Consider the following 243,577-nt stretch of genomic DNA (forward strand, 5'->3'; position numbering starts at 1 on the left):
TTTTCTAGAAATATTTATAACAAATATTTAAAATTCTTCACTGTTTCTAGGTCAATGATTTAAAGGGGGGGGGGGGGGATGCTCATTTTCACTCAATCTCCTGTTAATCTTGAGTAAATATAGAGTATTACTGCATCCTTCATATCTCCAAAAAGTCTTTAGTTGTATTATATTTATAAGAGAAAAATAGTCTGTGCCGATTATTTTCAGAAAAACACGAGCCGCTGGGGGTGTGACGTGTGGGCGGAGCTAAAGAATCACGAGCGCCAGTAGGCTTTTGCGTTGAGAGCATTTGGAAGCTGTGACATTACCGTGAGGAAAAAAAACATCATCCAAAACAAACCATGGCTAACCAGTCAGATTCAGCGTATATTTATGATCCAGAATCAGATCCAGAGGCTGAAATTTAACAAGAGCAGCAGCAACGACATCTCTATAAGTCTCTATAAGTCTTTATAAGTTGGGAAGTCGTGGCCTAATGGTTAGAGGGTTGGACTCCCAATCGAAGGGTTGTGGTTTCTAGTCTCGGGCCGGACGGAATTGTGGGTGGGGGGAGTGCATGAACAGCTCTCTCTCCACCGTCAATACCACGACTTAGGTGCCCTTGAGCAAGGCATCGAATCCCCGGGCGCTGCAGCATAAATGGCTGCCCACTGCTCCGGGTGTGTGCTCACAGTGTGTGTGTGTGTGTGTGTGTGTGTGTGTTCACTGCTCTGTGTGTGTGCATTTCTGATGGGTTAAATGCAGAGCACAAATTCTGAGTATGGGTCACCATACTTGGCTGAATGTCACTTCACTTCACTATGTGGTATGTACTGAAACTGTATATATTTGCTTAGCGATTTTGGAAAATGACTTAGTTCCACTTTATGTCGTCTTTTTTTTTCTTTAAAGGTGTAACAAGGTTTACTTGATGTGCTTACGTGCCGATTGCTAAGTCAACAAGTGGCGGCAGTGGCTCAGTGGTTCATGTAGGTTGTCTACAAACCGGAAGGTTGGTGGTTCCTGACCAAGTGTCGAGGTGTCCTTGAGCAAGACACCTAACCCCAGCTGCTCCCGACGAGCTGGATGGCGCCTTGAATGGCAGACACTGCAGTCATTGTGTGAATGTGTGTGTGAATGGGTGAATGTGAGGCAAACTGTAAAGCGCTTTGGATGGCCATGTGGTCTGTTGAAAGCGCTATATAAATACAGTCCATTTACCATTTAACAACACAGAGATATTTGAAGCAGTTTTACTCACCGCCTGCGGTTCCAACACACGATCGTGACCCTTTTTCATTGGGACTGCATTATCCTTAAGAAATAAACGATACGCAAATCCGGCGTCAAACTGGGCCTTGTTTGTAAAACAAGCATCTTCGAAATGCAGGGAACAAACAAAAACACTTGCACAGCTCCATCGATGCTCTGTAAAAATAAACTCCGTCCACTGGTCCCTTAATGTTTTATTTTTTTGGTAATCTGTGCAGGGTTGTCTTGCCCTCGCAACCAAAAACACACTTCTTTTGTGACATTTCGCTGTCGCTCTGATCAGTGAATGCCTCTGCTCTCAGTGCTCTTCTATACGGGCGCTCTTCCGGCAGAATTGCCCTTAGGACCCATATAAGGAAATTCCGCTCCATCTAATGTCACACAGAGCCATACTCATAAAAAACTTTCAGAAACTTGTGACAAACCGGAAGGAGTATTTTTGGAATAAAAATACTCCTTCAGATGTGCAACTTAATTTTTGAAACTTTGTTTAGCATGGGAATCCAACTCTTTAACAGTGTAAAAAACTCAGTATGCATGAAATAGCATTTCACCCATCCTTTAATAACCACAATCATTTACTGGATTACTCAATTTGCTATGCTGATAATAAGATTTGTTATGAAAAATATTGTATTAAATTAAAATGCAAATCATACTTAGAATACATCAAATAGTCTTAGATTTTGGATATTAATTGATATATTAATTATAAAACATCAGTCAATAGCAAACTAATACTAAACCTCACATGCTCTTATATGCCAATTTAAAATAAACAAACATTTAACAAATAATAATAATAATAATAATAATAATATTATATTTATAAAATAAAATTTATATTAGGGCAATATATTTCACTATATAAATTATCAAAAATTATGAATACAAATAAAAATCAAGAATTATAATATTTGCAATAGAATTATAACAACAACAATAATAATTGCAACAGTTCAGCAATAATATGTTGTTTTTGTAATATTACTGTAAAAGACTTGTATGAAAGTGTCATCATATCTTATATTAAAATAAAATAAAAAATGTATATTATTGAATTCACCTATAAAACATGACATATACTACTTTTAAGTTACCTAAACTATATTTTCCGCTGGGTTAAAGATACATAAATAATATTTGGAAAATTCTTTAAATATATTATACAATAACAACAACAAAAGCAGTAGTAATAATAATAATGTGTATTTTTATGTGATTATATACTGCTTTTTAATAATATCTTTTAAAATACTTTTGAATGAAAGTGTCATTATATTATTATGATTATATTCCTAAAGTATTTTTTTTTTTTTTTTTGCTCAAAATCATACAGGATACATTTGGAAGAACATGAGGGTGAGTACAGGACAGAATGTTTATTTTGGGTTGAACTATCCCTTTAATAAAAGGTAAGAAAAGCTATCGATGATGTCCTGTCCTCCTTTGAGCCAGACACCTATAGCGGCTGTCATTGTGATGAATGTGTCAACCTTCCAGAATCTGGTCAATCACTCAGCTCTTGGTTTCCCTCCTTTATGAAGGTCGTTATTCTGCTTCGCCTCTTGAGAGGCCTGGCTCTCAGGTCTGTGCTTTCTAATGAGAGATCCTTCGTAACGGTTTCCATAGCGCTGAGGTAATCGATCTGGTGCTCAGGAATTGAGATGGAGGCTTGGCTTTTACTGCAAAGGCTGAGAGGCCTGTTGTGTCATCCGTTGTCTTTGAGAGGTATGTGATTGTCAGTTTGCATTAGAGCGAGAGAAAGGCAGAGGTTGTTATAATAAAATGAAACTTGACACCATCCCATCTGTCTCCGTTACTAATAAAAACACAGAGACCCTTGAATATCGTCTCTCAGCATGAAACACTATAGATCTTTTAAAGAGACACGGAACAAAGCTACCGAAGCATGAGACGTTGGAAAAACACTTTCAAAATGGAGTACTACAAAAACAATGTACTTCTCATTGTGAAATACCATTATGTCAAGATTAGTCTCAGATGCCATGCCTGTTGGCTAAACGTCTGATGCATATGGGACCCAAAAGTGGTCACACTTCAGGAGTGTCGAAGTCGTCATTGGATTGGTTGAGTTCTACAGGATTTCCGGGAGACTTGTGTTGTGTTCTTTAACATTCCACCTGGACACAAAGATACTGTGGTGCCAAACCCCCTCATGAAAGAAGAAAGCCATCGTGTTTACAACTGTGACAACGAATGCTTTCGGGATCAACCAAATGCTGGATTCTCAAAAGTATGTGAAATATATAAATATTTGAAGTTAATGGCATAGAATCTTTAAAATACGTCAGCTGGTTTTACACACCGGTCTGTTATTTAGGTGACATTTCCACACCTCGAAACGTGACGTCTGAAGGTCTGGCTACGCGAGACTATGTCAAGACACAAAACTAATACTCAAAAAACAACAAAACTAAACAAACAACAACAACAAAAAGTTTTAGTTAAAAAGATTACTACCCAAATTATCTCTGACTTCCGAAACTTCACTCTGAGCTTTGGATTCGGTGCCTCTCCAGTCTTCCTCCAGACTCCAGACCTTGATTTCTAAATGAAATGCTACATTTACTTTCATCTGAAAAGAGGACTTTGGACCACTGAGCAACAGTCCAGCTCTTTTTCTCCTTACCCCAGGTGAAATGCTTCTTAAGATTTTTTTTTTCTGGTTCAGGAGTGGCTTGGTTCCAAGAAATGTGACAGCTGTAGCCCTTTTCCTGAAGACGTCTGAGTGTGGTGACTGTTGATGCACTGACTCCGGCTTCAGTCCACTCCTTGTGAAGCTCTCCAAAGTTTTTGAATCAGCTTTTCCTGACAATCTCCCCAAGGCTGTGGTCACCATTGTTGCATGTGCACATTTTCCTTTCAGTCAACTTTCTATGAATATATTTTGATACAGCACTCTGTGAAAAGCCAGCCCTTTCAGGAATGACCTTCTGTGGCTTACAAAGATACCCTCCTACTTGTGGAGGGTGTTGATGATTGTATTCTGGACAACTGTCAAGTCAGTAGTCTTTGACGGTAGCCCAAGAGTAGTAAGCCCAGTATTTATACTCAAAATTAATCAAACTAATCAAGCTCAAAATTGAATATTCTCATTTTTTGAGATACTGAATTAAAAATGTTCCTAAGCTGTAAGTCGTAACCATCAGAATAAAAAAAAAAAAAACCTCAAATTTAAATATATTTCAGTTTGTGTGCAATGAATCTAGAATATACGAAAGTTTTCTTTTTTGAATAAATTACAAAAAATAAAGAACTTTTCCATGATATTCAAATTTTTTGAGATGCACCTGTATTTTAAAAAACATCTTAATTTCTTCAAGTGAGAGAAAAAAAAAATACTGATATTGAACCCCAAACTTTTATCTTTTGAATATTATATATTGTATTATATATAATTGATATCTTAAATACACTTTTTTTTTTTACAATATTATATTCATAATATTATTTTTTACATTTATGGGGTTTTAACTTAATACAAATAAATACATATTTTTTAACAAATAATAAGCAATATTATAAATAGTTGTATAATAATATCTATAAAAAAAATTACATAAAATGTATTAGCTTTTAAATAGATCATTATTAGATTTTATTTTTTATTATTAAATTGTTATTAGATCATTAAGCTATTATTTTTCAAGAATGTATCTCTGACTTCCAGAAGCATCTCATCAGAACCTATCCTCACCTGCGGGCTCCCATCTGAGGCACATACACATTTAGTATGAAGAAAAATCAAAGTACAATCATAAATAGCTTTTAGACTAAATAGCAGGTGCAGAGAGTGCTGATGAATCTGATGTAGAATGATGTGTACTATCACCGGAAATAAGTCTGCAGAGTATTTTTTTTTCATATTTTCTGCTCTGTTTATCTGATAATTTGTGTAATGGACTCAAATATCCTGAACTGTGTTGAGCAACGCTCAATTTAAACTGAGAATGCTACACTTTTATTGGTAGCTGAAGGCAAACTATAAATTTATCAAACTAGTGGTGCTTGCCAGTACAAAACCTGTGGGCGTTTTGTAGTATATTGCTATGTATTTGCTAGGGCGTGTTGGGTGGTTTCTAGTTGGCTTACTGACCAAAGTCAAAGGAGTCCAACAGCGATATTCTAGTGTCTACTTCAAGTTCTACACACTTTTCCCTCTCATTTTTTTAAGATATCATTCATGTCCACAGCACAAACGGTGCAAGATGAGTCACACACACATACACACAAGTTTAATACTCAATTCAATTCAATTCAAGTTTATTTGTATAGTGCTTTTTACGATACAAATCATTACAAGCCAACTTTATAGAAAATTACGTTTCTACAATATTTAGTAGTAGCTTATAAGTGGTGACTGTGAGTTTGGGTTTACATTTTTGGATTGAATTTGTATACATTTTTGGATTGGATTTCCATTTCCGGTAGAAATAGATAAATTCCCATCTGAAGAAATCTGGACTGCAGGACACCATGCAATTGCGTGGGTTGCATGATACCTAAACACTACTGAACAAAATGAATATTCACTTCAATTTGTTGTGCACAAACCACTACAGGTTTGGAACACCATGAGGATGAGTACATGATGACAGAATGATCATTTCCAGGTGAACTATCTCTTTAATTAACCATAATATTTGATAAACAAGTATAAGGCAAAAATGTTGCTTTGTATCAGATTCTGTGCAGCCACAAAAACAACAGCTGTTACCATCTCATAACTCACTTCTGTCAGAGATAAAAGATGCTACAAGAAATAATACGTCAATAACCGGCTGCTACAAAACCCAGTAACTCAATTCCAGTGGAATGCAGGATTGCTTCCTATCCCAGTGATTTTGAAATCCGGTTCTGATTTAAAGCAAAGCATGTTTAAGCAGGAAATGTACAAGAACAGTAGGAATATGAATATGGAAAAACTTGTTTCTTCTGATCATTACAGTCAAGAAGCCAGTGAAAGTTTTTGAAAGTGTATGAGCAAATCCCACAAACTCAGTCAATGTGCTCTTTGACCCCGAAGCTGCTAATATTTGCAGTAATTTCCCCATTACGTCTTGAGGAGGGGGAGAAAGAGAGAGACTAAACACCTTTTGGCAGCAGTTCCAGCTTCACATTATGCAAGCTCAGAGTGTTTGCAGGCAGTGCCAGCACAGCATGAAACAACTTATGAAACATTAACACAGAGAACAAGCAAAAGAGGAGGAAAAGATGCAGGGGCAGTGAGGAAGGAATGGGTGAGGCATGTGGAACAGGGATAGATGGGATGAAAAGAAAGACGAGACAATGGAAAGTGTGTTAATGGCACAAATCATGAGCAGTCATTCCATGGGAAATGGAAACTAGGTTGGTCACTGAGTTAAAAAACACTCTTTAAGCAAAGCTGTCCATCTTGGTAATGCAGTAAGACAGCAGTTTTCTAGCTTAAGTACAGCTCCAATCTGACAGAACAAGACAGAAATTCTCTTGTCTTTTTGTCAAGATTACATTGACAGATGGACTGATAATAATGCAATATTTAATCTTTCAAATGTTTTGATAAATGTCAAATTGCACTATTTGGTGGGTCTTTAAAACATGCAACAATGGTATTTAAAGATATTTTATTTAAAAGTAACTGCTTTCAAACTGTTTTCAAAAGTGCAGCATAAATGTTTTAATATTTATATATAATAAATTAGCAAACTCTTTGCTAAACTCTCCAAGAGTTGTCATAATAGAATAAAAATAATCGTTTGCATATCAGTCAGAATTATTTTTTGTGGGACTTTTAATCACTCAATGGTAAATGTAACATTTATTTAAAGGTAACTTACTGATATAAAAAGATTTGTAAAGTATAACTTTTAGAAATACATTAGATAAAAATAAGTTAGTGACCATGTATACCATGTATAGCTCTGCATAAATAGAAATATCTTATCAAAAATAAAACAAGAATAATATTTTAAACCTAATTAAACTTGTTTTTTTCTTCTTCTAAATAATATGATATATTAATTCAATATTAAAACTATTATTTTACAGGAAGCAGTTGACCAGTACATGCAAACACAGAATCGTGTCTCAAACAGCTTAATGCATCTACTGCAGATTAAACAAGAAAACATGGCGTGTGTAAGAAGAGGCATGGAATCGATCCAGCTAAAAAACAACAACAACACCAAAAAAAAAAGAATAAATAGCAGAGTGTACATGCAGAGAGTCTTTGCCCTCATCTACTGTAGTTAAATGTCAGATATGAAAATGAGTATTGTATACAGTGGAGGGGGGGTGGCGAGGGTGGCGGGGTGGGGGAGGCCTGGTTGAAAGGTCAACGCAAGTCTGAAACAGTCACTTGTGTGTCTGAACAATCCCTCTATCGATCAGTGTTGAAGGAGTGGGCAGAGGACAGGCCCAAATAGTTACAGGCCCTATAGAGAAGGGCAGGGTTCACTGACCTCTCATTCTTTCCATCGGAGAGTCTGTGATCTGTCGGCTTGTTCAGTTCTGCAGAGCATATAGGTCCTGTCAAGACACTGTATGACCATTGTACTGTTTTCAATTACACTGTAACTCATATATAATAGGGTTTTGGTGTGTATATCTGTGTGGCCTATGTCTTATAACTATAAATATTTAGAGTAATATACAACCATGGTTGAACATTTACATTTGTGTCCAGTATGTAGTATGTGTTGCTCTATAGTGACCCTGACTGTATTTTTGGCACACGTTTAGAATATTCAACTGTTGTGTTGATAGAAGCTTACAGTCCCAAACCTAGATTCCCTTACAGTCGATTCATCCTCCAAGACTCCATATGTAAAACAATAACCAATAATATATATATATATATATATATATATATATATATATATATATATATATATATATATATATATATATATATATATATATATATATATATATATATATATATATATATATATATATATATATATATCATCGCTATATTCTTTAAAACTAAAATCTGCTGTGAATATGTATCATTTAATTTCATGTTGTCATATGAAGAATCAGTCAGTAAATACAAATTTTAGAACCTAAAATCATACATCACAACTAGAATTGGACCAGTAGTGTTATTTTTTTAATTTGTTCATTCATTTTATGAATTAATTAATTTATGTATTTATTTGTTTGTTTGTATCATTGATATACTGTTGTAGGTTTTAATGTTTTGAATGAGATTTTTATATGTGAAATATTTATAAATAAATGAACAAATATTTAGAGTTTTTTTTAGTTCAGTTTTATTAAGTTTATTATTTAAAGTCATATTTCGGGTTTTTAGTAATTTAAAGTAAAGGAAAACGAGAAACATTCCTTTGGCAACTATAGTTGAAATAAATTAAGTTTTTGTATATTTCATTTCAGTTCATTTTTATTTAGATTTGATTGATTTTATTTTAATCATTTAATATTTTTAATGTTTGTTTTGTTACAGATAAAGTTAGTAAACTTGGTCAGATACAGTATAACCAAAAAATGACTCTTTATTCACTGAACAATCCATTGTAAACTTAGTAATGGCTCTAAATGGTTCACTGAGTGAGATCTGATTCAAACCTTTAGCTCACAAGCAAGTTTATGGCTGCTGTGTGAATCTGGCTCATTATAAAGAACTAGTTTAAAAGAGAAATTTATTTGTGAATCGGACATCATGGCTTGGCTTTGTTTATTGCATGTTGCATGAAGCAGTCAATGCACTTGGAGCACTTGGACCACATACAATGTTTTCCTAAATAGATTTCAAATTATTTTAATGTATTTTATCGTCTCATCTAGAGCCCTATTAATGACTGCTAGGACACTTATAACATTGATAAGCTTTTTCAACAAACAGCATAAAAGTCATAAAAAGAAAAGCTCAGTCAGAATCAAAAAGTGGCGTGATTTTGTAGATTTTTTTATTGAAAGCTTCATCAAAAGAAAAAATAAACAGAAGTTTAAACCTAACATCCACTGGTCTACAGACACTCTCAGGATCACAGCTCGAGCACATGGGAGGCAAGAAAGTGAAGCAACTCAAGAAATCAATGTAGCATCGTAAAACTGTCCCGCTTTCATATTTCAACAACACCTGTACAAAAAAAGAAAAAAAAAATCATTTCCATAAATATTTCTCTATTTCATCTGCCAGTACGTTAGTGTCTAATTGAGGTTTTGCCGTTTGTGTTGAATTTGGTTGAACGTAGTACGCTGTTTCCTGACAGTCCAATGAACGAACGAATAAACGAACATTCGTCATTCACTGACCTCAACCGTGACAGCCAATCAGATGTACAGATAAAAATGCATGGCTTGGACCGCACATTCAATGAATGCGAGCACAGAGTTTCTACCCAGCGAAAACCTTCGAGTGGATGAAAGGTGTTTAGCTTACTAAATTACAGTTGGGATGAGAACTCCATCCTACAGTTAGAAAAACCTTCAGCTTAATCGGACACATTTATTCACTCTAATGAAAAGCATGAAGGCTGCAGAGTGTATAACGCTCACGACGTCACCCCAGCCTGAATTTCCTTTCCATTCCCCAGGCCCTGACCACTTAAATACTGAATGCTTGATAGCAGCGAGCACATGATAAAAAGAACTCTCCAAAAAGACAGTGGATAACAGACACAAAACAGTGACTTTTTTTTTTTTTTTTTTTTTTTTTTTACAGCTGAAAATGAAAAGCTAGCTTGTTGTCTTCACTGAAGCAGTGCTGTCTTGGTCATTATGAACTTGGCATCGCTTGAATCCACAGTGTCATCTCACTGCAATGGTCATTACAGAGGATAAAGTACACCAACTTTGCTTTAATACTGTCCCCTAGTGGCTAATTGAGATCATTACGTAGTTGTATAGCACTCATGTTGTAGGAATAGTGGGGGGGGGGGGGGGGAGATCAAAGCGTTCATGATGATGTTCAAAGTCTCTCGTTGGCCCTTTAATGACAGATTAATTTATTCCCAGAGCACCTCGACAACTCTAATTACTCGACTGTAAATCTAGGAGGCGTATTTATGAGCCATATGACGGCAGCGAAGACAGTTCATAATTCACCATGTGTATTGAAAGTCTTTGTTAATATAGCGCTTTCCTATCAAATTGCATCAAAATAACATCTACTTCATGGCAAATAAAGGACAGCAGCCTTGTTATTATCTTAAAGTATAGTCTGTCCAGAAATGAAAATTCTGTCATTTACTCATGTTGTTCCAAACATGACTTACTTACTTCTCCAGAATATGAAAGAAAACATTTGAAGGAATTTTGGTAACCGGGCAGTTTCAGGTCCCATTGGCTTTTATTGTATCTTTTTCCCATACAGTGCAAGTCAACGGGAACCGAAAAGGTTTGGTTAACATTGTTCTTCATTCTGACAGAACTTTTATCTTTGGATGGACTAATATTTCCACTTTCAATTTTTCTATTTGCTAGTTTCCCCTCCTCTGGAATGGGCAGCTTGATAAAAAGAACGCAGATTTCACAAATCTCACACGTGATATTTCTAACCCTAATTCCGAGCTGTCAAGGCACCTGAGCAACCGCCGGATCCCACGGTGATGGGAACCTCAGGCTCTGTCCCAAATGATGTATATTCGGAGTGTATTCGCGATGGTCATTCTGCATCCACGAAACCTTAAAGTGTCTCGTTCGAGATTTTAGGCCACCAAAATGTGGCTTCGGTCGCATGGGCTTTGGGACAGAGCCTTTGTTCTTCAAGTAAAGACTGTCATTTTCACGAGAGATTTCCTATGGCATCCGGTTGATTGAGGAAACCTTGCATATAATATGAGGCATTTCGATTGACGCGACTGCAAATACCAACGGGAATGCTCAGAACAACATATTATGCTAATGCTGCTAATTGCGAACGTTTCTCAGTGCCCCTGAAGGAAAGTTTGTGTTTCATGACCTGCAACCATAGACCGTATAAAAATATGGACATAGTGTCCATAACGTCACCCGTAGGTTTCTGAAGAGCGTTTTTGAAGCCTAAAGTGGGCGGAGCCGGCCGTCGCCATCTTGACAGCATGTCACCGCGCATCACTCCCAGATAATCGAAAATGAAAATGAAATCACGCCCACCTTTCCTCAACAGTGGTGACAGCAGCGGCAATCCACCTGTCACTCAAGTGGCCACGCCCTAAATTATGCAGAACTTTAAGTCTTAATATAATTTAAACGGATGAATTATAAAAAAATTCACCCCCCTTACAGTTGTCAACATTATTTGCTATATAGGCCAAAACCACTTTTTGTACCAGGTTATAAAAACTTTTTTTTTCTGCTGTAAAATTGGGCCCTGGGGAGTCTGTGGGACTGACTCACTTTTGGAGCCAGCCTCTAGGGGCCAGTCGATGAACTGCAGTTTTAGTCACTTCGGTGTTGGTTTCACGAGAGAGACCGGAAGGTTGCCGCTTGCCTGCAACACATTCTCTTGTGTTTCCTCATGGTAAAATTGCTTTCGATGAGGTAGTGATCTGTACACAGAATTTAAATACACACTAATGAGTGATTTGATTCCTTCCTGTTGAGCTGAAATGATTAAAATGGCCTGGAACCGAACGGACGTGCGACGTGTTTAATAGCGACTGAGAAGGTGAAGCGATAGAGGTATAGTTGATTCAGCCGGGGCAGATAGGAGAAGATTGATGGTTCAGCCGCTCTCTGGCCCCCTCTGGTGGGGAGATCACACTCATCACCAATCAGTGATGGTGGTTTTCTGCCTCTCAACTGAACGATTGACATAGATTCTGCAACAGTGGAAGGAAGTTTAAACCCTAAAGTACCAATTTGGCCGTCAAGGTCAAATTGATACTTCAGAAATCAAATGATTATGCCAAAAAATCTCAAATAGAAAAAAAAAAAAAAAAAAAAAAAAAGATCCACTCCACTGTCTTGAGGGGGGTTTCTTCATCTTTGGTATAAAATATGCCATCCATGGGCTGCATTTGATCCACATCTAAGAAAGACTAAAGAAATTGTCAACAATTTCCTATTACTATTGCTTTTTGCACACATTTGCTTTTTTTTTCTCATTTTGATTTAATCCATAAGCTCTTATCTATTTAGATTTGCACTGCCATTTTTTTTTTTTTTACTGTTTTAGTTTTCTATTTTTTTTTCGCAATGAAACAAGCAAAGCAGGCTAAAAACACCTTAAAGCTCATAAAAAATATTGCAGATAAAAACAATAATGCCATTAAAAATGATCTGCACTACACAATAAACTGCATTTCCCATGATGCAGTGGATTCTTTTTTTTCCCCCTCTGTTTCTAAAAAATGCAACTCTCTTTAATCATCATCATCATGACCACAATATTTTTTTTGTCTGTCCTCTCTTTTAAACACAAAGTCACCACTGATAATTTAAAACGTCTCCAGGAGACCTCTCACTCTCTTTCTTTCTATGTTTTATACAGGTGATTTCCTTTCTTTTTCAGGTCATTTTCACTGCATTCATCAGTCTGTTCAGTTCAAACAGGAAAAAGTCTTAGATGTTTCTTGAAATTAAGGCAACAAAGATGAAAAAACATTGATATTCTCTAGAAAACTAAAATCTAACTCATAAAAAAAGTAATAGTAGCTTAGAATCCGAGGAAGACTTCTTTTGCTCCTTCTCTCATTGTTTTACCAGAACGTGCTTCCTCGTCTAATAGAAAACCCCACTGTTTCTGAAAACCTACCTGCACATTCAAAAAAAAAAAAAAGAAAAAAAAAAAAAGAAACACTTGTACTTGTTTGAATTCGTTCACTTCATGAAGGTAAAGTTCTTCGGGTAGCCAATTAACAGTAGGCTTGATCTCCCAGACTGCATTTCTCTCATTTCCGGTCTGGTTGTGAGTTCTCCAAAGGTCCTCTAGTGTGGGCCAGTTGTTAAATAAATTGTTTGTTTGTTGTAGTTGTTTTTTTTAAGATGCTTGTGCAAAAGTAGACACAAACGTGTTTTCCTATCTCTTGCGCTCTGTCTTCGATGTTCCCTCGTTGCAGTCCCCCAGTCTCAAGGCAACGCAGTCACCTCAACGCCCCCCTCCTCCTCTGGTTATCTGAACCAATGAGAAAGTCAGACAGTTTGAAAAGCATACTATATGGATAATGCATGATCACTTATTCCTGATGACCCATTAGCAATGGCATTTACTGAGCTTAATATAAGACCATATCATAAATGCACATTCTTAACACAAAATAAGTGTTTTGTTTTTTGTTTTTTTTACAATGTTGCAGGATACTGTTATGAAGTTTCAAGCACTGAAACATTTTAGGAACCTCACGACTGTGCCACAATGTGGCTTCTTATTCAAATGTACAGATTATGTTATTTTCAAATCTAAATAAAATGTTTTACACAGGTTTCAGTTTTGTTTTAGTATAAAAAACACATTACCGGTATATGGATTTTTTGGTGTTTTGGTATTTCACAACATTTCTATTTCGGTTGTATACAATTTAATTTGGGTCCAAAAATGTAACCTTTTATTTATACAATGTTCAAAAGTTTGGGGTTGGTAGGATTTCTTACATTTTTTAAACAAAGCCTCATCAGCATCAATATGATACAAATAAAAAATACAGAAAATTATTTACAGTGTGAAATATTATTATCAATTAAAATGACTGTGTTTCTATTGTAATATATGTTATTTTTTATATATAATAAATTCATGTGTTGGCAGAGCTGAATTTTCAGAGGCCACTACTCCAGTCTTCAGTATCACATGATCCTTCAGAAACCATTTATTTGGTGCTCAAGAAACATTTATTATTATCAAAACAGTTGTGCTGCTTAATATTTCTGCATAAACTGTGACACATTTTACTGAAAGTTTAAAAGAACAGCATTTATTGAAATATATTATATTTTTAATAAATTAACTACCACATTTGATCATTTTAATGCATCTTTTCTGAATACAAGTTGGTATTTTGTTCTTTATAAATCTGGAATTGGTTATTTTTGGCAATTTAAAGCAAAAAAAGCAAGCACACAACGTTTTTACAACATTGCATTTTGGTTGCAGTTAGGTGAAACATTGCAGTGTAATATTTTGAAAAGAAACAGTATGCATAATGATTGTAAATGTGCAAACTGGACAATCATTATGCATACTGTTTCTTTTCAAAATATTACACTGCAATGTTTCACCTAACTGCAACCAAAATGCAATGTTGTAAAAACGTTGTGTGCTTGCTGAGTCATGCATATGAAAACAAGACACCTTGTCCCCATTTGACTTATCAGTGTGAAGTGTTTCTCAAACTCACTTAGCGGGTTGAAAAGTGTAGGTGGGCGCGTGATCGCTGGTGTTGTCCATGCCCAGAGGCTGCTGCTGACCGCTGGCATCCTGCGATGAGGCCGGAATGCTCTGGGGAGAAGCCTCCGTCACCACTCCCTGGAAGGATATGATGTCATAATTACAGGATGTCCCCTCACAAGAAAAAAAAAACTAAACCTTTTAACCTCCTCCAAAAAGAGGCCTTCAGGCTGCGTTTGGTACTCAGACCAGAATGAACTTAAAGACGTGCTCCAGACAGGAGTCAGGCCTTGTAAAGCTGAAATTAAAGGCACTAAGGAAGTTGTGGGCGGATTTTGGCCCAAGGCGACTGATCTCCACGTTTTCAATTAACAGAGCTCATCTAATCAGTTGGACCAGTAAATGGATTTGCAGTCACCCAGAAACTCACCTCCACCGAGACAGCTGAGGCAGGCACCGCAGTGTACTGGGGAATGTAGGTCCCCTGCATAGGACCAGCAGCCGCAGTCATGTACTGCAACAAAACATACACAGACACGCTTCATTCACACACGCAGCAAATGTAACTATACATATTATGGAATTTAAATTATGAACAAACGTTGGCTGAGCTGCTGCTGCATCTCACAGTGCAACTGATGGTACTAATGCATCAAAAGCTATTTTGCCAAGTGACCACTACAGAAATACAGTACCCTAAAGGGAAATGGTGATGGAAAAATATCACATGGGAGAACAATACTTAATTTCCATGCATTTGCAACTAAAATACTTGCATTTTTGCAGAGAAACTTTTGTTGAATGGCGATGGAAATAATATGAGATGTAAGGCTTATGATAAAACTTTTTCAAGTGAACACAAAGTGTAATACAAGTATAATTTTCCTCCCATCTCATATTTTTTCCGCCATCATCATGTCCCTTTAGGGGCTCCATACAGGAAGAAGAATCTTGTTGAGATGAATGATAAACGGTAACAAACTTATTTTCACTGCTTCTATTAGTTTATTCCTTTTGCATTTTCCTTCGATTTAGGCACTACTAGAAATGAATGATTGCACTTTTACTCATTACATTTCTAATGATTTACAAGTTCATTTGGACTGTAAAAATATAAAGTACATATTTCACTGCTCCTAATGATGTAAATCTATCCTCTTATTAAACATTTATATATGTATTTTATTTCTTGCTGAGTTGTATCTCCACTAAATGAAATCAATGTCAATGTAAGAGGTAAAAATTTGTACAACTTGCCATGAAAATACAATAGTGACTTAAAGAGATAGTTCACCCAAAAATGAAAATTAGATGTTTATCTGCTCGCCCCCAGGGCATCCAAGATATAGGTGACTTTGTTTCTTCAGCAGAACGCAAAGTATGATTTTTAGCTTCAGTTGTACAATGCGTGGCAAATGGTAACATAATCTATGAGAGTAAAAAAAAAAAAAACATGCACAAATTCATATTAAACCCTGCGGCTTGTGACGATACATTGATGTGTAAAGACATAAAACGATCAGTCTGTCAAGAAACTGAACAGTATTTATATAGTTTTTTTTTTTTTTTTACTCTGATTCATGCAATGTCCGAACTGTTAGAACCGTGAAGCTAGTGCTTGAGGCATTCTTCTTCTTTCATTGTCACATCACAGACTTATAAGCGCATTACCGCCACCTATCTCTCAAGTGGACCATTGACACTCTATATAGAATCTCAATTAGGAGTGTTAATGGTCCACTTGAGTGGGAGGTGGCGGTAATGCACTTATAAGTCTGTGATCTGCCATAATTCAAGAAGAATGCCTCATGCGCTTTGTTGCACATACCGATCATTTTTTGTCTTTACACATCAGTGTATTGTCACGAGCCTCAGGATTTAATTTGAATTTGTCTGTGCATGTTTTTTTTTTACTCTCATAAGTTCTGTTACCATTTGCCATGCATTGTATGGCTGAGAGACTGCAACAACTGAAGCTAAAAATCATAATTTGTGTTTTACTGAAGAAACAAAGTCACATACATCTTGGATGCCCTGGGGGTGAGCAGAAAAACATTAAATGTTCATTTTTGGGAGAATTATCCCTTTGACCTAAAATAATGTTGTTTTATATTATTATTATTATTATTATTATTATTATTATTATTTATTATTAAAAACCAATATTGAATAAAAGCATGATTGCAGTTTCACTAATCAGTTTACAAACTAGTAGCATTTTATTATTTATATACTATTATACTTTATAGGACTATACTATACAGTAAATATTTAGAATTTAATTTTGATTTTAATTTTAAAATTTGAGTTTAATAAGTTGATGCAATTTCTATTCAGCTGTAATTTATTGTTATTTCAGTTTTAGTCATTTTAACACTTCAACCTGAATTTGTTTCAGATGGCTGCAAAGTCAATAGAACAAAATTTCATAATCTTTCTAATATTTTAGTTTTTCTTTATTCTTTTTTTTATTAACAATAGCAACACTACTACCAACAACTTTCTTCAAATGTCTAACAGCTATAAAATCAGATTTGCCAGTGTCAGGCAAAAGGTCTCAGGATATTTAGTTCTCTTAACTAAGTTCACAGAATAAAGTTTCACCTTTTTAAATTACCTTTCACTTTTAAATACCTAAGTACAAATCAATATACAACTTTATTTACTTCCACTCAGGAATGTTCCTGGCTTTATACAGTCCTTTTAATTAAGTACAATACTGACACAGTATCCATATTTTATTTCCCAGAGCTTTTTCTTTTTTCCATAACAGTTTGCAGAGTTTTAATTAGCATTTAGCTTTCTTCTTCGGCTCCTCTGTAATTCAGACCAGCAGAAGGTGAACAGGCCGTGCAGTGAAGGCAGCGGACACACTCACAGTGCCAGAGGTACCCAGGGACAGGTGGTTCATCTGCTGGGTGAGGGGGCCCATCATGTTAGCGGGCTGCATGGAGATGGTGTGGTCCATGGCTGGCGTTATCACAGCACCCTACACACATGTACAAACACAAACACACACTGTTACAGGTCAGACCGCATGAAGGATGGGAGAGGAAATGAGCTACCATTCAACAATACATCTGGACGACTTCATAAGAGTCAACGGCCTGATCACACAGCCATGCTCTCCACAAAAACCCCTCTCCTTCTTTCACTCATCTCAGCTGGGCTCTATTATGAGGGCCAGACATGAGCTGTTCCACTTCAACAAGTGAAATAATGCAATCCAAATGTGAGTCATGCATACTTCTGCAGAGATGATGCATTGCTCACTTAACAGCAGAGCTGCTCCACACCGCGGGTGTGTTTACGTTTCAGGCACGCTGGAATGAGAGTGCTAACACGTGTGAGGTACAGACAAAAGAGAGAGAGGAGTCTGCAATTTGCAAAGCGCTGACCTGAGCTATCATCTGATGCCGTCACATGACCGCTTCCACAGATCTAGGCCAGAGACATACGCACACGCTCATTCTCACATGCCAGCTTGATTAGGATTAATCTTTCCGAGGAGACCCTCCGTCAAACAGTTTGTCAGAAAGTTCAATTCCTCTCACATGGTTTGGCTGAGGCCGGGATGATGAGAAACCATTGTGCCGTGCACAGCTCTGCTTACAGTTTATGATGGACTCATAATTTTCTCATTCAGTTTACTCTTAAACCTGGAAATATGACACATCAAGCTAATAAAATGGGTTGCAAATGGCAAACCATGTTGACTTAAGCCAAGTTACAGTTGCTTTTCAAGATTTTACGCTATTGTCATCATCTGGTCTAGATATTAGTCTATCAGTGTGTGAATAAAATTCATGGTTTTACAATTATTCTTTTCTATGTAGAAGTATATAATTATGACTAAGTGTCTGATTACTTTTTTTAAACTCTGAAATCTTACAATTATATTTGTCTTACCACTGGCACTTCAGTGTCTCGCACCGCTATAGTGCCCTTCTCACTCTGCGTCTCATCGCTGTCATGACAATCGGTGTCTCTTCAGAGTTTTTCAGCTGTGGGAGAGCATCAGCTTTCAAGCATGTGACACGTGTGTTGTGACACCTGACTCGATGCATTTATGCAGCACAGAAAATCTGGGAGTCAAAATCGAATGAAATCCTGAAAACAAGCAGTTTAAGCATCTGACATTATGAATCATAATGTCAGATGCTTACCTGCTTGTTAATGTCAGCTGCTTAAACTGCTTGTTTTCAGGTTTTAATTATGATGGAACATGGATAAGCAATTTTTAATAGGATTCTGCATTATTTCCATTCTACTAGGTCACTAATCAAATAAGACATTGATCATGTGACATTCTTTGTACAATCTAGTCACATATTCTTGCTTCCTCTGAAGAAAAGATTCTCTTTGGATCATCTTAAATCAAGCAGGTTTTGCACAAATGATACAATACAATGATACGCCAGTACTGCATGCAAACTCTTGATTATTCGTCATTCAAGCACAAAATGACCGGTTACCCCAGGTAAAATGTACCAGTTTCTGAAGAGCTCTGAAAGAGATGTTCTCTCTGAGTGAGCCGACTGTAGAAAGAAAGACTTTTATACACACAAACATGCAAGCATCAGTCTGTCTCTCAGCTAGCACAGCTTGGTGCTGCTGGTGCTTGCATGTGCTTGAAGAATAAACTGTACAGGCACTTGGTGTCAGAAGCGCTCTGTCTCTATTCAGGCTTTTAGAGGTAAACGGTTCAGCCGCCGTGCTCGGAGCCTGCCGCGTTTTAGCTTTCAGATGCGAAAGCCTCGAGCTAACAGTTCCCCCGCCCCGCGACAAGCTTTCATAATGAGCGAAGGAAAAAAGAAATCCATGCTGAATAATTCTCATCTCTAATTTACAGCCGTATCAGTGTGAGACTTAGACAGATGATTAAAGCCGCGCTTGTGTGTGTACGTGTGTGTGTTTTTCCTTCATTTCCCAGAGGGGAAGTATTCGGAAAGCGAGTGACATTCTGAGAGGGATTTCTGAGACAGCCAATGAGATTTCCCTTTTCAACAGCCTGTATACTCATTTCCAAAATCTCCTGTGACATCAGAGGAAGGAGAGTTTTTTTGCCAAGAGATCTAAAATAGAGAAAGGAAAAGGAAGTCAGTCTTTTTGTCTCTCTCAGGTACCGAGGAGGTACTGCCAGGGAGGATGTTTGATATCAATCTTAAGTAAAATGTGCCAAGGCATAAGCAGCGATTCCCACCATTTTTCTTAAATACACTTAAGGAAAACATATACCATGCATTTTTTCTTTCTCACGCACACACACACAACACCATGCCAATTCCCACCATTCAGACGGAGCACTGTGATGGGTCTGCGATAAACTCAAATCTTTGCTCAAACATGGGTTTCTTTGTTTCTGCAAATGGCCGTGACTAGCAGGGGCTTAGAGAAGCGTTTCATTTCTTTTCTCTCCTCTTGCGTGGCGGTTCCACTTTAAGCGGCTTTGCCGTAATGCACTGCGGTCTTGATTCATTAATGTTCATTTCCAGGATGTGATTTGGTTAGGGCGGCTGGGGATTCTTCTCTGCGCTAAGATGGAAAGTAACAGGTACAGTTGAGTGATGGCCCTCTGGGTGGTGCATTGTGGGTAAGTGTGTGCTTACTGGTTGGTGTGTGTGTGTGTGTGTGCCCTGCTGACAACATCTGTGCAGCTACCCTGCCGAAAAGACTAGCTTACACTAGAATGAATTTCAATGCTGGTTTATTCTAGTTAATACACTGTTGTTTTTTTTGTTGTTGTTTTTTTTGTGAAGCTGGTTGGTCAATATACTGTTGATAATTATGCTATACTGCAAAAATTGTATTTTTGTCATGTTACAAAGTAAAATATAAAACAACAAATACAGACAACAAACAATTATTTATTTGAGAAAGTAAAATTAATCTGAAGCTAAATTAGTGGATGCATTACAGATTAGTGAATTTTAGTTTCCACAGTATGAAACAGAATTTGTTTCATTATATTAAATTCAATTACAAAAATAGGGAATTAACTTACAATTTGACTTACCCTTAGTTTAACTACAAGAAGCAGGCTGAAAATAATCTATTCTTGGTCATTTTGTTGCTGTGCTGAACTAATGAAACTCTTTTGTTGCAGGACTTTGTTGAATTTCTTTGGAATTTCATTTCAGTACATTTCTCTTCCTGTCAATGCAATTTAAATCCCAATTCAGCATCCAGGGGTTCATGGTCAATCCAATTCCAATTCACATTTGTGATTCGAAAGGAAGCCAATTCCTTATTTCTGTATTTTATTCAACCCCTGTAAGTACACAACACACGCACACACACACACACAAACACACACACAGCTGTCATCTGGCTAGGATAGTAATGCATAAGTCAGCTATATGGCCAACAAAATCAGCAGGTCACAACAGCAGGTGCACTTAAGGTACTGATGTATACTAAAACACACACACACACACACTGAGGAGAGGGAGCTCAGAGCGCTTCCATTTTCTGCTGATCTGCTTAAACCCTCATCACCAGCTCTGGTCGCTATGGTCACGTGTCTCCACGGTAACAAGGTGCCAAATGCAGCGGCATTCTCCAATAACAATGCTTCCCTTTCTCAGCCACTTTTAATTGCTTGCCTTCTCTCTTCGCAGGACCCATGAAAAGAGAGAGAGAGAGAGAGAAAAAAAAAAACATGATTTCTTCCGCCTTTGTTTTCTTTCCAGGATTTTCAAATTAGGCAGAGATCAGCTCACAGACTCCCACTCCCCCCCACCCCCCCCCCCCCCACCCCACACACCCTTCTCTACCAGGCAGCTGAGGTCTTTTTTGATGGGTTGCCAGATCATTAGATATGAGGGTTTGGTTACAAACACATTTACACAACATAATCAAGATCATCAAACTTCCCATCCGACTACACATGCACACATGCACTCACACAACAAGTCTGGGATATCATTATCTAGACAGAGACATCTGCCTCCTTTTCTATAACCCTGTTTCACTTCTCGAGTTGCTCAGGATCTGGAAACAGCTGACTGAAGCCTTTTTTCAGGCCCTGCCAAAGAAAAACCCTGATCCCAGACTACCTTTGGCCATTTCCATGGTGGAATGCAGACCCCTGGCTTACAGTAAATCCAAATTCAGGTGAGAGCCAAAGAGACGGCGGGCAGACCTCCAGACCCTGGCCAAGGGGTTGCCTTCTTATACAAGACTTAAGAAAATGGACACAAGAGAGGTAGTTTGTACCTGTGTATTTGTGCAGGGAGACAGAGAAAGAGAGAGAAAAAAACATGTCTCCAGGTTGACAAAGTTGTGTCGATGGAGCTCAGACAAGGGATCTATTTATCTGATCCAGACGGCGGACTGACTGGAGGAACAGATACTCCACCCTTAAAGGGACAGACAAATGTGAGTTGCCGAGCTCCAAAATGACAAAAAACATTATAACGCTTTTATAAAAGTGGTCAGAGGTTTTAAACCTGGGGAATATATATATATATATGGATGTAACGGTATTATCAATTGCATGGTATGCAAATTGATTAGCAAAATTATATATATATATATATATATATATATATATATATATATATATATATATATTTTTTTTTTTTTTTTTATTAGGGCTGCTTCGATCACAATCGGCCGATCATTAATGCACATCTCGTCAGTAAAGCCAGTTCTCTAATCAGCGGTAAATTCCATCAGGTGCGTGATTTCACATAGATCAGCTGTTACTACACAGAGCCGCTGCTAACTGAGAAGATGCCCAAATAAACGCTGAAAATGAACGTGGATTTGCACATCTTCTCAGTTATATATACAAAATATGTTCCATATAATATTTGTATTTTTAAGAGTAATAAAATAATGAATCAGTTTAAATCTTTTAATATTTACAGGGGTCCCTCAAGGGGAACAACATTATTTGGGGTCTGTGGCAAAAAAAAAAAAATAAAAGTCACACAATTGCTTTATTTAAGGAAAAGACTAAATCGTAACTGATATATTTTAAACTAATTTGTCTCACAAACATGTCTACATGGGCAAACAATGGACGTTTTCAGTAAATAACAACTTAAATCCTATCTGTTAGTGTAAAAGACTTACAAAATAGTGCAAGAGTTGTGCAAAACACTTTTATTATGTATTATATATATATATATATATATATATATATATATATATATATATATATATATATATATATATATATATATATATAATACGACAAAAAAAGAAAGACAAAAAAAAAAATATATATATATATATATATATATATATATATATATTTTTTTTTTTGTCATTTCGAAGCTTGACAGCCCCTGTATATTCTTAAGTTTTTCCTTTTAAGTTCCACATACTGTGATTGGAACTGACAAGATATTTTGGGGAACTTTCCTTTTGAACACACATGTCACCGTTTCTGACCTTTAACCAGTCCCGCGCTTACTTGCTCGGCCACTAGAGGGCAATGGGGGTAAAGAGCCACTGCATTTTTATTTATTTATTTTTTATCTCACAGAACATCTTTCAAAAAGATAAACGCAATCACTCTCACCTCTCCTCATTCCTCTCTATCTGCCCGTGTCTTTACGTCCCCAACACTCACAAACACACACATACACGCACACATGCGCACACACACCAAGATAAATGAACACCTCCTCAGCAGCACTTACCGTAGGTTGCATAACGTACTGTTGGTGAGGCATCCACGACGTACTCTGGACCTGTGGGCGGAAACCAGCATTTCTTAATTTCACTCCTCACCCCCCTCCTACACCTCCTCCCGCTGCCTCGAAGCCCCGATTCCCACAGAACAGCCAAGGCAGGAGCAAGTAATACAAGTGTGATAATTACACAGGGATCGGAATTCTACAGACAGCGATATTGCCTCCTAATTACAGCGCTGCGGCAGCAATTTCATCATCTAAGGCCGACGTGGACCCCCAAAAATCTCTCCTTTCATCATCTCAACGCCATAGAAGCTAATCCTCGCACCAACAATTACTACATTTAGGACAGAGTTACTATAATTAACTAAAACTGTAAAAACATTTTCGTTACTTGCAATAAAAACAAACATTTACAAAAATTATATAAACATATTTATCAGCTAGCTTGGCAAGGCGTTTCTTCTTTTCATTTAGTTAAACTTACTAAAATAAATTAAACGAAAACTGATCATTAAAATTTAAATGTACAAAAACAAATAAAAAACGACACTCAAAATTATAATACAATAACACTAATATGCTTGAATATTATTTTTATACCACACACTGGATGTGCTACCAATAAATGAAACAAAAATGTGTACTGAAAATAAGTAAACACTATATAAACATATATAAAAAACTTATGAAAATTACCAAAAGCACACAACCAAATTACAAAAACTTGAGTGTGTACTTGACTTACTAAAAATAATATTAAAATAACTGAAATTTCTGAGTATTCTTTTTTTTTCTTTTACCACACAACTGACATACACAACTTAAACTGAAATACAAAATGAACTACATGGACATTTAAAAAGGCAAACACAACAAAATGACTAAAGCTTTAACCTAAATTAAAACAGAACAGAAACTGAGAATAAAAAATGATACTAAAATAACACTGTTAAGCTCAAGTATTATTTTTACAGTAGCCTACACCACGCAAACTGAGAATAAGTGGCCACTTCCTGTCTGAGAGGATGGATGTATGCATTTAGTGTCGTGAAAGTGCGTTTGAACAGTTGTAGGTGTCTAAATTTATATGCGGTGCCCTTTTATGTTGTTCTAGGAAGAAAAGCCTTTGGGATTTGTTCATCACTGTGATCCGCCTCAGGCGTCTCTCTCTCTCTCTCTCTCTCTCTCTCTCTCTCTCTCAACACACTAAGTCCACTAAGATGTGTAAGCGCACACCTTGTCTCTCTCTCCCTGACTGTTAAAAGATTCATGCTCTCGCTCTCCGTCTTTCTCTCCTTTTCTCTGTCCTTTCACCGGAGAGGGAAACAGTTGTCTCTTGTTCCATTCGCGAAGTTCTAGGGGAGAAATAAAGGTAGCAGCGCATTGATTTCCTGTCAGCTTGGCTTTGAACTGGTTTTGGCGGGTTCAGAGCAGTTTGCAATTTAAAATTAATTCGCCGGCCAGCAGGGCGCTTTTGCACATGATATCACGCAATTCGATTAAGAGATAACCTTGCTGGTGTGCAGAATTTATCAAAACAAACGTGCGGCTGAGAGCATAAACGAAGACTCGGGCGCCGCTCCGGTCAGCGTGGGTGGTTTGTATATGTGCGCTCGTGCTCGCAAATGTGTGTTTGCGCGAGGACGAGGTCCTCGTGAGGACGGGAGGTACATGATCTGAAGGGCTTAGCTATTCTCTTCGCTCAGTAATGTTTTGTTTAGTTTAGCTTAAGCCAAATCAATTAAGGATGCTCATAGTCACTGTTTGCTCACTCCGTCTGACTGCAGCTCTGGAGAACGGCGTTAATAAGCTTTCCTAACATATTAGCAAACATGGAGAGTGATTGAAAACACACTATAGCGCAACATGCTCTCCCTTAGTATGTATGTGATACAATCTGTGTTTGTCTTTGCATGTAATTGTGTTTATATAAAGTGCCCCCAAAACATTTGGACAGTCAAATTTCACATAAGAATGCCTGAAAAATGGCAAACATCTGCAAATAATTGCTACTAGACCTTTTCTCAAAGGTAATTACACTTTAATTACATAATTTTTTAACCAGAAAGTGTTCAGTTAATTTAACACAGCTTTTTTTTTTTTTTTTTTTTTTGCTTAGCTGTGTTATCCTTCTTGCATATTTCAAATATGACATCTTGATGGTCCAAGTATTTCTAAGGGCCACTGTATGAATGTAAATGTGGGAGTTGGTTTGCCTGCAGCATGTGTTTGTTCTGAATGCTGCGTATGTGCTGTGATCTTACCTGATATGTGGAGACAGGAGAGGCAGCGATGAATGGAGTGATTGACGTTTGGGCGATCATGCGGTTTGTGGAGATGCTGTATGGTGAGGAGTAGAACCTGCAAGATACACAAAACACTATTAGTACCCTTTTCTGTTTGTATAAGACAAGGGATTTTAAACTGGGGTCCAGGAACATCCAGTTTTCTTGGAGAGGGTCTGCGGAAAATTTAAGAGGAAAAATAAAAGTCACACTAGCACACTGTGATATGTGCAATACAAGTCTTTTAAATTAATATAACATTAATAGTATTAATGCACTTAATACTGTCATATAAATATATATTTTCTCATAATATTTAGTCAATTATAAGTAAATTATATAATTTTATACAAACTTTCACATTGTAGAGTCATGAAGAATGTTTAATGTTCTTGAAATAGTTAACTTATACGCTGGCCAAGGCGGCATTTATTTAATAATAAAAAAAACAGTGAAAACAGTAATATTGTAAATAATAATAAATTAATTCAAATAAACACATTTTTGGTTGTTGTTTTAAATAAACCATTTTTATTTGAATATATATATATATATATATATATATATATATATATATATATATATATATATATATATATATATATATATATATATATATATATATATATTTTTTTTTTTTTTTTTTTTTTTTAATGAATAAAAAAATAAAATAATATAAAAAACGTAAAAAAATAAAAAATATATTTAAAACAGTAATGTTGTACAATTTATTTTTACTGTTTTAATATATTTTAAAATAGAATTTAAAATAAATCACAAAGCTGAATTTTCGGCAGCCATGACTCCAGTCTTCAAAAATCATAATATAATAATAAAATAATATAATGATTTAATGCTGAATAATTATCTCTTATTATCAATGATGGAAACAACAATACACTTATCATGTCTGGTGTTTATGTGTATGGCTGTGTGTGTTAATCTGCACAGGCTTGTGTCACAACAATTAATTTGTTGACTTCTCTGTGTTAGCCGAGCAACAGCATTTTCCAATAGCTACAGTTCTTGGGCAGGACTTTATTTATCATTGTGTACCTATTGCGGACATGTTTCATCTGCAAGCTCCGTTGCTAGGCTTTATTGATCGGCTTGTCTGGGAGCTGAGAAATGGAGCGTGGGGAGAGAAACGCTGTCTGCCCCAGAGAGCTCAGGCTCCCTTATGTCACAGTCACACAAGACGACCCGAGTGAGAGCATGTCCAGGAAGAAGGTAACACAATCTTTGAAGCAGGGTTCAAATGTAAAGCTTTAGTTAGTGTGCAAATCTTTTTTTAGCCTAGCACTATGCTGTTATTTATGCTGGATATTAGCTTCAGCCCGTTGGCATTGAGACGGCATGCCCCATTAAACAATTAAGAAGACTGTATGAATTCACTATATATATATATATATATATATATACACACACTAATGTGACAGAAAGGAGAAAGGAAATAAATAAAGCATTTCTGTTCCCTTCTCTGCCCTTTCTACTTGCTCTATTATTTACAATTCAGAACCTGGCTCTTTTTCCCTGATTGCATATTTTTGTCATTCCTTATTTCGTTCTCTTTCCAGCAGACAGCAAGTGCTGAGTCAGGAGCCGGAGCTGGTAACCAAGGTGCGAATGTGACTGTTTCCCCAGAGTGCCAGATCAGAAACAGAGCCCTGGGCCTTCCGTCCACTGGAGCGGACAGATAGAAAGGGTCTCATTTCCCTTAGTCCAGCACCCATCTTCCTGCCCTGCAACCAGCACCTGACGAAACACTTACACACTTTGGTGCAACAATAGCACAAAATGCAGATTGATTATGACAGTAGTTTGTGCCAGTGTACAACACAGCTTCAGTATTACTCTCTGCAGCTCCGATGTTTTTAACACTGCTGAACAGACCAGATTAAACCTGCATGAACCAGCTGGTTAGTGAGGGAAACTTGGGTGGTTAGGCTAATTGACACTTTAACCATATGTCTCATTAACTTGATCAATACCTGTTTGTTGATAAATTAATAAAAAATAGTAACTTTTGTTGACTGAATATTTACATTATTAATAGGAAACGTTTCAGATACTAAATACCAAGAAGGAACTTCAGAGACATATTTAGATAATATATATTTACTGTTGTAATTTATATTTGTATGTATTTCTATATATACATATTTAGTATTACCTTATATATATATATATATATATATATATATATATATATACACTGTAAAAAATAAGTGTAATTTTAACTGTAAAATTTTGTAAAAACGCTACGGAAAAAAACTGATAATAGGTTAACAGTAAGTTCCCGTACTATATACAGGGAAAAACTGTAAAAGATCTAACAAAGCATTTAATGTAAATTTACAGTAAAATTCTGTTAAGTATACAGCTTTTAGAAGTAAAAAAAGAACAAATCAATGTATAATTTACAGTCTAAAACTGTAAACTGATATTCCCAGAATTCCCTGCGTGACACTCCACGTTTGAAAGTATTTTGTTTAAATAATCAAGTTTTTAAATAGTTCTTGTTATCAGTTATGTACATTTGAGCTTTATGTTACATCTTCTGTTGCTTAATGAAAGTTTTTTGCATTATTTAAGTATCACATGTGTTACCATGATGGTGTTTTGTGTTTCCATAAATGTGCACCTTCTATATGTTAATATATACTTCTGCTTGTGGTGAAGCTACTTGTGATGAGCTTTGATACTTCATGTGGCTTTCTCTTATTCAGTACCATCTTTATTATTATGGTGGTTGTCAGTATTTTCAAGGTACAAAACAGATTTAATTTTGTGTGTTGTTGAATTTACTGGTTTATATTCACATTTTCTTGTTTGTAAATTACAGCTTTATATTGTAAAATTAACAGTTTTTGACGTAAATGTGTTTACAGTTTTCTGTATTTTTACAAAATTATTCTGGCAACCACAGCTGCCAAAAAGTTTTTGTAAAAACAACAAGAAATTTTTTACAGTGTATATATATATATATATATATATATATATATATATATATATAGTACTAAATAAAAATCCTGTATCGCAAAACTGTTGATCTCTAAATCAGCAAATTAGAATGACTTCAGAAGGATCATGTGACACTGAAGACTGGAGTAATGATGCTGAAAATTAAGCTTTGAAATACAAATAAAAAAATAGCTATTTTAAATTGTGATAATGTTTCACAATATTAAAGCTAATATTGTATTTTTGATCAAATAAAGCATAAGAGACTTTTTTCAATAACATAAAAAAAATCCTCTAACAAGACTCAAATCTCAAGATATTTTATTATACCAGACTAGCATAATAATAATAGCATCTAAAACACAATATAATGTACTTTATGTTTTATTGTCTTTTTAGCAGGGATCACTGCATGAAGTTGGATTCATCGCTAAAGTTCATCTATGTAAGTTCACTGTTTTACCCCCCAAAAACAAATGACTCTTACCCGTTCTGCATTGCAGTGGGGTCATAGGTCAGCGCCATGCCACTCTGAAATACAAGACAGACAGGACAAAGAGTGAAAGATCGTTCTGGTGAAGCGAGTATCCTATAAAGTCTATTGAGTAATGCTGGCAATAGAACAGGTTCATCTAATAGGGGCCGGCCAAGTGCTCTTTATATCTTTAAAAGCACATGGCCGAGACTTGTAGCTGTGGATCTATTACCTCAGAGCGCTGGGCTGTAATACCAGACGGGCTCGGGTTCGATACAGCACAAAGTTATTTGGTATTTACAAGGCTGCAGAAAGCATAGCTCATGTTGACAGAGCCGCACTAGCTAAGTGAATAAGGGGGGAAAGCTGGCCGCATAGACCCGTATTGGACTGAAGCAGATAAACAACGCTCATATACTGCAGCTTTTCGGGCGCCAAGTTTTCCTCAGTGGGGGAGAAAACCTGGAGACTGGTGGGAAAACCATCGACCTAACCTACGTGTGACTGGACACTGTATCTAGTTAATGTGGACCCCTGGGGCTGCATATTGAAATACGCCTTCATGAGAGAGTGCAGCCAAAGTCATGGCGGCTGCCAGCTCCTCATAATGGGTGCTCACGGTCTGGTCGGTATCTGGGCAAGCTTCCCTGAACCACCGTGTCATGCCAGCAGCTGGGGCTGCCCAGAAAATGCCAGTTGTTCGCCCTGCCGCCATTTTCCCATCAGCCAACCCAGACGGCAACTTGCTTTGCGGGAATAAAAACAGGAGAAGAGAGATTAAAGGACTTGAGCGAAAGACTGGGAACTTAAACATGGCCAGATGACTCCATCAATCAAATGTTTTCTCCCGCCTCCCTTTCTTTCACTTCTTTCTTCTATTGGATGTTTGAAACAAAGGGTTTGTTTCCGACTCATTCCCTTGATCAGGGTTGGGTATTCTGGGAAAGGGAATGTGTGGAGAAAATGGGGCAGAAGCTGGCGTGGAAAAGGTAAGATTAGGCTGCGTCATTTGGAACTGAATTCAGGTTGAATTCCAATAGTTGCATTCAAAGTGAATTTGAACAGATGAATAGTGAATAGCAAACAGTAGGGTGAAAATGGTAGCACTTTATTTTACAGTCCTGTTTCCCATGTACATACTATGTACTTATTATAGTAATTACAATAACTATGTAATAACTAGGTACTAACCCTGAACCTAACCCTACCCCATGTAGTTACCTTGCATTACCAGAACTTTCTTAGTTAAATAAACTGTAAGTACACGTACTATAAAATAAAGTGCAATCGTTAAAAATATTAAAAATATTTGAAATGTAAAGAAATGAATAGAAATGTAACTTTTATTAGAAAAGCCAAGGTATGAACTACCTTATGAACAGATGGGATTAGATAGATATATAGATAAATAGATAGATTGATAGAATTTGATAGATTCTGAATTTTTGCAGAGCTGTGTCGAGGATGTTTGGTAGGTCTTAAGGTCGTCCGCGCTCACCTCTCCTTCCCGATGCCACGGTCGGCCGTTTTGAGGGTACTTGCTCTGACTCTGCCTCTTTTTCTGTCCTCCGTCTGCAAACTTGCAAAGCAGTGGCTCGGTCGGAGCTGTGGAGGAGAGGGAACAAACACAGAAGAATATAAAAGATCAGTCAACTAGCCAGCAGGGCGTGAGAGGGAGGAGTGGACGGTTACTTCCATAGGTCAACCGCAGTACGATTGATGGAAAGGTCATGACCTCGGCAAGGAAAGTGGAGTGTGTATTGAACAGAGAGGGAAATGTTACACCGCAGGTATCACACCCACACCGAGCCCACAGAGTGGCGGAGGAATATCCAATGACCTTTTGAAGTTCAACACCCCTCGACTATCTCCCCTCGACTTCCTGCATACCCCCCGCCCCCTTCCCATTATGTCTTCGACACTAAGACCATCGGCTCCACTTTTGGCATGAGCATCCTCTCAAATCCCCACCATCAAAACAATTTCCCTGGCAGGTCTTCAAAGCACCATGTTTAATATTTGCTCAATAATAAATGACTTGATTGCGACGGTAAATAACTTAAATGCTGTTGACTGCGCCAACTGAAAACTTTCTTAACATTGTTTGTTTGTTTTTGGTGTGCACTGAAGTGCATATCTCACTTACTATCTCTTACCACACACACACACAAAAACAAAAAGAAAATTGTGGAACGCAAGGCGAGAAGGCTCATCTATGACCCCGAGGGGCCAGTTCACACGAAAGGCAAGTGTAGAGTTCAAAAGAGTTATCTTCCAAAAGTGCAAAGCAGGATGACAGGCACTGAGGCGAAACCCTTCAATGTTCTCGCTCAGTCATGACGGCAATATGAATTGCAGGGTGTGGAACACCTCTCTGGAGTCTACGAATGCACTTGAGGAGCAGGAAATTTTGCTCTCCAGTTGAACAAATTCCTGTACGCCACAGCTAAGCTAAACTTAATTTGGTTTCCTCGGCAACCAGAAAAACTCATTTAAAGTGAGCGCAAACTTCTTGGATGATGGGATCTGGCAGAGAGCGATGATAGATGCAGGAGGAGGAGTTTTTGCTTTGTGGAGTCCAGACAACTATTCTGAGTAATCCTGCCCTCCAGCGATATGACTCTACAGTCACCTCTGAAAGTATGTTAGTTTGGCAGAGAAAAATGAACACTTTCTCTTCCGCACGCTTTCACCTGCACTGCCATATTTCAGCTGCTTTGTGGAACAATAGAAAGCAGTTGTATCACAGACTGCAGAGGAGGCTTTGTGCGTAAATAAGCGCATATATTGCATAGAACCAGATAAACAAATACAAAACGAGCAGCTGAAACGGCTCGACAGAACATTATGTATTCTGTAGCTGAATAGAATATTTAATAGCTGTTGATTGTTCTTTTTTGTCGATTGTTAAGAATGAGACATCAAACAAGGGATCAAGTCTTCAAAACAAAGATTTCAGAATAAAACAGTCATTCCGAGATCGTAATTATTCAGATAAACCCTGGCCAAGATGGCAGAGAGAAAAGATTTGATGAAAGAAGATGAGAGAAAGAAAAAAAAAATAGTGATGAAAAGAGGCAATTGAGATAAACATCAAAATATTTATATACTGTATGCATGTATGTACACACACACACACACACACACACACACATATATATATATATATATATATATATATATATATACTGTAGCATTTAAACGATGCTCCGTTGGTGCTAAGGGGCCCAAACTGTTCTTTACGCCAAATTCTGACACTACCATCTGAATGTCACAGCAGAAATCCAGACTCATCAAAGCAGACAATGCTTTTCCAGTCTTCTATTGTCCATTTTTGGTAAACCTGTGTGAATTGTAGCCTACGTTTCCTGTTCTTAGCTGACAGGAGCAGCAACTGGTGTGGTCTTCTGCTGCTGTAGCCCATCTGCTTCAGGGTTTGACGTGTTGTGTGTTCAGAGATGGTATTCTGCATACCTTGGTTGTAACGAGTGGTTATTTGAGTTAGTGTTGCCTTTCTAAAATCTCTAACCAGTCTGCCCATTCTCTTCTGACCTCTGACATCAACAAGACATTTTCATCCACACAGCTGCTGCTCACTGGATATTCTCTCTTTTACAGACCATTCTCTGTAAACCCTAGAGATGTTTGTGTGTGAAAATCCCAGTAGATCAGCAGTTTTTGAAATACATAGACCAGCCGCCTGGCACCAACAACCATTCCACATTCAAAGTCACTGAAATCCCCTTTCTTTCCCATTCTGATGCTCGTTTGAACTTCAGCAAGTCATCATCACCACATCTAGATGCCTAAATGCACCGAGTTGCTGCCATGTGATCGGCTGATTAGCAATTTGTGTTACCAAGCAGTTGAACAGGTGTACCTAATAAAGTGGCTGGTGAGTGTATACACACACACACACACACACACACACACACACACACACACACACAGACACAGACACAGACACACACACACTTCGAAATGTCAAATCTTTAGCCAAAACATAAATAGGTCAGTAATTGTTTAGAGAGGAGGAAGAATATGACAAAAGACACAAGAAAAAAAGACACAAGATGAGACAAGAAAATAGAAGACATTTGAATTAGACTCCATCTTATTAATTATTTTAAAATAACATAAAAAGAACATATTTAAAATCTATCTATCTATCTATCTATCTATCTATCTATCTATCTATCTATCTATCTATCTATCTATCTATCTGTCTGTCTGTCTGTCTGTCTGTCTGTCTGTCTGTCTGTCTGTCTGTCTGTTCGTGTAAAACAAGCTGTTCTTTATCAATACAAGCTGTTCTCATAAACACCAATTTGATCTAAATTATATAAAATCTCTTGCCAAATCATAAATTATTCATAAAAAATTGCATAAGAAAAACTAAAGTAGAAGAGAAGAGAAGAGAAGAGAAGAGAAGAGAAGAGAAGAGAAGAGAAGAGAAGAGAAGAGAAGAGAAGAGAAGTGTTGAGTTTTTGGCAGCTGTGATCTGGTTGTGTTTGAGCTGTAGTGAGGTGAGGTAAAAGTGTCTGTCCTCCACCTGCAGAGGAGGCAGGGTCTACACCTGCAGCCTTGTCATCACCCTCCTATTATACACACACGCACACGCTGGCCAGCGCTGATAACGCCAGCACAACACAAGCGGCTCCATTGTGAAGGACAGACAGAAAACGAGGCGGCAGAAAAGATCACAGCTTTTGCGGCAGACTCAAAATGTTCGAGCAAGCAGCTCTCCCTTGCCCTATCTCAAAAACAATGAGTCTATGTGTGTGTGTGTGTGTGTGTGTGTGTGTGTGTGTGTGTGTGTGTGTGTGTGTGTGTTCAGCTGAGACAGTGGGAAACGCCCTGCATTACACCCCCTCACAGTTTAGGTCGAACTCTAAAATAACAACCAGCGCCATCATAAAACAGCGAAGCCAAATAACGTTGGGAGCCTGTGTGCTGCTTTTGGAGCACGCTGGAAAATCCATGCTGATTTTATGAGCAGACTCTGCTTGGCATTAGCTCTGTTTGTTTTGCTAGTCAGGTTGCCCTGAACTCAAAGTGCTGAATCTCACTCATGCGAGGAAAGTTTTGAGCCTTTGTTAAGAATGACTGATTTTTGATTCAGGCCCGGAATGCATCCAGGGAAATCATACTGCACGCACACAAAAACAAATACCCCCAGCAACAACCTTATTTGCCATGTGTCTACATCAATAAGATAAGACAAGCTATTGTGTTTAACTCTTCAAACTGTAATTAATACAATTTATGCCATGAACATAAATGAAACCTGAAATCAAATCATAAGTTTCTTTCATGGAATTTTAACCAGGGTAAAAGACCTACACTGCTCTTTTAACTTGAGACAGTACATACTAACATCCACAACATGCTAAAATCTTAGCAACACTAAACCCACACAAAATATCTAGCTATCTAAAAAGTATAACAACATCCTAGCAACGTCATAGCAAAAAATGCTAAATTGTAGTTACAATTGCTACTCCAGCTGTTAAAACTCTAAAACCTTAAAAAAAATAAAAATCTGTATCCCTCCAAATGCCTTCTAAAGGTTTCTGTCATTTTGCTTACTTTAATTTGATGATTGTGGTGTCTAATACCAAATTACACACAGGTTTATTGTAGAAACAGCTGTAGTATTTTGGTGGAAACCATGGTTACTGTGATACATTTTTGGCAAGGGAGGTTTGCAGGCTGGCTTCAAACCCTATCAACACAAACTGAAACATATGTACAAGTATATATGCACACACTAGCTGTTAAGGTATCTCAATCTGACGCATTATCACACTTCATGAGCTAAAGCATGAAGCTATTCCTTAAACCACCACAGGGCAAACCACAAACACTCACACTCTCACGCAAACATCTGCACGCTGCACGTATGTCAATGCGCCAATATTTTAATCAGAGTCTCCTTGGAACTTCAAGCACCATTACAGTAAGTGTCCCAACATGATGACATGTGTTTTAAATGTAACATGAACTATTGCAGGAAAAATTCATAATTCACTGACTCATTTTTTTAGTTTTTCTCATGGGGCATATATGGATTATTGTTGGGCCACTTTGCATTGCTTTGAGAGTTTTCTTAAAAAAAAACAAATTCCCCTTCTCCTAAATCTTGCAGAGACAAACACAAAAATGAAAGCCTAATTTAATGAAACACAATATGTTAATGGAACTTGTATTGTACTGAACTATTCTATTGCATTGTATTTTGATTGTGTGTCCTTTAGTGTTTGCATAACATTTACCTAAGCAGACAGCTCTAACCACATGTATTTCCAAGCTGTTTATTAACTTTGGGTCATGGCACTGCAGATATTCAGTCAAGGAGGGAATGTGAAGGAGGGGAGTGGGGGGGGGGCAGTCAATAAGATAGACATGTGTTTCTAATCCATGGCTGTCATCCGGCGTGCCAACTCCTGCTGGGCTCCCACAGACCTCCAGTTTTCACTGTGGGCGGCAGGCATTCCTGAAGCCACACCCAAATCTCCCACCCTCAATCAGTGTCTCTTAAGTTGCCAGATTTCTTCGTTACTTCACTCATATACCTGCAATCCTTTCATTCCCAATGACAAACGAACACAAAATACAAACAAGCTGTAGAGTTTTATAACTTATATAATTAAAGCTTTACAAATTTAACAATACTAATAAAATAATAAACACAATACACAATAAAAAACAAATAAATAAATAAATAAATAATAGTCCTGTACAGTGTGTTGTGTTTTCTTTCGTTTTTCCATAAAAATTTTCTGGATTTTGTGTTTTACATTAAATACAAAATTGTTATCAAAAATTACAATCAAATCAATGAATAAAATGTTAATTAAGCTATTAAAATGTGTAATATGAATAACCCTTTCCATTTTTTGGGAAACAAACTGGTTCAAAACAAAGGTTTATGTAACCTCTGTTTTGAGGTTTAATTAAAATATGGATATAAAATTGAATTGAAAAATAAAAAATGGATTGCAATATTGTGTAGTATTCGCAGTGTACACTGTGTAATATATTCCTAAATAAATAATAATTCAAAATATTATATGACTATTGTACTGTTACTTTACATTACTTGTAAAAAAGTTCATTGTACTGTACAAGAAACGTCTCCTAAATGATTGAAAGGAAATGTAGATGTAAATGTACAATAGTAGTATATTTTTTTTTTTAACATATTTTTAAGTTACTTTTTTTTTTTTTTAAGTTAAAAACTATTATTTTGGGTGGGTTGTAGCAGTCCTTTAAGTTTCTGGGTGTATATATATGATAATCAAATCAAATGAAATGGTGAAATGCTTGTGAGGTGAACTCTCAGAGTAGCTCTGGAAATGAAGTACTCATGTACTCTCACTCACAGTGAGATGGCAGATGCTGAAAACACCACGATTTTCATGTAGTGTGGTAGACAAAGCTTTTATTAATGGATTTTGTGATTACGATTCCACATCGTGGAAATCATTCACCCCTACAGCTGAGATGCACCAAAACTAACCGCATTTTGGGTTAAACAGGGTTTTCTTACTCAAAGATGATGATTTAACTGGAAGATTGGTTTGACACGGACGGCCTTCAAAACAGCATGTGTACATGTGCAACACATGGAAGTCCCTGTTCTAGAACACGCAGAGAGGAAAGAAAGAATGGTGTTTACCAACAGGAAGAGCACTGTTTGCCCTGGAACCGTGTGCACTGAGTGCGTAGGAGGAGCGTGTGACCCTGACAAAGCTGGTGTCTACACATCGCCCACGCTCTAATAGCAGCCTACTGCACAGATCCGTTACTCTGCCAGCTTGGCACAGTGGCTTTCAGGTCCAGGAACGATGGTGTACTCTGGTTTTACATTCAGCCACCGCTGTATGATACATATAGAGAGAAAACCGAGAAAAACACAGCCCACAGTTGAGCGCTGCTGTGAGGTGAGCCCACACACGCTCTGTGAGACATGAGAATTCACTGAACGCAACAACCCTGGTATTATACATGTGGGGCGTTTGTTTGCGAGATGGGAAGCCCGGCCTTTCCATGAAGCCATGGGCGCCGAGCCTAATCCTGGAGTTTTACACACAGAAATACAATACAGCGCTCCTACATTAAGAAGCCTCCCGAATACGTCATTTCAATTCCCTGTAGAAATCTTGCTCTCTGGGCAGAGACACACATTCACGGTAAAAGAAGGTTTGAGCACAGAACGAAATTCTGGCTCCTCGCTGCTCACCCAACCGAAGCTATCTCTAATAATCTTTCAAACAAAACATACATGGAAAGAAACAATCAATTCAAGTCACATGATATACTGTAAAAAAAGAATTGCAATTTTAAAGGAATAATAATGTAAAAATACTACAGTAAAAACTTGTAAAAGGGTTAACTGTAAGAGAAAACATATTACTAGATGTAACAAAACAATACTTGCAATTTTACTGTGAAATACTGTAAAAAATTATGTAACACGTAATGAATTTAAAATGATCTTAGAATTTATGGTGAAAATATGACAACAAATGTATGGTTACAGTAAAATATTGTTAAAATTTGTAAGAAAACACCATGATGCATTGAATTTGATGATATTTCTTCAAAAAAATTTAATTTTAATGCTTTTTTTACTGTGGTAATGAAGTTATGTGCATATGGTCAAAACTATTTTTTGTAATGTTTCTATAAAGTCTCTTATGCTCACCAAAGATGCATTTATTTGGTCAAAATACAATAAAAAATATGATTTACTGCATTCATGTGTTTTAAAATGACATTTATGAACAGAATTTATTTAAAATAGAAATATTTTGTAATATTAGAAATATAATTAACGTGTCGCCTTAGGCTGCAGTACAGGCTGCAGTATTTTCTAACAGATTACAATTGTGATGCATGCATTCTTTTTAACCTTCATGCTAATACTAACAGTAATGACAACAGATCAAATGTGCAACAAGCGCTTCCCGGTGTGATGCCCTGATCTTGGATCAGTGCTGGGAGAGCAGTTTACTCTGAGCACTGGTTTGTTTGTTTGGGCTAAAGCGGGTAAATATCACTGGCCTGTTTGACATCTCCCCTCAGTGGAAAGAGAACAGGAGGAAAGAGACAATTCAGGGAGACAGACAGCGCGAGAGAGACACGCTCTGAGTAGAATACAAACATTGCATAATCAGCTTAGCCTCCCCACTTCCTGCCTTTTAATGGGCCTGTCTGACTTTGGTTTGGTGAGTGCTGCTCTGCACAGCCCGTCCTGAGAGCAGGTCACTGGAGAGAGAGGGAGACAGACTATTGTCTCGGTTCTCTAATAAAACACTGCAGAATGCAAGGTCACGAGCCGGTTCACCGCATGCTCGTTTAAAGGTTGAAGTTCATGTTTCATTTAGAAGAAATGTACTCGCCGCATGAAAACAGAAAATAACATTAAGTTGTCTCTCTGTGAGGTGAATTCACTAAACAGTTGCACCACTTTTGTAAAAGTAACCACTTGCAATCCAGTTTAAGCATGGACAGTCTGCATCAGTATATAGCTGAATTATATATTTAAATTATATAATTTTTTACCATTAACACTTTCTATGTGAATTATATCTCAATGGAAAGATACTGTAGACAGACAAACTGAATGTTCACTTGACAGAATCTTGTTTGAAAGTAATAATTTAATTTGAGGATAAAACATTTATTTATTATGGTATATATTATTACAAATATTTTTTTATACATTTGTAATATTTTATTTTAATATGTTTTTGAGTATTTTGTGCTCACTAAGGGTGCATTTATTTGATCAAAAATACAGTAAAAACAGTAATAGTGTTAAATATGTTTTTTTTATTTGAATATATTTTAAATGGAATTTATTTCTGTGATGTCTTCAATGTCACATGATCCTCCAGAGAGCATTTTAATATTTTGATTTGGTGCTGAAGAAAAGTTTCTTCTTATCATCAACATTGAAAACAGCTGCATAATAACTTTGTTAAAACTTTTTATCAGAATCCTTTGATGAACAGACATCTATTAGTAACATAGATCTTTTGCAAATGTCTCATTGACACTTTTTATTAATTTAAGAGGGAAAACTTGCATTTTACCATTTTGGGTTTATTTATATCTAGTTTTTCTGTGCTCACGTTAAAGTGTCTCATGTGCATGTAAACGTTTTTTTGCAAACGTCTTAGGGTTTTTGAGACTTCAGATGCACTGTAAAAATTAGGCTCGTAATAGATTTATTCACTAAAGTCAGCACTATTTGCCTGCCGCAATTAACTATTGGGACTCGTGGAAAGCAGGTGGTACACAGAACTTAGCTGAAAAAAGATGCTTATCTAGCAGTTATTTATCGTATGATACATACAGACAGCACACGCAGATAACTCACTTCCATGTGTTTGCTGGTTGAAACGCAGGAAAATGTTTCCCTCATTTCAGGTAATGGAAAAGCATTTGCTTGCGCTTCTGCCCGTGTGTGTGCGTATGAAATCAAATCTGTCTGATTTGGATATGCATGACTCATCCCAGCAGCCCTAATGAACGCTTGATAAAGAAGAAGAAGGAAAAAAATACATGCAATATTGCTTCCTAATGGGCTCTCCGCTGAAATCACTAGCCCACCGTGGGGCTGACTGCTGTCCTCTCACGGGTCAGAGGCAGACAGAGCTATTAGAGAACGCCCCAGATCAGATAGATTTCACTGAAAGATCATTTCTCCCCCTCATTAGAATTCTATCTTGTGTAAACGCGATTATCTGGGCCTGGCTTTGTTTGTGTCAGAACAGGGCTAAATCAATCACAACACCATGGAGGACGAACAAAGCATGAATAAATCAAAATATAATGCGGTTTAGAAAATTCGGTTTGGGGAATTCTCCAGATAGCACTGGTATGAAATGACAGAGGCTCTGCGAACTTGCCGCGGTTTGAAGACCCGCTGGGCATGTCACCTTATTTTACTGATGAAATTAGCTTTAGATTTATTGATCTGTTGAGAACTGGGCATCCGATTTGGTGTTCACTTTGGCACACGGCTCTTTGACTGATGGTCAAGCTGTTCACATGTTGATGTCACACTCAAAAACTGAGCCAATGGAAGCCAAATGCAGGTAATCTGATGCTAATTACACTGTCACTTCGTATTGTGATGAAAGTCAATTGTTTATTCAGTCAGCGTCTGACTTGTATTAAACAAGAACATATTTTCACGCGATTGATATGCAATGCATGACGCGAAAATGCAAACATGTGAATAATCCTTTCACATGCAAGTAAGTGTAAAAATATGAATAATTTTCACTCTGTTAAGCCATAAGCAACAAGTTCCGACCTTTATAGCAGCTCCACTGAAGATATTATTTTCACACCTCAACCGCTAACACATACTGAAGCGGTTTTCCAAAACACCTGATCCCTTTACCACACCTGCGCTTGGAGACCCGGTTACCAGGTGCACACGTGTGCATGTGTACGTGTGTGAGAGAGAACCTGAATCATTTTCCACATGGATCTAATGTCAGCCACATAACCATGATTGATTGTGAGTCATGGGTCAAAGGGCAAAACTGGGCCAAACAGGGCATAAACATGTTATACGAGTGCAAAATGAATGTGAATAATTTAAAAGATTTTGCACTATTGCTAGGTCACTAATCAAACAAGAAAATGTGTGACACTGATCATGTGCATTCATTTGCTTTCTTTATATGCTGACATAATAATTGTCATAAAGATTTTTTTTTTTTATAAAAAATAAATAGGGCTGCAGGATTATGAACATAATATATACAATAATTCTTTTGATAATGCAATTTGATTTAATTGTAATTTTGATTAATAGAAGTAAAAACTTAATTCATGATTGCATGAAGCACACCTGATTTTCTACGTAGGCAAAATATTCACGTTTTTGAGTGAATGTTTTGCTGTTTTACGCATCAGTAAATCCAGACAGTGCCTATAGAGGCAACTTCTCCCTGGCCCTCTTAGCAGAATAAAAAAAAAAAAAAAAAAACTGTTATCAGATTTTGAATAAATTATACACTGAAAGCGAGCAAAACGTCAATAATAGAATGCTCCCACATTGCCATGATCAATAAAGCTGTCAATGCAAGTTTACACAGTATCATAAGACCTGCAGTTCAGCACGAGCTCACTGAATATCAAATCACTGCAGACATAATCATCATTTTTTACTTGATTAACTGTGCAACTCACATATATATGTATATATGAGGACATGTGAATTATTTAAGAGGTCAGCTCACGTTCAGGACTCAGTGTTCTTTCCTCTTGTTAAAAAAATGACAAAGATTTAAATGCACATGCTGGCATGATGAGACACTGGAGGAATCATGAGGGCCTGTAGCATTTCCTGTATGCGAGGTTACTGGCATCATGTTTGCATGTTTATGAGCGTTGTAAAAGCCATCCATCTGACTTAGTGTTCAGCTCTGCAGAGCAGGCCACAACGCAGAGAGTGTGGGGTATTCATATTGCCCTCCACCACATTAACCACTGCTATTCTCTCTAAAGACTACAGCCGAATATAAAAACCTTCCGTACACTAAGATGACTGCTGCATCCCTGCAGAGAAAAATAAACAGGTCCATGCTTATTCAAGGGTTATGGGAAGAGGAAAGGAAATACTGAGTGAGTTTTGTGGAAATGAAAAGCAGAAAACTGGAAATGGAGTAGTTTTAGAATATGACGTGGTTTTGGAAGGATGCGAGAGACAATAAATGACCCATTTATATTATTAGTGGAAAATATGAGTGCTTTTCATTTGTACTTGACACCAGTGTTGATTGGGTTTTGCTATGCAGTTACTAGGGTTTAAGTCTATGGGATTTTTCCATCACAGGAATAAATTGCATTTTAAAAATGATTCAAAGAGAAAACAGGTATTTAAATTGAAAGATTTTTTTTTAAATAATACATTTATTTTTGGATTAAAAATGCAGCTTTGGTGAGTTTAATATATTTCTTTCTAAAAAAAAAAAACACACACAATAAATGATTCTTCAAATGGTTGAATTGTAATGCATTTATTAAGTATAAATAATAAAATAATTCTAAACATTAAACCATTAAATAAAAAGCTAAATATATATAAAAATGATAATAAAATTAAATAACATTTATTAAAATCCTTAATAATTAGTACTACTGTCAAGATACATTTATTGAAAAGATAATTTTGTGATTGAGAGTGTCACCATATTTCGAGAATTATCCAATACAAAGAATGATCAAAAATAATAGCAATGCAATGCAAGCGGCACTAAATATAAAGAGTGAGAGAACACATACAGTAAAAGGGAAGAGAGAAAGGAGACAGAGAGAAAGAGGCACACAGAGAATGTGAGAGAACGTTATGCGCCAGCACCCATTATGTTCGCCAGTAAGTCCAGAGAAAATAAACAGCTTCATTAACACGTCCTTTATAGAATTTCTCCCTCTCTCTCTCCCACACATAGCGTGTGAGCGCCTTGTCTGAAGTACAAACTATCCAAACATAAGACGTCAGTCAGAAACCAGCTCAGCACTCATTAATACATCAGAATGTTCCAGATCCCTCCACGTCTCACCGCCAGCCCACCAAAGCCTTACCTGAGACCCCTCCAGTATGACCTCACCACTGGAACACAAACACAGCAAGAACTGAACTCAATACAATCCAAAAATAACGTCACACCAGATCATCAGATCACTGGCAGATTCGTCTTGAAAGGGGGACTGATATCTTATTTCGATGGTGTGGTATGTAAACAGACAGAGCGCTTTGTAATAGATTAAAGATAGGTTCAAACTGTGGAACAATATGGTTGTCTATAGTGGCTTGGCCCCTGCTGGTAGAAGTCATAACTACACCATCTGGCTGCAAATGGTGTTATGGAGCATCTTTGAAAATAATAATAATAATAATTAATAAATAAATAAAATAAAAAAGAAGAAAATGTATATATATAAGATAAATATAACACACACAAAATTTTTTATTTATTTATTCCGTATTTTTAACTAGGTCTCTCCCTTAGTGATTTCTGGCCTCTGCGCTGACACACATGCCCCATTCAACTCTGCATGCAAACAAATCCTCAGGGAGTGTATCGCTCCGTGGCAGCTTGATTTCCTAGTCTCACAAGCATTAGCGAGTCGAGTGGAACCAAATTTGATGGGTCATCCCAATGTCGCACACACACACACACACACACATAAATACACACATCAGACTGGCCTCTCACACGCTGACAGCCCTATAATTTAGCCTCCCCTTCCATCAGCACAGACAGTGGAGTGTAAGTACTCTCTCTCTCTCACAGTCTCACTGTCAGTGGGCTTGTAAGTACTTCAGTACAGGCCCACTTTTCCCTCAGCCTCAGTTAACACACACACACAGCAATTTAACAAGTCACTTTACTGATCAGTCTGTGGCCAAACTTACAAGACCCTTCTCAACAATCTGTCATTTCCAGGATTTAAACAAAAAGATAAATAAATAAATAAATGGAAATTAATTAAAAAGAAAAATCCTCAAAAATAATTAATAATAATAATTTTACAACAAAATAAATGTCAAGCCACTCACTAGCAAACTATCCTGAATTGTGATGTCAAAGGCAGCAGGCAGGAAAATAGACAGACCATTTCATGTTTTCAAAAGCCTTTTGAAACAAATATAGAACTGGTGAAACTATACTATACTGAAAAATTGCTTACATATAAGTTGCTTCTATATTTATATCGTCACAATACAAAGCTGCTTTTGAACAGCCATCAACTTGAAAAAAAAACTTGCTTTTAGGAGCAAGATTGTGTAGTTACGACATCTACCAGCAGGGGAACACAGGGCCAAACTAACCAGCCAGACCTTGACCCCTTGCTACATACACCCATTCCCCTTGCAATTGGTTATTTTTCAGTTTCGTGTTGAGTAGTGCTTCTTTTTTGTGTCACAGTAAATAAGAAATATGTGCCTGTATCTAAAACTTTCTCTCTTTACCTTCAATTACCATCAGCTAAAACGTTCCAGAATGAATGCATGTGTGTGTGTGTGTGTAGTGTTATGGCACCACATCCGTGCCTTGATTCCCAAACCCACACCATTAAGACTTCCCTCAGGCCACTTTACTCATGAATAGGGTGAGACGGAGAGAAGAAGGGAGGCAGAAAAAAAAGAAACGGATTAAGGTCAAGATCAGGATACCGGCCAAATTGCCTGAAACGCTCTCCAAGATCTGACAGAGCCCACAGGCTTGAGCTGGGCGTGTAGAAAAGATCAGCAGAAAGGAAAGGAGCACTGGACGTCCCATGACTGGGAGCTCGTGCGTGATGGAGGGGTCACAGCATTACACGGTCGTCATCATTATCTACACCAGCATCAGCAAGTTGCCTAAGAGCCTGTGTAATTATGAGAGCATGCAGGCCTGATGGCCCCGTCGTGGCCTGTTAGAAAAGCCTGAGTAAGCTGGATCAGGACAACACACCAGCAAACACAGATGGAGACTAGAGGAGAACGACAGAGCAAGTGATAGCAAGCGCTTCATGAAAGTCATACGGGTTTGGAAAAACATAAGGGTAAGAGTAAATGATCAAAGAGCTTTTATTTTAGGGTGAACTATCCCTTTAAGAGACAAACAAGGAGGTTATTTTTTTTTTTTTACGTGCATAAAAACATTTCAACAGACAATTTGTGTAAAAAGATAAATAGGTGTGATGCAGGTGTGTAACGTTTTTTTTTCTTTCTGTAAAAGCATACAGCAAATTAGATCTCTTATATATGTGATTTTTTAATAACGCTACACCTGTTTGAGTTAATCTTCAGTTCAGAGCAAGTTTCGAGAGGAGCCACTCGTGCAAAACACAGTTATTCCACAGGCTCGTGTGATCCACTTACTACATAGTACTGTAAGTACAGAGAGAGACAGAAAGATGGAAAAGAGGAGGGGAGGGAGAGAAAATCGATGAGGCGCTATTTTTGAGCTTTAAACCTGGATATCAATACATGCATGGCTCCTGTTCAAGGCTGAATGCATTATCAGATGGCTGGCTAAGACTGTAGCAATATTCCTGACTTTAGAGAGCACAATATCACTTTATTCTCACTCTCTGCCTTTCATTTCTTTTTTAATTTTTTCAAAATGTATTTTTAAAGAGATATGTTACTCAAAAGGGAAATTTCAGTCAATTTACTCTCACTTGTGTTGCCCCAAACTTGTATGCCTTTCATGGAACACAAAAGGAGAAGTTTTAAAGAATGTTCACACTTTTTTTGTTCTTCTCCTATATTGTGGATGGGGACCACTATATAAAGCACCATAAAAGCATCATATTTAAAATTTTTCTTACAGAGCCATGTTGTTATGTTGGAAAAAACAATTACATTTAAAGGAATAGTTATAGTTAAAGGAAAATTTTGTCATCATTTACTCACCCTCATGTCGTTTCAAACCTGTAAAAGTTTCTTTCTTATGTTGAACACAAAAGACGATATCTTAAAGAATTTTGAGGAACCAAACAGATGTTGTTCCCTATTGACTTCCATAGTAAGGAAGGAAGCATCAATCTGTAATTTGTTTCACTATACTGGCAACAAAAATGCTATGTTTGACATTTAAAAGTTTGGGTTCTGTAATTTTTTTTCAATTCTTTTTTGAAGGAAATAAATATTTTTATTCAGTCAAATTCAATTAAATTCCGTGACACCAATGAGTTTTCGGTGTGCATGAGGCTAGAAAAATGCTTCAGGAATAGAAACCAAGTCACCAAAAAAAAACAAAAAAAAAAACACTGCTTGTCACGGTCGCAGCTGGTTAGTAGTAACAACTCAGATTTACATGGAAGACATTATCACTTGCCACTTTATCATGTTCCACCGGGTTAAGACAGTGTAAAGGTACCAACAAAACTGAGTTGGCCAGGAGTCTTTTAGTACTGAGAAGAGAGAGAGAGAGAGGGGTATAGATGAAATCATCCATCATCCCTCTGTCTTTGGGTCTGACACCGAGGCGCACGCTACACCCCACAAATCACACAGCAACTGCTAGAGTTGCAGGCTGCCCTCTCCAATCTCTCTCTTCCTATTCTCTCTCTCTGTCTTGTCAGTTGCTTTTACACCCCCCCCCCCAAGCCCTCTGCCTATGCCTCTTTCAAACAGACACACACACACACACACACACACACCTGCTGCATCCCATAGGAATCGTATATTCTCTCTTTCTCATCCACTCTAACATCTCCAGTTCTGATTCTGTTGCCTTCGCTCGCTTTTTCTCTCTCTAAGGGAAACAAGTAAGCTGTGCAACAGCAGGGTAATGAACACCAAGCACATTACTGAGGAAAATACCCTGAGCTTTGCAAAACTACAACATTAAATAACACCTTTTATACATTTGGGTGTGCGTCTGCCATTGTTAAAGGTGACAGGGTTGACTTTCTTAATAAACGTCTCTGGTTCTTTTTAAGCATGAGTGCTGAGCGTTTGTTACTCTAAAGGGATATTAAGAGTTCAATACTAGTTAAGCTTAATCTCCATAATGTTGATGAATATTGGGAAGTAATTTGGAATTAAATCCCATCATTTTCTTTAAAAATAAGCAAAAATTGAATTACAATCTTTACAGGCACTTACAGTGGGAGTAAAACGACCAATTTTGGGGGATAAGAAGCAGAAATGTGAAGGTTTTAGTTTTATAAAAGCACTTATATTAATTCATTCATCTGCTAAAATATTATTTAAGCACTTCTACATTCATTTTTGTTTTGTTTACAATATTATTTTTTCATGGCAACAAAGTTGGACTGGACTGAAATGGTTGGCAAAGAAATGTTTCATCTCAAAATCATGTAAACTTTCATATGATTAATGTCTTGTGGTTATTGCACATCACTTACGCTGCCGTTCAAAAGTTTGGGACTAGTAAGATTCTTTATGTTTTTTAAAGAAGTTTCTTATGCTCATCAAGTCTGTAACTATTTGATAATACAGAAAGAATTAAGATTAATATTTTTGGGGACCTGTGATACTTTTTTCAGGATTATTTGATTAAAAAAAAATAAAAAAACAGTGTTTATTCAAAACAAAAATTCTGTGTTACAATATAACACTACTATTCAAAAGTGTGGGTTAAAATTTAAAATTAAGAAATTTACGAGGCATTAAGATTATAATCGGAAATTTCCTTTAAAGAAAAATATATCAGCAAATTTAATAACACATTTAGACTTTGAAATGATTTTGGAACAAGGCCAAAAAGTAATGCCAACCAATAATATCACAGTCCACTTTTTCAAGTCCAATTAAATGCGTATAAAATAGATAAAATCAAGTCCTGCCCTACATCATATCTCACAAATATTCAGTTTCGCTCTGAATTACATCACGTAATGTAAGTTAAATGCGTTCTAAATGCTTTCTTCAGTATAAATGTTTGTCTCTAGTATACACAGTACATTCTGCTGCCCTCTGGGAACTGTTTTCCTCTGGCACATCAAGCTTAAATTAAACCTTAATCAACCTATAAATCAGATCCTGTCATATGAAGCTGATGAGAAGAGCGACTCAAAGTAGGGGGACGTGTGCTTCCCACACGAGAGCTATGGATCACATTGAGCTTGGGGGTTTAGTATACATCTAAATCTTGACATAGTGAGTGATACCAGTGTAATTTTGATGTCAAAATCAGCAGATCAGAGCACATTTGATATTTAAAAGGACAGCTCATAATAAATGAGATTTCGGTCGTCATTTTTGTGCTTGGAACAACACGAGGGTGAGTAAGTGATGACAGAATTGTCATCTTTAGCTGAACTATTCCTTTAATATACAGCTATATGGAGAGGAACTTCACAGCAATGAGATTCTACTGTGGACAGAGCTGTGAAAATAGACATCAAAATGTCAGTTTGATTGTCACTTTATCGCTTTGCACCTGGTTAGGACACAATATTGTTAGAACACACTGTGTTTTTGACACTTGCCTGGCACTCCTGGTGGGGTTTTGAGGAACTTTCCGTTGAAATGTTGAATCACCACGTCACATTTCTCGGTGGACTCCATTCTGTGACAGAAAGAAAAGCGAAGAGAAACACACAGCATGAGGCAATCAGAATGAAAGTCATCGGTCATGACTGCACTGAAAATGCATCGCTAACTAAACACATTCAGCTTTTTAATTCTTTGCTCTGTGGCTGTTTCATCAGCTATTTCTTCACACATTTTCTGCCCTGAGGACCTGTAGAAAATGAACTCTATTAAAACACACTTTTCATACTTTCACTAGTTTAATTGGTCTGCTAACAATGTCCAGCAGTGGACATACATTCATCACAGCCTCAGCAAATGCAATTATCACCATATTTAAAATAATGTGTTTTAATTTGGTTTGATAACATTATGCAGTCAAAATGAAATAATTGACTCTTTTAGGAGGCTAATCTCATAGCTAGTATTTTTATGCATAATACATAGACAGTTAAATAATATTTTCACACTTTAGAATAAATTGACTAACGTATAGCAACAACATTATTCAAAATTATGCAAATAACAGTGATATTAACTTGACCCGCATAGTCTCTTTGGTACACAATTTTTGATAAAGCCCTTTTATGGCCAAAATTATGATGGACAAAATAAAATAAAATAAAATTACGGTGCCCGTAAAGTGCCTTGTTCGGTTTACTTAGTTTTGTCCTGGCCACAAAATAATAACTTGTGGGAACGTGATAATATGTCGCGGTCACGGGATATTAATTTGTGAGAACGTCATATTAACTTGTGGGAACGTCATGTTATGTCGTGGCCCCGAGATCATTTTGTCGAGGTAACGACATACTTATGTCGTGGCCTCGAGATGCTATATTGAGGGAACAACATCCATTTCTCGTGGCCACGACTTCTTTAATGCGTAAACAAACCTGCGTGACCATAGCAACCCAGGATTAGGACTATCAGAGATGGATTCATTCATATTTTATTTTGAATTAAGAAATTATTATATTATTTATACATATAAAATGTATGCATTTATGACATTTTATGTTAATGTCGAGCATTTACAGCATGCTATTATTTACAAAAGTATTCAGAATATCAAGTAAAGAGATCGAAATTGAAGCAAAAAAAATAATAATAATAATAATATAAACAAAATAAAAAATATAACCAATAATATAAGGCTAATAATAATAATAATGTACACATATTACGTGGGAAATACTATCAGTTAATGGACTTACAAGACATGTAAGGATGTAGGATGGATAAAAAAGTTTTTATATTTTATTATGCACATGTCATATTTATTTATGATAAACTTCATTTGAATGCTGACGATCGCATGCAATACAGCCCGGTAGCCAGAGCATATTGTTAATATAATAATTACTTAAATCAAAATAAAATATGAATTAATCCATTTCTGATAATCCTGGGTTGCTATGGTCACGCAGGTTTGTTTACACATTAAACTCGTGGCCACGAGAAAAAAATATCGTTCCCTCAACATAAGAAGACGTGGCCACTAGAAATGGATGTTGTTCCCTCAATATAGCATCTCGAGGCCACGACATCAGGATGTCATTACCTCGACAAAATGATCTCGTGGCCACGACATAATATGACATTCCCACGAGTTAATATGACGTTACCACATATTAATATCCCGTGACCACGACATATTATCACGTTCCCACGAGTTATTATTTCGTGGCCACGACAAAACTAAGTAAACCGAACAAGTCACTTTACGGGCACCGTATAAAATAAAATAAAATAAAATTTAATATTATTTAGCTTATTTCACTATGTTTATATTTTAAATCATATACAAATCTATATATTTTTAAATAAATAATTTTATACAGGTTTTTTTTTTTTCTGTTATGATTGAAAGTCTGTGTCTAGGTGCAAGGGTAAACCAATTAAATCTGAATAAATTGATACATAAATTTAATTTTAAAAGGAGCCAAAATAAATGATGAAGGCATGACAAAAAGTTCCTGGTTTGAATGTGATCTTCATATACCAAAAAATAAGTTGAAACCTATTTGTTTTAACCTCTGGGACAATAAGGTTCATGTAATTGAAGAAACATCCTTATGTGTTAATTTAGAGAATGAGAGGAGAGGGGTAGAGAGAGGGTAAGAGGTGTTATATAGTGTTTGTTTCAGGCTGCGGGGAGTCTTGATTTAGTCTGTGCTCTCTGGAGTGGCTCCTCTCCTCTGTGCGGCCCCATTCAGCTCTGCTCACCCAATCATGGCTGAACGGCTAATTGCCTGGCTGGCACACTTGTATACACACACACAAACCCTCTGCAGGGATCTCTTACACAGCCAGTGACCCTGAAAACCAGCCAACCCACCCCACACACGCCACACAAGAGACGTGGAGAACGGCAGGAAAAGAAAGAGGGATGTTTTTATAAGTGCCCTCCTGAACAAACGCTGCGGCTAGTCTTGCACGGGCCAAAGAGAGTGTCGGATGTCAAGGTTACCTTGCGAAGCCGACCCCTCGGCTGACCCCGTTGGCGTCTCGCAGTATCCGTGTGGAGATGACATGTCCGAAGGGCTTCAGCATGTTCTCCAGCTCCTGTTCATCCATTGAAACCGGGAGGTTCGAGATGTACAAGTTAGTGGGGTCCTGCTCCTGTTGCTGTGAAGAGAACACACACACACAGTCGAACATTAGAAATGTCAATCATCATGTAGTCACATATATTCGCACATCAAATTATCTGCATAAACTGCAAAACACAACTATTTAGATGGGACGTGGCCTTCTGAGTGATATAGACTGACCAGGAGTGCGCAACACTCAGGTAAAGGCGAGGATACCTTGTTTACAAAGAGTATCAGACAAAACTTTCTGAGATTACAACCATCCTAGGGGTGTTTTGGTCTGATCTTCCATGCTGCTTTTGCGATTGGCGACATGAGAAACCCAGGATGGAGAGGAGACTGAAAGAGTGAGTTGTTAAAGATGAAAGCGGTGTAAATGAAGACTACAAAATGCTGGAGGGCCTTAGTTGGGTACATCTCTACCTGTCTCTCACTCACGCACTGGTGGAATCCATTGTTGTGTTGATGGCCTCTTCTAGAGACACTGTGAGGCTGGCTAATGGGGGTCTGAGAGGATAGAGCACACGATACAGACACTGTATGCTGGTTGTTGAAGGGGTTTAGTTGTGTGTGTGTGTGTGTGTGTGCAAGGACCAAAATGAGCAGCATTAAAGCACTTGCACACTAAGAGAACATACTGCATCTGTCTCTCTGAAGCCCAGGTTAAAATGCAAAGAGGAAAAGCATACAGTGTAAAAAAAAATAAAAGTTTCATGTTTGTTTTCTACAATGTGTATAGATTTTTATTTTTATGAGGACATTCTGTGGTCTAAATAACTTTCAGAAAATGAAAAATAAAATCTGAAAACACACATTTTTTGCATAAATGTACTATATTAAAGCTTGAAATAAAATGATAAAAATGTAATGTCTTATATTTTATCACCAATTTGTAAAAAGCTTGATATACTATTTCAATATTATAATTTTACTTATTATATTATTTGATATAAGAATTATTTTAGACAGCACATTATGAATTAAATTGATCAAAAGAACATTTTTCATGTTACAAATTATATATATCTCAAATAAATGCTATTCTTTCATTACAGTACCTGTTTTTTTAATACTGATCTTTTATTAACTTACAATAAATGCAATTCTTAGCACAGTGTCTACAAACATACAGTATTTAGGCGTTTTAGCAGTTAAGTATTTTTGGGGGACCGAATCTGCACAAATCTGAATGATTTCTGAAGGATCTGAAGATGGAGGTAATGATGCTGAAAATTCAGCTTTTCCATCACAGGAATTAATTACATTCTGAAATATATTCAAATATAATTCAGTTCTTTGACATTGTACACTCTGTAATTAATGTTACCATTTAAGATCAAATAAAAGAAACGTAATCTTCCTGATTCCAAATGGTTTGTGAATATTTAAACAGAAATGTTTGTCTTTTTTTTTTTTTGCAATTTTTAAATAATTTAGTATTAGTAGCTAATATGTACTTAATAAACCACAAGCAAACATTTTACGAACAAGACATTTTTCAATGGGGTAGTATCCACTGCATGGGCTACAGAAAGTGAGAGAAACAGAAAGTGAAAACAGAAAGTGTTGGTGGGCTAGCTGAGAATGACAGCGACCTGCTGGTGAGTTAAGGAGTTATCTGACATGCGTGCGTGTGTGCAAATATACCATTTGTAATGTGTGAGGCCTGACCCTGCAGGAGACCATCACTCTTTTATTAAGTGAAAGTGATTAAAAGAGCAACTGTAGCTGCTTTATGATATCTCCTCACACACCAGATGTTCACTACGCTCTCATTCACTGGCTGAGATCCAAACGGTTACCCCACGCAGGGCATTTCAAGCGGCAAAATCATCAAACACTGTTTGTAAGGCTGTTCTTAAAGCTGTATTAAATGACCGCCATATAAAACTGGCTTTAAATTAAATAATAAAACTGTGAAAAAATGTTAATAAGAAATAATAAAACTTCTTAAAATATATAATCATGCAGTGTAAACAAACAACAGCATATAAGCCCTGTTCAGGAGGTAATTGTTTCTCAGTGAGACATCCATAAAAGAACAATTTGTAAGGCGCCTCTGTGATAAAACTCATGCATTTGGATGACTATCATGCAGGGGACAGATACAGAAGCATTTGCAGGTATTTCTATGAAAGTGCACACTTAGATTGAAATCAATAACCAGTGACGCAAACGTTCTGGTTCAATTTCTTTCTTCCTTTTTGAAGATTAACACTTTTATACAGTAAGGATGCATTAAACTGATCAAAAGTGAACTTTCTATCAACCAATCCTCAAAAAAAAAAAAAGTTTAAAAAAGAAATGTATAATGAAAATGTGTCTTGACCAAATCAGGATAATAGAATGATTTCTGAAGCATCATGTGATAATTGTTTTTGCATCACAGAAATCAATTTAATATAAAACAGTTATTTTAAATATGAACAGTATTTCACAATTTCAAAATTACTGTTTTTACTGTATTTGCAGTACATAAGAGTTTTTAGTGCATTAAAAATATACTGACCCCATACTCTATTAAAATGTAAAAAAAAAAAAAAAAAATCAAACAAACAACAACAACAAAAAACACCTATGAATACTAAAGAGTTAAGTTAAGTTAAATTCTAAAAACATGTTTTATCTGGAAATACCCTAAAGAGGTCATATGGTGCTTTTTAAAGATCATTATTTTGTGTATTTGGTGTACCAGAATATGATGACATGCTTAAATGTTCAAAAACACATTATTTTTCAAATACTGTACATTACTGTAGGTCCTCTATGCCCCGCCTCTCTCAAAATGTTGTTTTCTACAAAGTCCCTCCTTCTAACAAGCACAGTCTGCTCTGATTGGCCAACTGACACAGTGCATTTGTGATTGGCTGAACATCACAAGCACTTGTCAGAAATGTAACGCCCCTTTCCATAATCACAAGCTTCATCTTTCAAAATAAATGTAAAGACAGTTAATAATGTCCTTAGTTTTAACATCAGTTCAAGCCCGATTTCCACATCGTGACGTAGAGATGTGGGGTGTGTTTGAATGAGCCGTTTTAGTGGCGCACGACAGAGTCTTAACTTTGATAAGGAATATCTCTTTGGTTTTGAGACTTAATTATTTGCAACTTTAGGGATCTTATTTATGCATACAGCTTGTAACACTCCAAAGAGAAAGGAAAACTTAAAATCACACGATAGGACCCCTTTAAGTGCAGCCACTTAAAAGGGGCTATCCGCTCACCAGAGGGCGAGGGGTTAACATTTCAGATTCGACTCCACCCTCATCCTCAGCCTGAAACATCTATTTAATTGTGTTAGAGAGCCAAAGCCTCCGAAATACAAAAGAATAAGAGCTCAGTGAAAATATCTCATAAATGTGTCACTCCCGTCAATGCTGAGAGCTAGGAAAGAGTGACAGGCAGGGGGATTACGTCTGTGATGTGGATGGGGAAATACATTCGGAATCTCAATATATAGACGAGGGGCTGATTTTCTAAAGGACGGACGTGGTGAGATGTATGAATGATTTATGAATATGAAATGAAAACACCGGCCCTTCCTTCAGGCCCCTGAACAAGACTGAAAACCGAGCGGGGTTTGTGTGTGATATATACCTTCAAGTAACAGTATGCTTCCAAACTGATTCAGTGTGTGGAGGACAAGGCCATGTGTTTGTTCCTGAGGTTCTGTTTTGAAACGTTAGATGAACATATGTAAGTGGGTCTTCATCATAACCTGAGGACACAATGTCTCCAGTGCTCTTTTTCTCTCTATGTAAGCTCTAGTGCCTTTCACCTTACAGTATATGAAAAGTGATAGGGTCTAGCTCATGGTGAAGAGGGCAACTGAACTCATCGAATTGTGCTATTCAGTTTGCCTTCGAAATCCAAAATGAGACAATTTACTGGTTGTGGATGATGGGCAAACACACAGACATACCATATGGAAAAACTAAACATAAAAATGTGTCTGCTCATTAAAGTTATTAAGTTATGAGTTACTCATCAGTGAAGGAGATTACATGTGAGCAACTGTTCTTACACACACACACACACACACACACACACACACAATTGGATGGGACAGCTTCCTAAATGAATAGGCATTGCCTGGTATAATTATATAATATTAAACTTCTTTGTGAAAAATATCTTTCAATGTCATAATTATCCGTTTAAAAGCAGTATAAAGTCACAAATGAACTTGTAGAGCAAGATTCAGAATTATTTGAAATAAAGAGGCATTTAAAAGGAATATAAAAAATAGAACAGAATAGAACAGAGATGTACTTTCATTGAATTACAAACTGAAACAAACTTATTCTAATACAACAGAAAATAATAAAGTGTAGTCAAATAAAAAAATTATATATATATATATATATATATATATATATATATATATATATATATATATATATTGATTTATTGATTTATTTAATATATTAATATGAATGTGTGTATATATATATGAACATGCTTACTCTGAGTATTGAACAGAATTAAATGTTTTAGACTAATTTTTTTTTTTATAAATATTATACAATTATTATAAATAAATAATAAGTGTTACAGAAGATTATATGAATGTTCTGAATAATGAATTGATTATAATAAAATATGTATACACAGAATAATATACAATAATATAGAATATGAAATAGAAAAAGAAAAAACTATTAAATTTTTTTTTACTAAAATTTAAGGAAAAACAAAACAAAACACAGAAGACACTCAACTGCATAGTGTTTGTTCCTGGCCTGCAGTGTCCAAAAAAAAAAAAGGTTTATTAAAATTATTAGGTTTATTTTATTATAAGAAAAAAGTTTATTATCATCACAGGGACTAAGTAAAAAGCAGATTTCTGTAGCAGAGTTCGTTATGTCCTTGCTGCCGCCGTTCCCAGAACTGAGTGATGGGGATTTCAGCAAGCATCTGTGAATGTCATACCAATCCACATCTCACCTAGACCTCTGTGTCTCCTTTCGGACAGCTCTGGCCCCGCTCAAAACGTCACGAAGCAGTCAGCACGCTCTGTTTAAATCTCACTAACAGGAGTTCAGCGAAAAAAGACCATGCTACATTCTCACAGCTACTGACGAAGGAACATGCCACTCTCGCTGATGGCTCTATAAATAGTTTTTAAATGCTTAATGAATGTAACATAAATATTTAAAAATATCTAAACCGTTTGGAGCCCAAGAGTCTCGTTACGAACTTTATCCGCGAGAAGCAAAGTCAAAGGCGGAACCTTTCATGCAAACTAATGCATCTGCATGGACTGTCTCTGGTACGTCTGAGACAGGTGTCCAAGGTTTGCCCACACTGTCGATGCTCTATATCAATATTTCTGCGCTCAGAATGGCCCGTGTTGCTGAAGCAGCACTTCAGAGTATCAGCATTCCAGAGAGAGGAGAGATTAAAGAGGGCTGGGAAGCTCACACACATTCCCACCGCCTGCATTACAGCCAGAACTAACAGCCCAGCCAACGGGCCTGTGCTCAGCTGATTAGCCCACAGGGACAGAGTGCTCTAGTTGGAGCTCTGCCAGCGAAGGCCAAAGGGAGGGTTGGCGAAGAATAGAAGGCCTAGTAGAACACCATTAGGATGTTACGATGATGGTTGTTTAAAAACGAATGATAAAATCGATACCATCTTTCGATTAACACCATGGGACCATATAAAGAGTCGTTTGTCACTAAAACAGCCAGGTGATCAATTTTCATCTTATTCCCTCTCTTGAAATGATGTCTTTACATGATGCCTAACCACAGCCAGAAGAAAACGCTGGAAACATTTTATTTATAATACAATTATAAATAATAAATAATAATAAATAATATAATAATAAATAATAAATGTAGATTTTCATATAATAAACATGTAAAAACATATATACCGGTATATATATATATATATATATATATATATATATATATATATATATATATATATATATATATATATATATATATATATACACATATAAATATATATATATATATATATATATATATGTAAAATCACCATCAAATCTCACAGAGTAGTGCTTTGCTTGTGAATTATAATATTGTATATATTTTTTATATATTATTTATGCTAGAATATTTTAGAATTTATTTTCTCATCATGTTTAGGCATCATAATGATTTCATTGTTATAAAAAATGTGTGTACATACACAAAAATAAAAACTATATATATATGTGTGTGTGTGTGTGTGTGTGTGTGTGTGTATGTAAAACACACACACACACACACACATATATATATATATCATCACTGTTCGTTTGACTTCTACTGTGTAAGTATAAGTCAGGATTAGGCCATAGTTCAATTAGGATATTTATTAAAAAACATTATTGCTGTGCATCTTGAGACAAAACGAATGCACTCACATATTTTAATAACAGACTTAAGCCTCGTCTATGAAACCAGGGGTTAATGTAATATTTTATCTATGCTTTAAATGATTTGCCAAATATCGATGACATTAAAAAAGGCTTTCTGCTTCTCTCTCCACTAATGATTTCCCATCTCTTTAAACACGCTTAAACACAACAGCATGATGTTTTGTTTCAGAAACAGTGACCTTGGAGCATCCTGAGGTTAAATGCCTTGCTCAGCGATGCAATAGTGTTCACACATCTTTCACTACAGCGCTGCACTACTCCAAATATACACCACAGAAAAGCCAGTGTGTTAAACGACGGCCACCCTAAAGCAACCTACTTTCTATTCTCTGACCAATCAGAGTAATTTGCAGGCCTGAGTGACAGGCTTCTGTCACCATTGGGTGGCAAACAGGGCTAGTAAAAGACGAAACCTCACTAATGCTATAGATTGCCACTAAATTGATGCCTGCAGTCTTAATTGGAGTTGCCATCAACAGCTGTTGCAATTTAGAGTTAATCACCGCATCAGGGCTGCTGCTCCTCATTTTAAGAGGATGGAGAAAAAATGGGCAGCGATAATTGCAACTGCAAGTGGAAATGATGAGTTTTCCCCAGAAAAAGAGACAAGAGCGGATTTTAAGTGGGCACATCTTTCAACGTGCACAGATACGCATGAAAAAAATATATGTGTGTGCGCCAGGTAAGGTCTTATTGTTCCTGAAGGTGCAAAGGTGCTGAGACTGTCAGTGTCTTCAGTGCAAACGCAGCTGAATCCCAAAATGGAAAATGCAACTCTCTTCTAGCATCGTGGTCGCTGCAGTGGGATATCACACTTTCCAGCCTGGTTATTCTCCCTCTCCTGCTGTTTTTCAGGCAGGGTTTTTCTTTTATTCCCACACTCTCAAAGGTCTCTCCACAGCTAAATGACCACCATAAAGATTAGCAGCCCATGACCTGAAACATGTGTACGATTCAATGTCTGTACAATCATCCACAATCATTTATATAGTGCTTCACAAGATCCGTTTTAAACCCTAGTGAGCTGTCTACTGCCTATATAGACAACTGCCTTCTAAGGCAGCATTCTAATTGAAACAGAAGCCTTATAAGTGATTTGGAACACTCTTAACAGGCAACATCTGTTAGAAAACAGCACTTCATTAGAAAACTCAATGCAGTAAGAGGTATGATGCAATAATCTGAAAAGCTTAATTATATTCATCAAACATTTGTCAGTTTTATACATAATAAACTAGTCAGGGTAAAATTCTGTATTTTATATATTTTTATGAATTCATTTCTGTATTAATTGAGTAAAAATAATATTTTTATTTAGCTTTGTCTGCCATATTGGATATTTTTCCTGGGCTCATTGTAATGCATTATGGGACTGATTTCATCACGTACTAACTTAATGTTGCAAAAAAAAGGTATTTCCCATTTTGCACACTACTTCAAAATAAAACTGTTTACACACTGGATAGACTAGAACAGTATGCTGTTTCAGAGACAGTGAAGATATCTCATAAGGCAGCATAATTAAGTTCCCTACCTACCAGAACAGACTTTGCGTCAGGAATGCGCCTACGATGCCCTAAAAAGCTTCCTAGGTTTAGGAACAGAGCAGCAGTCTGTCTTTCACGCATACACACACTGCGGTTCAGGAGCTCTCCTTCCCATGGCACCCATCCATCACTCTCATTTTTCAACAATGTTTACTGGGAGCCAAATGAATTTATGATGCATTACCTTGTTAAAGAGGCCCAACCAGAAGGGCCGCATTTGTTGTTTGTGTGACTCACTGTGTATTTGTGTGATGAATTTGTACATGTAATTTGGTGTATAATGTTTATAAAAGATTAGGTGTGTTGTGCTCCGTGCATGTTTGTGTGTTTAACCTGCTTCACAAAAATTGGTTAACAATTCAAAAGGGTATTGTGTGTGTGTCTTTATGCATTTAGTCTCGAGTAATCCATCAGAGAGCCACAGCGGCCGATCAAGAGCAGCACTGTCTGTCATGAGTTAGAGCAGTGAATTATGGGTAGCAACAAACACAGGCTGTAAGCAAAGCTTGAATCAATCTCAAAGAAGTCAATCTCAAAAAAACAAAACAAAAACAGAACAAAACAAAACAAAGATAAAGAACAGTCAAACCAGCAAGACACAATGTCAGATATTTGGTGTCTTTGTTACTATATGGTTACATGTATAAACGCTCTGTTAAAGAAAAAAAAAACAAAAAAAAAAAACTAGTGAGCTGTCTCTGTAAAGCAGCGTTTTAAAGGTCCCCTGAAGTGTCTTTACGCCATTCTATGTGGTGACGTAATTTAAACTGAACCAGGAAGAGAGGGCAGGACATATCAAACAGCCCCGCCCCCTTTAAAAATAGCCAATAGCGTTTTGGTTATATCTGCCCGGCCAGAGCCATTGAGCTCGTAAAAGCCACATTTGACAGTCATTGTCTAATAGATTACCCCCTAGATTCATTATGAAACTTTTAGTAAAACAAAATAGTGGACATAATCATGCTGAGGCTGTGTAGTTGTAAAAGCTTTTAATAAATGCCGACTCGCGTATTTGATCAACTCTGTGTGATCCGCGTCTCTAGACCGGAGCTAAAGTCCGGAAGTGTGCTGCTGCAGTTCACGTGAAACAATGTGAAACCAGACCTCATTTGCACCAACTGAAGCATATTTAAACTTTCTGAATCGTCCTCTATCAACTACATTATGCACAAAGAGCCATTCACTGTGAAGGAAATACTACGCTATGAACAAATGACTCATCTCAGCCGGTGCATCAGTGTCTATATTTATAGTGCAGGAGGGGGGCGCTCCAGATTCTAAAAAAGTATTTGATTGGTCAGAAGATTTTTTGAGTAGATGAAGTAAGGATGGGCAATACCACATATTTTGTTTTTGATACAATACTGATACTTTTAATGACCAGTATTGTCGATATTGATATCGATACGATACTTCTAAACTGAACTTTTAGATTATGACATTTATTTAATTATTATAAAATGTAAAATGGGTAATAATACCTACTTAACTTTATATATGAAATGCATTTTAACATTCAATATGCCTTAATTGCAACTTATTAGGTTAAAGTTTTGTTTACACATGGTTAAAATATGTTTACTGTAGTGGTAACCAAGGAAATCTACAAATACTATAACTAAACTATGTTCACTTTACCATGGTTCATTGTCATAAGGGACTGCCAGTAATAGGCTGTTGCATGCATAAAATGCCATCTTTTTATTTGGAGAGTGTATGATTTATATTAACAATACAGCATAGAACATGAGCAATGGGAACTTTTAACATTCAAATTTAAATAAATGTACTGCACAAACTAGGGTACAATTTCAATAGGTTTATTATGAAATAAATAATAAACATATAGCCTATGTTTTTTCTGCATTGTTCTGGGCTGCCTTTTCCAAAAACATAAATGCTTTCTTATTATAGGCTACTCTTGGGAAATGCAGCTCTATTTAATGCACTGTCAGAAGTGAGTGAAAGCTCTCTGTAATTGATTGATTGATTGATTGAAAATCCCTGCCACACAATTATTTGCAAACATAGGTTATTCTTCCAATTTAAGGCATATTGTAGACATTGTTTTTTGTTTAATAAAAAAAAATCACTGGTAAATAAAAACATTTTAGTATCAATATTTTTTATTCGAGTATGGTTACTTTCGATACTCGCATCAGTATCAATATATCGATACTTCAGGATCGATTCGCCCATCCCTAAGATGAAGTATTATGTGACGTCCAAAAAAAAAAAAAAAATGTTGAGCCATTTTGGCTAAAGAGACGAACTGCAAGCTTTGAATTTTGTCACTGTTTTGGAGCACACTGCCTCATAGATAACCTTAAGACTAACATATTGATGCTAACCACCAAAATCATGAAAAATAAATAAATAAATGATTTCATGGGGACTTAAAGGCATCACAGGTGCAAAGGCAGTTGCTTGTGTAGGCAGAATAGTCTCACTAGGTTTTGGAACAGAGTTCAAGTCTGAAACCCCTGATATAAAATGATAAGAAAGAACAGATTTGAATGCGGGGTGGTTATTTTATGAGCTACATAACATGCATATGACTATGTTTGACCCTATACTGAACTGCAGTCATGGATAAGGCTCAGTATTAAAAATATGTCCTAAATGTTCCCAGATAAATAAAAAAAAAGAGATTAGGAGAGATAGAGGGGAGAGCAAGAACAGGCAGAAATCATTTTGACAGCTCTGGGTGAGGGACTGCATCAGAAAGCGGCTTTAGCAGCGGCATCTTGGTGAACAGATGTGGGAACATTTAAAAAACGAGACCCTGGGAGGCCGTTTATTTGATGTATTACTGGGACACCGGCAAAAAAAGAAAAAAGAAAAAAAAAAAGCAATGCTTGTCCAGGAGAACTAAATGAAATGATTTCCTAAAGCGAATCATAGGTTTTTCTTACAGAAAGGATTATTTTTTTGTAATAGTGCTACTGAGATTTTTTCTATTTACTCAGTTTCTTACTGTGGAAGTCTGCAGAGCCACTGTGGCTAAACCATATGGGATTGTGTGTGTGTGTGTCTGTGTGTGTGTTTGTGTGCCAAATGCCCCCACAAGGACAGTAAAACCTGAAAACCTCCTACAGCAGCCAACGGCCCCCAGGAGGAAAGCACCTTAATAAATATAATAAATAATCTCTTAAATTAAAATCAAAAAAATGCAGAAAGTAGACATATGCCGGTATTCAGAAAAGTGATTTATTATGGTAATGAATATGGACAATATTGTTATTGTGGGCACTTCTAAATACTGTGAATATTTAAGTTATTCAGATTATTTAATGCATTTTAAGAATACTTTTCCTACACCTGGTAAAAGTGCACAACACCGCTGTATGCTGTGTGCAAGATGTGTGCACAGATACACAGGCTAGGATCAAGACACGAATGACTCAGGCAATAAACAGGATAACAATCCTGCTGTGATGAGCTCAAGAGCTTAAAGCGGCAGACAAGTGTGATATTGTTCGTTGGTGTGGTGCTAATATTGTTGTATATATATCTATCTATCTTTATAATTATCTTTATAGTTATCGTTCTTGTTGTGAACGGGGCTTTAAACTCAGAAAATTCGGAATGACTCTGTAATCACTGACTGAGAGACAGATGCAAACAATACTTGGTAATGATTTTAGGTTCATTCTGAGATAACAAGCCGGAGCTACTTCTCTCTGTTTATGTCTGTCGAATCACGCAGGTACTGGGCTACTCCGCAGCGGTACCTACCCTAACCTTTCTAAAATAATAGTCAGAATATAAACATTTATTATTGATGTACCGTAGTGACTCAGGTCAAGCCAAAAACATGGTTTGGAAAATGGACTCATGTACTCGCTTATTATATAAATTTAGTACATTTTGAAATCCAAAAAGTTACGGACTACAGCTTTAAATACAGGTGTTCTCATTGATGATGAACTGCTTATGGCTTATTTTGTATTTCACCCTCACTTCTCCCTTGTGTGGTGCCGGGTTCCACTCTGATCTCATACTGTCTCATATGGCTATGAAATTACTACACATGACATCACAATCTCATAATATGATATTGTTTCCCATCACAGCATCCCAAAAAGCTGGCAAAAAGTGAAACGGTGTCTTTAAAGGTTTTGTTATGGTTGTTGTGAGCTCATACAGCTAGTAAACCTGTCACCACTGCTCTGACTCACAACTTCTACTACACATACTCGCGGCCTCCAAACACCCCACTCCTCATCGTCTTGGGGCTGTGATCAAGTTTAATGGAAGTCAGCTGGGGCTGGATGTAATTGGGCAGGAATGCAGACTGGGCCGCGAGGCGACAGGACTTTTCCACACCACATCAGCTGGTGGGAGGAGTTGTAGGAGCGTCCTTTGCTGTGGAACCGCGCTCTCTGCAGACCCTTCTTATTCGCTCCGTGACTGAAACAACATGAGAGAAGCATCTGGCCGAACTCTCTGTTCCAAGCGTGCTTTTCAAATAACGTAAAGCCTTGGCAAACTCTGTTCAAGTTATAGATAATATAACAGTGACTGAATTGCCTTTGGCACTTCGAAAGAAAGGCCAGCAGCCTCTGAAGAGCTATTCAGATCACAGAACCGACAGAAACCGAGCAATTATGAACAGCTCTCACATTCAGAGAAAGCTATTCTGTAAAAACACTATTTCAAGTATAGTGGTGTGGCTGCTAGGTGACATACTTATTTTGTTTTCACGGTAGTACAATATATCCCAATTAAACGGAAACTTCATACAGTGACTAGAACATATGCCTGCACAACATTTAAATGCAACTGGTCTCAGATCAGCCTAAAAGGATTATAATTACACCAAGTTTGACTCAAGTCAATTTCCCAGTGTTCTCCCTGTGATCGACAGGGGAACAGAGTGCCAAATCCCTGGAGCCCCACACCTTTAGAGGCTTAGTAAATGAGCGGCTGATTTTATCTGTAAATGTAATACATCAGGAAGCAAAGGCTCTTAAAGTGAAGACGTGTGGCTAAGCTGAACAGCAAGGTACACCTGAGGATCTGTTAGTGCTGGATATGATGTGATGTAAAGAACAGGCCAAAGGGCATCTCTGTGTTATCACTTTGTCCTAGATATTTTAAACTGACAAGCATATATTGTATGCTAGGTAGTACTGCATAGATCACGGCAACACTCGTAAAAATATAGGTTCCAAAATGAAATAGAAGAACCATTCATTGAACAGTTTTTGGAACATTTTAACAATCTAAAGAACCATTTTCACCTATAAAGAACCGTTTATATATGGAAAGCTTCCATAGATGTTAATGGTTCTACATTAATGCCAATCAAGAAGCTTAATTTTGAAGTGTAGCTGCCATATTACTAAATTTCCCATAATTGGCTAATACTTTTGCTTTAACATTGGTAGAACAGTCTGCCAGATTTCTGTTGCAAGTTATTCTAAAAAAGTAATGAGAAACAATCATACTAACGCTAAATGCTGAAGTAAGTGACTAGCGCATTAGATTTCATACTTTATTATTACATAAAATACAATCTAAAAAGTGGCTTAAACAAATGTTATACATAACTACAATGTCTGTTTCTAAACTATGGTATTTTTACTGCTATTGTATGTACAAAAGTTCATAAGATTCTTAAAATGGGAAACTAAACTTGCCAACTTTATCCAGCAAATAAGTCAACTATGTCCAGCTGTTGAGTTTTAAAGACCAAAAAAAAAAAAAAATAAATAAATAAATAAATATATATAAAAAATAGTGTCTCTAAAATAGTGACACAAAAATTGACATTTACCTTTAAACCATATCAGCATGGGTTCAGAATATTTAAATAATTGAAAAAAAAAAAAAGTGCCTGCTTTTTAGAAAGTGCTATATATTCCAGCGGGATGGAGGACAAAAGGCCCCTTCAACATCAATCAGTATTATAAAATAAAGTTTTGGAAAAACATCAATGTCTGAAAAAGATTTTTCTCTTTGTTCTTCATTTCTAAGCTCAAACGTACACAAATGCACTTAAAAGTTGCAGGATTACAGTTCAGTAATTGAAAAGAAAAAGTTATTTTCCTTTAATCTCAGGTAAAGTTTGTTAATCGCCACTAACTCGCCAACAGCGCAAGGGGCTTTCAGAGAAAGAAAGGGCCACTCGAGTGGCAAGCGAGACACCTGGCCCCAAGCCGAGACTCTGCTGGCCCGGGATGTTAAATGATTCATGCTGTCTAGGTAAAAGAGGACAGCTGACTCTATCTCGGGGTCTCTGGCACTGCCAGAATCTGCAGGTATCCTTGTTATGCTAATGTCTTGGGAGGCTCTTTGAAGTCTCAATCATCTCCAAGATAGCTGATGAGAGAGCTTTTTTATGCCTGTCCAGAGGGACTCATTAGTCGAGAGATGGTCTGGGGGTGGCTGGCACCACGAAAGGGAGGGAGGGAGTAAGCAAGTGAACTAGCAAGGACTCCGGAAGAAAGGTAGAGATCAGTTAACATGGACATATTGCTATCATACGATATACTGGCACGTATACAGAACCAGTTGAAAATGTCTGTTCTCAGCGGACCGCCGATGCTCTCGTGATGTGGGGCCAAGAATAAGATGAAATGAGATTCTCAGAGATTGCTCCCAAAAACAGCACCATTAGCGCACGCTAGCGGACTAAACGTTGCCAGGCATTGACTGCGTTGTTTGTTCTAGTATTCAATAAGGTCACTTCAGGTGAAGGATTTTTGTAGTCAAACTCAAAGACCCTTGGATCGTGCCGGAGCGCAGAGGATATATTTTCTTTCGCTCACAGGAAGTGAAGTTCTCTGATTGGTCTGCGATTCGGGATTTGGCGAGGGAGGAAAGTGGGGGACAAAAAGAAGAAAGCGAGAGAAAAAGATCTGTGTGAAATCGCCTCAATCTCTGCTGTTTTATAAGAAGCCCAGAGCCAAAGGAACACAGCTTCAAGTTCCACTCCATCGCTACACTTAATAACTTCGGCCTCCACCGTGGACAGAAAAAAAAAATCACTATCCTCCTTATTCCTGTCTCTCTCTCTTATATAAACACACACACATACCCACATGAGCACACACTCGGTAACTCTGTGTCTTCCAGGGCGCCTGGATTTTTTTCATTAAATAAATGCAATAACCAAAGAGTCTGGTGGATTATGACTGAAAAGCACTTTTTGAGATATGAGGGTAAAAATTAATAATGAACGTTTTTTTGAGAAGGAAGGAGTGAGGGAACGACATGAGTGAGAAAGAGCATGAGAGAGTGAGGTGGAGAGAAAAAGACAATCACAGTCAATGTACTTCCAGCTAATGGCGTCTCGAGTCTGCTACAACATCTCTACAGGGTTGGAAGTTAGCCGTGAAAAACTCAATTAAAGAGGTGTCGAGCTTGCATCGGACTACAGACTGTCGCATAAGACTGTAGGGATTTCTTATAAATATCATGTTCTGGATTTGATGGTGTTTTCAAAAGATGTAACTGTAGCAATCTAGATGTGAAGATCAATGAAACTCACATCATGTCTTAAAGTGTGGAATATTCCTCACATGTACACTGAATGCTCAAGCTTAAAGCTCATATGGACATATGCATAATGGCATCATTGAGCTTGCACAAGCAATGTCACTAGATAGCTACATATGAACAACCATTTTTCTGCATCTGTTCATAATGCATAGGTTCCTGTGAATACAAAACATATTCAGACTCTTGTAAGGAGTAGTTTACACATCTGTAGGGCTCAGCTATATAAACATAACACTGGTTGTGTTGAAGTTGTGTTGAAAATCACAAAGTACCTGCCCAATGAAATACACAAAAACTGAATTGATTCATTCAGAAACACCAACTAATTTAAGAATGAATGGTGTCTGGTCGCAGACTTGCGTTACGCCACTGGACTCTCTCCGTTAGATAGTCTAGTGCCCGGTCACTTTTGCCCAGGCCCGCCCAAAAATAAAAGCCTACGCCACTATGTTTAATTTGAATGTAAATATAATTGAGTTTATTAATGATACTTTAGTGTCTTCTTAACTGTTATGTAACTTCACACCTTTTATATCAACCATTGACAACAGCCTAGAAATACTCGAGGTCGAGTCCAATGACTGGTGGGTAAATTTCGTTCTCCACTTCCTAAGCTTTCTGCACTGTCCTTCAGATTGAACATATCCACCCCTTAGACCTGAAATCTCACTACGGATGGCAGAATACCCAGGGAAATCCAGATACATCTATGGAGCAGAGGGCAAAGCATGTGCTATGGAACAGCTCTCACAAACTGAAGTACTACACACTTAAGTACTTACAAAATCTCCAACATTTCTTTGAATATTCCTTGTGTTTAAAAAACATATCTACTGCAAATCACACTCAAAGCTCACATGACATTCACAAGCTCATATGACCATATGGAAAATGGCGTTGTCAAGATTGTTCATTGTTCTTGGCTACATAAGATCGGCCATTTGCCTAGAGGTAAATTCATAAAGTTTATGGCACTTATGTGAGCTGTTACGCTAGCATATGCAGAACACATCCGGACTCTGAAAGCCTAGCGATCAGGGCGGGGAGAGGGTTAATGCCCATGGGAGACAATGTTCTGTAGTGCGTCCTGTGGGACGTGAGGGGTTTTCACAAACACAGGGGTGTCCTACCTCTACTTTGTATTCACTACATGTTGCCTTTCATAGGTTCCTGTTAAAATGCCAAGGTCAAGGGTGTCGGTGTGCATTTGTGTAGGTGTGTGTGTGTGTGCCGTGTCTCATTAATGACCAGAGAGGTTAAGGGAGAAAAGAATACCTGCCTCCACTCTAGTCTGATCAATTATCCGTTGGGTGATGCTCCGCAAAAAGATAACCTGTTGCCATGGTTATTTCTGTGTGCAAACCGGAAGGATTAACCTTAGTTGAGAGAAAGGGCTCTTTCTCTCTCTGTGGCAAGGTGATCAAAGCAGGGGGGAAGAGAGAGCGTGAGAGAGGAACAGTGAGAGAGAAAGAGAGAGGCCAGTGCAATGTTCTGTCCCTTCAATTTAAACTCATCTCTTGTTTCCATGTGATGTTCACAAAATTCAATGCAGATTTTATTGTTAGTTGGTGAGCTAACACTTAAAGTAATAATAATCAATAATGGATGAAGGACTCTTAAATTATTGAAAATTACTATGGACTCCAAGGTGGTAATAAACTAGGCTTGGTGTGCATTAATTTCCAATATTTCAAACATCCTGACTTGAATCAATAATTGCTACATTCAAAGTCATTATAAAATCAGAACACTGGTTCTTTTACTGTGGTATACTGTAAAAGTGCGGTCACATTTACCATAGTATGGCAAATCTTCGAGGACAAAATCCAGTCACGTCAATAGGAATCCAAAGGATTGGGAATTTTGTGTTCGGGCAAAGGATTTCCCTATGCAGAGTTCACAACAGGTTTAAATTGGTCATACGACACACTGACCAAAGCTGCTTGTTTTGACAGTGACTTTATTGAGATCTGTTTGGTGACTCAGTAGTGCAGAACACAACAAAATGAGCACAACACAACAAAATTGCCACAACATAATGCATAGGCCTGATTTTGCGGTGTTGTGGCTTGTTTCTGTTGTGTTGTGCTAATTTTGTTACGTAACAACTTGTTTCAATTGTGTTCTGCTAATTTTGTTGCTTTGCAGCTTGTTTGCATTGAATGGTGCTATTTTTGTTGTTATACTTTAGCTTTAATTTGTGTGTGTGTGTGTTGTGGCTTGTTTCCATTGTGTTGTGGTAATATTGTTGTGTTATGACTGGATACCATTGTGTTACGGCTTGTTTCCATTGTGTTGTGCTAATTGTGTTGTGGCTTGTTTCTGTTGTGTTGCACTAATTTTGTTGTGTTATGGCTTGTTTCCGTAGTGTTGCATCTTGTTTCCATCGAGTTGTGAAAATGTCATTGCGTTGGGGCTTGTTTCTGTTTTGTTGTACAAATTGTGTTGTGTTATGGCTTGTTTCTGTAGTGTTGCATCTTGTTTCTGTCTTGTTGTGTGAATTTCATTGTGTTGTGGCTTGTTTCCATTGTATTGTGCTAATTTGGCTATTGTGCTAATAAATGGCTTGTTTCTGTGTTGTTGTGGGTTGTTTACAATTTGTTTAGGTAATTTTGTTGTGTTGTGACTTGTTTTTGTTGTGTTGTGGAGATTTTGTCACCTTAAGGTTCATTGCAATAACTTAAACATTTGATAAAACTTCAAGGCAATCAAGATACACAGATTCCCACAACTAAAAATAAGAACATCAGCCAATCATATTAATGCTGAATAATAATAATAATTATCATTATTACAATTACAATAATTATCATCATTACTGCTACTACTATTACTAAATAGAGATCAATACAGACAGAAAATAGCCCCAGCTCACATAACATATTCAGATTAGAATGAATTAGTGCAGTTTAATAATCACACAAGGCCATACTGTGATTTAGATTTTATTTTCAATTAATAGCTAAGCTCAGACAGGCAGACAGACAGGCTAGACAGAATTACAGAATAATAGATAGAATGTTAGACCAATGAAAAGATAGATAGATATCTTGGTATTCACTGAGAATTGCTATATGTGTAGGCATAGATTGCTATCTATGTATGTACAGGAATGCAGTATGTACATGTCTCTTCTTGTATGTTTGAGCACACAAACTGTGTGTTTTTGTCCCTGTGTGTGTGTGTGTTCCTGACTGTGTTTGCAGTCTCTCTCTCTCTTTCTCTCTCTGGACCTGTCTGTGTTTCTCAGCAGGGCTGGTACGGGTTCGGGAGTACAAGGTTATTTAGAAGTTCTTTTGAGAGGTGAGGCTGAGCGAGTCAGCGAAAAGCAGACAGCACCACCGCCAAATGGACTCGGATCACCACAGAGCCCAATGAATTCAGCCTCATTACCATCCACCCCACACTCCGTTCAACACCCTGACCAAGGACAACACATGCTAATACAACTCCCCTAACACATACAATAAAAACGCCCAACAAACTCAGGCAAGCACACTCACACACACACACACGAATGCAAACACATCAACCATTTCACATATGCTTAAGTGCACACATTCATGCTCATAAACTCACCCAGCATCCTTGAATATCACCTGAATACATAACAATATGTACACAAGAAAACAATAAGACATGCCATGCTTTCCAAGGCAAATCAATATAGCCCATTTTTTACTTCATTAACAAATGGCCTTACTTGTATTGTGTATGATGCATTACTGCAGGTTATTCTGAAGAGAAATGTTTTTATAATCTTTTATTAAAATGTAAAAGCTTTCTCTGCCTCGGCAACATTTTTGCTGATGCAACCAGGGCTGCATGGGCAGGAAGAAATAATATTATCCAGTAATATCATTGCCTTAGCCTTTCAAGTCCTGCCCTGCATTATTTCTTGATAAATATTACAACGTACAAGCCTCACGTTAGGAAAAATCATTGGGTAGCTTATGAATAAAGAAAATGATCATCACTAAAGGTTAATTACAAGTTTCTTTGGGACTGGGTATCTTTAGACAAATTCAAGATAAAAATAAAAATATATAATAATAAGAAATAATACTTTTTTTTTTAATCTTTACTGGCCATCTATCTACTCTTTATGTAAATATATAATAAATTACCACTACATGCATACATGAAATAAATTTTAACAATTTTTAATTAACTTAAATAACCATTATTTAAAACATAAGCCCTAGTGCATCCACGAAATGTTTGATGCTTCCAGTGTCATGTGCCAGCATCAAGTATGTGTTTAGCTGGTCCTCTGTGGGCAGCTTTAGGTGTGTCAGGTTAAAGCTGGGGTGTGAACATTCATCTGCTTCAGCTTTGTATGAAGAACATTTATTCTAATCAGCCACTGGCAGCTGAAGCATATCCATTAACACACATTTATTCTAATGGATGCAGAGGAGCGGTTAGCCGCCATGCTAATGGGGGTGTGTGTGACAGCGCAGTGCACTGAGAGGCCAGCGGGGACTCATGTGTGTCAGAGTGTGTGTCAGCTCTGTCTCACTATCAAGGCCACCATCACAAGTTATAAATGTTAATGCATTCTCCCTTAGATTGACACAAATGGGCACAGATGCGCGCTCACGCATACACACACACGCGCGCACATTGATCTGAGCTTAACAGGCTAGTTTTATCTCAGCAGCAGCGGGTGGGTGGGATGAGAAAAGGAAAGCTGTGAGAGATCGAGTGTGAATTCAATGATCCTCAGCTTGTCTTGAAAAACTTGTAAAATGACTCTCAAATTTATGACCGAAACAACCCCCACCACCTCCCACCCACCCACTGCGCTATACACCACGAGACACCTGCGCTGGCAGAGACATGATGTCCGCATGCCTCTGCTCCGTCTCCAGCTTCACTAGCAGCTCAAGGACAAATGGAGGTCTGCTTTAAAGACCACATCAAAACTTGCCAAAAACATTCTGTCTTTCAATCTAAAACAGCGTTGAGGGTACTCGTAATCGAAACACCAATCTATGCCTGTCACAGAGGTGTCACAGGACCTTACAAACATAGGGGTACAAGAGATTGTAAAGATATTAATACTTTTATTCAGCATATATTAAATTGATCAAAAGTGAAAAATAAATAAATAAAAAATAGCCTTGGTTAGCTACTCTACATCTTTACTAACTATACGGAGAATGCAGACAGAATCGTGGAATCCAGTCATAAAAACGTAATTTACTGTATAACACAGAAAGTCATGAAAATTGCCAAATTTTTTATTAATAAATCAAAAGAAAGTCAGTACACTTCAATCAAAACGCAATATGGATTTGTATCTGTGAATATTAAGCTACAAAAAAAAAAAAATATATATATATATATATATATATATATATATATATATTTTAAATAAAAATGAATCGATTAATTTAAAACCATTAGAACGGAATCCAGAAAACTAAAATTGAAAACACAGAATTTGATAAAAATAAACCTGAATTTAGGAAACATAATATTTATGTTTGTTAAACTTTTAATAAATTGCTGTTAAATTGTGTGTGTTCTGTGATTTAATTAACTAAACAAGCTATTGATGAAACAAAAAAATAAAAAATTAAGTTCAGAATAAGAAATAAAATGAGTGAAAACAGTTTTTGATTTCATAGAACCCTACTAACCCCAAACTTAACAGTATAGCGTATATAAAAAATTTATAAATAAATAATTACAATTAATTATAAACATTTCAATCATTGATATGACATATCGAGCACAGCGTTAGTTCATTGAGGCCTTGGAGACATAGGCTGCGACCAGCTGATGGGGTCAGCTGTCAAATAGCTCCAATCACTACCATCCTCCAATTAGAGACGGGACATATATACTTGGCACTACTGCTTGGTAAGTATGCACAAATGGCTCACAACCCTCCCTCCCTCCCCATTATAAGTATGAGCATATTGCCTCGCACCTTCTGGTTGTCGTCTTCTTTGTTTCAGATTACTAAGGCTTTCTAGTCCGGTTGGCATGGACCTCACTTCTGAGAGTCACTCATCCTCATAACCAAGCTACAGGATAGACGTCCCACAGCCACATCTACATGATTACCACTGTTCCCTTTTAAAGACATTATTAAGTGTCTTAATTGTCATGTATTTTCAAGCTGATGGTTCCGAGGGTTAATGTTTAAGCACTTGTATGTTCAATTAATTTGGGATCAAGAACCCCCATACGGAACCATACTGCCAAAGATAAATTGTGTTCAATAAACTCAAGTGGTCCTGTCTGAACTAGTACATACTAAAAACTAGCTATAATATTGTTTAAAATGTTTTGAACTGACCTACATAATTCATCACATCAATGCAGGTTGACTATTTTCAATAACCAGAATTACTAATATATTTAACATATAAATATTCTGATTATTTTTGGTGGATTTTTGTGGATAAAGTAGAAAACAGTCAAAAACATTCCTCTAAAAGAGAGAGGAAGATGTGTTCAGAGTCACCAGGGGTCTGATAGCACCAACTCCAGCACTGACCACTGAACCACAACATGTTACAGCAAAACCTAATCACAAAACCTAACAGCAACTGCCGCGTCTCAGGGGAACACCGGCCCTGTTACCACAGAGACAGGCTGAGGGTGTAAGAAATTACAGATGAACAGAGCAGAATCTTTATTTATCGCCACAAGACCGAGACTGATTTATTACCACGACTTTCCCACAATGTCGACATAGAAGGTACAATACAGGGACAATTGTCGTGGAAGAGAGGATGAAACAAGAGCTAATCTGGCTCAGAGGAATATTACTTCCCTTAAAGGGATAGTTCACCCAAAAATTTAAATATTTCTAAAATCATTCACACACTGTAATCAGGCTGCTCCAAATCTAATGACGGTCTCATTTCATTGCTTGCTTGCTGTATATGGAAGTGAGTGAATGCAGTGAAAGTGAACAGCAACTGCGGCTGTCAGTCTTTCTGGGTTTCAAAGCAAGAAAGGAAAGAAGGAGGAAGAAAAAGGAAAGAAATGGTCTTCTTCCTATTAGGATCAAACCATCCACCTTCCAGATCCCAGGACCGAGTGGACGACAGCACCCTTTCGCATTGATTTCAGCATGCTGATCACTTTTTTCTTCTTTCTCTTTCCCTCTATGTCAGTTTGTTCACTTCAGCCCTCACTCTCTGATCAACGGCTCTAGCTTCTTCCCTTAAATCCTTCCACCATCATCTAATCAGCACAGCCAGGCCTGACGTCTCCATAAAACACCTCTTCCTCAACACTCCACAGACGATCCCAATCAAATGAAAGAGAAGAACACTCCTGTGGCCGATCCGTGGAGTTACGCCAATCTGTCCGCTTTCAGTCGGGGATGCCGTGTTTGATGGCTAAACACAAGCGGACGTTTGTTGCCATTTCACTCTTGATGAAAGCCTGTTATTACCAGAGGCATTATAGAGCTGGTGGTGTTGAAGCGTCTCTGCTTTCATCTTCACTCGGCATGGCCTCTTCATCTTGATTGGGATAAAGGGTAGACTATTGAGCTCCGGAGAAATGAACCTCCTTTTCTTCATCACACTTAAACAAACACACACACACACACACACACACACACACACACCTAACAACAAATAGACACTTGCAATCTTGCAAGAGATGTTTTCTCTAAATTTCGACAAGAGTACTCTGATATTTCTCAATTATTGTAGGACTGATAGAGTGGGATTTTTTTGGGATAAGCTACACACACACACACACAACCCTGCCCACACACACATTGTGTACCACTGTGCCACATGAAGGCTTATCTGTCATGACCTCGGATTTAGTGGCAATAGAAAATGATAAAGGATAGGACAGGGACTCTGAGAGACAGTGAGGGATCACACTGATGCCGCTGAACCATGTCACCAGCGGCGACACACACACCAACGAGTGATCAAATAGGCAGTGCTAAAAAATGTTGACACTTACAGCTCTTACTGTGAAGACTGGGGGAGAAAATGACACGGAGAGGAGAGATAACATGAGAAAAAATGAGAGAGCGATGACCTGTATCTTATCTTGAACGTAGGGCTATTGGTCTCAAGCAACAATTTCACAATACATTTAAAGCTGCGGTAGGGAACTTTTGACGCTCTAGCGGTTAATAAACAGAACTGCTTGCGTCTTGCGGAAGAACATCGTAGCCGGAGCTACTTCTCTCTGTTTATGTCTATGAAGAATCACAAAGGTACTGGGTTACTCCACCACGGTACCCCCGAAGCAATCTAAAATAGTCCGAATATAAAAACTTATTATAGGTGTACCCTAGTGATTCAGGACAAGCCAAAAACACGGTTCGGAAAATGGATTCATGGTGTACTTGCTAATTATATACATTTTTCTACATTTTGAACCCAAACAAAATTACGGACCGCAGCTCTGATTGGTTGTTTCTTACCAGGAGCGATGCATTTCTGCAAATGGCAATAGGACCACTGGGAGGAGCCAGAGGAGCTTGATTTTTTCACAGATTATCTGTCTCATATTCTACTGTCAGGACATAATGACAGGTTTAAAAAATATTTAAAAAAATATATTTTTACAAAAGTTACCTACTGCAGCTTTAAAGTTTAATACAGGCATTCGATTTTAGCTTAACAGACAATACATTTATTTTTTTATTAAAAATAATTAAAAAATAAAATAGTCACCCTTTAATATTTTACAATAAGGCACTTATTGTAAAAACAGACATACAACACACACTTTTAAGACTTAAATGAATAGTTCACACAAAAATGACAGTTTTGTCATCATTTACTCACTCTCATGTCTTTCAAACTGTGTGAGTTTCTTTCATACAGTATGTTGAACACAAAAGAAGATATTTTGAAGGATTTTGAAGAGCCAAACAGTTGTTGGTCCCCATTGACTTCCATAGTTGTGAAAGAAATACTATGGAAGTCAATAGGGAACATCAACTGCAACATATCTTCTTTTATGTTCAACATGAGAAAGAAAATCATAAGAGTTTGGAACGACATGAGGGTGAGTAAATTATGACAAAATTTGGGGTGAACTATCCCTTTAAATATTAAACAATATTCTGTTAGTAAGTAAAGTCTAATCAATAGCATTTGCATCATAATGTTGATTTCTTGTTTTAAATCCTTTCTTTCTTCGTGGTAATCAACATTAATCCACAAATGCTGCTGATTTCTAACATACTGAACATGGATTGTTTCATTACATGTGATGACTTACTTACCTTGTCTGTTTAAAGTTATATTTAACTTCGGTATGGAAACTTCATGTGGTAAAGCTTGTAAACCAGCTAACTTTTACACAATGTCTGCACAAGGATACCCAGAAGGCAGGTGACACAACTTCCTTGTTTACATGGAGCTCAGCAAACGGTTTGCCAGACTGTTGTCTCAAAACAGCAGAAGAGCATAAACATCGCCTTCCTGTTGTCTGCATATGTTCCAAATGTCTGACGTTGAAATCCAGCCAGAAACAGCATAAACAAAAAAACCTGTCTGCTACATATTTACCAGAGGCCAGGTGTGTGACAACATCTTTAACTTTTTCCTAATGAAAATTGTATGTTTGATTGCTAAGTAAAGTAAAAGCACACCTTTCTTTGAGGAACAAAAAAAAAAAAAAAAAATACAAAAACAATTTGTACTTAAAGTAACAACCCTCATGAGCAGTAGTTGGTGCTACTTTTCTTTTAAAATGCTGTGGGATGTGAAATCTTTCATATGTGACCCTGGACCACAAAACCAGTCTTAAGTCGCTGGGGTATATTTGTAGCAATAGCCAACAATACATTGTATGGCTCAAAAAATATCTATATTTCTTTTATGCCAAAAATCATTAGGATATTAAATAAAGATCATGTTCCATGAAGATATTTTGTAAATGTACTACCATAAATATATCAAAACTTATTTTTTGATTAGTAATATGCATTGCTAAGAACTTCATTTGGACAAATTTAAAGGCAATTCCCTCAGTATTAAGAATTTTTTTTTTTTTTTTTTTTTTTTTGCACCGTCAGATTCCAGATTTTCAAATCATTTTATCTTGGCCAAATATTGTCCTATCCTAACAAACCATGCATCAATCGAAAGCTTATTTTATCAGCTTTCATATTTTGTATACATCCTCAATTTCGAAAAATTGACACTTAAGACTGGTTTTGTGGTTCATGGTCACATATATCTAAATAAAATGTATAATATTGAACAATTGTAATTCATATTATTTATTAACAATGTAAAAATTATTATTTATTTTTTTATCATATCATTTTAGAAAATAATAGAGTGAGGCCAATATGGCCATTATTCACAAGATGACGGGTATAAAAAGATCTGTGCCTTGCTTAATCTGAACAGTTTATTCTAATAAAGCGCTGAACTGCTACAGCTCATTTAAAACACTGCCAAAACTTAATTAAAAACCAAAAAGAGACATTCTAATGGGGAATTTAGGCACAATACAAGACACAAACAAATAATGTCTCATAATGGAACAAATCTGATAGCCATAACATTACAGTCCCATTTTCACATACATGGGTATTTAAGAGCCTTGATGTGCTGAATTTATTTGTTAATACAGTGAGACTGCCTCCAGTAGGGCCATTACGCTACTGACATAATGTCCATCACGGGGCCAAACGATGTAGTGTTTGCTCTGTCATAAACACACACTGAGCTCATGTGATCCAAAGTCTGTTATATTGCCCAACACAGCCTATCACGCCTCAAGACTTGCCAAGACTGTGAAACAGTGAGCTCATCTATACTGTAGCCAAGAGCACCATTTGCCCTGTGCTGTGATAATGTCTACAACTAGTGGTGTGTAAAGAAACCGATATATAGCAATCCCTTCGTGTACTGTGAATATGTTTGTGTGTGTTTAATTGGTGTTTTGGGTCATTCAATCATGAAAGAGTCTTCATCTTAATGATAGTAAAAAAAGAAAGAAAATGATGACATTGTTTGGTCACCCTCAACTGTCAACTGTTCGTTTACCAAGTCTTAAACATGTCTTCTTTCGTTCTTACCATTTCTGGGTGAACTATCCCTTTAATTGAACCCACACTCTTAAATAAGCTCTCAATTTTACACAGCCCTGGTGCATATTCAGACTTTAAAATCACTGGTTGTTGCATGGCATGCAACTGATCACAACCTGCCAAGTAGTGATGTGCAAAACATGCAAATGTCATTAAAACATTTTGCAAATTTTCTGTGAAAATTGGGACTTTTTCTGCTGTCAGTCTAACATAAAAACAGTATATCTGCAGCTATTATAGAGGCAGCACAGTTCTGTGTATTACGTTATCAAATGGTATCGGATGGATCTGTTGCACTTACAGCTCTATGATGCATCACAAATGCTTCTCCAGCGCTCTGTCAGGCCGTAACTATAGTTAACTGGCGAGCACTTCAGTGAGCTCATATCTCCCTGAGATTACAACAGCAGCTGCAGCTTAAGTCTCTGTGATGAGGTCATCTTTAAATGACATCTGGGTCCAAGACAGCTGTTTTTTGGCACATATAGCGCCTGTTCTGACGTAGCTGCCCATACAGCGCCCATGGCGGCTGGGTCAGCGCCACATTGGTGAATGTACTTGGCCGAGATTTCCGCAGCATATCCTCTCAGACTCCATCATTCCCACCATCCATCAATCATTCGCTCATATCAGAATGATCGGAATCATCTGCGCCTCAGGTTCTTAAACCCCTGTGTTGTGTTTGCGTCTACGAGAGCTAGATCAAATGTAAAGAGAGGCAATAATCACTCAGTGTTGGCCTTCTTGCAGCTGGCCTACTCATCCGGCGGGAGATTTTTATGAATTATATAACTTTGATTTATTGCATGTCAAGAAATCAGGTCTATTGTTTTTATTTTTTTATTATTATTATTATTTTACAGCTCAAGAACAGGTCAACGTTAGTTCCTCTTGTGCTGTACATCCCGAGAGCGAGCCTTGCAGGCAGTGAGATTTTTTTTTTTCTGCACTCGATTCTGCACTAACGCTGGCGTAGAACGAGGGAAGGCTTAAACGCACAGATGAGGGTGAGAAACATGTGGAGCATATGCAGATGCTGGCCGTCTTACTGAGTTAGCTCATCAAAGCAGACATTCCCATGAGATGTCCAGTACTAACTGCCTGTGCAACAGACAGGAAGTAGGGTTAATCTGGTTATGTGACATAGTCAAATCTTCCAGACTACTCAGGAACTCCCTTGTCTTGCATTCTCAGTCTGTTTCTCTCTCTAACTCTGTCTTTTCAGACCAAGGAACATGCTGTTCCGCCAGTAGCAGCTGTTTGCACAACTCAATCCCATATGGAATGAGAACCAGTTAAGGTCCTTCATCTGAAATGTCTTTGCCTTTTTTTAATCCACAAAATGACCCTAACAGAAAGCCTCTAAATGTGTTTCGGTAGACACATGCAATGATGATGTGAAAGTGAACCAATCACAAGGTCATCACAAGGACATCGTCCCAAGATATTACTCACATCGGGTAGGATATGTCATCTAGAGTGTACTTCCCACTTTATACAGTAGTTCAACAGTCCTATATATTGCATATAAATCAGTTTTATTTACAGTACACGATAACCTTTATACAAATGAACATACAATTCAACTATTAAATATATGAATATTTGTATAATTAAATAAATAATATATGGCTAAAAATAATTTGAAAACAGAACAAAGGCACTTTGACTTTGATGCAACATATATACATTTTTATATAAAAAAGGTAAATAGTATGCTTTATTGTGAAATGTAAATGTATTACATCTAATTCATATTATATATGTTCTTTTATATCATAAAAATAATATTTATATAATAAAATTTTTATTGTTTTACATTTTACATACTATGTATTATACACCATAAATGTATTAAATAACATGAAACGGATAAATGTATTTAAAAAAAAATTATGTTTAAAATAAAAATTAAAAATGATTTTTCCAATAATATAAATGCATTTTGACTGTTCCAATAAAACTGCAACAAAACCACAAACAAACACACAAAACCAAAAACCTAAATTCAACTAAAAACCAAATCTAAACTAAAAGTCAGTCTGGAAAGTTAATGTGCGATCCTTTCAAATCCTTTAAAACTAAGAGAAATTATATCTGTGTAACAAACCTACGATAAATCTCCAAACTCAAGCAGAGCTTATGAATCAACTATTAAGCAGATGGAGTTATTATAAGAGTGTTGAAGGAAGTGGAAGATTTATTCACTGTGGAATTGACAGTCAGATCGAGCTCTCATGAGAACGACACGTCTCCGTAATGGACGAGAACATCAGCGGCCATATCAGCTGTTAGTACAACTCACTGCCTGAGATGGCGGAGATACGTAGACAGATCTCAGGCACTAGTGAGGAAAAACAGCAGCGCTGGAGTGAGACGGGTCTACATGTGTACAGCAGGGACAGAGGAAACATGGCAGCATCCGGATGTGTCTGTCTGTATGCTTTCTGCTCGCTCTCTCAAATCCTTTCATTTGTGAAATGAGACATTTGTGATGGTGTTTCTGGTGCTAACAGCTGGAGGGATGTGTTTCCTGTCTGATCAGTGGTCTGGATGAAGCACAGCCCTCTGAGTTCTGGTGAATGGTTGGAAGCATGTGTACTACACCTTTCCTCTGGCCTTTGTGTGCCCTCATCTAGAGAACAGAGCTTGCACGCACATGCATCTTGCACATGCACATTAGCATCATTAGAAACAACAACAACTGCAACTCTTTGAGCTCTCTGCTTTTTTTTTTTTTTTTTTTTTTTTTTTTGCTTTTTGTCTGGAGCCCAGCCCTCCAGCTCCAGAGTGCTCCCACTAAAAGCCCCTTTCCTTCCTCACACAGCTGCTAATGCATGGATAATGAGATTGGTGAGAGGCTGATAGAGGCTCAGAGATACTAACATTCTGACTACATCACCCATAATTCAATTGGGCCAGCTTGGCCGTCTTCCTTTTGTTTGCGAGCATGAAGGTTTTAAGGCCACACCACTCCCACATCCTCCTCCCTGTTTCTGGCTGTGTTTGGACTGACATATTACCATACATACCAAGTCATACATGCTGTATTTTTAAGAGGAACCTGTCACGATTCTGTTCAAATTTGTGCCTTAAGTGAGAAAGAAAAGCATTTTAACAACTTAAAGCATTGTATACTTGTCATAAAAATATGAGAAGGCACATTTTTCTTAGTGTAAATACACAGTATGAGTACTCTGCACAGTATATTCATTTTCACATGACCTGCTACATTAGCCAAAATGTGCTATAAAACCAGAACATAATAAAAGGGATCACATAATGGACTTAATCTGACTTCATCTTCCATTCCAAGTGAGACAAATAAATGTGAAGCAATATATACTGTGATTCTGAACACTACTTCTTTAAATTCCTTATTTGATCTTAAAACAAACCATGCAAAATAGATGAAGGATATACATGTATCCTTCACAGATGAGGCAATCGCAGAATGTATTAGAAGGTAGGAAAAAATATTGATCAAAGAAATGTTGATTATAAATATATTTACATACCATTAAACATCAAAGCACTGCTACAGCATGTATTTAATGTACTTTAATGTATTTAATGTACATTTCTCAAATGTTCGGTGTCTGTAAACATTTTTTTTTTAAAGAAATGAATAGTTTTATTAAACAAGTATGCATTAAATTAATGAAAGGTGACACTAAACACTTTCACAAAAGATTTTGGTTTCTATTTCAACTTTAGATAACATTTTTAAATATATTAAAATAGAAAACCATTATTTTTTATTTTAATAATATTTCACAATATTACAGTTTTTACTCTATTTTACTCTATGAACGAAGCCTTGGTCAACAAGAGACCCTAAATATGCTACAGCGAGTTATGTAGTATAAGTGACGATAGTATCCCAACTCAAAACTAGCAAATAGCAGATAAAACTCACTATTGAGAACAACAAAGTAGACACAGACCACACATTAGGGATGTTTGGATAGACCATTATGGTTTAATCAACCCATTAGAACAACAAAAACTGTGGTTAAAAATAAAGACAACCCAAACAGGGAGAGTTCCTCTGAAACAAAGAGTCCGGATCCCAGATAACCCCTTATAAATGAGTAAAGCTTTAAATTACAAAACCCAGAGAACAAGACACTGGCAACAGGCCTTCATGGCTCAGTTTTGATATTGGACTCTACCGGCATGCCTGTTTTTTTATTTTCCTCTACGCAGCATCGTAGGCAAGAGGAAGGCACATTATTTTATACAAATCATCTGTGAGTAAAAGGGAGTGAGAAGCCACCATTTTATATAACCGGAATGCGCCTGGTGCTTATTGCTTCCCAAGCCCATTTCATTGTGTCGCAATAGATCTCGTTTATGCTTTCGCTGTCCTGTGTTCTGGTTTGTCCATTACTTTCCCCGGCGAGACAAGTACAAAAAAACAAGGCATCTGTTTTCAATCACTGTGGGCCCACACCAAAACCGAACGGCAACAACACAACACACACCACACACACACACAGAGACGGTGAGCCCATGGAGAGGGAAACACACTTCACAGAACATTTAGGAAATTGGAATTTGATGTCAATTGTGGAAGACAAAGCGCAATCACATCTTTCCTTTCTCTTTCTTCCCCCACTCTTTCCGGCCCCATAACGAGAAGAATAATCTTGAAGCGATGGTGGTTGGATTTTTAAACACGACTTGGTGTTGGATTTCAGTGGTTTGCCTTTATTGTACATAAAGTATGTACACTTAGGGAGAAGAGGAACATTATATTTCTCAGCTCATCCATTTTTAGCCTGGCTGAGTGACTTGTACTAAGAACAGTTGGGAACAATTAGAAAGTTGTGTGTTATGCTTTGCTACGCAGCTACAAAAGGTAATTTGCTTGCATAAGGACTTAATACAACTTTTTTTTTTCTTTGGCTAAGAGTTCTATATTCCCTGAGAATGGTGAATGCTAACAAATAAAAAGAGCATTCCCATAGGAAATTAAATAAATATTAATGATTCAGAACTGATGTTAGAACCATCAAATGCAATAACATATGAAATATTTTACATCCTACAGCATATTAAAAGACAAGCAGCACCATAAGTACTGCTCATGAAGGTTGCTTCCTTAAGTACTACTTTTTTACAGTATATACTTTTTTTTTAATAGTTTGTCAAAGAAAGGTGTGCTTTTACTTTACTTAGCAATCAAACTTACAATTTTCATCAGGAAAATTATAAAATAGGGAAAATTACTAAATGACAGTTTATTATTGAAACCACACGTTTGTGTGTGTGTTTATATAAAATATATTTGAATTTTTTTTCCAGATGCATAAATATACGTGAAATATACAGAAACTTTAATAAAAACTAATAACTGAATAACAAAATTAGCATTTTCCATACTGTGTCTAAAATGCTGCCTGCATTTTAATTTTTACATTTAAAACGGTCATTTTAATCATGATAATCACCATTATTAATCTTAACATACAGGAAACCCTAGTAACCCCCAAAGCACCTTAGCAGCCTAATTGCAAAGCAACCACCCCCTAGCATTATGGCAGTGTCTTTTCCCTGGGTGAGCATCATGGATTTTCTTCAGAAAATAATAAAAATCTAGTTTAATAGAGTGGCTGGATAAAAAAATAAAATAAAAATGAAAGCTGGATTCAGGCAATTCAGCTAAACTAGTGTGCTCCAAGGTTTCCTAATACTCAGGCTAGACATAAATTTGTCTGTGCGTGAGTGTGTTTGTGTGTGGAAGACCTGCCAGTCACCCAGCAGTAGGAATCTTTGCGACAGGTGCAGCTCAGACTCCCACAGCGTAATTCACGTCTGGGCTTAAGGTGTGATGGGGACTGGCAAACACGTACACACACACACATACACTCTAATTACCAGCCTGACCTTGCTTAGGTTATTACGAGTACTTTCTGCTGCAGGGAACGATTTCCCCTGCAACTTTTCTGGCAAAATGAAAACATGAATGGGGAAACCACTGAGGTTATGTGAAGGAATGATAAGTCTGCTCACAGCAGACAGAAAGGGGAAACAATTTAACTTCAATTTGAAGTTGTTGCACTGGTTTATTCATAGGAGGTGTCCGTGAGGATGGAAAGGCCCTCTTCTTTAAGGAGCAATTATTCACCCTCATTTAGCGCTACCGGAACGCTGTGACACGCGCAAAATTGAGAACGGAGAAGAATGAGAGCATTTTCCACACTTCCACTCATATAATACCCTGAGGGAATTTTTCCGCCTCCTGCTATACGGCTTTATTAAAAACAAAACCATTTTTAAGCATGAGAATATGCTTCAAGAAAGCAATGCTACTAAGTCATGAAGGTAATATAATTACAGTTCGCAAAGACATGTAAATACACACTCGTGCACACAATGCAAATCTCTATGCAAGTATAAAAAGAAAAGACCTTCACCCGCACACACACACACCCTCGCAATATTATCTGAGTGTTCACAGTTCTCCTGACGGCCTGCGGGAAAGAAATCATAATGGAAGCCAAAGGTGCAGCAAAACCTGTAATATTACCACTTTGCTGCTGCTCATAAAAAGCCAAGGACCAACTGGACTTACACACACACACACCCACACATTCAGAGTAGTTTAATCCAACAGTTACATAATGTAACGCTAATGAGGGCATTTAAACATGTCTGGCCATCTAAAGCTGTTAAATTACAGAAAGATGACTGCGGTATCAGTAAAAGATTACTAATATCACATTTTAAAATGCTAATGGCTAACTTTTCATGTATTGATTTGACTCAAGAGCGAATTTTCATTTACATTTTTATAGCCTCATCACACAACACCAAAAGTCTAGTCTTGGATTTACATATTCAGCTTGGCTTCAGCTCGGCTTTAAACACTATCATCCCAAACCTCCTCCTGCTCAAATAAACTCAGCTCTCCGTGCCCACCTCCGTCTGTCAGTGGATCACCAACTTCCTGACAGACAGGCAGCAGCTAGTAAATCTGGGGAAATTCTCATCCAGTACCCGCACCATCAGCACTGGCGCCCCTCAGGGATGTGTCCTCTATCCACTGCTCTTCTCCCTATACATGAATGTCTGCACTTCAGAGGACCCCTCTGTCAAGCTCCTAAAGTTTTTAGATGATGCCACATTTATCAGCCTCATTCAGGATGGTGATGAGTTTGCTTACAGACAGGAGGTTAAAGAGCTGGCTGACTGGCAGTCTTAACAACCTGGAGCTGAATATGCTCAAAACTGTGGAGATGATCGTGGGCTTCGAGGAGAAACATGAAAACAAATTCCTTGTATGTGTAAACATACCTGGCAAAAAAGCTCATTCCAATTGTGATTCTGATATTCAAAGCTGATATTCAGGATAACTGCTGAAAGAGCATTCCTATATGTCTACATTCCCTCCTGTCCACAGGAGTCAATGCCGCCAGGTGATTCCATCAAATCAAGGTGAATTTTTTTTCCAGGACCAAATCATATATCATAAATTACTAATCTAATGTGTCAAATACTAAAATCTGAAATGTGAACATTCTGGAATGTACACATTGTTTGTAGCAGCCGAGGCAAAAACTGATGGTATTACAGCATACAATAGACACAGATAAGCCCTATTCGGACAGGACTGTTTTTTATTTTATTTTATTTTTTTCTCATGGGAAAAGTCAGGTAAATTTGTGGTCTACAGAGATGTACTTTGTGATCTGAATCCTGTCCTGTTTAAGCAAATCTGTGTTTTCCTTATAAAAAAAAAAATTATAAGAATTAAAAAGGAAATTACCTGCAGTTTTTCGGCTCCTCTGAGAAATCTAATCCCATCCAGACAGGAATGTCTGAGATTATGGTATATTATTTTGACAATGATTCTCCTCATTATTTTGACATTAGCTGAAGACAGCAGAATTTCTCATTAAAGAACCTGGTTCAGCAACCTCATTATGGATTTTCACAAACTTTCTCGATGAAACTGGTGGCTCATGTACTGTTCCTGTCTGATGTAAATAAGAAAATTAAATAAAAAAGAAACTGCTCAGAATGGCAACATCAGTTTTTCCTGAAATCAAAAATGTCCTTTTGTTCATAATATAAATAATGTTCTAATTAAAAAAGGGTTTTATTTAAATTGGTTTTATGATGCAATCCCAATCCCATTTCCAAGAGAATTGACTCCTTTCCAAACTGTGCTATACACATAAAAAAAACAACACAGGCTTTCTGGTATCCAGGTGCAATCTGTCTAAATGGCAACTCTGAATTTTTTCCCCAGTAATGACAAAGTAGGCCACACAATGTCTTTGATCTTTTATTTTCTTTACCTTTATTTGTTCCTTGTCTATCATGGAAAGAAGAAATTTCAGAAAACAACACGACACACCAATAGCATTCAAACAAAGAGCCCTCAAACGGAGACTCTGAGAACATTTGACATTTTACATGATGATTCTATTCCATTCGCCAATGTAGAAAGATTCCGGCAAAAATGAGTTTACACAGGGTGGAAACTCCAAACCAAAGTCCTCTCCTGGGAAACACACACACACACAGACATCAATGCACACACAAACATCCATCACTTCCAAGCATGTGGATCCACAAAGAGTGTGTGGAGATGTTCAGATGTGAAGGACATGTCTGCAGGCAACTACTCAAATAATTCACACACGCACAGTCTTTCTCTACTTCCCCTTGTACCGATTATACAGTAAACGTATGTGTAACAATTTACATAAATACTGCCTCATGAATAATTCATCTCCTCACAATTACAGTATTCCATACTAGAACCTCATTATGGCATCATAATTATAACGCATTCCTGCCAAACAAATTCCCTGCTTGATGCAAACTTGTTTGTTTAAATGTGAGAAATAAAAGTCTTACTTTTCAGGAAAGACTTTATTGTCTCTTTAAGTGGTAACAGACGTTGTTTGAAGTAAATTTAGAGAAAATCAGACATAATAAGAATGTCACAGCAGAACTAGCACAACAAACAAGAACAGAAAGGACTGGATTTTTGAATACCATCCACTTAAAGAGGTTATGAAATCCAAAACAAAAGGTTTCTTAGAAACCCACAAGAACTCAACAGTAAATGTTCATTGAACCGAGTTCTGACACCAGACTTCACACACACTTACATATATCATGTATATGGGGCGGCATTTCAAATTGCATTACTTTGTGGCATTCATGCATAAATGTTTTTGTTCCCATAAATATTTCAGCACTTACAGTAAGTATTCTACAAGCCTCTGAGGTACATTTCATTGCTCAATTTTACATTTGCAATATTTTTTGAATATCTAAAGTTCAGCTTGAATCATGTATTCTGATGAATATGTCCTTTCTACAACAAAAATGGGTCAAATTTTGATCCACTATCTAAACTGCATGTCTACTATGTAGACATTCTCTTCAATAAGCAGTAATCACCACATGAGAAGCTTGATACACTGGCGAAATAAGTATAAGAGGCTAGTTTTGTTGCTCAGAGGCACTGTTAAAGTGAGAGAATTCTTAATGAAAACAGGTTTAATAGGGCAGAGGGAAACTCTTCGATTGCGCTCCTGTTTAATTTAATGAGCCTTAAGCCAGGCGATTTAGTTCTTTTAATTGCCCTTCTCTCATTGTTAAAAAGACGTATGTGGCCATCTTCCACAGAGTAAATTCCTCTGAATAACAGTTTCGTTTCTACAGTATGTTTCTTCCACCCGGGAAGGATTAAACTGTAGTCTGTTCCTCTTGAATCCGACTAAAAACATCACAGCATAGTTGTTGGAATGGTTGGAAAATTCAATTTGAAATAACTTTAGATGTTTAGATTACTCAGCTATTTGCATGAAATTCATATTCGGACAGAGAAAGTAAAATTGAGCATCAGTTCTAAAGCAGTTACTGGTGGGGGAGAACCTTGCTGATTGGCTCGTGCTATATACCAATCACTATTTATACTCCAGATCGGCTAATCAGATTGTTCTCCTTTATAACACTCAACACTTTCAAATGTTTAGCTCAGAAAAGCAACTGAAATAAGACTGAAATAAGAGAAAAAAGTTTCCTAATTAGTATTTTGTCTTGTTTTATAGGAAAAAAATTATATAAAAATACAGTACATTTACTTCAGAAGCAAATTCACAGAAAATACTTGAATATACACTTAAAAAGCTTGATTTTTTTTTTTTTTGTTTAAAACAAAAATCAATATTGTACTCTTTTTTTATAAATAAAATAAATAAATAAAATGTGTTTATTATTTGTATAAATGTATTTGTTGATTGAAATATTTTTAGATATGTCTGACTCGACAATTGATTTCAATAATTTGGCACTATATTATTAACAACGCAAAGCTCTTGAAAGCTCTACAGTAAATATAATTTGGGGTTGGTAAGTTTTTTTTTATTTTATGTTTTTGAAAGAATACTTATAATCTCAAATGCTGTATTTGTTTGATAAAGAAAAAAAAAACAGGAAAAACTATAAAAGTAATTATTATCATTATCATTCTAATATACTGATTTTGTGCTCAAGAAACATTTCTTATTATTATCATTGTTGAAAAATGTAAAATATGTTTTGTGGAAACCATAATATTTTTTGATGAATAGAAATTTCAAAACAGCATTTATTTGAAATAGTAATCTTTAGTAACATTATCATTTAATGTGTCTTTGCTGAATAATAACACTCTATATGTATGTATGTATGTATGTATAATCTTGACACTAAACGTTTAATGGTATTGTAAATTAAATAAATAAAAATAAAATACTGGGTCAAATATTCAGTCTCTATTTAGATTTAACTTGATATTGAATGAAATTTCAATATATATTTAATATTAACATTTCATTAATCAGTATTTTTACTACATTCTAATGCATTCTGGGACTGCCTCATCTGTGAAGGACTCTGGCCCATGAAAGAAGATATCTTAGAAGGCAGGACTTTTGGATCAGGGCCTATGAATGGCTTCCAAAATGATTAACGGCTCTTCTTACCAATTAGATGCAGTTTGGAAAACAGTTTCAGTCTGAGCCCACTAAAGCAATGTCCAGGGTTTAATACAAGTTGAACTCAATCGACAGCATAAATGTGTTGAACTAACTTTGAATCAGGCCTTTATTACAAAAAACTAAGGTTGAAGTTATTTTCTGTGGTAATGGACATTAAACAGCAGAGGCTGTCGATTGAGCTTAATTTAAATGGTAAATTCTATTACTCGGACCATGGAAAACATGCAAACATGAGCAAAAACACATCCTTTCTTTCTCTGGCTCCCCGCCTCCCTCTCCTCCTCTCTGTAAGATGACCTGTCTGTTTCATACGAGGCCTGCTGCGTTGCAGAGAGCTCTGACAGGCATGCATTTAAATGGGATTTCAGATACACAAACCATCTGCATCCTGACAGCCTGCAAGCTTATGAATATTAGAGGACAGATGCTTTAAACAACTGCGCGTGAGTCTGAATGCACACACTGGACATCCAGCTACATGAGTCCATTTCCACCTCTTCTAGCTTATCATACGTATACATCCTCCACAGATGTTTACCACCGCAGCCGTCATCATCAACATCTTCCCTACAATCATTAGCACCATCAGGGACACCATAATTAGAAATAGCAGCAATCTACTTGGTATCCTCATCCTGTTCTGCTAAGGTTTAGACACGGTGTAAAGTTTAGCTTACCTTTGCCATCTGTGCCTGCACGCCACTGGCCTTCAGGGACGCTACAGCTTTCTGTGCCGCCGCCGGACTGTCGAAATCCACAAAGCCATAGCCTACACACACACATGTACAGAATTAGAGTGAGATAAGAGTTATTTATACACACTATAACACACATATCTTAGTGTTTTTGCCAAAAACTGAAGAATTCTTTATCGGACATTAATCAGACGTTATCGGACACATTTATCAGATTTACAATTCAAGGGTCAAAACAAGACCGCTCAGTTGTTTGTCTGATCACGCTGATCGTTGGCGACACAAGAGAGCCTGCATGTTTGAGCACAGCCGCTTGTGTCTGTGTGTGGGTTTGTGTGTGTGTGCTTGGGGAGACAGGAAACGGCCATTTTGTTCAAGGCTCATGCCTGTCAACTATTTCCTCAGTAACAGGACAGAGAAGGATTCAGCCTGACCTCACCCCTGCTGGAAAATCCAGCTTAAAGCTAGAGTTCAGCCAAAAATGAACATTCTGTTATAACATTGGAACTCCTTCTTGGAACGCAAAAGGTGCATTTTTAATCATTAATAATAATAATAATAATCATGCATCCAAATCTCTAAAGTCTTGTAACAGCTTGGTGTGATGAACATCAACATGTAAGTACATTTACTACTCTTATAACCACATTCACAAGAGAATTAATGTTGAACAATTCATGAAGAAATTCGGTAGCACTTTATTTTACAGTCCTGTTCCTCATGTACATACTATGTACTTATTATGGTAAATGCAATAACTATGTAATAACTAGGTACTAACCCTGAACCTACCCCTAAACCTAACCCTACCCCATGTAGTTACCTTGTGTTACCAGAACTTTCTTAGATAAATACACTGTAAGTACACTATAAGTACATGTAAGTACACGTACTGTAAAATAAAGTGCAACCAGAAATTCCTTTAAGTTTCATTCTATCTTTTCAAAGAATAAGCAGATGAAGTGCACAAAAATTGACTGAATGAGTTGTTCTCAAATTAAACTAATGCTGAACTCATTCAATGATCAGGTTGTAGAAGTTAGCAGCTAAATGAATGGAAAATTATCATTAAATAATGATAAAAAAAATTCAGTTTGCTCCTCACACAAAGCTGCTCCATGAATTCAGAGGATTTGGAATATAGAGCACAAGTAGTATATACTACTTTCGGGATACTATTTTGATTACTTGACACTTTTACATCCTTATTGAAATGTGCAATTTCTAATTTGAGGGGGAAAAAGTTCAACAAAAAGAAATGAACATATAATATTGAAACATATGAAGGGTTGAGTATTTTTATTTTATTATTATTATTATTATATATTTGTATTTATTAATATATTATATTATATTATATTATATTATATTATATTATATTATATTATATTATATTATATTATATTATATTATATTATATTATATTATATTATATTATATTATATTACATTATATATGGTGCCTGGTCAACCAGCTAATAGGCAGCTTAGATCATTTAGAAAGAAGTTACCAAGTTTCAAGTTTCACAACACAGCTACTATTCCAGTGGGGTCCATTCCGCCACCCAGCTCTTTAACCAAACATTCCTTTGGCAGTAAGCGAGACAGAAGATCTGCGACTTCCTTTACGATGTATCATAATAAAAACTGCAGTGGCCCTCAGTACATTTGAGGCACATTTGAGGCAGTGTGTCTTCCTTCATTCGGCGGAGGCATTCTCACCATAAGCCTCTCTAAACTCTAAACACACACACTCTCAAAGCCTGACTGACATCCGAAACCACAGATGGCAGAACGCAGAGCTTTGGAGAGGCCGCGAACGCTTGAAGCCAACAGCTCTATATGCCAGACATATGGGTTCATTTACGCACGCACACACACCTTACATATAGAACAACATGCCATCCGCATTGAAGCCTACATTAATGGAAGCGAGAAGGAGAGGGACAAAGATCTCTACAGCGGAGAACTGAGCCGTCCAGATGTTCCAAAGACTGCAGATGTTTCAAAAGCCTAAGAAAACAGAGCGTGTGTGTGAAAGAGGACTGTTCTTGATCCAGAGAGAGGAACACTTCTGGTTTGAGAGATCGCTGCGAGCATTCCTGAGGTCACTGACCAAAAGAGCTAAACAGCAGCCATCAGGAAGTGGGCTAAGAGAGAGGTTTCAAGCTAAAAATTCAGGGATCAATTCCTATTAGCAATGGGACATCCAGAACCGGAACAGAATTGAAAAGGAACTTGACAGAGAGGTAAAAAATAAAAAAAAGCATGTGTTTGTGTGTAGACATCACGCATATGAGGTTTTGAAAGCCTTACGTTATTAATCCGAAAATACAAATACGCCTCAAATGAGTGTGCGCTTTCTCTCCCTTTCTTTTCTCACTCTCCGTCTTTTTTCCTCGGGTGTCAAAACGGTGGGGAAAAAAAAGAGTGTGTAAACTACCTCCTCTTCCTCTGTGCATAATTCCAATTAGAAAAGGAAAGCGAGGTAGTGAAAGAGAGAGCTTGTTGGTGTGCTCGTGTGTTGTACGACACAAATATTTACGTTCACTCCGTTTAATGAGAGGCTCGTGATTGAGTCAAAGAGAAAATCAAACACACCCTCAGTGTTGCCCACAACCCCCACTGCTTTCACCCTCTCCATCTGTCATTGCGGACAAGGGGAAAAAACAGCTGTCTGAAATTGAAAATGTGTCTTTTTTCTGCACAATTACAGAGTCTAGCTGCTTAATGCAAAACACACAAAGTACACATGCGATTAAACCATGTGTGTTTATCGAACAGCCAACAATCCATGTAAGAAGAGTGATTAAAAACGTTGCAGAGCTTGATAACTTACGAGTAATCTTCAGAAGCAAACGGACCGAACAAACTTGATTGTAAACGACCCTCGATGGCTTACTCTACCATACGGGACTAATCTACAGCAGATAGGCCTGTAATTGCGATCAATCGACATATCTTTGAAATGAATAGTGCATATCCTGTTCAAAAAAACTAAACAAAACAAAAAAATGGCGTAGAAACAAGCAGGACAAACATATGTAGATTCAGCGAAGCCGTGAATGAAGCGAATCCAGCTTTTTGTTCATTTCCTGTCTGATATCCTTGGCTCCCATAAGTCCTGGCTGGAAGCCCATCAGGGTGGAGAAGCCTGGCAGAGTGGGAGGGCTGTTAACTCCAGGAAGTGGAAGTCCTCTAAAGCCTGGAGTGATTTCCTCTGCTTCCCAAAAACACCCTCTCTCTGCAGTTATCATGTGGGAATTAATACTCATTTTTGGACACATTAGATGTGCCCTCAGAGAGAAAGCTTGACAAAGAGAAAGACGCACACATACATAAACACAAAACAAAAACCTGCGGGCCCGGGATTGGCAGATTGTGTAGGAAGCCAGGCTGTTTATTTACAGCGCTGGCTGAGTGTTTCCTGAAAAGAGGCTGTCTGCTAAATCATCAGTTTCTGCCGGACGCTTCCCTCGCCCCATGGCTATTTCTAAACAAGCACAACTAGGCCCGGACTTTTCAAATCAACACAGGAGGAACCTTGCGCTTTTCCTCGCCGTGTCTAACACTGTTTGTCACGCTAACGTCTTATCCGGTTGTAAAGACTTCACCCACAATCACGCTAATGCATTTCCTCCTCTTCAGACAATCTCTAGACTAATCAGAGTCTTTCAAAAGCTGTCATTTTACAAGGATTATTGATTATTTGAAGTGAGGCTGTGAATGCTCTCTGAACGTGTTTTTAATACGAGCTGACATTGACTGCGCTACTCACCTTTGCACTGGTTGGTGTTTTTGTCCAGGATTGCCTTTGTTGACACTATTTTTCCATACCTGCGAAGGACAAAGAGAACAACAGGATCAGCTCAAATTAAAGCAAGCTAGATAAAGTACATCTCAATCTATTGCATGAAACTCAGTTTTAGACTAAGCATTTTATGCATCCTAAATACACACTATTGAAAAATCTTTTCACACTTTTTGCAGAAGTTGCATAAGACAAAATAACAGTAAATGTATTTAAACTCAACAATATTCATTTGTTTATAAATTAAATGCATTCATTTAAAAATCTGACATTAAATTTTGTCTATTTAATTACCATTAACATTTCCACCGTAATATAATTTCCACCATATCTCAAATTATGTATTGTGTTATATTAAATGATGTGGTGGAGATGAACATGATAGAAATTACATTTTAACACTTTGTAATAAAATAGAATGATGCTATTTTATTACTAATGCTAATTTCACAGTTAGCATTTTATGCATCCTAAATGCACACTATTAAATGAAAAATGATTTTCAAATTTTTTGCATAAATTGACAACATAACTGTAAATGTATTCATTTAAACACAACAATATCTTTTATTAACACATAACATTCATTCATTTTTTATATATATATATATATATATATATATATATATATATATATATTAATGCTGACACATTTTGTAATAATTTTGTTTAAAGCTGTAATGCTGTAAAAATCTACTGTAATAGCTGCATTTTAAAGCTGCAATGAAATGGAAGTAATGAAAAATAATTTCTTCAGTATTGTGACTTACATTCAAATTAAACAGAATATCAAACAAGAAAAAAAAAATTAACCTGTAAATCATTCACAATAAGATGTATAACATGCATTTATTAAATAGATTTTCATTGAGGCCTGGGATAAAAATCTATACATAAAAGATATTTGAAAAAAAGATTTCAAATAAAAAAATGACATGTTTTAATGTGACCTTCACATGAGAAAACAAAAATTAATTATAAAAGTCAACCCCAAGTGCCCGAACTTGATGAAAAACCCAAGTGTAATGCTGCTCCGAACTTAGTTAATTAAAAAGTTTGAACCTCATTTAAAGAGTACATTTAATAAAGATTTAGTTTAGCTTCATTAAAATCTTGATGAAGGGATGTTTATTGATACATCAATACCTTCCTTAACAGGACAGCGTAAACAAGGGGAGGTTGATTTTGGGTGCAGGATGTGAGTCTCAAACCCCAGTGATTTAATTAAAAGCTGGAAGCACCACAGAGCCCCAATCCCAAGCCCCGTTTTCACTTTTTCACCTCAACTCACAGCACTGAGTAGCCTACTCTTGTATTCCTCTAATAATCTTTCTCTTTTTTCTGTCTCTGCTCCACAAAACCCCTATTCACATTGCAAAATCAGTTTCTTCGCAGGATCACGAAAGTGTCTGCACAACAGATGAATCTCTTTCCTCTCTGCAGTCCCTCTTTTCCCTTATTCCTCCCCTACTGGCTTCCTTTCATCCACGACGGAGGTAATAAAGTTACTTCTCGCTTCCGTCTCCGCCTGAAGACCGCGAAGACTGATATAAGCGTGGCGCTCCTGAAGTGACTTTTAATTAATATTTAATGTGGCTCCCACCTCCAGGTAAAAGCGGGAGACTATATTACCCACCTTTATAAGGATGGAGGCGTTTAATAAGGGAAAGATCATTTCCCTGTCACTGTGAGAAGCGGCCTCCCATCGAGGCATCGTACTGCTGATGTCTGGAAAATGGCAGCTAATTCATCTCATACACCGTATATGCCCGTAAACGTCAAAGCTTCATAGAAGAAATACAAATAAATATCGTAAGCTGCCGTAGAATGCTGCGACGTTGAAAGAACAACCGTCGTACCAGGTTTCGTGTGAATTTATCAACAAAGTCTTCTGCAATTCACACCTTCACACAAGGAGTAAGAGTGGGCGGATGTTTTTTTGCGAAAATGGATAATCACAACTCTGGGGTCGCAGAGACTCATTATAGAAACAATACTGGTTTTGTTCGATTTTTTTTTTTCTTCCGTCAATATGGTTTGTCAGTAAACAAAGTAGAAGCCCGGAGGACAAGAGCAACCACATAACAGAGAGTGGAAGACATGAAAATGAGGAGCTCTGCTGGAGAAAGCATGTAGCGGACCAAAGTGAAGGAAACACATGAGAACCATTTGACTCAAACGCTTGATTTGCTGCCATTTCATCTTGCAAAACAAGTGGTTGGACAAACACAGGCGTCTCAGATGAGTGAGTGGGTCGAGGGTGGAGCTGAGGGAGGAATGTAGTCAACATAACTGGCAACATTTCCGCAAGCCAGTGCCATGCTGCGGTCATGCACACGGATGTCTCGCTAACACCAAACTTACGAACAGGAAGGTTTCCTCACAAACAGTTCTCTTGCAGCCAATAAGGGGGTGCAGGGAGTGAAATTTCCCTGTAATCATGTGCCTGTCTTGTTTTGTTTGTTCAGATGCTTATAAAAGAATCATTGTGAACTACCGAGGTGGGGTAGTGTTTAATAGACAGAGACTATGGTTTTGATTTATAAGTAACAAAATGAAAGTCTTTGTTGAAACCTAAAAAACTTTAATGACCCCAATGCCGTACTTTCTGGTTAACGTAATGCTCTTTAGGATCATTTGTCAGGATGACACAGCTAACACTGTAGCCAAAGGTGGAGGAGCTCACTGTGAGAACATCTGGCAAAACGTCCTGATCGTGCTAACACTCCAGAATGAACTTCAGGGTAGTTTTAAGTTGATGGAGAGCAGCAGTGCTGGGATGTGACATTATTCTACCCAGGTTTAAAGGTTCATTATGGAATGTGTTGGCTTCTCTATCACAACCTGTGGTTGAAACACAAAACTTTCAAAGTCGTTTAATGTAGAAAATGGATTGGGGTAAGAACAGTTCTGAACACTGATTGTATTTCGATAATGTAATTTTTTTTTTAATTTTGTGAAATCTTTTATAATGAACCTCTAATGACATAGATAAGGAGTTCTGTCAATTACCCCCCCCCCAAACTCAATAGCTTTAGTTTTTTTTTTACTATTTAGTTTTACTAGACTATAACTAACTAAATAAATAAATAACATACGTAATAGCTATATGTGACCCTAGATTATAAAACCAGTCTTAAGTCACATGGGTATATTTGTAGCCATAGCTATCAAAATACTGTATGGGTCAAAATGACTGATATTTGTTTTATTTAGTAAAGATCATGCTCCGTGAATATATTTTGTACATTACATTCCTACCATAAATATATCAAAAGTAAATTTTTGATTAGTAATATGCATTGCTAAGAACTTTATTTGGACAACTTTAAACGACTGGTTTTGTCATCCAGGGTATCATATAGATTAAAATAATGGGTATATATATATATATTTCTTTAGTGTGGTCTTAATGTGTTCAGCACCCAAAGACGCAAGCGCTTTGCTAATTAGCATCGGATGCATTTCATTACAGTGTGCACATATGTAAAATTCATGCTCGCAAATCTCAAGTGTTGTAAGTCACACTAATGAAGTTCTGAACCCTTGTTTTTTATTAAATAGGAGCAGGAATGTTTTTCTGGAATGCATATCAATAGAACTGTTTTGATGATTGCATATCAGGGTTACTGCCGATCAACATAAAACTGTTTCTATGGATGCTGACTTTTGATTGAGAACAAGATTCAAGTGTGTTTACAAGATTCAAGTGTGTTTACTAGTTGAAAACTTTCAGAACCTCAAGCATGGAGTTCCCCTCGTGGATGGCTTCGGTGCCAAGAATTCAACCTTAAATAACATCAAACCAAAGAGCCAAATGGTTTACAGTGAGAGACGTTGCATGCTACAATATTAGTAAATCATCTACTCTATGACATATGATGATTATGATATACAGCAATATTATAACCACGAGAACAAATATACCTTTTATATTACTGTATGTCCTTAGAACCGCCTTAAGTGAGCTGGACACAGTTCAAGTAAAAAGGGTGTTGTTTTACACTACAATTGAGCAATTTTAACCAAAGTATATTATAGTCTTTTCATTAAGACCCTAAAGAAACATATCAACTTCTGGAAAATGGGCATCCGGTGACTCCTTTATAAAAAATATCTTATTCATTAAAAATAAAAATTGTTTTAAAAATTAAAATGTTTTAAATTGGACTACCCTAAAACAGCTTTCCTTTTTCGTTGATTCCACTAAATGCCACAGCTGTCACCTTTCATGATGCAATAAAGTGCTGTCCTATATTTTAAATATGCTATTTCACATATGTCACATAATGTGCCCAAAACGTCACATTTAGATGGGCTTAAAAAAAACATCTTATTAATACATCAAACATGATCTAAAATATAAATATCACATTTAATTAATTACACACACACACACACACACACACACACACACACACACACATACATACATACATAATTTATATATAATAATACATAATAATAATTTAGATATATACATATTTTAGATAAGGTTTATTTTTTGACATTTTGTTTTTGCAATAATAATAATAATAATTTGTATTTGTATAGCGCCTTTCAAAAACCCAAGGTCACTTTACAGGTCAGGATTTAAGGAACATAAAAAGATAAAAGCGTAAATACCAGAGGACAGGACAAAAACCAAGAACTGACAGTAATATACAGCGACCACTTACAAAGTTAGATTAGGGATGCATAAGAATGTAAATAAACATCCATAACAGATTACAAATTACAGACTGAGAGCTGAAGAGTAAAAATGTGTTTTCAAGAGGTTTTTGAAGGAGAGAAGGGAGGATGCTTGATGGATGTTTTGGGGAAGAGCATTCCAGAATCTGGGAGCCACAACACTGAAAGCTGTAGTCACCAGACAACACTTAGGGGTGGCTAACAGTCCCTCACTAGATGATTGTAATGAGTGGGCAGGAACCTAAGGCAGAAGTAAGTCAGAAAAATATGCAGGACCAAGGTTGTGGAAAACTTTATAAGTGATATTTAGTATTTTGTAGTTTATGCGCAAGGAAACTGGAAGACAATGAAGGTCATAGAGGATTGGGGTAATGTGATCGCTCTTTCGTGTGTGGGTAATCAAGCCAGCTGCAGAGTTTTGAACATATTGTAGTCATTTGATATTATTAGCTGACAGGCCATAAAAAGTTAATTACAGTAATCTAGTTGAGATGTGACGAAGACATGTACTGTATAACAGTTTCAGCATCCAGCTGACTCAGAGAGGATCGAATATGCAAATTATTACGTAGGTGGAAAAAAGCTGTCTTTTTTTTAAACATTACTTTACCAATGTGATCACTGAATGAAATCAATGAGAACGCCAATATTGTGAATTTTAGAGGAGGGTTTGATCAGATCACCATCCAGATCTATCAGTTGGCCAGCGAGCTAACATACAACAGCTTTAGACCCAATCAGAATTACCTCCGTTTTATCAGTTAAATGTAAGGTCACTTGCTGCCAGCCAAAGCTTGAGTTCCTTGATGCAATTTGTTAATGCAGAAACATTGAAGTGGAAGGTGTGCTCAAATACAAATATTAAATATTCTGTGGTTTCTAGAAAAATATATGCAGCATATAAATATTTCTTGATCACCGAATCAGCATATCAGAATGATTTCTGAATGATCATGTGACACTGAAGCCTAGAATGATGCTGAAAATTCAACTACATATATATTCCATTATAAACAATTTACTGGAGTCTTTAAGGGACAATAAAAGTCAGAGTAGATTTATGGAGTTATGTTAAATACATTTTATACGCCTCAGATCTTGGTGAAGAAACTCACAACTATTAATATAACTTGAAGACAACACGGTGACAGACAGAATCAAAGAAAGAAAGGAGGCAACAACGCCCTTACAATAACAGATCCTCAGAGAGCTTTAATTAGACTGCTGATACCACACACACCAAAACCTCCTGTCATATACCACAGCTCAGCCAGAACGTGGGATCACAATGTTCTAACTCTGGTCATCTGGATAAAAGAACCATCTCTCCACACTGACCAGAGCAGAAAAGGTCCAAAAGAGATGGCCACAAATGACACACACAGGCCCGATCACACGCCACCACCCTTTCCAACGCAGCACACACTGAACCCTCTGAGCACTTTAGTCAACCCACAAGCATACAAAATCAAATCAACATGAACACAAAAACTGTAAACACCACATGAGGTTAACCAAAATGCCTAGAATGACTTTCAATGAAGATAAATATATTTCTAGATCCACACACGCGCTTTTGAAAGATCGCGACACGGCTCGACGTGCTGTGACAGCCCGAGCTGGGAGCAGATCCCAGCTGATTTGATCACTGTCAAGACAACGTGTATTGTGTACGAAGCTTTCAGCTGCAGTGTGTGAAGTGCTAATGACAGTTCTCAAAGGGCCATCACACACTCTGATCTGTGTTTTTATTTTCCCCAGAGCGCCGGCAGCCACGGATGCCGGACCGTTTGATGTCTCGTGCCGAGAGATGTGAACCAGCATTCTTTCAACTTCTATCCAGGTGGGTGTGTAGGATCTCTTAATTGGCTACCAATGCAGCTGTCTCGTCTGACAAGCCGCTCGACACTTCTGTGCCGTGAGTTATAAGCATCTGATGTTTGTTTGTACGCTCGCTTGCGCCGCTGGATTCGAGAAAGAGGCCCTGTACCTTTGGAAAAGGAGGATTTGCTTTCCTAAAGCGCTATGGCCTTGATTTACTGAATGTCTACATGTATAAAGCCTCGGCGAACTTGATAGAAAGTACATAAAATGTCTAAGCTTAGACATGACTCAATATATAAGTAAAAAATCATGTAAAAAGTGTTTATAATACAGCATTTCTGCTTAACACATAAAGTTGAATTTACAGTAAAAAACAGCAGCTGTTGTCGAAACAGTATCAACGTTTTATATATTACAAAAAAAAAAAAAACTGTATAAACAGTATACTATGCAGTAAAAAACTGTATATTTCATTATCTGAAATAATGTTATATAGATAGTATAATTATATAGATAGTATAATATAAATATATATATTTATAAAGAAACATAATTGTATTAAAGGGATAGTTCACCCAAAAATAAAAAATTTATGTTAATCTGCTTACCCCTAGGGCATGTAATGGCAGATTTATAAGTGCATTACCAACACCTATCTCTCAAGTGAACCATTGACACTCCTAATTGAGATTGTAGATAGAGTGTCTATGGTCCATTTGAGAGATAAGTGGCGGTAATGGAGTTATAAGTCTACGATTCGCCGTAAAGCAAAAAGAAGAAGAAGACGTGTCAGGTGTCAGCTGTTCAGACGCACTCAGGATGCGTTCAGGTCAATTACGATGAATCAGCGGTAAAAAATGACAAATATTTTTCCGTTTCTTGAACAGAGCGACCCTTTTGTGTCTTTACATGTCAATGTATTGTCACGAGCCGTAGGGTTTAATTTGGTTTTGTTTGTGTATGTGTTTTGACTCTCAAAGCCGTGATTCCCATCCACTTCCATTATATGACTGCAACCGTTAAAAATCTTTGTTTGTGTTCTACTGAAGAAACAAAGTTACCTGCATGCCCTGGGGGTAAGTAGATAAATACCACATTTTCATTTTTTACATTTGTACATTTTGCCTAAACTGTCTGAAAAATAAAATAATAGCATTAAACGAATACTTAGAGAAGTGAATTTTCTCTTTGTTTTTGCAGAGGACTCCACAGGTGTCCTATTATTCAGTGAGAGCCAAGAGAGAGCGACATGACTAACATTTGGTGAAGTTACCAAATGCAAAACTCTTCTTTAAATACAGGTGTGACCAACTTATTTGCAAATGTGGATGTGCACAGTTAATCTTAGTTAAATCACCCAGAATAAGCCTACACACACACACACACACGCAATCTGTAGATTATACTAGCAAATTAGTATGCTTTTTACATTATTTGTGCACTTTATTTATTATTTATAGTATATCTAGGTCTGTGCATCCAAAACGCAACAGAACCCGTGCTAACTGTACAAGGCTTGCATCGCTTTTTTTGTCCTTGGTAGAAGTGATAGGCAAGAGAGTGTGTCAGTCGAATCCAGTCTAAAACACCTTTATCCCAAGTGTTTAGGTACTTTTTGACTAAGCTTCCCACTTCCTCTTCCTCTCCCACCTCACACTATTGACAGGAGCTGTGTGATACTGAGGGAGACAGAGAGATTGAGTTTACAAAGACTTCAAGACGACTCTTGATCGCTAGCAGCTTTTTGGCCCTCATACGCTCTTCTGAACATACCCAGGGCAGTTGAGCTTCAAGAGGAGTCAGCCACTCATCTGACCTCAGGTTAGGTCTGAATGCTGGAGACATGTTGCTGCTTTTAGGTTGAAAAATATAACAGCCGTGAGAAATAACCACAGATATTGCAGAGAAGTCTCATAAGGGAAAAAGTCAGTATAGAGACATTACCCTGCACCAAGAAAACATAAACCAATTGAAGTAGGTCTAACTGCTACAACTAATTCCCTTGATCTTTTGACATATGATAGGTAATTATACTATAAAAACATCCTGTAAGTTTCAGAACTCAAAACTTTGTTGTTAGTCCAAAAACATCTTAAAGAAGGCGGTTCCAAATGATATACTATTAATTTTTTTGAAGTTAAAATCTTGAAACATTATAAGTGGATCTCAGAGAACAGTACAAAATGAAAAACAATATCAATTTCTTGACACCTTTAAATTCATACATTAATATTAATAACGTATCTTGTAAAGTTGAAGATAATTAAATTAAAATATACTTAAACTCTTCTGAATTGTAATAATACTACACAATATTCCTGTTTTTATTTGTGTTTGAAGAAACAAATAAGACTTACCAACCCCAAACTTCTAAATAGTACATAGAGCCACCCTATTAGTTGCCTATAAACCTTGTGTGCTATCTCCAAATGATAGCATCGAGTAAAGAACAGACTGCCAAGACACTAAAAGATTTGAATTGTTGTTTTGGTAAAACTGGATAAAAGTCGCTGGAGAAACGTTTACTTTTGAGAGTGCACTAGGTACAGAGTTGATATCAGCACGCTCACCGAATGCATTTTGAACCATACTCTCTTTTCCATTGCATTACAGCAGAAACATGAATAAAACTCCAGTTAAAAAAATATGAATTATGAATCAGTCTTCAAATCATTAGAAATACTAGCCTGATTTTCTCCCTGTGATTAGACATCTCTACAGCAGTGAGAAGGATACATAAATCACAAGTGTAGAAAAAGAAGACGACAAATGTACTGTAAGAAAGCAACACTTTGAAATAAAAACCATGACCTGTTATAGCCTTGTCACTGGCACAGAAATGGTTTGCATGCTCTGGATGCCTGAGTTATTTGAGCCCAGGGGGGGTTCTGCCGACTGAAAATGAGATCCTACCCCAGAGGCCCCCCTAGATATGGCAGCCCTGTACACAAGAGCAATTCCTCCACTGCCTCAGTTAGTCAATCAGGCTGAGAGACAGAGAACAAAGGAGGGGGTGCCATTTTTGGGCAGCAAGCCTTGGATGCTTTTCAGTGAATTTAAAATATATTAGCTATTATATATATATATATATATATATATATATATATATATATATATATATATATATATATATAAGAGGAGTACAGAATAAAACCAGGAAAATGAGAACCGCTGAATGCCAAGATGCCACTAGAAGCAATATAATAACTTTCTGATCATACTCTCTCTCACACACAAACACACACACACACACACACACACAGGAAAGAAAAACACAAATGATATAAATTTTATATCTCAGTTGTTTCTCCTAGACAGGAATGAGATTAACTGGAAAGCAAATGAAATCTCCTGCTCCCTATATTTTGCTCTTGAAAAAAAGCCATTTTAGCAATCTTGCATCTGTCTCTTCTAGGGTTTCAAATTCAGAATTAAAAGTCAAAAGTTTTCAACATGAACCAAAACATTTATCATTAAATAAAATACGAGATAAGAAAAAAATGAAATAAAATAAAAAGTAGAAAATATGTGCTATCCACATTAATTTTATGAGACAGTTCTGTACTATCACTATATGTTTCATTCATCTATATTTTTTTATGGTCCTCAAGGAATTTTACTCTGCATCTTTTTGTGCATTTTCTCTGCTGATCTGACTCTGTGAATATTGCAAAATGAACTTAAAAATGACAAAAACCTATACAGTCCTATTACCTATTTGTAGATAAAACAATCAAACAAGTAAAACATAATAGTTAGGGGAGTTGCAGCACATTTCTTTTTGCATAACTTTTGTCTTCATCTGCAAAAGGTCAGTAAAAATGTTCACATATACTAAGAGACGAATTGGCAAAAAACATACAGAACTTAGCCGGAATGAAATTTCTAATTCATCCCTTAAAACCTTGCTCCAAGTGTGAGCAGAATCGAGTTGGAATGTATTCACTTTCTCTCTGTACCATTAGATTACAATCAGAGACATAATGAGGGGCTCTGAAATGCAATTATTTTAAATGGTATTGTAAAATGCTGTGTCCTGGGGGTTAATACTCCATGATATCGAATCATGGAAAGGAAAAGTAATGAACTGGCTTACAGACATGACTCTCCGCCCTCTGGTTTCCACCAGCACACATACGTACATACTGTACACACACACTCACATGCACACACAATTGCAGATGCATAATGAAAGCACATAAACATGATGACGATGTATACACCAAAGGCATTCATTAATAATTCATGATTCATATTCAGGCCTTTTATGAAAACGCCCTGGTACATTTGCAGTTTTTTTTTTTTTTTTGTCTCAGTAAATGTCTGTCCTTTTTACCTCTTCTAATCCAACATGACTGAGAGTAAAAATTAGGATGTTTCAGTTGCAAACATTCTGCATCTGCATCATGACAACGTGCCATTCCTCAATTATCATATAATCTAAGAAAAAAAAGAAAAGAAAAAAAAAACTGTGAGCACGGCAAGCTGAAAACTAGACGGGCTCATTTTCATGGCTGAGGTTTGAGATTCTGCTGAGGCCACCTTTTCTCCTTTAGAGTATAACCCCATTGCACCTTCAGCCTCAAAACCCTGCCAATCATCCGCGGGGAATCACACAAGAAGATCTCCGAAATGTCAGCCTGACAGAAGCACTTTTCACTGCCCTTCCCGCCACTGCAGCAGAGCCACTGGAGGACGTAAAAGGGTCACTAACAGTGTGTGCCTGTGCACAAAATGTGTGCGTATGCATGCACGCAGCTGTAAGCTTAAGATCGCGACACCAGGGTGCCAGATATGCATGCATGGCATCTAAATCACTGTGGTGTTATGTAAAAAAAAAAAATGCAAAGTGTGTTTGTGGACACTCTTTTTTTCTGCTGAGTTCCAAAAGTGAGCCCCAAGGCGAACCCCTTTGACCTTTCCGAAATGCTACTGCCCATTTGGCACGGCAGCCGCAGCTAATAAAACTTTTATAATCATGAATTTTTTATTCCAATCCCGCTTCAGGCCTTGGGCTAACCTGGACGATGGTAGCCCGAGACCCTGAGAGAGATTGAGAGATGTTGTGGGAGGCTGTGCCTTGGGGTTTCATCATTCTACCCCCTGAGTTTCGACATGTTAACATTTGCAGCATTATAAGTGGCATGCATTTCAGTTTTTTTTTTTTCTTCTTTCCTTTAAGAAACAAAAACAAACTTTAACTTAAAAATAGTCACAATGAATTCTGGGAACTAATTTCAGCCCGGTAATAGCAGTGATCTGCGTAGGGTCCACAAGACAAAGCAGTCCTTGGTTTAAACGTTGCTTAGAAACTGCTGACCCCATATCCATATTTTCATGGCCGACTATATATGGGTAAAATTAGGAAATTCAGAAAATTTCACAGAAGGTCATGGCACTGGAGTAAATGTCTTAGGTTTTAAGGCAGAAAGCCCCCACACAGGATTTACATTTGCATGAGTCATCTGAAAAGAAGATTATGCAAGCTGCCCCCTGGTTCTTGTACAGCGTTTCACAATGACCTCCCTACACTCTAATGATGCTGACTTGCCATCGCCATTTATGGGCCATATTCTTCTCTGTATCCAAGCATGGTGACTTTTTTCTTTTTCCATTTCCCTGACCTTCTGTGCGTGCATTTACATGATTGCATGAGTTCTGTGGGTACCTGTGTCTTTGCAACTATAAATAGGTATAGAGTGACTGCTCATTTAGGTGTATAGAACGACAATCCTGACAGACAGAGGATAACAAGCAGCGACAGATAGGGGACATCTGGGAAAAGATACTTACGGTTGGCAGAGTTTGATGAGGTCCTGGTCAGTGGTGCCCGGCGGAAGGCCCCGAATGTACAGGTTGGTTTTACTGAGCTGCTCCGCTGCACTGTGGCTGCTGCTATTGGTGCTGGGGCTGGGCGGAGCCATGGGAGGAGGGGGCGGGGCATAAGACTGCTGCAAGACAGAAAGAGGCATAATAAGTTGTTATTAAAAATTTATATGATTTATATTAGATTACCATAATATGCACTTTGGAACAGTAAGATCTTATGACTTGAAGATGACAAAAAATAATATCTAATGTGTATCTCTAGCCACTGTGAGCTTAAACACATGCCTTTAGGTGAAGAGTTTATGAGTCAATGAACCTTAGTGAGAGTCAAAACGATATTTAATATAAAACAAGGCTGTGAGGGAGGGATCTGCAGTCTATTCAGATTGTACAATCATAATTTAAAGTCTTAAACATAATATGGGCAGTATTTGCCACTTAAAATGAAAGGCAAATATTTATGCTGATATACAAATGTATTAAACAAGTTGCAATGAGATGCACTTATACAGTAACTCAGCACACGATTCTCAACCATGGTAAGGATCAACAAATTTTAAATCAGTAAAAATATGAACTCTGACAGCTAACTGACAGTGACAACAGCAGCATAAATTAAGCTGGTAAATTTAAAACGATAATATTTTAATAATAAATAACATAAAATGTTTTCATGTTGCAATGCATGCTGGGAACTTCTTCATCTTCAATGTAAAATTGTTTGCTCAGATGACTCAATATGAAAAGTTGGGAGAACATTTGGATATGTTACTTGACTATCTAAATAAGGTAAACCAAACATCTTTTGCTAGAGAAATTTTTAGAGTATTTTTGTTCAGTTCACACACGCAAAAAAAAATAAAAATAAACTGACTTCTAAAAATTCTTTGTTCAGGCTACGTTTTTACATTGGTTAGTAGAACTTTTAGAAAGTTAGATTTTTTTTTACAGTGTACTTCTATCCCTCACAGTTTGTTTGAATTTGCGTCAGTTTAAATACGGCTTCTACCCTAACTAAGATTCAGTGAGGCTTTTGAATCGCATACACAGTGAGCGTTTAATATTTTCTGACAGACACGGCAGTCAGATATAGAAACATCACTGTGACAGTTAGACTGTGGCATGAGAGCTATTATTTATGTGAGTGTGCGCTTTCCTAGTGATGTCTATGTAATGAACTGTGTGTGTGTGTCTGGCCCGTACTTTCTCTGTGTTTGTGATAATCATTGGCTGTCAGTTGTGCTGTACACTGGCAAGTCTCCCCTGGCATTAATCTATTACCTGCACTTCCCCACAGCCTGCAATTTCCTCCAGACAGGCGGTAAGACAGACAGACAGACGGGCCTATCGCAGCTTGAATAGGTTCTGCATTCATATAATTCACACAGCCCTGTCCCTCAGGCTACAGTTATGAATGAACCCATTGAATTCTCAGGAATACAACACACAGACAGGGAATAGAAGACGAAGGACTGCCATTAAAACACACTTTGCACATGTGCATAGAGGGAAATATATGCCTCATGTTCCAAATGAAAAAGTAGGGGATTTTATATGAATATGAGATGGTTGGGCCTAAGCACATTGCTTGAACAATTACATACATACCAGCAGTGTTGTTAGTAGGTAACTAAAATTATAGGCACTGCTTAACTTTATTTTCCTTCATATACAATTGTTAATTTGTTGTAGCATTTCTAGAAACATGTTTCTTTTTCCAACTTGTATTAAGTAACCAAACACTACATTTCTGCAAGTCCAAAGGGTGAACAAACACGCACTCCTAAATGGTCGAGTGTATGTAAGCTATGCCTGGAAAGTCATTTTAGTGAATTGATTCGTTGTAAACCGTACCCTGACTCTTTCCCCCAAACCATATGGAAAGTCAGAATTATTAGTAAATCGGTTCACCTTAAGCGTTCCACTCTTTCATGTAATTCGCTCGAGAATTCGTTCAAGAATTTGTCCTGGTTACTTCCAGCTTTGCTACTGATTCATAAAAAACGTCCTGTTTTGCTTGCAGAAAAAACATGATTACATGAATGAATTATATATATATATATATATATATATATATATATATATATATATATATATATATATATATATATATATTTACTTCATCAAAAGTAATGCAGAAGTACCTTAAAGTGTTATTTTGCCATAAACAAAACAAAAAAATATAATACATATTCTTTTTTTATAATATGTAATATAATATTGTATAGCATTACTTTTAAACCAAATGTTCCCCAACACTGATGCACACATAAGACTGTCCCAAAAGCTGTGTCTTAGTGTGCCAGAACCCTACATGAAATCTGGATATAATAAATACACCCAATTCCCAGAAACTATACACACCATATGCGTGTCTGACATGCCTGACATGGCTTCAGGCAGTCATGCACACACGCATGATCTGACTGCACAAAAAGCTTCCTGTGTGAGTGGAAGCTTATCAGACCCACCCGGCCCAGTTCTCCTCAGCAGATCGGGGGCCTGGCCTCCGCAACACGATGCCGGGATGGAGACAGACCGAGCGCAAGAGAGCAAAAGCTCGGCTGATCAAAGTGCTCGCCACAGACACCTCTTTCAGCCAATTTGTGCAGCTGTCAGGGGCACTGCGATAGCGCGTCAGGGTGTGTAGTGTGTCAGGAGTCATGATGAGGGAAGCCTTTGAAACGTCAAAGGCGTTCACTTTGCCGTCAAACGGGCTGGGATTAGAGGGAAAGGGAGAGATGATGTTGCTTTTACAACGGACTCCAGCAGGAATCACACACATACACATACTCTTGGCGTCTCTATAGCCACACACACTAACAAATCCCATTCATTCGTTCAGCTTTAGCGGTGCCACTTAAGTCAAGCGAGGAGACCCTGGGAGACAAATTGTCTGATGATAGATGTGCTATTAGGCTACACATATGCTGTCTGAAACACATTAGCACATATAACATTTACATTTGTGATGTGTTATCAGTTGACAACTGTTTGTCTTGGGGTTTTGCTTTGGTTAGAAGTATTTATACAGTATACGTTGTAGTTGTGGCTTAGTGGTGTGTCACTTAGGATGAAAATTTTTGAGTTTTGGATAAAATTAATAATTTAACTATAATTTTACAAATGGACAGCTGAAAAAAAAAATGTAACAATCACATATTTATATCTGTTTTAACGTCCTCATACTAAGGGTCATGACACAAGAAACAAAACTGACCTAATGGCAAAGTCCATATTAAGACACATAATGGCAAAATAATAATAATAATAATAAATAAATCATTGCATATGATTAATTTCTTTTAACTGTGCAAAAATGTTAAATGGGTAATGGTACTGTAAGTTCCCTAATATTCAAGCTGGAAAACTGTAATAGACATTTCATGTCATTTTACAGCAAAATACCGTTTTTGGAAGTGGAAAAAGCATGTATAATGTAATTTACAAAAAAAACGTAAATTGGCATTTCCAGGATTCTCTGTGTTGCATTTAAAATCTTTGACATTTTTGTCCTTTGAAATATCTCTGTTTCTTCTTAGTTTTTTCTTACCAGTTATGTTCATTAGGGTTGAATTTTACATCTAATGTTGTTAAATTACTGTTTACTGCATATTTCAGTTGCATGTGTCACCATGATGGTGTTTAGTGTTTAACACTAAATAGTATAAATACAATGAGATGTTAAATATGTAAACCTAAAATGTTGATATTGTATTTTTTATGGTCAAATTCTGGCAGTCACAGATGCCAGACTTTTAACGTAAATTGTACAGATTTTGTTTTTACTTAGGAAGTGCAGTTGTTGTCCAGCCATAGCTAGTAATTGGTGGCTGCTGTTTAGCTTTGGTGCTCATATAGTCTGCATGAGTTTGAGTCCGGCTTGCATCATCTGTTACATTCATCTCCCATCATTTCTAGTCATCCCTATTCTGTAGCTTTCAATCAAAGCAGCAAAAAGGCTGAAGTCTTACAGAGAAGAGGAAACCAGTTATTGTCTGCTAATTAAACAATTCCTGCCTTTCTTCTCCTTGTCTTTTGCTCTCTCTCAGCTCTGTCTTCTACCACTCTAATGACTGTAATCTGTCCATTCAGGCCCCCTCTTCTTCCGCAGCCTGGCTTCTGTAAACTGTCTCCTCCTCTCCCCGCCCCCTCCTCTACTACAGATAAATCCATCCATCCCTTCCTCCCTCCCGCTTCCACTCCTTCCCGCCGTATCCCAGGGTTGGCTGGTACGTAGCTGGGCTCTGCTCTTTATTAAAGGGTGAGTGATGTGCACACACATTATCTCCTCGCTGCACGCCCAGATAGCCTTCATTTCCCTAAAGAGTACTCCAGTCACCAAACAATTAGTACTTCCTCGAGAGCCCTCGAAAATAGGTTTCGAATGACCGCCTCTTCTCTCCTCCAACCCCTCTCCCTCCCTCTGTCTGTCCGTCTGCCTTTTCCTCTATCTCTCTCTCTCTCTCTCTCTCTCTCATTATTTCTCCTCTGCTGTTCTTCGCAGAGAGAGAGACTGACCTCTATCAGGTCAGCTTTCTTGCGCTGCCTGCTGAGTATGTGGAGTTAACCCCTGCCTCCACCAATTGTGATTATGCTTAGGCTATGGAAATGGACATGTGTGAGCACACTGCATATGCATGCATTTAAGACTTTTATGTAAAATATATTAAAGTAAATTTGTATTAGAGAAATTAAAAACTTGGTGTATTCACTCAATGTAAATACATTTTTAATGTATTAATGCATTACAAATTTAAATGCATTAATGGATAGATCAAAGAAAATAAAATGAAGTCATGACACACATGCCATAAGTTTTGCCACAATTTTTTTTCCAAATGTGTAGGAAAGGTCTCATAGCATTTCAATAACAGTTTGGATTCTTCTGCAGAAAGTGTTCGCAAAACACACACACACACTCATGCACTCGGCCTCGCTCCTGACTCTAGTGATCGATAGTACACGCCGTGACCCTGCTGTCACAGGGACCAGAGCAGGACACGGCGAGCATTGCTCTCCTTCCCTCAACTCTCCCCCCAGGGCCCCTTGGGGCGAGGGAAAGAATGCTGGCTATTTAGGGAAAGGGTTTGAGATCCCCTGCATCCGGACAGCGGAGGCCCAAGGAAGCCCCAAAGATTACACTGAAAACTCTGCGCACACACACTCATCGCACATAAACACATGACTCTATCTGACCCAGAAATATATTACCACACACATTAGCCCATTAGGCTCTCAGGAAGATCTATATGTTAGAGTTACTGCAGCAAAGGTAGGAGGGATACTTCTTGCAGAGAGAGAGAGAGAGAGCGTGAGTGAGCGAGCTTTAAGCCTTCTTTGCAAGCGTGCATTGAGTGCTCTCTGCCATTAAAGTTCATAGTCGATAACATTTTGCATTAGAACCTCTTTGAATTACAGAATTTCATATGAAATAAAGAGATGGTCTTCTTCTACAGCTTTCTTTTGTGCTGGAGACATAGAAAGTGATCATTACTGATGAAATGATAAACATTTGCCTTCACTAGAATGACTTAACAAAGGACTCTTGAAGTAAGTGAGCATGTCAATAATCAGTGTCATGAATGATGAAAATGTCATGTCCATGTCATCAATCATATGTCTTGTCTGCTTCTGCTGTCTAATTATCCTGTAAATATGGAATCTTAAAATATTGAATTAAATAACAATGTTTAAGAGCAGATAAAGATTCAGATAAAGATTCAGAGGGAGGCAATGTCTCTTTTCCCTCGCTTGAATTGAGCGCAGTCTCATTAGATCCTAAAGCACAGCGTGACTGTGTAGGAGTAAATGCAAGAATGCAAGATGTGGCAAGGCAATGCCTCTTTAGCGCTATGATTGGCCGTGAATGGGATAATACACGCCTGTTATGTTCGCAACTGCTCTGCTAATTGACCTGAATGGGTCAAACTAGTGGAAATAGACCCTTCACTACCTTAGCAACTGTTGCCAGTGGCCAGTTTTTTGCTCATTTTTTTCTATATATGTGTCTTTGGAGGGCGTTTTTGGATAACACAGTTTTATTGACATTATCCAAATATACAACACCACAGTGTAGCTGGGGCTCTTATAATAGTGGCACAAGGTACCCAGAGATGTTTCTCTTGTTTTGTTTCTAAATCTTTAAATTAATCCTGAGAAGTGCTTGAGGATTTGGCCCTCAATCCCAAATGAACACATATAGCATCAGTAAATTAAATTAATGCAACAAAGGCAGATAAATGCTTTGCAATGCCACAGTCCTGTAGTTCTATGCTTTTGGATATTGTATACAGTTTGTCAGAGTTAGCAACAGTAACCAAGGGGGGCAGAGCATAGGGAAAGGTCAGTGTTGACATGACCATATCTGGTCAAATCCAGAATGTTTAAAAAAAAACTGTAAGTGTGATAAATTTAGCAAGCACCCGACTTGGTTAAATTAAAGCTGACCATCGCCATTTCCTATCCCAGTATGAGTCATCTGAAAAGTCTAAATACCGTGGCTCTCGGATGCTTTCTGATGAACTTTGTTGGTTTTGGCATCACCTGACACGGCAGCAATGGCTTAACCAATAGTGTGAGGGCGGGATTAATGGAGGACAGTTAGAGTGCCAGGGAAACCTGTTTAAAAATATTAATTATTTTTGAAGATAATTTGTCTGAATTGAACGAAGATGTTCACTTCCCTCCCAGAGACTTTTTTTTTTACCCACATCGTTCATGTGTTTCACCCTTTGAGAAACCTCAACGTGTATGGACCACACGCAGAATAAACAGGTAACAGAGCACCAGTCTGTACCTTTCTTAATTCTTTCTGTCAGCAGGAATGTGAGGACAAATAAGCTGGCTTTAATTTAGAAGAAACATGTTGCTCCAGACACCTAACCACACTCCAGCTTGTTAACGTCAGGCCCACGCACCGTTAATGTCATGAACGAGTTACACAAACATTCGCCCAGAAAACACTAACAACATCTTCCTCACCGGTCTCTCTCACGACAGCACAGCAAGCAAAGGTTCACACTCAGTTTGCAATCAAACTCATCAGCCTACGCAACATATGACAATCCACGCCTCATTCCGCACAGAATCGGTTCACATCTGTGGCTCCGCTGTGATGACACTAAAGGATTATTCACCACAATTGTTCGACCTCTCGAGTATCTGCGACTCATGAATAATCATCACCACCTCCTTATTATGCAGATACATGCTAATTTCTCTTAAATATATTCAAAATTCACCCCGCCTCTTTCTTCGCTGAGGTCAAGGTTTAACTAAGTTGGCATGTATGGAAACGGGCTCAGGTTTTAATTGTCCATTTTTTTCCAAAGAGAAGGAAAAATTGAAATAAAGTTTGCGTGGATTTAAACGCATCTGGAATTTAGGCCGAATTCTGAGTTAATTCGTTACACTACATTAGCGGATGTCTCTCTATTTAAATACCCCTTCCTTCATGACCCGCAAAATCCCGGCCCCTCAGGGGCAAGCGCAGCACATTCAAATACGAGGAAACAATCAGAGTGTGCTTATTTGCATATGAACGGGAGATGGAAGCCGCAAATCCGCGGCAGTCCATTTTAATCGGAGAATGACTTCCTCTTGTATTCTTACGAGAAACAGTCTGATAGCATTCTCTCCTCTCGTCTCCCAATCTTCCTGCTGAAATTAACATCCGAATGTGCTGCTCGCTTTGGACCAGACCGCTCAGAGAGCCGTGCAGACGGTAGCAGTCCGCCAACCTCTGTTGCCCCGGCAACAAAGTGGAGGACATGGTGAGGTCTTATCAATCAATTAGAAATGTCTCTGTTCACTAGAAGCATTGAGCCATTGGGTTATGATTTCTCCACAGTTTGTCATATTCATTAGGGCCCTTGCCAGAATTGCATTGGTGTAAAAAAAATAAAATAATAATAATTAATGTCAGTCAGAATGTAATTTTTTTACATGTGATTCATAGACTGATATTCTATACTCACAATATGATTAAACTCCATTTAAGTTTGTAAAACACTGAACATAATTAATGTAATTAGTGTTCAAATTAAATCAGTTTCCTTTAGGAGAATACAGGTTGCACAGAGAAAATCAGAGGAAGTCACTGAGCCTTTTTTTGGTCAAGAGTCATACACAATTCATTTAGCTCGGGAAGAGCACACTTCCTGTGCCTTCGTTAAAATTCCTTCATCAGGTTTGCTATTGCAGCAGGGTTTCCAAGAACTCCGGACTAGACCCATTCAAGGGAATTCCTGTCTCCAGAATCCTTTTTTTTTTTTCATTCCCAGAAGCTGTCTGAGGAACAGCCACTGTTAATTGGCATCACATGACAGCTGAGTGGGTTTAGGGGTCACATCCATGTTACAGTGAATTGATGGAGGGAAGCTAAATTAAATCATTACTTTATTCAGCACTGACAGTGATGTGCACACAGTGAAGGTATCAGGCTAAAGGTTCTGCTCCTGGAAACTTCCACTGGATAGTATTCGTTCAACAAAGCAAACAAATATAGAAATGAGTATAATAAAAATGTTCTGCACTAAAAGATTTTTAGACAACTCAGATCGTAGATCAGACAGTCTTTAAAAATGCCTCAAAAACCATGTGGTTACTGACGTACTACTGATGTGTGTGTTAATACTGTTTATATTTACTGCAGTATACAGTAATACGGTAGAGTAGTCAGGCAAAATATAAAATAAAATAAAAATATTTTCATATTAAATGCAAATTATAAATTTATATACACACACATACACACACACTTAACACTTTTTTTCAGAATTTCTGATAATATAATTTGCAATATATATAATATATATTAATCTATACCTTATGCTGCTATAGAAAGCCATAGCACTGAATGAAATTGTGCTCTGCAGTTCTTGGCCTCTCTATACAGCTGCTGTACCAGAACACACACATGCACGCACGCATGCACACACACATGCACACACAAACACACACACACACAGATGATAAAGAGTCTTACATGCCTCGTGTCCTTGTGCCTCCCTCCACATTGAGTCATCAGCTCTGCACTCCATTAATCACACATCATCAAATGTTGTCACATCATGTTAGTAAGTGTGTGTATGTGTGTTCGGGCATCTGTGTGGTCTCCAAATGCAATCTATATGTTTTAGCCCCCATGCAGCCTTGCACTTCCACTTGCTTTCAGACGTACATAAATAAATAAAGAAATAAATGATACAAAGGCGCAGATCCATGTCTCAATGTCACCCTCTCTGGGTGTTACAGAAACCTCAGCTAAGCTAGATGCTGACACTGAGATGGAGGGAGATAGCCAGTTTGTGGACAGAGTATTATATTCCCTCAAATAGACACTGAATACGAGTGACATTGAAGCAGCCATTAATCAATTTTCATACCTAGTCCTTCATCAGTTCACTAAATGCTGGAGCCTGATTTGATCGATAACAGAGGAAAAGGGGAACAAGACAGACGCTAGCCATGCAGATGATGATCAAGACATAGTCTGTGCTGGAAATGATTTAAAAGCCATATAAAATTACCATGAAAAGTTCTGTATATACATATATATATATATATATATATATATATATATATATATATATATATATATATATATATATATATATATATATATATATATATATATATATATATATATATGTATGTATGTATGTATGTATGTATATAATTTTTTTTGTTTTTTTGTTTTTTGCCCATATTGAAGAAGGCAATATGTTTTGAAATTCGATGTGCAGGCATATACAGTGTGGAAGTGTGTTAAAATCCAAAGATGAGCAAAAATAAGCAATTACTTATAAATTCATATAATGCAATTTGCATGTAATGGAAAATACATTTTATATAAATTTAATAGATTGAAAATTTATTAAATTAAATATTACAATTAAATTATTTTTAAATTAAATATGCATATACATTTAATAAAAATGTAATAGATGTTATAAATTAAATATATTTAAATATACATATTTATATTTAGATGTTTCTCAAAAATAATGGGAAAAAATATATTTTTTCCCTAGTTGGTGTAGTGACAAGATCTAACAGCAGGGGCTTGCAGGGTCATGCTAACCATCCAAACCTAGACCTCACGGGTTTGAGCATCCCCACAAGCCTGACATCCATTAGGGTGACCATTATTTTTCATATATTTCTGTTGATGATTTTAGATTTTAAACAAGACTAAAAGTCCAGCCTCATAGATGCATGTCCTGCGGCTGTGTGGTGTGACGCATGCAGTGTTGCGTGGGTGTGCGGCCGCTAACAAGAGATCCACAAGGGTGCTGCTGTGTCAGAGCACACACTCAAGGACGTGGCAGTGGTCCAGGCGTAGGACGTGAGCAAGCTAAGATGATCTCGTAGCCCATGTGGAGTCCACGCATTGAACACATGTACAACGGATGCATAATATGAAGCAGACAGGATGTCATGTTCCAATATATCATGTGCATGGTTATTAGATTAAGGAATACAAATAATTAGCTGCACCTCCACCTTCCTGTCCTTGTCTAATTCCTGTCAGAATGCAAGATAAACTGATTTATATGGCACCACACATTTGCTGTTGTGTGTCTAGGAGATTTCGTAAACAATGCATAATTAAAGTCTTAAAGGTATAGTTCATCCAAAAATTTTATTCGGTCAGCTTATTTTTAAATTCTGTTAACTATTATTTAATTCTAAACCGTTTTTCTTTCTTACCTTCTTGCTTGCTTGCTCTCCCATACAATTTCTGCACTACATTTGAAGTCTGATTTAATTTTTCTCTAAAAATCTGCTCTAGTGTTTTGTGCTATTTAGCTTTAGATCCTTAAATGAATCAGTTGATCCAGTTCACAGAAACCTTCTGAATGATTCATTTGATTCTTTACCTCCCTGATTCAGTGAATTGTTTGCAACAGTCTACTGGAGAATATTCACTGAGATCATGACTTAACTTTCAGTCTGTTTGCATAATGTATCATTTTTGTAGCTCCACAGCTCCAGTCTACATTTACATTCATTATATTGAAAACCATGCATGGCCAGGAAAATTCTTTTGTGTTCCGCATTAGAGATAAAGCCATGCAGGACCTGCCATAAGAGTGAGTAAATAATTGCAGAATTGTTTTTGTTTGTTTGTTTTTTACCGCTTGTGTTTTTTCACCCTATGAACACAGTCTGAAGTGGGATGGACAGTGTTCTTTCTGTTTTCAATTCTGTGTTGTTTGTCCACCCACTCAATGTAATTATCTCTTGAGATATTTGTGTTGGCCGGACACAATGTGATCATTCAAACAAATAATCAGGGTTGAGTCTCGGTTTAATGTCAGAATGATGGAAAAGTGTGGGAGTGAAGGGAATAGAATGACACAAAAAGAAAAATCCAATTATTCGTGCATAATAACAATCGCGCGGTATTCGCGGGCGATTGCCAGCACGTACTAACCCGGCGCTCGCTGTCTCTCCTACTGTCTAAGTGCCAATTATGGTACAGGCGGCGGACATCCGCTTGAGCCAGGCCTCTTTCCGCTAGACCCATTAGGAGTTGCATCGAGCATGATAGTGCTGTTTAGTCGAACACTGCACCATAAGAGCCGTATACTGCTCCGGTGCACCAGCTTGCAGTACACACACACATGCATGCTTGAGCTGATCAGGCTACCGAAGTAGATGGCATGCTGTTTCCTTTCAAAATCATTAAAGCAAGGGTGGGGATTTTCCTAGAGCTCTGCGTGTCTAGCACAATGCGGACGTATCACTGTCCTCTTCTGGAATGCAGCAGTGTTACCTGAGAAAAGCCTGCTTGCGGCAAGAAGGCCGGGTGAAGAGAGGGAGGGATGCATAGACGATTCGGAACAGTGATGGAGGGAAAGAAAGAGGGATAAAGAACCCAAAATGGACATGAGGGAGAGAGAAAGAGAGAGAGAGAGAGAGAGAGAGTACATGAGAGGCAGGCCCTTGTGAATTGCCTCTTGTTATTAATAATTGATTCTTTGAAAAGACTGTGCGGTTTAATTGGTGGTAAGGGGTGATCCTGGCACACACACACCTCTGGGAGTCTCTCTGCAGCTGGTTTCCAGTAACGCTGGCTCAATTTGAGGGCGAGAGAGCAGTGCTCCACTCAAGAGAGAGAAAGAATGCATTTGAAATTGAAACCTACCTGGAGAGACTCAAGCTGTGTCTGCAAGGAATTCACTCCAAAGTGCTGGAAAGTATACACCTTTGCATGTCAGACTCTCGTACTGTTGTACCCGGACCAAAGGCCACAACCTGCTTTGATGACAACTGCAGCTGCATTTTATTTTAGAAAGTGTAATTGGAATAATTTAGACTGAAATGAATATTCTGTCATTATTTACAAACTCAAATGTTGTTCCAAACTAGTATGACTGAATTAGATCATTACAGCAGTGTTTCAGAGTGCTCAGACTGCAAAAAAATAAATCGATAAAAATAATTCGTGATAAAAGAAGGTATTTTCAGTTGAAATATCTTAGAATCTTTGAAATAAAATAAATATACTTTAAATGCAACACTGCATAAGATGTTAACACAGTTAATTAACAGTTTTCCAAGAATGTGACTTCAAAGAATGTATTTTAAATGTATTTTGTCTCACTGCACTAGCAGATTTTTTTATTTGTTTATAAACAAGTGAACAGAAAAAAATCTGCTATGGAGTAAGTCACATTTTCATATCATAGAAGATCTAAGAAAACAAGTCTTACAATATTGTGCAGTCTTGCTTCTCAATGAAATGTATTTATATTGTTACTGTAAATAAAAATTTATATTGTGTTTTTAAGGTCATTCTTTACCCATTTTTTTGTTTTTTTGTTTGTTTATTTCGTTTTTTTTAATAGATGGCTATTAAACTTTCAAAAATGGATCCATAAGACTTATGCCTATGTTATGAGTCTTCAGTGAACAGTTCTTAAGATAACAACCCATTGGAAGGAATGATTATTAATAAATATGGGAATATGTCTGTGCCTTCACATAAAGTCTTACGGCCTCAGAAGAACACATGCTATATAGACTACTAATTTTGGTGCTCTTTTGTTAGGGTTAGGGTCTTTGTTGTAGGATCGTGGGGCCTAACAGATGACCACTATGAACAGTATTTAAACATTCTTCATTTGTGGACAACAAGCATACAGGTTTGGAACAAAATTAGTTTTCATTTTTAGGTTTCATCTGTTTCGTTAACATTTTGTGCAATAATTATTCACTTTAAAATTTTGACTGAAAGCTGCAGCGCCACAAAATCTGTTCTGTGCAGTGTCCCGTCCACAATCTGACCTTCTCCTCATATTGGATTAATTCCTAAGTCAATGTTCAAAACAAACCAGCACCACAATGGAAACAGAGACGTATTTACAACAGACACTCGCCGTATATTCAAAAAGGAGCACACTCTTGACAAAGACCAGAGCCAATTTGACCAGATAACATCTGTGGAGACCAGAGGAAGCTTTTCCTTTTGTGCAAAAACCAGAGCTGCCGCCTGTGAGAACTCTCCGCTTTGAAGATTCTCTGTCCTATTAAGCTAAAACCTGCTCTGGAGACCATATTTGCCTCAGGTAACTCAGGTTCTTTCCTATAATAAACAGCAGTACCGCATCCTCCATTAGGACCTTTAATAAAATTCTCTGGGAAAAAAAAAATTGTGTGACGATCCTTTCGAAAAGCTGAGATCAAATTGAATTGCTTGAAAAGCTAAAAGGCAGCGGGGGAAAGAAAAGGATTTCCAGTGTGTGCTACGAGAAGACAGAATATCAAGCCGGTATGACAAAGAATCAAGTCAAACAGCGCGTCGGTGTGGTTTGAAAAGTTTCAAAACTGACTGAAAGCTGTATGAAATCTGAAGTGTGGCCCAGAACAGACCTAATTGCTGTAATTTGTGTGCACAGTGTGTGAACAGCACTTGCAGCGGCTATAAAAAGGACGTAATCAATACAGAAGATATAGACATGGCAATACATTGTGTGTGCGCTTATCTTTTCATCTCTAGTCTAGCTCTCATGTGCCTTTGTGCTGTTAGCCATGATAATCTGTAGATCTGGATTTGCCCACCCTGCTGAATTATGCAAACCCAGCTCAGCTCAGGCGTGAGGAGTTAAACTGGGCTGGCAGTGGGAGATAGACAGCTTGCAGCCTTTCTTTTAAAGGAAAGAAGAGAGTTAATGTTATATCCCTCTGTTTTATTATTTCTTTGATCAATCTATGTATCTATCTACCTGTCTGTCTGCTTGTCTATCAGTCTGTCTTTAGGTATCCTTGTGTGCGTGCGTGCGTGCCATGGTTTTTCTGGACAAGTGCCATGCATTTTGTGTGACAGTACTGTGATAGAATCCTTTCAAGGACCATGAATAGGCCCTGAAATTCGTTGAAGGACCATTTTAAGGTAATTGTAAAAAAATTTTGGTAATCATTTGGTATTATTGTGTGTATAATACATTCACATTCATTCACTTTGGCCTTGCCAGGATATTCAGTAATAAACCTTTACTGTTGCACTTCAGAAACAAAGTCATCAGGGTTGAGGTTGAACGATCCCTATACATTTTATATTTTATATACATATATAAGATTTTTTATAAGATGTACATATATCTTATTATCAGACCTCTTGATTCCTGTTCTGTGTAATGCCAAGGTTGAATTGCAGACACTGGTCTTCTGTGAATTCCTCTAGCAGACCATCTGCAGCGCTCAATGGTTTGAGAGTGTTGTGCATCAGGGAGGAGAGGCCAGTAAGTGAGCAAGCCCATTAGGCTACGAGTGTGTGTGTGTGTGTGTGTGTGTGTGTGTGAGAGAGAGAGAGATATGAGATGCTGCTCTTAGACAGTGATAGGCTCATTAGTAGGGCTAGGATGTTATGCATTCGAGTGTGTGTGTGTGTGTGTGTGTGTTTGCGTGCATGTTTGCAGTCTAATTAGCATCGGACAGTTAGAGTGACTGTGACCCAAGACTCACTCCGACCTCTTATTCCGACCTGCCTGCCGGCATCCGCAAGTTCTATCCGAACCCCACAAACACGGTCATTCAAAGAGACACGCAAACATCCACACACCCACACAAAAGAGAAAGACATCCCTTCACGCATGTCAATACACTCTCTAATTGGCTTGTACGGGCATTCCGGTTTTCTTTAAACAAATGTCAGCCATTAAGTCGCGAGTGAGATGATTAGTGTGAAGTTGGTGTGCGGTGCACCGATACACATGTCCTCTTATGGAATGTGTCCGCAGAGCCATTAGCACGCCGTCCCTTGACATGCCCCGTGTCCTCTCTCCTCTCACACCTATTTGTCAAAGCGGCCCACGATTTCTTGCGAAAATAATGACACCCGAATCAGAGACTGAGACTCGTGTGTGTCAAATCTTATTTTTTGAAGTGCAAGATGGTTTTTTGACAGAAAAGGAAGCTGATGGAAGTCAAACTGACTGTAGATGCGGGCGTTGGAAAGTTTAAAAGACATTTTAAAGTTTAACATCCTCCCCCAAAAGGCCCTTCTGCTTTCTGGCTACCGCAGTGCGAGATGAAAGTGCTTGTGCTTCTACAAAAGACTTGTTTTTTTTGTGCCTAGCACCACTTTAGCCAGCTAAATGCATCTCATCCCAGCGACTAGCATTGAGAAATACAATCTTGGTGCAGAGGGAAAAGTCTGGGCCAGCATTTCAAACAAAGGCACGCTAGCACAAAAGGACGAGAAGGGTAAAACCCTGGGACGCTGGGCAGTGTAGGCCCGTAGGGGCCCATTGTTTTCGAGAGAGCATTATGAAGAGATACACATGCGCAGAAAAAGCGGTTCACATGCATGCTCTAGTTGAGGGTGAGACCTGGCTGCAGCTGAGCGGCGCACACAAAGGAGCTTAATCATTCATAAAACTGGAGAGGCTAATAAAATATGCAGCACATGAATACGGTAAAGTGCTCCAGTGCTGCCTATACTTTAAAAAAGACACATCGAATCAGCTATTGTGTGCGTGTAGGCCGATTAGTTTGCTGGGGCTGAAAGGATGAGGTCACGTTGTTTGTAGCATCTCTAGGGCGGATCCTGTCAGGACTGTGTCCTCTACTTCCTGTCTTCTGCACTTCTTTATGCATTTGTCTTGTTCGTTCTCTGGCCTTCTCTGTGTGCTTTTTTGCTACTTTGCTCTTAGGGACGGTGAGAGAGAAGACAGGAAATGACAAGGAGAAAAAGGAGGGCGCCACAGGAAGTAACAATCACAAATGAGATTTCTAATAACATCTCCATTGTTTTCCTGTCAATTATATTATATAGACATCCAATAGAGACTTCCTTCTCAGATGTTTCTCCTGAGAAAATACTGTAATCTTGCAGCTTCCCCCTCTGGAGTTTTAGAAGAGATCTCAAATATATTTTAAACTGGACTGAAGTATCCAAAAATCCTACAATCCAAAGTTAGATATTTGTTTATAATATCTAGAATTTAGTTTAGGGTCTTTAAGTCCTGAAATAAATTAATACTTTTATTCAGAAATGATGGGCATTAAATTGAACAAATGTGACAGTAAAGATATTTATACTGTTACAGAAGATTTAGATTTCAAACTCATTTCTAAACACTTGATTTATCGAAAAATCCTAAATAAATAAAATTATTAAATATCACAATTGCTGTTTACATTGATAAAAATAAATGTCTCTTGATCGACAAATTAGCATATTAGAATGATTTCTAAAGGATCATGGGACACCAGAAACTGGAGTAATGATGCTGAAAATTACAGGAATAAATTATATTCTGAAATATATTCAAATATAACAAAAATACTTATTTGAAAAATAAAATAAATAAATAAATAAAAACTGACCCAAATTATTATTATTATTATTTTTTCATTGGTGTATTTCAGGCGGAATTTATTTTAGGAGAAACATCTAAACAAAGTGGATATTTCTATACTTCTATGACAAATAAATATTTGTCTTTAGGACAGTGTCAGGAAGTAACATAAGACTCGAACTTCAGTTCCCCAGAGCTTGTGTATTAACCCCTAAGCCCCGGCTTTGGCCTCTCAGTCCTCTTTTTCTCTCATTATGCTTCTCAAAGCAGTTTGAGGGAGCATTAGAAGTTGCAATCAAGGGTGCTGCTGTGTGACAGATAGTTCAGCTAATAAGTCCAGGCTTGGTTTCTCCACCACCTAGCACCTCTAGCATCCACGCACTCAAGTGAACTGAACCATCAAAAGCAGAGGCTCCTGCCTTCAAGCTTACCAAAGGCTAACAAGCACAGCTGTTCACTGAACCCACCACAGACCAGCTGAGGATGTATTAGTCACGTAAAAACAAATGGATTAATAAGAGCATAGGGTAATCATCACCATTTTTACAATAGACTTCACCTCAGGTGGACATTTTGATTGAACAGTGAATTGAGAACGTGTTTCAGTTGAGATTTAAATTGAATTGTATTCATTTGAATTGAGGTAGTAGGCAAGATAAGATGCAGAACGGCAATTTAATATTACATTTGAACAAAGTTCAATAAAAATGAACTGAAATTAAAGCAAACGTAAAGGTCTTAGACAGCTACACATCTATAGGAATGTTTACTTTATTTTAATTTTTTACTAGAAAATGTTACATTTTTGCAAATTGTTTTTAAAAATCCTTGAAACAACTGCACACGATATTAAGACCTGCTTTCATTTAATGTATTTTCAATACAAATGTAATTTGTCTCATTGAATTATCTGATTTTTGCACTTAAGAATTTAAATATTTAATGTTTTAATATTTATTTAAATTTATCCAGTTTCGAACATATACATATTTTCTTTTTTTGAAAACAAGTGAAATAATTATAAAAAATTCAGTATTGTGTATAAATTAATCATTTTAAAGGGTGCAGATTCTTCAGTTCACACCTTGTATGCATTAAAGTGGTTATTCACCTTGACATTCAATAGGAAACATACGACCTCAGCAGTCAAATTTAGCTTGATAGGAAGTCTGGAAAAAGGGCACGCCACGCGTTTGAGTGTCATTACTAGCTCTGTATTTAGCCTTGAGCCTGGGGATATGTTTGGACAAGTCTTTGAGTGTCAGCCGCACAAATTATCCTGATAAAAGCACATGGGGCGAGCAAATTAATTCAACCGAAACCCAACAAAAAGCACTGTTTACATAAGCTAATCCCAGGCAGCGTGCTAGCCACCATGCCAACCCCGAGCAGCCTACACAGGCTGGGGAAATCTTTACTGAATCATCACCCGCTCCTGGGCACTTTTGTGACCCAAAAGTGTCTTTATCCAAATGGGGAAGAGAAGGGAGGAACGGGTCCTTTCAGATGGCATCTTTACGGTCTTCAGTGGTTTGAAATTGATGCCAAAACAAATGGCCTTTCCCAGAGTGGCCTTTAATATACCTTTTTGGAGCCTGATTTTCAGCCAGACCGTAGAGAATTGGTTACAGTTATGGTGGCTTAGAATCACCGCAGCTGTATATTATTATAGGAGGCTCTTTTGACACTCGAAAGGTGTGTGCGTAGTCCTCGCTTGGACTTTTCATGACACCGAAAAGGTTGGAGCGGGAGATGAGGGCGTGGGGGTGGGGTCTGTGGAACGAGTAGCAGGTTCTCAAGGATTTATGACACCTTACGTCGCCTACTCTGTCCTTGGTTGCTTTCAGGGGGAAATGCTTTCCAATGAGTCTCTAGATGAAAACGCACAGGAGGGGTGGAAGAAAAGATGACAGGAGGGGCTGAAAGGAACTACACTGTGAAGGAGGAGCAGCCTTCTACCAACATCCCTCCTCTTTTTCTTGAAATCGAGTGGTTATCATTTGTGACTGAAGCCAAGCTGCACAGGCTGTTCCTCTGTGCTCTCTGTGCGAATTCATAGCAAAAGCAGCTTTTCTAACCGCTAATTACAACTCGAAGCTCATTAAACCACCAGATTTATACACATGCACATGCATGCGCGGCCGCTGACGATGGCGTCATACGTCACCCTTCACATCTAGATGATTGATCCATTCCAAAATCTCAAATCAAACACATTCCTTCTCCCAGAGAAAACAGTATCTTCTTCCAGAATCCACACCAGATCTATATTTACAGCTGAACACTCAGCCTCTAACTAAAATCTTGTTTATCTCAAAGATGCAACGAGGCAAAGCCCAGAAGCGACAGCGCCAATGAGGAACTGGATCGGACGCCGATGGTAAAATGTCGATGAGTCCCTGTGTTGCCACAGCCTTCCACAGCTTTGGCTCGTTCCTCTTCTTCCATTTATCCCTGAATACAGGCTTTGTCGAGCACTTACACCAGTGGCCTAAAAGAAATGGCAGAGCCCTTAAAAGGGGAGAATCCATCAGGCTTGGGTTGTTACAAAAGGCTTGGGTTGTTACAAAGTGGTCTTCTATTAAAAATGCAGCAGGGCCATTACCCCAGGACCGGTGCCTTTCTCCTTTGGCTCTCTCAAGCCCACAGAAACCAACTAGCTAGGTGAGATCGCCCCATTACAGCTTGGACCACACATGAGTGCTGGTCATGGATGAATACTCGAGGTGCTTGCAGTTAGTTCCAGATAAAAGTAACAGTGACCAGATACACATGCAGAAGAGGCTATTTATATAACTGTATCGAACCTAATAGTGTAGTTTATAAGTCTGTCTCTATTCCACACACTCAGAAAATGACTTTTTGCTACTTGTTCGATTTGCTTACAGCTATATTTCACCCAAAATGAAAATTTAGTCATCCTTCACTCAACCTCATGTCATTCCAAACCCATGTGGAAAGTGCTTATGTGGAACACGAAAGAAGCTATTTTGAAGAATTTTGAACAACCGAATAGCTGTTGGCCCCCACTTACTTCCATAATATGGAAATAAATACTATGGAAGTCAAAGGGGACCATAAACTGTCTGATTACCAACTATTTATTTTTATATATACTGTGTATCATCTTTTATGTTCAACATAAGAAAGAAACTCATTCAGATCTGGAACAACACAAGATTGAGTTAATGATGACAAAAAAAATTGGGGTGAAATATCCCTTTAAAGGGTTTCATTCAAAAATTAAAATTCTGCTATTATTTATATATTCTCATATTGTTTAAAACCTGTATTACTTTCTTATTTTAGGAAACACAGATGGATATATTTAGAAATTGTGCATGTTTTTTTTTTACAATACCGTGAAAGTCAGTAAGGTCTGTAGTTTTGGACATCACTGACTTTCATTGTATAGACAAAAACAGTTAAAGCCTTTTCAAATGGATGAGTAAATGTAAGAATATACATTTTTGAGTGATCTATCACTCTAATTCAAATGAGCTAAGAATTATTGAACATTGTCACAACCTAATTTCATTACTTTCAATTCTCTTGAATTTGTGAAGTGGAAGTTAACTTAATCCTCCTGGGTTAAAACTACATTAATCACTTTTTGTTGGCATTAACTGAAACTTAACACTAAGTTCCCAGCATGCTTTGCAACAGACTCATTCGGGAGCATAAAGTTTTAAAACAAGTGAAAATGTTTTAATGTGTTTTTGATTAAAGGAAAAAGCAAGCTTGTGATAAATGTGCAGTTTGCATAGTGATTCAGAAGAGTATATGTCATGTTGGAGTTTTTGTGGTTACCCTCGAGGAGCTTAGATTTTGGGCGGCCACATGAAGTCTTTCGTGTGTGTTTTGTCACTCAATGAGAAATAGCTGTGCTAATGCTAGTGCAGTGATAAGACTCTCTCTCTTTCTCTTTTTCTCCCATACGTTACATTTTGTAAAAGTTGCTATAGTTAACATACAAAAATGTGTGTGCTACAATTTTTTTAAACTGTAGAAGTTAAAGGGATAAATCGCCTAAAATTAAAATTCTGTCATTAATTACTCACCCTCATGTTGTTACAATCCGCAAGACCTTCTTTCATCTTTGAAACAGAAATGAAGATATTTTTGATTAAATCTGAGAGCTTTCTGACTCTGCATGGACAGCAACGCAACTACCACATTCAAGGTCCAGAAAGGTAGTAAGGACATTGTTAAAACAGTCCATTTGACGTTTCTTCTATGTCAGTCTTCGACGTGTTCATGAAAGTAGCATGATGCATGTGTGTGCATTCCTCTGCTTGCAAACACATCAAAATATGTTTAAATCCTTATATGATTAGAAATATGGAAAAGGGAAATTCATTGGTCCGCAGCATCCTGAGTAAAACATGAAAACTGTGGAGTGTCTGGAGCTATGAATGAGACACTTATGTCTTTTCGTAATAGTTTGGTGTGTCAGTATAGAATGAAAGTGAAGTGTGGTCTTTTGTTTGTTTTATTGACGTGTCTCACCAGATCAGATTTTACAGCCAGAACTATCTTTTTATCAGTGCCATTGTACAAGTACTTTAACTCAGCATCATGTGAGTGACAATGAAAGTTTCTTCTTGCACATTCTTATATTGGTTGTGTGACTGGATGCCCATGAGAGTTATTACTCTCTGATGCAAGATGTGAAAATCTAGAACACATTTCACCTTCAGAACGGGCCAGAAAATATCGAACTACTACTACAAACAGCTCTTTTGTGTGCTTTTTATTCTTTTCTTTTCATGTTCGTGACTAATGCAAAGCATTTCACCCCTGAAACGAGGACAATCTCGGGCATAACATTTTATCCACCTATGAGGGTATGTTTGCCAAGTATGTTCCTCTTTTCAGAGTGAACCCCACCCCTCTGAACAGATGGCTGGAGAGAATGCCCAGGACACAGTCGGAAAGGGAGAGAGAGAGAGAGGAAAAGGGACGGGAAGATGAGAGAAAGACGGAGGAAAAGAGAAGAACAGTGATGGACTAAAAATATGAATGCCTGTATTTTTATACCATATTAGACTGCATAGTGATGTAGTTTAACATGTGCTTTCCGACTTCGTGAGGTCATGTGACACTATATTTTTACTGATGTTCAACATTAAATAGAAACTAGAGTGAGAAGGCATTCAACCTCACAAAGCAGACATTATATTAATAGACTCTAACTTTAACATAGACTTTCTTCAAATATGACCAGATTTGTGTAGGTCCCTACGTTTTCATCAATGTGGAAAATGTGGACAGAACTGTGAAAACCAATAATAAAAACAGAATTTTGATGAATAAATTGAATAATACTACTGTACAGTTTATTAAAACTTTGTTTTTAATTTTTTTTTTTCACACAGTATCGGAAAATTTTAGTGCAAGCTTTAATTTAACCAGTAATCCTCTATTGTGTACTACTTTGTTTCACAAAAAAAAAAAAAAATCAGAAATTTTCATTTGATTACATTTTACTGATTAAATTATGCATTAACTAATTTATTTTATTTACTTATGATTTTTATAAATTTTGTATTAAATCAAAAACAAATCCAGAAAAAAAAAAATCTGGATTTCTGGGGGAAAAACAATAGGATATTATTACTGTTAAAAATGTAACACATATTTTTTTTTATTAATTCAATTTATTTGACATTGATTTAGTAATCAAAATTTTATTGAACCAAGAAAACAGAAAACACGAAGGTTGGGATAAGATTTATTTCGTAGGGCCCTATTTGTGGCTTAGATGCACACTCCAATGCTTACAGAAAAATTACACACAGAAAAGCATAATTTAGCACTCTAGGCAGATCCAACATCCTCAACTCGATGGTTACAGGCAGACACTTACAGCAAGCATTTTACAGTGCAGGCTTTCCCGACGGAAGTGTTTACATGTATAATTCACACACGCATACAAAGCCTGCACTCTTGTAAGTTTCTAAGTTCATGTTTCTGCGTATGTCATTATGGATCGCTTGCAACAGCAGCTCGGAAGAAAAACTCAAATAGCATAAAATGCATTAAAAAGAGTAAAAACAAACCAAATATTAGATTTTTTTTTTAGAAACAGTATTATAGCCTAACATCATATAATGCTATTACAAGTAATTTTATTGTAATCTCAAAGGGGAAATGCTGGACTGGGCAAGTGATTTGGAATCAGGCTTTGTCTTCCAACGATATCTGATGGACTGAATAACCACATTTTTTTTAAATAACAACCAGACCATTATTCAACATTTTACGCATATTTTAGGGTCAAATTACTCGATTTGTTGCAGTCAGTAATTTGTGTGTGAAACGGCTGAGTGTGCTTGTGCATTTTAATCTATCCTTTCACCTGTTTAAAGACAGTGTTGGTAATGAATACCAAAAATCTAATTGTCGTTGATACCTGAAAATTGCTTGTCCATTAACGAGTTTAATCAGATGAAGGTTGTTTGGAGGAGGGGAGATGAGAGCATTTTCACCCGTGTGGTAAAAAAATAGGTGACGCTAGAGGAAAATTAAGCATCAGTCTGGTAATTATCCACAAGCGGAGTAAATATCACAATGTAATAATCCTAAATGACATTGGGAGCAGCGGAAATATAATTTGCCAAATATATGCACCATTCCCATAATACAGCGGGAATGTTAGTGGCAATCCACATGTCACCTCAGTGCAGGGCAGTTACCATGCACTCCCACTGAGAGGAGAGGTTTAAACGGAAGACTGGATGTTATTCCTGCTGTACATAAAGCTGACCCCACAGAGTGTAACCGAACACCACACACACACACACACACACTTGCTCATATACGTAATCTCATGGCTCTGGATTTGAGTGCTCGCTCTGGCTGTCTTCCCCTTTCCCTTCTTTTGATACATCAATGCGCACACACACCGTAAAGCTCTGACTTCTAGCCGCTGATTGAATGGAAGACGGGGCCCCACTGGCCTCTGTTGACACAATACCAGGGAGGAATTACCTCCCTTAAATTCTATTTTATATCCCACTGGTATATGACTGCTGTCAAGGATACCTCAGCTCACAAACTCACGTTTATACATCTACCCATGTTTAGCTAAACCCTGCAAGAGGAAATGGAAGAGGTGGTATGATATTGGTACTGTAGATATCTGCATGAGGAGACCACAGTTAAATGGTGAATCCATTGATTTTGAAATTGTGCCTTTCGGAATTTAACTGAATTTATTATTATTTTTTTATTCCAATGTAGTTCGTATCTTGGATAGATAGATAGATAGATAGATAGATAGATAGATAGATAGATAGATAGATAGATAGATAGATAGATAGATAGATAGATAGATAGATAGATAGATAGATAGATAGATAGAAATTTAAGCTGCATTTGTAATCTGTTCACTTTGTATGACAAAATCTAGCTGTATAAGGCCTGATTTTGTTTGCACAGAATATAATGTTCAGTGATATCTATGACCCATATTATAAAACAACGGATGGATTCCCAGCCACATTTCATTTTCTTTTGAACATCCTTCAATGAAAGTAAGTCATTTACATGTAATTGATACCAGGGTCTTTATAATAATTTAACCGAATTACAAATTCTCAACATTAACAACTTACTGTTGCATCATAATTTCCCCCGCTTAACATTTGCCTCTCATTGAGCACAGAGCGTTATTGGGGGAGTGAGGGAAAAAGAGAGAGAGCGAGGGCAGTGATTGTGTGTCAGTTGCCCCTCTTCTCCCTCATGATTGATTTCCCCCGGAGGAATGCCTGCACTCAGAGAGCACGCTAGAATCAAGATTAATAACAGGCCATTTACATCCTCAATCACGCACACACACGCAATCGCACTCACGCTGACCCGTGCACACATGAGGTCCCCATCTTTCACAGGCGAGACCAAATTTCTGAAATCTGAGACTCCGTCCCAGTGCCAAAAAACCTCCTCCATCTCCTTTAATAATCTACAGATCAATAATTATTCCCAGACTTGCCCATTTGACCATTACCCATGATGCTCCAGGGTTCAGCATAGTGCTCCACTTCGATAAGGATCACCAACATACTTTGCACATTTCTGAATATTTTGAATATGCATGCTTTCTCTTTGACGGGTCTATTTAGCAAGGTGAGTTATTGTTGTGGGGACATTTGGACCTTGAAGGCAGCTACAAGGAGTGGGGAGTGTGTGTGTGTGTGTGTGTGTGTGTGTGTGTGTTGATGGGTAATATGGTGCCTGTTGCATTGTGTCATGTATAGACTAGCTATGAAGGTTGTCAATGAAGTTGTTTCTACGGTAGTGTTACACGGGTAGAAGGAGGGAAAGAGAGAGGTCGTAAACACTTGCTGATGGAGAGCAAATTGCCCACTGCCGTTTATCATGTGTCTTTCGGGAACGCTTGCATATTTGGCCAACGTTGAGCAAGCAACTCCTCCAAAAGATTTTCCATAAATTTACTTCCCTCACATTAATCTTTTGCACTTTGTAATTTACCCACCCCAAGCTGATCAGGAAAATGCATCTTCACGCCCTTTGTTCTGACAGCCTTTTTTTTTCTCTCTCTCTCTGATCCAATCATAGCCCTCTCCACTTTCATTCACTCAAACATGTTACACAAACCCCGGCCTCTTATGGGGCACACCACATAAAAACATTAATGAATCACAGAGGGAGGCCCAGATCACCAGTGCCCCCGATAGCATCTCGGCACTATCGATCAGCCCAGGGTAATCAATTCTCCACGTCCGGGTGGTGTAGAGGCTTAGAAAGATGGATGCAATTATTCAAGTCCCTCCACCACAGGCTACACAGCTGAGAGGACAGAATCTGGGGGATTATAAGTTTGCGTGTAAGAGTGTATGCTTGCATTCTTGATAAACGGACACTCTTGCACCTCCGGAGAGCAGCCCATGTCAAATATCGGTCAAGTGGTTTGTGTGTCAGTAATCTGTCAGAAGTGTCCGGATGCAAGGAAGCATGTGAGGCAGACAATCAGTACATCACAAAATCAGATAACCAAGGTGCCTTACCTTAGTCTGAAGGTAGTGAGGGTAATAGTAAGTGTACTGGGGGTACATTGGTTGCTGTTCCAAGCGTTTGCCCATGTAGCTGGAATCGTTCTGGCTGTGGCTGGATACAGAGACTCGCGTGTGGGTTCCAACAACTCAAAAGCCTTTGCTTGTGGTTCTGCGGCTAGAGGCTAGATCCAAGAGAGGGACTGAGCCGGAGGAAGGATGGAAAAAGAGAATGATATGATACGGCACGCAGGCAAGTGTGCGTGTGCCGTGCCTCTCCTCTTCACTCCGTCTTTGGGAGCAGGGGAGGAGGAGGTGATGGAAGGAGAGCGGAGGTACGAGGATGGGATAGCAGCGGAGGTGTGCACGAAGAAAGAAGGAGCAGCGGCACAAGAGAGAGGAGAGACAGAAGGATGGAGGTGAGGGAAGAGGAGGGGGCACTGTGGCGATCACTTCTCAAGAAAACCGGCTTTTAGTCTCCTGCTCATGCCCTGACTTTGACTCTCTCTTTTTCTATCTATTTTGCTCCTTCTTTCTCACTCTTTCTCTTTCTCTCTGACAGTTGGTGCAGCGTTGGTTCCCAAAGGAGCTTGTCAGATATCCCAGTAGCACACTTTGTTCCCGTCTGGCGGATGCACAAAGCGTCAATGTAGACAGTCGTCGGATTTGGATCTCTGCACGCGTTGCTGACAGGACTCAAACCCTCTGCAGGAAGGACCAGACGTGAGCCGTGAGGTTACGAGGCACACAGGAAACGGCACAAACTCCAAGCAGACTGCAGTATCCGAAAAGTCCAAGTGCAGCAATGCTGTTTTTCCTCTGTAATGTTCTTTCCTTTATTACCGCCTCCCTCGACTGCCTGCTTTGTTGCGCGCGCAAGTGTGTGTGCGAGAGTGAGTGTGAGTGTGTGTGGCTGTGTGAGAGTGTGTGAGTGTGTGTGCGCGCTGCCGGCTGCTCCACACTGTGGGGAAGATTGAAGGGATCAGCTCGGGCACCACTGTGTTCCTCCTCCTCCTCAGCCTGGTGGGTGGGGCTAAGGGCTGGCTGCACCACTCAGAGCCAGGGGAGTGTCTTAAGCAGCCTATCCCTGTTTGCCCTCATGGGAGAGCTGCCGCCCACTGCACGGCTTCACTAGATGCTGAAGGGGACGACTCACTCCTACTCTCACACTGGGGGAGGAGACTGAGGACGACACAGCAAGGAGCCGAGGCCCCCTACTGGTCAACTACAGACTGCACCTCATACCTCATCAGCTTTTTCTTTTCCTTTTTCTTCTGAGTGTATTTTTAAATTTACTTTCTTCAATAAGTAAAACATGAATGACCGCAAGATGTTTATTTGCTATTGTCTGACACATGCTGGTTACTTTGCATTGGCTGATACACTGACATACTGACACACTGACATGCATACAAGTGCAGTGCAGAAATGGCCTTGAATTAGAGTCTTCCATAAGGCTTAAGCACTGTTGCTTATTACAACAACAAAAAAATGAAATGCTATGCTGGGAAAGAGTGCAGTTTCATAGCAGATGCTTTTTTTCCCACAACCTCTGCAATAATGTTTGTTGCAGTGGCCAATTATTTACAGCAGAAAATTTGGACTCAAAAAAGAAAGAAACTGAAATATCTCTCGCTAATCATTCCTATATGCTCGTTCTTTGAGTTTGCACTTTGATCATTGTTTTGACATTGCTGAGGTATTTTTCCCCTAGGATTCTCTGTGCTTTTTATAACGAAGTTCACATGCAGATATGGCTGTTCATAAGAGACAGTTTCAGGGAGTGACAAATTAGCACTAAATGAAAAAGAAGGCTGTGTGTTTGCAAAGTGTTTGCAGTCTGACGGCAGTAATTATGAGAGCTATGGCAATTTTTTTGCCCAAATACTGCAGTAAAGTGAAAGGAATGTAAGGACTTAATAAACAAACAATGATTGGGAAAGACAACAATACATTTTCATTAGGAAAAGCTCTCATAGATGTCTGTGCGGGAGGAGAAAGAGAGAGGGAGAGGAAGGTGTACGAGTCTAGCACTCTCATCACTATGATTGGAATGCTGAGGCACAGAGGGAGGAAGTAAAAGAGAGAGATGAGAAGCCAGGGGAAGGGGTTCAAATAATCCACAGCACCAAGTGCATGGCCACTAAATGTCAAAGCAGTTAACAGCAATGGAAACACAAATGAAGCTGCTTTTTTTTAAGAGGTGACAATGGAATTGCTATTAAAGGGGTCATTTAAATTTTTTTTTTTTTTCTTTTTTTTTTTTTTGTGCCAAAGCATTCATAACTGAGTTATGACAATTTCCACCCTGTCTCTGATTCTTGAAACCAAACAGTCACATTTTTTGTTATTTGTTGTTGTGCCTTTAAAGCTTGCTTACGCACAACATGTGGGTTTGCTGTTAGTCCTATATAGTTTTTTAGCTGCCCATCCTTTAATTTAACACCCTTTTTAAAGTCTGCATTATATTTTGTGGCAGGATCACAAAACAGCTCATGTAGAAATATGCAACACAAACTGTTAGGTCAGCCTGAAAGGTCAGAAAATCAGAGCAAGCTGTTTTTTGCAGCTTAGATTTCTTTGGTCATTTTAGTCTAGGGAGATTTGAGTTGCAGTGTGTTTTCATAGTGCATCAAACTCTTTTATCTCAAATGATCAAAGCAAATTCGATTCCTTATGATGATACAATCATTGCTTGATACCATGGGACAGAATAGTTTTGTCTTTGGAAATACAGAAGTATATTTCTTTTTAAATATTTTATGTAATTTTTATATTTACAGATGAATTAAAATATGAACTTAAAAAAAATACTGTATATTAAAATAATATATAATGGTATATATCCAATCAAGATCTGTTTTGTGATGCATGCTAATTCCATATTACTACACATAGTTGTGTGCATTGGTTTGAAGGGTAGTCAGATGTGTTTTGAAAAGTGAAGGAGCTGAAATTAATAGCCTTTTTATTTCCTTACTTTGCATGATGTTTTGGGGCTTTTTGGAATGATTGTGCAGGGTTAGCGTGAGTACACGCTCACAGAACGAGGCCGGTGCCATGACGCCGTAATTGTTCTTGCTACAGTCTTCAAAGAACTCTGCAAATGGAGCTGGACACGCTCCCTGCAACTCAGGGGTACCATTCTCAAAAAGCCAAAGAAGAAAAAATGCTCTCATCTGGACTGCTGCACAGCTGGGAAAATAGAGTCGACTGCGCTCATTTGTGGGACGACAGAAAAAACATGGGTTTAATTGTGTCCCTTGGATGGAAGCAGGGATGTAATACTGTGGTGTCAGTTGAACGCCTGTTTAATACGTAAAAGGGGAAACAGACCTCTTCTGTATGCTTAAAGTGTTAAGTTTAGGTTTAGTATTCAATACTGAACACCGGAATCTGTCATTGAGAATAACACTATATTAACAGAATATTAAGATGGACATTATTTTCCAATAGATGGAAATATGTAAATCTTCTGTACCACTAATGTGCTATTCCATTACAACACTCTCTAGCTAACACATTTAATGTTAAAGTCTAATGCTTATACAAATGAAACAGTGTGTTAGTTTAGATGGTAAGCTAACTGATAGCTTGAAGGTGGGCAACCAGCCACAACACTCTAGTATTGTGGTGCCATGTTTTGCACAGACAAGCACCACTCATTTTTCTCAAACAAATGTGAAATGTAGTTTTGCATGTGCCATCCACACTTCAGCACAGCCACATTGGCCATGGTCCCGCCACCTGGGGGTGCATCCCAGCTGGCTCCGGCCCAGCCAATCTGCTGTCTGAGTGGTGCTATAGCAAACACCTTTCTCGTCCAGTGACAGTCGGGCTAGATAAGTAACAGTACAGGCTTACCTGAGATAAAAGCTGCAATGCCATCAATCATGAAAAGGGGGAGGGAGGGTGAAAAAGAGAGTGTTAGAAACTAAGCGTGTGAGAAAACGAATGAGAAATGGATAGAAATAGAGAGCATCCAACATGCATGCATAATCAATTTGTGATCAGACCTCACAGACACAATTTATCACAGCAATCTTTGACTATATTAATATTCATTTCTTATCTATAGCTCATTGTTTGCAAACAATAGAATGGGAATTATCTAAAGTTGGGAATCTAGATACAATCTGATCATGTGTGAATCGTAGTACCAGGCACGTGGTAGAAGTGCATTCCTGTGCTCAACCATTGGCCTGCTACATTTGGGACAGGTTCTTCCATGCTGTTTTCATTTAAAGATATAGCTTATTACCAGGTCAGATTGACCTGGCATGCAAATCACATCTTTAGAAATGCAAGTTGATTGATTGTGGCTGATTGTGTTGGCAACATCCATTTTTAGCTTCCTAAATCTATACTAACATTTACCTAATACTGATATGTACTAATATTCAGGTCATATTGAACACATGCGTTGTTGAATATAATATACCATGCAGCATGTATTGTTGTATACTGCTCTCTTCAGGTATTCTGTTCATACAAGGATATTTGCATTTTGCACAGTATGCATAGTACAGTCTACTACAGCAATAATACAAGAACAAGCAATTTTCCGAACATCAACATAGCACACAACTGTAGGGTTAAAAGGCACTCTTTTGTAAAAACTTTTGAAAAATCAGACACATAATACCAGCAATTTCTCAACTTCCTCCCAAAGCAGTGTTCAAATAGGTGAGAAAACAAGATACATTTTGAAATATCGCGTAAGTAGGTGGGCTCGAAACCTAACCCACCCATGTCCAAGAAAACGTCCCAGTGTGTTTTATCACTCATGAGCGCCTTGTTAAGTCCCGGGGTAGTTGAGGTTCATTTCACACAGCTTTGTTCCCCGCGCTTCGACTCGAAGCCATAAAGTTTAATAGAGTTCCTCTAATCTCACACTGGGCGACCCACAGCACAGCGGCGCACTTATTAGATCCTCTGCCGGCAAAAAGCGGCCACTGATTCACACCAGACATTCGGCGCGACAAGAAGCGCAATCTTCTGCTCTTCAAATGACTGATTTCATCCTATGTTTCTTTAAGTGTGTCATTTGAGTAACTGGCAGTACTACAGTGAGCTGGCTCAAAGAGGAGGGTGTGAGGATGGGTTTTAAATGCTTTAGAAGAATGTTTAATGTAAGAATGAAATGAGAAAGAGCTGGGTGGGGTGAAGAAAAATGAAAACAACCTATAAAAAATCTAATATAGTGTAAGCCAATTTACTTTCATTTATTCACCCACATGTTGTTCCCAAACTGTATGAATTTCTTTCTTTGGTGAAAAGAACAGTTTTTTTCTGTGTAATGAAAGTTAATGGGGTCCAAAGCATTACTGGACCCCTTTATTTTCATTGTAAGAACAAAAGCAGTTGACATTTTTCCAAAAAGGCGGTTTTTGGGTGGACTTTCACTTTAACACATTCTTGGTTTTATTGAGCATGGCATTCCAAAGAAATATATAGTGTATTTGTCTTCGTAATTTCACACCCTACATTTTTATCTCGCTGAACACCCTGCTTCGCTCGGAAAAACATCAAATTGCTGAAGTAAAATGGGTTGCAAATGGCATTTCATGTTGAAACGGCTGGATATTAAACTAGTTCCTCTTTTTCCATTTGGTGTATACCCTGATAAACAAGTGATAGAGAGGCTTTTCTCAGAAAATCACACCAAGCTGAGATTATGGGTGACAAGTTTGCATTAATATGCCACCATAGAGCTGGAAAAACGGCAATATAAATACCAGTTCATTTTAATCTTTGCAAAAGCGTTAATGGATAAATTATTATTCTGTTAATAGAGCCGAGATGTAGTGCTTTCTGCCATGTTGCATTCATTAAGCTAAAAGCTAACCAAGCTCAACTGATCTGTGTCCGTAATTAGAGAGTCATGGTGGCGTCTTATGTACGTTCAACAGATTGGCTTCATTAACCAACCGCAGATTAATGAAAGTCGCTGCCTTTTCCAGAAAAACAACAAAAAAGAGAACAACAATTTGGCTTTCTGTCTGGAATTCCATCATGAATGAAATTATTGGCAAGAAAAGATGTGTTTTATGGGTATCCCTCTCTCTGTCTGTCTCTCAGCAGGTGGAGGTGTCTCTAATGGAGGTAGTTGAGACTGGTCTAGCGTGACTGACGCATGAAGCTCCAGTGGAAGGTAATTAATTTCTGTAAACGACTGCCATGTCTGTCAGCTTTTATAAACGAGCGTTTATGTGTTATGGACGATTTAACCAACCCCATTGAGGGGAGCTGACAGAGACAGGTAGAAAAGAGAAAGGAAGAGAAAGAGGGAGAGAAATTAACGCGAACCGCTGACCATGTGAATAGAGCCGCGCTTGCAGTTTGAAATGAGCTCCCATCTCATGATATGGCCACTGTTCAGCTGTCACACAAGCGTTATAAATCATGCTATGAATCTTGCATGCCCCAGTGCTACTAGCCATTTGTGGAAAGTGACATTTGTGAGTTTCTTTTGTGACTTTATACGCCAGACAAGTGGAATGTGAGCCCCAGTCTGTCATAACTCTACTCTCAAATGTTTGCACATTGCACAGACGTACAGGAAACATATCATATAAATGATTAACTTCCCCCAAAGCACTCCGGGACAGTCAAGAAATCATTTTGTGCATATGCAATGCATGTATTGAATTTCAGGCTGAGGCAACATTTTTGTGATTCTGTTTAACCAGTTACTCTGTGGGTGACACCATTGGAAAGCTACTTTGAAACTGAAGCTTGTCAAACTGCAGGCAACTCCAACTTTACATTCAAGCTAGACTTTTGAAAATGTAGTGAGCTATACTTCTCAATTCAAAAAATGTTAGATAGTTAACTGTATTCAAGTTTTTGAAGGAGAAATATTTTATATATATATATATATATATATATATATATATATATATATATATATATATATATATATATATATATATATATATATATATATATATATATAATAAATAAATCAATGCATTTTGAATCAAGAAATGAGTCTGCATCGATTCTGAAATTTTCCAAATGCATTGTGATTCTCCCTTGATTCTGTTCTGAGCTTAGTGGCAGTGAATGCTTTAGAAACTCCCCCTTGTCTTCTTGTTTTCAGTTCCTTAAAAATACCACTTAAACCTAAAATAATCATTCATAAAGTTTAAAAAGGTTGAAGCAACTTACAAGGGTGTTTATAGTGCCCTTTTTTACCTTAATCTCACATCATAAAACTTACATGACTCAGCCGAACGCTCAAGCATTTTTCTTCGTGAGCATTTGAGTGTGCAGTTAAAAAGTAGCCTAGAGTGCCATGCTGTTAAAAAATTAAGCTCAGATTAAGCTCAATTCAATAGCAAATAACTATGAATTTGGCTCTTTCTGCAGGTTACAGTACATTATTACACCAGTAGGTGGCGATTTTTGATCTTGAGATCTCGCACTGTCATTATTTCCTGTGGTGTCCCCCAAAGTTCTGTACTTGGTCCATTTCTATTTCTCATTTACGTGCTGCTACTGGGTCAGATCATCAGACGCCACGGTCTCAAATTTCATAGTTACGCTGATGATATTCAAATCTATTTTCCGGTTCAACCCAATTCATTTTGTCCACCCCTTTTTTTTGTTTCCTGTCTTTTAAGAACTTAAAACCTGGATGTCAGATAACTTTTTACAACCTTAATGCAGACAAAACTGAAATCCTGCTAGTTGGCCCAAATCACAGAGCTCCTCCCAGCATGACATCTTCATAGATATCGAAAGTGTCCAGATTAGGCTCTCAACAACTGTGCGAAGTTTGGGATTGTTGTTTGACTCTGCGTTATGCTTTGATTCACATATTGGTCAGATTGTTAAATCATGCTTTTACCAATTGTGGAATGTTTGTATACATCCCTCACTTAGTTTTGGAGATGCTGAAACTATTATCCATGATTTTATAACCTCCAGATTGGATTACTGTAACTCGTTATATTGTGGCTTACCTGCTAAAGTTATTAATCACCTCCAAAGGGTACAAAACTCAGCTGCTCAAGCCTTTACATTTAACAAAATATCTGCACACATCATTTCCCATCCTTCACCAGCTTCACTGGCTTCCTATGGCCAAACGTATTCAGTTCAAACTCCTAGTTTTAGTTTATAAGGCCTGTCACAGGTTCGCACCTCAATACCTAGCTGAGTTACTGCAACCATATATTGCTGCATGGACTCTCAGATCTAGCAATGATAACTTGCTTGTCGTGCCCAAGTATAAATTCTCTACAGTGGGTGGTAGGGCTTTCTGTATTATAGGCCATGGAATAAGCTGCCCCATAATATTTGTGCAAGACCTCTAAGCCTCAACTTAAAACTTATCTATTCACTTTATTCTCTAAATAACTAATTTACCTTTCTGCTTCTCTATTTCTCAACTTCTGTTTATATGACATAAGACCACCATCTTGACATAATTGTATTATTTTGTAAAACGTCTTTGGGATCTTGACTATCTGGTGTATTTTGTTTGCCAATTTGCTTGTATTATTTTGTAATGTGTCCTTGGGTTCTTGAAAGGTGCTATAAAAATAAAACATATTATTATTACTATTATTATGAGTGAGTTGTTTTTAAACAAGTCAGTTGAGTCAATGATTCAATGACTCTCATAAAGACAGCCGCTAGTTTCATGTCTGACTCAAGCAGTGTTTTAAGATAATCTTTTGAGTTAGTGATTCACTGATTCATTCTTGCATGGGGAGTTAGACATTAGCCAAATTCTTTAGAAACAACTGACTCAGTCAGGAATATCCATACTGCACATTATAGCAATTTCATGAGTGCATTCACTTGCAGCATTTAAAACGATTTCAATTTTACGTATTTAAATAAAATAGAGTCGATTTTTCATATCAGTTTTTTTATGAACCATAGCATGAAAATAATATCTGTTGATCCCCTATTATTTGCATTTACTGTGTTTATTTTATTTTATTTTTTCCATGAAAATAAACTTGGAATGTGGAAACTGAGAATAGACTTTCAGACAGTATGGACCTACTTTTGGGTCACAACAGACTAGTTGAGAACCAGTAGTTTAATAAAAGCTAAGCTACTGTTACACTATTGAAAAATGTAGTTAATTTAGTAGTTACGCTACTTTGAGTTTGTTAACCCCTCAGCACTGGTGGCTAAGTAGTCAAGTTTGACACCAAAAGCTTGAGAAAGGATGTGTGCTAAGAATATGTGGTGAAAACGTGTGCGTGTGCCCTGGAACTAATGTTCCCTCCTCTGAGCTCCACATCCACTAGGTCGTAATCATCTCCTCTAATGTCATTCCTCACGCCGGGCCCATGCAGAAATAATTACAAAATGGAGGTGCAATTTTCAGACTGCGATACTGAGAAAAGTGGCACACAAGGCCTCAGAAATGAAAACAAGATAGACTGCAGAATCCAACGAGGACTCGTTGCCATTTTCCAGATCCCAAATTGTATTTCTCTAACAAATACGGTTTTTGGTTGTTAAAGCTTAACTTGAAAGCCATCCACCAGGCCTGTCGAGCAGCAGGCGAGAAACACAGAGAGAATTTTCAAACGCCATCACCACCGAATGAGACATGTTACCCTCCCACTCACCATGTTACCATGAACCCAAGAGGTCCAAAGCCTTTCTCCCAGCCCTCTCAACCCCACTGGAGAGGGAGCTTTGATGAAGAGCTCACACATCAGCTGGTTTTAAGCACGAGTGTTTAATGCAGGCTCCAGGTCCTGTCTCTGTAGTTGTGCAGACGCCCTGAGTAATCAGGCCCATGAAATGTGTTTTCACTGCAGATTACAGAGAGTGCAAATGGCCTGCGCACCACTGGAAAAGCCCAGCCCCAACCCCCAACCCCCCCACACACACAACTCCTGGCCAGTGAGACAAATACAGATAAATACTGTATATACAGTAACACTGTTTACTGCCAGAATGGAAAAGGCTAGTTATTTCAGAACATATAGAACTTTAGAGCTTAAACCACCCCATTATTTATCTGCATTAACCAGACAAAGGGTTTTGGGAGGATGGAAGGAAGATAAAAAAAAGATGTATTTCTTTCTAAAAATAAACTCTGAATGAAAATGGCCCTTTGATGGGGAACGCTGGCTGATTGCCATCATACAACTATATGGGTTTAGTCTATCTTAAAGACCTGGAGTAAAGGCTAATGGATTCCTTTTTTTTTTTCAGCGCTGCATTAACAATTAATAAAGTGCAAACACGCTTTTATCATCTTGATTCTTATTTCTTTTATTTGTTTAACTACACATTTATTTATAGTGTGTGTGTGTGTGTGTGTGTGTGCGTGCGTGCGTGCGTGCGTGCATGTGTGTGTGTTTAATTTAAACTTAACATTTTTACTTGCAAGCACTTGCTGTACATTGTATTTAGTGTAAACTACGCATGCTTCGTTACACATATTACACATAATTAATGATTAGGGCTGTTTAAGAGTTAATAAGTGTTAATTTAATGATACTGATTATGAAAATATGCAGTGAAAAATAACCTTTAGAGCAATTCAAGCTTGAAGTACCTTCACGGTTCTTTTGTTCATAAACAGCTGTACTGGGTCAAATAATCTAATAATAACAAAAAAAGCAATACATTAGCTTTTTATAATGTATGTTCAATGTAATATATTATGTAAATTTTTTTGTTTTATTTTACAAAAGTGATTAATTAGCATATCATAGAATTTAATTACATTTTTGTAATCATTTGCCAGCTCTAGTAAAAATACAGTTATTAGAATGTAACTGGCAATCGGTTATTAACTGGATGTCCTAATGTTGTGTTTTCTTGCACAGTTGTTCTATCAGGTGTTATATTAGGAAGATGGCCGTTTAGAGGATTGTCTCCCTGGAAGCAGCTGCGAAAAGCTCTTTGCCGTTATGGTTTCTGTTTTTCCACTTGGTGAGTTTAATGACAGGAGAGACTCCGGAGTGCAGCAGATCAGGGAACGGGGAAACATGCTGCTCCCGTAAAGGATGCCATGAACTTAAACATCCTTGTCCTGCAATAACATAAAATGTCTGGTTTACATAATCCACAGCCCCTGCTCAAGCACTCTCTGTTCTCTGACTCAGCATGATTGCGGAGATGTATAAAATAGCACCCATCCAGGCACATCAACATTATTTTATAGATTCAAATAACCGATCCAGCACGTACTCTGCTGTACATTTGTAAGTCAGCAGCTAGCTTTTCAGAATATGTAACAGTGTTGCTTTTTTTGGGATCTTTCAGATTGCATTTTCCAGTTAGAGAAGAAAGGTTTAAGATTATCATCAGCGCCACCTACCCATAATGCTTTGTTTTGTGGGAATTTGACAGCTCCCCTAGGGACTTTCATGCCATATTAATGGTAAGAAATATGGTGACTTCCACTGTAATTACAAAAGCACTGCAGGCAGACATGGTGTGTCGTAATTCACCCACTTCCCTTCATGTTTGCACTGCAGGGCGGAGAATGGCACTATCTATTTCATCAATGTCTTAATCCTTATCTTTCTCATTAAACATGTCCCGCACATTGCGGCTAGGCCGGTCCACCCGTGAAAACTGAACTGGGAATGAAACTCGTGTTCACCTGTAAGCAATTACTTTCCAATAAAGGGACAATATGATGGTAAAGTTTTACACTGTACTCTACATGCTATAAAAACAGTCCTGTTAATCCGGTTGCCAAAAAGTCACTGTGATAAAAATACATATGCTGGGATAAATGTTTTTAAAGGAAGTATCTTGCGCTCACCATGGCTGCATTTATTTAATCAAAAATACAGTAAAACAGTAATATAGTGAAATAGTATTACAGTTTAATTCATTATCATTTTAGTATTGTTTTAAATGTGATCTTCAGTGTCATAAATCATTCTAAAATGCTGTTTTCAACATTGATAATAATAAGAAATGTTTCTTGAGCATGTCAGCATGTTAGAGTGATCACAAGAAAAAAAATATTATTTTATATTGTGAAAATAATTCACAATATTACTGTTTTGCTGTATTTTTCATCAAATAAATGCAGCCTTGGTGAGCATGAGAGAAAAATATTATTTTCAAGATTTTTGATTGCCAGTGTATATATATTTACTATATTTTAAAAAATCATTAAAAAGTTTTTTACTTTGTAAATTGTCTCGTTGAATGTTTTAACTGTAAACAATATATTTTACTTCCAAAATACATGTTTTTTTTGTTTGTTTGTTTGCCATTTTCATGTAAAATTCCATATAAGGAAGTATTATAATTTTAAATGTATTAAAATATTTAACTATATATGGTAAACTAACTTAACAGGTTTCTACTGTAATACATTTTTAACTTCTGTTTCTGTAAAGATTATTGACAGTTTTTACAGCGAGAGCTTTGGGAATTGAAGAATCAGTGTGAGCGGTTACTGGATGAGTTCCTGTGTTGTCTTACAGTGCAAGTCCACAGAATACGCTCCGAGTTTGAGGAAAAACCACAGTTCTCCGAAGTGATAGAACAAAGTTTTAGGTTGAGATGGATGAAAAGTACTTATTCAGCACAAGTTTCATTTTGCCTTACAATATGTAACATCCTCTTCCCACACTCTCTCTCTCCAATTGTTCCTCTCCAATCTATATATAGATCAGTATCCTAACTTTCCACACTGTTTGGGTAAAGGAATAGCTCAGATAAAAAAGGAAATTTTGTCATTTCCATCATTCAAATCCCTCGTGCTCGCTGCAAAGTCGGTGATGTTTAATGTCTCATAACAATGAGAATAAATACGTGGAATTGCAGTGATGAAGGGAAGAACATAAAATGACTAATATCTTAAATTACTGTTTCTTGTATAAAGTTGCAATATTAGAAGTCTTGCATTGTATGTATCGTTTCATTTTTTGTCCCTTTTGGCGCTTGACAGATCATCAGTGGTATCCTTTTGTGTGTTTGGAACGGCATGAGGGTGAGTAAATGATGACAGAATTGTCATTTTTGGTTGAACTGTTCCTCACTTCTCTATTTCTGCTTTAGCTAAACAGTTGTCCTTTTGATGAAGACACTAGCAGCACTGAAGAACACAATCAGAGCTGTTTCCGGTCTCATTTCCATCTCAAAACACTGGTGTGTCCAAACCTCTGGGGAGAAAACTCCGAGCTGATGTCTTTCATGTTCCAAGCCCGAGGATTCTCATCTTCCTCTGGATCTGTTCTGAAAAGCAGGCAGGAATGTGTAAAGAAGGTTAGGCTTTTTTTCTGCAAGATATTCACTGATCTGTTTACATCTCTGTTTTGTGCCCCAAATATGTTCAACTCTCCGCAGGTCTCATTTGCTTTGAAGTGACAGGGGAAAGATGGCTCACAGCTTTTAGGTTTAAATTATGGTTTATGTTGAAATAATTATAAATTACACTGACATCAGGTGAACCATTGTTCTTATCATTTAGTTTGCTTATGCATTTTATGACTCTTGTTTTGTGCCCTTGTAAAAAGGTAACAGGCTGACATCAGCTCCAGAAGACTCATAAAATGTCAAACCTTGATTAAAACAGTGTTTCTGATATAAAACACTACATCCACGCCGCATAACTGAAATAACTTTTAAGTACAAGTAACACCAGACTTTTGAAGTTGGTCCAATATTTTTTGTTTGGAGAATTTGCCCTTGCAAACCTACAAAAACTACTATATTCATTATATATTATGTTGTTGTATTTATACATACATATGTTTCTCATATTTAATGACCATATTATCTTGATGTTGTAGCATTTTGTATCCAAGAGTAGTTAAGCTCAATGAACCCTGCTGAAATTCTTTAAGGGATAGTTCACCCAAAAATGAAAAGGTTTACGAGTGGTGGTTGCTGACACAGAACAGCATATGTTGTTTACTTTCAATGGATTCTCTCCAAAACGATGCTAGGGTGATGCAGGGGAGACTAATTGTTGATAAAATCTTTATTTTTGTTTTCTTTGTGCACAAAAAGTATTCTGGTAGCTTCGTAAAATTATGGTTGAACCAGCGATGTAATATAGATTATTTTAACAATGTCCTTGCTATTTTTCTGGACCATGATCATAGTAGTATCCTTGCTGTCTATGGGGAGGGTCAAAGAGCTTCATAAAAAATAAATCTTTATTTGTGTTTCGAAGATTAACAGAGGCCTTACTGGTTTGGAATGACATGAGGGTGAGTAATTAATGAAATAATTTTCACTTTTGGATGAACTATCACTTTAAACCTGCCTACACTGGTTTGCTGGTTTTATTTGGTCTACCAGCCTGATCAAGCTAATATATTGAGTATTTGCAGTATTACTCAGATAGTTCTGCTCTAAAAGCTAGTGAGCTTTGTTGCTATCTACTGCCTACATAGTCAGCTCCCTTCTAAGGTAATATCCTAACCATCACTGAACCCTTATAAGTGAGCGATAACCTACATATGAAGCTACTCCGTACATCATACAAATAGACATCTGTACATATTACTGTAGAGTCTCAGTTCAAGCGGCACGTGAAACGATCTTCTCTTCCTCTTTTCTAGTTATGTAGTGAAATAAACATGAATGAACATGAGAAGGCATCTTGTTTTAATTGTGGAAAGATATCAATATACAATTTTTTTTTTCAGTTCAAGTCTGCCAAAATCTAATCTCCAGTCTGGTTTGTTTGTCAAACAAAATGTCAGATTCTGCATTATGATTGGTCAGTTTTCCTGTCAGTGTGATGGTAAGCTAATAAGCACATATGTACAAAGTGCACACATATTTTAGGAAATATTTAGTTTAGTCAGGTACATTCAATGATGTTTTAGACTTTGGCCAATACTAGGTATTTTAAGAAACTATGGAGCATAATTAAGCATAATTCTCAACAGCCTTCACATTGTGGAACGCTTCTGATGCCTTGAAATGCTGCCTGTGTAGGCAGCTCACTAGATTTTAGAACAAAGCAAAAGACTTGCCATGCAGTAGGTAATGAGGCACACTTTATGCAGAGTACTTCCCAGTTGCTAAAAAAACAAAGTCAACAAAGCATATTTCTGAAGTGACTCAGAGTGTGTCTCATCTAATTTGTATGTTTATCCTTAGTCGGTCTTATAATTTGCAGCCCTCATCATTGCAGTTCTAAGGTAGGATTCATCATGTCTTATTTTGTGAGCCATCCAGCAATAGCTTTTCGCTAGCTCTAACTTTTTTTCCATAAGGCTGAAAAATAACCCTGACACACACTTTAAAGCTCAACATCTAAACTTAGGACTAAAGGATAGATGTAAAAACCACAGAGAACAAAGACATGTGTGAAAGTCTTTTTACTTCGTAGGGAAAATTAGGTAAGAAGATTTTTTAACAGCACAAGCAATATTAAACTCGGCTAGCTCACAGCCGTCCTGAAGGCATGAAAAAGCCAGTTTCGGAGAAATGCGAAAAGAATAATGAACGGATGGAAAGATATACTGACACGGGAAGTATGAAGAGATAAAAGGAAGTAGAGAGAGATTTAGGTGCACGTCAGGAATGTCAAGCACAATGAATGTCATGGGAGCCGCTGTCGTCCCTCTGAGCGTCTCTACAGTTGCTCTGTCATGGCGCAGGAACCGTAGTCGCCATTTACATGCTAGTTTAGCTCTGCCAATTCAATCATGCCATGATGAACATGAGAACGGAGCCCTGTCGGGATCTATTACATGAGGGAAGGTTGACAGTTAAACAGGTTCCTGGATTTTGAATCGCAATTGCGGCTGATATGGCAAGTCTGCGGTTCCTCTGGTCTGGTTGCTCACACAGGAAGGAGTGGACCAGATGTATAAATCAAAATTCAAAGGAAGCGGGCTGGGGGAGGATGCTGGCAGCCAGACTGAAGAGGGGCCCAAAAAAATCCTGCTGTCAGGCAGCTCATTCATCAAACGCAGAGAGGGTGGCCTTACCCGGAGGCCCAGCCAGCCTGTCCTCCTCTCCAGTGTTGGGGAACACTTTGGCCTGGGCTCATTTTAGCTAGAAAAGGTGTTAATTAAACTACCCAGAACAGTCTGAATGCGAGAGAGGCAAGCATAGAAGCCGTGAATCTTGCTGGGCTTCTCTCGAAGCCCCCGCTGTGTGTTGGATGTGTGATCCTGGCACTGTGCAATCCTCTCAGCCTAAAGTTGTTTGATGGCCCACACCTGCCACCTCAGCCATGCTGATTTTGGGCGGTTTAATCTGTTTATCGTGGCATTAGAGACTTGTTAGTGACTCATAGCTTTCCTCACTAAGTGCTTCAACTTTTGTTCAAAGACCTTTTATTGTGTGTCAAAGAAACAGTTCACCCAAAAATGAAAATTCTGTCATCATTTATTCACTCTCAAGTAATTCCAAACCTGTATGCCTGACTTTCTTCTGCGCAATACAAAAAGATAATTATTCTGTAATATTTCCAAATATAATGAGAACTGGGACATAGTATTGTGTGAGTATTGTTTTTCACTGAAAGTCTGCACATCCATTCTAGGTTTGCTTGATATGTTAAAGAGAAATTAAGCTAATCTAATTCTTTTGAGTCTCAAACTATAGGCCATACTTGAATTTAAAGGTGCAATGTGTAATATTTACAACAATCTATTTACATAAATGCAAAAGGTGTATAAAGACCTTTTCATAATGAACCGTTATGTTTTTATTACCTTAGATTGAGCTATTTTTATCAACATACACCGCGGGTCCCCTTACATGGAAGTCGCCACAATATTTCTACAGTAGCCCCAAATGGACAAACTGCTCTACAGAATAAAACAGTGATGAACAAGGACATTTACATTTGCAATACCATTGATTTATTGAATAATTAAGCTTTTACCTTTGTAAAGAAATTTGATTGCCCTCTGCTGTCTTTACCTGTGTCAGCCACCGTAGCTTCTCTAAAGGGAGGGATGAGCGGGGAACTCCAAACCGAGCCGTTGGTTGCAATTCACCACCTCACCGCTAGAGGTAAATTTACACTCTGCACCTTTAATGCACACTCACATGGACTATTTTTTTTAATTTGTGAAATCACACAACAATCAAGCACTTTTATGTATGTTAAAGCATGCTGTGGAAAGGCCAGTGGTGCCTTTGCATATTTTTTGAAGGTTGAAAGTTTCAGTCGCCATTTATTGAAGTAACTGCATGGAAAATAATGAGCAGTACATTCTTAAAACAAAAGGCATCTTTTAAGCTCCATAAAAGATATAAAACAACATGAGGGTGATTATGTTATACAATTTTCATTTCTGGTTGAAATGCATGCGAAAACTATTTTAACTATTTTATGTTCAGCAAAAAGATCATTGGTGTAAGAGTCACATTTCATTTCTCTTGAGATGAATGACATCATGTTTTTGCTTGAGGGGAATGTAAAGAATGGGGCCATTCATGGGTAAAATGTCTGAATGTATTTTTCCCTCACTTTTTGGAGCCCTGGTATCTGTTAGATGCAGAAGTAATTATAAGACCAGAGAAACAGCAATAGCATTTTAGCAACTAATTGCAGGCTATAGAGAAAAGGATCCAAATCACTGGTACTCTACCTTTAAAGTGAGACAGGACAAAGCTGAAAGCAAAATATTCGTTTCCTAATCTAAACAAAGCTTGTAAGTGGAGGTAATGTTCTCTTTTATACTGCGATAGAAATTGATATGAAAACATATGACATCAGCATCAAAGCGCCTGATGCAATCCCGAGTAACACAGACAGCCTGTCTTCTCGTCCACCATATTTGGTTCCAAATACACAGATCAAGCTCCCAGATGAGACTGCAGATTTGCCCCATGCTGCCTTTGTTGAAGTTTCACGATAAATTTGAACCGACAGCTCCACTGCAGGGATAAATAATGTAACCGCATTTCGGGACATCATTAAGAGTAATGTTTCACTCTCAGTCCCCTAAAATCCCTTTCACACATTTAAATAATAAACGGTTTTGTGGATTAATCTGAAAGTTCAACCTGAAGTCAAACTTGTGCTGCTTCCACCTCGCTCAGATTAAAATTCGAGACCTGCCGCAGGATGAACGCGCATTGGGCCCATTTTTCACTCGTTAAGCAGTTTCGGCTTCTCTTCTTCCTCCCTGCCGTGAACGGTAGAGATTTAAGTGCTGTGCAAAATAAAACACATGATGAATTAGAGAACCACTGTCCTTGTGTGACAGATGAAACTGCAGCGAGGAGCACATGTGTGAAAGCGTGTCCTCCAGCCTCTGCCGTGTCTCTCCTCCCGCTCTGCCCTGGCACGAAGCTGACAGATCACCTGTCTGCCGGTGCGCTGGAGGGGTCTCTTCCTGACCGACACAAGGTCGTTCAGTCACTCAGAGAGTATGGACGGGCTGCCTGCCGCATTAGTCAGCACTTTCCCGCCACTCCCTATTCTCCCTGACTAATTTGCGCTTTATAAATGGAACGAGCTCCGAGCACATTGAGACATAAACATGGTCATTACTTTGAAGTATGAGCAGTCAAACGGACGGACCCACATGCTATATCCACTGTCAGTGAGTCTGTGGTGTTGTCCTCCAGTTTTGAGGAGTAGCGACTCGTGTTTCATTTTACTGAATCAGTTCATTAGACCGGTTCATACTAATGAAGCAGGTTCAGAAATGATTCACTAGGTCGTTGAGTCCCTGCAAACTGCCACTCACAGGATATTTTCTCTTTTTCAGACCATTCTCTGTAAACCCTAGAGGTGGTTGTTCGTGAAAATCCCAGTAGATCAGCATTTTTTTAAATGCTCAATCCAGCCCATCTGGCACCAACAACCATTCCACGTTCAAAGTCACTAAAATCCCCTTTCTTCCCCATTCTGATTGCTCGGTTTGAACTTCAGCAAGACATCATCACCAAATCTAGATGCCTAAATACATTGAGGTGTTGCCATGTGATTGGCTGATTAGCAATTTGTGTTACAAAGCAATTGAACAGGTTTACTGTGTCTAATAAAGTGGCCGGTGAGTGTATGTATTGTATAAAGTCATGCACATTTTATAAATCTGACTGAATACACACACACACATACATGTACACACATATAATGTCATACTTGTCTATTAAAATTACATACCTGTAGTTGGGGTATTTTTAACTGTTTTCTTTTTTGTTTGTTTTTTACTCTTGTTGAAAGACTGTAACTTATGAGTTGCTTGTAGCTTTGCAGGCTTCAGTTTTAAAATAACTCCCTCAACATGTGTCATGCTTCATAGTAACAAACACTGTTCCATGACCGGCAGGGTTTTTAGCCGCCGCTGCCAGAAGAGTCAACAGGGCTTCCGCAGGGTAAGGCAACTCCTCTTCCCCTGCTTCCTGTTGGGCTGGCCAATTTCCGCTAACTGTATTTGGGCCTAGATTATTCTCTGTTAATATTGGCAGAGCCTCAAACAAATCAAGTATTCTCTCACTACTGGATGTCAGTAAAACCACAGAGTGAAGATATTTACAAAGCCATCCACAGCGGCTTCTGTATCAAACCAGACAGGAAGTTTTATCTGCAAAAGGAAGGGAGATGCACTTTTACACCTCAGAGGGCAGCATGTTTCCACAAAATGTTTTGGGAGTTGGTCGTAAATGTCAGACATTATTATAGAGAGCCACAATTAACTCGGACAAAACAAAAAGGTCTGAGCTAATCATGATTCATATGCTGATAATATCCAAGTTGTTGACATTATATTTTAAAGAACAAGGCTGTCACTTGTCTTTTTGGGCCAGTGATGCATTTCTATACTGAAAATATAATAAAATTAAAAAAAAAAAAAAACTTTACAAGAGACATTAAGCACCTTATTATTAATGTTGAAAACAATTGTGCTTTTTTTCGGAATTCTGATACATTGTATTGTTTGTTTATTATTATTTTAATAAAGTTTAAAATAGCAGTATTTATTTTAAATAGAAATCTTCATGAATTTCTTTACTGTCACGATTGATCAGTTTAATGCATCCTTGCTGAATGAAAGTATACATTTCTTTAAAAAAATCATAATAACCTCAAACACTTCAACTGTAGTGTAGATATAAAAATGTATGTGTGGACCCACTGAAACAGAATAACATTCTACAGTATTTTGACATTGGAAAAAAAAGCAGGTATCTCTTTTTTCAGGTTTAGGTAACAAGAAAGCTGTTTCTTGTGCTTTATTTGTCACCTGATTGTTGACTTGTTGAAGGTCAAGGGTGGGTGTAGTATATCTAGGAATGTATTTAAAGAATGAAATGCATCAAAGGTTGAGAGGTTAGTTTTGTTATCCAATTCAGTGCATGCTATGAATGTACAGGAATTTATACAGCCTGTGTGTTAGCTTTTTCTTTGCAACACGAATAGAATGAAAAGCATTCCTTGTAGTAAATGAAGACTCGCATGAATCGTGCATAGAGCACATATTGATTTATTGACGCAAAGGAAAATTGCTGTCATGTACATGCACACGCAGGGGACTAATGGAGGGAGGTTACAGATCTGGCCTGCTGGCTGAAAGATGAAGGATGTGATGTCAGGGCTGTATGTGATCCAGGAACTGTGGTATTACAAAGGTCACAATCTTGCCCTGCCCTACAGTAAGTAAAATGCCTCCAGGGGGATTGGCCTGGTTAAAATGACAATTGTGGAATTGTGGGAAGATTCCATCTATCCTTTCATCTTCTTCACTTGTTTCTCTCTCCCTCCCTCACTTTCTCTGTCTTGGTCTGTATTGCTGTGGCTCTAAATTCCTCAGGGTGAATCATCTTTTACCCCGTGTCTTTCTGAATATTGTCTTCCAGAAATGTCCTTGCTGCTCAGAGCTTTTTTGGCTTTCCAAGAAATAGTGAATGTGCGATGCCTTACTCACTTCCTGAAGAGTCACACAGCATGAAATGACCCAATTGCGATAATTTCCCATGGAGTGCTGCACACACTGAAAAATATTTGGTGGAGGAATACATTTTCCTCAGGAATTGCTAGTAAATTTCACAAATAATTATAAATGGTCAGTAACACATTCAATTAAACATGAAATTCGAGAAAGACTGAAATAGTATTTTCTTGTAAAACATACTCCAGAAATTTGTTTTATTAAAAAAAATTACAGTGCATCCTTACATCTTGATGCACTTGAGAACAGAACCATTATAGTTAACCAAAACTCAAACCACAAAAAAGTGTTTAATTTTTTTTACTTAAATATTAAATGAACTTTTAAAAATAAATAATTTGATGTATTATTTTACTTTATTTAATTGATTATTTCAGTATTTAATTTATGCTTTTAGCAAAAGTATACCTGCAGAATATTAAAAGAAATGTTAATAGTACTAATAATGTGATGCTTACCTAACAAACCTAGTTTGAGCATTCGGGTTATTACTGATAAAATGCTTCAAGAAACTTGAACTGCAATGTTTCTTGTTATGGTTACATGCTGTGCGAGACATTTAACAAAGTGCGTCAGAGCACAATGAAGGATTCTACACCGGTGCTTCTATCTGTGCAAGTTTCTCTATAGTGACACTATCCTTGAGGATGAATTTTACTGGCAAAGTCTTTATTCTCCTCACATTGTGTTGCCCTTCAAAGTTTATGTCCTTCTGCTCTTTTTTCCTCAGCTTTGATCTTTTTAAAAGCAACGCAACAAGTTCTTTAAAGCCTGACCAGACTGATACAAATAGTAAGTAAATCCATATAATTCTTTGTCTTTTCTCCATAATACATTGCTCAATCTGAAAAGCACTAGATTGTGTCATTCAAATTCAAGTTGCAGTGCCCCTTTTAAAACACTGTACTCACATACCTTTCAGTCTTGTCGTTATTAGGAAAATGTCACACAGTCATATGGTGAGAGTGACGGCCAAAAACACACGTGAATCATAAGTGATGTAGGACAACAGTGGCTCCAAACTGCTCTTTGCATCAAATGTGATTCGATACATGTCCTATAGTCTTTTTTATTTCATAGAGCATTTGTCCAGAGCATTTCCCGAAAGTCCCATTCACTTTTTGGAATGGATGGGGACAATAAACTACAGATGTGAATTGATAAGAAAAAAAAATCACATTATTGTGGCATAATCAACTCAAAACTGAGCAAAAACAGACAACATGGTGTTTGAAATATATCACATTAACTTCAACTTAACTGTTGTATAAAATCAAATTTAAACTTGTTATATTAGAGACAAAAACAGCACTCCTAAGATTGCTCTCGCTGCTCGTGTAATATCGCTTATCATACAATATAGATAAAAAAAACTCATACAGCAAAAATTTTGCCCCGATATCTTGAATTTTAGGGCATAACTGTATGTATGGAGTTGTTGTCCTTCATCATATTTGTCAATAGTTTGTATGAAATGTAAGATGATGTACAGGTCTGGGGGCGGGGCCAGTGTGTTAACTGCGCTAAAATAATTGAATTGTGTAATTTTTTTTTTAACTTAATACTTAATGTGTTAAACTGACAGCCCTGTTTATATATATATATATATATATATATATATATATATATATATATATATATATATATATATATATATATATATATATATATATATATATAAACAGTGGCTTAAGAATTATTAATGATGTTAAGAATTTTAAAAATCATTATTGATAATGAAATGATCACTAATAATCACTAAAGTAGCATTGAATTTAGAGCCTGATAGATACAAAGGACTTCTCACGAATTTCACCAGAAAACCTCTCTGACAGGTATTAAAGAGAATGTTCTGGAACAAAATGATCTGGCAAATATGAGCGGCAATGCAGCTGATTCATTCCATATTCCTTCTCTGTGACTTTTTCACAGACTTTTTAAAACTAATCTGATCCACTAAAAAGCATTCACTCCCATCATCTGTCAACATTTTGGCATATGAAAGCATTAAATCAAGTCTATATATAATGAAATAATTAATCATTATTACTGTGTGTGTGTGGGGGGGGGGGCATGTTTTTGTGACATATCAGGACACAACTCTGTATAATGACATGGGTATGACAGGTATTACAAGGAGAGGGGGGATTAATGAGGACATAATATCCCCATTTTCCAAAACGCTTATAAACCATACAGAATGAGTTCTTTTTTTTTCAGAAAGTAAAAAGGTGCACAGTTTCCTGGGAGGGTTAGGGTTAGGTGTATGGTTGTTTTAGGGTGATAGAATATACAGTTTGAACAGTATAAAACCATTACGCCTATGGGATGTCTCCACTTTTCACAAAAACAAATGTGTGTGTGCGCGCGCGTGTGTGTGGGTGGGTGTTTATCTATATATATTGGTGGAGAGGAGACAGAGTGATTAAGCCAATCATTTTATGGGGATGATTATGTAACCATAATGAACAAAGGGCAAATGGGCAAATTTGGCCAGGATGCCGAGGTCACACCTCTACTCTTTTCGAAAGACATCCTGGGATTTTGAATGACCACAGAGAGAAAGGACCTCGGTTTAACGTCTCATCTGAAGGACTGTGCTTTCTGACAGTATTGTGTCCCCGTCACTATACTGGGGCGCTAGGACCCACACAGACCACAAGGTGAGCACCCCCTGCTGGCCTCACTTGCACCTCTCCCAGCAGCATAGTCCCCCATCCAGGTATTGACCAGTCTCAACCTTGCTTAGCTTCAGTGGGCAACCAGTTGAAGGCTGCAGAGAGAAATTTCTTTTAAATTATATAATTATTAATAATGGAATAATCCCTAAAGCAGCACTGAGTTTACAGCCTTACTATAAATACAAAATACTTCTCAAGAATTTCACCAGAAAACCTCTCTGACAAGTAGATATTTAAGAGAATGTTCTGGAACAAAATGATCTGGCAAATATGAGCAGCAATGTTGTTGACTCCTTCCAAATTCCTTCTCTGTGACTTTTACACAGACTTTTAAAACTTATCTGATCCACTTAAAGCATTGCCGGCATTTGTCTAAATATCACATTCACTCCCATCATGTTGACAGAGGGAGACTTTACTTTTTTAACCACATCTGAAAGGCCAAGCCTTAGAGATACTATGATCTGCAGGAAGACTGGTTTATTTGGAGTTCACTCTGCCAAACAAGTGCTATCTCTGCCACAAGGATCTCCAGCCCACTTGGATGAGAGTCAGGTATTTGAGTAATGCAGGTGCAAGGGGAAAATAACACTCCAGCAGACTTGATGTAATGAACCAATATGAAAAACGTCAAAGCAAAGCCACAGGTCAGAGGAAAGTGGAGACCATTAAATGGGAGGCTGTGAGACCAGCAGAGGAGGAGGGCACAGTCTAAAAGGTCACAGTCACCCAGAATTGCAGCTCTTGTCAGTCTCTCTTAAAGACCTCTGAGCCACCCACCAGAAGACTCTCATGGGATTCGAGCTAAGAGCACAAAATGACAGAGACGCCTTAAAGCAACAGTTTACCCAATAATTAATATTTTATCATAATTTACTCAACCTCATGTTGTTCCAAACCTGCATACTAGGAGAGATTTTTTTTATAATTTGTTGCGCACTCTTCTCACAGCCAATGTCAATTTTTTTTTTTTTTTACTCTTGCATCCTTTTTAAATGAAAATGTGAAGATTACTTATGAGTTTGTTTCTTCATCTGAACAGATTGGGATAAATTTACCATCACATCACTTACTGACGGATCCTCTGCAGTAAATGGGTGCCATCAGAATCGGAGTCCAAACAGCTGATAAAAATCATAATAATTCAAAAGTAATTCTTACAGCTGTTAACGTTGTTCAAAACCTCATTCAACATATTTGTTTAGAACTGTTTTAGATTGTTTTAGTTTGTAAACAGTGCTTGCACTGTGCATATTTCTCTCCTAATTCAGTGATGATGAGTCTTTCACTGTATAAAGCTAACTTGCTGTATAGCTAGAGGACTCACAAGTGACCCAGAAGCAACAGTTTATTACAAACACACATGTAATTAACTTAACAAGACGTTAATCGATGGTCTGGCGTCATGTGCATTACTTGTGGAATGTGATGTTGTTATCAGCTGTTTGAACCATCATTCAGATGGCACCCATTCACTGCACAGGATGCATTGGTGAGCAAGTGATGTAATGCTAAATTTCTCAAAATCCGTTCTGATGAAGAAACAAACTCTTCTGCATCTTACATGGCCTGGGGGTGAGCACATTTAGCAAAGTGACAAATAATTATTCTAAATTATTAAACTCAAATAAATTATTTATTCACTAATCAGACACTCCATCTATCATGATCTTGCAAAGAAAAGCTCAATATATATATATAATGTGGAAATCCCATAAACATTAGTGTGGTCCTCACAGACACACACAAAAAAAGCTTATTTATAATGCCTTTGTGACAAAATATTCCTAAAAAATCACCTTTTTTTGTTCAGTGGAATTAAAAACAAAACAAATGGATTTGGTAAAACATGATGAGGGTAAATGCATGACAAAATAACTCATTTTTGGGTGAACTACTCCTTTAAAGTTTTAAACAAGGGAAGACAGGGAGGAGAGGTTAAAAGGAAAGAGGTGGAGAGGAACAAAATGAGGGGTGAAATCAATAACGAACAGCTCTGCAACACGAACATAATCAGAATGGCAGGGCGATGTATTACTCAGGATTAATATAGGCATTGGTGAGGTCGATTTAATTTACTGGGAAAGGCAAGAAAATAAATAAAACATGGAAAACAAAAAGAGTCCTCATTCAAATTCATTAGAGGTTTTTGCGAGGTGAGGAACGGAATTTTCCCGTTAAAGTACGTGTCCATGACAAGTTCATGTGCTCATTCTGTATTTATCTTAATATTCATTTTTTAAAGAATACGGTTATAAAAAAAAGAATGTGTGTTTTTTCTTTCTTTCACTACATTATGTGAATAGTAATAGGGTGATTTGTAAGTGTGCAGTGTTACAACCACAAAGGTTACCTAATGTTTTAATATTAAAGCGTGTTGTTTTTGAGCAACTGTAATGCCTGACTTAAGTGGCTGGTTTCGGTTTGCTATTGCGGTACTTTGATGACACATGATGTGATTGTAAGGCGGCTGCAGCGCCGATCAAAGTCAGACGAATGTTCTAACCAGAATGCATTGCTTTTGTCAGGTGCATCATGAGGTCGAACAAGACTATTCATTCAGGAGTGTACCATGCTCATCTTTATGAGTGAATCATTGAATCATTTACTAATCTGATTTGCTCAAAAATACATTCAGTAAAGTGACCACAGCACTATGGATAATTCATCTATAGCTTTGTTTGGAACTTTTGATTGTTTTGATGCATTTACATAATAATTAACATTATAAATCTTGCAAAGTGTTGTTATATTTAGACATTTTTTGGTATGTACTGTTATTTGTGTTCTTTTATCCTTGTTTAAATTACAACAACTAGTAAACACTACTGCAGGGATGTTTCTAATACAGCTGCTAGAGATCCTCTCTTCTGACCACAGTAATCTTGTTCCGATTTTTTAATACTTTTTTTTCTTCTCCCATTTTCAGAACAACAACACACAAAGTGACTTACACAGCAACCCATGCTCGAAAAAACTTGCCTGTGGCAAATGATATTGATATCATGGTGCTTCTTGCACATTTTGCAACACTTTTTAATATGGGATGTCCAGTGAGTAGCACTAAAAGCATATTCAGATTAATGTGACAATGTTTTATTGTGCTGGTTTTGTACGTATCACAGCAGTTTTAGGACTTATACTCAAGTGTTTGCCATCAAAAGCACAGCTTACCAGGTGAACTACCAAGCAAGTTTACTAAGAAAAGCCAGACATATGGAGCTGATTATGTGATGTATATCAAAAAGTATTAGTATACATTACAAAAAAGGTAATGTATACTTTCAGTGTTTCACTCTCAGTTCATACCAACTGTACAGTGAAGTTTATGTACATTTTGGAGTAGCAGAGGCAATAGATGTAGGTTTCTCAATATTGACTTTTTGTTCAATGAGCTGTTGTATAAAAGCAATATCAACACTAATCACATACTTTCAGGGGCTCCTGCACCAGCTGAACAGCTGCCATGAAGATAAATGGGAACACTAACAGATAGCTCTCTCCAGGTAGTAGTCTTACATGAAGCTGACTTGACATAAAAGAACTCTGTTAATAATGTTTTGTTTTGAAAACATTTACATTTCAGTTATTCTGAACATTTAGAAGTGAAAATGAAACCCAGAAAGACCACACACATGTGACACTCTTTTTTTTTTTTTTGCTACAGATGGCTGGGATTAATTGACAGGCCCAGTGGCCCAGTACCTGAACATTTGGAGTTGAAACTCACACCCTGCCACCCCCTGACCGCATTACTCACCCACAGCCAAGCAAATAAATCAGAATAATGATAATAGTCAAATTTCATATCATCCGAGGAAACACTCCTTGAAAGCAGCAGCGATGGCGTGCAGATTTGGCTTGGTGTTGTCAGCAGCGGGCGATTTTCACGACGAGTGTTTAAATAGGTGCGGTCCCACTCTTCCTCACAGAGCTCAGCGCCTGGATTACTTCATAATCCACACCATATTATGGGGCTGGCACTAATTGAAAGATAAACGAGTTTATTTGGGTTAAATCCATCACTGTGACACAAACCCAAAGGAGAGTGAGGGGGGAGGAGAGATGAGAGCTCGAAGGAAAGCTGAAGACGTTTGTATTAACCAGCTGGATCAGAAGAAAACGTCGGAGGCGAATTTATACGCTGGATAGAAGGTGATTAAAGATGTGAGAGCAGGAAGCCATTATATCCAAGGCTTATTTTCTTGCAGAAACTTTGAAGATCATTTTTGCCTGAACATCATGGCCAACACGTTGCTTGTGTTTCTACTAACTTATTTTTTTGCAGGGTGTGCAACAGCCAAGGAGGGTTAGTGGAGTCTGGGCTCAGACGTAATGGCGGGACGTGCCACAGTCAGACACGGTTCACATTTTCCACTTTGTATGCTGTCTCTTATTAACAAGTGAAATGTGTAGAGCTGGCCTTACCACCGGCATGTGTGTAAGTGTGAGACCAATCAAAACTCCTTCATGGAAATATGGGAATGTAAACAGGAACAAAACTCTGGGTTTAAGAGCCATAGGCAGATAAAGCAGCACTGAAATCAGTCCCTAAATATAACTGCTGAACTTGTGAACCATAGAGTCCAGTACAAAGCTTGAATTTTTGTGGTGAAAGGAGAACAGAAGTGGCATGGCTTTCTCACGCTTTTAAAGACACAGATGGAGTTTTTCAAAGTGGGCCACGTGACTCGTCCTACATCATAAATTCGCAAGCACAGCATCTGGCTCCACTCCTGCCAAATGCTGAAACCACAGGTGCATTTTTCAGAGAAGAGTGGAATATTTCCACATCTAATAGTCCACATTTTTGGACACATCAAGCATAGACCATTTAGCAGCTATAAAATCTAAATACAATCCATGAAGTTGAATACATTATGTACAAAATATTTTTGTTCGTATATTTTTAATGCATTTATTTACACACTCATATAATTATTTTTTTATTATTCATTTATTAACATTCCATTGTTGTGTCTTCAGCCCCCTGTGGATTACAAGGTCTCGAGGAAGTAGAAGGACTCATAGCAGGAATCATTTCTGAATAAGGCCACCTTTATGTTGGCTGGGACATCTTTGGTGAGTTAAAAGGCAAGAACATTTATTAAAACTTTTTATTAATATTATTTCAACATGGATATTTACAAAATAACAAAAAAAAACTAATACATAAAAAATGTGTGTGTGTGCTTGTGTGTGCCATACATATGTAGTGTATATACATTTTGACTTGTTTTTTAAATATAGGTACGTAGGTAATTAATAGTTAATGGACACATTAATTTGATATGAAATGACAATAAAGACAAAGATTACTATGTCAAATAAATGCTTTTCTTTTGATTTTGTATTCATAAAAGAATTTCACAAAACACAAAAAACTATTTCTTTCCACACTTTTCCTGTCTTTACACTTAAAAAAATAAAAAACTAACCCTAACCTTTATATATTGCTTAAACAATTTTTGCAATATCGCATATATTCATGACATAAGATTCAAATGTATTAATGCACACTATTTAGAATTCATACATAACATATATTTTGTCTTACTTACAGATGCATATTAAAATATTGGTATAATACCAGTTCTCCACCACTCCTCTGGATCACCTGCAAGAGAAAATTCCCCATTATCGACAGCTAAGAAACCTGAAACCTTTAATTCTCCATATTACTCACCCTTGGACTGTTGTCTTATATCCTGCTGCCCTGTTTGTTGACACTGTAACATATATATAGATATTTTTTTTGATGCATATATATTGCTGTCAAAATATTATTTCACCAGAAAACATGCTACTTTTGAATGTCAGTCAGTAGAGAAACATGCTTTTGATAGCCTGAAGGTGTAGTAATAGCATTTACCAAACGGGATCATGCTAACCAGCAAAACCCTGATTCCTTGGCTGTAGCCCTGTGTTCAAATCATATGCACTGTTTAAGAAGCTTTCTGAAACATCCTGCATGTTAAGGCAATCCTTTCAACATGCCCAGTCTCTTAGCAAAAGGAGATAAAAAAAAAGTGATTTGATTCTTCTCCTCCCCCGGAAACTTCTCTACGTTAATTGCAATCAAGGTTTCAAAGTATGGCCCTACTCACACTATTGTATTTATGTGCACAGAACCGGAGAGAGCTGTGAAAGAATGAACTTCACAATTATATCCGATGTCTAAGTGATTTTGAAAAGGCTGCCGGTCTGCAATCTTTCTCAATTAGATGGCTAAGACACCTCTCTCTTCTGGGCCAGAGACCTTCCATGAGCTGACAACCAACAGGAAACATTTTCATTCTTTTTGTCTTGTTTTCCACTTCTTACATCTTTCAGTTTAACACAACTTTGGCGTACGAAACAATAGCACTGTCAAAGACATAAAGAGAGTTTATTTATTGTTTAGTGTGTTTCGAAAGAACGCCTGAGGCTTTTTCATCAGGTTTTTCGCCCACATTTAGACTGACAATAAACACAAACAACAGTATGTTATCTTCTTCGTGAAGTCCTTGAGATGGAGTGCTTAAACACTGATGTCCTTTATCGGAGTAGAGGAAGGGCGAAGCATCTGTTTTATCCGCTGGTTCCCCAGATGCTCACAAAAAGACAAACTGTACTGTGAATGCATTTATATTTGCAGACACTTTTGGACCAAAGTGATTTCAAATAAAGTGCATATATTGTGTAAGAAGCAATTATCAAAGTAGGTGGCCAAGAAAATCCTGCATTTGGCCTTTTAAAACTGTTTAAAAATGACTGCTTCACGTCAACTGAGCCCGGCACAATTAGATTTGAATAAAGAAAGTGACTACTCAACCGTGACATTTTTGTTTTTCTATAAGAAAATAGACAACATCCCACTGAGTTTCTCTCAGGTATGTAGAGAAATTGACAAATATATAAAACATGAATGTTATATAATGTTCTAAAAATATATACATCATGTGTTATATTTATAATATATTCATAAATTATGAAATGCACTCATTCCCATAATACACCTCAATAACGTGTACAATTAGTGTATACGCAACAGCTAGCCAGTAGAGCAGTGGTTCTCAAATCTAGTTCTTGCATACAACCGCTCTGCACGTTTTATATGTATCTCTTATGACTTCAGAACAAAGAACACTGTGTATGTGCCATGTCAATCAGAACACAGTTCATGCATCGAGCTCTCTTCTAACAAACTGGTTATCTGAATCAGCTGTGTTCAGTAGGAGAGACATACAATATATGCAAAGTGCTGCTACGAAAGGACTGGAATTGAGGACCCATGCTCCAGAATACATGTTCTGCATCCCAATTTGCATACTTATTTTATGCCTAAAAACTATGTACTCTTTTTGTGAAGAAAAAAACTTTTGAGTGTGTAGCAGTTAGTGTAGTTACATGCATTCTGTCACTTTAAACTGTCCTGTCAATCACAGTTGGCATCCTCATAATTAAATTTACACTACTTAAACAATACCATTTTTGAGAGAAAACAAGTAGCAAGTGGATCTGCCAGTCATGGATCTTTCATGCAAAGAAGGTTTTTTTTTTTTTTTTTTTTGCATGATGCATTTAACAGTTAATGGCCAAATGTATTTTGTTTCACTGTTCACAGCTTTATATAAGTTCACAATGTTGTTGCAGATGAAATATAACAAAGATCACATTAACTATTTTTTTTTGCAGGTAAGATAATTGATAATGAGTAACAACAATAACTCTGCTAACTGGCTGTCTTACTAAAATCTGCCATGTTTGTAGTTTTTTTGTGTGTGTTTGTAGTTCTAAACTGAATGGTACAAAGAGTAGAGGATTGTGGGCGATATCAGCTGTTAGAGTGTTTCAGATCCATACTTCAAAACCTTCTGAAAATAGTGGATCATTCAGGGACTTTTGGAATATTTTGGATTTCGGATACAATCTTTCACTACTTTGATGTGGTTGGTAACATACAGTACACTCCCACTTTCTCCAACATACAGGTACAAACTCAACAGATACAATATTGAAGAGGACTTTAGTATTCATTCAGTTTATCTTTGGAATGTTGGACGTTTTAATATACAGGTATGATTCTAAAATAATTTAAACTTTCCACATATTAATTTATTAGGTACCAAAACATCTGACAGTATATTATTTCTTACTGATCACATGTAATTAAAAGTAACACTTACTGCACCTCCCATACAGTATCCTATAGAGAAAGCACTGTGTCCTCTGGGTTTCTTCATTTTCTCCATTAATTTGCACAACAGCTCTTTCATAATAGATATTTGTGCAATGACACGATGGCAAGCTGGGAAGAAAACTTAATGACATAAGTTATGTGAAAATGTAAATTGTATTCCATGCCCATGAGCAGCGGTAAATTAATTTCATTGAGGATGGCGAAGCTCTAGAACTTGTTGGCCCCTGCACATCCTTTTTCATAAGAAGCAGAGAACAGAGAATAATGTTATGCCGCAGCTGAATGAATAAGTTCGAATTTCCCAAAGGTGGACGTTGATGTTACAGAAAATGCCCTGTAATTAATGCACAGTCGTCAAGGAGCACAAAATGAAATTCTCATTAAGGTTCATTTTCTCACACTTACACTTAACACATCTAAGCACTGGAAGGCCACAGAGAAAAGCATAAGAGAGAGAGGTTCACAAGAGTGAAAAGTCAGGCCAAAGGAAAGCATGAGAAAAAGTAAAGAGCTTAAAAAAGAGCAGAGGGGTGAGAGACAAAACATACTTTGCAAATGCGAAGCAGGTGTCTCCCCTAAGTGTAACACAATGAGCGATCAGGAGTGAGTTAATTAGATTTACTCTCCATCTCTCCTCCTTACCTCTGTTTCATTCCATCCTGCAACAGACTCTCCATGGGAAAAGAAGGGGGGTGAACAGCTGTCAGATTTTTTTTTCTCTTCAGATTCGATCTAAACTTTGAAAAGGCGTTAAGCAGCCAGCGATTCTGAAGCGAAGAGCAGCAAAGATTAAGTCACCATCGCTGCAGATGTCACAATCAAAACCTGAATAATACACAATCTCTGCCACAATCTCTCGCCTCATAGACCAGCTTCCTGCTCCGCTTGTCTTTTCAGTGGCAGCAGCTCTCAGCAATTTTGTTCCATATGTGTCTGTGTGTGTGTGTGTGTGTGTGTGTGTGTGCAAGTGTGAAAAAGACCCCTGCAGCTGGTCCTCACTATCCAAACTAATTTGTCCCAATCACGCTTTGGTTTTGGGAGTCCCCTTCCATTTATCTCTCTATACTTTCTCTCCGATCATACCGTCACTTGAAAGATCACTCATCTCTAAAAGATGCTTTACCACAATTCCTGTCTGATTTGCCACCATGTGGTCTATGTCTTGCCCACATCTGTCTTTGAAGTCTTAATTACAGACAAGAACAAGAAATCTCCCACAATGCCTTTAAACATTGTTCTACTGTAGTAGCAGTTTAAAACATTTATACTCTGTAAATATTTAAACAAAATAATTCTATTTAGTGGGATTTTGTTTATAGCAGACATGTAGCTTTTCACTTCACAAGATGTTAACTGATGGACTGGATTACTTGTGGATTATTATGATGTTTTTCGTCACCTGTTTGGACTCTCATTCTGACGGCACCCATTCATTGGGATCCATTGGTGAGCAAGTGATGTAATTCTCCAAATCTGATGAAGAAACAAACTCATCTACATCTTGGACAGACTGGGGATGAGTCAGTTTTCAGTAAATTTTCATTTTGGGGTAAACTATTCCTATATAATTTTTATACACACCCTCAGAATTACTTTAGAAGAATCATATGTATAGTATCTGTTAATTTAATGAATGTATTTTTGGCTGCTGATTATCAAGATTTCTTTATGGGTTACCAAACATTTTTAAATCCCCAAAGAGCTCAAAAACCTTTAAAATGTATGATATGAATCAGCTGTGCATTTCAGTGGTTATGACTTACTGCCAGGTTTCATTTAAACTGCTTCATGCATTCTTGGGTTCTATTTTAAAAGAATGTGGAGTGTCATTCAGCATAAAGTGATGTATTATAAAGGAGAGAGAGAGAGAGAATTTTGTTGGGGTTTCATTTCTCAAAGATATTGTGTGGAAATGATCTTTTTGAGAAGTCTCCCTCTGCGTGCCTGTCAAGGTGTGTGTTTGTGTTTGTTCATACGTGTGTGCATGAGAATTTAAGGCTTTCGGGTTCTACAATCATTTGCACTCATCTGGGTTAAGTCATGAAAGCTTTGTGAGAAAACGTTTTGGATGTTACGAACACAAACTGAAAGATCAGTATTACCTTGAACAGGCACCCGTCATTTCCAAAATGAATATAAAATTCTATCAGTCTGTCTATTTATAGCCAACTACTGTTAACATAACAGTAATATAAATAGTAGGTTGGAATGTTTGCAGTTCCATCGCAACTCAATTGTCTCTTGATTGGAATGTTGAATTGTTTTTTTTTTTTTTTTCATTATGTCACTTGCTCACAATTGCTCACCTCTGCTGTGAATGGGTGTCATCAGAATGAGAGTTCAAACAGCTGATTAAAAACATCACAATAATCCACAAGTAATCCACATGAAGAGATCCATTAATTAATGTCTTGTGAAGCAAAAACCTGCATGTTTGTAATAACAAATTAAAATCAAATCCCTCATTAGGTGTTTTTTTTTTTTTACCCATGCATTTACCAGTGAAAAAGGCTTGTCTGAATCAGGAAAGAAATATGTTAAAGTTAAAGCACTGAAACTAAACACTATATGGATTATATGGATATTTTTCCCAATTAAAAAGTCTTAATGGATATAAACTTGAGTTGTGTGGATTATTGTGATGTTTTTATCAGCTGTTTGAACTCTCGTGATAGCATTGTCTACATTTGTCTGCGCTGTTTACATTTTTTGCAATTTTTTTTCATTATTGGGTGAATTATTCTTTTAATATCATATAGGTGTAATTCTACAGTAGTTCTGTCCATGACTTCATGAGTCTGTCTCGTTAAAATGCACATTGCGTTCTAAAATCACCTTGGTAGAAGCTGAAATTACATTTGGAAAATTGCCCATAATCCTTAGCATTTTTACTTTCTGCAGATACTTACTTGATGATACTCAGATCTGCTGCAGCTGAGATTTGATCAGAGCATTATTGTATAGATCTTCATTAAATATCTCTCCTCGACAGATAACAACACATGTCTGGAGTTCTGTTGTATGGATGCTGCCAGAAAACAGCACATGATGGGCAGACACAGACCAGCCTTGGCTTCAGGCTCCAGCCAAAAATCTACCTCCTCTCAGCAGCCAACAGCTATCGTTTCCCTCATAAGTCTTCATTAAAGAATACCAGGGCCCTCAGCTCAATCACAAAGCTGAAGGTAATGCCAAGACAAATCCCTGAGACAATTAGCTCATGTCGTAAAATAACACACCACGTCATTGTAGTCTGAGAGGTTCAGGATGGGGAAGAGCTCCGTTGAAGAATCTGAAGATGTTTATAATAAGCCGTTCAGTCTTTTAGCGCTGATTCTCAAGCTGCTTTGGAGAAAATCCCAGCCGCTCTGCATGTTTTGCTTAATTTACCTCATTACTTCTTGTAGCTGATTAGTGAGTCCTTGATTAATGAACTTACTTAAGGGTGCTGATGCTTTCTTGGTAATTTGTGGAAAAACATGAGGGATAACTGGACTCTCTTCGCTCACAACATTTGCATTTCGCACCACTTTGTTGTTATGGCGACTCACTGCAGTAAGCTTACGATAAGAATAATGCATTGCATGTACGAAGGGCTATTGCTAGCGCTTTGTGAATACTGCTTATGCACCTACAGAGAGTTTGCTCAAGATGAATAATGAAGTGTTGTTTTCACACCGTCAGGGTTTAGGCATGGTAGACAGATCATTTGAAGGTTTTCCCCTGCATACCGTATGTTAACCAAACGGACAGACAGGTCATTTTTCGGTCCACTAGAGAGAGAGAAAGATGCGAAATTTCAGTCACAATTTATTTTAAGCCATTAACAAACCATTATCTATAACTTTTGCCTCAATAAACTATTAATTTGGTGCTAATTAATAGTTAATAAGGTAATTGCTAAGTCTAGGTATTGGGTAGGATTAGAGATGTTGAACATTGTCATGCAGAAAATGTGCTTTATAAGTACTAATAAACAACCAATATATAATAAATAGGCATGCTAATTAGCTACTAATTAATAATAGGAATTGGTCACTATACTAAAGTGTTACCATAATTCCTTTCATATATATATATATATATATAGATAGATAGATAGATAGATAGATAGATAGATAGATAGATAGATAGATAGATAGATAGATAGATAGATAGATAGATAGATAGATAGATAGATAGATAGATAGATAGATAGATAGATAGATATCAGCAGAATGATTTCTGAAGTAATGGCTGCTGACAATTCAGCTTTGCCATCACAGGAATTAATAAAATTTAAAAATATATATAAAACAGAAAATTGTGGTAATAATATTTCACAATTTTACTGTTTTACTGTATTTTTCATACAAATAAGCAGAGCCTAGTGAGCATAAGAGACTTGAAAAACATTGGGGGAAAAACAGAAAATCCAAGTACCAGGTGAGACTGTACAACTATAAACACCACACACTGTCAGTCTGTTAAAATGGTTTGCTATATGGATGGGAAAATCCACTTTCAAGCCTCACTCGATGCCAAGAGTTGGGTGAGACTGATGCGTGTTAACATTCTGATGACAAGGAGAATCAAACAATACTCCAGCAGCCATCTGGGACAAGGCTCTGATGCTGAAGACATTTAATGTGCCGTATGTTAGCGCTCGCTCTCCGTCTGAGACTCTTGAGCAGTGTGTGGGATGCAGAGAACCTCACAAGTTCAACAATGTGGGCTGGAGATGGACGAGACTAAACAAGCAGAGTTGTGACATGTGATACATTCTTGAGATTAACTTTAGGTTTGGCCCCCATGTTGTATCTCTCTCTGGGACCGCGTCAGGTGACCAAGGAAAATAAGTTTCAAGATGCAACTTGCCTAAAAAAAGCCACTGTCTGTATGAATCACAATCTGTGGCTTACTATTTCTGATGCATGTTAGACAGGCATTTTGATGAGACACTAGAGCCATTATTCTCCATGCACAGTTTTAGACAAGAAGATCTGGTTTGGAACAGTAAGCTACCTCCTAGCAATGCCCTAACAACCAACCAGAACACCTAGCAACAGAGCAGCAACATGCTTTGATCTCTCAATAGTTCCAAACAACTCTGCGCTGTCAATATGTTTGAATGCAGTTTCACTATATTTGCAGTCTATATTATATATACACACACACACACACACACACACACACACACAAAAGTTATTTCTGATCCTTGAATCTGATTGGCTGATAAGAGTGCGATATTGCACTAATGACAGAGCTTCTCCAAACTTTTCACCATTTGTATCACTCCGCTTGCCATATTTCTCACAGCGAGTGTCGCGATGGATGCCCAAATCCACTAAAATGCCAAATAATATTGTTTTTGTCTCACAGAATGTTGTTTTTAGGTGATAATGTACATATTTAGACTTTAAATATGCAGTTTTTAATTCCCTTATGAAAATTAACCATGGTTGTATTTAGTAGTAAAAGTGTAGTAACCATGTTTTTTTGTTGTTGCCATTTTGATTACCATTTGTATAATTACAGTACTACAAATACCATGATTAAATTATGGTTAGTGTAGCAAAACCATTCTAATTTAGCTGTTATCCGAACACTTAGTGCAGCAACTGATCCTGGTTCAGGGTGACTGTGTGTGTCTGTATGGTTGGTTATTCAGTAGGCACAGTGTGGCCTGACTGAACAGCAGACTGGTTATGCAGCAGATTTCAGGTGAAAGAATCAGGGGGGTTGTCAGGTGTGGGCTGCAGCACCCAGCAGAGCACCGGTGCCTAATGATGGCTCTTTTAATGAGTGCTGATACATGATGAATGCAGCCATATGGTCAGACAGCCTGCCGAAGTCAAGTGCATAATTTTCTTTTAGCATTTAGCAGAGGTAAAGAAGTGATCGCGCACACGTAGGTTTGTGAACAGTGGGGAGAGAATGTGACCTTCATCCACCCCTGCAGAGAATCTGCATTTTAGCTGTACAGTTCAGGAAGTGTTCTGATGAACCGTCATGATTCTTTCTTTAGATTACCTACAAATTAGCGAGTGTTATGCAGCCTAATTAGCTTCTGAGTTACAGGTATGCTATTCACGTCTTTTCACTGCACTGCTGGATCATTTCCTGTGGAAAGCCCAGTAGTCACTGTGAAATGTAGAAGATAACAAATGGCTGACAATCCCATGAGGCATTAGTGAGGTATGGCAATACATGGAAGAAATTTCAGAATATGAGCGTCTGGGAGATTATATTATGAATCTGAAATGCATGATATTACTGCCTCAGTGCTTCAGAATAGTCAAATATTTGGCCACACATATTCAATCTTTATTTTACACATTATACATATAATTTTACATATTTTGGAATAATATCGAAGTCATCAAAATGATAATATAACACAAATGTAAGGATTGGGAAGTATGCAATGACCAAAAAATGTTAAATAGCTCATAACGATCTTTTTTTTTTTGGAGTTTTGTGGATTTCAGGTCATGCGTATTAGCTCTGAAGCCATCTATATGATAATTTTCTCCTAAAAATGTTCTCATTATACACGCAAGTAACTATTGTTATTACAGATTTCAAATGCCCCCTATGATGAGAATCTCCCACCCCCTAATTCCACAGAATATCCAATCATGGTTCATGAATGTTATGGAACATAAAACTTATTGGCTATTTATGTAAAAAAAAAAATTACTAGCCTTCAGTATGTCCCACCCAAACTTCCTGTTTCAACAGGAAATACATCTACCCAGCAAAACTCCTCTATTTAACCCTTCAAAAAGTAAAAAAATTAAATTGCATCTATTTATTTATTGATAATTAAACCAAACAATTATTTTAAATAATTGTTTTAATTTTAAATTTTACTATTATTTTTAGCAAAGCTATTTTCTTTTTTTCATTTAGCCGCAATTTATATTTGTCTAGAAAATGAATGTAAAATATTTTAAGCATAAGGTTTTTAACATTAACATTATAATTATCCAAACTTTTGATTAGTGTAGGCCTAGTATTCAGCACATAGACTCCAGAAGAATGCCATTGGATACTTCAGTATGGCTCTTTATCAGTTTGCAGCTTGTGCAGTGTTGTTTAAAGACCGATTTGTTCACTCAGCCGCGAGTGACTGAATTAGCACATCGACAGCGGTCACGTCACATGGGTAACGGTTTACCTTTTTCATCCAATTTGTGATTGATTCCTAAATTACCGATCTGATCAAATTACCCAGCTAGCTGCGCATGTTTAACGCCACTCTGCTCCAACAAATTGATAACAGAGAAAAGACAGACAGCGAGTTTGTAGGGAAGAGAGCCTGAAGTCTAATTAGGGCAAAGCCTCTCTATGCTATAATTACGCAAATAACTGAGCAGAGTCACTCATATTTCAAATTCTTACCCGCTCGTTTCAATTCAGTGCAGCCACTGAATGCAAATTAAAGTCTGGTATTGCAAAGTCAATGCTTGCCATTGCTGTATGTATCATGCATCTGTATTTTTACATGCTTTTTTCGTGCTTTATATTTTTTATTCCTCCCGTGGCAGAGACAAGCGTCCATAGGAATGTGTTTCTTAACTTGTTTTCTTTCCATCCTCACTCAGACCTCGTTTAAATACCGCACCGAGCGTTTGGTTCCGTTAAAACCGCCATGTCCTCCCGCATTCGTAAAACTAAATAGCATTTCAATCTGATCTTTGCTATCCTCCATCATCTCTCCATGCCCCTCTCAAATCTCCCAGTAATCCTGTTTAGTCAGGCTGTGTGTGTTTCTGTGAAGTGCGTGTGTATGTGTGCGCGCGTTCAGAGATAGAAAGAGGTAAAGAGTTTGAGCGACAAAATTAGAGAGCGAGCAAGAGTCTGCATGCAAAAGAGAAAGTCATTCAGCTGTATCAAAGTAGCTGGGGCCATATGCTATTCTTTCTCCAGTTTCCCAGCATGCTTGCTCAAGTCCTCGCCACTTCAGGGAGAGACACATACTTAGGGGATGTGAACGGAGTCGCATTGTCCTCTTGCACCAGATGTTATCACGCTCACTAATTGGCTCAGCAAAAACAAAACAAGAGGCCGGAATGCCCCGGCCCACAGGAGCAGTACACAGCCTTCAGCCCAAAGCACCAATAAAGATCATACAGACCTCACTGACAATTAGCAGTCAAGACATACCACTTCCTCCGGCTCTGCCTGTTCCGACACAACATGTCAGGGGTTTTTTATTATTCGTGGTGAAGCTGTAATACAAAAAAGCATGAATAGTCTTCAAACAAGCCTTCGCTTTCCTCAAGCGGTTGGCAATGCCGATACGAGTGGCTGAACCGAGCTCGGTTTTCAACATGGTGGATTTCCCCACTGTCCTCAGGTTTCTTGTTATTGTAACAATTAAGGTGTTTCAGGAGCCATCCTGTGCAGACACAACTGCTAGAGCCATTAGCCGATTTTACAGCTGAAAAACAGAGAGAAGGAGAGAGGAAAGTATGAACCATCCTGCTGGAATCCTTAAAAAAATGACAGTTTGTAATAATTATTTTTTAGTCAAGCTATGATCATATATGTCTATCTATACAATTTTTTTATTATTAATTTTTTTATTCAACAAGGATGCATAAAATGTATTAAATATGACAGTAAACAACTTAAAGTTATTTCATTTAAAATAAATGTTGTTATTTTAAACTTTATGTTCACTGAAAAATCTTGAAAAAAAAAATATCACAGTTTCCACAAAAATAATTAGCAGCACAAATGTTTACGACATTGATAAGAAATATTTCTTGAGTGCCAAATAAGCATATTAGAAAAATTTCTGAAGGTTCATGTGACAATGAGACTGGAGTAATGATGCTGCAAATTCAGCTTTACCATAACAGGAATAAAATACATTTAAACAACTGTTTTAAATTGTAATAGTATTTGAATATTATACTTTTGACTTTATTTTTGGATCAAATAAATGCAGCCTTGCCAACAATGGCGAACTCAAGATGTTAAATAGTATTTATTTATATATTTACTAAAGTCATCATAGGGCAGATTTAAAAAATAAAAAAAATGGTATAGTTTTTATTTTAGGTATATTTTATCTTTTTTCATGAAACTCATATTAGTTCAGACTAATTATAAAATATAAATATGCAATTTAAATATTAAAAATTACACCATTTTGACACTTAGGTTACCCATCAACTAATGATTTATTTGATAACCAACCACAATCAGTCATTATTTCAGTCTGGCTCCATTCTCATATCTAATGGCCACTTTTCAGCGTCCAGTAAGTTCCTATTGATTAAAATCAAGCCCTGCCCTACATTTCTCTTATTCAATACTCTATTTTACTCATAAATGTGGCACATTATGGAATTAAAATACTATTCACATACTTACTATTTACGATACACCTTTGTTGTGTTCCTTAAAGTTGTGTTCTCTGGTTTCATGTCATGTTCTAGTAGTGCTGCCCCTCTAAGTGGCTACAGATGTCGTGTGTGTGTGAGATCCAGGTCTGGCACTGTTAGCCTGGTGTAAGAATGGTCCAGGTCTATTTCAAGGGGATTCACTCTGATTGAGAATTTCAATGTGATCTGAGATCACCTTGAACGGTGTGAAGAGAAGCAGCACTCTATATGTCTTACATCATTCTTGGTGCTGTTCCACAGCCTGTGAACTTGGTAAACTAATTTTACTCTGTGCGATCCTGCAGCATAACCAAAAGTTATTGAACAAACTGCTTTGCATATAAACATGCTCATCGGTCTTCATACAGCAGACATAATAAATGCGTATGTGTTCAATTTATTTTCATCTAAGGTTATGTTTGTGAGGTGCGATATGACTGTATCATCCTGAATCCTGGATATTACTCTCAAAACAAAACATTTTTGTCTGCATCCGTTTAATTTGTCACAGTTTCTACTCAAGTTTCACAATTTTCTACATCTGTAATTAAATTCAAAGGGGTCGAAACGCATAATAAACTCAACACTGCAGGTTGTAATTTTAAGGCATCTGAATTCAAAGCTGTAAACGCATTTTCAGTTGTGTTGTGTTAAAATCTTTAGCAGAAGAAATTACGTGTTAATCATTCCCAGTGAGTTTAGGTAATTTAGGCTTTATGTACAATGAGGGCAGGAATTTCTTCTGTAGTGCTCGTATTTCATGAAAATCCCAATTAAACTGGGAAAGAGTAACAGTTTTTAATTACAATTCTAGATAAGAGGCTTTTCTTTCATCGCAATAGTGTTGGAATAACTCCAAGTCAATATTATGCATTCAAGATACTGCTCTACTTTTTAAGAATTTCAATTTTAAGGGTTTGGTATCATTCTCTTCTCTGTGCTGGGAACTCAACTGGGGCTGTTGGTACAGAAAAGTTGAATTCTGTCAATCTCCTGTCGCTTTATGATAGATTGCCCTTTGCGAATGAAAATACAGTCATGCATGATAAGTAAGGCTGATATCTGGCCATGTGACTGAAATCCATAGCCTATAAATGGCCATATTTCAAATCTATGAGGCAGACCACAGGGTTTTCCCCTGCTGGTAGATACACAATTCTGCAGGCAAAATGCTTCTGTGTTTTTTGTTGTTGTTGTTGTTGTTGTTGTTTGTTTGTTTTTTTATTTATTTATTTTGGTTATTAGATCCAAAGTATAACTGAATAAAGAATAAATGAATAAAGACCGCACAAGTTAATCGCATCATTACAGTTGAGATGAGCAGGGAATGCTAACCGATTCACTTTCTCCACGTGATTTACAAGTGAGAGTCAAACACATTTATGACCCAGACTTTATGACAGACAGACAGACGTCATCATATTATATCATGGATGTCAGCAGCTGTCAGTCATTATTACTTGGCAAATATAACTGGCAATCGACCAATCAAAATAGAGCAATGAATTAGAGAGTGTTTAAACTGTAGTTCGTTCTTTTGGCTCAGACTAAAAAGGAAAATAATAATTAGTTGTCATTTTTAACACTGAACCTAAAGATACAAAACAAAAGGCTTAAGAAAACATACACAACCTGATTGGACAGCTTTTATGACATTTGTTTTGCAAACTTACAGTACATCCAAACTGCGGTTTGCACTGAAGGAACTTGTGGTGTACACTCACTAGAGCTTTTCAGATGCGTCAAGGAGTCAAAACAGCAACACGAGTTTCTCCATTGTGTTCAAAAAGATCTGCTAATCGATGCCTGTACCGAACTATAACATCCAAGTGAAGAACCAGCTATGCTAGAGCATTCTGTCCATTTAAGGGTCACATTTTATGACATCATGTCCTGTTTTTGTACACTTTGATACAGGGGTCAGATCTCCATTTGTGCAACTGAGGAATTCCTGCAACTGTTTTGTCTCCTTTATACATTAATATAAGAAATCCAATATCCAATCCAACAGATATCCAATGAGTGCATTTAGCCCAGCACACAGCATTATTTTGGATGTTTGGAAAGGTCACCAATTATACATCAAAAAAAGTTGGGCAGTCATGTTGTTACCGTATCCTTATGCCTTTTTTTTTTTATCTTTTTTGGTTTGATGTAAAATAAGACAGTGTGAATGCTAAGTGACCCAAGACTAAAACCATCAAGAGAACTGAACTACAAGTGTGAACACAACCTTAGTCAAACAAGTGGTCTTGGACCCACATTTTGCACCAAGGAATGGTGCAGTGTTCACCGCAGAGACCTCATAGAACTCGAACCGCAGTTTCTTTAAATCGAACCAAAACTACCAAATGTGTACAACCCCTATTTCAAGGTAAAACACAGATTCTGAAGGAAAGAGGAGAGCAAAATAAACACCAGGTGCACTGCAAACCCACAGTAAATGGACTGTGCAGAAAGGTACAAGAATGAAGGAGAGAATGTCTAGAGAGTGACAGACAGCTGAGTAAACAGAAGGGTTTCACGGTACCTGCTCTCTTTAGTTACGCTAACATTATCATGATGCGTCTGGTTAAAAGGAGACACTGATGAGACTACTTGCAAGAATTTACCATCAACAGTGCATTAATATATGAGACATGTAAATATAGTTCATGCATTAATATCTACTTCCACAATGCGCTTCTGTTGCTGCTTAAAAGTATTTTGTGATCTAGTTCAGTACATCTACCATGGTTTATCTGACTCGCATACTTGAAGTGAATTAGAAGTGCAGATGTCTGAAAAGAAGGAACATGATGAAACAGCTGAGAGTAAAACACTGCTCACCCTTCAAAGGTTGTGTTGAAGGATGTCATTACACTGCCTCCTGCTGGAAGAATGTGGAAATACTGACCTAACTCAACCTTGGGTCATTTTATTTATTTATTTATCAAGTGTCAGGTTAATGTGCAGAGACTAGAGTAAATAAGCCATTTGTTAATTTGGTAATTCGTTTAAAAACACTGAAGCTATCAGCATAATACCTAGAGAAAGTGTCATGTTTGCAGTTGCTAAGCTGGTGCATGATCACCTGGGAATACGGGATTCTGCCATCTTTGTTTGGCACCACAAGAATAAAATAATTAAAAAAAAATAGGCTTCCAAAAAATATTTTGAGTTAAGTTTTAAGAGTTTGGGGCTGTTTGGAATTACAGTACCAATTAAAGCTGAAAGTCAGCTTGAAATAAAATATGACCCTGTTTACTTTGCAGTGGAGCTGTGAATAAATTCTCACCAATCCATTCATTTAATCAGTAACAGTAATAATGAAATGTTATTACAATCAATTATTAAAATTGCAATTTTCTATTTTAAAATGAACTTCAGCGGCCTTTAGTAACATTTTGTAACTTTATAAATGTCTTTCTTTTTAATCAACTTAATCCATCCTAAAATTATTAAATTCTATTAAAAAATAATTTCAACCCAAACTTTTAAACCATGTGCACACATACAATATAATAAAGAGATAAAGTTGGCCATAAGGTTTGTTTTAGCAAACTTACATGTACTTTATATTTCGTTTAACATCTTGTTTCCCTCACAATGTGTGACAGTACAAAAGTAAAAGTTTGCAAACATCAATTCACAGTGACTTTAAATATCAGCAGAAACGAGCTGAAAAGTCAAAAAAAGCAGATTACATTTCTCTTAATACTGCCTCTTAACCTTTCAACCATGTTGTCTGTAAAGGCATAGCCATTTAATTTCATAAGAAATACACAGGCTAATTTCAGATTCATAAAGCCAAGTGTGACGGTGACCAGTGGCAATGGCAATGGTCTCAGCGGGACGTATGGAATGAAAGAGGAAGTTGGAAGTAGGGCAGAACATGATTAAAGAAGCTGACTATTTTCCCTTCATGTAGCTCTCTCTCTCTCTCCAGAGATTCATGAGTTGCAGTTATCGCCATCCCCCAACTTCCTCCATTTTAATCAACAGGATCTATTTACAAAGCCGATGCCTCATGAATAATTCTACAACCTCTTCAGGACAAAACATTGACTTCCTCAATGCTGGAGTTGATATTTTGGTCATGAATCATTTAGAGACGCATGAGATCCGTTGTTTGTGCTTAACTTCATATTTTTCCAGTTATTTCTAAGGCGTTTGTATTTTCCATTCACATCACGATCATCTTCTATGTCCCACATTCACTAGTCCTTTCTCTCTCTCTCTCTCTCTCTCTCTCTCTCTCTCTCTCTCTCTCTCTTACAATCCTTTGCATTCCTACAATACCACAGCAGAATGTAATTGCATACAGTCATGTTCTGGCACATTATTTATCATATGGAGCAGCAGAACAAGAGATAACATAATAGCTCTGGCCAGCTAACAACCTCCAATACAGTGGCTGCAAATTGCTGATTGTCACATAAATTATTTTCGTAATATAAATAGGGGAGGGTGTACAAGGACAGTAAATTTGATGTCTTGAGTCATTATTATTTTTGTAATTTGTAATAATGAATCTCTGGATTGTTGGGAGTGCAAATGAGCTCTTAATTTAGAGACTAAACATGAACATGCATTTTAATGACATCATTTGCATACATTAAGGCGGTAAATGTGGCATCCTGACATATTGGAGTGTTTGGGATTAATTGCTCAGTTGACCTGCTAAACAGAGCAGTTTAACATAGTGTGTTGTCACTCACTTATCCTTTCTGCCTCTCTTGATTAGTAACCTTTAACCAATCGGGAGCTCCGTCTGAGTGATTCTGCAGGGGGATTTTGCTCAAATTCTGCTGCGCTGGCTGCTTGCACACAATAAAATAGTATTCCTTATAGACATAGGAGGTTACAAATAAAGAATAACACAGCTTTGTCTTATTCACTGCTGTTAGAGATGCTCAACTAATTTAATTCAAACGGGGCTTGAAAGTATATCATTTAAAGCAGAGACCCAACCCAGAGGTCGTGACCCACTCTATAGGGGTCACTAAAAATTTAGAAGGGGTTGCCAAGCTTATTCTACTTTGAGGGCTACAAGTACGGATTAAATAGTTACTACGTTGTTATATTTTAAATATCATTAAATTAGGTTTAAAATTTAGGTTTTAGTGTTGTGTTTATACAAAATACAAGAACAAGAAAGATCATGCAATTATTATTATTAGAATTAGATTATTAGACTATTAGAATTTCAAAATCTTTATCAGTTTCATTAAAAATCTGGACTTCTATATGCCTAAATGAAGTAACAGGAAATATAGCGCATCAAATATATATTATATATAACATTATATCATGGAAAATGTTACAACAAGATGACAAAATATGCTGTAAGACATGCCTGTAGTTTTGTAAAAATATATTAATAATTTTTATTTTGTATACATCTTTCATTTCTTGCTGAATAAATTCAAGAACAGTTTATATTGTATTTATAGTATGCTCTGCCACTGTCATTTTACCTTGCTCAATGGTTAAAAACAATATTTCAAATATAATAATATATTTTGTGTATAATATTGGATTAAAATATATATAAAAAAATTAACAAATAAACTAATAATAAATATAAAATATAAATAAAAAATATTTATTTATTAATATATTAATAAATTGATAAGGATTTAGTTCAAAGGCCATATAAAATGCAACCATTTATTCTCGAGAAAAACTTGTCTTAATAATATAACACATCATTTTGGAGCTTTAGACATTAACTCGGGTTATCTCACAAAGGGATCATCGTATTTGTGTTTTCTTGGCTTTAAAATCCCCGGACTCAGAGGACTTATATGTTGAAACGACGTCACTCGTGTTCGTGATGATGTAATTAGCGCCGACTTCACGTTTTGAAGATGGCAGCCGCCATAAACACACCGACACCTGAGATCGGTACAACGAACCAGACTGATGATGGATATGATAAAAAATGCATTTTCTGTAAAATCGTGAAGGGAGAAATGGGAACTGAGCTTCTCCACAACGTGAGTGTACTGTCAGTGCTTTGAGATATAGGAAGCGCGAAAGAGGCTAACGATCACAATACACGACAATAACATCTTTCATAAAATCAAGATTTAACGTTACCTATAGAAGTAATAGACCGACGTGTCCTAACATATACCAGAGTATTTCCTTTTCTCCTTGCAAAATGTCGTCACTGTAATGTTGTTTGATTAAAAAGGTAATGCGACGATTGCTTGGCCATTGTCATCATAAAGAAAGCAAGAGTTATACTATTTTGAAAAGAAAATATTTGATAAATTAATTTAAATTATGCTTCACAATAGGAACATTGACTCTTCATGTTTAAGTCACACTTATTGCACAATTTTCGATGTATTTAAACGCGTTTAAAAACATCAGAAGTTGTAAATAGTCCTGTCACAGTGCATGTAAAAAAGGAAACCAAAAGTTCTAATGTATAAATGAAGCACAATGTAAAAGCACAGATGTAACACAGATTAATTAGAATAATTATTGTAATTGTCATTAGTTTTATTATTATTTATAACCCTTTAAAACTCTGTTTTTCAGGATGGAACTGTGTCCTGCTTCAGAGATATCCACCCCGGAGCTCCTCATCACTATCTGGTTATACCAAATAAACATGTGGGCAATTGTAAATCTCTCGGCAAAGAGCATGTGCCATTAGGTAACACGCTGACTGGTGTAAATGTTTAGACATTTTGACAGTAGCTACTCTACAGGAGCCTTTCTACAGTAACAATCTGAAATAATGAGTCAGATTTAATGTGTACAAGTAGTCAGACTTCTCGGCTTAGTTACGCATAGCATGCTTTACTAAGAAGTCATCTGTGCAAACTCTATTTTTAGTGGAGAAGTTGGTGGAGACGGGGAAAGAGATACTTCAGAAGAACGATGTGACTGATTTAAATGATGTTAGGTAATGAAAAACATCTGCCACTTACACAGAAATCAAGTTCTTGTTTATGAAGCATGCAGAGCGTTGTGAATTATATTCCGATGCATCACATGCCAATTATTTTTCCAAGGTTTGGGTTCCACTGGCCTCCATTCTCTTCTGTCACACATCTGCATCTCCATGTTCTCGCACCAGTCAGTCAGATGGGCTTCATGTCCCGCTTGATCTACAGGCTGGACTCGTATTGGTTCGTAACGGTAAGCAATCAAATGAATAAACCAACAATACGATCCACTGTTCACTATAATTTGGTTCACAACTAAATTAAATCCACTAAAACTAATAATCATTTTCCCTTGGAGCGGGTTATTGATGCATTAACAAACAAAATGTTTTCTGAGCGTAGCAAGACATTGGCAGTTAGTACGTCTGTTGAATGAGACCTTTTGTCATGTAATTGGAACAAGCAAATTGCATTAAAGCAGGGAGAATGAAAACCTTTGTTTGTTTTTGACAGCTCAAATGGATCTGTGTGGAGAAATGTTTTAGTCCTACCGATTGTACTACTACAAATGTTTTAAGTAGTAGGATTTTTGATTTGCAGATGTATAGCTAACCCCTGTAATGTCTTTATTTTGCAGGCCGACCAGTTAATCCAAAGGCTGAACTCTATGAGCTAAATGTAAAGGAAGTTCGAGGAACTCAAAATACATTCATGTTTGAGATGCCCAGAGCCACGTTACTCATAATAACAGTCCTAATCAATATGTTTGTGATGACAAAGTTCACAGACATGTCCCTCAGGGCTGTAATACTCATAACGCGGTGTTTTCTGTTAGTTATATCATCAGCCAGACAGGCTAATCAAATTTGAAGCTACAAGACTGCAGCTACTTTTCAATTGCTCTGGGGGAGGGGGGTGGGGTAGCATGCCGAATAGTAATGACATTGATAAATTTGACAGAATCATTAATCTTTTACAAAGAACAGTCGGGATTCTTCCAGTTGTAATATGATTTTTAAGGATACAGAGCTGTGACAAGGAGTTTTTAAATATGAATGAGCTAAAAATGGTAATTAATCTTAATAATTAGCTTTGACCTTTTAACCTCGCACTAGCTGAATGATTTTGGCATCAGAATTCATGGCATGGTTTTTGTTATTCTATACTGCAAGACTGATGTAGTATAGAGCAGTTATTTTCTTCCTTCATATGACACTAAAGGAAGTTTATTATTAACTCCGTTTATGCCAGGACAGAGATTTTACTATATTGCCTCCGGTGTATTTAATTATTGGGTGGTGTAAGGTTGTATGATATGTATAAGAATGTAAACGAAATAAATGATATCCTGCATATGTGTTATCTGCTTTTTAACAGTTTAATTGTCACATCATCTTCACTGTAAATACATATTTTATATTAAATATATTTAGAATAAATTCAAATCAATTCAATACAGAAAAGTTTAAATGTATTTTCCAGGCAATACTTGTAATTTTCTTGCAAGTGATTAAAAATAAAAAATTGCAAGCTTTCAATAGGAAAACATTGTGTGCCTTAACACTGCATCAAAGTGATGGCATATGAATGTGATTATGATTTGAGAATATGGCTTGTCAAGACTACAATGCACTGTTATTGTTCACTTGAAGGTATAAATGGGTGTAATTTCTAAGGATAAATCATTGTGCAGTGATATTATCAGAAAAATGTCGTCTGTATGTTGCCCTGCTGAAAAAGAAAAAAAAACTGCTTAAAGGAATAGTTCACCTAAAATGAAAGATTACTCGCCCTCAGGCCATTATCATTAAGTCACTTGCTCATTAATGTTTCCCCTGCAGTGAATGGGTGCCGTCAGAATGAGAGAAAAAAAACATCAATATAATTCACGAGTAATCAACACGACTCCAGTCCATCAATTAACATCTTATGAAGTGGAAAAACTCATTCTGACGGCACCCATTCACTTCAAAGGATTTGTCAGTGAACAAGTGATGTAACACTACATTTCTCCAAATGTGTCCTGTTGAAGAAACAAACTAATCTATATCTTGGATGGCTTGAGCAAAATTTAATTTTTAGGTTAACTATTTCTTTAAAGTACTTCTAAAACCAGTAAAGTTGACCAACTAAGATCAGCGAACCATTTTCAGACTGGTTTATGTTATTTTTAAGTGAAAAGTGTAAGTGTTGTGGCTCTGTTTTTTAGCAGCCCCCAAAGCAACATTGACTTATCAAATGGTATGAGAGGAGCAGGGCTATCTATCTGGTTGACCAATGACAGACAAGACCGTTCTGAATCCTGTTTGAAATCATTATTTTGTCGTACTTTAAAAAAAAAAACTGAATATACCAGTTTGCTACATTTAACCCTCTGGAGTCGACTAACGTGGATACACATTTTGTGGCATAATCTGATAATGCTGAAAAGAACTTCAATTACACTTTCAGTTTTGATCGTACAGATAAGAGCAATATATCACTTGAATCTGTAAAGGGTTTACTTTTATTTGTATACACTCCTAATGTTACAATACACTCATTAGCATAAGTTTCTTTGGCCGACAACTGACTCTCTTAACCCATGTTCAAGTACAACGGATCTCTATGAAGCAATTGTGGACAGGCAGGCACATGGTGTCCAGCACTACTGTAAATCACTGTAACAAGGTGATGAGCACTCCATCATCTCTCCCCTGCCACAGCATCTCTCCTTCAAAGTTCAGCAGCCCTTGCTTACGTGCTCGCAGCAGAACTCCCACTAGTTTATTAGAGATATTGACGTATCTCTCAAACAGCGTCCCGAACTGCACAGACACCCTGCTGTCGTCCCCGCTCGCGCCGATCTCTCTAATGACCTGGCAGAGCTCTGTGACCTCTCTGCTGATGTGAGAGTTGGCGTCTTTTCCTCTCTGCTCTGTTTTAGAGCCCTCTAAGGGCCTGCCGTAGCCCTCCTGTCCACGCTGGATCTGCAGGGGAGTCACCTTGCCATTGCTGAAGGGATTGTGTTTCTGATACTCGCAGTGGTCGTTGGACCATTTCTGCCAGTTCTCTGTCAGACCTTTGACGGATACGGTGCAGGTCTCCGCCCTGTCGTCTTTAGGCTGCCCAGGTGCTTCGTCTGTCTCCATGGTGACCTTTGTCTCACAGGACGTCTCTAGTTTTCAGCATGTTTCACTGTTGGCACAACACAGCCTGCTAGTGAGAATATTGCATGTCGTACAGCCTTTAAATAACTTAAAGCCTCATGAAGTCTACAAGTAAGACTGACCCAGTGTAATCCATTCTAGCCCGGGGCACAAGCTAAACTACATCATATAGATAGTTTATAGGAAAATAATTTCCAGGTTATCATTAACTAAAACTATAAAACTCTCTTTGTCAACTGAAATAAAACTTTAATAAAATAAAATATAAACATAAGATGAAACTAAATGAAAGTTAGAAATGTTGCCATCGTCAGTTAAATGAAATAAGTTGAAGCACTACAATTACCAACTGGAAATAAAAACTAAAACTGAAGTATAAATAAATGAATACTAAACTGTAAAAATTACATATAAATAATACTAATAAAACACTGTTACAGGATTATAAAAATGGACAAAATAAATATTTGTTGTTGTGTATTTAAGGTTTCACACTGATTATGGTCAAATTTTGGAAATAATCCTTAATAATAAAAAAAATATATGATCAGGAGAAATGTAGCTAATAATTTCAATTCACATTTTTTTATAGGTGACATATACAAATACTGATTATTATATTCAACTACATGTATTAATAATAAGAACTCTTTCTTGAAATATTCAAAATTCATACTGATATTGAAATATTTACAATTATTTTGAATTATATTTACTATATTATTAAAATTGCATGTAATGCAGCTTCTTTTAATTGTATTATTCTAATAATTCATCTTCGAATTTAAAGTACAGTTCTATATTAATCAACCTCAGTCCCAGTTATTCTCAATAATAATTCAGTCTCAGAATACAGAACGATTGGGTTGCAAAGCCTGCTTGAAATGGCACTACATGTACAGTATATACAATACACATACACAACTATCCTGTATATGAAACTACAGAACACTGTAGCTTATAATCTTATCAGTGACAGTCTATGACAGCTTTGTTTAACTATGTAATCAACTTTATAAAGATTTACTTAACATTGAAATATATGCATCACACGTTAGGTGTATTATAATAAAACCTTACCGCCTTTGTTTGGCTTCTTGAGGACGGTTGTCATGTTGTAACACCGATGGAAGTGGACATTACAAGTTGAGCAGTAGCTACTTTTCTGAGCTCTTGTGAAAGTGATTGACGTGTAAACCAACCAATCAGAGCACGAGAATCATGTCGCTGTACGAAATGATGAACCAATGATTAGAAAGATTTTGGCCTCTTAAGAACTTAATGAGCATGTAGATAAGATTAAAATATATCATCAGATGACACGAAATCTTTTCCATTTTCAAAAAGGACTATATATATCAAATAATAAGAAATTATGCTTTCACGAACACACAATTGTTCCGACTCAAAGGCAATGTACTTCATTGGTATGATTTACTGTGGTTAAAACTGGCACTGGAAAGTACTAATGTATAATCCTTTTACAAGACTTTCGCTTAGGCGATTTATGTAACGTACGGGGAGGAACTGTTGTCACGAGCACAATTCACTCATCGGATGATGTTGAATGTAACACATAAACATGGCTGCCTACTGTGGTCGAGCGTGCAGGCAATATTTACTTCATCTTGCACACGATAACGTCGATTTTAGATTACCGGTACAAACTGTAAACCATCTGTTTATTCAGACCTTCGTGTCAAAATGCTAGAATTAATCTGTCAGAGTGTACTTTCGATTAAAGAACTCATTACTCACAGTTCAATTCAGTATTTTAGAGTTCATTATTTTAATTTAATTCTAAGACCTAACTGAGTTTGGTAGATATTAATATATCACTCTCTGAATTATCGTTTACAGGAAATAAAAGCATTACTGTCTCTAAGGAACCGTCCATTTGATACATCAGAAACATTCAGCGAAAAGGTAATCCTAAATAGTTTTTCACTTGACATAAGTTATTGTTATGTTATTTATTTTCTAACTCTTTTCTCATTAGTCGCCCTTTTGGCAACTGAATGGCTTATCGGAAGATGATATACGGAGTGTCATGTCCAGAACGGTTTGTGGAAAGTAGGTTGTAGTATTTTATTCATTGTAAAATGCTCAAGTTTACAAACTATTATAAGTCTTACTGAATTACTCTAATCAATACTCAGCATGTGTTTGAATATAGTCAATGATTGGCTAAAGAGCAGTGTGGGTGAAACCATGGATGCCATCTTACAATAAGGTTTCAGTTGTTTATATTAGTTAATTAGTAAGCAGGAGCCAACAATTTCTACATCATTTATTTATCTTAATGCTAATTTCAGCATATACAATTTCAAAACCAAAAGTAGTTAACATTAGATGATGCCCTGTGAACTGAAATGAACAAACAGTGAACAAATGTAACTTTTTTTTTTTTTTACAAAGATTAATAAATGCTGTTAAAATATCTAGGCCTATTGCTCATTGTTAGTTTGATTATTGACATTAACAAACGAAAGATATTATTGTAATACATTGAAGCGTTAGTTCGCCCAAAAATGAAAAATAGACCATAAAATTACTTACCCTCAAGGCATTATTTTGTTGGACTAATCCAGTCGGAGTAATTAAAAAATTGTCTTTGATCTTTCAAATTCTTATTTTCATTTTTGGGTAAAGTAACCCTTTAATTGAAAAATGTATAAATAAATAAAACAGTAATAATTATTGAATTGTTGCATTTCTGTAAAGTTTCATATTGATTTCAAGGTCTTCTTTTGAACTTTGGGGTCATGGAACAACAACGGATGAGCTTAGGAAGTCATTGTTGGAGTATCCAGCCGAAAACATGGTTTGTTCATGTTATCTTAATAAATACAATGTGGTTTACAGAAAATATCTCTGAATCTGCTGTATTACTTCTTCACAGGCTCCATATCTACAACAACATTCAACTTATAAGATCAATGTCTACACTTTCAACAAAACATTAGTTTTTAAGGACAGAATCAAAAAGATTGATGTAAGTATTTTGCTGTATTTTACATGTTTATACATTTTGAAAACCGGATTCTGTAGAATACAATCCATAATTGTTGTTAATTTAGCAACCGCTTTAATTGCAAGTTTGAATGTCTGTTGTTATATATGGTGAAAATATAAAAAGTGTGCTTTTGCCACAGGCTCTAGACTTCTTGCCATTTAAAGGGACTGTCAATCTGAAGGATCCAGAACATATTTTCTGTTTGCTGGAGGATTATGGCTCTGATCCTAATGACATCCCTGAAGATCCTTTCCATATATACTTTGGGAGATGGGTGAGCAGCTCTTTCCATATATATATATATATAACAGTTCAGAACAATTCTGAACTGTAGTCTTTGCAGATGAACAAGTCTTCACATTTGACTATTGAATGAATTTGTAAAATGCTTGATTTGTGGCATAGAAAGTAAAACTGAATGATGTTTTTTAAATATAAGATTACCTACTGTATCAAATCTTAAATATGAAACCGTTTTCTCTTCAGATTGCAGATGGTCAGAGAGAATTAATTCGCTCTTACAGTGTGAAGAAGAGACATTTCATTGGGAACACTAGTATGGACGCTGGCCTCTCCTTCATCATGGCCAATCATGCCAAAGTAAAGGCTGATGATTTGGTTTATGATCCTTTTGTTGGAACAGGTGAAGAAATGTCAGAGTGCATAGAAGGCTTTTAAATACAACCATTCATATTGACATCTAGACATACATTTAAACTCTAATATCTGATTGGATAAGCCGCATTTGAAGCTGTTGTAAAATAGCCATCATAAACACTGTTGTTCAGAGGTTCAGGGTCGAAAATATTTGTAAATGTTTTTGAAAGAAAGTATCTTCTGCTCACCAAAGCTGCATTTATTTGATCAAAAATACAGTATTATTGTAAATATTATAAAAAATTTAAATATTTTTAAGTATAATGTATGGCAGCTAAATTTTAAGCAGCCATTACTTCAGTCTTCCGAAATAATTTTAATATGCTGATTTGGTGCTCAAGAAATATTTATTATTAATGCTGAAAAAGTTTTTTGTGGAATAATTTTTTGTAATGCATTTTTTGTTATGCATCATTTACGAAAAGTTTCAAAGAACAGTATTTATTTGAAATAGTAATTTATGGCAATAATGCATTTTATTAATGTACTTATATTTGTGTTCATTTAATAATTTTTGGAATTCGGTTCTTCGACAACTAGTATTAAAAAATCAGTTTTAAAGGTGCTGTAGGGAACTTTTGTAAAAAAAATATTTTTTACATATTTATTAAACCTGTCATTATGTCCTGACAGTAGAATATGAGACAGATAATCTGTGAAAAAAATCAAGCTCCTCTGGCTCCTCCCAGTTGTCCTATTGCCATTTGCAGAAACTCCATCGCTCCCGGTAAAAAATAACCAATCAGAGCTGCGGTCCATAACTTTGTTTGTGTTCAAAATGTAGAAAAATGAACATAATAAGCGAGTACACCATGAATCCATTTTCCAAACCGTGTTTTTAGCTTGTCCTGAATCACTAGGGTACACCTATAATAAGTGTTTATATTCGGACTATTTTAGATTGCTTCGGGGGTACCGCGCCGGAGTAACCCAGTACCTTTGTGATTCTTCATAGACATAAACAGAGAGAAGTAGTTCCGGCTACAAATTTTCTTCCGCAAGACGCAAGCAGTTCTGTTTATTAACCGCTAGACGTCAAAAGTTCCCTACCGCAGCTTTAATATAAAAAGTCAGTGTAGAAGTTTCTCGTGCAACACGCCTATGATGTCAGTTATCGTTATTCTGCAAATTAATTCATTTAATCTTGCGAAATGGGTTTGTTTGCCATGTTGTTAATCAGAACAGCATAGACGCTTCATTTTGGGCCAAACTCAAGCAGGTGTTTGTGTTTGTTTCTCATTCTGAGTGAAATCTCATCTGACAGCTTGTCTGGGTGATTGGAGATATGGGCCATCATCTTCTGTCTCTTATTTTTGTCTAACACGAACCAGGAGCAGATCTCTATATTATTTTTTTTTTAATGTGTGATGGCTCACAGAAATTCTCACTTTTCAGTCTCAGCTGGCCCACTTTTCCTCTTTCTTTTGACTTTGAAAAGACACTTTCGAGTGTCATCAGTCAAATGAAGGATTGCTGGCTTTTTTTTAAACAGCATGGGGCTGCATTTCTCTCTCAGTCTCTTTCCCAAAGCGTGGCTTATTGTGAGTTTGTAGCGTGCCATGATCTTGCCAGGGCTTTATCATACGTATGTTGTCACCACATGTGCTGAGATCTGCAGGCCAGATGTGCTTATTTAGTTGAACACCCTCTGGTTGCCTGGAAATCCTTATAGGCCATACTTTTAAAGTGTCAAGCACATATAAAGATCTAATGTACAGTTAGATACATTGCAGAGATTACTTGTATTATTATCTTCAATTCTGTAATGATAATTTTCTTAGTCGTTTTGTTTTTCAGGTAGTCTTCTGGTAGCGTGTTCACACTTTGGGGCTTATGTATGTGGAACAGACATCGATTATAACACTATTCATGGAATAGGTATGCCTTTTTTCAACGCTTTTAAACATTTTCTCCAGTTTTCCACACAGTGCACACATGTGAGCATTAAAAACTGTTGCAGGAAAAGCCAGCAGGAAGAATCAGAAATGGAGAGGACCGGATGAGAACATCCGAGCAAACCTGCGGCAGTATGGGACTGAGCGTCTGTATGTGGACGTCATGGTGTCTGATGCTTCCAAGCCTCTATGGAGAAAAACTGCACAGTTTGATGCCATTGTTACAGACCGTACGTTCCTAGAAACTTAATGTCTTCAAAGGTGAAGGGTGTACAATTTATTTCTATGTTAAAATACTATAGCACACCTGATTGGACCAGCCGAAAACAAGCTGGATCTGGATTCTGGATTTTCAGTTGCATAGGAATACTGTTTGTAAACCTCATTGAATTATTTTAGTGGCTCATAAATTACACACTTCACCTTTAAAGCCACATGATTTTTTATTTTTTACTATTAAGTGTTTTACTTCAAGTGTTTTTCTTTTCCCTTTGTGTAGCTCCATATGGTATTCGTGAGTCCACAAGGAGAACGGGATCTCATAAAGATATCATCAAACCTCCTGAGGACATGTAAGCCTATCACTTTTATCCACCTGCATTTTTAATGGATCCACTTGAAATACTCTTTAGTTATGAGTCAGTCATCCAGTAATCCTTTGCCTCACTTCTAACACCACAAATGGTACAAGGCTATACTGTTACACTAGCATTCAAAGGTTTTTTAAAATCAAGTCTCTCCTGCATATATATAAATTTATTTCTGTTTATTCCTGTGATGGTAACGCTGAATTTTCTGCTGCCATTACTTCATTCTTCAGTGTCTCATGATCATTCAGAAATCATTCTGATTTGGTGCTCAAGAAATTTTCGTAACACTTTAGTATAGAGACCAATTCTCACTATTAACTAGTTGCTTATTAGCGTGCCTGTTATTACATATTGGCTGTTTATTAATGCTTAAGCACATATTCTGCATGACCATGTTCTATATTCCTAACCCTACCCAATATTTAAACTGAACAACTACCTCACTAACTATCAATAAGCAGCAATTTAGGGGTTTGAGGGAAAAGTCATAGTTTATGGTCTGTTAATGGTGAGAATTGGACCTTAAAATAAAGTTTGACCCAGATATTATTTTTATTATCAGTACTGAAAATATCTTTATATATTTATATCCTAGTTATTTATGTTTATTCAGGCCTGAGAAAATAATAATATTAAATAATAATGTCTTGAAGACAGTATCAGAGGTTGATGTTCACTTGATCCAGTTCTTGTGCTTAATGAAACAATTTAACCAAAAAATTTAAAGTGTCATAATTTACTCACACTCATGTTTTTTCAAAACACTTATAGCTTTGTTTTCCCAATGGATCACAAAAGGTAATGTTGTGTATGTTGTATTAGTCACCCTTTACTTTGCAATGCTTCAAAAGCAAAATTTTAAATTGATTTAATCATATGACTTTGGTCAGTGTGTGATTGGCAAATGAGACACATTCAAAAATGTTCCCAATTTCTTCACTTATGTTTCTCCATTGGAACAACTTGAGGGCAGGTAAATGAGGATCGATTTATTTGGTGAACTACCACTTTTGATATTCTGAGTTGATTATATTTTCTTGTGTTTCATATCTCAATGCAGCTCTGGAGAAAGTCACGTCCCCGTTTCAATGGCATATCACCTGAGTGATATCTTTGCCGACCTCTTGAATTTTGCAGCCCGCCATTTGGTTTTAGGTGGGCGTCTCGTCTACTGGCTTCCAATCTACAGACCAGAGTAAGTACATCTTATCGGACAGCTTGATAACATTCGCTAACTTTATCAGATGCAGCAGATTCCTCAAGCATATGTGTACTGAATCAGTCACTAGGGGGCAGTCTTGTACCTTCCCATGCTTGTGGATAGGAACCCAGAGCACATCAGTAGCTCAAGCCCCCTGTTAAGGTGGTGGATGTTAAACCTGCTCAGGCTTGTTGACCTGCGGTCAGCCCAGAAGAGGAGCAGGTGTGAAGCCATGGGGTATTCCCCACTGACCACAAACAGCAGTGTCCACAGATCATGCTCTCCACTGATTACAGGGCCCTGGAAGAGCTGTTATTTAAAGTAGGGGCCCACCGCTTGATCTACACCTTTACCTCATCTCCTTCTCCCTTATAGACAGATTTTCCATCATACAGTTACGGGATTCTCTCCCACAAGATTGCTGATGCCAACAATAATGAATTTAGCTTGCGTTGTCTTGATTTAATGCATGAATGAAGTGCATTCTAACTTGGGACTGTGCACATACAGTCACATATCACAGTTATTTTTCTAATTATTTTAATTTTTGTGTTCATTCATATAATATCCTACAGATTAATTAATGTTGTACAATATCCAGCTCTAATTCAAAGTGTGTCTTGCACAATATTAACAAAATACTAGAATGATAATGGAATTGAAAGACCTGTATTGTACAATAGCTATTTAAAAATGCAAGAGATTTATTATAAATTAGTATAATATTATTCATTTTAATATTTTAAAATAGTACTGTATTATTTCTTTTAGTTCCAATAAATGCAGTCTTGGTAAGGATGAGAGACTTCTTGCAAAAAACATAGAAAAACTTCCTGACCCCAAACTTTGAATGGTACTGTGTATCACACTGCACACAACTGAACTCCAGTATATCCGGTCGACGGGTCAGAAGTGTATCTAGTGAATGTGTTGGGGTCTGCAGACAGGAAGAATTTCATATGATGCAATTTCAAGTTTTCCTTTCTCTTTGGAGTGTTACAAGCTGTTTGTGAGTAGATAAGATTCCTAAAGTTGCAAAGACTAAAGTCTCAAACCCAAAGAGATATTCTTTATAAAAATATGACTCGTACACGCCCTCCTTAAACGCCTCGTGTGGGAAGATTTGAATAGCGCCCAAATGGTCACTCAAAGAAAGAAGGTGTAACTTTGATTCTCGCTTTAGTGTTGTTCCCAACCCCGCCATGTTGTAGATACGTTGTGTTTTGTTGTGAAAGTGAAAATTACTTTTTTTGGTTTTCTAAAAGAGGACACAACTAGAATTCAATGTTTACCATATTTTTCGGACTATAGTCGCATCAGTCCAAAACTACATCATGACGAGGAAAAACACATATATAAGTCGCACTGGACTATAAGTCGCATTTATCTAGAACCATGAACCAAGAGAAAACATTACCGTCTAGAGCCGCGAGAGGGCGCTCTATATCTTCAGTGTAGACTACAGGAGCACTGAGCAGCATAGAGCGCCCTCTGGCAGCTGTAGACGGTAATGTTTTCTTTAGGTTCATTTCTCTGGGTTCATGTAAAATTAGTTTTGATAAATAAGTCACACCTGACTATAAGTCGCAGGACCAGTCAAACTATAAAAAAAAGTGTGACTTATAGTCTGGAAAATACGGTAAGTTGTATTTACAACAATGTTCCGGAACAGTTCAACCCAAATATTCAGATGTGTGCAGTGCATTTTACGATGCACTGTTTCCTGAACCCGGGAGACTTGTTTCTATAAAGTGTGGCAGTTCCAACTTTTTCAAGGACAGTCTGGTGCTTTTGACTCACAGCCTGTAAGTACGTTTTCATATTTAAAGAATTTGCCACTGACGTTTTAAGCACGAGTTTTGAGCAGTATAGAGTAGCGATTGTTGCTTGTCATTTCTCCGATCACGATTGCAGACATGGTTTTATGTTAACGCAGCGCGATACACAACACGTAAAAAGACTGTATGAATCATTATAATCCGTAATTATGTCCCCACTGGCCTTGTTTGTAATGGGTTTTATTGGTTTTGTTTCATCGCGCCAGGACACACTTCACAGTATGGTGAGGGGCGTAACATTTCCGTCACACACCAATCAGAGCACACCTTGCTTTTCAGAACGATGAGCTTTGTAAAAATCTACTCGTTTCAGAAAGGCTGGGCATAGAGGAGCAACAATAATGTACAGTATATGGAAAATAGTGTGTTTTTTAAACCTTAAACTGCATAAACACATTTCATTACACCAAATATTGTTATAGGACACCACAGATGTCATATGACCACTTTAACTAAGAAACCAGTCTAGCTGTCAGTGACATCACCACAAGGAGGCGCTGGCGTCAGGAGCTTTATGACCGCATCTTCAGAGCCTGTTAGTATAGCAACACTTGTGTTTATAAACTTTGTTGTCAAAGTAGCATATGACAGCTGCTGGAATCTGGGGCTTCGACGTTGATTACCCTTGTAACAGTTAGAAGTGGAAACAGACCTCAGTATCCAATTCATCCACTTTGTCTTGAGGAGAAAGTTCACAGTCGGACCCCAGTCCAAATTAAACACTTCTTCCATAGCAAACATCAAAATTTCTGGTGACGCAACGGGCCAGTTGTTGAAAACAAAACCAAATGAGGTATGACAGATACCTCATATTTCAATAATGTCCACGGTGATCTAGACGTCAACATGACGCTGAAAGACGCTGAGTCTTTTGATTCAGTTGACACATCTTTGACCTTTATGTTAATTGTTTTGTTACCACTGCGTATTGTTGCAAATAGAAGAATAATCTCTCTTACGGGACACAGACGTCAAGAAGTGAAGGCAGAGATGAGTGTTAGCCACATGGGATGTTAGTCAGTCATTAGTACCCCATAATGCACTAGTCTGTTCTGACTCATTGCCCTATATTCAGAAATGTGATTCTGTCATGTGATTTCCGTGGATGGGATTCTCCAGAGGGCCCTTTTCTGGAAAGCTGACATTTGTTAGACATTTCTCCAAGGTGACAGGAGTAGCTCCGTGTAAACAGTGCGATGGAGAATATGTATGCTTCGTATGCCTTCGTGGGCACATAATTTATGATTTGTTTAAAATGCATCTAACTGTGTGCGCGCAATGGTTTGTGGATCACTGGCTTTGTGTGGATGAGGTTCAGCTAGAGCTAGCAGCCCTGAAACCCATTTATTTCATTGATTTCAGGCGCTAGCCATATTTACGTAATCGTCTTAAAAATGAAGGGAGTCGATGCGTGCGAACACGTCTGTCAGCGTGTGAATGTTAACAGCCCACCAGCTCAACTCCCTGCTGAGTTAATGTCCCTACTAAATGTCTTCACTGCCTCTGGGAACATCGAATAGTTCGCATGTTTTTAGTGGTTCTGGTTAGATGGGCTCTTATGGTTGTGGCAGGGCTTCAAATTGCGATTTTTAAAATGGTCACAAATGCGAAACATGGGTGAAATGTGTTTTCAGAAGTTATTTTGTTAAATCGGTCTTTAGAGCATAATGTATGAACAAGTCAGTGCAACAACAAACGCGGGGAAAGCTGTGTAGTCCAATTCGAAGACAATGACTTTTAGCCGATTATTTTTTTTAATGCGTCAGCCAGAAGAATCAGGACACTTGCTGTGTCCCAATCTGCATAAAATCCATTCTAAATAGTATTTGAAATTAGAATGAGCTTGCCCTAAATCTTAGTATGTTGAAATGAGTCTCCTGAAGGTGCCCAGATTGTGTACTGATTCTAGGTGGTAGTTCGAAGTGCAGATCCGTGCACACTTAAATGGCTAAGATGGCCCACAAACCATTGCGCTTTGAAGGAGGATTTGGTTCTGAACTATAAACACAAATAAAAGGAGTAGGGAAAAATTGGGTCGCAGCGACTGCTTTGAATTTGCTTGTGAGTTAGCAGTTTGGATCAGACTTACTTGTTATTATTGAATCGCACATACTGATTATGTAATCACCACAGACCAATGGCAAATCAAATGTGTTTTGAACTCCTGAAACAAACTTTGTTTTGGCCTGATTTTGTTTTACATCAAAGATGTTCTTAGATTTTTGCATAAAATATATTAGGGCATTTAGTCAGTGAATCATAACTGACTCCTTTGCTGAACTGGTTTTTTTTCTTTTTATCATAAATCCACACACTATCCGCACTTAAAAATCTAACAAAATATAAACTGGTCATCTGCTGTTTTTAAATTGGATTGTCAGAATTGTTTTTATATGCCTGATAAATGTCATTGACCGAAATGTTGTGAGGGAGTAATTTTTTATTTTGATACATTTGCAAATGCGGATAGTGTGCGGGATATATTCTTTTTAGTTTTGACCAATATTTTTTTTTTTTTAAGGTAACAATTGATAACCTACAAGTGTGTGAGGGTAATTGTTGATTGATTTTTATCAAATGTGAATTGAACCAGGAATTATTGTGAATCATCATTGTAATGCATACTTTAGGTCCGAGACACTCAGATAACTTACATTCACATTTTTTAATTTATTTTATTAATTGAAAGTGTTAACTTCTCTCAAAATTTTACTTTTTTTTTTTTTTTGGTCATTAACCCAGCAAATGTGGTCACAACTTCTACATATTGAAAGCAAAGATATAGTAATCGCTACAGCAAGACGTTGAATGTTGTTTTTATCGATCGACTACATTCATGCAGTGCTTCTGTGGTTGTTTTGGTGACCGTCTTGTTTCCTGGGGAATAATTGGCAGACAATCTACGAAAAATGCCAGTTTAATGTATCACCCCTCTTCCATTGCAGTGCATGTGACACACACAAGTAAGCAGTGGCACAATTTCAGCAACAACAGCTGATAGTTGTGACATCCCCTACCACTATCAAGGTGTTTCATTTGGTAAGCATGCAGCTGGCTGATCTGAATCTACTGTGGTCTGCAGGTACTGTGAGGAGATGGTGCCTCTTCACCCCTGTTTGACTCTCATCAGCAACTGCGAACAAACTCTGTCCAGCCACACGTCACGAAGACTCATCACCATGGAGAAGACCAAGGAGCCTGAGGTATGCGAGGCTTTTTTTGGGTGGAGGCCTCTAGGTCTAAAGATGAGCTTGATAAATGCGAACTGTCCTGAACATGTTTTATACTGCTACGTCTTTTATGGCGCCAATCTGAAAATAATCCTGCCATCTGGCTGTGATTGACTCTCTGTTTTTACGCCGCTTTAATGACTTAATCACACATTGTATGGAAAACAATCCATCTTTGGATTTGACAACCCCTTCACTTCAAAACCCCAAATTGTTCCCATAAAAGCTTTCCTGAAACCCACGCACGAATATTTACCCAGACTGGCATGTGTCTCCGCCGACTTCTGCTCCAAACCTGAAACGTATATGTTATCTGTAGATGTCATGTCCTTGTCTTCCTCCAGAACTTGTTTCAATCCCCAAAGATAAAAAAATAAATATTAAATATTCAAAATCTCTTCTGTGAAAAAAAAAAACTGGCTCATTTCCCAAAGCTCAAGTAGCTCTGATGTGATCTTGGCATTGGATCCGTCAATAAGACTGTAGAGATCTCTGCAAAACTTCTCTTCGTGTCCAGCGGTAGCTAAAAAACATCTGAATAGTGTCCGTTGCTCATTGTTTATGGATGTTTATCCTCATGTCCTTGATCGGCTCTGTTAGACTGTTCTACAATGCTTTTCACATGAATTATAATATTAGGTTTAGCGTTCTGTTGCTTTTGTTTGAGAACAGAAGGAACATGTCTTTATGGGATAAATATTTCCCAGTGTAGCTTATTTTTAGAACAGAACGCAGGACTTTTAGGAGCTTAGCAGATGTAGCATTAGTCCGTAGCTGTCAAACAACTCTGAGTCAAGATGAGGCCATGTGTCTGCCTTGTCTCATTCTCTTCTCTCTGTTTCCATCTCTCGCTCTGTTGTTTCTCTTTACATTTAGCATTTTGGCACATAGATTCTGTGTGTCCTCATGTCCCCTGCTTAAGTTCCTACACCAAAGATCTGGTTTTCTTCTTGGGTAAATCTTACAAAGAAATGTCTGAGTCACAAACCAAAACTACTGAATTATATTAAGCATTAAAAACAAGCCGTTTTGCACTGAATTTTTTCTGACAATTATTTTTATTTTTGTAAGGCACTGAAGTTAATGATGTACACTGTATATAGTATTTTTTTTACCGAATCAAAATTTCCCTACTGCAGTTTGATTGCGATTAATTGGAATGCACAGTGAAAAAAAAACATGATTTTTTAAATTTTTTAAAAACTGAGTTATCTGCTTTTGCAAAATCTCTCTCTCTCTCTCTCTCTCTCTCTCTCTCTCTCTCTCTCTCTCTCTCTCTCTCTCTCTCTGACTCTCAAAAGCTTGGGATCAGTAGGATTTTTATTGTTTTAAAGAAGTTTCTTCAGCAAGGCTGCATTTTTTTTAATATAAAAAATACAGAAAAAAACAGTAATATTGTGAAATATTATTTCAAATTTAAAAATAACGGTTTGCTGTCTTAATATACTTTAAAATATAATTTATTCCTGTGTTGCAAGGCTGAATTTTCAGTATTGTTACTCCAGTCTTCAATCATTCTAATATGCTAATTCATAATCAATGAGCTGCTTAATATTTTTTTTTTTGGAACCTGTGACACTTTTGTCAGGATTTTTTGATGAATAAAAAGTTAACAAGAACAGCATTTAGTTAAAATATAAATCTTTTGTAACAATAGAAGTCTTTACTCTCCCTTTGTATCAATTTAGTGCATCCTTGCTGAATAAAAGTATTCATTCATTTATTTTTAAAAGAAAAAGGGAAAAAATTTACAGACCCCAAACTTTCCAGTAGTGTAAATTGATACAAAAGATTTATTTTATTATTAATCCATGCTGACACATTTTCACAATAATTTCTTTAAAAAAGAATTTACCATAGATTTTTGGTACTATATGTATTTGCATTAGTATACAGTATAGGCTGCTGAGAATTGAGAACGTTGAGGATAAATGTGTGTGATTGTCATGAAAATAATGCAAAAGAAAGTTTTTAAAAAATTGTAATTTTATGCAAATGAAAAAAATAATAATAATAATTTGCGCTGTATATGTAAATACAGTTTTCATTAGATTCCCAGTGATTTCATCTTCATTTGTTCATCCTGTAGTTCTAATTGTCACTATAGGATCTGCTCTTGAGGCTTGTGTGGTCTGTGTTGCGTAGTTTGTGCTGTAAACTAGAGCCTGGCGCGTGTGACCTGAGCTGAGTCCTTGCTGACTGGCAGAAGGGAGTGTGTTGTAGAAGGTGCCGTTGATGGTTTGCAGGCCCAGAGCTGGAGTCATCACTTTCAGCTCACAGTCTTCCTGCCACCTCGTTAGCCTGTGGCGCAGTGTGTTTCCCTCCTGCCCTCCTCCAGCAGGTCCTGCTTAAGCTCCGAGCAGGAAAATCTGAGGAACTTAACACTCTGCTGTCTGTCATTAGGCACTTGACTGTGAGCCTGAGAAGGGAAGACATAAAAGTGTGCTGTGCTTTAGTGCGCCTTTGTTTTTTGTGCGGTTTTGTACGAACATTTGAATAAGTACATTTAAACTCATAAAAATGTAAAAGTACACTGTCCACTACTTGTTTTGCATTACATGTCATTTAAAAATTTCACTATCTTACAGAAGTTTGGTTAATGTTTGTGAAAGAAGTATTTTATGCTCACCAAAGCAGCGTTTATTTAATCAAAAATAGAATATTGTGGAAAATGATCCCAATTTAGAACAACCATATTTTAATTCATTTTAAAATCTAAACTATTGATTTGATAGCAAACCTGAATGTTTATTAGCCATTACTCCAGTCTTCAGTGCCACGATCCTGAAATCATTCTCATATGCTAAATTTGATACTCGGTTATCAGTTTTTGCTTTTTTCATGTTTTAATATTTTTGTGAAAACGGAAATGCATTTTTTTTCAGGATTCTTTGATTAACATAACATATTCAATGAACAGCATAAAAAAAAAAATTAAGTGACATTAAATATATTTTACATATACACTATATATATATATATATATATATATATATATATATATATATATGTAAAATATATTTAATGTCACTTATCAATTTAATGCATCTTTGCTATATAAAATCAGCATATAACAGTGATTTCTGAAGGATCATGTTACACTGAATACTGGAGTAATATCTACTGAAAATTACGTTTTGCCATCTCAGGGATAAATTTCAAAAATACTACTGTTTTTGCTGTCTTTGTGGACATTAAAGATTTCCTAAATATAAATTTTTCTAAACTGTTTACCAGTAATGCATATGACTTGGTTTCTTCCAGAAATTGTAAAATAAGAAAATATCCAGCTCCACTTGAATGTAGGCTATTGCCAATAAAAAAACAATCCCAACCAATTTGCCTTTGGAAGCTGACTGTTGTTCCTAACTTCTAAAGAAAAAAAATGCTAATAGAATTCATCTCTCCACCACTAAAGATTTGCTTGAATCCTGCAGTACGGATGTTCTTTATTTAAGCTGTTTATTATGCTTTCTTGCAGGATTCGGACAGACTGTCGCACCTTGCTGACCCTCGCTTCACCCCCTACCAGGGTCACAACTCTTTCAGAGAGAAATACTTCAGTGGTGTCACCAAAAAGAACGGAAAGGACGCCAAAGCCACCCCAAGAAATAAAGAATAAAACATAAATAGTTTACCTTTTTTCACATTTTCTTTTTTATAACATTATTGTATTTTAAAGTTTTTAGTTTTTTTTCAATAAAAACCCTTGTTTTATCAGTTGTCTCCTCTTCTTTTTATCTTGCTCCTCTCTAAAGCGCAGCCTACATGCGCGCTTGAATTTATTGCAGCATTACAAATATGTGTTGCAGATAAATTGGTGACAGGGATTAGCGTAATGCTTGTTCCTCTGAGTGCTTGTGAAGTCAAAAGATGTAGGGGTGTAATGTAATGTGCCTACTGGACATTTGCAGAGAAAGATGGAGCACTGGGCCTGCTATCTAAACTCCCTTAAGAGTTTAAACCAGGTCAGGTAGACATCTGACTAATGAATCTGTCTTAGACTTAAACTAACCTCAAAGAGAGCCGTCCAGTTCAACATTAAATGAAAATACGAAGAGATCTTAGAGGGATTCAGGCAGAGATTTAACATGTGATGTCATAAATTGGTAGATGCTTGTATTTCTATTAGGATGGACCTCATTTTTGCTTTATTAAATCCTGAGGCGGATGCCAAACATTCTATAATGATTATTTTGTTTTCTTGCACAATTCCAATTTCTGGGTTTTCTGACTCCTTTCCAATTCAGGCAATCTTTAGAGCAAGCAGAAATGAAATGGATCATTGTTCATCTCCCGCAAGCAGATAAGCTTCCATCCATTCCTCGGCTTTCCCCTGTAGAGGATTGATGAAGTGAAAAGCCACAGAACTGTTCACGCAGCCTTCAACTGTTCCAGGCCGAAACCCACATCCTATTACAAGATGAGCTCACATAAAGGGAAATAACTAGTCTTTTTTTATTTGGTTGTTTTGTAATCTTATACCCCTATTTTAAGCACTTTTTAATATCAAGGAGCCTTGAATTCTTTGTTTCATGAAAAAAAAGTCAGTCAGATGGTTTCTTCTTTTAGTAAGCAGTTCTTAGCTTACTAAAAAGAAGAAAAATCCCCCCTTAAGTATGGAAATGTGTTGAGACTACTGTTCAAAAGTTCGGGACCTGTAAAATCTTTTAATGTTTTTGAAAAAAGATTTCTGTTTTTAATAAATGCTGTTCTTTTTTAACTTTTTGTTCATCAAAGAATCCTGGAAAAAAAGTGTTTGCAGCACTGATAATAAATCAGGATATTGGAATCATTTCTGAAGGATCATGTGACACTGAAGACTGGAGTGATGATGCTGGAAATTCTAAAGTAAAACGTGCCATAAAATTGGAGGAGCATCACATATGTGAGTATTCCCATTTGTGTGTGTATATATATATATATATATATATATATGTTTTTTTTTTTTCTTAAATAGATACCACTATTTCTTAATTAAATGACTTAGAAACATTTCCCATATGCAGATTTTGTGTTTTTGTCTTAAACTATGACTGCTTTGATGTTATTTATCCTAGTATGAGTGTTTTCTGCCAGGGCTAGATGTTTTCAATTTAAGTGCTTAAAAAATATCTAAATTGACTCTAGTTCCCAACATTTCCCTTTTGTTTTCAAATGAGCTGAGGATTTTAAATGAGGTGCTCACAAACAGCCAATAAAACTAATAACCAACAAAAACAATAACCGCACACGCTCTCACGATGCAGCGCAGAGTCTTAAGAGAAGCTTTGGGACGGTTTTATTAGGTTCTTATGGCAGCAAAACAAATATGTTGCTCGTTCACCAACATGCACCAAAAAATGAAAAAGAGGAACCGAATAGCAAGCAACGATTCTTCATAGTTAGCTTTTAGCTTTTGTGTGTTCACATGTGCTTACATCGATTATCAACACTCTTTGGTTTTGTGTGGTATCTGAATCAACATATAGAACAGAAAATAAATGACATTGTTGTGCTTATTTTATGTAATTTGTGTTGTTTCATGGTCCTTGTAATGATCTATTCGAGTTAAAAGCTCCACCTCAGCTCCGTCACCCCTTTATCTTCTCCGGCCTACACAAACAAACCCTTCAGAGAAACAGATGAGCTGTCTAAGATTGCTGTGTTTCATTAATTTCTCTGGAACTCCGCTTTTTTGTGGCTCCCGAATGTTTACTCACAAACCGAGGTGTTAGGAGTTTGTTAGATTCTGTACATTTTCAGCTGGGTCTGGTTAAGCTGCGTTGTGATCGTCACCCTCGCGGACTAAATGAAAGATTTTTATGACTGGACCATTTGTATGTGACATAATGTTTGTTTAAGGCAACTTGACCTGCTGTTTGCAATCCATTTGACTATCGTAAACGACATTTCATAGTAACACAACATGTTCTACAAGAAGTTTTTAGGCAGGTTTTAAAGGAATAGGTCACATAAAAATAACTTGCCACAAGGCTATCCAATTTCTTTCTTTTCTTTTTTTTTTCTCTCAAGCACAACAGTTTTGGAGAAATTTAGCATTGCATCACTTGATCAACCATAGATGATCTGCAGTGAATGGGTGCCGTGAGAATGAGAGTCCAAAGAGCTGATGAAAACAATATCACAATAATCCACATGACTCCAGTCCATCAGTTAAATGCTGGATTTATTTCAAACTTGCAGCTTTTGTCACTTCACAAGACAATAATAGATGGAGTGAAGTTATGTGGATTACTTGTGGATTATTGTGATGTTTTTATCAGCTCTTTGGGTACTCCTCCTGACGGCACCCATTCACTGCAGAAGACCAATTGGTGAAAAAATGCTTCTAAATCTGCAGTCTTTGGGTTATCTGTTCTGTTAATTTTATCCTTCAGCAATTGATTGGTTATTTTATTAAATTTGTTATTATTTAAATTTAGAATTTTAATTTCAAGTTAATTTTAAAGTTCTTTTTTTTATATTATACAGTAAAGCATGGGCTCATGAATATTAATTAGGTTATGTTGTGATGTTATAAAAGGCTAATTCATATTTTGCAACCAGATGTTATAGTCACAAAATCTATCAGCAAGTGCTAACCATGCAAACCATGACCTATTGAGTGCAAAAGTGCAAAAGCTAAGAGGAGCCTCTACCAGTGATAGCAATGGTCAATGACTCTTAAACTTTTCATGCATTTCCATAAATACATGACAAAAAATAAATAAATCTTTACTACTTCAGTGTGGGCTGTTGTGTTTTGACCGCGAGGAAGGGTCTGCTCATTCCAGCAGCTTAAATGATTATCTCACTTCCTCCCACTGGACATTCCACTACTGTGCCGACCTTTTCTCACTTCAGTGGAGTGGCTGGGATGCAATAAACCCACTTTGATTATGACTTTCTTCATCTTGAGAAAACCCAGACGAGTCTAGAACGCACGCCATGCTTTGAAAAAGTGGAAATCGAGAGTCAGTGACCGCCCTGTCACCGAATCTCATCCTTCATCACGTCTGTTTCCTCGTGAGCTGGCGTGACCCTACAGCTTACATAAGCCTTGCATTCTAATTTGGTTGAAAACAAAAATCTGTTTTCAACCTGTCGGTCAAACCGCTTTTTATTAGTACTATAGAGTTTCAGAGGAATGCCACAAACTTCCCTTTCAGCCCATTCTGAGGCGAAGTTGACAAACATTGACAAACACAATGTGAAGAGAAATGTGTCGCTGACTTTTATTAATCGAGTAGAAAGTCCCTAAAACATCTGTGGGGCAATTAAGCGGAAAAAAATGGCTTAACGATAGGCCGACATAATTATCCTCATTGAAGGGAACCTCTAACGGGTTCATCCCGCCACATTTTAATGACTCGTGGGTGCCAAGTGGCAAATGTGGTTACTATGACACCATCCTCTGCTTGTTTCTCTTTCCATTCCAATGGGCATAAACGAGTCGGAACGGTTTCAACAGTAGAGGTTTCAAACTGGAAAATTTGGGTTATTTCTCTTAATACTGTTTTTATAGATTCATTATTATACTAAATTTTGAATCACAAAAAAATTCTACCAATAAAATAATTTAGGTTTTATATTTGATTAAATTCATATATACATAAATACATCTATAAATTCATATAAGCATTTTTTTATTAAGTGTGTGTGTGTGTGTGTGATTGTATATCTTGTATATTAATTTACAGTGAATTGTCTTATTAATCTTGATTTAAACATTTCTTTAAACTATACTAATTAAATAATGTTGTTGAAATTAAATCAAATAAATGAAATATAAATTATTTATATTGTATGCATAACTTACAATACAGCTTTTTTTTTTGACCAAAATTGACAGAAAATATATTTATAGTGTTAAAAAATGTTTTGTTAATTAAAAAAACCCCTTAAAATGCATCCCCATTTCAACATGAAAAAAAATATATTAAGCAGCAAAAATTTTTAAACATTTGTAATAAATACAACAATTATGCACTAATAATAATTCATAAACTGAGAACCAATGACTGCAAAAAAATCAGCTTTGCATCACATGAATGACTTATATTTTTAAAATATATTAAAATGGAAAACAGCCCTTTTTAACTGTAATAATATTTCACAATATTACTGTTTATCTGTATTTTTGACCAAATAAATGCAGCCTGCACTGAAAAAAAAAATGTTTCATTCACCCTATTCAAAAAATAAATAAATAAATAAAAATAGGGTAATGATTCACATCTATATTTTTTAACTTGAGCCAATAAAAAATAAATAACTTGCCTTTAGTGTTGTTGAGCATAAGGGACTTCTTTCACAAACATAAAAATCTCTACCCCTAAATGGTTAATTTATAGTCAGTACTTGATCAAAAAATCACCACATATATAATTTTTTACTGAAAAACAAAAAACAAAAAAACAAATTAAAATTAGTGTCCTGTCAGGATAACAATATATTTAAAGAATTCCATTTTTGTTTCTCCTCTGGGTCACTGGGTTTGAATTTCCGTGATATGCTTAAGTGCACACAGGGAGGATGTGATTGCAGCGTGAGGGTATGTAATTGGGGTGTTGAGCCGCCAACACCAGGCTCTCACGTCTGACTTGCACCGTGGAATGTACTGTACATGAGGGTCTACATTAACCGAGGCCAGGAAATACGCAAGAGACTGAATTCTTGATTTCTCCCCCATGATTCCTCAAACACCATCACCCCTATCGAGGCGGACAAATTTGTGCAGGTAAACATGACCCCTGAAGGCTCACCTTGACTGAGGCGGCATCACACCTGTCTATGACCCACAGGTGGAGGATCTATCTATCTATGGATAAGAATGAAATTAACATATACAAAATATTACAAATAAATAAAAAATACCTTATATTTATGACTATTATTGTATTTATATTTATCGCTTACAGAATAAGTGTGTTGGAATCAGTGTATAGTTTTATAAAAGGGGTTGTTTGACTGACGTAAAATAACCAATGACTCTTTCTTCTGTTTTCTATGACATTTAGGTGAACTGCTAAGAACTCTGAAAGCAAAGCAGAATATACAGATAAGAAAAATTTGATATTATTTGCTTAATATGAGACTTGCCGTGTTAAAACTCTTTAATAATTTTCATAATTTCATGTCACAAATCTTCTTAACCTTGGTCTGGAGAAGGGATGTGAAAATTTGTAAACAATATTTTGTATCCCATATTAAAAACAGATTGTGAAAGGGATTGTTTAAAGGGACTGTTTCATTTTTGGGTGAACTATTCCTTCAAGTAACATATAGTGATTTTAATACTGATTTTGTGTCTGAGGCAGAAAGTAAGATGGATGTACCCTACATTTTAAAACGTTCTTTGTAAATCATATTTATTTGGAGCTTACCAGCCGCCTTTTGATGAATGCAATTGTTAAGGTTGACAAATGCGTATTTTAATTGTGCTTGTTTTTAGTTTGACTGTAGCTAAACTATGTTGCCATGAGGCTTTTTTATTATTATTCCTTCTCTGCAGCAGCAAATGAACCGCAGAACAGTACAGCTTGGTCACTGAAGCTAAAGAATCCAACAAAATTACACTCAGATCTGTTTCTCTCATGGGGGTTATTTGATTTGGAAATGATTAGTGGTTTTTGCATGCGGGTTAATGCCAGATATGGAACTGGTTGCATGAATGAATGTGTGATAGCATTCAGTTTTTTTATGATACAATAAATAGCACAACATGTTCTCTATTGAGGGGGTTTGTGAATTCGGGAAGAATGAAGTTACTGGTTTGATGTGCGTTCTCCATGTTTGTTACCAATATTTCTAGACCATGATGTTTGTAGGCCTGAGAAAGTTTATTTTGATTATGGTCATAGAAATATACATGATACAGCCTTTAGACCATCAAGAAACCATTAATCAATGTGCATGTAATCTTAAGTTTTTCCATGTGTCATATCCACAGGAAGACAGACTTGTATATACACAATGGGCTTCAGAAGTCTGAGACTATGTTGAAAATCCAAGCCAGACTTTCATAGGTATAGGCTAAAACAGGCCAGAAGTCATATTTAAATTGTCTCCAGGAAAACAGGAGGAATATAAATGAATCAGGAACATTTAAAAAATGAAATAAAAATGCAATAAAAGTATAGCATGTGGCTTTACTTGGCAAGGTGCATGTTTCTTGGTTGCTAGCACCATAGTGATGGAAAGACAAACCTAATTTCTCTGGGTGTGCTGTTCACACTCATGCAGAGTTATGCCATCAGGGGACAACATCATAGGCTTTTCCATTCTGTTTCCTTTTGAAAGTTATTGAACCTTGGCTTTATTGAATCTGGCTTCCTGTAACGCACTTTATTTCCTCATCTGTAGGGAAAAGGTCCAACAGGTCCAATTTTCCATTTTCTAAACAATAATTTTATAGGGATTTTTACACCCTTAGTACTAAATCCTCAGGTCTTAAATGCTTTCAGAATTCCACCTTGTAGGATTGTGATGAACAGAAGGCGGATTATTACAGGTTTGGTGTATACCTTTACAGGAACTTTTCACCCAAAATACATTTGTGAAGAACTGTTATGCAGCATTCACCATGTGGAAATTTATACATGAATTTGCATTTTCATCCAGCCCTATTATAGCCTATACTAAATCTATTATCATTTATGATTTTGACTAATCTCTTTTCTTAATAAATGGTTTAAAGTGTGAAATGTGAGGTTTCTCATTTCTCATTGTTAAACGTTATATTATTTAAACTGTTAAGTTGTGTAAATTGTTCTTTTACAGAATTTTTGAAGGAAGAATTTAAAGAGAAGTCAAGAGTATTGTTAGCTGATCCCCTTTCTTCATACAACCTTCAGGTATGAAAGTATAACATAATATAAAATATATTATATGGGTCAAAATTTTCGATTTTTCTTTTATACCAAAAGTCATTAGGATATTAAGTAAAGATTGTGTTCCATGAATATATTTTGTAAATTTCCTACCGTAAATATATCAAAACATAACTTTTTATTAGTAATATGCATTGCTATGGACATAATTTGGACAAATTTAAAGGCGATTTTCTCAGTATTTATTTATTTATTTATTTATTCATTCATTCATTTATTTATTTATTCATTTATTTATTTATTTGAGCCCTTAGATTCCAGATTTTCAAATAGTTGTATCTTTACCAAATATTGTCCTATCCCTACAAACCATACATAAGTGGAAAGCTTATTTATTCTGCTTTCTGATTTTGTGGTATTCTGCTTTCAGGTCACACATAAGCAAATAATGCATTCTATTATGCATGTCAAATGTATTTATTCTAGTAATATTTTTATTATTATTATTATTATTCACAACTTCATAAAATAATATTTTTTGCATTATACATTCATTTTAATTTTCTCAAATTTTCTTTAAAAAAAATCACCAGTCAAAGGTGAAAAATAATCAGTAGTTGTGACAGCATTGCTGGGAGCACTAAAACCTTTAGTCGTACCTGTTAATTGCAGTAGCTTGCTCTTTCAACAGTTTCCTTGGCTTATGAAGAAAGAAGAAATTCACCAAGCGAATAATGGCAAATCATTTTTATCAGCACCTCTGACGATGCTATTAAACATCAGTGCACGTGGTGTAATTATATAAGCTGCAGTTAGCTCAAGGTTTTTGAAAGAATAAGAATGAAAGAGCCCTCACCTGATTTAGAGAGTGTTGATCTGCCTTTATGACACACTTAGCACCTCATCATACTTCCCCAGATGCAGCTGTAAAGATCTAGAGCTTTGCCCGCCACACTTGGAACAGGGCTGATTATTTACACAACAGGTTACAGCCTGCTGTTCCCCACACCAGACTATACTGCAGTGAGGAGCGTCACTTTAAAGATTAACACATTACTTCATTATTGATATTATTAAATGTAAATGTAAATGTGATATTTAATTTAAAGTATCTAATGACATTGCATTGTTCATTTGTATCTACAGTAATATGTTACTTTTTCCATTAAAGTCCAGGGGCATTTCTAGCCTTTCATCAGCACTTAGGCACAGGCCTTCAAAAAAGTGTGTCCATATTTTGATAGGATAATGGATACAAATCGTGTTTACCCGGCTTCCACACTGAGCTGTTTACAAACTGTACATGCAAAAAGAGCTGTTTTGTGGTTGACAGACAGTAGAAATACCTTGTTCTGCTGTCTTGTGAAATATCCAGTAACTAATGCGGTGTAACTAATGACTGTCCGAATTAATCAAACATGGATTGTAAACCATTTCAGACCTTTTTAAAAACCCGCTCGACTGATTGGATCAAAAGAGTGATTCATTCGCCAATCTGACATCGCAAGTTCTGATTCTAAACAGCTGATAGAAAACACATGACTTGATCACTGAAATATAATCAGAGGAAATGATTATGGGGTCATTATACGTCAATCTCTTTGACACATAGGATTTATCAGTAATATTTTACACTCTGTATGTGTTTGATTCACTAAAATGTTCTGATTCATTAGACTAATTCATTTGGGAATCTGACCACTGTGCTTTACATTCCGTGATGGTTGAGCTAAAAAAAAAAGATGGCATCTGAAACTTGTGTTGGTGGTCAGTTTGTATATAAATGTATATTTCTGACTAAAATACAGCCTCATTTGGTGGCATAGTATGTTTTTGATTCACTTAAAAGAATTGGTTCACAAGAGTCAGTGTTTAAATTTAGACGGAGTGTTTTAAATTCAGTGTTCTCGTGTTCCCAAACCAAGTAATGCCAATGATAGAATATATATATATATTAAAGTCTCACATTTAGTTACAAGCTGTATGTGTTTGATTCACCAAAAATAATATTTTATTAGTATTCATTAGAAACTGACGCAGTATGCTTTTGATTCACTTAAAAGAATCGATTCAAAAGAGTCATTCGTTTTGAAATTAGACTGTACTGGTTGTGCAGTAGATTCACTTGCAAGTTGCGCATATTTAATCTTTTTTTTGTGTGTGTGTTTTAATCTGGTATTCTCAAAGAAGAATGCACATTCGAGAGCCGTTAACAGAAACAAACATTCCCAGCTCTAGTAAGTATATTCTTGTTGTAATATATATAAGTTGGTGTGTCCAAAAGTTATCAGCAATACTAAATGTCCAAGGAATAACAGTGTGACTGATATGGACATGAAAATTGTATTACCCTGTAATAAGAAGCAGGTGCTGCGTCTGGTTGCTAACATACCCTTCACTTGATGCCGTTAACAAGACTGAAATATAAACAAATTAATTAACCTTGAATGCAGCAGAATTGCAAATACCCAGCACTACGTAATGCTGGAACACATGACGAAATCTGCAAACAGTGCACTGTACAGTATGTTTGGGGGTGTTGAAATCCCTGTACATCATGCATTATACTGAACAGGTCAAGAATGCGGTCACACACTATCAAACGCATGCAGGGTGTTGAATGCTCAATGATGTCAGGAGTTTAAAAACATGGCAGAAACTCTGCATTATTTTCAGCACCTACTTCAGATGACGTGTAAGCATGAGACTATTAACGCTTGCAAAAATATGATTATTTTTCAATGTCAATGAGTCATAACTGAAAACTTTAATCACCTGCACTAAACTGAAACTCATCTCCAAGCTTTATTTCACCTTTCACTCTAGTCTTTTTTCCAGCTCCAAATGTGCATTGACAGATGTTCTGCTTGTTAGCTGAGATCTTTGAGCTCTGGTCTGAACTTCAGAGTGCTGGACGAGCTCTGGCTTACTGGCCTGAGTATAAAGGAAAGTGCCAATTATTCTTTTGGAAATTATACTTTAGTCCATAAAACGTCAAAGGTATGAAATCTGACATTTTTAACCACAATGTCTGTTCAATATGAAAGCAATTGAGGGTTTCACTGGGTTTTCATTGAGATTTAGTTTCTGCAGAAATTAAGTTAGACACAACAGAAATAGGCTTCACAGGAATCTTGGTGCTGTACAAGAACATTGCAGTTGTAGACTTACATTTTGTAACTACAGTAAGCAGAGCCTTATTTCACATTTTGAAATCTGGGCACACGTTACCCCCAAACATCTGATCTGGTAGTAGTTTGGTGAGCAGGTATGACATTTCTGCAAAAAAGTGCAGATTGCTCCGAAGTAGCAAAATACACAAAACTACATACAGGTGCTTTAATAAGCAGCCAATGTGCAATGTAAACACCATACATATCCAAGCCATATTTCTAATTTGCAAATATTAAAAGCAAAACCCAAATTATTGATTTTGCTCATTTAATCATGATATTCAACGCACGTCTGATTACATTTTGACATCAAGAGAGTAGAAGAATTTGCATTGGCCACTTGGTTATTTGCAGTATTTTTATTTATTTTACAAATTTGGTGAGTGTAATCTTTCTGCAAATTTTGTATATATATATTTTTATTATTATTATTTTTTTTATATAGTAATGACGAATTAAATTAATTGGAAAAGGTAAAAGATAAACATCATATAAAAAAAAACAGATATTTAAAATATTAACATTTTTTAAGTTTCCCTAAAATATTAATAATCATAATTACCATTATTAATAAGCATAAATAATAATTGATAATAACTGACAACCTCAGAAATTATTTCTGAAGGACCATTTGACACCGAATCCTGAATATTCAGCTTTGCAGCTGCAGGAATAAATGTAATTTTTAAATACTGTACATTAAAATATAAATAATTTTTTAAATTGTAAAAAATATTATAAATTATTATAATATTTTATATATTATTTTTTATTATTATAAAAATATATTAATTATTTAAACCTTTTGACCACTAGTGTATTGCAAATTTATTGCTATATGTGGTGCTCTTATACTAAATGCTAAGTTGTTTGCGTGCCATGAAGACGCATTACTGCTCTGAATTAGCTCCACTTCTCTGCACTTGTTTTCGAAGCATCTGTATTCATTTGTCACAGCCAAATGAAATGATCCCAACATATCCTTATACATGCCAGTCACTCAGCTGAGGGGTGAGCCCTGTGGAAGAGCCCCATTGTTTGATTTGACACAGTACAGTTAAGAGCTCTTCCTTTGAGTTGCAGCTGTTGGCCCAAGCAGACGGGAGCGAGACCACGGACTGCAGGTATGTAGAGGTGAGCAATGACAGGCTTTTTAAGCCTCATCTTTGATGTTCTGCCCCCCTTTGGGAGCTAAAAGGGTAATGTGAGACGTCAGGGAGCACAATGACTCTCTCACCTGCACCCTTTGAAGATCCAAGCATGCCTAGGACATCTCCATCAGAGGATCCACAGACATTTATGGGCCCTTTTTCTTTCTTTCTTGTTTTGAGTGCACTAGTCAAACTACTCCCCGAGTCTTTGTGGCCGTGTGTTTCTCAGCACTCTGGTTACAGCAGCTCTTGTTCGGGATGAGAGCGGTGTCAACCTGCTCCACGGCCCGATCAGCATCAATCGCTCAGCCTCTTTATGTCAGTGAACCTTGAGGGCGACCTCCTGCGCTGACCAATTCTCCAGCCAGATTCTCTTTCCAGGATGGTTTCTCACAACGTACCACTGCAACTGTGACCTGTGGCCTTTTTTCCGTGAAATACGGTTGTTTCCCAAGACTTGCTGTAGGTATAGACTTGCAGCTGTTGCAAATGAGTTTGCTGTTCTCCCTCTGCAGAATTCACTGTTCACTGTAAATTAAATGGAAGCTTAATTGTTTCATTTCTGCACCTCTAGTGTTATAATTTAGAGCCATGTAAAATAATAATAATAATAAATAAATAAATAAATAATCAAATTAAGAAATAAAATAATAATTATTCAACATTTACAATTAAAAATTGTAATATATATATATATATATATATATATATATATATATAAAATTAAAAACCTTCATTTCATGTTTCTGTCGATGATTACTTTCTATTTCTTTGTAAATAAATGTCACATTTTTACTTGCAATTTCTTAGTGAAAATTGTTTCAACGCCATTTTTTTCACAATACGTAGGTTTGTTGTGGCCACAAACATCAGGAAAAATACAATAAATAAATTACCGGGTGAAAACTGTCAGTCTGGCTACTTGGAAAAAGTATTATGATTTGATGACCTGAGATAAATTTAATGGAATAAAAAAAAAAGAATAATAAGTTTGTATAATAAACTTTAATAATAAGCAAAATGAAGTCAGATCCATATTTTATTTTCCTTATTTGCCCTATGTGTTCTTAAGAAACATGAATAAATTCTGGTTACACTTTATATTAAGGTGGCCTTGTTACATATGTTTCATGTACTTACTATTATAATAACAATAACTTATGATAATTACATGCAAGACTAAGCCAAACCCTAAACCTGTTAAGTGCACCTAGTTAACTAATATTTCTCAGTACTTAAATGTACATATACACTGTAACAAGGACACCTTAAAAGTGTAACCTAAATTTAAATGTTAAACTTCTAAAAGTATTTGGGGGAAAAAATGGTTTTCTGATGAGGCAGTCATCTCTCACCCTGACATGGCCACAGGAGGGAGTCGGAGGGTCAAGAACATTTCCAGCATTGTTATTTTAAACAGGTCTTTCTCTAAATAGTGTTGTACTAACGGTTCTCTTGTAGGATGATCTACGGCCGGACCAGAGGAGCCAGTGTGAATCAAAGCAACTATAGCCAATGGCAACGGTTTGTGTGCAGACAGGTGAAAAAGATACCTCTGTAGGTCAGCGCAAGGTCATCATGCAGAAGACAGATAAGTGACTCTGCATGAGGTAATACCACATCAACCACACACACCTATTTGGCTTGGCAAAGGGAGCTCTTTGTTAGTGCAGAGAAGTGCTGATGGCTTCTGTCCCCCTCTGGTAGGGTCACAGGGGCCCTTTTCTGAAACAGAATAGGCCATGCACCTGACAAAGAGCCAACATCATCAAATATTGATCTATATTTACACTACCAGTCAAAGGTTTGGAGACACTGAATCAATTTTTTTTTAATTATTTTAAAACCTTTTGATCTTTTTACATTTGCTTGATATTAGATTTGTGTACAAATTGTGCCTATGTATTTTTCATTCATTTATTTATTTTATTTTTTTGCAAATTTACAATTTGACACTGTTTGAAAAATGCAAACGTGTTTTAAATATACAAGTTAGAGTGTTAAAAAAAGCTAATCATCACTATATCTTCAGATATGTATGCATTCATGTTATTTAGAGGTAGAGTGGGGTAATGTGTCACCCACTTATTCTAACAAACTGTGCAAAGTGCTAACATTTTATTTTTTCTCCTTACAGTCACTCTCAGCATCCTATCCTATTTCCATCTGGAATTAATGACCACATTAATCTGGTCTCTCTGTTACTCATCACCCATAATTCCCTGCTGTGACCTCTATGACCCTCACCTCCTCTTGTGTCTGTCCTCTTCTCCTCCTCATCCTCTTTTCCAGCAGCATTCACCTCTGAATGACTGGAGGCTCTGGCAGGGTGACAGCCCCTGTCTGTCTTTCCCGGACCAGCCTGAACCAACACCAGCCTAATCTCCGGGATCACCTTTCCCCCATGGGGACACAAGTGTGGATCAGCGGGACAGAGCTCCAGGAATCTCCTCTTTTAATTTGGGTACAGAACCACACCGCGCCATACACAAAACCTCTTTATTAGTACAGATGTTATATTTTGAGCCCCGTTTAATGAAAGTTGGAACAGGCAGGTGTGTGCTTAAAGGGAGAGTTCACCCCAAAATGAAAATTCTGTCATTATTTACTTACCTGAAGCTATATGAAAGCTTCGTGTGAGAAAAAGAATGAAATTTAACCCATTATTTACAGTTTCTCCTTTGCTGCAGATCTCAAATCTTATTCACATTCTCACTGATATTCAGATGTGATGCATTAAAACATATTGTATCATCCCAGTGATGATGATCGTAATTTGTTATGTGATCATGATCTGTCAAATTGAAATGTGTATATAATCAGATCACACAAATAAGATTATATACACTACAGTGCAAAAGTTTGCATCAGTAAATCGAAAGTTACTCCAGTCTTCAGTGTCACATGATCCTTCAGAAATTGTGTGGATATTATGATACTTTTCCAGGATTGTTTGATGTACAGACAAATATAATTATTTTGTAAGAATGTTAAAGTCACATATGATCAATTTAATGCATCCTTGCTGAACAGAAATATTGTTGTTTTTTTTCAAAACAAAATATAAAAATTACTATCTCCGACCGTTTGAGTCTTATCTTAGGCAATTTTGTGTTTTAAGCAACTTTATTTTTGTTTTTAAAATTCAGATATTTTCAGTAGAAACAACACAAAATATTTATTTACTTTTATTTATTTATTTATTTGCTGTTTCACGTCATGATGAATAAATAAATAACATATTTACCATCTTATATGGTGCTTAATTTTTGTCATAATAAAATACCATGATATTTGCATGAAAAATAATGGAAACCATGAAATTATTATTCTACATATCCAATCAATCAACCAATGTGTCCAAGAAAAAGTAAATTATTTATATTAGCTTTTGCAACATGTAAGATGAAACCAAAAAAGGTTCTGATGTGGTTCTAATTCAGTTTTTGGTCAGTTTAATAAAATCTGCCTGAATTGTAATGAGGGGATGATTTTTGCTTGGTATTTTAAAGAATTTTGCCCTTCATAGCCCACAAGGGCTCATCCAGATAAAGCACTCACTCCAGAACAGAGTGGTGTCAGAATCAGTAGCTCTCTTACCATGAAAAACTACTTGCATCTGCTTAATTTCACTTCCCTTGTGGCAAGTCAGAGAATGAATTGCCGAGAGGGAGGATTTATTAACCGTGCAGATTTAAACCCATGGCTGATCAATCTGTTTTGTGTCTGTTGGGTTGTGAGAAGCATACATAGAAAGAACATGCATGCCAGACACCACAACTTCTGGTGTCCGATTGTCTGTAAAGATAAGATCTAGCAGAATGGAAACAGGTCGGATGAGGAAATACGCTAAGACACCAGTAAAAGAGAGAGAGACTCCAGGCATGAGAGGCATCTTAGCTCTGTACACTCATATGTTCACAGGCTGAGGTCAGTGAACCTGAGAGTAAAACAAACCGTTAAGCTAACAGAGGGCGCCATGCATCACTGCACATGCATTCTTGTCAGTGGGAGATCTCATGGCTCATAGATCCAGACTGGTGGGTGATTTTTTTTTTTTTTTTTTTTTTTTTTTTTTTTACAGCATGGTTTACCAAAGTTGAGAAGAATTTAAGGATTTGCACATTAGCCTGTGTAGATAGCATGATGTGTGTTTACCAAGAACAAAGTCTCACAACAATATAAATAATAATAAAAATAAATAAATAAATTGCGATTGTTCACAAAGAGAACTTCAGGAGGTAAGATGATTATTCATATATTTATATTTGAATGTTTTACATCATGGTTTACCAAAGTCAAAATGAGTGCAATGATTCGCACATTGGCCTATATAGAAAGTAAAAAAAAAAAAAAAAAACAACAACGAGCATAAAAAATATTTGAATAGGTAAGACTATTAGTTATTTATTTACAGCATGGTTTACCGAAATAAATAAAAATGTGCAAACATTTGCACATTAGCTTGGTTAGAGAGTGTGTTTTCCAAAACAGTCTCGCAAAAAAGCAAGATGCAATTATTTGCAAAGAGTACTTGAATAAGTAATGCTTTTATTTATTTATTTATTTATTTATTTATTTATTTATTTATTTATTTATTTATTTATTTATTACATCATGGTTTACCAAAAACAAAAGTGCAAAGATTTGCACATAAGCCTGTGTGTTTGCCAATATAATTTCAGAACAATATAATTATAATTGGCGAGATGCAATTACTCACAAAGAGTACTTGAATAGGTAAGGCAGTTATTTATTTATTTATTTGTACAGCATGGTTTACCGAAGTCAAGCCGAGTGCAAAGATTTGCACAATAGCTTGGTTGGAAAATATTATTTGTGATTGCGAAATAAGTCTCACAACAAAAACTTTTATATAGTGAGATGCGATTACTCACAAAGAGTACTCAAAAAGGATATACAAATATTTATTTATTTATTTAACTTTTTACAGCATGGTTTACCAAAGCCAAGCAGAGGGCAAAGATTTATACATTATACATTAGTCACTCAACAACAACAACAACAACAACAACAAAACAAGAGTACTTGAATACTCAAATGATTTAATCAGTGAGTACTCGAGTAGACTAAATAATCTAAATGGCCATCCCTTGTTTGAATCTCTTGTTTTTCTGTATGTCTGCTTGTGTGCTCCATCACCCTGGTGCCCTGTGGTTAATTGGATTCAGACAGGGCTTGTTGATGGGAGGGAAGAGTGTGGCTGCATTGTTATCTGAGGGTCTCGACGCAGCATCAGTCTGATAACACAAGCTCTGCACTCCCTGAGCACTGCCCCCTCAGCACAGTGAGAAGCGCTCTTACACAAGACTCCGGAGCATGACACAGCTGACCAAATTCACACAAACATTCTTGTTTGTTGCTTGCTTTTTAGGCATGGGGGTTTAATGTTTCTAATACTTTTCGTTACTGTAAATTAATATAATTGAAAATAATAAATGTTAATTAATGTTTTTCCAACCAAGGCTCTAATATTGATAAATAATATAACAATAACTGTTTCCTATTTTACTATATTTTAAAACATTTTATATCTTGCGAATTTTCATCCGCCATTACTGAAGTCTTCAGAATTACAAGTTTCTTCAGAACTCATTATGTGCAAATTTGGTGCTCAAGTAAAAATGTATTATTATTATTACCAATGTTGAAAACAGTTGTGTGAATGAATATTTTTATGAGAACCATGATTTTTTTTTTATGTTTCAATTTCATGTTTATGCATTTATTCCCTCTACACTCTGTATGTGTGTGTGTGTCTCTCTCTCTGTGTGTGTGTGTGTGTGTGTGTGTGTGTGTAGAGTGTATGTGCTTGTGTGTGAGTAGTACAGTAGTAGAGCAAAATTCATTTGCGTTTATTTGGGTGAGTTAATGAATAAAAACATTATTTATTATAACAAAATATCAAATGTTTATCTTTAATTAGTAAAGTCAGAAATCATGGATTGTAATTGACCATGTGAATATTTTTATCCAATATACATACAGTACAGACCAAAAGTTTGTAAACATTACTATTTTTAATGTTTTTGAAAAGTTTCTTCTGCTCATCAAGCCTGCATTTATTTGATCAGAAATACAGGAAAAAACAGTAATATTATGAAATATTATTACAACTTAAAATAATAGTTTTCTATTTGAATATACTTAAAAAAATAATTTAGTCCTGTGATGCAAAGCTGAATTTTCAGCATCATTACTCCAGCCTTCAGTGTCACATGTAACATCCAGTCTATCACATGATCATTCAGAAATCATTCTAATATTCTGATTTATTTTGAGTGTTGGAAACAGTTCTGCTGCCTAATATATTTGATGAATAAAAGGTTAAAAAGAACTGCATTTATTCAAAAAAAAATTTATAATAATATATTCTCTTTACTATCGCTTTTTATCAATTTAACACATCCTTGCTGAATAAAAGTATTGATTTTATTAAAAAAAAGAAAGATAAAATATTACTGACCGCAAATTATTGACCAGTAATGTATATTGTTATTATAAAATATTTATATTTTAAAAACACAGCTTATTTTTTTATTTATTTATTTATTTACTTTTTATTCATCAAAGTATCCTAAAAAAAACACATGTTCTGAAAAAATATTAAGCAACAGAACTGTTTCCAACTTTGATAATGATTCATCATATTAGAATGATTTCTAAAGGATCATGTGATAATGATCCTAAAAATTCAGCTTTGCATCACAGAAATAAATGATAATTTATAAATGTAAGTATAATAAATGTAAAAACAATTATTTTAAATTGTAATAATATATCACAATATTACATTTTTGATCGAACAAATGCAGGCTTGATGAGCAGAAGAAACTTCTTTCAAAAACATAAAAAAATAGTAATGTTTCCAAACTTTTGGTCTGTACTGAATATATATAACGGAAAGCCAGTTTTCTAGCATGCTGCTCATAAAAATTTACAAGAACTTTCCCTTGTCTCCTGAGCTCAGGGAGGACCATAGAAGGGAGAACAGTGAAACACAAAATGTGTATTTGTTGATGTTTGTGGGTGTTCATTGCACAGGGGTGGTAACTCAAGTTTGGACAGTTTTATATAGTTGAGTACACTCTGAAAAGGTGCCGTAAATCACTTTTATTTGCTGTTTGCTCTGAACACACCTCTCCGACCTTTGACTTCCTTGGCTTGACAGATATTGTGCTGGTTTGGGTTTGTTTGAGCAGTTAGGCCTGTTCATGTTTTCCTTTTTGCATATACTTTTTCCCTGCAAAAGATTTTAGGGTGGTAAATGCATTTCCCTAGTCAGAATTAAAGGAGTGTTTCACCCAGTGATGCACTCCTTCTGTGCTTCCAGTAATTGAGAAAATAATATAGGATTGGAATGACATGAGGATGAGTGAATCAGGACAGACTATGCACAAGAAATAGCCCATATTTTAATGTTTCTAAAGTGGTTGAGGCCTAGCACCAAATGATGAAACACTGCAGTCACGCAGTGCTGGAAGACAGTGGTGGGAGCTTGAGATGTTCTGATAAGACAGTAGGCTAGTTGGAATATCCACTGTGTCTCTGACACCTAGGAATGTCATCAGATAACAAACCATATGAAGTGAGACAGGAGCGTAAGTCACTCCAAAGATACACAGCCAGGAGGGAGAGAAAAAGAATGAGTGAGAGAGGATGGATAAATGGTCAGTAGAAGCATAGATGTGGCTATCTGGGGGGGAAAAATACTTTTTTTTTTCTCTAGCATGTCTGACTCCCAGAAACAACAATAATGTTCATGGGTGATTCTACAATTAGTGGGAACGGTTTTGACCCTGAAGATGATTTTAAAGAGAAAATATGCACACACACACACACACACACACACACAAAAAACTTTGATGCAAGTTTTAAAAATGGGAAATAGTGCTGTTCAGTGCACCAACATCCATTTCATTTGAAAAGTTTTGGATATTAAATATGAGGGTGTTTGTACGTATTTTGATCTATTTATGGGGCTTTTTAAAAGAGAAGATGCTTATATAAGTTTTCAAAATTAGAAATTGTCTGGTTTTGTGTACTAACATCGATTTTAAATGCAAAAGCTTTGGATGTTAGATATTAGGGTGTTTATAATATGCACATACAAAGTATCTTTTCATTTTTTTATGGGTGATTCAAAAACTTAAGTTTGGTGCACCAATTACATTTACCCTGCACAGTGGTTTTCAGCATCCTTTGACACAACTGCTGCTTCATTCCCATAACAACTGGTCCATTTTCCAAAAGTCTCTTTGTTTTTCTTCAGTCAGAATCAGTTTACTGCCATGTTTAATCCATAATCTTGTTGTTATTTGTCACGGTAAGTGCAGGGAGTTCCAGTGTGTCCCGTTCACACGGCTTCAGTCAGCCCCGCCGTCAGGCACCATACCACAGCGGATATAAACATAAAGTGGGAATTCAAACAACCCCCCCCCCCCCTCTCTTTACTATTTCCGCTTTTGCTTAGAGTCACTCTCGAAATCTCACTTCCACAAGTGATTGCATTTCAAAAGGCCTCTCAGACACTGCTCTGGTGAACTACTCGGATCAGAGGCATGACAGTGCTGTTTAAATAAGCACAGACTTGATGGACTGAGTGTGCAATTAGGCCATTTAGTGATTTTAATGTCATAACAGAGATGTAGAAGAAGGAAATAGACAAGACAGGAAGTATAAAGTGTACAGTATTCAGGTTTGTATCAAAGCAGCTAATCAGTATTGTCATGACACTCTGGCATTTACATTTTTTACTGGTAATTTTTTTTTTTTATAGCCTTTATGGACTATAAGTCGTTTTTGATAAAAGTATCTGCTAAATGCATAAATGTAATGTAATTTAATACATGTAATTTACTCAGGTGATTGGCTAAAAATACCAATGAAATGATGACACTTTTTATTCCCATGCTGTTACCTTCAAATTGCTGAAAGCATATAACATACACCGAACAACATTACAATCAGATGTACAGTATAATGCTGATGTGTGGAAATACTTGACCGGCAGGTTCATAATTTAAAGACAGACAGGAAGCCAGGAAGAAAAAATGTTTCTCGAGTTATGAAACTCCCTCTTATGAAACTTCTTTATTTTCTTCTGCAGGGATGAGACTCACGCTGAATGAGCACCATGATCTGAGAAGAAAATAAATATTGTCCACATGGAGAGCATGGTATATATATTCATTTGTATTGCAGAACACATTTTCCAAGCAGATTATGAATCTGGTTAAATGCATTTCTCTCCAGCTCCATTCCCCCATGAAATATATGAATTAATATCAAGAATCGTCACTTTGAAATTTTACTCTCAGAAATCCAGATTTTATTGATCCATGACTGACTGATCATCTTTGCAAAAACAAATCTGGAAATACCTTCACAGACCTCCTGTGGAGAAAACGGCCATAAATGCAGTTCCTGTCCAAAAGACATACGCACATGATCTAATACACCCAGGAATCAAAGACTCCCATGATGCTCCAGGAAATGTATGAGCCAATACTAAGATTTTCCATGGTAGCATCTTCAGAGTTATCTCCACAGCCACATATAAACGTGGCAACATGTGATTTTCTTTAATCATATGGAATGAGTTTCAGTTGCCTACAACCATGTGGTCAAGGTTATTAATCCCATCCCATGAAGAAGCTGGAGGACGATGTTCTTTCATCTTACAGGACAAGCAGACACAAAAGTTATTTCTATATTTCAAATATTTGAAATAGAACTATTATTCTCAGAATTGCAACAACAACAAAAAGCCCATATTGTATGATTTATTATTTTGTTATATATCAAAAAAAAACATTGCGATGAAAACAGGCTTCCGTAGTATACTGATCAAATTTACTGTTGAATATAGGCCTACTGTAAGTTGCTTTAGATCAAATGTCTGGCAAATGAATAAATGTTAAATATTTACAATTAAATATTTATTGAAATGCAAATTAAAATGTTAAAAGTTTGACATATTTTTTTTTGGCATGGTGAGGACATATTGCATTGCTTACTTTGCACCTGTACGCAAATCCACATGTGAAGCATATTTTCCAAGGTGTTATGACATTCAGCAGGAGCTGAGAAAACCCTTAACACGTTTCTCCTGCAAATGTGTGTGACGTACTGCAGCGTTTCTTCACCTGTTTTAAGTTGCAATCAGTGTTGGAGGTCCCAGCTCTTTGTTTTCCACACTTTGTCCATTATATATATATATATATATATATATATATATATATATATATATATATATATATTATTATTATTATTATTATTATGTTGGCTTGGCAACAAGCCAACATACTGTTATGCTATTTAAACTTCTTCTTCTTCTTCTTTTTATGTTGGCTTGGCAACAAGCCAACATACTGTTATGCTATTTAAACTTCTTATTTTTATTTTTTTTCTTATTATTTTTCTGAGCAATGTCAAACGCTACTCCTCCTAGGGCTTTAAAGCCACAAGCCCCAAACTCGGCAGACACCTGCGGGATAGAGCGGTGCTGGTTGCTATATCTTTTCAGACTGATCAGACTTAAAGTTTTTTTTTTATTAATTTTTAAATGTAAAAACTCATTACCCATAGACTTCCATTGTCTGAGAAAAATCGCGCCCCTACTGGTTGCAATACCCGGAGTTTTGTTTACTTTCACTTTTACATTGGTTAAAAATACAAGTAAATAATACAATTTCCCTCAAACTGACAAGCTAAACCAACATATCTGATTACAGGGGTCAGGGCTCATTAATAATTTATTTCTGGGCAGAGACCAGTCAGGCGAGAGAAGAATCACGGCTGGTCAGCTGCTGGAGGCATTGTCTCCACGAGCTCACAACGAGCGAATTCATTCTTATTTAAGACCTTTTAAAACGGCGATTGCACGCAATCCACACGTTAGAGCACACCAAGAGCTAAATTCAGATGTTTCTGAACTGTTTAAAGTAATAACATGATATATTCGCGGCAGCCAAATGTCCGCGAGCTCGCGATTTCTCTGAACACTTGAAGTCCACATGACAGCCGCGTTTCGGGGCGAGATCGGACAAATAAATAGGCTACACATTTCATTCACACTGACAAGCTAAACCAACATATGTTATTATTACCGGGTCAGATCTCATTTATAAATTATGTCTCTGACGAGAGAGAAACGAGCGCTTCAATATCACAGCAAATTGCACTAATCCACCCATTAGAACACAACAAGAGCAGAATTCAGGTGTTTTTGAACTGTTTATGTGTGCAAAATGAAATATAATTTGACAGCGTGATACAGCTTATGAATACTGGAAGGAAAAAAAGTCACGATAGCCTTTTAACTCTGGAGTCGTTTTGAGTCATTTTCTCCTGATAACCCCGAAATTTACTTAAATTACACTTTCAGTTTTAATCATACAGATAAGAGCAATACATCAATCGAATCTGTAAAGGGTCTACTTTTTTTTTGGATACAAACATAATAACAACAAAACTTTGTGCACTCATAAAATAAATATAACAAACAAGGTGCAGCCTTGGTCTGCGCTGATCTTCATTTACAAACACGTCATCAAAATGAACTGTAACTCCGTGAATACTCAACGAAGAGACATGAGAGATATATCTATAGAAAGCTTGACATGTCTACTTTTAAACCAAACAAGTGCTGACGAACAAATATTCTGTGATAAAGTAATCCATATCAAAACAACGCGATGTCCTTTTTTCACGTCTAATGTGTATGGAAGGCCAAGAGGGTCAAATACACGTGAATCTTAACGTGTCTCTGTAAAGGGTCTACTTTTTTTGGATACAAACATAACAACAACAAAACTTTGGGCACTTATAAAATAAAGATAACAAACAAGGTGTGCTGTCTGCAGCCTTGGTCTGCGCTGATCTTCATTTACAAACATGTCATTAAAATGAACTGTAACTCCATGAATACTCAAGGAAGAGACATGAGTGATATATCTATAGAAAGCTTGACATGTCTACTTTTAAACTAAACAAGTGCTGCCGAACAAATATTCTGTGATAAAGTAATCCATATCAAAACAACGCAATGTCCTTTTTTCACGTCTAATGTGTATGGAAGGCCAAGAGGGTCAAATACATGTGAATTTTAACGCGTCAACAACACGTTAAATACGTGTATTTCATGCGTAGGCAACACGTATTTAATATTATTTATTTATCGGCGCTGCACAACATGGTAAAGTCATTTATATATTTTTTTAATAGCTTCTTAAAATACTATATTACTCCGATATTATATCCAATATTGTTTAACGCGTTAAATACATGTTGTTTACACGTGAAAAATCAGCGGGTATTTAACGTGTATTTCACGTGTTAAATACACGTGAAATACACTTGAAGTACAAGTTAAAAATCAGTTTGAAGAGGTCAATGTCATTGGCTGCTGAGGACTTGGGTCAAACCACTTCTGTGAGCTTAGAAGGGTGTACCATTCATAGACAAGCAACCACCATTTAACATGCTATAGATCAGCTTATTCAGCTTTATTATTTAGTCTTTTTTCTTTTCCGTTTTGTATAGCCTATAGATAGATTTAATTTTTCAGTGATGTGTGATAACTTAAAATATGTTGTCAGTACTATTAAAATAAGATTAAATTGAATGGTATTTAGGAGATTATGGTTTTTGCATGACTTATTTCACATTCAGCTAGACAACCCTGTCGTAGCTGTTTTCATAGCCTAGGCTTTTTATTTAAAAAGAAAACAGCAAGGGACCATGGAAAAAGACTGTCACAGGTGTATTTTTTTATGGTATTATTTATTTTTATTTTTGGCAGCGGGGCAACTCAAGAATGCTAGGCACACAAGTACTGTGGCTCTTTTGCCCCATGGCCAAGATGGCCAAGCCAACATCAAAGTTAGTTCACTAACTTTTAATTCTAGTTCTTATTATTATTTTTCTGACAGAAATTCTGAACGCTACTCCTCCTAGGGCTTTAAAGCCACAAGCCCCAAACTCGGCAGAAACCTGCGGGATAGAGGGGTGGTGTGTGCTATATCTTTTCAGACTGATCAGACTTAAAGTTTTTTTTTTATTAATTTTTAAATGTCAAATACATTACCCATAGACTTACATTAACTGAGAAAAAATGCGCCCCTAGTTGCAATATCCGAGATTAAGGGAGGAGTCGGCCGGGTTTCGTTTCGCTTTTAAACCGGTTAAAAATACCAAGTAAATAATACAATTTCCCTCAAACTGACAAGCTAAACCAACATATCTGATTATTACAGGGGTCAGGGCTCATTAATAATTGATTTCTGGGCAGAGAGCAGTCAGAAAGATGAGAGAAGAATCACTGCTGCTGTCTCCAAGGAGCTCACAACGAGCGAATTCATTCTTATTTAAAACCTTTTAAAACGGCGATTGCACGCAATCCACACGTTAGAACACACCAAGAGCTAAAATCAGATGTTTCTGAACTGTTTAAAGTAATAACATGATATATTCGCGGCAGCGCAACTGCCCGCGAGCTCGCCATGTATTTCTCTGAACACTTGAAGAGAATCACTGCTGCTGTCTCCACGGAGCTCACAACGAGCGAATTCTTTCTTATTTAAGACCTTTTAAAACGGCGATTGCACGCAATCCACACGTTAGAACACACCAAGAGCTAAAATCAGATGTTTCTGAACTGTTTAAAGTAATAACATGATATATTCGCGGCATCGCGACTGCCCGCGAGCTCGCCATGTATTTCTCTGAACACTTGAAGAGAATTTACAGCCTGTCACATTAAAACACTGCAGCGAAACGGCACAAAACAATTAGAAGAATATATTATACACATGAAAATGAGTGTTTATATGTGATTGTGAGATTTTATCTGTCAGGCTGAACCTCACATCAATTGTTATCCATCGTCACAACATGGTAAAGTCATTTATATATATTTTTTAAGAGCTTCTTAAAATAAATATTCCTGCGAATGCACACAATCCACCCATTAGAACACACTAAGAGAAAAATCCAGGGGTTTTTGAGCCGTGTATGTGCGCAAAATGCAATATTTGACATCGCGAAGGGAAAAAAAAGTCACATGACAGCCGCGTTTAGGGCGAGATCAGACAAATAAATAGGCTACACATTTCATTCACACTGACAAGCTAAATCAACATATGTTATTATTACCGGGTCAGATATCTCATTAATAAATTATGTCTCTGACCAAAGAACAGAGAGAAAGACGAGAGAGAAATGAGCACTTCATCAGCATTTTTTAAGAGATTCCAAAAATAATATCACAGCACTAGTCCACCCATTAGAACACAACAAGAGCAGAATTCAGGTGTTTTTGATATGTTTATGTGTGAAAAATGACATATAATTTGACAGCGTGATACAGCTTATGAATACTGGAAGGAAAAAAGTCACGACAGCCTTTTAACTCTGGAGTCGATTAACGCATATACGCGTTTTGAGTCATTTTCTGCTGATAACCCTGACAATTACTTAAATTACATTTTCAGTTTTAATCGTACAGATAAGAGCAATACATCAATCGAATCTGTAAAGGGTCTACTTTTTTTGGATACAAACATAATAACAACAAAACTTTGTGCACTTATAAAATAAAGATAACAAACAAGGTGTGCTGTCTTCAACCTTGTCTGCGCTGATCTTAATACTTAACGAAGAGACATGAGAGATATATCTATAGAAAGCTTGACATGTCTACTTTTAAACTAAACAAGTGCTGCCGAACAAATATTCTGTGATAAAGTACGCGATGTCCTTTTTTCACGTCTCCCTTCTAATGTGTATGGAAGGCCAAGAGGGTCAAATACACGTTAAATACGTGTATTTCACGCGTAGACAACACGTATTTAAAGCGTTAAATACGCGTTGTTTACTCATGAAAAATCAGCGTGTATTTAACGTGTATTTCACGTTTTAAATACAAGTTAAATACACGTGAAATACAAGTGAAGTATGCCTTAAAAATCAGTTTGAACAGGTCAGTGTAATTGGCTGCTGAGGACTTGGGTCAAACCACTTCTGTGTGCTTAGAGGGGTGTACCATTCATAGACAGGCAACCACCATTTAACATGCTATAGATCAGCTTATTCAGCCTTATTATTTAGTCTTTTTTCTTTTCTGTTTTGTATAGCCTATAAAAATAATATATTTAAGTTTCAGTTTTATGAAATATTTATTTTAAATATTAATTAAAATTTTGTGGTGATAGTATAACGTTTATAAAAGTTACAGTATTTTGTAATGAAACAGAACTTTTTGTTTAGCTCTTGACTCACCGAAGTATACTATATATAGTGTCCCTTCTTTAATTTTTCAGTAGTGTGATAACTTAAAATATGTTGTCAGTACTATTAAAATAAGATTAAATTGAATAGTATTTAGGAGATTATGGTTTTTGCATGACTTATTTCGCATTCAGCTAGACAACCCTGTCGTAGCTGTTATCATAGCCTAGGCTTTTTATTAAAAAAGAAAACAGCAAGGGACCATGGAAAAAGACTGAAATAAGGTGTATTTTTTATGGTATTATTATTTTTTATTTTTTGCTGCGGGGCAACTCAAGAATGTTGGGCACACAAGTACTGTGGCTCTTTTGCCCCATGGCCAAGATGGCCAAGCCAACATCAAAGTTAGTTCACTAACTTTTAATTCTAGTTATTATTATTATTATTATTTTATTTTATTTTTTTAGCCACGATAGTTAGTTACAATCTGGATTATTAGTTATTTTTTATTTAATCAAACACCTCATCTCACCATTAGGTACTATCTTTGAATGTTTTCCGTGTAGTATTCTTTCATTATTCTGGAAATGTTCTTATTCTGTTTAATGGAAAAGTGTTAAATAGTAGATGTTAGGGTTTTTATGCATATTTAGAGTAGTATCTGTACACCGTCATGATTTCTTAAAGTAATATCTGTAGACCACCTGTTTTAAAAAGCTTGTTCTTTATCAAAGTCTTGCAGCAAAGGCTCTGTGAAGATTTATCATCCGTTTGCTCTGGTTTAAATTACCCCTTCTGTAGCCACTGTGGCAAAACTTCAAACATTGGATTGAGTGGGACTTTTTTGAGCTCCTGGTTGCTACATTTATCAGCTATGATAAAACAATTTAATGACCTCCATTACTTGTTCCGTTAACCTTCTGCGTTTGCTTTATTTAGATGCTGATCAGAGATGCACCTTCATTTAATTGTCAGCGAGTTCCTATCACTGACTGAGGAGCACGTTGGGACATGTTTGTACAAGGTAATTCACTCATCCTAATATACGACCCCTTCTTAGACCTCTTGATCTGTCTGCTCTTATTGCTTGATTTACCAAAATGGTGATATCCACATAATACTATAAATCTGTGGCTTCTTAAGTGGTTTGGACTGAATACAGAGCACATCTAAAACTGAATTATTTCACCGGTAACAGTCTGCGTTTGTGCAGCATTATGTCTGTCAGCCATTGAAACATGCCTAGTCCTTGCAAAGGCTGCAGTGTGGAGGAGAAAAACTGAATGAGAACTCATCACCTCCATAACAGTGCTGCTTTCTGTGAATGAGACTCAGCTTCACTAGATGAGTGTAGGGATGGTTGGGCCTGGTGGAGTAAGATATGGCAATGTTGGTGTTAGAAGCTGTGTGTGAAGATGAGTGTGATAAAGCTTTATTTTCAATAGCTGCAATGGCAGTGTTCACGAGTAAATGATGTATGAAGCTTTGGGGGAAACACTTTAAGATTCCCTCAAAACAGTAAGTGGAAAAATATGTTGTTGAATGCTGATGAGATGCTTAAAGGGATAGGTCACTCTTTTTTTGGTTTCGTAGGTTTTTTTTTTTCATACTATGAAAGTCAGTGAATACCGTCTACTGTTTCGTTACCCATAATCTTCAAAATATCTTCTCTTGTGTCCAACAGCTGAAAAAAAATTCAGGTTTGGAACAACATGACAACAAAATAATTATTTTTGGGTGAACCATCCCTTTAAGTCTAAAGACAAGCATAATTCTTTGGAAAAGTAATAAAAACCGAAATATGTTAAATTATTGATGTCTTATGTTTATATGTGTGGTAAATATCTTTCTCTTTCTGAAACAATAGTTTTGAGGTTGATGGGTCTCTAGCCAGTTTGAACCAATGTAGATACTGATAACAGTTTCAAGAACTTGGGAACAATATATATATAATTCTTTTATTAAAATATGGCAAGTATTCAGTTAGATTTTTGCAATTTTGAACGAAGTTCTGGGAAAAATTACTTATGCACTTGTCCATGTAATTACATGATAAGAACCCTGCAGCTAAACCTATCTGATTGTGTATTTGGTTGTTAAAATGTCTTGATCCAAAAGATTCCAGCAATCTGTAAATGAAACCCACATGAAATACCAGAACAAGAACTACCACTAATCAGTCCTTTGAAGTGTTTTTCAATTCCTTGTTATTCTTTAGGAAATCCCACGCTTACAAGTTGTTGTTTTAATAGCATTCTGAGGTTAGAGTAAAATTAAAAATATATATACATGCAATAAACACTTAAAAATACGTTTTCAATTACTGCAGCCGCATTGTTTCTTAGCAGCTTGGTTGTTTCACATCACAATTTATCAGTTAAGAAGGATCTTAAGCACAGATAAATGAATCAGCTATGTAAATAGGTCTCCATTAAGTTGAGTAATATCATGGCCACGCTTTTACATGTGTATTAAAAAACTGTAGTGAGGATGGAGAAAAATGAGTGGGTCGAGCTGATATTTTTTATTAGTGAATGAGACGAATAAAGCCGGGAGCTATTCTCTTTCATTTTAAACTCAGCCAAATGCCAAAGCCCAGTGCAATTAATAGAAGCCATAAAACATGTGCCATTAAAATGGACTCAAAGTTCTGGCAAAGTTTCAGCTCCATCTTTATTAATTTATTTTTAATTCAACAAATGCTTTGCAGCTGTTTTACATTCTCTAAGTTCAGGGGACAGAAACTCAAAGAAAGAGATAGACCTGAAAAAGAAGGAAAGTCTGAATAAAAAGGAGCCTCATCTACAACAAACAAAGCATATTAAATTACACAATAACATATCAGCACCACATAAACCATACAACAACATCGAACAAAGACAAACGTCAAATACAGTAACAAACAAAATATAACACAATAGCATAATAAGCTACAGCAATTTTGTCTATTTCAAACAATAAAATGATTTAGAATTATTTGAGTAATAAAAGTTAATGAATAAAAAATTGCTATAATTAAATAAAAAGTGCTTTAATAGCATTAATAATACATATGGAATATATTAAACATTTTGTATAATATATATATATATATATATAAAGTTTAATCAAGTCTTTTTCACTAGTTAACTTGTGTAAAATCTTTCATCCAAAACAGAACTCAGGTCATTAAATTAAAAGTATCTGACCATCATTTATTTTGTAAAACCCTGGACTGCATTCTAATCTTTCAAAGAAAATCCACACAATTTCACCCACAGATCGACGTAAATACGTGATAATCACGTGCTGGTGAGAGTAACCATTGAGCTCTTTATACGTCATCATCAGGAGCCGGTAGTGAAACGCGCGGTATTTTGAATACAACGAAAAACAAACAGTCGCTAGCTTTATTTTTGATCTTCAAAACGGTAAACTAGCCCTTTCAAGCTACCAAAACATGTCAAAGAAAGCTCCGAGAGCAGCCCTGAAGCTCCATATGAAGAAGAACACTAATATACGGATAGGAAAAAACGCAGACTTGATGGTGAGTGAATGGAAATGAACGACAACAGCTTCCACCGCGAACGCGCGTCATATTCACATGCAATTATGCTTTCAGATTTCATTTAACTGTCAGATGACGTGTGTACTGTTATGCAGTTGTTGTGTAGTCAGAATATTAGCTGTTTTATCTCCAGGCAACGTCATTATTTACTGGAGTAGACATGGATATTCGTTGTTGTCTAGGTCTGTCTCAAAATGTATTAAGCTGCCTACATAGACAGCATTTTAGAGAGCCTAGGAAGTTCTGAACGTTTTAAACTCAAAAAATAAAAAACAATGTGTTATTTCACGTAAAGAAGTGGTTGTTGTTGGGTTCCTTTGAGTGTTCTGTTTTTTTTTCCTGACTTCTTTTGTAACAGTGCAGATACAAAATTATTATTAGCCTATGTGAAAATTATAATGCAATAAGGCATGATTGCATGTTTTTAGGGATCTCTTCAGTACTTGAAGCCAATATGTAGTGCTTTATAAAAGTGTTTTTAGTGCATTAATATGTTATTTAAATTACTTATTTACAATTACTTATATCTATTCGTTGTTACACCTTTAGGAAGTAAAAAACATTTTTTTTTAATGTGATGACCAATTTCATATGTAACCAGGAATCTGCAAACATTATATTGCATTTTATTTTGGTTACAATTATTTATGAAAACATATAGTGCTAGTAGTAGAGTCACTTTACAGACTATACCACATTAGTCGGTTGGGGTATTTTTGATTTGGAACAAAAACTTTATATATAGTTTACAGCATGGGTAAGCCAGTTTGTTTAGAGAAACCAATACAGCTAATGCAAATGAGCTGAATTAGTGAGACATTACTGGCTCCTTTCATGTCTTTTTGCAGACCTCATTATGAGGAAGTTCATGATGTTGTTTCCCAAAGAAAAAGTTTTTGTTTCCCAGTAGTAAGTAGTTTTCATATGGAGGTGAACTGAAATGTTTGATGTTAAAGTCTGATGGATTTTATTGCTTCTTTGCATTTATTATACAAAACTCAAGAAGCAATGCTGCCGCTATTATTTTCAAGAGCATACAATAAGATACATTAGAAATTTATTTATAACTTGGTTCTAAAGCTTTTTGTCTGTGTTTGGCTCCGACGGTAATGATTTGTTTGCTACCAATGTAAAGTTCTTACCCACCTTGCCACTTAGGGAAAGACCTAATTCTAGGATCAGGAAACCACAAATGGGAGGACAAGCCATTAAAACCAAACTACCATGTTGACTTTTTGAAGTCAATTTTATTTTAAGGAGCTTGGCCCTTTAACTTAGCAGATGTGTTTACATTTGTTTAATGTTTTATATCCAAGTGGCACTGATGAAAACAATTTGTGTTATGCATTATCACGTGAAGTGGCCGCTGTAAATGTTGTTACATGCAGTAGATGTGTGGCAGTGTCGCATGCTACCTTTCTGATTGCTTGATACTGACCACTTCATAGTTTAAGTTGATTAAAAGAAATTCCGTTTTCAAAAGGGGAGTCCAGTGGTTTAGGTTGATTGAGGTTTGCCTTTCGGCAAGTTTGCCTGGTGCTTTGCATGGGAATTAGGGAATTGCTTATCCGTTGTTTTTAAGTTGAGGGGCACTGTACATAGTTGATTATGCTCTGTGTGTGTGTAGGGTGTCTGTGTGCTAACAGGGTCCTAATTAAAGGTCCATTGCAGCTGGTCTTTCTTTATAGAGACTGGAGGTGGGGATGTAAAAGCTGCCTGAAAGGTGCTCTGCTTTACAGGGGTCTAATCCAGCCGTTAAATTAAAAGGAAAATGCAGGAAAAAATGAAAGAAAAGGTCCATTCTTTTTTACCGTCCTATGAATATGTACCGGTTTGATCTGGTTTCCTGTGCTTTAATGACAAAATTCCTAATAAGGCCCTTCACACTTTGCCTTATGCATCACATCATGAATGAGTCTGCTTTTAATTGGTCAAGCTATGATTGTGTTTTGGCTTTCAGATGAAATCATTAGTTCTCAGATTGTAGACCTTCAATTCCAAGTATTTCCAACACTGATATTAAATCTATAAGGTCAGAGGGAAAAAATGCCAAATGTGTTTGCATTCTGAATTGGATGTGATAAGATAAACACGCGCACACACACGTTTGTTTTTGTGAAAAGTGGGGACATCCCATAGGCGTAATGGTTTTTATACTGTACAAACTGTATATTCTATGGCCTTACACCAACCCTACATATAACCCTAACCCTCACAGGAAACTTTGTGTATTTTTACTTTCTCAAAAAAAACTCATTCTGTATGATTTATAATCATTTTTAAATGTCCCATAAGTCACCCCCTCCTTGTAATACCTGTGTCATACCCATGTCATTATACAAAGTTGTGTCCTGATATGACACAAAAACAAGAACACACACACGCACACAAACACACACACACAATAATTCCATTGTTTGTTTGTTTTTTCTTCACTCAAAAGCAAACATGCATCTTGGCCGTTGTAGTCTGATTCGCAAACAAGTCACTCTTATGAACCTGTTCTTTGACTACGAACCATTCAATTTATGGACTTTGAATCCTTCTAAATCTTTAGAAAATTCAAATGTTTTAAAGTCTTCTGAAGCCATTTGATAGCTTTGTGTGTTCATGAGGAACAGACTGAAATTTAAGTCATATACAAAAACAATTCGGTGGAAACAAAATTATGTGTACTGCAGGTATTTATATCATTTACAGAGGCAATTTAAGGCATCAGTTAGCGTAAATAGACTGGTAGAGAAAGTGGCAAAATGGCAAATGAGAAACAGAAGTGTTTGCACCCAGAACACTGGTTTTGAACTGTAAAACACTAACAGGAATACATGTTCAATTTCTTCAGAAACTTTTGATCCAGATTTCTTCTTGACGGCTTTTCCTTACCTGCTCTGCACTCTGTCAAAAGTGCTTAGACTCATGTTTCCTGTCTCCTGCATCAGATCTTACTCTATAAGAACTGAAACAGCTTGTGAAATTATCCTAGTCATACTATTTCATCTCTCCTGTTTATAAGTGCATCCCGCCGGTTGAAACAGTGGCTTAAGACAGCGCTTTGTTCCCTGCTGAACTGAGATAGCCTATGCTACATTTGATGGTTGATTGAACACGAAAATAATCAGCTGCATCCTGCAAGGATCTCCCCCCAAATCATAGACCCACTCTTGCCCCCCTACAGCCACGTTGCTTCCCTGGTGTTAAAAATCTGTTAGCAGTGTTAGCAGCCCTGGCCAACAGATCCTGGCATTTTCAAACCAGGTCTTTAGAAGCTGTGCCTGGCTTGTCTACTGTAATTGGATAATGGGTTCCTGAACTGAAATAGGTAGATGCAGGTTGTTCTAGAGTGTTTGCTTTGTGCTTTTTAAGATGTTTGAAAATCTTACATTGTTAGAACTGATTCATGTTGCTAGAATGTTCACCAGGAACTGTTGGTCTTCTTTCTTGCATTCATTTGCATACTGAATTGCGTTTGAAATTACGGTTGTATATTAACCAATTATCTGTTAGGGATGCACAGTGCCTATTGTTATTGGCCGACATTATTATTTTTAATTTGTCAATATTGGATTAAATTGTGGATTCTCATTATTTATATTTTAATGTTACATCGGCATCTAATGCTCACTTTATAATTTTCAGGAAATGTCAATATGAAAATAATTCAACAAACTCCTGTAAAATGTAAATTGATTGATTTTGATATTTTGAACAAAATAGTATAGAATTGTTAAATTGATCTTTTTTTTAGTGTAGCTTTTTTTAATTTTTTTATTAAAGCTGCAGTAAGTAACTTTTTTTTTTTTTTTTTTACATATATTTGTTAAATCTGTCATTACGTACTGACAGTAGAATATGACACCGATAATCTGTGAAAAAAATCAAGCAGACTCTCTTTAAAGTTCCTAATGCTGCTGAGACTGGTTTTCTCTGCACTCCTCTGCCCTGTGAGGATTCCATGTGCTTTCTGTGTCTGAGAGAGGCAGCAGAGACAGCCTCCGCTGTAATCAGTTCAGCCCGGTAGTTATATTTTGGCAAAGCCTCTGGCACAGGGGAAGCCTGCATGGGCTTCTCAGTTACCTTCTCGAAAACATTCTTAAGACCAGCTGTTGGAGAAGCATTCAGACGCCCCAGAGATGACCCACAATTATGAAAATGAGGTATTAATAGATTTAAATTACATCCAAATGGCATTGTGTAGATGCACAAGGAGCACAGCCTTTTTTCAGCTGAAATCATTAGGAAAACTAGCTGGATGTGGTTCAGCAGATGTGGTCACTTGTTTCATTTGTGTATATGTGTTTTTGAGAGCGAGAAAGTGCAGGGGATAATGTACAGATCTTTCTTCATGTAATTGCTTGAAGCAGTGCACAGTGCAGACCACAGTGAAGGTGAAAGTGCAGAAAATACATTTCACATTTTGTTATTAGGAATATTAAGAATATGTTCACAACACAAATGTCCTTCGTCCTTCAGTTTATGAAAACTAAGCTGTAAACAGGCCAGAAATAATCAATATGAAGTATTCGATGTTATAGCCTAAGTCTATTTTGTGTCTGTGTGTATGTATTTGCAGGTATTGGTTATTTATTTTTCACTGTGTGGTAAATTGTTTTAATATTTAGATTGCTTTATACATTTGAAAGGGTTAGCAATAGATTCATATATTGTTAAATATGACACGTAACAGGTTGTGATATTTCAATTAATACTTATATTAATTATTACTTATATAATACTTTCACCTATAGAAACTGTTCTTTTTTTAAAATAAAGTAGTAAAGATTTATTACTGTATATCAGCAGTTTAGCAGTTATCGGACATAAAAATGAAAATAGTTAGAAGAGGATATGTTGTCATGAAAAAAAATTAAATGCTACAGTTTAGAACAATGTGAGCTCTTGAAGTGCGAAAAATGTACACTAAACCAAATGTTACAGAGAGTTGGGAGAATGTATTGGCAAATTGTGATGTGCCCTCAAAAGCATCAGCATCTCATTATGCATATAATAAATATTCATACACATGGCTATGGCTGTGTGGTTTAGAATCACCTAAATTGTTTAAATGATTCTGGAAATACCCTCTGACAATAGACTGACTTCACATTTGCATTATGAACTACACCAGGAAGACACACCTGTACAATGTGCTTTTTCTGTGTTTATTCCTTTGGTTCATATTGTTGTAGAGTATGTTGTATACAGCATTGTCATATGTTCCAGCACAAGTGGTGGTAATTTTAAATATGTAAACTTAATTTGAGTTCAAGGCTGATGTGAAATCCATCCCAGAGTGCAGACCTCCGTGGTGCTGAAAATGAAACAATTTCCTGGTCTAATCCGACAAGGTTGCAAAAGGATCCAATGTCTTTGGGGAGGGCTTGAAGATTTGTCTTCTTCTGACACCCCCTTTTCGTGGATCTGCCTAGCAGTTCCTGTAGCATAATCCTCCTTTATGGCGGTACTTATCTGTTGATCCATGCACAGGTATAGGGCAAGCTCTGCATGCTACACCTGAAAGATGATATTCACTCAAGTCGCTCAAAACACTGGATAGTACTCTTGACTCCGAGTGATTGGCTTTTTGTGCGCCAAGTCACTAGGAGCCTCTTGAAATTATTACATGGCTGTCCATCACTTAATCATTGTGCTTTTTGGTTAAAAGAAATGAATGGTTTCTGCCTTTGTGTGTTTATCTTTCTCGAGTAATAAACCAAAGTCATTTGTGCAATAATTGAAAGTCTGTAAATTCTTCAAACGCCTTGCCTTGCCCAATACATCCTTTTTAATTAACAATTAATAACAGTTAACAATTGTTCTTCATGTGTTTCTTTTACATGCCCTAGATTGCTCAAAGTGTAAGGTGTCAATAATTAAGTGTGCTGTAATTTACATTCCATAAATGTCAAGATAAGTTTTTCTCTTGTGTCCACAGGCCCAGCTCAACCTCCTAGTTGTCCTGCATCGTCTAGCGGAGGAGTCTAGGGTGAAAGCCTTTGAGGAGAAATCAGCAACCATCAAAGTTCACCACGTCAGAGCTGTTGCGAAGGTATCCAACACCACCACAATAATTAAGCTAATTAAGATGCCTCTAAGCTGCATTAGTTCAGTGTAGCTATGTAGACACTAAAAAATTAAAAGCAATATCCGACAATGTTAGGTAGCTAAAAAAATTGCCCTGCAAAAAAAATGGTTATTATAAATTTAGATTGCAGATTTATAACATTTTATTTAATATATAATAATACAAACATTATATGAATTATCATTACTATATAATTTATTCTTAAAAGCCCTCGAAGTCATGAGTGTTAAAATGGTCCTTAAATGTGCATGCCATATATCCTTATTTTCCCCTAAATCTAGAGATGATCCTATGGACAAAATATGCTGCTTTCCTTTGTTCTTTCTTGAACCTTTGTTCTTTGATGTAGGTCTCTCATGTAAACATTTAGTTGTGTTTATTATTTCGTAAAGGTTAGAAATGACTTCCTTTTTATCTCTGGTCTGTGCACCATTTGAACTATCAGACAAAATGTACTTCCAATTTCCCTTCTTTATACTTCAATTGATTTATTTTACCCTGAGGTCCAACAATGTGTTGAGGCAGTGATGTTCTCTAACAAGCACAGTGGGTACCTGAGATTGGCTGGGTTAGGTTTCCAGTGCATATTAATTTGATCAGGCCACATTGTTAGCAGATGTCACCCGTGGCCGCCCTATTGATCTACTCAACAGTATGTGTTACAGCAATCAATTTGTTCATTAGTGGACTGCCAAGAGCTACATTAAGTGAATAGCAACTTATCTGCTTCAGGTCCAGTCTGTTAGCAGTGCAGCCTTCTTTTTTTTTAGAGTGAGACCAGGTGAGTTCATATCAACACACAAATGGAAATAAATTGGCAGCTTCATGCTCCCTGTGCTGATTATGATAGATTCTGATATGACTTTAAACACCATACTGAAGTGAATGTAATTTAGTTTTAAACAAATAAGAATAAAACCGTACTAAACACACTCCCAGTCACTTGATCATGTCCAGGTCAAAAAAGGGAAATTATATATTGCATAAAGGATGGAGGCCAATTTTTTTTTTATCTCCACTAATACAAAAAAAAATTGGAGAAAAGAGTGGAGAAAAAAAAATAAAAGAAAAATAAAATACAATACAATAAAATTACTAAGATATCTTGAGTGAGCGAATCCTTGGGATGGCATTTTCTTTTTAACTGACTAAATATTCAGGAATGGAAGCATGTGTCTAAAGTGTAATCATAAATTCAATCCATGATTTGGCAGAGTTGCAGTGTTGATTGCTGTTAGATTTAGTTTAGATATAGTGTTTTACTGTAGATTAGGCCCAGCTGAATCTCCTGTGATTTTTATTTATTTATTCATCTATTGTTTTGAGGCTCATGCCCTGCATGACCTGAAAAAGGAATTAAGGCAGCAAATGAACACACTCGTACTCCAGCCGGAATCCGGCTACATCATCTTGCAACCTCCCCTTTGATGGATATTTTCTCCAGTGCTATAGATCTGCATGGGGCACCACATCAAATGAGTCACAATAACACTGAACAGAGATCCGGCCAATTTTGAGTCATCGCGCTGCATTTATTTTCACGAGGGCAGGCAGCTTATTTGATTAAGATGTAATTGTGTGCAGAGTGCTCCTTGTACAGATGCACTTGAGCAGCACGGGCATGAAATATGCTCTGCTTGTTCCAAATCAAGAGCGAAGTCATGATGGCCTGTCACAACTAAACATGTTAGGAATTACATGCTTTATAGAGTTCAGGCACAGACTGGTTCAGCATGGCCGCCTCTGAAAACAGGTGTGTAATGTAAAGCTCTGCCATGGAAAGTGGAGATTTGAGGGAAACGACAGATGTAACAGGAAAATCTGGGTGTTTCTAAAAGATATTCTGGCTAAATTATTTATTAATAATTTTGTATGTTTGTATGCATCTACCTACTGTAAATTGACTTCGCAGGTGCAAGGGTCCTTAAATTATAAAATTGAGATAAATAAACTCTGGCTATTACTCGCATTCTAGTGATTATCCCTTTGCGTGTCAGTGGGATTTCCGCCCCTTTTCTAAATAATTGTGTTTCTTCCCTTTGTTGTTACAGAAACTGTTAAAGAGCACACGTGGATAACATGGATGACGGGAGTTCCCCATCACAACCCTTTATTTGTTCAACAGCATTGATCCCATTAACTAAAATTTACTAAAAGACTTCAACTATGTGTGAGCTAGCATAGAGCCCAAAACGTATATGGACTGTCAAAGGTGAACATTTTACTTTTATTCATTTATTAGAACTTTTACATGCACAATGGAATATTTTGTTGCTTTGTCTCCGCATCAGGCCCATTATTAGGCTGTGATCCATGATTCATTTCTCTTCATGATTGTTGAACTTTTGCTTCTAGTTTTGTGTAAATTATGTACGACGGTCAGTATCTAGCCCAGATATCTAAATCAACACATGTGTCCCTCATCTCAGTGGATCGTATTATGACTTAATACCTGTTAATAAACAATTTGTACTACTTAACTTGGGTAACACATGGTTGAGTAACCGTGCAGTGTTTCTTTTTTTGCTCTGTAAAGCAACAAGATATTTGGCTTTTGGCCATTGACAACACTGGGATTATTATCTGTGGCTGCTCCCAAAAGTAGGTTTTTAACAGGAAAGTTCACTCCTGTATTGACTCAGTATCAGATGGACATCTTGTAATGAGATAATTTTATTTCAAATTTAATTACTAGTATCTGAGTGACCTATAAGAAAATACACAAAATCTGTTGATTTGGTGGCCATTTTTCGTAACGTCGCTTATTACATCTGAGATAAAACGTCACATCCAAGATGATGATATCGCGCTAATCAAGATTTGGCTAATTCGGTTCCTCGAACGCACCTGCTGTTGATGATTAGTATGGCTGGATTGAGTTATCTGAGATAATTGCGCGTTCATGCATTGGTTTAAAAGTAATGACATAATATAATTAAAAAAGAAATTTCTGGACTTCTATAAGGAAACAGCCAAGCAAACAAAACTACACACGTGATAATAGATGCATTAAATGTACACTGTTTTTATTTGATTTATAATATTTGTACAATCTTTAAATTTTTATTTCAATGTAGTAATTAGCTATTCATTTAATTTTATATTTGGACATATGTTACGTGACAGCGTTTCTTAAGGATCAAGATCATGTTATTGGCATCTCCTGCACGTCATCAACCCACTCCCGTAAAAGCCGTCATCACTCAAATTAATGCATGTGTGTAAGACTCGAATACAATTATGAAGTAATTATTTCATGATGAATAAATCTTTCAGTGAGTAAAACTGGCTGTCTATAGTAGGCTATTATGGACTGCGCAACATTATGATATTATCTTTAAATACATTTTAAATTATAATATTATCCTTTAAAATGATTGGATCAGTAGGATACTCTTGTAATAAAGTACATATTTTGAGTATCAGTTCTGGTTTGAAAGATGCGATCTAATCCTGTTTACATGAAATAAGCCTGCTTCTTCAAAATCATCTTTAAATTGAGAAAATTAGTTAACATTTGCAGTTAAGATTTGAAATTTTATGTATATATATATATATATATACTTTGACATTTTCATTATAAGAGCTAAAACATCACATGCAACACACAAACACTGAGCTGGAGACCAAAACCAATGATTAAAAACTTTTTTTTTAAAGATCTGAAAGGAAATTTCCTTCCTAGCATTGGATACTGCCTGATTGTATTTCTGACATATATTACCGCTCAAAGGATCAGCATGGTAGGATTTATAAATGTTTTTGAGAGAAGTCCGTTATGATCACCAAGGTTGTATTTATTTGATAAAAAATGCAGTAAAAACTATTATTTTGTGAAATATTACCATAAAAAAAAAAAAACCTGTTTTCTATTTGAATATGATGTATGGTGTTGTAATGTATTACTCTGATGGCAAAACTGAAATGTCAGCAGCCATTACTTTAGTTTTCAATCTTTTTTTTTTCGTTTAATAAAGAAAAGAAATAAAGAAAGATATAATACCAAACTGAGAGCATATGCAGGATCTCCAACTGGTCGCCTCAGGAGTTCAATCAGCTCTGTTCTTGCATCTGCTTGACCATGTTGTGTGGGATCAAAGGGCCTGACCCCAAGACCAAAGGAAAGTAAATGTTTAGGTCTCACTTTCCGGGTGCATTACACCGATGATCACATGACCTGGGAGTCCCCCTCCTTTAATCCTTCTGTCAGAATTAATTGGGCTGCCAGGGATTGATCAGCATAGTGTTTGTACTTTCTGCCTGCCTTTGAGTTTTGAGAAGAGTTGCCTTGTTGATAAGTCTAGAATGTTCTCCAGACCTCTAAATCCACCTTTATCTTCATCTTTCATGTATGAGGTCATCTTCATCTATCATCATCTTCACAGTTGGAATGGTGCCATTTATTCTACTTTTTCCATCATGGCCTTTCTTCATGCTGCTGCTTGGGAAGTAGATGTATGTATCTTTACAGGTGCAGACTGTAGAACAGGGTGATCATTATTCACCTTGTCATGCAAGACCAGAAGAGGGCAACAGTGAGAATGCATGCAGCACAAAAGCTTTTTTGTTTGTTGGTTTGTTTTAAATGATTTACACTACACACTGACTCTTTAATTGTGTATTTCTCTGGATGATACAAATTCAAATTAAATCTTTTGGCCTTTAAAAACATTTCCCATAGTCCATAGAGATCCAAACGTCCAGAATGGCCATAAAGTGTTTCGGGTTATTATTATTAACATTTCTTATACGTTTTGATGCTATATAGAATATTTGTTTTAACTAAGTAGCATTATGTATGTCTTGTCAAAACTTGTGGTTAAGGAGTTAGTTATTCATATTCTTTTTTTCCATTGACTGTGCAGGTGCTGGTGTTAGAGCTATGGTCCATATTTGAGCCTTTTCAGTTTACAGAAACACTATTTCTATTTATATTGCTCTGCACACCTATTCCAGCCACTTTCAGTTTTACTACACTAAATTTATATGCTGTTTGTTATATAAATAACCTCCCACCTTTATGTAAAGCTGGCATAAAGATGCTTAGATAATTATTATTGTCAAAAATATGTTCTTGATAACAGTAAATTGTGTTTATGGGCTGCTTGAAACTGGTTGAATTTTAATTGTATTTCTTTCATAATCATTTGACTTAATAGTAAGATTTTGATATCAAATAAATCCGAAAGAGACTAATTGTCTTTGCCTTAGTGTAAATTGAAGACAAATATTTGCTTGAGACTTACTTAAAGGGGGGGTGAAATGCTCGTTTTCACTCAATATCCTGTTAATCTTGAGTACCTATAGAGTAGTACTGCATCCTTCATAACTCCAAAAAGTCTTTAGTTTTATTATATTCATAAGAGAAAGATAGTCTGTACCGATTTTTCCCGGAAAAACACGACCGACTGGAGGCGTGACATGTGGGCGGAGCTAAAGAGTCACGAGCGCGAGTAGGCTTTTGCGTTGAGAGCGTTTGGAAGCTGTGACATTACCGTGAGGAAAAACCCATCATCCAAAACAAACCATGGCTAACAGTCAGATTCAGCGTATATTTATGATCCAGAATCAGATCCCGAGGCTGAAACTGAACAAGAGCAGCAGCAGCAACGACTCGCTCCGAGCGGGGCTCGAACCCGGGTCTCGGCATGGGAGGCGGACGCACTAACAAGGAGGCAGAGATATTTTAAGCAGTTTTACTCGCCGCCTGCGGTTCCAACACACGATTGTGGCCCTTTTTCGTTGGGATTGCATCATCCTTAAGAAATAAACGATACGCAAATCCGTCGTCAAACTGGGCCTTGTTTGTAAAACAAGCATCTTCGAAATGCAGGGAACAAACACAAACACTTGCACAACTCCGTTGATGCTCTGTAAAAATAAACTCCATCCACTGGTCCCTTAATGCTGTTTTTTTGGTAATCTGTGCAGGGTTGTCTTGCCCTGGCAACCAAAAATACACTACTTTTGTGACATTTTGCGACGAATGCCTCTGCTCTCAGTGTTCTGCTATACGGGAGCGCGAGCTCTTCTGGCAGAAGTGCCTTAGGACCCATATAAGGAAATTCCGCTCCATCTAACGTCACACAGAGCCATATTCGAAAAAAACTTTCCGAAACTTGTGACAAACCGGAAGGAGTATTTTTGGAACAGAAATACTCCTTCAAACGTACAACTTAATTTTTGAAACTTTGTCCATGTTTAGCATGGGAATCCAACTCTTTAACAGTGTAATAAACTCTGTATGCATGAAATAGCATTTCACCCCCCCTTTAATGCTTATTCTCCCGGAAGTCTTTCTGCATAGTAACAGCTTGGTTTCTAATTCGCTGTAAGGCAACTGCTTTTAAACACTCTTGTTTGTATGTGTTTGTGTGTGTGTGTGTGTGTGTGTGTGTGTGTGTGTGTGCTGTTTTTTAATTACTAATGCAAAGGTTTGTATTTACTATGTGTATCTGTAGTGTTTAGTATCATAGCCTATCAGGTATGTCTTTTGAAAGCAATGGTCTATCAGAAGTCTGGTAGGGTATGTCAGTTCTTGTGTCTAAAGTCCAGTGGAAAAGGAGAGATTTGCAAATTCCCTGGTCAGACACCAGCTTAGCAGCAATTTAGTGGTAAAGGGATATGCTACAGCTCTTCCATCAAATATTATGTTGGCAATACATTTGAGGAAATTTGATGTCTTGAAAGTCATGTAAGTGACCAGCTCCATCAAAGAGTCCAGAGTCCTTCAAAGAAACAAGTTTCTCTCAGAATGTCCTTGTTCTTCTTAAAAGGCAACCTCACACTATTGACGTGTCTTTGCAAACACCTCAGGTTTTTGTGACTCATGCAGTGTTGAGCTAATGGAACTGTTCCTGCCACTGCAGTGGGGTCTGGTCCTCTTGGGGAGATGGTCTGTTTTTCCCAGCCCAAACCAGCTTCAGGAGCCAAACACTCCCTGTATGCCCTTTCTGAAATAGCGTGACCATGATGCCATGGAAGCTGACCCTCTGTGGCATTGTGGTTTGTGGTAGGGATTCCTCATCCCCACCTGCTTTTGTTACCCAGCGGTCCTCACTGACCATGGCATTCAAAAGCCCTGCAGGGACATGATTTAACAGGGCTCCAAGCCTCTGATGTCATGCGTGATGTTCATGTGCCAGGTGGGTGCCAAGCATAGGTTAGTCTTTTGCTTAACCGTGGCTTGCAAAGCACTTAGCTTTTATTATTGAGTTGGAAACACACCTTCGCTCGCCAAAACATGTGCCACGATGCATTGGAAAGAAGTTCACTATGGTAAAATACATGTGATGTTTCTCTGCCATGGAACATTGATCATTTGGTGTGTTTAAGGTTGTGCCGCTTTCTCAAAACACTTTTTTAAAGCTCAGTGTGGCTTATTGTGATTTTTTTATTATTATTATTATTATTAATAATAAGGGTCATCCTTATTTTCGAACCCTGAGATGAGATTTTTTTTTTATTTCTTTTAAATGTGACAACGTTGATAATAGCTGGAGTCACCGTGTTCTGCAGGACCCACAGCAAACGGTTTTCTTCAAGTTAATTTAGATAAGCTTTTATAATCCCTCTATGTACCAACTAAAATATGAACCTGCAAAGAATTAAGCAAAACAAACACATTAGATCCTATCCAACATTTAATACATGTATTTCTGCTGGTAATGGGCGGAAGGAAAGTATTGAAACATCTGTCATGCTTGATTTCATTACACCACAAAGAAGTCATTACATTTAAACCGCTTTGTATTTGTTTGTTTGTGTTGCTGCTGCCCTCATGCAAGGTAGCCAGCCTGGAGCACTCAACACGTATGTATTTGCACAGCTGGATGTTTACAGATGCTGTTCCAGGTGAAGGAGTTTAACACAGTTCCTTACCTCACTAGTTAACCATCAGTACCGGCTGGCTCACAGCCCACACATCCACCTCTTTCTCTCCGACGCAATTTTACTCTTTCATGCCTTTAGGCCCCCTCAGATCTGCCTCTTCTCCAAACTCGCTTCTAATCTCACTTTTCGAGGGTCTTGGTTTGTTTTACCTGTCCACAATCCCACATAGCTCTTAATGCCCAGGACCAACTCAGAGCAGATTTAATTTGATAACCCAATGAAAACGCTGAAGAATTGAAATTGGACATGGTGTTTGGGGCGCTCACTTGTGGCTTGACTGTAGCCGATGACTTTCGCAAAAGAAGAGAAGCTTGTTTTAGTCAAAGAATTGCATATACACACATACTTTTGAGTTTACATTATTTAAGACTTATATAAGTGTGGTCAGTGGCTGCAGTTTCCTCAAAGTTTGAAATCACCCTATATGATAAGCATTTTCTGATGACTTTGAATTGATAAGGGATGACATAAACTATGACGCACATCTCATTACAAAACAATTCGGAATATAGAAGAACACTTCAACATTTTATGTCAAGAAATGGTACGGGTTCATACAGGTATTGGCAAAAAAACTCATTTTGAAAGCTTCTCTCTGGAAAAGAAGTACAAAGCTGTCATTGGGGTGGTACCCTAAAGTATAAAAGCTAAAAAGTGCATCTAATTTGAAATTGTACATGTTATTGTACATATTAGTGCCTAATTAGTGCATTTTAGCTTTTGAACTTCATAGAGTGTTTCCAAAGTTTAGAGGGCACTTTGTTTCCACCCAAGTTACAAATTTCCATTAAGTTCCAAAAATATTGGAATATCACAAAATGAATTTGCTAATGAAGCAGCATTCCAATCCCATTCCTTTGTCTTATGTCTGAGAGCGAAAATAGCAGCCAGTCATTTTGATGAAAGGCTTTGGCTCTTACTTGTGCAGAATGACCAGAGCAACATGTTTTCTTTTCTTCTCTGAGTGTATTATTCATCACGTATTCATTTATGCATTTTGGCAGATGCTTTTCTTGTTTTTCAATCTATGCAGTTCCTGGGAATTGTACACATGATCCTAGCATTGCTAGCACAACAGCTTTACAGTTGGAGCCATTTAGTTGCATGATCTGGCAAAGTCACGTTTACATTATAGTTTATTGTAGACTTCTTCTGATCTTGAAATTTTTATGCACATTTTGGAAATGTAATTCCCATCCCATGCATTTTTATGCAATCTCTTACAATTAAAATGCAGGTGAAAACCTGACTGTTGAGACAAAGTCTTTGTGAAATTATCCATCTATAGAGCACAGATGCAGAATGGCCTTTGATTTCATAAAATGTTTTTTTTTTTTTTTTTCACTTTAAGAGGCCTGTATGTGTTAGATGAAGGGGAATCAATCACAG

At 36.9% G+C, this 243,577-nt stretch overlaps 5 protein-coding genes across 9 annotated transcripts; 3 read left to right on the plus strand and 2 right to left on the minus strand.

The window, feature by feature from the left end:
• Positions 1-9,176: 9,176 nt before the first annotated feature.
• Positions 9,177-130,894, minus strand: LOC127974626 (RNA-binding motif, single-stranded-interacting protein 3-like). 5 transcript variants are annotated; one of them, XM_052578028.1, is made up of 14 exons: positions 130,746-130,894; positions 104,864-105,021; positions 92,522-92,580; positions 88,727-88,818; positions 50,412-50,569; positions 47,896-47,975; positions 30,410-30,516; positions 28,924-28,967; positions 25,452-25,548; positions 23,191-23,241; positions 17,415-17,525; positions 14,967-15,050; positions 14,547-14,674; positions 9,177-13,327 (listed from the first exon to the last, which is right to left on the minus strand). In XM_052578028.1, exons 1-14 carry the CDS (start codon positions 130,818-130,820, stop codon positions 13,324-13,326), a joined length of 1,248 nt encoding a protein of 415 aa, XP_052433988.1. In that variant the 5' UTR covers positions 130,821-130,894; the 3' UTR covers positions 9,177-13,323. The 5 variants fall into 5 exon arrangements, 4 of the variants coding, with proteins under 4 accessions (XP_052433988.1, XP_052433989.1, XP_052433992.1 ...); XM_052578029.1 differs by lacking the exon at positions 23,191-23,241; XM_052578032.1 differs by lacking the exons at positions 9,177-13,327; positions 23,191-23,241 and having other exon boundaries at positions 14,543-14,674.
• Positions 130,895-177,626: 46,732 nt separating this feature from the next.
• Positions 177,627-180,053, plus strand: hint3 (histidine triad nucleotide binding protein 3). Its single transcript, XM_052579105.1, has 5 exons — positions 177,627-177,794; positions 178,348-178,465; positions 178,648-178,717; positions 178,827-178,953; positions 179,338-180,053. The coding sequence occupies exons 1-5, from the start codon at positions 177,666-177,668 to the stop codon at positions 179,374-179,376; spliced, it is 483 nt and encodes a 160-aa protein (XP_052435065.1). The 5' UTR covers positions 177,627-177,665; the 3' UTR covers positions 179,377-180,053.
• Positions 180,054-180,879: 826 nt separating this feature from the next.
• On the minus strand, positions 180,880-183,081 carry si:dkey-29b11.3 (actin-binding Rho-activating protein-like). The gene is made up of 2 exons (XM_052579106.1): positions 182,930-183,081; positions 180,880-181,877 (listed from the first exon to the last, which is right to left on the minus strand). The coding sequence occupies exon 2, from the start codon at positions 181,829-181,831 to the stop codon at positions 181,358-181,360; it is 474 nt and encodes a 157-aa protein (XP_052435066.1). The 5' UTR covers positions 181,832-181,877; positions 182,930-183,081; the 3' UTR covers positions 180,880-181,357.
• Positions 183,082-183,350: 269 nt separating this feature from the next.
• Positions 183,351-197,996, plus strand: trmt11 (tRNA methyltransferase 11 homolog). Its single transcript, XM_052579104.1, has 13 exons — positions 183,351-183,509; positions 183,710-183,775; positions 183,849-183,922; positions 184,592-184,673; positions 184,752-184,844; positions 185,005-185,139; positions 185,352-185,508; positions 187,320-187,400; positions 187,483-187,647; positions 187,917-187,989; positions 189,068-189,202; positions 194,129-194,249; positions 197,758-197,996. Exons 1-13 carry the CDS (start codon positions 183,432-183,434, stop codon positions 197,896-197,898), a joined length of 1,401 nt encoding a protein of 466 aa, XP_052435064.1. The 5' UTR covers positions 183,351-183,431; the 3' UTR covers positions 197,899-197,996.
• A 29,985-nt stretch (positions 197,997-227,981) lies between these two features.
• Positions 227,982-236,775, plus strand: cenpw (centromere protein W). The gene is made up of 3 exons (XM_052577679.1): positions 227,982-228,192; positions 234,146-234,259; positions 236,347-236,775. Exons 1-3 carry the CDS (start codon positions 228,106-228,108, stop codon positions 236,371-236,373), a joined length of 228 nt encoding a protein of 75 aa, XP_052433639.1. The 5' UTR covers positions 227,982-228,105; the 3' UTR covers positions 236,374-236,775.
• Positions 236,776-243,577: the final 6,802 nt, after the last annotated feature.

The sequence above is a fragment of the Carassius gibelio genome, chromosome B16, assembly GCF_023724105.1.
Source record: "Carassius gibelio isolate Cgi1373 ecotype wild population from Czech Republic chromosome B16, carGib1.2-hapl.c, whole genome shotgun sequence".
NCBI lineage: Eukaryota > Metazoa > Chordata > Actinopteri > Cypriniformes > Cyprinidae > Carassius > Carassius gibelio.

What these genes read in the sequence shown, in the direction of transcription:
- cenpw (XM_052577679.1), top strand. Translation starts at nt 228,106, where the DNA reads ATGTCAAAGAAAGCTCCGAGAGCAGCCCTGAAGCTCCATATGAAGAAG. An exon ending in GAAAAAACGCAGACTTGATG is followed by an intron (nt 228,193 to 234,145) that starts GTGAGTGAATGG and finishes TTGTGTCCACAG; the next exon opens with GCCCAGCTCAACCTCCTAGT. An exon ending in ACGTCAGAGCTGTTGCGAAG is followed by an intron (nt 234,260 to 236,346) that starts GTATCCAACACC and finishes TTGTTGTTACAG; the next exon opens with AAACTGTTAAAGAGCACACG.
- LOC127974626 (XM_052578028.1), bottom strand. Translation starts at nt 130,820, where the DNA reads ATGGGCAAACGCTTGGAACAGCAACCAATGTACCCCCAGTACACTTAC. An exon ending in CTCATCAAACTCTGCCAACC is followed by an intron (nt 92,581 to 104,863) that starts GTAAGTATCTTT and finishes TGTCCTTCGCAG; the next exon opens with GTATGGAAAAATAGTGTCAA. An exon ending in TGCAGGCACAGATGGCAAAG is followed by an intron (nt 50,570 to 88,726) that starts GTAAGCTAAACT and finishes TTCTCTTCACAG; the next exon opens with CAACAGGAGCAGGACCCCAC.
- si:dkey-29b11.3 (XM_052579106.1), bottom strand. Translation starts at nt 181,831, where the DNA reads ATGGAGACAGACGAAGCACCTGGGCAGCCTAAAGACGACAGGGCGGAG.
- trmt11 (XM_052579104.1), top strand. Translation starts at nt 183,432, where the DNA reads ATGGCTGCCTACTGTGGTCGAGCGTGCAGGCAATATTTACTTCATCTT. An exon ending in AGTATCCAGCCGAAAACATG is followed by an intron (nt 184,674 to 184,751) that starts GTTTGTTCATGT and finishes ACTTCTTCACAG; the next exon opens with GCTCCATATCTACAACAACA. An exon ending in ATCAAACCTCCTGAGGACAT is followed by an intron (nt 187,990 to 189,067) that starts GTAAGCCTATCA and finishes ATCTCAATGCAG; the next exon opens with CTCTGGAGAAAGTCACGTCC.
- hint3 (XM_052579105.1), top strand. Translation starts at nt 177,666, where the DNA reads ATGGCAGCCGCCATAAACACACCGACACCTGAGATCGGTACAACGAAC. An exon ending in GAACTGAGCTTCTCCACAAC is followed by an intron (nt 177,795 to 178,347) that starts GTGAGTGTACTG and finishes TCTGTTTTTCAG; the next exon opens with GATGGAACTGTGTCCTGCTT. An exon ending in CAAAGAGCATGTGCCATTAG is followed by an intron (nt 178,466 to 178,647) that starts GTAACACGCTGA and finishes CTCTATTTTTAG; the next exon opens with TGGAGAAGTTGGTGGAGACG.